Genomic DNA, 272,853 nt, shown 5'->3' with positions numbered 1-272,853 from the left:
CCTAAAACTCAGAATTGCTCTGACCTAAGTCAGATCCACTCAATATGCCAGGACAGAAAGAATACTAGGATTTCTCTATATAGGTAAGTCCGAAGCAGTAGTTGTGTCTAACTAGCCAGCTAAACTGGCACCAAAGTGGGCATCTGCCATATTGATCTAAGTCAAATCCACTCAATATGCCAGCGCAGGAAGAATACTAGGATTTTTCTATATAAGTAAGTCTGAAGCAGTAGTTGTGTCTAACTAGCCAGCTAAACTGGCACCGAGGTGGGCATCTGCCATATTGATCTAAGTCAAATGTATCCATTATGCCAGCGCAGGAAGAATACTAGGATTTTTCTATATAAGTAAGTCTGAAGCAGTAGTTGTGTCTAACTAGCCAGCTAAACTGGCACCGAGGTGGGCATCTGCCATATTTTAGTTTTGAAAGGAAAACCATTCCTTCAGAGAAGAGAGTAGCTAGAAAGTCACTCTCAAAAAGGGAGAATTAACCTGCCCACCAAAAGTGTGAGTCTTAGGGTGGGGGAGTGACTGACAATCCTGTCTGTCTGCTCAGCTCTGTGTTCTAAACCACCAAATGTTAACTATATCATCACACCGGCAGAGTGTGTGTGTGTGTGTGTGTGTGTGTGAAAAGCAATGTGAAAATAATAGAAATTAAATACTGCCAAATTATAACAACCAAGCTAGCCTGCAAAGAAAAGGTATGAGAAAGGGAAGCCTTCTGCCCTTCTCTGCAGAGGTAGGGAAGGCTGTAGGGATAGAACGCTGAATATAATATCAGATCTTTTGATCCTATTGATTAGTTTTCCTGGATTTTTTTTTTTTTTTTTTTTTTTTTAATGTCTTTGTTGTAAGAGATGGCTCTCTGGGAAGGAAATGAGGAAGGCTAGATTGGGAAATGTAGGTCATGTAAAAACCAAAATGATCAATAAAATTTTATTTTTAAAAATAAAAGGGGCCAAAAGCTTAGCTCGGGAGGCTGGTGCACAGAACCCCAGGTGTGAGGAAAGTATAAGCTAGAACTGGGCTGAAAGAGTTTGAGAGTGGGGATTAAGCACAATGTTCTCTGAGGCAGGAGCACCTGGAGCTTTGCCCCAGGCACATCAGTAAAATGCAGGGTGTTGACAGCCTATCTACTTCAGCAGAATTAATTTTTCATTCTTTCATTCTTCCTTTCTTCTTTTCCTCTTCTCCCTTTTTTTTTCCTCCTTCTTTTCCTCTCCCTCCGTCCACACAGGGAATCAATATCCTTAGCTGTGGGTGTCTTCTACTCAAAGAAATATAAATTTTGATTGCTGAAATCTAGCAAGATACCTTCCGGTTTACAGGCTAGCTTTTTTTTTAATGGACCATGCCTTAAATTCAGATCACTCTGGCTTTCATTGATTGGCCAAGAACAGAGTCCAACTGAAGCTTCAGATGGTTGTTGTTTGGATTCTGATGGCAGAATGAGTGTAAATAGAAATGGTTTCTATTTTACCCAGAAACCTTTTCTTCCCGGATTGATTTTTTTTTTTTTTAAGTAGGCAAAAAAGTCCATTTTGCGTCTCATTTCTTACCTAGCCTTAATCACTGAATGGTTCAGTCAAACTGAGCACTGGAAAAGACAGCTTTAAAAAGGCCAGGGTTCCCCCCTGCCTCTGGGGCCATCTCCAGATGTCCTGATCAATCTCTGTGCATTGGACCAGATGGCTCTGGAGGAGAAAATGAGGTGGGTGACTTTGCACAGCCCCTTTCCCTTAAATCCAGCTTACTTGCAGGGCCTGGCATTGCCTCCATGACTCTTTGAGAGTCCTCCATGGCCCCCTTTGAGAAAGAAGGGCAGACCACAGCTCCAGCAGAAGGTAGAAAGAGTTTAGCCCTTCCTGGGCTCCATCTTTCTCTCTTCCCTCACCTTGTGGCAGCCTTTCCAGGAGCAGCCTGTGTCTGGTTTTTGCCTCTGGGAGGTGGTGTCCCAGAGCCTCCCCACCCTCAGTTGAATCTAGTCTAAAAAGTAGATTTGGGGGCAGCTAGGTGGCACACTGGATAGAGCACCAGCCCTGAATTCAGGAGGACCCGAGTTCAAATCTGGTCTCAGACACTTAACACTTCCCAGCTGTGTGACCCTGGGCAAGTCACTTAACCCCAGCCTCAAAAAAAAAAAAAAAAAAAGTAGATTTGAGGGCATTTTTCCCCCTGTTTGAAGGAGAGAATGGTCACTTATGGCTCTGTTTTGCCCATTAGAGGAGGAGGAAGAATTTTTTTTTTTAAGCTGTGTCTCCTGATTTTATCTAGGCTGCAAGTGCTGGGACTTCCCCAAAGTCAGATCATATTCAGATCAGCAGGACAATTTATTTATTCATTAAAGCTTTTTATTTTCAAACTACATGCATAGATAATTTTCAACATTCACCCATGCTAAACTTGTGTTCCAAATTTTCCCCTTCCCTTCCCCCCAGATGGCAAATAATCTAATATAAAGCTAAACGTGTGCAATTCTCTCTATATATTTCTACAAATATGCTGCACAAGACAAATCAGATCGAAAAGGGAAAAAAATGACAAAACAAAATGCAAGCAAACAATAACAAAAAAAAAGGTGAAAATGCTATATTGTGATCCACACTCCAATCCCTCTGATCCTCCCTCTGGGTGCAGATGGCTCTCTCCATCACAAATCTACTGGAACTGGCCTGAATCATCTTGCTGTTGAAAAGAGCTATGTCCATCATATAATCTGGTTGCCATGAATGATCCCCTGCTTCTGCTCATTTCACTCAACATCAGTTCATGTAAGCTTCTCCAGATCTCTCTGAAATCATCCAGCAGGAAAATTTAGAACTCCTCCCATGGATCTGGGTCAGGGATCACTGTGTTGGTTCCCAATTCACTGCAGCTCACAACTCAGGTTGATCCACTAACCTTAACCTTCCCTGGCTATAATAAACCTTTTTTTTTTTTTTTTTTTTTTTTTTAAATAAGGCAATTGGGGTTAAGTGACTTGCCTAAAGTCACACAGCTAGGAAGTGTTAAGTGTCTGAGGTCAGATTTGAACTCAGGTCCTTCTGACTTCAAGGCTGGTGCTTTATCCACTTCGTCACCTAGCTGCCCCCATAATAAACATTTTATTCCCAAATCTTGTCCTTCTGACTTCCCAGCACCTCCTATATGAAAGCAGACTGAGAGCTAACTCATCCCCTTTGACAGGGAATTGATCCAAATGCTACAACATTTTTTTAAGTGGCCATGGTCCTCTTAGCATCCATTCTTTGGGAAGGAAGGCAACAGTAGAAAGAGCCAGAAGATATGAGATCAAATCTCAGTGTTGTTTCTTTCTACCTGTGTGTATTAGTTCACTCTTCTGGGCCTCAGTTTCCCTGGTTGCAAAAGAACTTGATGGCCTCAGTTCCCTTCCAGCCCAAGAACAAGAGTTCTAAGATGCTGAGATATCCCTAGGGAGGTGACCATCTCTAAACTAGGAGACTCTCTCTTCCTGCCCAACTTAGACTAGGAAGAGCTGGCAAGGGCGACCATGAAGCCCAATTGAAAACTAAAATCACAGGACGATAGGGCCAGAGCTGGGGGTGGAGGGTGGGGTGAGAGTCAACTTCCTCCTCGGACAGATGAGGGAACTGAGGCTCTCAAAAATTAAGTGACTTGGGACTCCAAATTCTATCCATTTTCCATCCCGCCATGAGGCAGCTTAACAACTCCATCCCTCTGCCTCTAGGGAAAGACAAGATGCTATAATTTTCCTTGCCCCACCTTTAACAAGACTCTTCAGAGCAGAGACAAGTCTCCAGAAAATTCTCACTGAGGAGGGGGAAGGAATCAACTTTGAATCCTGCCTCAGGGGACAATGAGAGAGGCCAAAGGCTCAGGAGCACCCAGGAACAGTACAAAGAACAAAACTGACTGGGCTTTGACAGACAAGAAAAGCCTTAATCACAGATGTGGGAGTTAACCCTGAGTCAGCTCTTTGTGAATGATCAGATCATCAACTTGTCAGAGGTAAGAGAAGAATTTGTAATAAACAAGAAGAATAAAAAAAGAATGAGAAAAGGATATTGCATACAATTACAAATTATTTAAACCTACATTAAAAAAAAAATGAATTAGACAATAGAAACAACATCCAGTACTGATCAAAATAATTTCATGCAGAAGTTAAATGATACAACAGGGAGACCAAAAGAGTCCAGGAAGAATTTTTGTCAGCAAACATTTTGACTTGCTGAATGGAGATAGATAAAGGCTAATAGCAACACTGGGTTAGAACGTCGGTACAGCTTTACAAAGAACCATGAAGGGTCAGTATTATCTCACAAAACAGAAAGAAGTAGAGAGTAAAGTCAGCCTAAAGAAGCTTGGCAAATAATCCAATTTTAAGGGTATTTAAGGATGAAACTGGAAAGAGGACTACAATCAGAAGAAAAATGGAAAAGATCTGCAAAAATCAGGGGCAGCTGAGTAGTGCAGTGGATAGGGCACTATCCCTGAAGTGAGGAGGACCTGAGCTCAAATCTGACCTCAGACACTTAACACTTCCTAGCTGTGTGAGCTGAGCAAGTCACTTAACCCCAGTTGCCTCAGCAAAAATAAAAAATAAAAATCTGCAAAAAGCATTACGACAAACTATTTCTCCAAGAAAAATAATGCGTCCACTAAACTTGGATTCTAAATCATGGTCCCTGAGGTACTTACTCAGGAAGGAGAAATTGCATTAAAGAGAACATAGACAGGAAAAACAGCCTAACGAGTCAAACATAGAGAAAGGACATTCAGATATAAAGCCATAGAGGAACTTATTTACAAGGTATCTAAGATACAAGGTATCTTAGAAAATATCTAAGAAAGAAAGGTCCTCAAAGGAAGGAATGGAAGAAAAATCCCTGACTTAATTAAATAATCTATAAATTAATTTTGTAAAAGTTCACCAAGAAAGCAATACCAAATATCAGTCTCTATACCTACTTTCCATCTCTACAAAATCTTTGGGAAGGTCATTTGGACATAAAATGAGGGCATCCTTGATGAGAATTTCATGGAGAGCAAGCAGATTTTGCAAAAATTATTGACCAATGGACCATATCTTACATATCTCAAAATTGACTGAAAGTTATGAATATGAGGGCCTCTTGTGACTATGGAAATGACCGATCTCTCCAGTATTTTTGTCAAGAAAATCTCAAACGGGGTCACAAAGAATCGAACATGACCGAATAACATTATCTATCATTCCTGCTGTTTGTAAATGACCAAAAAGCATTCACCTCAACAGAATTAAATATGATCTTACAGACTCTTGTGACAAGGTTCCTGTCATCCATGAACTAAGCTTTCTAGCATCCAGAAGACGAAGCAACATAAACAAGCCTGTGCAATGACCATCTGGTCATCAACATCCATCAGAGCACAAAACCAAAAGACCTGATGGTTGGTCACCAAGCACTTAGGAAGTGCGTCCTTTATTTATTTGTTTATTCATTCGTTCGTGTGTCTCTTGCTGCTTGCCAAAATATTTACCACTATTGTAGATGAGACGCTGGCAGCTAGTAGGCTTAGTAGACAGAGCGCTGGACCCGGAATCAGAAAGACTCATCTTAATCTAACCTCAGAGTCCCTTCCTAGCTGTGTGACTCTGGGTAAATCACTTAACTTTGTCTCAAATCGGATGAAGCAGATTGATTGCCCAGTTTTCACCATGTGTCAGGATGGCCATCCTATGGAGCTAGTCTCAGATGATGTGTATTTGGGACAGATGGGACAGATGGACTATGAGGTGGGCCGAGATTTAGAAGGGACGATGGACTGGATGGACTTTGGGAAATTGCAGAGATCTTTTACTGACCTTGAACGTCCCATAGTAGCAGAGGTCCTTCTTTTTGATACAGATTTATACTACTGGCATTGCTATATAGTAGTGAAGCCTGAGTCATCATTGCTTCTGAAACATGCTACAGGAGCAGCTAGGTGGCACAGTGGATAGAGCACCAGCCCTGAAGTCAGGGGGACCTTGGTTCAAATCTCATCTCAGACACTTAACATTTCCTAGCTGTGTGACCCTGGGCAAGTCACTTAACTCCAATTACCTCAGCAAAAACAAACAAACAAACAAACGAATGAATGAATAAATGACTATGCATATTGATTATAGTGGGGAGTTTTCCTTTCCAGTGGGGGGTAGGACAGATGAGAGAAAATGAATGCTTAATTGAAAATAAATATATAGAATAAATATAGAATAGATTCTATAGGAATCTATAGAATATAGAATAATATAGAATGAATAAACAGCCTAAGTTGAGCATCATGAAGAAGGTAATGAAAAAACATTAGATGGGTGTGAACAGGCTGCAATAAATATATAACTAACTGGGATCCTCCATGAAGAACAAAGGGATGGTGTTGGAAGAAAGATGGCTGGTCTTGTGGCAGGAGTGAAGGATGTATATGTGGATGGTGAGCGGGCTTCGTGGGAATATGGGGAGAAATAGAGGAAAGCCTCCAGCATGTTGTGGACTCCTTGAGGCAAAATTGTGGATGGACATGAACAAGATTCTCACAGGATGGACAGACAAGAAGGTCGTTTGGTAGAACCTCTAACTGATGAAATCATGAATCCCTTTGAATGATTGGGATCAGTTGCCTTTGAGAAACATACAAATACAAAACTTTCCTCTTAAACTTTCTGTGTAATTGGTTCCTCTTGGATTCCTGTTCGCGGGAGAGATGTGGCTTGAAAATCTTCATGGCCTCTCTGCGTCTTGGAAGTTGGAATATAAACTGAGGGTTTGGGGTTTCCTTCTAAGATTGTAGCTTTTGAGCTGGGAAGGACTTCAGGGGCCACTTTATCCAACTCTTTCATCTCACAATTGGAGAAACTGAGGTTCAAGGATCATAGATGGAAGCGCAGAGGCCATTTTATCCAATTCTTTCATTTCACAGTTGAGGAAATTGGTACCCAGAGATGTTCAATGACTTGCCTGAGATCATATGGCTAACAAGTGGCAAGTCAGGATTTAAATCTTACTCCTAACCCAACATTTTTCCCACCATACTGGCCAAAGACATAGAAGTGGTTCTCTCAATTCCTCTGTGTTCTGACCACTTTCTCCCCCATTTTTGGCCAGCTCATGATATTTCCCCTGTGAAATCAAATCCTGATGAATTCTGAGTTTTAACCTGAGTTGAGAGTGGCTATCAATGGATAGAGCTTTGGGCCTACAGTTAAGAAGACAAATTCAGCGCTTAATTATTACCTGTGTGATCCTGGGCAAGTCACTTCACCCTGTGTGCCTCAGTTTCCTCATCTGTCAAACAAGCTGGAGAAGGAATGGCAAACCACTCCAATATCTTTGCCAAGAAAACCCCAAATAGGGTCACAGGAGATTGGACCCTACTGGAGGCCATTTTTCTTCTCTGTTCCACTAAGCTCTGGGACAGCAAAACCAGTCCCAAGAAGGCTGGGGAAAGAGGCAGAGATTTATAAGAATTAAATGCTAGAGAGGCAGGCTCTGGGAGATCCAGGGTGTATTCTGTTTTTCCCCTATGTTCCTCAAAAGGGGCAAGTCTTTGTGTTGCAAATGTATTCTTTGTATTATAGGGAAGATAATAACTGCTCCCTTCCCTTCCCATAAAAGTGCTGTTAGGATGAATGAAACAATATATATTTTCTGTGGAGACAACAGACAGTCAGCTGGGCCCTGAATTAAAGAGGAGGAGAAGACTGGACTGGCTGGCGTGGGTAGGAGCGATCTCAAGCTGCTCCCTGCACAGAAGCCCTTTGTGTAAGCATCCCTTTTCTGGAGGGTGATGCTGTCTCATGGAAATCAGGGAACGCCACCATTTCCAAAGAAACACAACTGAAAGCGGCCCAGGGTTGTGGGAAGGCAGATGGTCAGCATCAGCAGGCTGCCGGTCAGTATCTACCAAGACTCATGTGCATGAGATGGCTGTAAAAGACCTCGTGGAATTGATAAAAAGGAAGCCTCTTGAGGGCAGGTTCCATTTTGGTTTTGTATCTTCATTGCCTGTGGCCTCCAATAAATGGATCATTGAGTACAGATCTAGAGCTGGATAGGACCTCAAGCTTTTCATTTTGCTGAAAAGGAAACCGAGTCCTACAGATTTGCTCAAAGTCCCAAAGGTACTAAGTGTCAGGGGTAGACCCACAGATGATGGGTCTCTTGGGGCATGCACACATGTTCAAGCTTACTTCCAAAAGACAAGGACATATTTCCTATGTCTTCCACCAATACAGAAAGCGGCTCCTCCACATCTTAGATCAAAGCCCTTTGCCAACCTTAAAGCTCTACATAAACACTCACCTTGATAGTTTTGGGGATGGGAAAAATCCACCACTTAGGAGCCAACCTTCTAGTCAGAAGATCATGGAGTACAGGACCCATAATTAGAAAGATCCAAATTTAAATTCCCTTAGTAAATACTTCTAGCTTTGTGATCTTGGTCAAGTCATCTAATCTCTTTGCTTTCCTCAGTTTACTCATCTGTAATATGGGGATAATAATAGCACCTACCTCCCAAGATTGTTCTAAGGATCAAAGAAGATACGATTTTTAAAGCCCTAGCTGTATTATTGAGATCAGAAATGGTTTTACATTTGTCTTTGTATCTCTGCCATCTGGAAGATTGCCCAGCATATAGTTGGTGCTTAATAAAGACTGGTTAATATATAGGATTGCTTGCTGTTTGGGGGAGGAGGGAAGGGAGAGGAGAGGGAGAAAAATTTGGAACACAAAATTTTGCAGAGGTGAATGTTGGAAACTCTCTTTGTTATTAACTTATATTAAACTTTAAAAAAGACTGGTTAATGGATTGATGAGGAGGATCCAGGCCTGCCTCCACATCCAGAAGAGACATTTGAGGAAGAAGAAGGGAACAGAGGCCTACCAATGCCTTCGTAATCCCTTGGATAGCCCCAGAGACTGATATGATATCATTATACATTTTTGTTAGAAAACAGTAGCTCTCACTCTGCAGATGGCCCAGCTTTGAATTCTGGGCTTGTCTGGTGCTAATTAGGGCCCCATCTCTTCCAGCTACCTCAGATGTACCTCCTAAACCACTCCACCAAAAATGGCGCTCCCCAATTTGCATAGACTTTTTTTTTAATGCATCACGAAAAATCCCACTGCAGGCCAGGGAGGGGCAGAGTTCCTTCAGAGGGGGCTGCTGCCCATGTCTGGTGCCTCCTCCCGGCTTCCCCTACTTTCATCTTGAGTCAATGAAATTAGGACAGAGCCTGACCACATTTCATTTGGTGCTCGAGATTGCAGATTCTGGGTAACTGAGATCTTTATCAGTTCCTAGAAAGGACTCCAATCCTGTTCTAGCACAGCCGGGCAGCCATTCGGGGCTCCCAGAGCCGGGCTGGGGCAGAAGGGCCTAGGAGGGGCCTTGATGGAGTTCAGATAGCCCAAGAGGGAGGAGGTGAGATTGCATTTTCCATGAAGTAAGGAAGGAATTAATCAACCATGCAAATGAGCTTGAAAGAAATCAGCCCAGCCTTAAGAGAAACTGGACTATGATGAGTGCTAGAGGCTTGGTTGGTTTTTTAAGTTCAAGTTTAAAACACACCCTAGGACTTCTAGGCTAGATGCCCGGTCTGATTCGGACCTGGCCCGAGTCTGGAAACGGGACTGATGTGTGCAATTGCCATTCCCTCGGGCTTTGGAGTTCAGGAGCGCAGTGCTCTGCCCAAATCTGGATTCTCCCAGCATCTGAGGGGTCAGAGGCTAGGAGGAGGGATGGAGGGCAGGCTGGTGAGTGGGATGGCCCTGTCAGAGCCTCAGCTCCCTCATCCGTTCTCTGGGTCTGTGATCCAGGAGAAGAAGGGCGAATAAATAAATCTCTCTCTCTGTCTCTCTGCCTCTGTTTGTCTCTGTCTCCCCCCCCCCCCAACTCTGTTCTCTTCTCTTTGTCTCTCTGTCTTTGTCTCTGGCTCTCTCTCACACACACACACAGCCCAGCTTCTCACCTGACTTTGCCCTAATGGCTTCTGAGAATCAGTCAGAGAGGCAGCTCACCCCCACAGAATTGTGATCCTGCTGTGGCACTGCTAAGTGCTGGCATCTGGGCATTTTTCAAATTGTAGTTTGGATTTTGTCCTCAGAAAAAATTGTAGGGGAGCTCACTCAGGCTTAGCGTCCAATCCTCAAGGTAGCAGCAAATTATTATTCTCACCTTTCCCTTCCCCTTCCTTTTCTTTGAAATCTATAATAAGGAAAGCTTCACTGACTACTCAAACTGCCTACTTAACCGCTGTCTGCCTCAGTTTCCCTAATTGTAAAATGAGAATAATACCGATAGACTTGTTGTGAGTATTAATAAACACATAAGAGCTTTGGAAACCTCAAAGTGTTTTATATATATATATATATATATATATATATATATATATATATATATATATATAAATGTTAGCTATAGTTGTTATTACGGGGCTGCAAGCTATTCCTTGTTGTTCAGTCATTTTGAGTCTTGTCCTACTCTCCATGACCCCATCTGGGGTTTTCTTGGCAGAGATACTGGACGGGTTTCCCATTTCCTTCTCCAGCTCATTTTACAGATAAGAAAACTGAGGCAAAGAGGTCACACAGCTAGGAAGTGTCTGAGGTCAGATTTTAACCCAGGTCCTCCTGAGTCCGGGACTGGCGTTCTATTATTGTACCCCAAATCTATGCTGCCAGCTGCCCCCAAATCCTATTCAATGCTGTCTTCTTCTTACTCTCTACATAATAGGTGCTGAAGTAATATCTGTTGAATGAATGAACTCTAGGAACAACAGAAAAACAATATGGTAGACTGTCTATTTAATAATGTGTCCTAGATATTTTAGGAGAATACCAGATACAATTTCTGGTCTCCACATTAGGACGTCAAAGTATAGTGTGTTTTCAGAAAGACAATTACAGAATAGTGGCTTTGAGCCAGGAGGAGTGTGGGCTTAAGTCTCAGGTGTGTGACTGTTGGCTAGTCCTTGAACTTCAGCGGGTCTCAGTTTCTTCATTTGTAAAGTAGGAATAATAATTCTTGTTTTTCCTCCTTCATGGGTCTATCCTGAAGAAAGTACTTTGCAAACCCCAAAATAATATATTAATATGCTGTTATTATTGTATTTGAAAAAACCATTCTATTTAGAAAAAAATTCTTTAAATTAAAAAAATATCCAATATGCTTCATTCTTTCAATGGATTTATTCACTCAGCTATGTGGATAGATCCTCCACTGAAGCAGATGACAATCCTTCCATGCCTTCTCATCCTGTCCTAGGTTTATAGCTTTATTTTGTTTTCTTAACTTTCCATTAAACTCTATCCTGGACCTGCCCATGGAGCTAGAGGACTTCCTGGAGTCCTTGCTCTCTCAAAATCCATTGGTTTGGGGGCTCTCTCCGTTTGGTGGAGACAAATGCCCTGCCCTTCAGGATGGAGCTATTGAGAGACCACAGAGGAGACTCTGGGTTATTTCAACTAGGATGAGATCCAGGACTCTGGATCTAGTCCCAAGACTAGCAGGGCTAAGTTGTGTCCTCCTGATGGGAGAACTCCTTCACTGGTATGGTACTATCTGGTAGACCCTCCTGTGTATACCTGACATCAGATTCCTTCTTCTTCTTCTTCTTCTTCTTCTTCTTCTTCTTCTTCTTCTTCTTCTTCTTCTTCTTCTTCTTCTTCTTCTTCTTCTTCTCTTCTTCTCTTCTTCTTCTTCTTCTTCTTCTTCTTCTTCTTTCTTCTTCTTCTTCTTCTTCTTCTCTTCTTCTTCTTCTTCTTCTTCTTCTCTTCTTCTTCTTCTTCTCTTCTTCTTCTTCTTCTTCTTTCTTCTTCTCTCTTCTTCTTCTCTCTTCTCTTCTTCTTCTTCTTCTTCTTCTTCTTCTTCTCTTCTTCTTCTTCTTCTTCTTCTTCTTTCTTCTTCTTCTTCTGCTTCTTCTTCTCTTGCTTCTGCTTCTTCTCTCTCCTCTTCTTCTTCTTTTCTTCTTCTTCTTTTTCTTTTCTTCTTCTTTTCTTCTCTTCTATTTCTTCTACTTCTTCCTCTTCCTCCTCTCCTTTTCTCTCTTCTCTTTCTCTCTCTTCCCTCCTCCTTCCTTCCTTCCTTCCTTCCTTCCTTTCTTTCTTTCTTTCTTTCTTTCTTTCTTTCTTTCTTTCTTTCTTCTTCTTTCTTTCTTTCTTTCTTTCTTTCTTTCTTTTCTTTCTTTCTTTCTTTCTTTCTTTCTTTCTTTCTTTCTTTCTTTCTCTCTTCTTTTCTTTCTCTCTTTCTTTCTCTCTTCCTTCCTTCCTTCCTTCCTTCCTTCCTTCCTTCCTTCCTTCCTTCCTTCCTTTCTTTCTTTCTTTCTTTCTTTCTTTCTTTCTTCTTTTCTTTCTTTCTTTCTTTCTTTCTTTCTTTCTTTCCTTTCTTCTTTCTTTCTTTCTTTCTTTCTTTCTTTCTTTCTTTCTTTCTTTCTCTTTCTTTTCTTTCTTTCTCTTTTCTTCTCCCTTCCTTCCTTCCTTCCTTCTTTCCTTCCTTCTTCTTCTTCCTTCCTTCCTTCCTTCTTCCTTCCTTTCTTCCTTCCTTCCTTCCTTCCTCCCTCCCTCCCTCCCTCCCTCCCTCTCTCTTCTCTCTCCCTTCCTTCCTTCCTTCCTTCCTTCCTTCCTTCTCCTTCTTTCCTTTCTTTCTTTCTTTCTTCTCCTTTCTTTCTTTCTTTCTTTCTTTCTTTCTTTCTTTCTTTCTTTCTTTCTTTCTTTCTTTCTTTCTTTCTTCTTTCTTTCTTTCTTTCTTTCTTTCTCTTTCTTTCTTTCTTTCTCTCTTCTTTTCTTTCTTCTTTCTTTCTCTCTTCCTTCCTTCCTTCTTTCCTTCCTTCCTTCTTCCTTCTTTCCTTCCTTCCTTCCTTCCTTCTTCCTTCCTTCCTTCCTTCCTTCCTTCCTTCCTTCCTTCCTTCCTTCCTTCCTTCCTTCCTTCCTTCTTCCTTCCTTCTTTCTTTCTTTCTTTCTTTCTTTCTTTCTTTCTTTCTTTCTTTCTTTCTTCTTTCTTTCTTTCTTTCTTTCTTTCTTTCTTTCTTTCTTTCTTTCTTTCTTTCTTTCTTTCTTTCTTTCTTTCTTTCTTTCTTTCTTTCTTTCTTTCTTCTTTCTTTCTTCTTCTCTCTGTCTCTGTCTCTTCCTAAAAGTGGAGATAATGATTATTCCCACCACCCTAATTTGTCAGGCCATTTTTAGAATTCTAAGAATATGCCTGTAAAGCATTTTGGAACTGCTCAAATGAAAGAGGCAGCTTTGATCTGGTATACATTCAATGTTTTTGGATTCTTTGCAAAACACTTTGAGGATTGGGGTGAGTGGTGAGGAGAAAGCAGCTTTTAAACTCATGTCTGAATTTAGGAAATGCAAACTATGTCAAGTTAATTCAATTCCGTTCAACTTGACAAACATTAATTAAATACTTCATGGCATAATAGACTGTGGTAGGAGATACAGAATTTGAAGAGTGGAAATGAAGATTTTAGCTCTGGGGAACATCTATGCAAAAGTGCAGAGGCTGGAGATGAGATGGCACCCCGGAAGAAGAATTAATAGGGCAAGTTTGACTGTATAAAGTTTGGGTGTGTAGATAAGTTTGGGTGTGTAGATAACCATCCCACGAGTCATGAGATGGCCCTCCACACCTGAGTGACCAGATGAAGAAACTGGACGTGCTTGAAGAGTTCCTGCAAGGTCCATATCTGTGAGCTCTCTCCCAACTGAACATGCACAGAGCAGACCCATCTTGTGATGATGGCTACGAATAATTTCCTTCAGAAGTTTACTATCACACAGTTTTAACCCCCATTCTCATTGATGCTCATTTTCCCCCTAGGTCAGTGGAACGTTAAAGGGCCTGCTCACTCATATAGAAATGAAGTGGGCTTCACAAAAATGAAATAGAAAACGAATTCTCCTAAGATACAGCCCCTTGTGGGAGTCTGAACTTTTCAATGCCCACTCCAATCCCCAAGTCTGCAGTGCCCTGCCTCCATGAGATACCAGCATCCCCTATTAGCAAGCGTGTCACCCTCTTTTCCTTCTCAACCCCAAGTCAAGGGTGCAGGATATCCTCTTCTCCCCGGGGCAGTCCCTATTCCAGAGCAGATCTGCTGCTGGCTGCCTTTGTGGCAGCGTTACCGGGGGCCCGGGGTCAGGGGCCAAGGGGTCACCTTGGTGTGGACCTCCAGGAGTCCCAAGACTAGCTTTGAATTTGGGAGAGGGCCTCGCAAAGCCAGGAGGACTCTCTTTAAGTGAATGACTTTTAGCAATGCTATTTACAATAGGTATCTGGAGTCCACTAAGTTCTGCATTTCCTTTTCTTTCTGGGACCTAAAAGAGCCAGGAAAATGGGGTGAAGATACCCCAGCTACTCCTGCCAAGAGAACACTGTGAGCAGAGAACATCTGGACAAGAGAGGGCAAGATAGGGAGTAATGGAATCCAAATACAGAATTTATATGAAATCAAATCTGTGCATCTATCTATCTATCTATCTATCTATCTATCTTTTATCTGTCCGTCCATCCATCCATCCATTCATACATGTATCTTTCTTTCTTTTTTTTTTATTTTTTTAATTTTTTATTTTATTTTATAATTATAACATTTTCTGACAGTACATATGCATGGGTAATTTTTTACAACATTATCCCTTGCACTTACTTCTATTCAGATTTTTTCCCTTCCTCCCCCAACCCCCTCCCCCAGATGGCAAGCAGTCTTATATATGTTAAATATATTACAGTATAATTTAGATACAATATATGTGTGTAGAACCGAATTTTTTGTTGCACAGGAAGAATTGGATTCAGAAGGTAAAAATAACAGTTTACATTCATTTCCCAGTGTTCCTTTTCTGGATGTAGCTGGTTCTGTCCATCATTAATCAATTGGAATTGGATTAGCTCTTCTCTATGTTGAAGAAATCCATTTCCATCAGCATACATCCTCGTACAGTATCATTGTTGAAGTGTATAATGATCTTCTGGTTCTGCTCGTTTCACTCAGCATCAGTTGATGTAAGTCTCTCCAAGCCTCTCTGTATTTCTCCTGCTGGTCATTTCTTATAGAACAATAATATTCCATAACATTCATATACCATAGTTTACCCAACCATTCTCCAACTGATGGACATCCATTCATCTTCCAGCTTCTAGCCACTATGAAAAGGGCTGCCACAAACATTTTGGCACATACAGGACCCTTTCCCTTCTCTAGTAGTTCCTTGGGCATACATGTATCTTTCTATCTGTCTTTCTGTCTGTCCATCTATCCATCCAACTATCTATCTATCATCTATCTACCCATCTATAATCTGTCTGTCTATTTATCTGTCCATCCATTCATCTATTTTTGTATCTTTGTCTGTCCATTCATCCATCTGTCTATCTATCATCTGTCCCTCCATCCATCCATCCACCCATGCATGTGTCCCTCTATCTGTCTCTCTGTCCATCCATCTAGCATCCATCTATGTGTAATCATATCTGCCTTGCTTTCTGTTTATCTGTCTGTGTATCCATCTTCCTGTCAGGCTCCAAGAGAACATGCTGTTTTGCCTTTGGGGATGAAATGCACAAGTCTTTTCAGGACCTCGGACTTCTCCCTGAAACAAAAGCCTCTTATTTTAATAGTACTACTGTTCTACCTCCCCTTCACTCCCCAGCTCATGGAGAAGTCATGGAATCCTGCTGCCTCTGAAGAGTAGAAAATGAGCTTCACCCGGAGGGCAGTGGAGGCGAGGGAGGAGTAGGTAGGAGGAAGGCTGGCACTTGTTTCAGGGAGGAAATGACTAAGGAGGAAGGGACTAAAGGAGAATCCCTGGCTTCTTCCACATCCCAGAAACCTTCTGCTGGGGTCTTTGCTGGAATTCTTCCCCTGAAGCTTCCCTCTGTCCCTGGAGCCCCTTCTCTTCTTCCAGCCCTCCATCTCCTGCAGCTCCCACTCAGCTCTCCTTCTAGCTCTGGCCTTGGCCACCCTGCCCAGTTGGGCACTGATCCTTCTCTCTGGCCTTAGTCACTATGTCCAATTGGGCTCTACCCTCCTCTCTCTGGCCTTGATCGCCGTGCCAAACTGGACACTCACCTCACTAGCCTCTCTCAGGTGGAGTCTGTCCGTGCACATGGTAGAAATTGAGGGCGGCATTCCTGGGTTTCCTAGACATTGGTCTAGGTGGTTTGGGACGGGCAGCAAGTCAAGCTCTAACAGAGATTCAGGCTCCATACTCCCCATGAAGACTCCTGGCGGATGCACATTGACTTAGAGAACCACATACAGACATTATCTATGTTGCATTGTATTTTTATTTCTTTTGTTACCTATTTCTCAATTATATTTTCTCCTGGTTCAGGCTGCTCTGGGGAGTGTTTGGCTCACAGTCTGCAAATGATTTTTGCTTTAAATGATCTGTCTGTCCATTCATCCATCCGTCCATCTGTCCATCCATCTATCAATCATCTGTCCATCTGTCTGCCCATCCATCCATCATCCATCTATCTATGTATCCCTCTGTCTGTTTCTCTATCTATTGTCTATCATCTATCTGTCCATCTGTCTGTCTGTCTATCCATCCATCCATCCATCCATCCATCCATCCATCCATGTGTCCCTCTGTCTGTCTGGCCATTTATCTATGTGTACATTTATCTGTCTTAAATGATCTTTAAGATCTCTTCCAGGTCTAAATATGGGATTCCCAGAATGCTGACGATTCAAAATTCTGTTGCATTTATCCTGGTGTTATGGAATGATCATCAAACAGGGGCAAGGGATGTGAGCCTTAGCCTTCCTCCATCATTAACCTGTTGTGTGGCTTTGTACTTTCTGGGTCTTGGTTACTTCTGCCGATATATTAGTTTAATGGACTGGATTATCTCTAAAGCTCGTCCCAGTTCTAATAATTGAATAATTGATAATAATAATACCACATTTATGTATGTGCCAAGCACTGTACCAGCATTTTACAATTATTATCTCACTTGAGCCTTACAACAAGCTGGGAGGAAGATGCCCATTTTATTTTATTTTATTTTATTTTATTTTATTTATTTTTTCTTTTTTGAGGCTGGGGTTAAGTGACTTGCCCAGGGTCACACAGCTAGGAAGTGCTAAGTGTCTGAGATCAGATTTGAACTCAGGTCCTCCTGAATTCAAGGCTGGTGCTCCATGAACTGCGCCACCTAGCTGCCCCAGATGCCCATTTTATAGATAAGGAAACTGAGGCAGGCAGGGCTTAAGGGACTTGCCCAGGATAGATTTCAAACAGGACCAGGGTGGTGGCTCTCAGCGCCACCTGGTGACTAAACGAACAACTCCCATTTATATAACACTTCAAATTTGAGTAGTATTTGTAATAATCATAGACATTTATATGGATTTTTAATGTTCCAAGTGTTTTGCAAATGTTACCTCATTCTAGTCTTTAATTTACAAAGCATTTCCCTCATGCTAACTCTGTGATAAATAATCCAAGGGTTATTATCCCCATTTTACAGAGGAGGAGACTGAGGTAACCTAACTTGGCCAAGGTCCCCTAGCTTTGTAGAAAGCCATAAAGCTGACATTCGAACTCACGTCTTCTGACCTGAAATTGGGTGCTGTTCCATTATGCCTCAGCATGAAATTGTTGTCCTGGGAGCAGCCACGTTTATTGTGGAGATGTTGCAGGAAGATATTTTCTTTCTTCTCATTCTGTAGCTTCTGTTGACCTTTGATTTTCTGACCCCCCCCCCCAGGGGGGTCTTCCTTGCCTGGCTGGAATGTTCCCATACTAATAATGTACATTTCCTGTAGGAGGAAGAGACAGCCCAGGGAATCAAGTTCAAAATGAATTTCAAAAGAAAAGGGGGAAAAAAACCCAGCTCCCAATTAACATTCAACTAAGAGAGAAAATGATGTCTCCTCCCAGGAATGACAGCTCTATCTGAAGATGAGCTGAGGGGCTGGAGGGCTCAGAAGAGATGGGATCAGGAGGGAAGGAGGAGCCAGCAGGCAGCAGTAGATAGGAGGGAGTCGGCAGATGGCCAAAGAGGATGGTTGGGGAGAGAGGGAATCGGGGAATAACTCTCATCCTCTGTCTGTAGAGAGGGAACCCCATCCTTCTGGGCTCCGGGGCCCTCCGGGTGAGCAGTGATGTCAGCTTTCATTCCTTTTGACCTCAGCCTGAAAGGAAACCCCGCTCTCTGTTTGTGGCTGTGTAGGGGTCTGGGAAGAGAAAGAAGGTAGCAGGTACATGCACAATACATCCATGCACACACACATGCACACAATGCAAAATGCTTGCACATGCTCACACATGCACACACGCTCACACACGTGCACATACATGTGCACACCACACAACTCCAGCTTTTCAGAAGAAAGACCTGATTTCTTAGCATCTGAATGAAACCCAACACGTGATTTCTCTTTTTTTTAATTCTAGTTTTTATATGCAAAACAGATGCATGGGTAATTTTTCAACATTGACCCTTGCAAACACTTCTGTTCCAACTTTTCCCCTCCTTCCCCCCCCACCCCCTCCCCTAGATGGCAGGCAGTCCCATACATCCAACACGTGATTTTTTTTAGTATATATATTTTTATAATATTATCCCTTGTATTCATTTTTCCAAATTATCCCCTCCCTCCCTCTACTCCCTCCCCCCGATGACAGGCAATCCCATACATTTTACATGTGTTACAATATAGTCTAGATACAATATATGTGTGTAAATCCCATTTTCTGAACACGTGATTTCTTAAAGGTGACCCAAGTCACCACCCATTATGACCAGGCTTGGGCCACTCCACAAATGGCCAAGTGGAGTAAGGGAGCAGCCCTCCCACACTTGGAAGACACCTGCTTGATGAATGAATCCCCTTGACAGAATCTCCCAAGACGAATGATCATCTAAACTTCACTTGGATAATTCTAAAAACCAGTGAACTCACTACCTCATAAAGCAAACAGGATACTGTGGGATACTAGCCACGGGCTTGGAATCAAGGGATTCATGTCACTTACTAACTGTATGACCTTAGGAAGCCATTTGACCCCTAGGGGGGGGGGTCTTAATTTTCTCATTTGTAAAATGAGGAGATTGGATTAGCAGCCTCTAAGAATAGTCAAGACTTATGTCTGAAGTTGGACTGTATGACTCTGAGCAGGTAAATCACTTCACCTTGATCTGCCTCAGTTTCTCCATCTGCAAAATTATATAACAATATATTGCCCCTGCCTCCCAAGATAAAATAATACATGTGAAGGGCTTTCCAAACCTTCAAGTGCTTTAATTAATACTGGTTATTTAAGGAGCCTTCTACTCCTGATTCTAGATAGGCACCAAGTGGGGTGTTTGTTTTAAACAGTTGCCTGCGGAGGAGAGAAAGAGTGAGTGATCTGAGGGGGGGGGGCTGCTCCAAAAGGGAAGAAGACAAAGGCTTCAAAGAAGGTTCGGCTTCCCATCCACAGCTTTTTCTCCCAACCAGGAGAGGCTGATTTATCCGCAGCTCAGCCTAAATCTGGATGTCAGCCTGAGGGAAAGAAAGCACGCCGGAAATGGAAGAAATGGTGGGGAGAGAGAATCAGGGAATAATCTTATAATTATAAATAAAACTATAGAAGCTCAAAAAGATTTGTCACGATCACGTGGCTGGTGTCTCACCCCCCCCCTCCTGCTGATCTGGGGCTCCCGGCTACTGCAGGCTCCTGCCCTTAAAGTAAATGCTAGTTATTATTCGCATTATTATTATTATTACCTTAGCCTCTCCCCAGTAAGTTCCACTTCTTAAAACACCTGATGTTTTAGAAAAGAGAGATGGATGGGAGAGAAGTAGGCAGTGGATGGATGGGTATCTACAAAGGGAGAAATGGGTAAATGAATAGATAAATACATAGAGATAGAGAGGGATGGATGGATAGATCAATAGCTCAGTGGAGAGATGGTAAAGATGTAGGTAAATAGATGGATAGGTATGGATAGGTAGCTAGAAACATAAAAATAGAGATCCAAATGGATGGATGAATAAATAGATAGATGTAAGTAGATAGGGATAGGTAAATACATAGATTAAAATAGAGAGCTAGGTGAATTTATGGATAGAGATTGAGAGAAAGATAAATACATAGATTAATATGGAGATCTAGATAAATTTGTGGATAGAGATTGAGCGATAGAGAAATATATAGATTAACATAGTGATCTAGGTAGATGGATTGATAGATAGATGTCAGGTAGACAGATAGAGAGAGATAAATACATAGATTAATATAGTGACCTAGATAGACTTATGGATAGAGATTGAGAGATAGATAAATACATAGATTAATATGGAGATCTAGATAAATTTGTGGATAGAGATTGAGCGATAGAGAAATATATAGATTAACATAGTGATCTAGGTAGATGGATTGATAGATAGATGTCAGGTAGACAGATAGAGAGAGATAAATACATAGATTAATATGGAGATCTAGATAAATTTATGGATAGAGATTGAGAGATAGATAAATGCATAGATTAACATAGAGATCTAGGTAGGTGGATTGATAGATGTTAGGTAGACAGATAGAGATAAATATATAGATTAATATATAGATCTAGATAGACTTATGGATAGAGATTAAGAGATAGATAAATATATAGATTAATATGGAGATTAGATAGATTTATTAATAGAGATTGAGAGATAGATAAATACATAGATTAATATAGAGATCTAGATAAATTTGTGGATAGAGATTGAGCGATAGAGAAATACACAGATTAACATAGTGATCTAGGTAGATGGATTGATAGATAGATGTTAGGTAGACAGATAGAGAGAGATAAATACATAGATTAATATATAGATCCAGATAGACTTATGGATAGAGATTAAGAGATAGATAAATACATAGATTAATATAGAGATCTAGATAAATTTGTGGATAGAGATTGAGAGATAAATACATAGATTAACATAGTGATCTAGGTAGATGGATTGATAGATGTTAGGTAGACAGATATAGATAAATGCATAGATTAATATAGAGATCTAGATAGATTTATAGATAGAGATCGAGAGATAGATACTCAGAAATAGGTAGATGGAAGAAGAGCACCATATAAAGATAAATACATAGAAATTGGTGATGGTAGATAGAAGTGATGGTAGATAAAAGTGTAGAACTATGTATTGCTTATCTCCAGTTTGTCCTGTATGTATTGTGTTTGTACATAGTTGTTTGCAAGACTTTGGACAAGTAACTGATTTAGAGAGCATGAGAAGAAAGGAGAAAAGGAAGAGGGAGAGAAAGGAAGGAGGAGGAGGAAGGGAAGGGGGAGGAAGGAGAGGAAAGGGAGGAAGAAAGGGGGAGGAAAAGAAAGGATAGGAGGGAAGGGGAAAGGAGGAGGGAGAGAAGGGGAGGAGGAGGAGGAGGGGAAGGGAAAGAAAGGGGAGAAAAGGGAGGGAGAAGGGGGGAGATAATGTAAGAGGAGAGGAAAAAGGAAGAGCAGAGGAGGAAAAAGGAAGGGGGAGGAGAAGAAGAAAAAAGACAAGGAGAGAGACAAGAGAGAGAAGATGGGAAGGTGCTGCTTTTCCTTGAGAGACAGCTAGTGAAAGCACCTTTGGACATGGAATCAGCAGAGCTCTGGGTTCAAAATACATATTTTGAATGCATCATTGACTGCCTGTGTGATTTTGAGCAAGTCCTTTAACCTATCTGAGCCTCAGTTTCTCCTTGTGTTAAATGAAGAGAAAGAAGGCTAACTGGCAAAGCTGTGAACTTTCAAGCCAGAGAATGCCAACTACTGCTCATATCCCCAGATCCAAGCCTAGGGTCTCGATGAGAATAGACCCTCTGTAAAGATTTATTAAATTGAATTGGACAAAGAAGAAAGAGGAGAACAAAAAAAGCTGTTTTCCTGTTGCCAGGTCTTGATTGTCAAGTCTGGATGCTTGGCATAAATCTCTGGGCAAAGCTGGCTGGGGCATAGGCTTGCCAAGCCAAGCCATCTAGGAGGAGAGGTTGGCTCTGGGAGCCTTGTTGGCAGCTGAAGGTCCACGAGGAGGGCCTGGCCCCAGACTTTAATGGCACTTGTTTAGGCCAATGGGTGAACTCCCCTGAAGCGCCATTGGCTATGCCCAAACCCTTGGCACTGAGGAGGAGCGGCATTTGGGGTTCTGGGACAAGAGCTGCCTTCTCAGGCCAATCTGCTGCCAAGACATGAAGAGGGAAGTCTGGCTGTTAAATTAATTTCTTGGTTCCTGTTCCCTGAACTCCCGCAGGTCTGGGGAAGCCAGGTAACAGGCCCCCAGAGTCTGCTGCCATACTGCCTTCTTCTCCGCTGTGGGCCAAGCCGCCATCCCCTTGGTATCCGGACGTTCACAGCGAAGAACTTCTCATTGATCAGCTGGTCATTCTCTGATCAAGAGATCTCTGGGGCCAGGAGCCCACAGGGCAAGCCCAGGATTCTTGCTCTTTTCTGGGCTCCCCCTGACTTCTTGGCTCACTGACTGCTTGAGTTTGAGCAAGTCTCTTAACCTCTTTGAGCCTCACTTTCTCCCTGTGTAAAATGAAAAGAAAGAAGGCTAACTGGCAAAGCTGTGCACTTCCAAGCTCAGAGAACACCAACTATTCTGAAGAGTGTCTTGGACTAGCCATGAAAAGCAAAGGAAGCACTTGGTGGTCTCCCTCGGGGCTGTCCTCCCAGAACCCCACAAAAGCCGCAGGGTTGGAGAGGACCATTTAAAGATGCAATATGGACATCAGAGGCGCTTCCCTTGGAAGGAGGCCATCCCAGAATGCACAAGGGCCTGTCCCCATCCTCCTGGCTTTTAGAAACTTCCACTACCCCCATTCATCTGGAAAGGAAATAGATTCTAGAGCTTGCCAGGAATGTAGAATAAGAACTTTAAAAAAACAGCTCATTCGTTCCAATAGGATTTTCTTGCTGTCGTTCGGTCGCTTCAGTCACGTCCAACTCTCTGTGACCCTATTTGTATTTTCTTGGCAAAGATAACTGGAGTGGTTTGCCGTTTCTTTCTCCAGCCCATTTTACAGTTGAGGAAACTGAGGTAAACAGAGTGAAGTGACTTGCCCTGGATCACACGGCCGGATTTGAACTCAGGAAGATGAGGCTTTCCGACTCCGGACCTTTTTGTCCTATTGACAATATGGTAATTTATCAAATAGTACCCACATCCTGTTGGTGGCTTCTCTCATTGGGACGTATGGAAGGACACCAAGTTTGGAACTCCCCCATAAGGAAGTGAGCCACCAGGAGAAGGAGTGAGTTCCCCATCTCTGTAGGTCTTAAAGAAAAGCCTAGGACTATGTCAGACACATAGTAGATGGGACTTGGACTAGCTGAGATCCCTTCTTTGTGAGCCTCAGTTGTCTCCTCTTAAGATGGGCATAATAACAGAGAGGGAATTTCAGCAGTGGGGAGGCCCTTTTTGGCCTTCCCTCCGAGGTTTTCTTCCATTTTCTGGGGTGCAGCTGTCTCCCCCACCAGACCAGGAGCTCCCCAAGGGCAGGGACTGGCTTTTGCTTTTCCCTGCTTAGCTCGAGGCCTGGCAACTCTTAAGCATTTGCGATATTTGTTGACTGACTGGCTTCCCAGATTCCCTCCATCTCATCCATCTCCATGCTATTGGTGAGCTAGAGGCTAAGGTTGCTCCCAGCTCCTGCAATGGCACTTATTAGGCACCTTCTGTGTTCTTTCCCTGAGGGGCCTGTAGAGGGTCTGGCTGCCTTTCACTGCAGGGATTCAAGGCCAAGGAAAGAAGGGCTGCTAATTTCCCGACTTGAAGGCCGGCCACGAGGGGAACCTCTCCAAGCAGATCTGCGCTCTGGCAGCTATGGCAGGCTCGGGAGTCCTAGATGACTTAGCAAGGCTCCTGTCCATCCCCTGGTGACTCTGCACTGCCCAGGTGGAGGATGGGAGCTGGGGGCCGTCCCCAGAGGCCCGGAGCAGCCTGCTGGGAGGGGACTGTGATGGGAGAGGTCCCGCTGATAAGCCCGGCCTCAGCAGCACCTGGCATCCTGGGCCACCCTTCCATCAAGCATCCTCCTCACGCCTGGCTGGCAAGCCTGCCAAACAGCAGGGGGCTGGGCTGAAGAGCCAGCTGGCACCCAGCATGGCAGTGTTGAGAAGTAGGAGCAGGAGAGCCCGCTCTGCCTGGCAGCTCTGGCTCTGCCCACGGCACTGTGGCACCAGTGCCCAGCTCATGAGCAAGGACAGAGCTGGAGGGGCCCAGAGACGGGGCTCCCAGCTAACTCTTGGGAGTCAGAGAGAGTACAACATCAGGTCCTAATTTATAGAAATAACCTGGAATCAGCTCAGCGTGAGCCTCGGGCCAGATTTGGGGAAAGGAAGGAAACACGTTTTTCTTAAGTACCTACTATGTGCCAGGCAGATGGCAGGTGCTTTACAAACATTGCCCTGGGAGGTGGCGAATGATAAGACCCTTCACCTCTCTCTGCGGTCTTGCCAAGGTCATTCAGCTAGGAATTATCTGAGCTAAAGCATGGACCTCCTGACTCCTGACTTCGGACCCTCGCTCTGTATTCTGGGCCACCAGCTGCCTCTCTCCATGGACCCGAATTCAAATCCTGCCTTTCACTTTCTGCTTGTGTAACTGGACTAAGCCTGCCAATCTCTGAGCCTCAGTTCCATTATCTGTAAAATGGGAATGAAAATACTTGGGGCATTTACTTAGCGGGGTGATAGCAAGGGTCGGAGAAGAGCAAGTGTATAGAGCTCTTCACACCTTAGCTAGGCCAGGCAGCCTGACTTAGTGGAGAGTTCCCTGGCCTCAGAGTCAGGAAAATACGTGTTCAGATCTCACCTCAGATCTGTAGCAGTCATGTGACTGTGGAGGGTCCTTACTTTCCATTTCACTAGCTCTACAATGGGGAAGTAATAGCACCTAGACTGCACAAACCATCCCATCAGAGCCAGCGCTGGATCTTGGGAGGCTGGAGGTGCTTATTATGTCCAGATTGGGGAGCTGAGGCTGGGCAGGTGAGGGTAATTTTCCAGGGTCGCACAGCGAGTGAGTGCCTGAAGCAGGATGGGGGTCTTCCCCGACTGCTGGCCCCCAGCCGGGACACTGCCTCTGCCCTTTGCCTTTGGTGGGGACTCTCCAGGTGACCCTGGGCAAGTCCTGGGCTGGCTCCTAAGCATCGAAGGCAGGGTTGGAAACCCCATCTCCCTGACTCCCGACTGTAGGAGAGAGGGCCCAAGGAAAGTCCTCTGCCAGCATCCCAGTGAGCCAATAGTGCCCAGCCCATGCTTGTCAGTGATGAGTTGGATTATGGGATGGGCCCCTAACAACAATGACAAAACACCTGGGGATTGAGTGGCTGCGTGTTCACTGTAAGGAGGGGGCCCAGCCCAACCATGATACTCCTGCGCTCCTCCCTGGGAGCCCCCAGACACTTGCCTTTCCCAGTCAGCTTTTCTGCTCTCCTTTCTATCCTCTCACCCCCATTAGAATGCAAGCTCCTGCGGACAAGGACTCTCTGCTCTTTGCCTGTTTGTGTTCCTAAATTTCCTTCTAGCCCTGACACCTCCTGTTCTAAGCTCCCTCCCAGCTCTGACCTTCCCTGTTCTAAGCTCCCTCCCAGCCCTGACACCTCCATTCTCTCTCAGGCCTCTCCCAGCTCTGACATTGTTCATCTGAGTGTCCCTCTGGCCTTCTTTCCCATCACTCTCAGGCCCCTCTTGGCTCAGACCTCTCAGGCCAGGCCACATCAGGTCCGCAGGCAGGAAGCTTTCCAAGGCAGAGGCAGAGTCTAGCTTGGGCTTTCCTGGTCCAGGAAGGGTTCCTGGGTTTGGCCCCTCCTGGGGCACCCACCCTGGCTCCTCGGGCTCCTTTCTGCCCAGCGCTCTCTCCTTTCCCTGGATGCCGGCTCCCAAGCTGGCACACGCTGGGAGCACCGCTGCCTACGCTCCGCCGGCCAAGCTGCCTGACTCAGAAGCTGGGGGGCCGCTTCCCGCTCCGTCACCCCGGGGACAGCTCTCGTGGAGACCACGCCAGGCGGAGCCCTCGCCGTGACGCCAGCTGGGCTGCCGGGGCTTCCCCTGGCAGAAGTGAGGGGGTGGAAGTTCCAAAAGAACAAGACTCTCAACAACACCCCCCAGATGGCTCTGTTTGCCCGCTGACAAACGCAGAAGGCGGCACATGAGGGAGTGAATAAAAACCCAAGGACGCCGCTTCCCATGGGAGGTGGGTCTGATCCACGCTCCCTCTCCAGGCCTCCCAGTTGGAGGAGCCTGGTCCCCGGCACCCCTCTTCTCAAAGGCTGGAAAGAGCTCTGAATTTGAGATCCATGGATATGGGTTCAAATCCTCCTTCCACGACTTTGCTTCTTGGCGCACTGGATAAGGGATGGGCTTGGAGGCACCAAGACCTGAATTTGAATCCTGTCTGTGTGACTTTGAATAAGCCAAGGAGTCCACAGGCTTTTATTCCTGGGTGCCAGGCCCTGTGCTAAGAGCCTGGCACCCAAGAAAGGCAGATGCTCCGGGAGCTCTCAGGGTAGAGGGGAAGAGGGCATGCAAAGTAAGGAGGTAGGTACCTGAGGACGGAGACTTGGACCATGGGACGGGCCAGCCCATCCTGTGTCTGTGACCCTGAGGTTCTGGCTGGAACACCCCCTGCAGTGGCCAGCTCCACGGCTGGTTCAGGAGGATGCTGAGCCCACGGGGGTTTGTCCAGAGGGCAGCCTCCTAACCCTAAGTCCCAGGCTGCTTCCCGAGAGCCATCCGGGGTGACTTCTCAGACTCTCCTTTTTCTTACAAAGGTGTCCAACAAGGCCTGGGAAGCAGCCAGGAGGAGGCCTGGGCGAGTCACCTAACTGCCTCAGTTTCCTCATCTGTAAAATTAGCTGGAGAAGGAAGTGGTCAGCCACTCCACTGTGTTTGCCAAGAAAATGCTAAACAGGGTCAGAAAGGATCAGACATAACTGAAACTGAACAACAAATTGTATGACTGATGCTTTTGATTCCGGTCATATTGAAGTTCACTGAGCTGTGAAGTGTCAGAGGTGGGAGGAGGCTTAGAACAGGGGATGTCAGAGTGGGGGGGGAGCTTAGAACAGGGGATGTCAGAGTGGGGGGGAGCTTAGAACAGGGGATGTCAGGGCTGGGAGAAACATGAGAGATTACTTAGTTGTTTCATTCACACTCCCCATCCTCATTTTAAAGAAGGTGAGACCAGAGTGTAGAGAGGAGAATCGCTGTACCCATACAGACACAGCCCCACTCCCCCTCCAGTGCAGGGTTCTTTCTACAGAGCCATGCCAGGTGTTTTGGCTAATAAAGGAAAGAAAATATCAGGGGAAGAATTATATAAGAATTAGAAAAGGGAAGGAGGAAATGGGTTACAGGATATGTGTGTGTGTGTGTGTGTGTGAGAGAGAGAGAGAGAGAGAGAGAGAGAGACAGAGAGAGAGAGACAGAGAGACAGAGAGAGAGAGAGAGAGAGACAGAGAGAGACAGAGAGAGACAGAGACAGAGAGACAGAGAGAAGAGAGACAGAGAGACAGAGAGAGACAGAGAGAAGAGAGACAGAGAGAGACAGAGACAGAGAGACAGAGACAGAGAGAGAGACAGAGAGAGAGAGAGAGACAGTGAGAGAGAGAGACAGAGACAGAGAGACAGAGAGAGAGACAGAGACACAGAGAGACAGAGAGAGACAGAGACAGAGAGACAGAGACAGAGAGACAGAGACAGAGTGAATAAGTATGTGTGGTGGGGGTGGGCTCCAGCCCAGGCAGGCAGAGTTCCTTACTGACCCCTGGGCATCTAGAGCAGTGCTTGCTGGTCATTCCTTGGAAGCCCTTCAGCCACAGGTAGAAAGATCTGAGCTCTGAGGAAGAGACAAGGGACACTTCCTCCATGAGGACTCTCCTCCACATGGGAAGAAAGGGAGAGGTAGGGAAGAGATCATCCACTTCCCCCGTGGAACAATTGCAGCTCATTGAACTCATTGGGGCATGTGGACAGTCCTGACCAGAGCTTCTAGTTCACAAAAGTAGCATGAGTGGGGGAAGCAAAGTGTCTATCAATCCCAGAATTCTGTAATCCCTGCCCTCAGGAAGCTTACATTCTTCTCTAAAATTTCTAGATTCACCGTCAAATAAAACCAGACATTTCCATGTACAGAAGATAATTGTACATGAAATTGCAAATTCTTATTACTTATAGCCTTTAAGTACGTAGCATTTATCAGTATTTGTACTTTCAAAAAATATAAATTATAAATTCAGTCCCAAGCTCTCCGAGCCAATCTGTGTGGCCATCTTTCCTTCTGTCTCACCTGTGCATTTATGGCTTGATGGCTTTTTATTTTCCTTTTCTGGGGGGTGGGCAGTCCTGGGCAGTCCTGTTGCTTCTCCTTCTCTCTCCCAACTTCCTCCCCCTTCTCAACTGGAACAAGCTTGCCAAGTAGAAGTGTTAATGATTCAAAAACAGGAGATTGATTTGGTTAATGGAGGGGTATGGATAGGTTCAGAGCTGCACTTGGGTGCTTTGGCAGGATGAATGGGTAGATCTGGGGATAGATTGGAGAGGGGAAGTCTGGAGATGGGAAAAGAAATGGTAATGGTAATCCGTGGGACATCCCCTCCATCCAGTGCCAGAGTTTCCCCATCATCATCCCAAACCTAACTGGCCAGTCCTCCATCCTTCTGAAAGCATCCAGGGAGGATTTCCCAACCCCTTCAACAAGCAGCGGCCATTCCACATGAGGCAAGTCTCATTGTTAGGATGCATTTGCTCCTTTGGAGTTTCAGCCAAGCTGATCGAGGTTAATACTCCTTCTCAGGGGGTCCTTCAAAGGCTGAGAAAAGCTTCTTCTTGCCCAGCTGAAACCCCTCTGACTCTTTCAGACACTCTTTCTAGAGTTTCCAGATTCCTCTCCATCCTAGCTTCTTTCTCTCCACAGCCACCTTACCCACTCCCAAGGGCCCTTCAAATCCATGATATCCTGGGGGTAGGGCCAGCCTCTTTCCTCCACAGATCCAGGACTTCTATTAGTACTAAGATTTTTTGTGTCTAGAGTCTAGAACAATTTTTTGAGTCTAGAACAATTGCCCTGTCTAGGATTTCTCAAGAGTTCTTAGATGATCCATCTTCAAATTCCTGGGTTCTTTGTGCCTAGAATCTCAAATTTACTTCAAGCGGTCAATGTCTTGCCTACTCTTGCCTCATTTATTTGAAGATTTCCACATAAAGAAATTGAAAGTTTCTTTATGATCTGACCCCATTCACTCCCTCATTCACACAAATCCAGTGGCTCCCCCTTGTCATGGGATCATGGGTCAATCATTTGTTTGATGTCAAGGAACTTCCTTGCCCTCTCTGGTTCCAGTGTCTCCTTCTGCAAGATTAGAGGGTGGAATTGGATTAGATATTCTCTATATTTCTTCCAGTTCTGGCATTCCATATCAGATCCTTACCACAAAGGGAATACCTCCCTCTGAAGGTCTGAAAGTTTCTATCAGAAACGAGGGAAGAGATAGGGTCAGCTGTATGGCAGGGGGATGGCAAACAAGCAAAATACTTTATAAAACTCAAAATCTCACATCTGAAAGGAAGTATTGCCTATAGATTAGGGAAAGAGTTCCGTGGCACTCTTGGCTCCTTCCAAACTCATCCAGCCTGACAAATCCACCATGTATGAAAGACTTCCTTCTTCTCATAGACACCTCCTCCATGAAATCTGTCAAAATCTGTTCCTTTCTCCCCACAACTGCAAATGTGCTTTCCACTTCAAGCTGTTCCCCAGACCTTTACTTAACCTACCTGGCCTCAACTCTGTAAATGCCCCATCTCCCTTCCTAGATTTACTTGGAGAACAGGGATCCAGAGAGACTTTCCCTTTCATGAGCTTCTAATTTAAGATTCTTTAATTCCATTGCCATTAAATTGTAAATCTTAAATAGCTACATATATGTGAGTTGTCCTTATATAGCTGAGTCTTTCTTCAAAGTAGGCCTTGGAAAACTTCTAGAATGTAGTGTTAGCATAGCTCTTGAACCCTCATCAAGGGGCTTTCCTTCTTTCTTTCTTTCTTTCTTTTTTTTTTTTTTAACCAAAGAGAAGCATGCATTATAACTCAAAACAAAAGTATTTAATAAGTCAACAAGGCGGCAAGTGTTTAAATCTTGTCTGTCATATTTACCTAGCTGTGACACTAGGCGAATCATTCCCTACTTCTCTATCATAAAATTAGGAAGTTGAATTCAATTATGTGCCCTTTACATCTATGAATTGAGTAGCCTGAATTACAATGATCACATCAAAAGCTGAGCTGACTCTAGAGAGCCCTTCTGGTTCTAAATCAGGGACTGACTGGATTCAAGGACTGGGTCTGGTTGTTCTGTGGAGCTCTCTCACGGTCTAGCATGGGGCATTGTCCATAACCAGGGCTCAGAAAATAGAAATCTGAGAAGCTGGGGGTAGATGAGAAGTTGAAGGCCTAGAGAGGGTATTTCCCTTGCCCGAAGTCTCTTTGTCACTTTCCTTTAGCTATTTACTTACAAGATAAGACTTAAGGACTTCAGATTTGTGGTGTCTATCATACTTTAAAAGAAATAAATTCCACTCAGGAGGGTCCTTCTGTGCTCTTGGAGGTTTCTTCCTCCCCTGGGGCTCACAGGGCTTCTCACAGCCTCATTCACCAGTCTCCAGAGAGAGAACCAGTGAAGAATGATAAGGTCCAAACCACTCAGCCACTTTCTGGGGGCTTTTGGGTAAAGGATGGAGGTTGTTCATAAATGGATTAAACCTTTTGATGATAGTGAAAGTTGGGGGATGAGCTGGAGACCCTTGACAATCCAGACGATCTTACCGTTTCATACGGTGTCAGGGTACTTTAGAGCAGGAATAGTGAGAGGTGGGAGGGCATCTTAAAACAGGGACTGGCAGAGTTGGGAGGAGGCCCAAGAACAGGAACAGTGATTGGGGGGAGAACAGGCACATTAACACATAGGAGGGAGTCTTAGAACAGGAACATTGAGAAGTGAGAAGGGGCTCTTAGAACAGGGACTGGCAAAGTTGGAAGGCCTAAGAACAGGAGCAGTGAGTGGGATAAAGGGGTCTTAGTACAGGGACTGGCAGAGCTGGAAGGGGCCCTTTGTCATCCCACTTCTAAAGGAATCTTCATTTCAAGGCTAATCTCTGATTTTGGCTCAAAAGATTCCATCCACAATTAGGAGAGTCTCAGGATCCAGGAACCAGCCAGCAGGTAGACATGGCAGGGTTGGGCAAGCAGGCAGGGGCAATATTCCAAAGCTGCTGAGAGCATCCTCCTTCAGCGGAGGCTGGCTCTGGGGCCTGAGGGCCTCAATAAGCAACAGCTCAATGGGATATAATCAGGCACAGAAAGATTAGTGAGTGAAAATCCTGCTTGTCCCTGTTACCTTGTCAAGACTCAGCTAAAAGCCAGGTGCCAAGGATGCCCGAAACACTGCAGAGCTGAGGCAACTTCAGCTCCCAGAATCCCTCAGGATGTCAGAATTGATTTTGGGCCTCGGGGGTGGGGGGAGCTAGCTGGCCCTGCCCAAGTGCCCTGGAGTATCCTTGTCTCTCAAATGAAGGGACAGGACTAGGACAAGGCTCTTCCTGCTCTTGGGGGTCAGGCCCTCTTTACATTTCTGAATTACGAAGGACCCCAGAGAGCTTTTGTTTGAGTTTATTTTTTTCAAATTTACTGTATTAGAAATTAAAACTGAAAAAAATTGTACAATACATGTTTATTTCATAAAATAACAACACCAAACCTTTTGCATGTTAACACAAATACCATTTTTATTTTAAAAAATGACTTTTCCAAAACAAAAAAATCAGTGAGAAATGTGGCATTGTCTTCCGTGTTTTTGCAAATCTCTTTAATGTGTGGCTTAATAGGGGACAGCTGGATTCTTCTCTCTGTTTCTGCACTCAATCTGTTGCGTTATGTTGTTTTGGTTGAAATATCTGAAGAAAATCTGGCCTCACACAGATATGTGGTTGGAAAAGGGCAGAGTAGATTTCAGTAGGTAAATAATGTCTTAGGATGATTATGAAAATGGGTTTGACCTTGAAGATCTTCTGAGATGGTCTGTGGGGGCCCCCCAGATCAGACTTTGAGAACTGTTGTACCAGAGGATTCTTTCTTTTTGATTGTATTTTATCCCCAGGGCTTAGCATGGAGCCTAGCATATATTAAGCGCTTAATAAATGTTGACTCTCTTCTAAGAGTCCTCCCAGCTCTGACATTTTGTTTTATGATTTCTTCCCACTTCTAACCTTCAAGGTTCTCACGTTCTTTCCAAGCTGTGGCTTTCCATGTTCTAAGATTCTTCCCAGCGCTCATAAAAATCTACCAAAATGTTTTTCTTGGGCTAGATGGAGCCTCCATCACTGGGAGTTTGAAGGGGGCCGAGCTAAGCTAGGGTTATAGTTCTTTTCATTCTCCCTCCCCACCTGCCACTATTCTTGGTTGTACCTTCTGGTGTCAGGCAGACCAAGGCTAATCCCTCTCCCTGAAAGGCAGCAGCCTTTCAAATAGTCAGTGTTCTCCTGTGTTTCCCCCCCTCCCACAAGTCTCCTCTCCAGAGTAGACAGTAGACAACCCCCAGAGTCTGCCCTCCATTCTCCCACACTGCGGTCCCCCGATCTCTCACCTTCCTGGTCAGTCCCCTCTGCACCTTTCCGAGCCCATTCATGTCCTATCTGTGTCTGCTCATCCACTCTGACAGTAGGGACCCTCAAAAGCCTCCCAGACAGGCAAGGCTAGGCTGGGCGATCCCCCCTCCCTGCTTCTCCAGGCATTTATTCCTCCGTTGTCTATCACCATGGCATCGAGGCAGTGAGACAGATGGCTCCCCGGAGGATTGCAGGAACAGCATGAAACAGATTATCCATATCTCCCCGAGACATGTGCCGTCATCTATCATTGTGAGGGACCAACAATAAATATCCCTGTGGCTCCCGCCACCCCCAGCCCCAACGGGAGCCTGAAAAAAAGGATCCTTTTTCTTCATCGATCATCCCTTACTTATTGTGTCCCGTACCCCACCCAGCCAGGCTTTCCTTCCACTTAGAGTTGGAGAGCTGTGGGACTGGAAGGTGGCCAGACCTGTTGTGGAGGGTGAGGATGAGTGAGAAATTGACCCACTCTTCAATAATGATGACAGACAATCATGGATGGGGGATATGTGGATACAGCTGGCAAAGCACTAACTATACCAGGCGAGCCTCCCAACAGCGCAGGGAGAGAGGGGCTATAGCCCCACCCCTTACAGATATAGAAATAGAAGCTCAGAGAACAAGTGCAGATCATTTCCCAAAGGTTGCACAGCTAGTGCGTGCCCAAGGTGATTTTTGTTTGGTTGATTTTTTTTAATTTTTATGAATAATTTTTTGCTTTTATGTCACCTTTATTTTCAAGTAGATCTCTTCCCTTATTCCCACTGGAAGAAAAAAAAAAAGTCCAGCAAAGCTATCAATTATGTTTGACAAACATGTGCAGTGTTCCACACCCATAGATCCCCACCTTTGCCAAGAAGGCAAGGAGGTGTATTTCCTCATCTTTTTCTTTAGGACTAAGCTTGATTATCATAATTAAACAGAAAGTAAAACAAATAACATTAATAACAAGATTAGCATCTCTAGAGTGTTTTATATATACATACATATATGTATATATGTATAAAACATAATAAATAATAAAATATAAATCCTTTGTGAGGGAAGTCTTATTATAACCCCCATTTTACAATTTGAAAATTAAGGCTAAGATTTAAAGCTCAAAGGGATAGCATATCTAAACTCATTTTACAGATGAGGAAACTGAGGTCTAGGAATTTCAAGTGACTTCCCAGTAGATTATGCCTCTAGAGCTGGAAGGGAACCTCAGAGACCATTTAATGCATTCCCTTGATTTACAGATGAGGAAACTGAGGCACAAAGAGCTTAAATGACTTATGCAGATCTTACAGCTACTTTAATGCTGAATAGAGGGGTGATTAAAATGGCAAAACCATCCAAGTATTGAGCAGGCATGAGATAAGGGGCAAGTAGGAGCAGTTGAACCAGCCCGATCATACACCAAACTCTCAATACTGCTGTACTTGTCTTTGTTCTCCTTGGGGGTTATCTGTAGAGCAATGAGAGCAAAAGTGGGATCTGAAGACAGTTGTTTTTAGTGTTTTAAGTCCACAAAGCCACACTGGCTTCTCCTTTCAAAATCTGAAGAGGAAGTAAGGAGTTGACTTGTAGCAAGTATCCATGAGCTCTAGATGGGCAACGATTTGAGTCTGGGGCTTTAGGACCAACTCTTCTCTGCCAGGTTGTGCCTCATCCCTTTCTACTTTCCTGTCCATCCTACACTGTCTGAAATGTTTTCCCAACCAAGGGTTTCATAATTCCACATTGGCCAAGTATGCCGGTCTTGAGTCCCCAAACAGCAAACAAATTCACTGGATGTTTCACAGTAGTGGAACTGGACCCTTGTCTCCGTAGGCAGCAGCATGACTGTTAATCTAAGAGCCAACATCCAAAATCTGCCAGGCTCGTGATTCCGACCAGCTCCTTTCCCAGCTTTGTGGCACGTCCCCACACATGGAGAGGCTGTTTGTAACCAGTGAGAAAATAGCCAGGGAGCCCTTCACAACTGGGCCCTGGAGCCCAGCTGTCAGCCCAGCCTAGCTGTGGTAGGCAAGCAGGGCATTTCCCCGCCGGGTCACCTCCTCGGATCTTCATCCAAGGTATCCAGAGCCCTTCAAGAAATCAGTTGTCTCATACAGAAAGCATCAATTAAGCCTCTGAGGAGCTGTCCACGGCTGCAGGTCAGTCAGAATCACGGAATCACAGAGTTGAAAGACACCTTAGAAGTCAGCCAGTCTATGTTCCTCACTTTATATATGAAAACATTGAAATGCAGAAAAATGAATTGACTGGCCGAGGGCCACACAACTGGAACTTGAACTTAGCCCTCTGATTTTATGATCTTCTCACCATCCTCTATACAACCCTTTGGCTGTTTCTAGCCCCTTACCCCCGATTCCTCACTTGGAGTCTTCATGAAGACTCAGACATAGACTCAGGAAACCCCTTCCTCTCCCTATTTACCTGTTGAATTCCTAGTCCTCCTTATTCTCCAACTCATGTGCTAGCTCTCCAGGAAAATTTTCCCATTCATTTCTTCACTGGCAATAATGCCTTCTCTCTTGGTCTTCCCAGTTTTTCCCCCTACCTCTAATTCACTTATCATGTCTATCCAAAAAGTGTTTAGTAAGCAACTACTATTTTCTGGCCATAGGAGATACAAAGACAAGAATGAAATAGCTCCTGCCCTCAAGAAATTTTATTTTACTATAAACCAGACAGGATGCTAGATATAGGGTATACAATTACAAAAATAAAACAGTCCTTGCCCCCAAAGACCTTATATTTTATTTGAATATAGCAATACTTACATAATAGCTTCATTTTATATATATACATTTGTATATAAATGTTTTTCAAAATAACAATCGCTAATAATATGATGTTGTTGTTATACAAAATCGTTTTCTCTATTACTTTCTTATTTTCCTACTAAATTTTAAGCTCAGTGCTTTTAAGTGCTTTTAAGCACAGTGCTCCCCACGTAGTCGATGCTAAATGAGTTTATTTGTTTGAATGAGTAAATGACTAATGGTTCTGAAACAAGGAAGATCATTTCAGGGTTCATTGGTTACCACATGAGATTCCAGTTCTTCATACTCAGGCCTGTGAAGGTATCTCATGATTCCGTTATTCCCACCCACTCATTGGCCCACCCATCCTTCCCGGAAAATCCATATGATATCCTGAGTGTGGACTTTCTACGCCAACATGGAGAGGAGATTTTGGGTGGAGAGGAAAAGATTTTTAGTGAAAAGGGGAAATCATCAGGTAGTTAGGCAGAGCTCAGAAGGAACTTGGCCCTGGCCTATTGTGATGAGACAAACAACTCCACATAACGATTTTCAAGAATCTGGATTGATTCAAGAAGAATCTTAGGCAAGTGACTTCCTCTTATGTAGCTCCAGCTTCCTCATCCATCAAAGGAGGGGGCTGGGTAAAATACCAGTTCCTCCCAGCTCGGACAATTGTGTAAGAGCAGACTCTTCAGTGGCCTGAGATCAGATCCCTACTGCTCTTCTTCCCTCCCTATCTGTTGCTGGGAACTACAAGATTAAGAATAGTCACCCTCTCCCTCTCTGTGGACCTCTGCCTCCTTCTCTCTCAAGAAATTGGATTGAATGATCTTTAAGATTCCTTCCAGCCTAATGGCCCGTGTTTTAAAAGGGAGTCTTCTATTATCACCGGTAATAAAGGGGTTCTGTATCATTCTAATGTTATCCTTGAAGCTTTCTTCATAGTACATAAATCACAGAATCTTGGACCAGGAAGAAACTTCTGAGGCCAGCTGGTATCATTGGAAGGTGACCTGAGCCCAAGAAGAGCCATGAGATGTCTCCTCAAGCAGAAAATGGTGGAGGGGGTTTAGATACTATTAGTTGAGTGGAAGACACCCAACGGATGACCCAAGGGTTGTATGGGTCTTTACAAAATAGTAAAAATCCAAGAAGCTTTTATTATGGACTCACCCTTTGTTGGGCACATTTCGAGGTCGGGAGTGTACAAGACAAAGGATGAAATAGTCCCTGCTCTCCAGGAATTTACATTGTATTGTATGCCAGGCGGAGTGCGAGGTATGGGGTGTACAGTTACAGAAATGACACAGTTGTTATTATGAAAGGTGAAAGATTTCCAGGAGAACAGGAGGGAAGAAAGGACACCAGACTCACGGGCTAAAGAGAAGTGAAGGAGATTACAATCTGTTCTGGTGAAATGAGCCCCCAGTGGTGAGATCTCAAATCTGTTGACTGACAATGGATTATTAGTCATCTGGAGCAGGCTCTTTGTAAATAAGAACAGCAAGCAGGAAGAAGACTTGTTGGGGGCTAAGGGGAACTCTGGCTCTTTGAAATAAGCAATCTGTGGGGCCTCTCTATTCTGTGGTACCTAAAGAGGAAGGAAAGAAAGTTAACTAAAATACAGAGTTTACTGAGTGCCTCAGAACAGCTTACCTTGGGAAAGAGAAGTTCTCCTTCTCTTCCCCCTCCTCTTCCTCTTCCTCCTCCTCCTCTAGACCAGCATGGCCTTCAGATTTCTTGGTCTCATCCTACTCCCATGGACCCTTCAGGTAGGAGGTGAGTGTCTTGCTTTGTCTTTCTGTCTTCTCCTGTTCTATCACATCAAAGTCATTTTCATTTAGCTCCCTTATCCCCTTCTTCCCTTTCTGGGATCACTTTAGGATATGGGATTAATTCAGAAGGCTTCTCCTCTAACCCCTTTGCTGAAAAGCCTGGGAACTGGGAAAGTTCAATCTTGTCCAAGATCACATAGGCAGTGACATTGAAAGTGGGGAGCCCGATCTCTCTGATTACCAAACACAGGAGATTGTATGATCTAGCACAAGGGGCCCCTGAATGTCCTTGAATAACCCAGTCAGAACCAAGTTTCAGGAAACACCAACCCAGCGTCAGGGAGCCAGAATTTCTCTGGGACACATTGGTGAGACAATTGGGGTTAAGTGACCAGGGTCACACAGCTTAGAAGTGTTAAGTGTCTGAGAATGGATTTGAACTCGTCAGAGCTGGTGCCATCTGGTGCCATCACTGTGCCATCTAGCTACTCCTGCTTTTGCTAGGAATGTGATTTTTTAACTCACATTACTCAGAACGGACATGTTTCCCATCAACACTTTCTTGAGGCTGTCCTGGGACAGAGCTTGGAACTTCTGGTTCTACTCTCCTCCACTGGCTCCCAGCCCATTCTTTCCTGTAAATAAAAGCACCCTGGCATTTCCCCCATTGCATCAAATTAATGCAATGGGAGAAATGCTTCTTGTTCCAAAACATGGTCAGATAGAAGCCCTTAAGGGTCCTGGATTCTCAGAAGTGATTCCAGGGTCAGAGACCGAAGCTTAAGGACTAGGTTTTGTCTTGCCTGTGTCCTTGTGGTCTGTGTCCAGATATCTGCCAGAACAAGAACAGGATACAACCTGATCACTGATATCTCCCCATCCAACCTAGCCTGCAAACTCATTTTGACTTCTGGTATCAGCTTTCCCCTGCCCATCCCTACCTCCTGACCTTACATGTCACCTTGTTCTTTTTTTAAAAGTTGGTGTTCTTTTTCAAAATGAAAACTTTCTAATTGATGAAAATTTACCTTTCTCCTCCTTTCAACTCCCTCCAACCCCCATGGAGAAAGAAAGAAAAGCAAAACCCTTGTTACAAAAGTATAGTCAAGCAAATTCCCTGGTTGGTTGTGATAACAATGACCCCCTCCCCCCAAAAATGCCTCAATGTACCCCAAGTCCTTTAGCTCTTTATCAGCTCTGTTGAGAGATAGATTGTGTGTATTATCATGAGTCCTCAGGAATCCTAGCTGGTCATTAGCCTGATCAGAACTCCCAAATCTGTCAGAGTCTTTAGTCTTTATTATTATTTTTTGTACAGATTGTTCTCCTGGTTCTGTTCGCCTCACACTGCATCCACCCCACCGAGAATTCCAAGGTTTTCTGAAACCTCTCCCTTCATCATTTCTTTTTTTACATTTTTATGTTATTTTTTTTCCCAATGATATCTAAAGATAATTTTAACACTGCTTTAAAATTTTTTAGTTACGGATTCTCTCTCTCCCTCCTTCCCTTTGACTCTTTCCTTCTTAAGAAGTCAAATAATGTGATACTGGTTATACGTGTGCAGTCATGCAAAACATATTTCCCTATTAGTCATGTTGTGGAAAAAACACAGACAAAAAAAAAGATGAGAAAAATAAGCAAGTTTTAGTGTTTTTGTGCTTTGATTTGCATTCAGATTCCATTACTTCCTCTCGAGGTGGGTAGCATTTTTTATCCTGAGTCCTTTAGAGTGGTCTTGGATCATTATATTGCTGAGAAGAGCTAAGTTATTCACAGTCCTTCATTGTACAGTATTGCTGTTACCATGTCATACCGTGTCAATGTTCTTCTGGTTCTGTTCACTTCACTTTGCATCAGTTCACGTCTTTCCAGGTATTTCTGAGCGCATCCTGCTGGCCATTTCTATAGTGCAATAGCAATAATATTCCAGCGTAATCATATACTATGACTAGTTCAGCCACTCCTCAGTTAAAGCCATTCCCTCCATTTCCAATTCTCTGCTACTACAAAAGAGCTGTTTGTACATTTTTAGAGTACCTGTATTCTCCATTCCCCTTCTCTCCTTTGCCTCCTGTTTCCATGTTTAGTGAAATGTATTTTTGTCCCCAATTCTTGTGTCCCTTTATTGGGACAAACAATTCTGAGTAACTATTTTATTTTTGTGAGAAAATTAAGGTTAAGTGACTTGCTCAGGGTCATATAGTTATTAATTGTCAAGTATCTGAGGCTAAATTTGAACTCAGATCCTCCTGCCTCCAGAGCCAGTGCTCTATCCATTGCACCACCCAGCTGTTGCAAGTAATCATTTTCAAGAATTTGGGTTGATTCAAGTTCTGCATTCAATCTTCATTCAGACTCCATCAGTTCCTTGGAAGTGTGTGTGTGTGTGTGTGTGTGTGTGTGTGTGTGTGTGTGTGTGTGAGTGTGTGTGTGTGTGTGTAGATACACAAAGGTATGTATTCTTCCTTTCTTTGACAAGTTCAGATGAAAGCAAGTTTCAAGTTAGCCATTACTCCACCCCACTTCTTGTTGGTATGGATTTCTGTGTCATCACCTGGATTATGTGAAGTAATTTCCTCCATTCTTTCTCTTCCTTCCTGTTCCTTCACATCCCTCTTTTAAGACCATTAGAAAATAACAGAAGATAGGATGATGAAAACAATTTGTCCTTACTTTGTCCCTTATGATTGCTTTCTCGTATCTATCTATCTATCTATTTATTTATTTATTTATTTATTCATTCATTTATTTATTTATTTATTTATTTATTTATTTGTTTGTTTGTTTATTTATTTATCTGTTTATCTGTTTGTTTATTTGTTTGTTTGCTTGTTTGTTTATCTATCTATCTATCTATCTATCTATCTATCTATCTATCTATCTATCTATCTATCTATTTATTTTTGATGCTTCTCTTGATCCCTATATTGATATTTCAAAGTTTCTATACAACTCTGTTCTTTTTATCAGAGATGCTTGGAAGTCCTCTATTTCATCAAAGATCCACTTATTCCCTTGTAGGATTTTAAACAGTAGAGTAAGTTATTCTTGATCATAAGCCTGTAATATTATCTTCTGGAACATCATGTTCCAAGCTCTCTCTACTCCTTTATACTAGTGGCTATTAAATCACATTACATAGCACTTTGTATCAAAATCAGGATGTTCAAATCACATTAAAAAACCTTTTCTTGTTATTAATCAATTAATAACAACAGCTAATATTTATATAGTATTTACTATGTGCTAAGCACTGACAAATTATTATCTCATTCAAACTCCATAATAATCCTGAAAAATAGGTGTCCTTATCATTCCCATTTTGGAGTTGAAGAAAACAGATTAAGTAAGTGACTTGCTCAGGGTCACACAGCTATTATATATCTAAGGCTGGATTTGAAGTCAAGTCTTCCTCACTCTAGCCTGACAATTATCAATGGGCAAATATTTCAATTCACATAAAAACAAGAAAGAAACTTGCATAAGAAATTGTGAACTTATTAATTTCCATTCAACAAGCATCTATTAAGTATTAACTGTGCTAGGACTCTGGGAATTCAAGTTCAACAAAAAGGAAACCATCTCTGCCCTCAAGGAGGTTACACTCTATGGGAGGGAGATAGGAAGTGGTCTCTATGTGTTTTTACTGGCCCTGAGTCTGGAATTCTCTCCTGCTTGTTATCTCTTGGAATGGCATTAAAGAAATCATGAATATTAGTCATATCCATGTGCTATGCTGACTGTCACTCAGATGGGAGGAGAAGGAAACTGATTCTGCAAAAAGGGTCAAGAAGAAGTGGGCTGACAGGAAGGAGGACAACCAGTAGAGAGAAGTATCTTAAACAAACAAACAAACAAAAATCCAACAATGCAAGCCTCTAGTTGTACAGAAGAGGAAACTGAGGCATGAGGGAAAAAGTCATTGTCTCCAGCTCTAGGGCTAGAAAGGCATGGAGCCAGGATTTGGAAATGGGGTTTGAACACAGGTCAGATCACAGATTTAGAACAGAAAAGCAACGCAGAAGTAATTGAGTCAAAATCAATGTTGTTTGGACAAGAAACCAAGATCTAAAAAATCAACTGGTTGGATCTCAGTCCATTTGACCAGGAAGTGACGAAGCTGGGCCTATAACCCAGTTCCTCAGAATTCTGCTCCTCTAGTATTCCAATCCCTCAGTACTTCAGATCCTTAGTATTCTACTGCCCTAGTGCCTTCATACTCAAGAACCTCAATACTCTAATATCCCAATACCTCAGTACTCCAGTATTATAGTTCTAGAATCTTAGTACTCTAGTCCCAGTACCCTAATGCTTTACTGCCTCCTGTAGCTCCATATTCTTATATCCTACTACCACAGTATTTCAATACTCTAGTACCCCACTACCTTAGTATTTTATCCCCCAGTAGCCCCATAATCCAGTACCCTGCAACCTTAGTACCCCAGTATCCCAGTACTCTAGTAGCCCTCCTCCAGGTAAGTCTTTGGGAAACCAAACTGTGGCCAGCTCCAGCCACCCAGCCTCCTCACAGGCACAGCCCCCACATGCCAGCATCTTAAGTGGAGAACTTCTTTTAAAAAATGATTTAGGGCCTGACTTCCCGAGATTGGCTGTCAGTATTGATGGAATCCATCAGATAACATCCCATCCCTTGACATTTCGGAGCTCTTTCCGATGCATCAAAGCGCCAAGGTCATTTCTGCCCCAGCATTCCAAGCAGCAGGAGCCCTGAGCCCAGATCATGAATTTACATGCTTCTGACCTGGTGGCCTTAAAATAATGATTTCAGGAAGGACCTGGGGACAGCAGAAGCCAATTTTTTTTTTATAGATTTCCCCAAAATCTTAAAGAGCAGATTAATTACAGTGGCTGATCTCATCCACTTCCACAGGACATCTCAGGGTCTCGGGAGTTGGGGGGGGGTAGATGGGGGGGTCACGTCCCAGGAAAGTAAGTTGCAGTTTCTTTGCCAAGGCAGGATGAGCAGGGGGCTGGGTCAAGTCCCAAAGAGACCTGCTATTCCATCTGCTGGTGAGCAAACCTCACATTTCCCCTCATACTCTAGGAGGGACTTCATGAAAAGAAATCTGGAGCATCCTATAAGTTAGAATTCATATCACAGGCTCAAATTATTTTATTGCAAGAGATGGAAAGGACTTCAAAGGTCATACAGTCGAATCCCCTTATTTACAAGTGGGGAAACTGAGGCCCCTAGAGATTGCCCAAAGTGGTGCTGCTAGCTCCATAGGACCAAGGGATTTAAAACTAAAAGGGACTTTGAAGTCAATTAGTAAAAGACCTTAATTTTATAGAAAAGGGAACTTTTTAATACATTTTTATTTAAATTATACAATTCATTATTTATTATTTAAACATTTTTATTTTAAAAGTTTATTTAAACATTTAAAATTTGTTTATTTTTATAGAGAAGGTCCCATTTCATCACTAATTACTTTTACCTATTTTAAAAACATTTTTATTGATGTGTTTTGTTTTCACATCACTGTGTCTCACTGTATCCTCTTCTCAGAGACTATCCTTATAACAAAGAATAAAAAAGGGTGAAGATAAAGGGTAGAGGGGAAATTATTCAACTGAATTAACCAACATATTGAAAGTCTAACATATTATGCAGTGTTCTCCACTCCTGCCAAGAAATAGGAAGAGATGCCTTCTCATAAGACCAACCTTGAATTTTTCAGTGCTAGTCCTTTTGGTTTAAATTGTAGACCTCATATACTTCCTAGCTATGTGATGCTGGGCAAGCTCCTTCACACTATTTGCCTCAGTTTCCACATCTGTAAAATGAGCTGGAGAAGGAAATAACAAGCCCCTCCAGTATCTCTGCCAAGAAAACTTCATGGACAATATTGACTTTGTTTTGTCCACGGGGTCACGAAGAATTGGACCAACAGCAAAATCTGCCGTATTCATTGTTTTCTTGTCTCTGCTGACTGGATTGTGTATCCATTCATGGAGATCTTTCTGCATTTCTCTGTGTTCTTCTTGCTCATCAATTCTTACATTACAATACTATTCGTTACAATTATGTAGCACAAGTTTATTCCTCAATCATTGGCCACCCACTTCATTCCCAATTCTTTCTTCCCACAAAAACAGAACTGTGACAAATCTTGTGATATGCACAGAGCCTTTCTCTTCATCATCGACCTCCATAGGATATATGTCTGAGAGTGAAATTTTGGAGTCCAAGGGCATGGACATTTTGGTCACTTTCTTAGCATAATTTTCCATTGCTTTCCAGAACGGTTGGGCCAATCCACAGCTTCACTAACAATGCATTGGTCTGTCCATCTTTCCACAGCCTTTCCAACAACTACTATTCCTATTTTAAATCATCTCTGTCTTTTTTGGGGTCTAAGATTAGCCTTAAAGTTATCTTGATTTGTATTTTTCTTTACTAGTGATTTGGAGCAATTTTATCATATGGTCATTAATATCTAGTAGGTCTAGTTCATATTCTTTGACCATTTATATATTGGGAAATGGCTTTTTGTTTCATATACGGCAAGTCCAAGTCATTGTTAGTAGTAATAGTATTGATTAGGAAGGCAGGTGCTAAGAGGATGGAGCATCCAGGTCTGATTGCTAATGCACATCAGCTGGGTAACACTGAGCAAAACTTTTAGCTCCTTTGTGTCCTGGGTGGTAAAGACAGAAGGTGCGGAATCATTGCACTGGGGAAGGGAGTTTTCACACTAAGAGAGCCTCATCCCGGTGAAATCTGGGCCAAACCTGGGAAAGACAAGAAAATGTATTCAGTTATGAGAAGACAGTCAGAACATCAAAACCTGCCTTGAAGCAGCTTCTATGGAAGTCGGGGACACAACATGCTCCCAAAAAAGGCTATGTAAAGTAAGGTCAAGATTGAGAGAGAACTAACTACTGGGGGGAATCAAATAGTCAATCAGCAAACATTTATCAAGTACTTATTATGGGCTAGCTGGACTTCCTATGTACTATTGCTAAATGCTAGGTATATAAAAATAAACTGCCATCAGGGAGCTTATATTCTATCCTGTACACCAGGGGTTCTCAAACTACGGCCCACAGGTCAAATGGGGCCCACTGAGGACGTTTATGTGGCCCCCCGGGTTATGGCAAATGGGCTGAGGGGCGGAGACAGAGTGTGAGCTTTTGTTTTTACTATAGTCCGGCCCTCCAACAGTCTGAGGGACAGTGAACTGGCCCCTATTTTAAAAGTTTGAGGACCACTGTGTGTACACACATACAATGTATCCACATACATATGCAACAATGTCTACACATATAAATGTAAGTATAAATATACATAAATGTAACAATGTATAATATACAAATGTAACGATGTATGTGCTCACAAGTGTAACAATGTTTATACACATAAATGTAACACATATATGGATATATAAAGATACAAAAGGGATAAATAGTACCTAACTACACACTTATATAGAAACAACTATAAATACACATACCGAAATATATACACATATTTAAATAGGAAAACTGTGTATGTGTGTGTTTGCGCACAGATATAGATGTAGGCAGTTAGATGGCACAGGGGATAGAAGGCTGGCCCTAGAGTCAGGGTAACCTGAATAAAATTTAACCTTAGACACTTATTAGCTGTATGACCCTGGGCTAGTGATTTAACCCTATTTCCCTCAGTTTCCTCATCTGTAAAAATGATAGCTCATTTCTAAATGAAATTTAGAAATTTCTTTTTTTTTTTTTAATTTAGAAATTTCTAAAAAGGAAATGGTAAATCAGTCCAATATCTTTACCAAGAAAACGCCAAATAGGGCCATGAAAAATCAGTTATCACTGAACACAACTGAACAATAGCGCCATGTCCCACACACGTGTATACAATTGGCAAAGAGGAGTTGCCATCTGCCTTGATGAAGGGTCCGAGCACGCCAGGAGCTCTCCACGCCATTGGGGCCATCATTGTTGATCTTTCTTGTGTTGTTCACCATGGTGTGGGGAACTTCCAGTGTGCAGTCTCACTTCAGTAGGACAGATCAGCAATCCCTCTGCAGCTGTAATCTTGGGTCCAAAGCAGATAGTTAGGAGAAGGGACCTTTCTGCCCCCCACAATTAGCACAGGGACAGAGTTCCAGAAGCCCCCTGGTCCTTTTAGACTTGAGTTTCCCCATCATGGTTCTTTCCTTCTCTTCCCCTCAACAGGAAACAAGATCTTGAGACAGCTTGGTGACCCGATCCAGGTGGTCTTAGCCCCCTTTGAGCCATTTGGCCTTAAATTGACTTGTGAGTTCACCTACAGCTACACTCAGGCCTTAAAGAACTACACTTTCAGCTACCATTACATTGACCTCAAGGGCAAGCAGAGTCCTTCTTTCTTGGTCAGATGCGATAGGGCCCCTGGGATCGAGAACGTTACCCAGACCGACAAGTGCCCATTCACCCTGAAAAATCTGCACAATGCTTCGGCTACAGGCACCTATTACTGCCAGGTGAAGTGGCAAAATTCCTACCGAATAAAGGCGAACGGGGTCTTTATCCTGGTCCGGGGTAAGTCATCTTGGCTGGGCTAAAGCTTCCCCTGGGGTGGAAAGAGGAGGTGAGAGTACCAGCAGATTCAGGACAGAGGGAGGGACAGATCTCATTCAGTCCATCCCTCCTCCCTTTACAGAAGGGGTAAACTGAGGTCCAAGGTGGTCTGTATCTAACCCCAGGGCCTGTGGCTGCAAATCTAGACCTTCAGATCAGGGCAAAGTAGGGTGCCCGATGAACTTGAAGCTGACAAAGAAATCGTGGCTTTTCTCCCTTAACCTTTATCTCCCCAAAAGCTCCAAAGAATCGTGTTCAAAAATGCTACTTCTCAGCTGGGGGACAGGTCATTAAATGGCTCTGAATGTCTTTCTCCTCCATGGAATGGGATTCATAGCCAGCAGCTCCATCCTTGGAGGACTGCTGAGGGTCTACAGGGAGACACGGGGTAAAGGTCTCCATGGATTCCCATGTCAGCTGCCCCTTTGTAAAGTGTACCTGAGACTTCACCTGGCAAATCTTGTGAGAAGGTCACAGAGCACTTGCTGACCTACCTGGCTCACCAGCTAGAGTCAGGAAGGGAGACTTGAACTAGGGTCTTCCAGTCACTAAGAGGCTGACACCTTTACCAGCAAAAATAAGCTTCACCAGGAAATCTTGACCTTGGAGCATGGAGAAGGCAGGAGGCAGCTCTCTAGAAATGTCAAGTTAGCCCAGGAGAGTCTGGACAGCATCCAGCCCACTTTGTGTTGATGGATGAAGCCTCAGGGAGGCTTCCATTGGCCCAGGGTCAATTCCATGTCCCCCAATTCCAATTCTCTTTCTGCCGCCCACCTGGGCTGGGGCAGCCGCGAATTTAGGGTTAGACAACTTTGGACAAATTATTTATTTAGCCTCTCCCAGGTCTCCTTCAGGCTCCAGACCAGGGATCTAGATTTTTCCCTATAATATGGAGCCAATAGCCAGCCCCCTTGAGTCCCCTGCACCCCCATGGATCACTTGTGAAGGAAGCTTGGGGCTCACGGGCTTGCACTGCTCAGCCCTGCCTCCTGCTTGTCATGTCCTTACAGATATTGGATATGTAGAACCCCCAAAGGGGCACAAGAAGCTTCTCCTCCTCCTCTTCACCAGCCTCCTGGCAGTGCTGAGCATCCTGGGAACGGGCCTGTTGCTCTGGAAGGTAAAGGTAAGTCCTGGCCCTACAGAGCTGAAGGCCAGGGGTAACTTGTGTCATCCTTGCTCCCTCTCTATGCCCAAGGGCACAACTGGAGATTCAAATCCCAGATGAGAATGGGCTTAGCCAGAAAGCTCAGGGCCACTTTTCCCCCGCTCCTAGACCCTCGGCCTGCTCTCCATGGCCCAAAAGGAGGAGGGTTGGGAGAGAGCCTGTCTGCTCCTCCTCTGTTCTCCAAGTTTGTAACTATTAGAGCCAAGTGATGGTCCTTTCCTCATGATCTTAGAACAGGGGATGTCAGAGTTGGGAGGGAGTTTAGAACAGGGGATATCAGAGATGGGAGGGAGCTTAGAACAGAGAATGTCTTATAGTCTTCCAAGAGATGAACAAATACTATAGAAATAATCTCCTCACACTTGAGACTCCCAAAGGGGAGGTTCCAGGCCTTATGTCTAGAATGTATCTGCCCCAGCTCCAAGCACAGAACTCTGACTGTACATGGGATGTTCATAACAAGTTTACCCACTTGTCATGTTCTCTAAATTCCATATCCAGCCCCAGGAATTCCTTCCTGGAATTCCATCCTTTCTCACTCCCCCTCTCCCAGAATCCGGAGCTCCTTTCAGGTTCCAGCTCTGGAGCCAGCTGATGTTCTGTGGTCTCCCAAGGCCCGTTCTGCCTCTTCCAGGAATGGTGTAGTTCCAATCCTGGGATTACTTTGGGCTTAGTTTGCATTTATTTTTCCATTTGCTGCTGTTCCCATTGGGATGTTCCATTTTTGTCCTTGTAACCCCAGCACATGGCTCAGTGTCTGGCTTCCAGTGGATACTTAATTAATACTCAAAGGACCAAATGCAGGAATGAATGACTGGGTCTCAGTGGGTCTTGCTGACTGCATAAACCCCGCCACACACACCCTGCCAGGCTCTGTTGGAATTAGTGACCTTTGAGAAATGGGAAGGTTGCCTGGGACTCACCAGTGTCTCCTTCTGTCCCACAGAGCCAGAGGAGGTCTGCTAAGAAGATCCCAAATCGGGAAGACTCAAACTCAGAGAAGAGCTCAGCAGACCCCAAGCTTGAACAGTCAGGATCGTTATACATTGTGAGTCCATCATTGCTCTTCTGGGCCTGACAGCCTCTTTTCAGGTGGGCCCAGTGAGAAACTGATTCAAAAACTTTGGAACAGGAGCCAGACGTCACGGGGATCCGGCATATGGGAGGGCTAAAGATGGTCCCAGGAATCTGTTCTGTTTCCTCACTTACCAGTTGTAGAAGCCATTACATAGTCTCTGCCAAATAGAAAGAGGCAAGGGGAAGGACGCTGATTGGGAGGCAGAGGAGCTTGGAACAGGGGATGTCAGAGCTGGGAGGGAGATTAGAACAGAGGGTATCAGAGCTGGGAGGGAGCTTAGAACAGGGGATGTCAGGGTTGGGAAGAAGCTTAGAACAGAGCATGTCAGAGCTGGGAGGGAGCTTAGAACAGGAATGTCAGAAATAGGCGAGGCCTTGGGGATCATGGGGCTCTGCATATATTCCTCACATGGCCTCTGTCTCCTCAGTAAGCTGGTTGATCTCATTCCCAATATAGTCCATAATTTGTGGTTCCCAGGCTAATGATAACAGATGTCATTTATCCAGTACTTACAGATTTATGAAGCCTTTGAGGTCATATGCCAAAGTGGTTAGAACTCTGGGCTCTGAGGCAAGAAGTCCTGAGTTCAAATTCTGCCTCAGGCACATCCAGCGTGGGCTCCTTCAAACCCAGACAAATTCTCCCTGGTCTGGGAGGGGGTCCATGACCATGTGAGGACTGCCAAAACTCAGCCCAGTACTTGGCACATAGTAGGTGCTTAATAAGTGTTTATCAACTGTTAATTAACTAACAATCTGAACTAAGTCTCCTAGTTCCCCTAGTGCAGAGTCCAGACATCTTAACTAAATTAATAAATTTTCATATTGGATTCCATTTCTAAGGAAGTGTGATGACCATGGATTGGTGCAGTGACCCTGGCCAGGGTGACACAGCCATCACACAGCAGAGCCAAGTCCAGCAGGCTCTCGGATGTGTTCCTAGTGGGTAAACCAGGGCAATGAACATGGGTTATTTCCCACTCACCTTGTGCATTTATTTGAACTTTAGAACTTCTTTGATCCAGAGTTTTAGTTCCAGAGCTCACTCTGTTCAAGGTCCTCATTTTAAAGAAAAGAACACCAAGGGTCAGAGAGGTTAAGTCATTTAATATTTTAGAGACAAGTGTAAGATGGAGCTCAGCCAATTACCCCAAGAGGACCAATCCAAACTTCAACCTAAGTCCACCTCAGCCACTCACTACTCTGGGCAAGTCACTCTTAACCTCCTGTGACAGTCTGAAACTCACCCTCCAGAGGGAGCATTGTCCCAGAGTCCCCTGCAACTTCCCTGATCACCTTTGCCCATAAGAAAATGGTGGGGTAGCTTGAGTGGAGGAGAGAGGAGAGGACCCTCATACTGCTCTTAGTCCCAGATATTCTCTTGGTCAACTGGAGCCAGAGCTAGTCCTTGTCCATGGTCCTGGAGTCTCTCAAGATCCAGGAGATACTACTGCCCATCAGTGCCCCGGGGCATTGTGGATCTCAGAGATATTGAGAGCTCTGTTCAGGCATTTCCTGGGAGAGAAAAGACCCATAGCCTGCCCACCGTCAACACAATCCAGGCAGCTTGACATTTTCTTCATAAAAATTCAGGTCAAAACCTGAATAAAAATGCAGGTCCCAGAGGTTGCCCCCGGTCTGACGCCTTCTCTCCAAGCTGTTAATTGGCCCCCTGCACATCAGATCATTAGCAGCTTCTTCAGTCCACCAGGGCCCGGAGGATGAGCACGGGCCCTGCCTCCTGAGAAACTCAGAACACGGAGCGAGCTTTAGGGATGACCCAGGCCAGGGTGGAGGAAGGTGGACAAACTGGGGAGCGGCAAGAGCTTCAGGTGGCACAGACTCGGGACGTCCAAGATCTACAGTCTCTCCTCTTGGCTTTACAAATGAGGAAACTGAGACCCAAGAAAAGGGTCTTGACATGAAGCAGGATTCAGGCATCTTCAGACACCCAATGTCTCGATGACCATCAACTCTGTTTCCAAGGGGCTCATGCAACTCATGGTGTGCAAGTGCCCATGTTGACCCATGTTAAGGAGGGACAGACTGAGGCTCAATGAGGGCCCCTGGCTAGGGGAGAAGGCCAGTGGGATTTGAGCCCAGGACCGTAGCATGATACTGCCCTTGATTCAACCTGAAGTTTGTGGTAGGAAGGGCTGTCCCTTCATCCCTTTGACCTTCAATCCCCTACTCATCTGGGGATTCTGGCTCTCACGGCCTCTGCTCCCAGGGGTGCTGGGGGAAAACTGGAGAGTTTGTGAGAATTGTCTTTCCTTGTAGCTCCCTTCCCTGTGACTTATACCTTGGGTACCTCCCTCTTTGTATCACTTAGTGTTGATGCTGTCTTCCCTTAAACTCACTCCCAGAATGTCCTGGAGAGAAGGCGGCATCATGGTCTTTATCATCCCCTTTCTGGTTCAGACCCCACACCCCATTCTGCCTCTTCCTGGTTCCTGTTTGTCTGGACTAGCTACCCGGTCCTACAGGGGCCTTTCCCCTCTCCCCCTCTTCCTTTCCCTCCTCCTCCTTCTCCTTTTCCCTTTTCCCTTCTCTTCCTCCCCCTCCCCTTCCTATTCTCCTCTTCCTCCTCCTCCTCCTCTTCCTCCTCCCTCTTCTTCCCCTTCTTTTCCTCCCTTTTCTTCTTCTTGTTCTCACCTTTCTCCTCCTCTTCTTCTCCCTCTTATTCCCCTCCTTCTCCTCCCCCTCCCCTTCCTGCCCCCCCACCAAGATTCTGCTTGCCTGTTACCAAAGAAACCATGTCCTTGGCAACCCGCTCTCTTCTCTGTGATTGAAGTACAGGGAAAAGTTCCCATCTCTCCCTCCAACCCAAACCATTCACTGGGCCCAGGATGGCGTTGGTGACTGTGGCCAGAGACTTCTGGCCCAGGAGCTGTCCCGAGCTCCCCAGTTCGAAGGGCTATGGTTCTGGGAAGCCAATGGTGGAGGCCGCCTTGGCTGGTGGAGAAGTCACTGGGGTTTCGGTCAAGGACCTGACCTCACGTTCCTGCCCCGCCACTGAGTTACTGTGTGGCTGTGGGCCAGTGGAGCACCTGATCTGGTTTTCTACTTCCTCTTCTGTAACATAAAGGATAAATGAGCTCCAAGCTTGTCTGGCTCCGAGGTACGTCTGGGACCCCCACACCATCTAGCAGAACAGGGGTACCTTCCCCCAAGGATGCCAATGTGCTAAGGGGCAGGGGAGAAAGGCACTAGTGGCGATCCCTGGCTGGCCTGCTCGGGGTGCTCAACCCCTAGAAATGAACGTATGTCTTCAGCTGATGGTCTCGACAATCTGTGTCCCGCCACCTGCCGCAGAATGACCGCCAGAGCGGGAGGCCACGAGCCGCTGATCAGCAGGGCAGTTATTACCGTGATTATCATCGCCTTCTCAGACGAGCAAGGCCCGCAGGGGTCCCAGGGGGCAGTGGGGAGACATGAGGAGGGTGTTAATAGACTACCCACTCTAAGCCTAGCAGACATACGTCAGAAGCAACATCAAAGAGTTCTTCAAGGCTATGGGACTGGAACGGAAGCCATGCTGGTCACAGCCAGAGGGATGATCCAGAGATGGGGGAGGCTTAGGGATGCACCCTGGTCCTCCCCAACGGCCACTGATGAAGCCGTCGTGGATGACCTGTGCATCTTACAAGATGAGATGGGTGGTGACTTTCATGAGTGGAGGGATTATCCCAAGGAGGAGTCTGTGAACTCACTATTATCACTGTGGTTACCGTTGATTCATGGGATACCTTGGCCAACAAATTCACAGACTAAGGGTCGGCCTTTGGGGATGAAGCTATCTGTGGTGAACTGGGGCTGTCCTTGGAAGGTCCACAGGCTTTTTAGGGCTTTTTAACCTATTCCCAAATTTCCACTGCCCTGGAATAGGCTCCAGGAATCAGGGGTGCTCCCGAGCCACGAGGAAGGGCAGAGCCAGGAACAGTGTCCCTCACACCCAGGAGAGCAGTGCGAGATGTGTCAACGATCCCTCAAGTCCACTTTTAAGGGCGAATTCAGTCAAGGGGAGTGGGTAGGGAGACCAGGATGCTGCTCCTTCTGGGCAGAGTCGTGGGACACAGCAAGCTCTTTCTGAAATCGGTCTGCCATGAGGTGAAGGAGAGTCTGGAGTTTGCCCAGGATGGGGCAGGTGGAAGGGAGGAGGGAAGACTTATTACTTCCTATTTTAAATAATTATCTGGGATTATCAGTAATTACTAATTATCACTAAGTAATTGTCAGCAATTTCTATGACGCTGAAATAGGAGGGAGACAGGGAGGGAGCACCAGAGTACACAGAGCACTGGACTTGGAGTTGGAAAGATTCATCTTCCCAAGTTCAAATCCAGCCTGACACTTCCTGTGTGACCTAGGGCCAATCACTTACTGTATTTATCTCAATTTCCTCATCTGTAGAATGAGCTGGAGAAGGGAATGGCAAGCCATTCCAGTGGTTTCTTTGCCAAAAAAATCCTAAATGGGGGGAGGGGGTTGTCACAGAAAGTCTGATTGAAAAACAGCAAAATAGCATTAATCAGAACCCACTTAAATGAACACCCTGGAGCAACACCCTTATTGCCCCACCCTAGTTATAGTCTTGGGAATCAGCATCCTCTGGCTTGCACATATTCCCTAGTGGAAAAAGGTGCTCTAAGCTCAAGGTACTGTGGGTCTGCTATAGTCTTCCAAACCTTACTTCTCAAGCTCCAATAACTGCAGGTTTTGTTAGCATCCAAGGAGGAGACACACTTTGTTTAAAATAGTCATGTAGTGAATTAGTACACTAGGAAAATGAGCAGACATTTCTCCCAGCATTAGTGGGAAGAATGGACACAGGAAGAGGACTTGCTCAGAGGGACACATTCCTAGGGGGAGTTCTGGCCATGTGTTATCTCTGGGTCCTCAATCAAAATCCGGGGAGGTAAATGCTGTGATTATCCCCATTTTTCTGTTGGGAAAACTGAGATTCAGCTTAAATGACTTGCCGAGAAAGCATTATAAAATTATAAAGCATCCAAGGCAGGACTTGAACCCAGCTTCCTGACAGCATATTCTCTCTGGATCTCAGCTCCCTTCCCTGTCAAAACAGAGAGTAGGGGGGACAATGTCTAAAGTCTCTCCCAGGTCGACACCCTACGGTCCCAAGAGCTGTTTGGCCATCAGTGAAGAATGGCTTGAAGCAAGAGGAGGTGGGGGCTGGAGATGGGGAGTCTTGGGTGGGATTTTCCGGTCTGGACACGAGGCCCTGGCCACAGGCCACGCCCTGGGCACGCTGAGCATCGTTCCCTGTTTTATCGATCCCTGCCAGGGCAGGGACGAGATCTGAGCCGAGGAGCCTGCCCCCTATGGCCAGATGTGGGAGGAAGGGCTGCAGAGGGAGCTTTGGGTCTCACTCCCCCTCTCCCTCTGCCCTTGTTTGTCCCCTGCAGGCTCTTCAGCCCCACCTGTTGGAGGTCTATGACAGCCTTCAGGTCGACGTCAGCATCCCTCCTGCTGAGAGGAGCCCGCCCATTCAGGTACCACCTTTGCACTGGAGTGGGGAGTGGGTGAGGGCTTGAGGGGAAGGGAGCAGCAACTGCTGCCAATAATCCTGAGGAGGTGCTAGTCTTTACTGAGCCTCCACCCCAGGGGGCCTAAAGAGCTGGTCTAGATGCTGGACCGGTGGTTCTAAAGTGTGCCTTTCACTTAAATTTGATATTTTGTGTGACCTTGGGCAAACCACTTACCTTCTCTCTGCCTCAGTTTTCTCACCTGCAAAAAGGAGATAATAATAGCACTGACTCCCAGGAGTGTTGTATCAAATGAGATAATTAGAACAATGCCTGATATATTGTAAGTAATTAATAAATGCTTTTCCCCCTCCCCCATCATTTATATTTAATAACTACTCTTTTTTTTTTTTTGGCTGAGCTAATTGGGGTTAAGTGACTTGTCCAAGGTCACACAGCTAGGAAGTGTTAAGTGTCTGATACAGATTTGAACTCAGGTCCTCCTGACGTCAGGGCCACCCAGCTGCCCCCATAACTACTCTTTAGCTGAACTTTCTTGCCCAATCATAGCGCGAGATGAACAGGGCTGAAATCCTGTGGTCCCAAGAGCCATTTGGACCGGTTTGGAGGCAGGAAAGTTCTCGCCCTCGATGGTTCTGAAACGCTTCCTAGAGCACACTGAAGGTTGTCAGTCCCACTTTCACGAGGCTGCTCCCTCGGCCCCTCTGCGCCCATCCCTAAAATGAGGAGGCGGGGTGGGGGGGGTGAGGCCGCCCCCGCCTCTGCGGTCCAGGGGGCCCGGGGCGCCCGGGGAGAAGCAAACGCCCGGCCCACAGCTCTCCCAGAGGCCGCTCCGTCACGTGGCCGCCGCCGCGGCTCCCAGGCTCCGGGAAGGAAGGGAGGGAGGGGGGAGGGAAGGAGGGGGAGGGAGGGAGGGAGGCTCAAAGAGAATTGGAGCAGATTTGATGCTTCGGCGAGAGCCGCACTACAAAGCCCAGCCTCCGGCGCTTTATCCGCCTCTTCGGCTGCGCTGCCTAATTAGTTCTCAGAAGAGTCCCCTCTCCCACAGTAGCTTCCCCTTTTCTAGGACGGGGAATGTCAGAGCTGGGAGGGAGCTTAGAACAGGGAAGGTCAGGGCTGGCAGGGGGCTTAGAACAGGGGATGTCAGAGCCGGGAGGGAGCCTAGAACAGGGGATGTCAGAGCTGGGAGGGAGCTTAGAACAGGGGATGTCAGAGCTGGGAGGGAGCTTAGAACAGGGGGTGTCAGAGCTAGGAGGGAGCTTAGAACAGGGGATGTCAGGGCTGGCAGGGGGCTTAGAACAGGGGATGTCAGGGCTGGGAGGGAGCTTAGAACAGGGAAGGTCAGGGCTGGGAGGGGGCTTAGAACAGGGGATGTCAGGGCTGGCAGGGGGCTTAGAACAGGGGATGTCAGGGCTGGGAGGGAGATTAGAACAGGGGGTGTCAGGGCTGGGAGGGGGCTTAGAACAGGGGATGTCAGGGCTGGGAGAAGGCTTAGAACAGGGGATGTCAGGGCTGGGAGAGGGCTTAGAACAGGGGATGTCAGGGCTGGCAGGGGGCTTAGAACAGGGGATGTCAGAGCTGGGAGGGAGCTTAGAACGGGGGATGTTGGAGCTGGGAGGGAGCTTAGAACAGGGGATGTCAGGGCTGGGAGGGAGCTTAGAACAGGGGGTGTCAGAGCTGGGAGGACCTATGCAGCTCACTTACTCTGTTCTCCACACAGGGAGAGGCCCCCCTCAAAGCAAGCACCCAGCCTACTGAGCACAGGGCTAGGCTCCAAATCCAGACCTCTGGGCTCATTTCACTTGGCTATGGGTTCTCAAATCATGACTGGGCCATTTCCATGGTGCTGTCACAGCCAGACCCATCCTAGACCAGAAGATGCATGAGGGCAGGGCCCAGGTCTTATCCCAAAGTTGTACATCCCTCAGTGTCTTCCATCCTAGGCTTCAAAGACAATAGAGACAGGTCTTGCCCTCTGGAGCTTCATTATGATGGATATCATCCCATGTTTGAAGGAAACAAAGGTAGAATGGCATACAAAAATCCACACAAATGGGATCAGAGCCTGCAGCTGGGACTGTGCAGTATCCTCTGTAAGATGGGAGTCCCTTGGGAGGAGGGTCAAGTTCAGAAATAAAGGTGGTATCAGTTTGGGATATGCTGGGCTTACCCAGGTGGAGGTGTCCATCACAGGTATACACTGCTTAGAATCAGAACCCTAATTCCGCTGACCTTGGAGTCAGTCGAAAATGGCTTCAGACAATTACTTGTGTGATCCTAGACAAGTCCCTTAACCTACTTACCTCAATTTCCTCCTCTGTAAAATGGGGATAATAACAGGGTGGTTCAACGGAGATCATATTTGTTCAGCACTTAGCACAGGACCCAGTATGTAATAGGGATGTTAGCTATGATTATTGGTTTTTTTTTTTTTTTTTTTTTTTTTTTTGCTGAGGCAATTGTGATTAAGTGACTTGCCCAGTGTCACACAGTTAGGAAATATTAAGTATCTTAGGTGGGATTTGAACTCAGGTCCTCCCGACTTCAGGGCCGGTGCTCTATCCACTGTATCATCTAGCTGCTCCTAGCTGTTATTGTTAACATTGAAGTTGTATCCATTTTACAGATGAAGAAGCTGAAACCCCAGTGAGACTCAGTGACCCTTGACTCCAAGGCTGGCAGTATCTTCCCTAATTCCTTTCAGTAAATTGTAGCCTTACCCACTACCCTTTGCTTCAGCTTCAAAACTTCCTAAAATCATTTCTTAGTGCTTAGTGCTTTTTCAGCAGATTTTTGACAGTCTCGGCTTCCTAAAGTCATTCCATTTAATAGTTCTCTTATTTTTTTTGTCATTGTTGTCACTGCTTATTTTGAAGAGACAGCACCAAGAGGGAGCAGAAGAGCTTAACATCATCTATGAAAATTTCTAAAGAAGTTTCCTCGTGGGTTCCTTCTCCGTTTCCCCACACTCAAGGAAATGACACCACATGAGTGCTCTGGGACCGCTGATGCTGTCATATTGGGGATGGAATATGAGCTGACCTGCCCCCAGCCCCACTCCTGGACAGCTCCATGCCTCCTGTCATCATGCTGAGCATTGAGTTCTCTCTCAGGTGGATCCCCCTCTTCCTGCTGCTTTCCCCTTCTCAGCCTCCCCACCCCCCCGGGGAATTCCCCACCTTCTCCCACTTGGAGCTCCCCTTCATCTCCATCTCATTATCCAGTGCTACTGTTTCCTACACACAGAACTCTACCTCCCACTTCCTCCAGAGGAGTCAGGAGCTCTGATTTCTGAGTTCTCGCTTACTTATCATGTGATCATGAGCAAATCACCTAAGCTCTCCGAGGCTCACCATCCTGATCCACAAAATCTGCAGGGATGATGACCCCACAAATGACCTCTTTGTTTTGAGAGGCAGCTGGTGGAACGGTTCAAGAAGAACGGGAGTCCCATGCTTCAGAGGCTGACCATGGGCAGTTCATTTAAATTAATCACTCTAAGCTCGTCTGTAACAAGAGAACTTTGGACTAGCCAGCATCCGGGTTTCCTTTTGACCCTAAATCTATTTTCCTATAACCAATGAGATAATGAATACAAAAGTAGCATGTCAACATTAATAATGAGATGAATCAAGAATCCCAGAGATGAATAATATTGTTGGTATAAGGGTCATAAATCTGATTTTTTTCACTGGGAACCATGATGTCCAGAAGGTCGTACATAAGGGTATCATGGGAGTAGCAGATTTTGAAAAACGTTGGAGAAAATCTCCTAAAAGACATGCTAGCGGTTTGAAGAAGACACATGAGTGGGAGTACTGAGATTAATTAACTGAGAAGAAATGGTAAGAAAATTTCTGCTGTGTCCTAGTGCCAGGGGGCAGCTAGGTGATGTAGTAGCTAGAACATTAGGCCTCCAAGATCTGAGTTCAAATCCAGCCTCAGAAGCTCACTAACTCTGTGACCCCGCACTAGTTATTTAAGCCTCCTTGCCTCAGTTTCTTCATCTGTAAAATAAGCTGGAGAAGGAAATGGCAAGTCATCACAGTATCTTTGTCAAGAAAACTCGAAATTGGGGGCAGCTAGGTGGTGCAGTGGATAGAGCACCAGCCTTGAATTCAGGAGGACCTGAGTTCAAATCTGGTCTCAGACACTTAACACTTCCTAGCTGTGTGACCCTGGGCAAGTCACTTAACCCCAGCCTCAGGAAAGAAAGAAAGAAAGAAAGAAAGAAAGAAAGAAAGAAAGAAAGAAAGAAAGAAAGAAAGAAAGAAAGAAAGAAAGAAAGAAAGAAAGAAAGAAAGAAAGAAAGAAAGAAAGAAAGAAAGAAAGAAAGAAAGAAAGAAAGAAAGAAAGAAAGAAAGAAAGAAAGAAAGAAAGAAAGAAAGAAAGAAAGAAAGAAAGAAAGAAAGAGAAAACTCGAAATGGAGTCATGGAGAGTCAGACTGAGAATGACTGAGGGATAATAACCTGAGTGCCAGCTTTCCACTTGAACCTGGATGTGAGCAACAGCCTGTGTGGTTCATTGATCCCCCAGTTCCTGGGCTGAGAGGCATTGATGAACCTACAAGTTCGATACTGGGTTTAGTTCTCTAGAGTGACTGTGAGTTTCCATGGCACTCCTTGGTGAGTGACTGGTGTATCTCCTACCTGCTGAGTTGGTGATATAATATGATTAATCAGACACTGAGATTAGTGCTCTCTGGGAGACAAATGTGGGGGCAACAGAAATTTGGAAATGGGCACCAAGAGCATGTACTATCTGATTTAATTCCCCCATTTTTGTTAAGTTATTCTGTTCTATTAAATGCTTTTGCTTTTAATTCATTGTTATCTGGTCTGGTCTTCTGCAAGAAGCACCAGTGGGGGCTCGGGAAGTCTGAATTTGAATCGATGGTTACCCACTTGTAGCATGATGTCGAGTGGAGTTGGAAGAGGTTCTCCTCCGGGGACCCTGTGGCTACATTATCGCCAGCACCTTTTTGCATGATCTCAGCTGCACTATTGTAATCTCCAGTCTCCCACTGATAACAGCACTTCTCTCTAATGATGCTTCAGGAAGATTTTGTGGAGGGAAGGTTCATGCTTTAGATAAATACAGGATTAGGAGACCTCTGAGGTCGCTTCCAACTCTGTGTTTTACCATCTCCCTTCTTATGGCTCTGTTGGGGGCTGGCTAAGGGTAGATTCCCATTAATCAAACCAAAAATCCTTTCTCTCTACTTCAAGAAGTTCTGAAGCTTCTCATTTTTCTCCTTCCACCTTCATAGTCCTGTCTGCTCCCTCTCCTTAGTCATAGCCGCTCGTCCCACGGTCCCACACATATCACCGAGAGCTAGCTCCTTCCTATTAAAAATCTCTTCCACTTTGTTTTTGGGTATGGATGGGAGGGAGAAGTCCCAACATACAGAAATATCCACAGCGGCATTTTTATGGTAGAAGCAAAGGGGGTGCCCATCCATTTGGAAAAGCCAGAATATTTCACAAGGAGAAAAATATGATTATGGAATATTGAACGATGGGTACCAAAAAAAAAAAAAAACCCAAAACAAAACAAAAACAAAAACAAAACAAAACAAAAAAAACCCCAATCCTTGGGAAGACTTGTTTGAACAGATATAGAGCAAAGCAACAACAACAAAAAACAGGAAAAGAACACAACAATGACTGCCATAATGCAAAGAAAATAAAAAAGTATAACAAAAAAATATGAAGGAAAACAAAAAAAGTAATAAAATTCAAAACTAGGCCGTGATCAATCTGGTTTCCAGAGGACTGATTACAAAGCACCTCTCCTTCTTAGTAGTGAGGTGCCATGATACAGGAAGAAGGCTGCTGGGCTTTTGAGTCAGAGGAAGGAGTTGATTTCAAATCTTGTCTTTGCTGCTTACTTCCTCTGTGACTCGGTTTCCTCATGAAGGGGAAGGACAACTAGATGATGTTTGAGAACGCTTCTAAATCCATGATCCTCCGGGACTTAGCCTGGCTGGGCTTCTGTAAAGCCCAAGTTTGTATTAGGTGCTCCCTGAGGTCCTTCCCTTCAGCTACAAATCAACAATGACCTTGAGCCAGATTGCCTTTGGCTCAGCTCTAAATCTAGGATCTCGTGAACCCAATCTCCTGGCCCTGCAACTGCTCAGCAGCTGTGGTCCCTGGGAGCTGCACTAGAGCTGGAGTTGGAGGGGAAGGCCGGGAGATCAGGGCTGCCCAGGGCTTTGGCTCGGCCAAGAGTGACCAGAATGCTCCCTTGGGTCAGCAGGTGGCGCCATGGGGCCTCGGTCCCGGCCTCCAGGGCTGGCCCAACAGTTGGGTTTCTTGCCCCTGATATCCCACAGCAAGGAAAAGCTTCCTCCCACTTCCCATGGGACCATGTCTAAGAGCAATCCAAAGTTTAAGGGATCTCTCTGGCTGTGTCACTCAAGCTGGAAGGAGCCCAAGCCCCCATTGGATCTAATGCCTGGTTCTCCGGTGGGAGGAAAGAGGTACCAAGAGAGTAAACATGGGGAGAACCAGGCCTGTGAGTGGTGAGTGAGGATTTAACTCAATTCCTCTGATTGCAAATATCACCCCTGTCTTGTGAATGAGGGAAGAGAAGGCACTTGTTTGAGCTCACGTGGCTAGCTGGAGAGGAGCCTTTCTTGGTTCCTAGGGCCCAGATACTGGACCGGGCTTCCAGCTCTGCCCAGAGCCCTAGCTTCAGGGGGCTGGCCCTACACCAGTCCTGGGGAGCTGCTTCCCACACGCTGCGAACCCCAGCTAATTCATGAGTTGTCTCTCAGACAAAAGCCAACATGGCACCAGGGGCTCTCCCTCACACCCAGTCACCGTGGGAGGGGAAAGGTCAAGGCTAAGGGCCTGGAAGGGTCGGGTTAATTGGCGGCAATTAATTGGTGAGACAGCCTGCCCCTGAAGAGGAAGGCATGGGAACGAGGTCAGGAGCAGCAGGCAGGTGCTGTTGGGCTGGGAAAAGGCAGGCCGCCAGCTGGGAGGGGAGGGCACGGTGGCGACCAGGATGGGACATCAGTGGCCAGGACAAGTTGTGCAATTTAGCGTGGATCTTCCCAGGATCTATAGAGCTGCGATTGGCTTGGAAGGGATGACAAGGCAAGGGAGGAAGAAGTCAAGGAGCGTTCACAGTGCCCCCACTAGATACCACACCCGCATTACTAGCCAATAATGGGGTATCCGTGGTTTGGGGAGACAGAGACCAGGACTCAGTGGGTGGTCTCTCTGAGTATCCAGGCCTGAAAAGTTCTTCCTTCACCTCTCCGATGATAGGCCTCTCCACAGTTGGCTGATTCTTGACTTCAGCCCTGACCCCAAAACTTCCCAGCTTGCAGAGCTTGTGGACCCCTGGGAAAGCCTTCAAAGAGCCTCCCTCCATTGGCCGGCTCAACATGCTACCCAGGAAGGTGCCCACCAGCACTGGTGGAAAAGTGTTCCTTCTATAATACATCATGCTTCCTTTCTACTTGGCCAGACGGGGAGGTCAGGAGCCATGGGCCCATTTAACAGATAGGGAAACTATGTTTCCCAAGAAGCCAAGAGATTCCCTGGATCCCAGAGTGACTCAAGGGCCCAGCTGGCCCTCTCAAAGGCCCCATAGGGTATTCTCCCCATGGCACCGAGGCACCCTGAGGGAAAGGTGCTGGACCAAGGCCGAGGAGTCCCGAGAGCACTCAGTCATAAGCAGGAGCACTTAGTAGGCAACAGCTGTATACAGTAGTGAGGGTTGGAGGCAGGAGTGAGGAAGTCGTTTCTTAACCCAGCTTGTCCAGTTAACTGAAGAGAGGCAAGTTTACTGCCCTGGACTAAAGCTGTTTCCTCTCAGGTAAAATTAGGGGGTTGGTCTAGAAAGTCACCAGCATGCATTTAAACCCTGCCATTCCCTGTTCTAAGCTCCTCCCATCTCTGATCTTCCCTGTTCTAAGGCCCCTCCTAGGTCTGGTATTTAATGTTCTAAGCTCTCCCAGCTCTGCCATCTCCTGTTCTGAGACCTCCCCCAGCTCTGAACTTCCCTGTTCTAAGCTTCCTTCTCAGCTCTTATTGTTAGGAAGGTCTTTTTCATTCTCTATCAATTTAGTGACCTTTGTTACATTTTAGTATCTCTTTTGTAACAATTTAGTCTCTTTGTAACATACACAAGAAATTACTTCATTTAAAACTTTAAACTTCCAGCCTCACCCTAGAGCATCAAAGGGGACTCTCAGACACTGACTAGCTCAGAAGGGAAAGTGACCTGGTGGGCGTGACTTCAGCCCCTTGGATGGCTTCTCCCGTAGGCTTCAGTGCTCAGCATGCCCCTGGGCTGGCCTTGAGAGACTGGTCATCAAATATTTATTATGCTCAGCAATGGCCAAGTGCTATGGTCAGTGCAAGGCAGAATTACTAAATGGCAGAAGTGGGAGAGGCCTATGAACAGGAAATGCCAGAGCTGGAGGAGGAACCCTAGAACAGGGAAGGTCAGGGCTGGGAAGGACTTTAGAACAGGGGATATCAAGACTGGGAGGGAGCTTAGAACAGGGGATGTCAGGGCTGGGAGGGAGCTTAGAACAGGGGATATCAAGACTGGGAGGGAGCTTAGAACAGGGGATGTCAGGGCTGGGAGGGAGCTTAGAACAGGGGATATCAAGACTGGGAGGGAGCTTAGAACAGGGGATGTCAGGGCTGGGAGGGAGCTTAGAACAGGGGATATCAAGACTGGGAGGGAGCTTAGAACAGGGGATGTCAGGGCTGGGAGGGGGCTTAGAACAGGGGATGTCAGAGCTGGGAGGGATGGTAGAAAAGGGAATATCAGAGGTGGGAGGGGCTTTAAAACAGGGGATATTAGAACTAGGAGAGGCCTTCAAACAGTGACGATCAGGGATGGAAGGGGCCTTAGAACAGGTGATATCAAATCTGGGAGAGAGCTTAGCTCACAGGAGAGGAAAGGGACCCTAGACCATGGAATATTAGAGCTCAAAAGGGCCCCTTTGAACACATTAGGACCACCAAGGCTTCAATCCTGCCTCTGATCATACCTTGGTGACTTTGGGTAAACCTCCTGATTCTCAATTTTCTCCTTCCTAAATGAGGAGCTTATACCAGATGGCCTCTGCTGCCCCTCCCCACTCGAGCATGTTTTCAAATCGCTTTCTTTCTCTGTGCCTCAGTTTCCCAGTCTGACTGAACTAGCAGACTCCATCATGCCTCTGTGCTTAAGTGGGGGCTCAAAGCGGACCACCCAGGAGAAGCCCTTTGGATGAAGGCGTGAAGAATGCTTCCTTAGTTGGTGGGTGTTTCCCGTGCTTGCAAAACCAAGGTAGGAGCCTCCGAGGGTGCCCATGATGCCCGGCAGGCTCCTGTCAGCAGCTGTTCCCCAGCGCTGGGTAGGTTTCTAGGTCATTACCTACTTGACAGAGAGAGCTTGCCAAGAAGAGCTGAAAGGCTGGGGTGGCTGCCAGGGGACATCAGTCAGCTGGGCAGGAGACAGGCTTGACATTGGGATGGAAAGCTCAGAGGAGCCGGGTCTGGCATGAAGAGACATCTTGGAGGTGCTCCAGACTGCAAGTCCCTCAGAGCCAGAAGAGCAAACTGAGGCTCACCTTGGGAACGAGCTTTCCCAAGGTCACATAGGGAGGAAGTGGAGGAGCTGGGCCCTCAGCCCCAAAGTCACTCTTCCTCACACCAGCCAGTCCTCCATGTGTAAAAGGGAACAGCTACCCCAAAGCCAAAATCTCGAACCTGGAAGCTCCGTGAGTGCGATAGCTGACAAAGTAGGGGCTATGAAGTAACCCTATTACCCCAAGGGGTAGCCACTAGGAGGGGAGAAAGATGGGTTCCATGACAGCCCTTTCTTCCCTTTACCCATCATCCTCCAACATATTGCCACTCCAACTACTTCCCACAAGTAGGTTTTCCCTCTTGATTGTGCGAGCTCCTAACTTCTCCCCTTTTGCCCTGGCTTCTAATCATAACCGGGGACACAGCAGCAGCCAGTGATGCCCCAGATATCATTAGGGCTAAAGCAGAACTCTTCGGGTGGCTCTGTTCCCTCAGATAAATGCTCTGCTCTCTCGGGCAGGGTCCAGTCATCTGGAGCCCTCTTCCCCTCTCTTTTTCAGTTCCATTTGGAAAGCACGGACCATGACAGAAGTCAATGTAGGTGGGCTTTGATCGTCATCACAGATTTCTCTTCCAAACGTTCCCATTTCTGTCGAGAGTATCACCATCTTCCCAGTCAATCATGGTCTGTTCCCCTGGGGCCATCTTGGATTCCTCCTTCTCTCTCACCCTATATAATCAGATGCTAAATTGTAGGCTGTGAAGAAAGAGAAATTGTCATGGGAAAGTGCTGTCCCTTAACATACACTGGCCAGTCAGAGGACCTCAGTTTAAATCTCAGCCTCTTACTTTTGCATGACCTTGACCAAGTAATTTCCCTGCTATGGTATTCAGGTTTCACAATTGTAAAGTGAGGAGTTGAGCTCATTTGGTCCCTAGTTTCAAATCAATGATCCCATGATCCTATACTTGACCGATATCACTTCCACATCTGCTCTCAAACTTCCCTTTCTTCCTATTTACATGGTTACACCTTAGATCGTCTTTCATCACTTGGCCCTTGGACCACCATTGTTTCCTTGGTTTATTTCGTGCTCCATGACCTCCTAAGGGATTTTCCTAAAGCTATATGATTCCCCTGCCCATTAAATGTTAGAGCTTTCCCACTGATTTTAGGTAGAAGTCTTATTTTAAATCCAGTTCATCCTTTTAAAAGTTTCTATTTCAGGGGCAACTAGTGGCACACTGGATAGAGCACCGGTCCTAAAATTGGGAGGACCTGAGTTCAAATTCTGGCTCAGACACTTAATACTGCCTAGCTGTGTGACCCTGGGAAAGTCATTTAACCCCAATTGCCCCAGCCCCCTCCAAAAATCTATTTATAAAATTTAGAATGCACATATTTATTACTATAGTAATACTACTATGGTAATTATTCTATGGCATTATCATATCACATAAATGAAATTGTTATAAAGTTGATAATATGATATTATTATAGAGTATAATATAATATCATTTTATTATTCAGTTGTGTCTGAGTCTTTGTGACTTTACTGAATGTACTGAAGTGGTTCACCATTTTCTTCTTCAGCTCATTTTTACAGATGAGGAAACCTTGCCAAACAGAGTAATATGACTTGGCCAGGGTCACATAGCTAGTAAATATGAGGTCACATTGAACTCAGGTCTGACTCCAGGTCTGGTGTTCTATCCACAGTGTTCTATCTAGCTGCCCATAATAGAGTGTTCTCTGTACCTATATTGTGGCGCTGTGCTTAAATATTTTTTAATAACAAGATTTTGTGCCCCAAAAAGTAGATTGGAGGCTAGGAAAGATTGAACTCAAGTCTGACCTCTACCATTGGCTGTGTGATCCTGCTAAAGTCACTTAACTTTTTCCTCTTTTTTCCCCCTCCTCTTCCTCCTTTCTTCTCTTTTCCATCATTAAAATATTCCTGTTATCCCCCTTCTTCCTCTCCTGAGCCTGGATGGGCAGCCTCCCCTCAATCTCGGAGCCTCTTCTCTGCTTGTTTGGTCCAGGTGTAGAGTCCCTTCCTGGCCCCTTCCAAAGGCTGTTTCTTGTCCCTGCACTTCTAGCATCTTAAAGTAGTAGATAATCACCAGCTTTCACAGCCATCTTTATGTCTCTCACAAAGCCCCTGAAGGCCAGCAAGGGGGGGGCTGCCTTCTCTGGACCCCCCCACATCTAACCCAGGAGATACTCCATAAAAATGTGGTTTTCCTCCTTTTCTTTCTCCTTGTTCCTTTCCTCCTTCCTTTTCTCCTCCCTCTGCCTTTTCCCCGCTCTCCTTAACTCACAGAATCAGAGCCACAGAATTTGGGGTGAATCAGTGGCCCTCTTTACCAGCTGAGGACAGAAGGATTGCCCACTGTAACACCCAAACAAGCGGTTGGCAGCCCCTGCCTGGGTGGAGACATCAGGGCCATGGGTTGAGAAAGGGAGTCAGGATGATAGTCCTTGAACAGTGTCAGTTTTCTGACCTGAGGTTCTCAGCTGAGGGAGTGGGGAGAGTTGGAGGAAGGCTTCAGAAATCTTCCGATTTTCTAGGCCTCTTTTCAGCCAGCACACCTCCAACATGTACTAATTGCTTCGAGGGCCCTCAGGTTAATATTAGCCCTCAAGTACAAGGAGGGACACACACTTTCCTCAGCTGAACAGCTGTCCCCAACTCAGGATGGCCGACCAAAGGACCAAGTCCCACCCTATGCAGAGTCATGAACAGAGATCTGCCTCTGATCCTTCCTGCCTGTGAGACATTAGTTGTGACTTGGAACCTCTATGGCCTTCAGTTTCCTCCTCTGTCAAAGGTTGGGATTGGTCCAACACGCTTCTGAAGTTTTACTCAAAGATGGATGAAATCAGAAGTGAGATCATTGGCCTAACTCCTTGTTTTACAGATGGGGTAATAGAGGTACAGCGTGTTTATCAAACACAGGAAATTTGCAATTTAGCTGCAGAAGATAATATATATAAGTAGAAAAGGTAGATGGGAAGAAGGAAGGTGTCCCATTGGCCTAGACAGAATACACAAGGTGATTTGGGGGAAAAGCATGGGCTAACTCAGGGAAACAGGAGAATGTGGAGCTTGAGTTGAACCATGAAGGAGAGCAGTCATTCTTTTTTTTTTTTTTTTTTTTTTTTTTTCCTTTTTCTGAGGCTGGGGTTAAGTGACTTGCCCAGGGTCACACAGCTAGGAAGTGTCAAGTGTCTGAGATCAGATTTGAACTCAGGTCCTCCTGAATTCAAGGCTGGTGCTCTTTCCACTGCACCACCTAGCTGCCCCGAGAGCAGTCATTCTAAGAGATGGAGATGAGGAAGGAGTAGACATGGGGCTCAGACAGGGAGGCTGGAGATGGGGGTGCTGTCTGGTTGACAGCAAAGTCAAGTGGATGAACTTTTTAAAAATTAAAGCTTTTTATTTTCAAAACACATGCACAGATAATTTTCAATATTCACCCTTGAAAAACCTTATGTTCCAATTTTTTCCACCCTGCCTTCCTCCCCTCGACAGCAAGTAATCCAATATATGTTAAATGTGTGCAATTCTTCTATATATATTTTGTGCTATAGAAGAAACTTCAGATTAAAAAGGGGAAAAAAAGAGAACTAAAATGCAAGCAAACAACAACAATAAAAATTGAAAACACTATGTTGTGAGAGTTCCCACAGGATTCTCTGGGTGCAGATGGTTCTTTCCATCACAAGACCATTGGAATTGGCCTGAATCACCTCACTGTTGAAAAGAGCCACGTCTGTCAGAACCGATCTTGTTGTTGCCGTGTACAATGATCTCCTGGTTCTGCTCATTTCTTTATTTTTCCCTTTTCCTGAGGCTGGGGTTAAGTGACTTGCCCAGGGTCCCATAGCTAGGAAGTGTTAAGTGTCTGAGACCAAATTTGAACTCGGGTCCTCCTGAATTCAGGGCTGGTGCTCTATCCACTGTGCCACCTAGCTGCCCTCTTGGTTCTGCTCATTTCACTCTGCATCAGTTCCTGTAAGTCTCCCCAGGCTTTTCTGAAATCAGCCTGCCAATCATTTCTTATAGAACAATAATACTCCATAACATTCATATACCATAACTTATTCAAGCATTCCCAAACTGATGGGCATCCGCTCCGCTTCCAGTTGCTTGCCGCTACAAAAAGAGCTGCCACAGACATTCTTGCACACTGGGCCCATTTCCCTTTCTTATGCTCTCTCTGGGATGCGGGCCCAGCAGAGCCACTCTGCTGTTTGATAGCCCTTTGGGCATCGTGAATGGACTTCTGTTAAGCAAGGCCTCTGCACTCATTGACAGGCAATGTCATTTCTGCCTGCCCTCCAAGAGCTTACTGGGAAGCGATGCACAGTATACAGACAAGGGGCCTGGGAGGAGGGAGGAAGGAACAAGCAGGCGGCTTCCCGGTAACAGAACTCACTGAACCCCAGCTGAGGGCCACAGAAGCATCTCTTCTTGAAAGTATATCGCCCTCTTCCCTCCAGCCTCCTTACAGCTGAGCATCTCAGGCAGCCACAGGCCTCCTCAAATCGTTTGGCATTCTGGGACCCCTCCCACACTTGATGGGTTCCCCGGGCAAAGATTGCCCTCCTGCAGTCCCGGAAGGCGGGACTCCGGAGCCCGCAGGACTTCCCTTTGGAGGACAGCTCAAGAACCCAACGGACACCATCTTTCCAGTTGAGCTGGAATCGGGGTCTGGAGAGCAACCTCCCCTCCCAGTTCAGTTGCCGGTCTCTCTCTGCAGGGATCCCTCAGCTAGAACCTGCTTTTCCTGGTACCGCTGCATGGGCTCAGCCCTTGTCCCTTTCTGGGGTGATTTTACATCATTCTCCCACTAGAACCTCAGAACATTTGGGAGGGGAGGGCAGGCTTGACTGCCCCCATTAAGTCAGCCAATCAATCAACTGACAAGCATTTATTAAGCGCCCACTCCTGCGCCAGGCACCGCGCTAGATGCTGGGGATATGCACAAAACCCCCAAAGAAACAATAGTCCCCGCCCTCATTCCCGACCAATCTTTAGCCCTCGGTTTCTCCCCCTGTAAAATCAGGGGGTCGGCCCGGACTCCTCCCAGCAGCCTCCCGGCTCATCCTCACCCCTTCCCCGCCGCCCACACCAGGGACGGGGCTTCGTCCTCCGGAAGTCCTAGTGTGGCCGGGGCTGGGGAGCTCCGAGTCTGGGGGCTCGGGGTCACGCACCGGGCGGGACAAAGGCAAGACTGCAGTCTGCTGTTTCCCGGACCTATCGGTTCGGTGCTGGGTCCCGGCAATCCCTCAGCGGGTTGGCTCAATCACGGCCCCGCTCTGCCTCATCACCCACGTTTGTGAAGTGGGGCCTCCCAACGCGGCCAATCTGCAAGCCCAAATTAGTGCCGGTCATTCTGAGGGGAATTAGCGCTGCAGCGGGAGGTTCACTGGGGCAGAGCAGTCCTCTGCATACAGCAGGTGCTTACTTAGTGTCTACCGCCCGACAAAAGCAGAGCCGGAGGGGGAAGGGAAGCCGCCCGGTGGCCCCCCCCCCCCCTCCCGAGGTCCCGTCCCTCTCCGACCCGGGATCGCCCGGGACTTGGGAATCCCTCAGGCCTCCCCACCTCTTCCCCTCGCTTACTTCCTCCTTCTCCCATCAGGACCCAGGCAGGCCAAGGTGGAGGAGAAAGGCGGCGCCCCCTCCCCCAGGAGCCAAGACAAACCCCCGCCCCCACCCCCTCCTCCCCCAGCCGCATCCTCCATTCCCTCCTCCCAAGACCCAGGAACACAAACACCTAGGTACATTTGCACACGCGCGCACACGCACATATGCGTGCACACACACACACACACACACACACACACACACAAGCGCGCACACACACCCTTGTCCTCCTCCTCCAATCAGGAGCCTTTCTCGGCCTGCCAGGCTCCAATCAGCGGCGCGGACGCCGGGCGCGGAGCAGCTACCGCCGCCGCCGCCGGTCCCGGAGGCCCCGCCCTCCCTGCCCTGGGCCCGTGTGTGGCCCGAGCCGAGCCCGCCGCCCCGGCAGCCCCCGCAGCTCCGGCAGCCCCGCGCGGCCGCTCCTGGGCCGGCCCGGGCCCGAGCCCGAGGGGGAGGCGCGCGAGGGAGCGCCGAGACACGTGACAACAAAGGCTTGGCAACATTTTTGCTACCTAGAATTCGGAAGCATGTGCGCGCGAGGCCCCCGAGCTTGCGCCGGCCCGGGCTAGGACCTCGCGCCGGCCGGAGCGAGCGAGAGGGAGCGCGAGGGCGAGCCCCGAGCGGAGCGCCGGCGCCGGAGAGCCCGAGCCAGCCCAGCTGCCCCGAGGTAAGGAGAGCCGAGCCGAGCCCTGCCCGCCGTACCCCCGCGCGCACACGCGTGCACACACACGCACGCGCACACAAACTTGTGCACGCTCCCGGCGGCCTCACTGACGCGCGCGCGCGCACACACACACTCACACACACACACACACACACTCACACACACTCACACACACAACTTGTGCACAGCGGATGCACAGCAGCCCAGCCCGCACACAACTTGGGCACACGCAGACACTCGTGCACTTCTCACTACGGCCGCACACGCGGCACGTTCCCACACTCAGCGGGACACGCCGCAGACACGACCGTGCAGTTACAGCCACCCAGACACGCGCAACGGGCTCCCTCCCACGGTCCCGCCGCCGCCCCCCAACTGTCCCCGGGATGGAGCCCCCGCGCGCGCCTCGCTCGGGGCCCGGGGCCGCCGGGGATTCCGGCCCGGGCCGGGCTCCGGCTTTTGTGGAATCGCCCCCCCCCCATGCCCCGCTTTCTGGAGAATCGGATTCCAACCCGGGAGGAACCCAATCTGGTGTCTTCTCCAAGCCTTTCCTTTCCCAGTCTCTGCCCCTCCCCTCTCCCTCCCTCCCTCCCGCTCTCCCTCTCTCTGTCTCTTGTCTGCCTCTCCTCCCCTCTTTCTTTCTCTGTAGCTCCCTCGTCCCTCTGCAGTCCCTTCCGGAGGTGGGGGTGGGTGGGATGCCGGCAAGGAGAAGGATGATCCAGTGTAACCTCCCCCACCAGCAATATCTGGCCTGGAAGGTTTTTTTTGGGGGGGGTGTTGAGGATGGACGGCCACCCCAGGGCAGGATGGATGTGGGGGAAGAATGTTCCCCCTTTTGGACTTCTGGGGCCCTTTCTTTCCTTATCACCCCCCCTCCTCCGCTGGTAAGAAAGGTGTGCAGGAGGAGAGCGCTAGGTTTGTGGGAGGGGGCTGAGTGGCCCCCCCACACCTGTTTCACATTCTTTCCTGCGTGTAGCCCTGTGTCTCCTTGCTCACTCCCAGGTGAGTGTGTGGTTGTGTGCGTCTCTTGCTCCACCAGCCCCATGAACTCATTTTCTCCTTCTGTGCAACTCCAGATTCCACCTCCCCTCCCCCACCCCCCTTCGTGAAGCCAGTTCAGCCAGGGAGAGGATAAGTGGGGGGGAAGCCCCCAAAGATGGTGCCTGAGCTGCCGCAGCCTCAGCTATCTGAAAATCTGGGAAGCGTTTTTCTTCTCCGTGATTTTTTCCATATGTCCACATCTCCCCTGATCTGGCCTTTCCCTCCCCCTCCCCTCCTTTCCCTCCCCCTCCCCTCCTTTCCCTCCCCCTCCCCTCCTGTCCCTTCCCCTCCTTTTTCTTTTCTCCTCCCCTCCCCTCCCGTTTGGTGGAACTAAGGCTCTCCTCTCCCTCCTACCCTCCCCCCCTCCCAGTGTTTTAATGAAAATTAGACTTGCCAGGAGATTAGAAAAAGAAGCTCCCAGCCCTGACCTTTCCTGTTCTAAGCCCCCTCTCAGCTCTGACATTTCATGTTCTAAGGTCCCTTTCAGTTCTGAGCTTCCCTGTTCTAAGGCCCTTCCCAGCCCTAACACTCCTTGTGGCTTAAGATCTCCTCTGACATTCCCTGTTCTAAGATCCCAGCTCTGGCATCCCCTGTTCTCAGGCCCCTCCCAGTCCTGACATTCCCTGGTATACTGGCTAGGCTGGATGGCCACAGAAGTCCGAGCCAAACCTCAGCTTCTGTTCTGCTCTGGGTTCTAAGGGCTCTCCTAGCTCTGACTCTCTGGGCTTTTACGGCTGACCTCGCTTGGTGACAGGAGAAAACTGTTTCTTCAGTGCAGGGATGGGTGAGAGGGAGCTTTGCCCCGGCCCTGCGGAGGAGACAGTGTGGTATTCATTGGTTAAGGTGATAGCCACGTGGGGGAGGTGACAGAGACAGTAGTAAAGTTGTGGAGCTGCTGAAATGCCAGGTGGGGTCAGGGGAAGACAAGCTGGGGGGGACCCTGGGGATCCTCCAGACCAGGGGCTCAGAACCTGACTTACTTTTTGAAAAACGTTTCGATCAAGAGCAGCGTTTCATTGTGAGTGGTCTCCTTGGTAATCCTCAGGATTTTATTTGGGGCTCTGGAAAGCCAGAATCTGTGCAGGGGCCCGGGATCCACGCAGGGTGACCAGCCCTCCTCTGGCCTGACCGCTCCGTAGGACAGGTGGAGGGACTTCCCCAGGGAGTGGTCCATCCAGGCTTCCAGGTCAGCCTTCCTCACTCCAAATCTTGTGGCTCCTGCTGGGGGGGTCAGGGATCAGAATGATGGGTGTGGGGAAGGAGAATGTCTGCAAAGGGCCTTGAATGCCAACAGAAGGAATTTACTCCCATAGTCCTTGCGGAGCTATGGAAAGAGGTGTGTGTGTGTGTGTGTGTGTGTGTGTGTGTGTGTGTGTGTGTGTGTGTGTGTGTGTGTGAAAGAAAGAGACAGAAAGAGAGACAGAGACAGAGACTGGCAGAGAGGGAGAAAAAAAACCAACGATGGGAGATAAGAGCTGTTATTTCCAGGGCATTGTGGGGAAGCAGATCTGATCTCATTCCCTGGTGCTTTTCAACAAGTCTCCTGCCTTTCCAGGCCGCCAGCGTTCCTTCCCCAGAAAAATGAAGGAGCCGCTGTGGTCACTCACGTTTCCTCATCTGTAGAATGAAGGGGCTGGTCCAATGACTTCCCGTCTCTGCACCTCAGTGTCCTTCCCTGCTAAATGAGGGGCTGGGCTGGGTGACCTCTGAGCTAGGTCCCTTGTGATCCCACCAGAGAGCGGGCAGCAGGCCAGCTTCTCAATCACTCACTGCCCTTAAATGACTTGTCTCTGGAAGCTCATTGAAAGCTTGCAGTTACCTTCTTTCTGGAATGGCATCTGAGGGCGTGTTCACCCAGAATGCCAGGCCTGTGGGGCTCCTGGCCCTGTTGCTCCCAGCCCTAGCCTATGGGAGCTGTCCTATATGAAGCTACTCTCCCTCCCTCCCTCCCTCCTTCCCTCCCTCCGTCCGTTCCTCCCTCCCTCCCTCCCTCCCTCCCTCCCTTCCTTCCTTCCTTCCTTCCTTCCTTCCTTCCTTCCTTCCTTCCTTCCTTCCTTCCTTCCTTCCTTCCTTCCTGCATTCCTTCCTGCATTCCTTCCTGTCTTCCTTCCTGCCTTCCCTCCCTCCCTCTCTTCCTCCCTCCCTCCTTCCTGCTTTCCCTCCTGCCTTCTTTCCTTCCTTCCTTCTTCATTTTCTCTTTCCTTCCCTCTCTCTCTCCCCTCCCTCCCTCCTTCCTTCCTTCCTTCTTCTCCCTCTTCCTCCCTCCCTCCTTCTCTGCCTCCTTTCCTTCATAGAGGGGACATCATCTGGCCCCATTTCTCCCTTTGATGGTTTGCTCCAAGCCACTTTGGCAGTCCCCATTGGAAGTGTCCTCGGGCCCAAGACCCCTTGCCCTCTCCACCACACCTCCCTGCCCATTAAAGACCTCACCTAAAATGAGCCAGCTGAGTGATCCCTGGGGTCTTTTCTCCATCTGAATAACTTCTAGCAATAAAATATTTTTCACATGACAAAGAGTTGATTCCCAATGACGGTGTAACTCAGAAAAAAGGAATTTCTTTTTATTTAAGTAACAGTAGTCTGGGACCACCCTTTCTCCCACTTCAACAGGGTATCCTTCCCTTAACTTGAAGATGAAGGGCTTGGATGGAAGTGGGGGGACAGGTTGTGATGATTTGGGGAGGATGAGCACGTGCATATCCCCCATTTACAGAGGAGGAAATTTCCATTTGCCCGCCCAAGTGGTAGATCTGTTTTGAACCCAAGTCTGTTCCCATTTTCCTTGTGTCTTTGGAGTGCCCCAGTCTGTCAGCAAACGTTTATTAAGCTCATGCTTACGTGTCAGGCTCTGTGCCAAGAGCTAAAGATGAAAATGAGGAGCAAAAGTCGTTGCTGCCCTCAAGGAGCTTCTCTGGTGATTGAGAAATGACTGTTGATCAGCAATAAGCGGTGGAATGGAAATCTGAGAACTTGGATTCGAATCCAGGTCTTCGTTTGACTTGCAATATTCATACGAGTCATTATAGCAACATCAGATTCCCTGGTGACTTTGTACTAGTCCCCTTTCTCTGTGGGCCCTCAGTTTCTTCATCAGTAGAGGAAGGCGTTGGCCCGGATGGGCCCCCAGGTGCCTCCCAGCGGTACAAAGACGTTTTCAGAGCATCCCAAGCTTGTTGCTCCCTGGGAAATCTGTCCCCTGCTCTCTTCCCCAAGTCAGGCCTTCCGTTGTCCAACTCCATTCCGCAGAGCTGTCCCCCGGACTCTCCAGGCAGCCTCAATATTTGTTCAGAAGCAGGTTTGGCCAGTGTAGCCACAAGGTGAGAGCTCCCCCTCCCCCTCCCTCTTTTCCCCATAGTTTCATCCCTGTTCCTGGAAGGCTTTTCTGGAGGAAGCTGATGGCCTGGCAGGCAGCCAGGGAATGGGCTCGGATGGCTCCGAGGCCTGTTCTTGTGCCTTCATGGGGGTGGGGACCCACTGGCGGTTAGGATACGGGCCCCACAGCAGCTTTCTGCAAGTCCTGAGCTGGTCATCTGCCTGGTGGTTGGATTGAGTAGAGCTGGAAAGAACCTTGGAGCTTCCCCGTTGAACCTCTGCTGTGGACGGGAGGAAGCAGACCTAAGGGAGGGCAGGGACGAGAATGAGAGTACAGAGAGCTGTTTAGTCACAGATTTAGAGCTCTTCTCGCCTGACCTGCCACCCACACCCTGCCCTATCACCCAGCAGGCGTGTGCAGGCCTTTCTAATTAACACTGGAAGGGGCCAGGATCTCCAGCCAGATCTTTCTGGCTCTACAGAGATGGGGTGCTGGGGAGCCACGGTGGGGCTGTGGGAAGGGCCACTCTTGGTGGCTGGATCCAGAGCTGGAATGTTTTCTAAGTGCCCACCCAGCCCTGGACTTTCTCCCTGCCTTGCCTCCCAGAGGCCCCACCCCGAGTCAGAGAAGAGTTCTGCTCTTTTGTTAAGTGAAGAGTAATCGAACCGGGATTTCCCCTGTGCCCAGAATGGAATTTTGAAATGGATCTGCTGTAATTGGCTCTTTCCTTGGTGGAGAGATTGGCAGCGCTTTAAGGAGCCTGCCCTTCCGGAGGCTGCAGTTTCCTTATCTGAGCATGAGGAGGGATGGGGCCAATCCCCTATTCTAAGCCCCTCCCATCCCCGTTCTAAGCTCCCTCCCAGCCCTGACAATCCCTGTTCTAAGCTCCCTCTCAGCCCTGACATCCTCTCTTCTAAGCTCCCTCCTGGCCCTGACATCCCCTGTTCTAAGCTCCCTCCCAGCCCTGACATCTCCTGTTCTAGGCTCCCTCCCAGCTCTGACACCCCCGTTCTAAGCTCCCTCTCAGCCCTGACATCCCCTGTTCTAAGCCCCCTCCCAGCTCTGACATCCCCTGTTCTAAGCTCCCTTCCAGCTGCGATATCCCCTGTTCTACCTTAAAATGATTTTCCAGTTTTAAGGCCTAAAACTCCAGCTCCTCCTAATCCCAGTGTCTTGCCTCTGTCAGTTCCTTTGAAACTATTACCCTTCTCTCCCCCCATTAGATTGGAAGCTTCCTGGGGCTGTCTTTTGCCTTTCTTTGCATCCTTGGTACTTCGCCTAGGACCTGGCCCTTACAAGGTGTTTAATAAATGTGGATTGAAAGCTGCTTGTCACATATTTGAATGAGGGACGGCTTGTTTGGAACAGCGAGCTCCTTCCTGCAGTCTCTTCTGTTCTGGGGCACCCCCTCCCCAGGCCTCCAAGGCCTCCTTTCTGCCTCCCTGATGTGGGGGTGCTGGTAGAGACGCTCTCCAAGGTCGCTTCCAGCCCCGAGGTTCTTTCTTCCTCCCTCCCCCAGGCCTCCCACTTTAATAAATTCTCTTTGCCACCATTTTGCTAATTATTTGGGAACTCTGTTTTAATTAGGGCTGTTCTTCCCAGCCCATCTGCCTCTCCTGCTTGATCTCCCGGTGAGAGCCACAAGGTTGAGTCTCGGAGGCCTTGGCGGCTGGGGAGGGGGGAGCTGGCTCTGGTTCGTATCCTGTGATGTCACGGTCCCGGCCCCCTCTCATGACCTCTGTTACCTGCTGAGGGGGAGGATGGGATCAAGGCGGGGGAACCCGCTGAGGCCCAGGAGAGCTGATTTATGGATCTTATAAATTATCTGGAAAGGGCTCCAGAGGCCCATCTTGTCCAGCCTCATCCTTGTACGGAGGCAGTAAACTGAGGCCCCCACCGGGGAAGTGACTCACTTCTGGTCTCATGGATTACAATAAATGGGGGGGGGAATCATTGTTCAGTCTCATAGATTACAATAAGGGGGGATCATCGTTCAAGTCTTCTGAATTACTGTAAGTGGGGAGATCATCGTTCAGTCTCATAGATTACAATAAGGGGGGATCATCGTTCAAGTCTTCTGAATTACTGTAAGTGGGGAGATCATCGTTCAGTCTCATAGATTACAATAAGGGGGGATCATCGTTCAAGTCTTCTGGATTACCGTAAGTGGGGAGATCATCGTTCAGTCTCATAGATTACAATAAGGGGGGATCATCGTTCAAGTCTTCTGGATTACTGTAAGTGGGGGGATCATCGTTCAGTCTCATAGATTACAATAAGGGGGGATCATCGTTCAAGTCTTCTGGATTACCGTAAGTGGGGAGATCATCGTTCAGTCTCATAGATTACAATAAGGGGGGATCATCGTTCAAGTCTTCTGGATTACTGTAAGTGGGGGGATCATCGTTCAGTCTCATAGATTACAATAAGGGGGGATCATCGTTCAAGTCTTCTGGATTACTTTAAGTGGGGGGATCATCGTTCAGTCTCATAGATTACAATAAGGGGGGATCATCATTCAAGTCTTCTGGATTACCGTAAGTGGGGAGATCATCGTTCAGTCTCATAGATTACAATAAGGGGGGATCATCATTCAAGTCTTCTGGATTACTGTAAGTGGGGGGATCATCGTTCAGTCTCATAGATTACAATAAGGGATCATCGTTCAAGTCTTCTGGATTACTTTAAGTGGGGGGATCATCGTTCAGTCTCATAGATTACCATAAGGGGGGATTATCGTTCAGTCTCATAGATTACAATAAGGGGGGATCATCGTTCAGTCTCATAGATTACCATAAGGGGGGAGATCATCGTTCAGTCTCATAGATTACAATAAGGGGGGATCATCGTTCAAGTCTTCTGGATTACTGTAAGTGGGGGGATCATCGTTCAGTCTCATAGATTACAATAAGGGGGGATCATCGTTCAGTCTCATAGATTACCATAAGGGGGGAGATCATCGTTCAGTCTCATAGATTACAATAAGGGGGGATCATCGTTCAAGTCTTCTGGATTACTGTAAGTGGGGGGATCATCGTTCAGTCTCATAGATTACAATAAGGGGGGATCATCGTTCAAGTCTTCTGGATTACTTTAAGTGGGGGGATCATCGTTCAGTCTCATAGATTACAATAAGGGGGGATCATCATTCAAGTCTTCTGGATTACCGTAAGTGGGGAGATCATCGTTCAGTCTCATAGATTACAATAAGGGGGGATCATCATTCAAGTCTTCTGGATTACTGTAAGTGGGGGGATCATCGTTCAGTCTCATAGATTACAATAAGGGATCATCGTTCAAGTCTTCTGGATTACTTTAAGTGGGGGGATCATCGTTCAGTCTCATAGATTACAATAAGGGGGGATCATCGTTCAGTCTCATAGATTACCATAAGGGGGGATTATCGTTCAGTCTCATAGATTACAATAAGGGGGGATCATCGTTCAAGTCTTCTGGATTACTGTAAGTGGGGGGATCATCGTTCAGTCTCATAGATTACAATAAGGGGGGATCATCGTTCAGTCTCATAGATTACCATAAGGGGGGATTATCGTTCAAATCTTACGGATTATTGTAAGTGGGGGGATCATTGTTTAGATCTCATAGATTACAATAAGGGGGAATCATTGTTCAGGTCTCACAGATTCCAGTAAATGGGGGGATCATCATTCAAGTCTTCTGGATTACTGTAAGTGGGGGGATCATCGTTCAGCCTCATAGATTACAATAAGGGGGGATCATCGTTCAAGTCTTCTGAATTACTGTAAGTGGGGGGATCATCGTTCAGTCTCATAGATTACAATAAGGGGAGAATCATTGTTCAGGTCTCACAGATTCCAGTAAATGGGGGGATCTTTGTTCAAGTCTCACAAGATTACAATAAGGGGGATCATGGTTCAAGTCTCATGGATTACAGTAAGGGGAAATTATTGTTTAAAGGGAACTCAGGTCATGTAGTTTATCCTTCTGCCACCATAGGAACCCCTAACTAGAGGTCCCCCGGCTCTGCTGGGATACTTTTAGTGACGGGGAAATACCAGCTGAGTAGCTCATTCCAGGTAGAATTCTTCACTCCTTGTACTCCGCCCATAGTGTCCTGGAAAAGACGGCCCCGTGTAGGGCTTTGGGAGTTTTCTGAAGGCAGAGGGACTCCCAATACTTGAGAATGAAGCACGCTGCCTCGGTTTTCTCATCTGTAAAATGAGGGATCTGACCATGATCTCCCCACCTGAGGTGGGGCCTTGAAAGAGGAGTCGAGCCGGGCCTGACTCTGGGCCCCCAGCCTGTGGTCAGTCATCCCTTGGCAGGCTTCTACGGACAGCTGGGGGATTCCATGGAAGGCAAGGGAGTCTGCAGGCAGGGGTCTGTGACTGATAGGAGTCTCCCCTTTACTCCCTTTGTTCCTTCCCCTGACCCCCTTCTTTCTCCCCCTTTTCCTTCTCCTGCACCCCCTGCTCCCCTGCCTCTCTCCCCCCTCCTCTTCCTCTCGCCCTCTCCCCTCCCTCCCAGACTTTTCCACTTTTTTCCGACCAGCTCTGTTGTGACTTTTAGAGAGTCCTCGAGGATGGGGGTAGAGCTTGGGACTTGGAGACGAAGAGACTTGGATTTGAATCCCGCTCCCGCCACTTGTGCTGGGGCTCAGGACAGGTCATCTCCCCAGGCCACTCCAGTGATCAGCTCTGTAGGTGCTTATAGACCCACTGTTTCTTCTTCTATGAAGTGCTACTATAATGGTGGCAAGCTAAGCCTCAAAGGGCATCAGAAAAGTGGGATTTGATAGCTCCCTTTGGGACAAATATCCCTCCTCCAGGGCAGGTCGCCACTCTCCCTCAGCTTCTTTCTTGCCTTAGAGAACTGCCCCAGCCCAGAAGTGTGAGGTGGGATTCGAACGCAGGCCTCCCTGCCTCCCAGCCCAGTGTTCCTTGGATGCAGCCACAGAGACATCCCATGTTGGTTATGGGGAAAAGTGAGTTTGGGTCCTGGTTCTGATTAATAAGTTACCAGCTAGGTGGCTTACAGAAAGACCTCACTCAGCAAGCTTCTATAACTCCCTATTACCTCTAGGATCACATAGAACTTCTATTTGACAACCTTCCTGCCCTCTGTGAGCCAGTGACGCTAACCTCCATCTCCCTTCTCCAGGCCTTTGCTCCTGGCATCCCGAAGGCCTGCCTCCTGGCTTCCCTGACCTCTGGAGCTGCACCTTGTGCAGGAAATCTTTCTGAGTCACACCCTGTGGGTGCCATCCTCCTTAGAGGAGTTTGTATTTGCGCTGTGTCTATCTTACACATTCAGGAATTTGTGTATTGTCTCCCTCATTAGGCTGGAAGCTTCTTGAGTACAGGGACTGGTTTTTGCCTTTCTTTGCATCCCTAATACTTCCTCAGTACAGTTCCTGACACACAGTAGGCATTTAATAAATGCTGGATGCCTAGGTGCTTAATAAATGCTTGTTGACTGCTGGCCTTATTCCCGCTCTTAGAATCTCTGGCACCGGCACAGTGCCTGGCGCCCATAACAGCTCAGGAAACGTTTACTGATTCTTTCCTGTACCTGTTGAGAGAAGGCTTCTCCTCCAGGTAAGGAATCCCACTGTCACATGTGGCATATGGCCCCTTCCTCCCTGACCCCTCTGCCTTCTTGCCCATTCTGGGACACTGTGGCCGATAGCTGGGGAGGTGGTCTCTAAACCAGGATGGTCTGTGGCTCAGACTGGGGGCTGTTCTTATAGCTAGAGCCAGGGGCCAGGTGGGAGGGGGACCCAGAGCCGCGTAGAGTCGCCTTGTAGAACGAGGGGCCCAGAGCCGCGTAGAGTCGCCTTGTAGAACGAGGGGCCAGAGCCGCGTAGGGTCGCCTTGTAGAACGAGGGGCCCAGAGCCGCGCGTAGGGTCGCCTTGTAGAACGAGGGGCCAGAGCCGCGTAGGGTCGCCTTGTAGAATGAGGGGCCCAGAGCCGCGCGTAGGGTCGCCTTGTAGAACGAGGGGCCCAGAGCCGCGTAGGGTCGCCTTGTAGAACGAGGGGCCAGAGCCGCGTAGGGTCGCCTTGTAGAACGAGGGGCCCAGAGCCGCGTAGGGTCGCCTTGTAGAACGAGGGGCCCAGAGCCGCGTAGGGTCGCCTTGTAGAACGAGGGCCCCAGAGCCGCGTAGGGTCGCCTTGTAGAACGAGGGCCCCAGAGCCGCGTAGGGTCGCCTTGTAGAACGAGGGGCCCAGAGCCGCGTAGAGTCGCCTTGTAGAAAGAGGGCCCCAGAGCCGCGTAGAGTCGCCTTGTAGAATGAGAGGCCCAGAGCTGCATAGAGTCGTCTTGTAGAACGAGGGGCCCAGAGCCGCGTAGAGTCGCCTTGTAGAACGAGGGGCCCAGAGCCGCGTAGAGTTGCCTTTTGACGTGGTCAGAGGGATCCACGTAGGTTTGCCTTGGGCACGGTCAAGGCCCAGGGAGAAGGAGCAGGCCCCTTTGGTGAGATGAAAGCTTCAAGGAAATGCAACTTGAGTGCCGCTTATGGACCCTGCATTTTTCATTGAGTTTTTGTGTGTCCAGATTCTCTAATAAAGAGCCTGAGGAGGACCAGAGATTGGCCTGATCTCCCAGCTGTCGTCATCGTCAGAAAGAATAGATTCTCCACCACCACCAATAAAACTCAGGGTGAATGGCTAGCTTCTATTTTCCAGAACATCCATGTTGACGGCCTGCCCTTGGCTGTGTTTTTCTTTGGGTTTCCAGAGCCTGCTTCAGGGGCGATGTGTGAAACCCTTTCTGGCTGGGCTCCCCTCTACAGAGATAGAGGATGAGCCAAGGGTACCAGACTCAGGGGCACCAGGGTACTGAACTTGGGGCTTGGAGGGAGCTTTTGGAAGGAGAAAGCTTAGGCTGCAGAGGGATATTGAGATCCAAAGTCAGGAGGGCAGTTGGCTGACCCCTGCTTATGGGGGGCCATCCAAAGGGGCTTGGTGTATGAGGTTCCTGGCATCTAGTGCCAGCTGATTAATAAATACTGGCTTTCTTAATTCGGACTCAATAATGCCAGTGCAGATGCAGTTAGCCCAGCCTCAGGGAGCTTACATAAAATAAGCTCTTAACTTTGAGGAGGGAAGATGGTGTGGAGATTTCAGATGATCTGGGAAGCTTGGTTGGGGAAAAGCAGTTGTATCTTTCTTTCTTTTTCTTTTTGCTTTTTTAACTGAGGCAATTAGAGTTAAGTGACTTGTCCAGGGTCACACAGCTAAGAAGTGTTAAGTGTCTGAGACCAGATTTGAACTCAGGTCGTCCAGACTTCAGGGCTGGTGCTCTATCCACTGCAACACCTAGTTGCCCTAATTATATCTTTATTTCAATAGAATGGATTTCTTTTGTAATTCTTTAGTTTTTCTTTTATGAATTTAGAAGCCTGATTCTGAGGAAGGTTCCATAGGCTTTCCCAGCCTGCTGGCTAAAGGAGTCCAAGCCAAGTAGAAAAACCGTTACCAGGGGCTGGGGGATCCAAAGCAGATTGTGTTAGAGGCCCTGGAAAGAACAGGGAGAAGGAGGAGGGGACTTTTTTTTTTTTTTTTTTAATTCATTTTTCCAAATTATCCCCTCCCTCCCTCCACTCCCTTCCCCCGATGGCAGGTAATCCCATACATTTTACATGTGTTACAATATAACCTAGATACAATATATGTGTGTAAATCCAATTTTCTTGTTGCACATTAAGTATTAGCTTCCGAAGGTATAAGTAACCTGGATAGATAGACAGCAGTGCTAACAATTTACATTCGCTTCCCAGTGTTCCTTCTCTGGGTGTAGTTGTTTCTGTCCATCATTGATCAACTGGAAGTGAGTTGGCTCTTCTTTATGTTGAAGATTTCCACTTCCATCAGAATACATCCTCATACAGTATTGTTGTTGAAGTGTATAATGATCTTCTGGTTCTGCTCGTTTCACTCAGCATCAGTTGATGTAAGTCTCTCCAAGCCTCTCTCTATTCCTCCTGCTGGTCATTTCTTACAGAACAATAATATTCCATAACATTCATATACCACAATTTACCCAACCATTCTCCAATTGGTGGACATCCATTCATCTTCCAGTTTCTAGCTACAACAAAAAGAGCTGCCACAAACATTTTGGCACATATATGTCTCTTTCCGCTCTTTAGTATTTCTTTGGGATATAAGCCCAACAGCAGCAATGCTGGGTCAAAGGGTATGCACAGTTTGACAACTTTTTGGGCATAATTCCAGATTGCTCTCCAGAATGGCTGGATTCTTTCACAACTCCACCAACAATGTATCAGTGTCCCAGTTTTCCCACATCCCCTCCAACATTCATCATTATTTGTTCCTGTCATCTTAGCCAATCTGGCAGGTGTGTAGTGGTATCTCGGAGTTGTCTTAATTTGCATTTCTCTGATCAGTAGTGATTTGGAACACTCTTTCATATGAGTGGAAATAGTTTCAATTTCATCATCTGAGAATTGTCTGTTCATATCCCTTGACCATTTATCAATTGGAGAATGGTTCGGTTTCCTATAAATCAGGGTCAGTTCTCTATATATTTTGGAAATGAGACCTTTGTCAGAACCTTTACTTTTAAAAATATTTTCCCAATTTGTTACTTCCCTTCTAATCTTGTTTGCATTAGTATTGTTTGTACAGAAACTTTTTATTTTGATGTAATCAAAATCTTCTATTTTGTGATCAATAATGATCTCTAATTCTCCTCTGGTCATAAATTCCTTCCAGGAGGAGGGGACTTTTGTACAAAAGAAATGTTTTTAAATTAATTTTGATTGATTTTTAATGTCATTCTCACTTCTTTCTCCATTACTCTCCCTGCCCCTGGGCCCTTTCTCCACCACAGAGATTCATAGCTAAGCATGTCAGGTGATAAGGTATGGCCCATTCTGTACCCCTGGCTCCCCACCTTTCGCTCTCTGAAGTTGTATTTAGGCCTTGCTGGGTTCAGCAAGCCATGTCCCCTTGGGAGTCACACTCCAGAGCATTTTTCAATGACAGATGCCACACACTGTCCCTTGTGGTTGTTTCCGGCCTGGACCCGGGATGTCATTAGCCTGGGGAGCTTCTGCAGGGCATCGCACTGACGTGCAAAGGCTTAGAGGTGGGAGATGTCATGTCATGTGAGGAGCCTCAGAAGGCCAGACCGGGCTGAACTTGGAAGAAGTGAAGGTTTCCAAGAGGCAGCTGTGAGGAGGGCAAAGGCCTGGAAGTGGGAGATGTGGGAAACCGAGGCCCAGGGGCACTTTCCCCTGAGGAGCTGGGATCTGGCACGAGCCTCTCATTTCAGACCTGCAGAAGGGACTGACTTGCCCACTGAAGTGACAGAACTCAGGTCCAGAGCTCTTCCCAAGTATCTCAGAGAGGAGGAAGGGGGACTCTAGGACCAATGGGGGATGCCGCGGGGAGGGGCTGCTCAGCCCTGCCCCTGCCTTCCACATTCGCCTCCATGCTCTTTTTCAGTCTGCTGGGCCAGCTCTCTTCCCCTCTGGGCTTCCTCCCTCCACGGAAGACGAGGTCCTGCCAGGGCTGGGAGTTCAGTGTTGTAGCATCCCCTGTTCTCAGCCCCCTCCCAGCCCTGACACCCCCCTTCTCAGCTCCTTCCCAGCCCTGACACCCCCATTCTCAGCCCCCTCCCAGCCCTGACACCCCCCATTCTCAGCTCCTTCCCAGCCCTGACACCCCCCATTCTCAGCCCCCTCCCAGCCCTGACCTCCTCTGTTCTCAGCCCCCTCCTCACTCTGCTGTTCCAGCACCTGACCAAGGCCAGGCAGGGCGGGCAGAGGTTTCTCTTCACTCGATGGGTTTTGTTGGACCGCTGGCAGTTGCCGCCTCCCGGGTGCCAGGCCCTAGGCTGCCAGGGGGCTCGGGCTGCACAGACAGAACAGTCAGCTCCTGCTCCCATACAGCCTTTAATTGAGTCAAGTTTCCCCGGAGGGAGGATGCGGCCCTCTGCGCTCCATCAGCAGATGGGGCTGGGCGCCAGGCCCCGAGGGGGCGGGTCTCGGGGCCCCTGACCCCCGTGCCCGCCTCTGCCCAGCCCGGGCCCCTCCCGGGCTGGCGGCTTGTCAGTGTCACCCGATCAGTTACTGTAATGTTACAAAATGGCTGTTTGCAAAGAATGACTTTGATAGGCTGACAGACTCCCGGCTGGGGGGTGGGGGGGAGGGGAGGCGCTGCTGGAGGAGCTTCTCCCTGCAGAGCCTGATGGCTCATTACCAGCCCCTTCCAGCCTCCTCCTGCCGGCCTGGGGCCCCCTTCCCCGGAGCGGCCGCTGTGGGGGCCGCAGGGGGCCGAGGGGGGCAGGGCAGCTCGGCCAGGAAGGCCCCGGAATCCTGCAGGGGCTTAGCCACCACTCGTGCCCCCAGGTGGCCGGGAGCTGCGGAGGCTGGCCTCTCTCTGTTGCTTGATTTCCCATCAGTATTTATCCCAGGCCAAGTTAGGACCCAGATGAGGCTTTGGGAACTGTCAGATATTGCGGGGAGAGTGCTGGAAAGGGGCCTAGAGCAGGGGTCGGCCGGCCTAGTGGTCACCTTACAGGGGTGGGGGGGACTGAGGCCCAAGAAGGAGACTGAGGCCTGAGAAGGGGACTGAGGCCCAAGAAGGAGACTGAGGCCTGAGAAGGGGACTGAGGCCCAAAAGGGGACTGAGGCCCAAGAGGGGGACTGAGGCCCGAGAGGGGGACTGAGGCCCGAGAGGGGGACTGAGGCTCGAGAGGGGGACCGAGGCCCGAGAGGGGGACTGAGGCCTGAAAAGGGGACTGAGGTCTGAGAGGGAGACTGAGGCCCAAAAGGGGACTGAGGCCCGAGAGGGGGACTGAGGCCCAAGAGGGGACTGAGGTCTGAGAGGGGGACTGAGGTCTGAGAGGGGGACTGAGGCCCGAGAGGGGACTGAGGCCCGAGAGGGGGACTGAGGCCCAAGAGGGGACTGAGGTCTGAGAGGGGGACTGAGGTCTGAGAGGGGGACTGAGGCCCGAGAGGGGACTGAGGCCCGAGAGGGGGACTGAGGCCCAAGAGAGGACTGAGGCCCAAGGGGGGACTGAGGTCTGAGAGGGGGACTGAGGCCCGAGAGGGGGACTGAGGCCCGAGAGGGGGACTGAGGCCTGAAAAGGGGACTGAGGTCTGAGAGGGAGACTGAGGCCCAAAAGGGGACTGAGGCCCGAGAGGGGGACTGAGGCCTGAAAAGGGGACTGAGGTCTGAGAGGGAGACTGAGGCCCAAAAGGGGACTGAGGCCCGAGAGGGGGACTGAGGCCCAAGAGGGGACTGAGGTCTGAGAGGGGGACTGAGGTCTGAGAGGGGGACTGAGGCCCGAGAGGGGACTGAGGCCCGAGAGGGGGACTGAGGCCCAAGAGGGGACTGAGGCCCAAGGGGGGACTGAGGCCCGAGAGGGGGACTGAGGCCTGAGAGGGGGACTGAGGCCCGAGAGGGGGACTGAGGTCCGAGAGGGGACTGAGGTCCGAGAGGGGGACTGAGGTCTGAGAGGGGACTGAGGTCTGAGAGGGGGACTGAGGCCTGAGAGGGGGACTGAGGCCCGAGAGGGGGACTGAGGTCTGAGAGGGGGACTGAGGCCTGAGAGGCCCGAGAAGGGGACTGAGGCCTGAGAGGGGGACTGAGGTCTGAGAGGGGCACTGAGGCCCGAGAGGGGACTGAGGTCTGAGAGGGGCACTGAGGTCTGAGAGGGGGAGTGAGGCCCGAGAGGGGGACTGAGGCCTGAAAAGGGGACTGAGGTCTGAGAGGGAGACTGAGGCCCAAAAGGGGACTGAGGCCCGAGAGGGGGACTGAGGCCTGAAAAGGGGACTGAGGTCTGAGAGGGAGACTGAGGCCCAAAAGGGGACTGAGGCCCGAGAGGGGGACTGAGGCCCAAGAGGGGACTGAGGTCTGAGAGGGGGACTGAGGTCTGAGAGGGGGACTGAGGCCCGAGAGGGGACTGAGGCCCGAGAGGGGGACTGAGGCCCAAGAGGGGACTGAGGCCCAAGGGGGGACTGAGGCCCGAGAGGGGGACTGAGGCCTGAGAGGGGGACTGAGGCCCGAGAGGGGGACTGAGGTCCGAGAGGGGACTGAGGTCCGAGAGGGGGACTGAGGTCTGAGAGGGGACTGAGGTCTGAGAGGGGGACTGAGGCCTGAGAGGGGGACTGAGGCCCGAGAGGGGGACTGAGGTCTGAGAGGGGGACTGAGGCCTGAGAGGCCCGAGAAGGGGACTGAGGCCTGAGAGGGGGACTGAGGTCTGAGAGGGGCACTGAGGCCCGAGAGGGGACTGAGGTCTGAGAGGGGCACTGAGGTCTGAGAGGGGGAGTGAGGCCCGAGAGGGGGACTGAGGCCCGAGAGGGGTCTGAGGCCCGAGAGGAGGATTGAGGCCCGAGAGGGGGACTGAGGCCCGAGAGGGGGACTGAGGTTTGAGAGGGGGACTGAGGCCTGAGAGGGGGACTGAGGTCTGAGAGGGGGACTGAGGCCCGAGAGGGGACTGAGGTCTGAGAGGGGCACTGAGGTCTGAGAGGGGGAGTGAGGCCCGAGAGGGGGACTGAGGCCCGAGAGGGGTCTGAGGCCCGAGAGGAGGATTGAGGCCCGAGAGGGGGACTGAGGCCCGAGAGGGGGACTGAGGCCCGAGAGGGGGACTGAGGCCTGAGAGGGGGACTGAGGCCCGAGAGGGGGACTGAGGTCTGAGAGGGGACTGAGGTCTGAGAGGGAGACTGAGGCCTGAGAGGGGGACTGAGGCCTGAGAGGGGGACTGAGGCCTGAGAGGGGGACTGAGGTCTGAGAGGGAGACTGAGGTCTGAGAGGGAGACTGAGGCCTGAGAGGGGGACTGAGGTCTGAGAGGGAGACTGAGGCCTGAGAGGGGACTGAGGTCTGAGAGGGAGACTGAGGCCTGAGAGGGAGACTGAGGTCTGAGAGGGGGACTGAGGCCTGAGAGGGGGACTGAGGCCTGAGAGGGGGACTGAGGCCTGAGAGGAGGACTGAGGTCTGAGAGGGAGACTGAGGCCTGAGAGGGGGACTGAGGCCTGAGAGGGGGAATGAGGCCTGAGAGGGGGACTGAGGCCCGAGAGGGGACTGAGGCCCGAGAGGGGGACTGAGGCCCGAGAGGGGACTGAAGTCCGAGAGGGGGACTGAAGTCCGAGAGGGGGACTGAGGCCTGAGAGGGGGACTGAGGCCCGAGAGGGGACTGAAGTCCGAGAGGGGGACTGAGGCCCGAAAGGGGGACTGAGGCCTAAGAGAGAGTCTGAGGCCCGAGAGGAGGATTGAGGCTCCAGAGGGGGACTGAGGCCTGAAAGGGGAGGTGAGCCATGGGCAGCAAGAAACTCCAACCCTGGCCTTTTCCACTTCCCTGTGGGCCTTCTCTCTCCACCGAGCCATAAGGGGGCATCACAGGGGTGTGACCCCATTTGGGATTTACTCAGCAGAGATTTTGGCGTGGTTTGCCCTTAGCTCTGCCAGCTCGTTTGACAGATGAGGAAACTGAGGCAGAGTGACTAATGACTGGCTAGTAAATGTCCATTCAGAGATTTGAACTCAGGAAAGAGTCTCCTCACTCCAGGACCTATGTTCTACCCACTGTGTCACCTGGCTGCCCCACTCCTTAGCGCCTTAGCTATGTGCCTCTGGACACGTGGTTTTTACCTGGCATTCTTTTTTTTTTTTTTTTTTTTTTATTCATTTTTCCAAATTATCCCCTCCCTCCCTCCACTCCCTCCCCCCAATGGCAAGCAATCCCATACATTTTACATGTGTTACAATATAACCTAGATACAATATATGTGTGAAAATCCCATTTTCTTGTTGCACATTAAGTATTGGATTCCGAAGGTATAGGTAACCTGGGTAGATAGACAGTAGTGCTAACAGTTTACATTCGCTTCCCAGTGTTCCTTCTCTGGGTATAGTTATTTCTGTCCATCATTGATCAACTGGAAGTGAGTTTTTACCTGGCATTCTTGATCAAATCAAGTCAGCAAGCACTTATTGATCACCTGATTAAGCACTTATTAAGTGCCTACTGTGTGCCAGGCACTGAGGACACAATAAGAGGCATGAGACTGTTCCTGGGATGCGATATGCAAACAGCTATGTACACATTAGAGATTTAAGTGAAGCATAAATGGATAAATAAAGGCAAGCCTGGCTCCCTCACCTGGGCCCCCCCTCCCCAAGTTGTGTGACTCTTGTTGTATCAATGCTTGCTTTTGTCCTTGACTTCTGGGTCCCCATCTATGGGAGTGGGGGTGTCCCGTGGCCTGCCTGCTTCCTGGGGTCCGTGAGATGGGCCGTTGGCACGTCCACCCTGGGCTCGGGCTCCCTGGACGTGGCGCTTTTCATCCCAGGATGAGAGGAGATGTCGAGCTCCCTCCCTCCACTTTGTCATGAATCCTTCATGGGCTGGAGGGGGACAGAAAAGCCCGCCAAGTCTAGTGCAAGGGATCTACCTGCAGAAAAAAGAGAAAAGAAGGGTGATTGATGGTTGGGGGGGGTGTCAGGCAGTCTGCAGAGTAATTAGGGAAAGACTCCCTGGAGTCTGGGGGGCCTGGAGCTCTGCTCTTGGCCCCATCCCCCTTCACTATAGGACTAGGGCCAAGATGCTTCTCCGCCTTGGGCCTCAGCTTCCTCATTCACAGAATGGGCCCATTGGGTGAACTTGGCTGCCCACTAAGGCCCACAGGGCCCAGGAGCCTCCAGTGGTCTACTGTTCCAGTCCTGGCCGCTTACATCTTTAAAAAAAATTTTTTTTAAACCCAACGTTCCATTGATTTTTTTTTTTTTTTTTTTTTTTTTTTTGGCGCACTACAGCCATTTTGCAGTATTCCCGTTGCTGTCGGGCCTCTGAGTGTCCTGCTGTCCCTGCATTCTGAGCAGTCTCATGACTGTTCCTGCAAAAGAGCCGCTCTGCTGACCTCCCAGAGATCTCCTAGCGCTCGGCAGGATGTGTACCTTTTTCCTTTTTAAGACTGCATCTTCCGTCCCCGGCCTCCCCCTGTTCTGCAGCCGGGCCCCTGATAACCCGCTTTGTGTCCTCCTGACAGCACTCGGGCTTTCTGCCAGCAGCTTCTCCACATCTGGACTTGATTTGCCTCCCTGGGAGTCAGCTCTGGCTTCTGCCCTGAGACCGGGCGGAACACGTCAGAGGCTCTCAGGTCTGCAGCCGGGACAGACTTCAGAAGCCCGGTCATTTTATACTGACTCCAAGGGGAACTGGTGCAGGATTTGAATGTGGGCATCCGACCCCAGAGAGGGGCTCCTTTTGCCGTTCTGCAGCCCAGACTCATTCCTCTGGTAGAGAACAGACCCAGCAGCCTCTCCCCCTTTGTCCCCCGCAGAAGGGCACCGCTCGGCAGCCCTGGAGAGCAAGAGCGCATTAGTGTCAGCGCCTCAGCCCCTGAGCCGCTGCTGCAGGAAGAGGACTCTCAGGACTGAGCTGGAGACTCACCAGGGCCTCCCCCAGAGATGGGGGTGCAGGGCTAATGAGCCAGAAATGCTCCCTTGTTTACTGAGTGAGGGGAGTGGGAGCTGTGGCTTCTCGGGTCCCTGGCAGTTTCTCTGGCTGCTGACAGAGCTTGGAGTCAGGACTACTTGGGTCCAAATCCAGCTGGGTGACCCTGGGCAAATCCCACAACTCTTTTTTTTAGCCTCAGTTTCCTTATCTGTAAAATGGAATCATAAGAGCCCCTCCCTCACAGGATCATGTTTGTAAAGAGGTTAGTACAGAGCCTGGCGCATTGGGAGTGCTTGTTCCCTTCCTGGTGAGTTGGAAGCTGCTTTTAGCATCAGGAAGACCTGGACTCTCATCCTGCTTCCGGTTCCTAGCTGTGGGACATTGGACCAGTTGTGGAACCCACCTGCCTCTGTTCGCTCCTTTTTAAAGTAAGGAGGTTGGATTCTCAGCTTCTTCTCTCACTCTAAACTCCATTATTCTCTTAGCCTCATTTTCCTGATCACTCCTCGGTAAGTAGGGGCCAGAGTGGGTTGGTGACTTGCTGCTGATTGTGGAATGTCAGAACCAGGACTTTCCTTCTCCCTTCTGCATCTGAATTTCATCTTTATAAGGAACTCCCAGGCAGGAAACTTCCTCTCCCAGTGCCCCTTGGCACCTGGTTCTGCAGCTTGGAGTCAGAGAGAGCTGCCTAGGGCAGTCCCTAATCCCCCCGCTTTGGGATGTGTGTCAAAGTAGAACTCGAACCCAGGACTGCCTGCCTCTCTCTGTTAAGCCAGGAGCACCTCTGGTGTTTCTTGTAGCAGATAATGGATTGAATCCTCTTCTCAGCTCTTAAAAACACCATCTTCTTTAATTGAGGGAAGGGGACTATTCTTTGACTCACACCATTGGTTGGGAAAACTCCAGTGGGAGGAAACTTCCTCTCCCTTGCAGATCGCCACTTTTTCTCCATCCTACAGTCATAGAGGGATAGCTAGGATGCTGAGATGGCTAATGACTTGCCCAGAGCCACTAAGCGTCAGAGGGTGGACTCGAGCCCGGCTATCATTTCTGTGGGTTCACCTTGGCACCTGCTACCTCCAAAGCTCAATTTAAGAATTAGTTCATTTTTATTAACTTCCTGATTTGTTCCTATCACTGTCTCTGACCTACCGGAGGAGTTAGAAAAGCATAGAATAAAATTGGGGGCTTGGATAAGGGGAGACCCCCTTCCCCAGACTCAGAAGACTGCCCTCTCCCTTTAGTTGTATAACCCTGAGCCCCTGATATGAAGAGAGAGTACGGCCCAGATATCTGTGTCTGTGTCTATGTCTGTGCCTGTGTCTGTGACTGTTGTTTGGGCTATCTCGATAGGTTGATATCTATATGGCCAGAGCTATGTTTGCCCATTTTCAGGATAATAACCTGTCTTGACTTACAGTGTGATCAGGGTGGGGGGCACCTCTCACCTTTAGCAGCACTAAAACAAAACAGAACAAAAACTAGAACAAAACATGTTCTATTCGTTCAAAGCCAAAGCTTTTTTACTCCTGTTTATTTTTCGACAAAGCCTTTTTAGAAATGGATTTTTATTTTAGAAAAGTGCCCCCCCCCAATCATGGACAAACAGAAACCTTCCCTGAAACATCCCCTTTCAAGGTGACCTCCCTCGGTGTCTTCAGGCTTGGCCATTTGTGTGTGTGTGACCTCCCATCTGTAACGGTTGTTTCTTAGCGCTGGATGCTGAGACTTTAGAACCAAGAGGCGCTCCTACCTAATCTCTAGTGCTTCCTGAGGCCGTAAGCTGACATCAGGTTCCCCTGTGCCCCCTGGCTGACTGTTAAAAGTAAACACACCGATGGGGGCTTGTGAGCTGAGATTTTTGAACCAAACATCCCGGCGGCTGACTTGTGACCTCCTCTGGCTCATGGGGAACATTCCAGCTGTCTTCTGCTTTTAATCTCTGAAAGCTAAACAGTATCTGGGCGGCCGCCGTGTAAGGTCCACTCGCCCCACGGCAAACCTTCTGAGGTTCCTGGGTTTCTCAACTTCAAGTCCCTTCCAGTCTCTAATACAAATGGATGAAAAGCCAGTTGTTAAGTACTTCCTGTGGGTAAATCCCGGGCCAGACTCTAAGGTTGCAACGGAACTTGGGGAGTCAGCACCATGGGAGAGTCATAGTAACAGGGACAAAGGACAAGCCTTGGAGCGGGTGCTGAGCCCGCATCCCATCTAGGAGGTTCAGGAACTTTGGGTCATCAGTCTGCTGGCTTTCGTTTATTAAGCACCTACTGTGTGCCGACTCTGAGGATACAAATACAAAGGGGAACTTTCTCTGGGGAGAGATTCTGAGAGGGCGAGACCTTTCTGATGAGAGAGATGGGGGAAGGAGAGAAGGAGGGAGAAGGGAAGCAAAAAAGGAAAGAAGGAAGAGAAAGAAGGGAGTGAAGGGAGGAAAGAAGGAAAAAGGGAAGGAGGAAGGAAGAAAAAAGGAAGGGAGGGAGAGGAGAGGAAAGGAGGAAAAAGGGAAGGGAGGGAGGAAGTAGAGAAGAGAAGGAAGCAGTGAGAGAGAGAAAGACAGGGAGGGAGGAAGAGAGGGAGGGAGAAAGAAGAAAAGGAAGAAAGGAAGGAAAGAGAGAAGGAAGTAAAGAAGGAAGGAAGCAATGAGAAGATAGAGGAAGGGAGGGAGGGAGGGAGGAGGGAAGGGGGCTATTTTCTGGGGAGGGGACAGTCTTGCTAAGATGGGGCACCATCACCGAGAGGGCAGGGGCTCCCCTTTCTGTAGCACGTTGGCGTTCACATCGTCGGAGGTTTGGGATCCCATTTTATAGGTGGGGAAATGAAGGCCTGGAGAGTCACTCTGCTTTGCCCATTGCCACAGGGAGCGGGTCATGTGGTTGCTGGGCAGTTGGAGCCACAAGATCTGGATTAGAATCTCCATCCTGGCATTTCAGACCACGCAGCGTCCTCCTCTGTAAAAGGAATGTCTCGAGTGGCTGAGGCGACCCCCTGGGCAGAGGGTGCCCCGTGGCGGGCTTGGTGCCACGAGGGTGGTTGGAGCCAGTCCGGGGAGAGGAGGGCTGGAGGTCCTGGTGGATTCCCTTTCTTTATGGGGCAAGGAAGCCCAGGCCCAGTATGGGGAGAGGTTCCCCAGAGGGCGGGTGGCAGCCCGGGGATTCACACTCGGGCCTGGGGGTGCCCACAGCCATGCCCCTGGGCTCTCTGGATGCCCGTTGGCAGAGAGCTGCCGGTTTCATCCGGGCTCTTCCCGCGGCCGCCGCCTCCTCCTCCCCCACTCCTACATTATCTCTTCTGCCTCTCTCTGTCTCTCTTAAGTGCTATCGAGGGGCGCGGGGAATTGCAGTCTGTAAATCGCAGCCAGCCACTCACGGGCCGCCTTTCTGGCGGTGGCGCGGCGGCTGCTAATTCCTCCAGCTGAGCCCTGGCCCCCTCCCAGCTCCCCGGCCCAGCCTGCTCATTTTTTAAAGGGCCGCCGCCGGGAGCACGGCGGTGGGCCCCCTCCCCCGAGCTCCGCTTCCTAGAAGCCCCCCGCTCCGCCGCGGCCCCGGCCCTGGCTCTGGCTCCAGCTCCTCGAGCCTTGGCCTTTCACGGTAATTGAAGTAAATGACTCTCCTGGCAGAGCCCGCGGCTCAGGGACCCCGCAACTCTCTGAAGTCTGGAACTCTGCTTGGGGGCGAGCCGGCTCAGTCGGAGGGACGGATGCAGCCCTGTGGGGGGCCCAGGTAAGGGGGCTCCGGCCTGGCAGTTAGCAGGGGCTCCCCGGGCAAGCCCACCCTCAGAGGTGCCTGTGGGAGGGCGAGCCCCGGTCGCCAATGTAGCCGCTGATGTGGCACGTGGACCCCAGTGGCACAGGGCAGGAAATCCCCTAGGGGCTCCTCCCCGGCCCCTCTCCCTCAATCCTAACGGGACTCAACATGGCTTGGATGAGGGAATCCTCACTCTATTATTGGAACGGGGCAGCGAGGGGCACGTGGGGCAGCGAGGGGCAGTTGTTGGACCCTGAGAAGAGGGGAGCCCCACTGATGGGAGGTCCCCAGCCCCTGGCAGGGTGGGAACTTCATGACCAGCCTGGGGACGATGTGCAGTCGGTTGAGGTTTGTGGGGGGCCCTTTCCTCTGGCTCGGGGTGATCTCTGAAGGGTTCTTGGGTGAATAGCGGGGGAGAGGCCAGGTGACTTGGTCCTGCTCCGCTCTTGTCCTATGGGCGGGAACCCGGCATCACGGAGCCCATTTGAGGCTCAATAGAGAAGAGACTCCACGGCCCCCCAGCCCTTCCCCCTGCAGAGGACAGGGGCAGGGGCAGTGACCCAGGGCTGCTTTCTGAGGGCAAAGAGTTCTGATGTGCTTCGGGGTGGCAGAGGAAGGAGGTCCCCCCGGCTCGAAAGCAGAGCAGCTGGTGCTGAACAACTCTCCTCCCGGTGTGAAGGCCCCCAGTACTGGGCTCAGCCCCCCCGGACAGGAGCCCCCAGTACAAAGGACCCTCCCCATTCCTGAATTCCACTCTCATATCAGTAGGGCCCATAGTACTAAAGGACTTCTACCCTCATTATGAAAGACCATCTCCTGTACCAAAGGACCCCTCCCCAATATAGAAGGCCCACTCCCTGCAGTCTGCCACAGTCTTCTCAGAGCTCCATCATGCCCAGAATTGGGGTGCAGGCAGCCCTTGCTGGCTGGGCCCCCCTGTAGAACCCCCTTCCATTCCCAGAATCAGGATGCAGGCAGCCCTTCCTGGCTAGGCCCCCCTGTGGAGCCCCCTTTCATTCCCAGAATTGGGGTGCAGGCAGCCCTTGCTGGCGGGGTCCCCCGCTTGCCCCTGGGGAGCCCCCCCAGCTGTGCTTGCCGCGGCTGCCCGGGCAGCCTTTGGAGCTGATTGGCAGGAGGATGGATGTGCTGGTGTCAGGCAGGCCCTGGGGTCCCGCGGGCGCTGCCTCCTGCCCACCCTCGGGGGCCGGCAGCTTCTGCCGCCTCTGCTTGGCTGAGCCCTCAGCCTCCTCCCCGGGAACAGGGAGAGTTATGTCAAACCCTCTGGCCGGGAGCCAGGCTCCCCACGGAACTATAAATTGACCTGTCGGGAGAGGGAAGAGATTAATGGTGGCCATCTTCATTAGCGAGTCCCCCGGGAAAGCGAGGCTGCCGTGAGCTGTGAATGAGCCGGGCTGATTGGAGAAGGACATGCGGGCGGGGGGCTGGAGCCTGGGGATGGGGGCAGGCAGGGGGGCCGAGCCCCACGGGGGAAGCCTGGATCCTCAGGGACCTGGGTGGGGGCTGCCGCAGGGACATACGCATTGGAGGGGCTTGTCCCCAAGGCCGGATCCCCCAGTTCTGGAGGATTTTCAGCCCAGCTTGCCCCCGCTACCATGCCTGGATTTGGGGGCTCGGGCAGGGGAGGCCCAGAACTCTTCTCTGTCTTTCAGGTGGAAGGTGGGCTGAGGCAGCCCGTGGCTGGGGGAGCGGGCGAGGGTCGTCCCAAGTCCGTGGCTAGGCCCCGAGCAGCTGGGTTCAAACCCTGCCTGCTTCGCTACTGCTTGGGGCCTTTGGCCCAGAGCCATCCCTTCTTGAGAAGCCCCGTCCTGCATTCGGGTTCCAGAAGGCTGCGGGTGGGGCATGGGCTCAGATGGGGCAGCCCCCCACGCTGCCTCTGAGCGGGTCAGGGGCCCGGCTTCTTTGGGGGCCCATCTCGGAGGAGGCCTGGCCCGGGCCTGGAGGCCGGAGGAGAGGGGCGGCTTTGGCAGGCCTGGGCAAGGACCGGTGCCATCGCGAAGGCTTGTCCAAATGGAGCCGGGCTCTGGCAGAGGGCGGCAGTTTGGCCCAGGGCCGGGGCAGCTAGCCCGCTGTGAGAGGGAGGGGAGCCCCCCGCCAGCCTGGGGAAGGGGCCACACCGGATCTGCACTCCTCCACAAGGTCCAGCCTGGGTCTGCAAACATTTATTTAGTGCCGACTGTGTGTCAGACCTCGGGAGGGGTGTATGGGGGGGAGACACAGACCAGATTGTGCTCCTGCCCTCAGGGAGCTCCTACTTGTGAAACCAGTGCAGCTGGGAGCGAGCCCCGGGAGTGAGTCATGGGAGTGAGCCCCGGGAGCGAGCGCAGCCGCAGGAGGACAGGGCCTGCAGAAGGGACTCCTAAAGCCTTGGGTTGTCCTGAGGGAGGTCCTTCTGAGAGCCCCCTGAGAAGGCTGGGGGCCTGGCAGAGGCCCGAGGCAGTTGTGATTCCCAGAGGGGCCGGCCTGAGCGTGGTGGGCGAGGGAGACTCCCGCAGCCTCCGCCTTCTCCCCGGAGGCTCTTGGGCTCTGTTCCAGAGGGCTGTTGGTGGGCGGGCGAGCCCAGGGATAGGATAGCCACCGGCCTCTGGGAGCCTCTCCCCAGGACAGCCCTCGGAGGGTTGGGAAGCCTCCAGCCCCTTTACATTAATGTCTGTGCTCAGAGGTGGCGCCCGCTCAGAGCAGGGCTCCGGCCTCCCCAGGCCTGCTTGTGTCTCTTGGCGTTGGGCGGCCGGCTCTGCCTAAAGTGGACCGCCAGAGGACCCTCCAGAGCCTCCCCGGGGCCTGCCCTGCTCCCTCCACTCCTGTCCCCTTGGGGAGACCTCCAGCCACTTAGTGTCTAGTGCCCCCGCTTGTGTACGTGTGCTACCCCCTCCCCAGTGGGGGTGAGCTTCCTCCAGGCCGGGGGCTTTGTCTCCCCAGTGCCGCGGAGTGGGGACCGGCTTGTTTGCGCTCCGTTCTCAGGAGGCGATGTCATGACACGCAAGGGACTCAGATGTCCCCGGAGGCCGTGCAGAGTTCCCGGCCCCACTTCCCCTCCAGAGCCTCAGGTCCGGGGCCCAGACAGAGGTCGGGACGGCTGGAGATGGCCCTGGATACCAGGGGAGCCCTGGGCCCTTTTAAGCTCAGGCCTTCAACGGGCCTCCGCCTGACTGAGGCAAAGGTTCTCCCCTTCCACCCAGTCAGAAATTAGTGAATGAAGACAATCTGGAAGGGCAGGTCTCCCAGGGCTCTGGCCAAAGCAGAAGTGAGTGCTGTTTACAGTCAATGAGCTGCCACATAGCAGGCACCTGGCATCATGTACTGGGTACTGGGCACTATGTGAGCACCCAGTGCCAAGGAGCAAATACCTGGTGCCACAGTGGGTACCAGGTGCCCCATTGTGGCTACCAGGTGCCATATAGTGTACCAGGCACCATGTAGGGGGTACCTGATCATGTAGTGGGTATCAGGTGCCATGTAGGGGGTACCAGATGCCACATAGTGGGTACCAGGCAGAGGGGAGTGCCCGACAAAGCCTCTCCTCTGTAAATTAGGTGTTTGTGGATGTGAAATGAAGTCCTGGGCGGGAAGGGTTGTACAGACTGAGCTAGAGGAGGGCATCCTCAGGGAGCTACGGGGGACCCCCCCGCCCACCTAGACTAGGAAGAGAGAAGGGGGGACCGACAGCCAACTCCCCCTCCGTGGTGCGCTGATCGGCCTCAGCTCCATCCTCCTTCCCTCGGACCAGCTGAGCCCCCTCCTGATTCCCCACGTCCCCTTGGCAGCGGGCAGCGGGCACAGAGTGAACACGGTGCTAGACTCGATTCACTCCCGGCGTCTAATGGGGGTGGCGGCCATCTGTTCCCCATCTCTCGGCTTGCTGATGACTCCTGGACTCCGGCCAGCGGCCAGGCGGCTCTGTGTCCTTGGAGGCCCTGACCTGAGTCTCGGCTGCCAAGTCTTCTGAGCCTGAGAGACGCCCAGCCAAGTCATCCTCCGCCTTTGTACTCGGCCGGGCAAGGCGCAGGGCCGGGCAGAGCGCCCCATGGCCCCGACTAGGCCCGAGGGGTTTCTCCGTCATGACTTACGGGGCCCGGTCGTCTGTCTGTCTGTCTGTCTTTCTGTGTGTTTCAGGCACATCATGAGATGCAGACTTCATTCAAAGTGCCATCTCTCCCTTTTTAAAAACCTGATTTTCAAAGGCTTATTTCCATAAACATATTGCCTTTCTGTATAACATTATAAGTTATGACGGTGCGTTGGGGGGTGTTCTCGAGAGCCCGTCAGAGCTGGAAGAGACCTTTGTTGAAGCTTCTCACTTAACGGGAGGGAAACTGAGACCTGGGCAGTTGGGTGGTTCAGTGGGTAGAGCCTAGGGCCTGGAGTCAAGAGGAACTGATTCTAATCTAACCTCAAATACTTATGCCAGCTGGGAGGTTTTAAAAAGTCACTTCCGCCTGCTTGCCTCGGTTTCCTCATCTGTGAAATGAGCTGGAGAAGGAAAATGACCAGCCACTCCCTCTGCCAACAAAACCCCAAACGGGGTCCCAGGGAGTCAGCTCCTATCGAAGAGACAAGAAAAACAGGCCGAGACGGGGTCATGGCAAGGTGGAGGCCCGAGCAAGCCGCCTCTCCCCTAATTCTGTGGAGACTTCTTAAAATCCATTTTCTGATATTTCATGGAGAGGGGACCGGAGGCCTCTGGAGGGTGGGATGGTTTGTACCCCCCATGGAGGGGCAGGGGGCTGCAGGGGGAACAGAGATTTTTACCCCAGGAGCCGCTCTGCTGCTTATTACCCCGGTGACCTTCTCTGAAATGAGGGGGCTGAACTCGGCGGCATCTCGGGTCCCCTAGCTCGAGTTTATGATAATTGTTGGAAATGCCTTCTCCCAACCATATAAGGCAGTGAAGGGAAAGGTCATTGTGTGTGTTGTGAGACATGGCGCATTAAGGAGCATTTATTAAGCTCCTGCTGTGTGCTCGGCCCAGGAATCCCCAAAATAAGCCTGGAGAGGAGGCTTTCGTCTCAGAGGAAGGGCCTCTCGGAGAGCCAGCTGCCGAGCGCAGCGGCTTGGAACCTGGAGGGAAGGAGCCCAAGGTCACAGGCCGGCCTGCCGGGGCCACTTAGCTGCGCTCCGCTGAAGGGTGCCAGCATCTGTCTGGCAAACGGCCTTCCCCTCCCGTGGCTGGGGGCACCGGCAGAGCGGGCGGCCCAGCCAGAGAAGGCAGGGCGGTGGTGGGGAGACGGGCCTGGATCGGAGGCCCCTCATTCAGGGGAAACTGAGGCTCAGGGAAAGGACCCAGGACCCCACAGGTCCCCCCCGCACTGCCCTTGGGTGACTCTGGAGGAGAGTGTGCAAGACTAGGAGCAGGGACTCCTTGGTGCCAGACACAAGCAGCTGCTTAATAATGGGTTGGCCAGTATATGGGGGTAACGGCAGAGGGCTGCGTGGACTCTAGACTCAGCTAAATTCAACAGGCATTCATTGAGCACCGCCTGTGTGCCAGTATGGTCATTGAGCACCGACTGTGTGCCAGCGACTGTGCTAAGCTCATATGGTGGTTTTTCTGTCCTATGGGAAGTAACTGGGACTCAATTTCCTGATCCGTACAATGGAAGGAGGAGGACAGTGTGATCTTTCAGCCCTACATCTCTGCTCCTACTAAAATCCCTTTCCCTTTTAGTCTCGGTTTCCTCTTTTGTGCCGCAGAGGGATTGGAATAAGTGACCTCCCCCAAGTCCTCTTTTGCTCCCAGTCTCATGGTCCTCAGGCAGGGAGTTGCTGCTGATCTCTGGGACTTTATTTAAAATCAGGGGTTGGTCCCAGGGGCTCCCGAGGTCCCTTTCAGCTCCACAGGCAAGATCTGCACCTGTAGCTCTGCCACGTGTCAGGCCGAGGAGGGGGACGGGGAGCCTGGGCAGGCTCTGGGGCCCCGGGCCGGGCCCTCCCGGGGACCCCGGGCAGCGCCTCCCCGCCTTTCCCGCGCCCCGGCGGCGGGCCGAGCTCCAGGGCCAGCCGGGATCCAGCTCTCGAGCTCCGCGGCAGCTGTTTGGATGACAAATCGCATTCAAGCTTCATTAGAGTAATCACAGCTTCCCCTCCCCGGCATCCTGGCCAAATGTGACTGTCAGCTCGAACTAATCAAATCCCTTCCCCAGCCCTCCGTCCCTCCGGCCGCCTCCACCGCGGCCCAGGCAGCGCCTCTGGCTCCTCCGCAGCTGTGCTCGGCCCCGGGGCCCAGAACAGGTGAGCGCCAGCAGATGAGGTTGAGGGGCTGGGGGGCCTGTCACCCGGGAGGGAGGGGGGAAATTGTCAGGCCTTCCTGGCCCGGCACCAAGCAAAGCTTCGGAGCTGGTGGGGAGCACGGGGGCCATCTGCTGCAGCCTTCCTGTGACAGATGAGGAAACCGAGGCATGCTTACAGGGGAGGAGAGATGTATCCAGGCAGCAGCAGAATCCTGTGGGAAGCTCGCTCCTTGGACCGGGCCAGATCCACAGCTGTTTCCTGGACACTAATTCTGGCTACTTATCCCTGTTGAAAAACAAATGGCTTGGACCAGATGGTTGTTGAACTCCAGCATTCCCTGTTCTAAGCTCTCTCCTAGCTCTGACATCCCCCATTCTAAGGCCTTTCCCATCCCTGATATTCCCAGTTCTAAGCTCTTTCCCAGCTCCGACATTCTAAGATCCTCGCCAGCGCTCACATCCCCTGTTCTAAGCTCTCTCCCAGCCCTGACACCCCCATTTTAGGCCTTTCCCAAACCCGACCTTTCCAGTTCTAAGCTCCCTCTCGACTCTGACCTGTCTGGGTTCCATAAGCGCTCCCCGGATCCCCACCATGAGCTGTCTCTTGGGAGCAGAATTACTAGGAAGAAACAGAAATAAATCCGACGTCCTTATTTCCCAGCAGGTCTCGATAGCAGGATTGCCCCCATGCTCTCCCTGCTTCGTTCCGGGCTCGGCACTCATGCCCCCTTGGCTGGAGGCCTCCTAACTTCCGTAGCGGGTCCTCCAAGGCCGCCTGCTCTCCATTCTCGGAGGCGCCAACACAATCTCCCCAGTTTTATGTGGCCGTGCCTCCCCGGTGCTTGTAAGGCACACAAGAAGCCCCAGAAATGCTTTTTCCTCCATTGCCTCATTTTATCATCATCATCATCACCATGGCTCAGTGGCTGGAGAGTGGCTGCAGCTGGCCGCCTGCAGGTACCCCAGACCTTAGAGTGTCTGCTCCTCGAAGGCCCTCTGCCCCCTTGCAGGAAGACAAGCCGAGGGCCGCTTTAGAAAGGAGTTATAGGGTAACGAAGTCCCAACTGACTTCCAACTGGGTCTAGGCCGGGTCTTGCAGCTGGAGGGCTCCGAAGGTCCGGGCCGGGTCCTGCAGCTGGGAGGGCTCCAAATGCAGATTTGTCACCACACATCCTCGGTCCTGCTCCTTTCCTTTGCTTGTTTCCTTGTATCTGTGCTAAGTGTCTTGGATGTGTATTCTCCTCATGGGCAGGAGCCGCTTTGGGATTTCCTCCAGCTCCTCAGTGCCCTGCTGGAGGTGGCGCCAGGGGGACAGGTGCCCGCTGCCCTTCAGAAGCTGCCTTTGCCTTGGTGCGCCAAGAGGCAGCTGGAGAGTCTTGGCCCCTCGCGGGCCGGGTGACCGGTGGTGGGCAGCTCCCTTCCCTCCGTGCCTCATCTGTAAAATGAGATGATAGCATAGTACCCAAGAAGCATGGTGAGTGAGGGTCACGTTAAACTGTGGATGTGAGAGCTCTTACGTGCTCCTTTTTCCCTTCCTTCCTTCCCATCTGGGTAAGGTCCCTTGGCAGGTGATACTGGTGGGGAAAGATACAGATATGCTGGGTTATAGAGAGAGAGAAAGAGAGCAGGAGGGGGAGGAGAGAGGGATAGAGGCAAAGAAAAAGATAGAGACAGAGAGGAAGAAGGAGGCAGACAGAAAGGTGTGCAGTGGGAAGGGGTGAAACTGGAGCTTTGGGTGCCGTTACCGTCTCCTTACCTGCTCTGGGCCCCAGTTTCCCAGATGGCTCCTGGCCCCCAGTCCCGGAGGTTCCAAGAGCCCATGGCCTCTCCCTCAGCGCGCGCCTGGCCCACAGGAGGCTGGTTGACTGACTGCCTGTGATCCCAGCCCACCGGCTCTTTGAAGCCTTCTCTTGGAGCTCATGGGCTCCTAGGCCGGGGTGCGGGAGGCTTCGCTCTCCGCCGGCCTCCGTTCCCGGCCTCCTCCCACAGCAGGGACGTGTCCTGCCCGGCGGCTCCCAGTTAGGGAGTGGCAGAGGCAGCGGTGAGCTCACGGCTTCTGGCTCCACGTCGGGCGCTCCGCCGTGCCCCGGTGCCGCCTCGGCCTCTTTTTTCTTATCCTCCTTCTTGCCAAACGATCCGTATTGGCTGGAGGCCCTTTGGCTACGACTGTTTGGTCATTTATCACAAACGGTTTGCCAATAAGCAGCCCCTGTTGCGCGCCTCTCCCTTGGCCTGGCGGGCAGCAGAAGCCACCCACCCCTGGCTTCCAGGGCTTGCTGCGAGTGAGGGAACGAGAGACTTGCCCCGAGGACACAGGCATCTTGGCGGAATCTGCCTGTCAGATCTCGCCAGGGGCTCCCAGCAGCCCCTGCTTTTACTGCTGGCATCCTGCTCACGCACGAGCAGTTCCAAAGCCTAGGATCTTTTCTCTGGCATCAGTTTATCAGATCGGGTCATACGCCGGCTGAGACCCTCGGCTCAGAGCAGCGCCTTCAGGGCCCCCAGGGCAGAGTGGCCCGTTCATGGCCCCCCCAGATCAGGTCCCCCGCAGTCAGAACAGGCCATTCAGGGCCCCCCAGCCAGAGCCCCCGGCTCAGAGCAGCGTGTTCAGGACCCCCGGTCACAGAGACACATCCCCCCCCCCCAAGCCGCCAGGCTACTGCTTGCTTCTCCTATGACTCCAGAGACAAGCCTCGGCCTCCTCCCTTGGGGCAAGTGTATTAGAGCTGGAGGAGGCCCCGTGGCAGCTCTCCGTCGGTGAGAGGCACTCCAGAAATACAGGAGCAAGTTTTAATGGCCCTCTCGGGGAAATCCTGCCCATCCTGGGGGCGAGGAGGCAGCCGGGCACTCATTCGGTCGCTCGGCAGACGTTCAGTGCCCCCGGCTGCCGGGCTCTGGATGCCAGGGAGCAGAGATGCCCTTAGAAGAGGGGCCCCCACCAAGACTGCGGTACACAAAGGGGGGGAGTATTGTTTCTGACACAAAACAACAGCGTGGCTAATGGGGCAGTAAATGCCGGCTCATACCGCGTATTCTCTCGATGGAGTCTGATGCATTTACTCACTCATACGGGAACGTTTTGGCTTCATTATTTTAATAGAATTCAAATTTCTGACTTAAAATGATCCGATCCCTTCTCCCCTCCCCCTCCTGCGGCAGGAACGTTTTTCCTTTCTTGTCTGGGTTGGCGGATTAAGGTCCTCCCAAACCCAAGATTCTGTGCTGGGAGGAGTCTGTAATTAATGCTGGATTCTGGGCTTTGTGCGATTTTAAAATTTTGTGATTCAAGATGGTTTTCTGATAAGAACGAGTGGTTCAGCCTTTGGATGGTTATTAGATTCATCCACGAACCAGTCAAAGGACATTTATTAAGTGCTTGCTGTATATGTTGCCCAGTGCTAAGCACTGGAGATATAAAGCAAGAAGGAGGGAAATAAGCATTTATTAAACGCCTGTGATGTGCCAGCACTTCATAGATATGATCTCATTTGATCCTTACGATAACTCTGGGAGGTAGCTGCAGTATTAGCTCAGTTTTGTATTTGGAGAAACTGAGGCAGACAGTGGCTTGCCCAGTGTCCTGCAAATAGCGGGCGGCCGCGGCTGAATTTGAACTCAATTAGAAACTGAACTTCCCGCCCCCGGGCCCAGCGCTCTCCACGTCCTGGTACCCTCTAGGTACAAAACCAGGGCCTTCCCCCGAGGAGCTCATGTTCTAGTGGGTTTGTCCCGGGCCTCTAAGAACGCTGGGATTGTGTGATCCTAAAAGGAGGCGTTCCGAGATACAGAACTGTGGGATTCCAAGATCTATGGGATCTCGGGTTCGGAGGGGGGCGGCCGCAGACTTTTGGGCTTTCCTTCAGGGATGCCGCAGCCGTGGGACCCCACAAGGCGGGTTCCCCTATGGGGCCGAGCGGCCCGAGCAGGAAGGGTTTCCAGGGGCACGGGCCCGTGTGGAGGGCGGCGGCCTGGGCCGGTGCCATGCACGGCGAATGCTGGAAACCACAAATGGCACAAGCCAAATAGCCAGGGTTTCCTGTACTCGGTTTGACCTCATTATGACGGCCCGTCCTGCCGCGAGGGAGGCCTCTGGGTTCCTCCATCTGGGACTGGTTAGCGCCCAGCGGGGGGAGCCCGGCCTCTCCCAGCCCGGGTCAGGAGCCGCATCCCCACGTGGGCCATCGGCTCCTCTCTGTTCTGAGGCCAGCAGACCGCACCCTGAGCTAAGCCAGCCAGCTGTCTCCCAGATGTGTGCGTTGCGACCTGGGGAGCGAGAAGGAAGGCGTCCTCCCCTCCTGGAAACCCCCGCTCCTGGTAGGTGCTGCCCCGGCCGGAGGCCCAGAAGCGGTGACCGATGGCTCGGACAGGTGGCCTCCCCTGTGAGCCTCAGTTTCTCCGCCTGTCAATATCTACTGTGTACACTCTGGGAATATTCCTTTCCACCAAGGGAGCATCCACTCGGGCAGGCAGCCCACTGTCCTTAGTGTAAGAGCACTGACTCCAAAGCCCCTCATTTTACTGATGGGGAAACTGAGGTAGGAGGATTTAAGTGGTCAGTGCGGAAGCAGAATTTGAACCTGGGCCCTCTACTCTGCTCTTTGGGATTTGGTGTGTAAATTTATACACAGGAACCGCCTGGCACAGTGGAAAAAGCCCTGGCTCAAGGGTCAGGGAACCTGGATTCAAATCCTACCTTCGACCCTAAGCTCGGGGAGAGCTCAGTTGGGGACTTTTCTGTTTCTTATCTTTTGGCTGGTGCTGCCCGCTCAGCTCTGGGGGCCCCTGACCCAGGCTGACCAGGGCTTGCCAGGGATCCCCTCCAGCATGGCAGCCTGTTCCTCGTCCCTAAGGGACCCAGCTTTGTGCCCCTCTTCCTTCCTTCCTTCCCCCATCCCTAGAGGAATTAAATTAGCCCTTCTCTGGAGCTCCCTCCTGATTGGGGGGGCACATCCGGCGCAGTCTGGGGTTTCAGCCCATGCTCCCGCAACATGATCTAGGACTTTATCGACCATCCCTGTGACTTGTAAAACTCCCCTTGAACCCTGTTTCCTCAGTTTCCCCATCTGTAAAGTGAGCCAGACATGGCAAACCATTCAGTAGTTCTCCCGAGAAAACCCCTGCTGGACATGAGTGGGCCCCGAGCTTCCCGACCACGTGCTTCGTCCCCCATTAGTGCGTAAGCCCCTCGCGGGCAGGCGCTGTCTTGCTGTTCCTGCAGCGTGGAGCCGAGTGCTCAGGGGCTGACTGGCTGCTTTCTCTTTCCTGTGTTCATTCCCAAGGTGGTAGCAGCTCCCTGCTACTGATGCACACTGGGAAGATGTGGACAAAATGAACCGTCTCCCTTCAAGGAGCTTCCCTTGCGTCTAGTCCGAGCTAAGGGGAAGACCCCTATCGAGTGCCAGGTTTGGGGCTGGCGGACTTGAGTTCGAATGCCGGACTTGTAACTGCTACTCATGTAACAGCCTCCCCGTGCCTCAGTTTCCCTTCTGTTAAATGAGGGGATTGGACTCCGCAGCTCCAACGCAGTGGAAATTTGAAAATGCCGGCCCGCTCTCAGGATGGCCGTCTGGTACAGCGGCCCGGCGCCCCGTCACTGTTCCTCTCAGGCCAGGGAAGCCATGGGCCGGCAAGGCTCCGGGTGGGATCCCACCGGGCTCTGTGCACAGAGGGAAGCAGCAGGGGTGGTAGGAGAATTCCCCCCCCCCCCCCGTGTGAGGGGAGGGCCCTTGCCTTGCCAGTGAGTCTCCTCGGGCTGCCCGGCTTGGAGCAGGGCCAGCTGGATCCCCTCCAGGCCTCTCCCCCTCAGGCTCCGGAAACCCCAGGAGGCACACTTGGACAGCAGGAGCCGCAGCTGGGGGCTCCATCCAGGGCCAGGAGGGCCCCCTCTTCAGGCCCTGAGAAAGGGGGTGGCCCAGGGTCACGCAGGGGGTGGGATTTGGCCCCGGGGCCTCAGACTCCTGTGGGACCTCTCAGCAGGCAGCCGGCAGGCCCGAACTTGGCAGTCACCTCCCGCCCACAATGACACCAGCTCACGGAGATCTGGTTCAGCTGTTCCTCGGCCCAAAGGTCTCCAACGGCTCTGCGCTGCCTTGGGAGTTAGAGCTCTTTGCCTGGCCTTCGAGGCCCCGCTCTGTGCCTCTGGACATTTGGGCCATTTGTCTTCCCAGGACGGGATGATAGATAGTCCCCCTCTGCCTCGGGGGGGCCCGAGAGCTTGGCTGCCCCCAGTCCTCCTGGCTTGTCCCCCCACCTCGTGATTGGTGATGTCTTGAGCCTCGCTACCCCCGGGAGAATGGCCCAATGGGGGGGTGCTCGCTGCCCTGGCTTTCTTATTTTAGCTTGGCTGTTGATTTGGCCCCCGGGTGACGGGTGCCCCAGAAATGGAGGGAACCAGCTTGGTAGGTTTGTAGGACAGTCCTAACTGTGCTTACTTTGGAGAGCCGAGTGTGGAGAGGCTGGGGAGTGATCAGGGCCAGGCGGGCCCGAGAAAGAGCCTAGAACAGAAGAGCTGGCAGGGCCCTCAGAACTGGGGTGTCAGGGCTGGGAGGGGCCTGAGGACAGGGGGTATCAAGGCTGGGAGGGAGCTTGGAACAGGGGATGTCGGAGGGGCTTAGAGGCATCCCTTCTGCCATCCAGGTCCCAGCTGAGGACAGTGTGCCCCAGGGAGGGGTGCAGAGGGGAGCCCCGCTCGCTCTGGGCTTCCTCCTGCACACTTTCTGGCTCGGGGCAGAGAACGCCACGTTTCCCTCCCCCTCCCTCCAGGGGTCCTTCATCCCATTGCTGGGGGACAGATGGAAGGCCGAGAGGGCCGGGCCCTCCCGCCGCCTGCGGATCAGGCCCGAGCAGAAGGCAGCCCCTGCTCCCGCCCCCCAGCTCTCACTCTTGGATCGCTCAAGCGGCTTTTACGGTTGCTTGGGGACCTGTAAGTCTGTGCCAGCGACTCCCGGGTATTTAAATTTCCAGCCGTAATGTTCTATTAGCTCATTCTTGCCGTTTCCTTGGTGGCCCTGCCTGCGTTCCGGGGGGGGCGGGGGGACGGGGGAATGGCACTCTGCCTGGATTTCAGCGTACTCCGGACAAGCTGGGGGGGGCTTCTCCTCTCAGGGGCACCTCACAGGGTTGTGTGGGGTAAGCCGCGGGCAGGGCAAGGTGATGGGGGGTCAGGTCACGGGCAGAACTACGCCCGGCTCATCCTGTGCTCAGGGCCTCGCCCATGGTCTGCCCAGTCCAGCCCCCTCAGCCTCCCCCTGCTCGTTGCCCTCCTTTGGTGCTCCCCCAGAGCAGGGGCTGCAGTGAGGGGGCGCCACACCACGTAGCCCACCGGCTTGGGCTCAGACCTGAGTTCAGATGTTGCTTCAGGTGCGCGCAGCTGGCGGGATCCGCAGTGACTCTGCTTCCTCCAACGAGCCAGTCAGGCTGATGGGTCCGCCCCAGTCTGGGGTGCGGCCGTCCCAGGTGCTCTCCTTTTGTGCCCCCTGTCCCGCCTCGCTGCTCCCTGACTTCTCTCACGTTGGGGACCTTTTACACCGCTTCGCTGCCCACGGCATTGGGCCACCTGCAGTTATGATCGCAGAGGCTGAGGCGTCCATGATTCCTTTCTGTACGGGGCACCACAGTGGTGTGAAAATACACAGAACCCGGCTGAGGCCCGAGGGGTATTGGGGAGCTCAGCTGTTTGCTGCTCTTCCGCCCAATCAGTGCTCAGTCCGGTCTTTCCCAGAGGGCTGCACTGTGGGGATGAGGGCTGCACTGTGGGGATGAGGGCTTCTTTTCATCCACTTGGTTTGTGATGTGTGAATGGCAGGGGGGAATTCCCCAAGGTAATGAAGGTACTTAACGAGATTGGCCCAAGGGCCTCTGAAAGGGGCCACTGGAGGAAGCTCTGCCAGCCCCTACGCTTTGCATGGAAGAGGCAGAAAGGGAGGAGCGGGTGGGCTCATACACAGGGCAGCGCCTGCCCTCGGGCAGCTCACGTCCACAGAACCAGGATTCACTTGTGGCTGTCAGTGGTCATTCTTCGGCCGGGTCAGACTCTGCGACCCCGTGTGGGGTCTTCCGGGCAAAGATGGTGGGGAGACTGGCCATTTCCTTCCCCAGCGCATTTTACAGGTGAGGAAACTGAGGCAGACAGATTGGGATGGCTTGTGCAGAGTCACATGGCCAGTAAGTGTCTGAGACTGGATCTGAACTCAGAACTTCCCGACTCCAGGCCTGGGGCTCCATCTTTCACTTTCTAGCCACACACACACCACAAGGAGCCCAGAGAACTTTGGGGGGCCGGAAAGGTGGGAGCTGCTTGAAGCCGGGAACTCCCAGGGCATGAATCTCTCTTTCATTTGTCCTCGGTGCTGGACCTTCTCCATGGCGCTCCCAGTGCCGTCGGCGGGCATCCCACTCCCCACTTTCTGCCTGGCGCGGTATTGATGATGGCGGGCATTTAGAGATGTGCCCACTTTGGGAATCTTGGGGGGTTTTCTTGGCCTGTGCTGGGGAGAACCTCTTGCTGCAGGGCCCGTCTCCCCCACCACCAACCTCAGCTGGCCCAGAGGCAGGGATGCCCGTAGTGAAAAGGATGAGCACACGTTGGCTAATTGGCAGCTGTGTGTGTATGTGTGTGTGCATGTGCCTCTGTGCATGCATGTGTGAGCGTATGCTGCGTGCATGTGGGTCATGCGTGTGTGCATGTGTGCGATGCATGAGCTGTATGCAGTGCACACGTGGGTACATCGTGCATGTGTGTGCATGCATTGCAGGTGTAGATCATGCCGTGTGCATGCGTGTGCCTGTTGTGTGCCCTCTTGCTGGTCACAGGGGCGGGGAGCTGCAGGGCCCAGGACCCCGGTCCCCTCTCCACCAGTAGCACCTCACTGCCCCTCGGCGGGCGTGGGGGCGGCCGCCCTTCCCGGAGGCTCTCGCGCCAGTCTGCGGCTGCCAGCACTCTGGAGCCTTCTTCGGACTCCCGCCTCTTTCCTTCCCCTTAATGGGCTGGCTCCTCACTCCCCCTCCTTGGGAAATGGATTTACCATTATCCTCCACTGCTTTTCTTCTCTCTGCCTCCCCCTCCCTCCTCCCTTTTTCCACCTCCCTCCTCCTCCTCCTCCTCCTCCTCCTCCCGCCTCCCTCCTCCCTGCCCATCCTAGTGTGGCTCTTCCAAGCCTGGGCCTGGGAGGGCTGAGCGGAGAGGCGCCGACTTAGTCCTCACTTCCCGCGGGCCCGGGCCGCTTTGGGGGAGCAGAGGGATTTGGAGGAGGGGGGAAGGGAAGTAAGTAAATTATATATTGAACTCCTAACTGATGCTGAGGCCTTGTGGTTTCCATGGCAGCAAGCCTGGAAATAGCTCGGTGTGACATCAGCATGGTACAGGTAGAGTCGGATCCAGCCCCACTCCCCCAATGAGGGAGCAGGAGGGGAGGAAGGATGCTCTCGTAATTAACATATGCAAATAGCCACCCTGCTGGGAAACAGGGCGGGGCCCAGGAAAGTGGCCCAGCATCCCAGGTACCATGGGTCCAGCCCTGCCGGGGGCCTCCTGCAGGTAAGGAGAGCAGGGGTGGGAGCGGAGGGCGGACCGGGACTACGGGGGGCAGTGCCCAGGGCTCTCATTAGGTTTGCCAGCTTGTTCTCCAGGCTCTATATATGTGAGGGGTGGTGCTAGGCTGAGGAGAGGTGGCCGGCCATGAGCGGCCGCAGCAGGGACTGCACCACCCGGCTGGCGCTCCCTGGACCCTCGTGCTTCCTGGAGAATTCCCCATGTCTCAGATCAGTCTGGAGGGCCTGGTCCAAGGCCCAGCCCGGCTTAACTGGGAATCTAGCTAAACCCAAGAATGGTCAGCTGGGGCTGGGCCTGGGAAGCAAATCCTGTGCTAGAGGGGCAGGGAGCCCGGCCCCCCAGGAGCCTCGTGGCTCCTGGGCTGACTCAACCTGACCGGCCTCCCCGCCTGGCCCGGCCTCCCCGCCTGACCCGGCCTCCCAGCCTGGCCCGGCCTCCCCCCCTGGCCCGGCCTCCCAACCTGACCCGGCCTCCCCGCCTGGCCCGGCCTCCCCCCTGGCCCGGCCTCCCCCCTGACCCGGCCTCCCAACCTGGCCCTGCCTCCCAGCCTGGCCCGGCCTCCCCCCTGGCCCGGCCTCCCCGCCTGGCCCGGCCTCCCAACCTGACCCGGCCTCCCCGCCTGACCCGGCCTCCCAACCTGGCCCTGCCTCCCAACCTGGCCCTGCCTCCCAGCCTGGCCCGGCCTCCCCCCTGGCCCGGCCTCCCCGCCTGGCCTGGCCTTCCCGTCTGACCTGGCCTCCCTGCCTGGCCCGGCCTCCCAACCTGACCCGGCCTCCCCGCCTGACCCGGCCTGCCCGCCTGGCCCGGCCTCCCAACCTGGCCCTGCCTCCCAGCCTGGCCCGGCCTCCCAACCTGGCCCGGCCTCCCCCCTGACCCGGCCTGCCCGCCTGGCCCGGCCTCCCAACCTGGCCCTGCCTCCCAGCCTGGCCCGGCCTCCCCCCTGGCCCGGCCTCCCCGCCTGGCCCGGCCTCCCAACCTGACCCGGCCTCCCCTCCTGACCCGGCCTGCCCGCCTGGCCCGGCCTCCCAACCTGGCCCTGCCTCCCAGCCTGGCCCGGCCTCCCCCCTGGCCCGGCCTCCCCGCCTACCCCAGTTTTCCTGTCATCTAGCCGGGCTCCCGGGGCCATTGAAAGGGCCACTCACAGCCAGAGCACCCACCTGCCGCCTCCTGTGTTAGGACTTCAGCCTTCCCGCTGTGTCCCTTGCTCCTTCTGCCCACCCCGGCCTGCCGCCCAACTGGTCCAAAGCAACATCTGTTCAGAGCTTAGCCTGTAGCCTTGAGGCCGGGGCTTCTGTGTGACTGGGGTCCTTACGTTCTGTCTCTGCCATACAGACCCTGACGGCGAGCTCACTGTCTGCCTTAGCATGGGCCTGGCACACAGTGCCATATCAGTGTTTGCCGCCACCATCATCATCATTATTGTCACTTGTTATCGTGCGCATGGGTGATCTTCAGCCTCTCCGAGAGCTGATTCCCCTCAAATGCTCTGATGGGATGGCCCTGAAAAGGCAGTGTTCTCCTGTAGCCATTTGTAAGGTGCTTAGTGTGGCCTGCACACAGTAGGTGCTAGCACTAACATACAGCACACAGGAAATAATGGCACCAGCATCTAGCTCACAGTAGGCGCTAGTACTGACGTCCAGCGCTAGCAGTGATGTTCAGTGCACAGTAGGCAATAGCACTGGTGTTCAGTGCACAGTAGGTGATTTATAAATCTTTGTTGGACTGGTCAGTCCCTTTAAAGTTGTTTTTTTTTTTTTTTTCTTTTTTTTTGTTGTTGTTTTTCCTGGTGTTTCCTCCGGGTGGGCTGTTGGCCCTGGAACCTTGAAGGCTTTGCTAGTGGACCCCGATCTCGGTGGGTCCTGCCACGCTGAAAGGGCCTGTGAGTAGGAGTCCAGGTGAAAGGGTGTGTGTGCCTAAGGGAGGGATTTAACCAAGGCATCGCTAGTTCTCAAAAGCGTTGGAACAAGTTAGTAGCAGAGCTCTTGGCTCCATTCCCTGCCCCTGCCCCCTGAGGTTTTCCTGGGTGTTTGCCCCATTTACAGCAGAAAAGCGAGACCCAGGGGATAGACCGCTGGGTCCCCCACAGCGTGGGCCCTCCCTGTCTTCTCCGGCTTCCCCTTGGCACCTCAGAGAAGGCTTGGCACTGGTGGGCACTCAGACATTATCTGGGAACTTGACCAGCTGGACGGAGAGCCCTCCCTGCTTTGCTCTGCAGATACGGTGGGTAGCGCTCTGTAGCGGAGCGGGGACAAGCCTGGGGGGGACCAGGAGTGGGGGGGCTCGTTTCCAGAGGCGGAGGCCCCACAAAGGCATCTTTGGGTGTGTCTGAGCTTCAGTGCACTGAGCTGTGTGGAAGGAGAAGAGGGGGAGGGGAGGCAAAGCCTGTTAATGTCACATGTACGTTCTGGGTAGGGCGTGTGTGCGTGTGCGTGTGTGTGTGTGTGTGTGTGTGTGCGTGTGTGTGTGTGTGTGCGCGCGCGCGCCTGTAGGTGGGTGGGTGGTAGATGAAGAGCCCAAGCCTGTTCCCTGAAAATTAGATTAATGATAATTAATCACAGTAATCATGATAACAATAATCTAAGAATGAGAATAAAAATCTAAGAGGAGCGAAGGTATTTTCCCATCATCCGGCCCTGTTGGCTGCTTATCTCTTGTTCAGCAAGCTCAGGAAATCCTTAAAGTAGGGCAGAGAGAGGGAATGAGAGAGAGAGATGGGGAGGGGGAGAGAGAGGGAGAAAGGGGGGGAGACAGAGATAGAGACGGAGACAGAGAGACAGAGAGAGACACAGACACGGGGGGGGGGGTGGAGAGGGAGGGAGATCGAGCCAGAGACAGGGGGAGATGAGAGAAATGGGGGATAGAGGGGGGGGAGAAAAGGGAAGAGAGACAGAGACAGGGGGAGATGAGAGAAATGGGGGATAGAGAGGGAGAAAGGGGGGGGAGAGAGAGAGAGAGACAGAGAGACACAGACACGGGGGGGGGAGAAAAGGGAAGAGAGACAGAGATAGGGGGAGATGAGAGAAATGGGGGATAGAGAGGGAGAAAGGGGGGGGGGGAGAGAGAGAGAGACAGAGAGACACAGACACGGGGGGGGGAGAAAAGGGAAGAGAGACAGAGATAGGGGAGATGAGAGAAATGGGGGATAGAGGGGGGGAGAAAAGGGGGAGATAGAGTCAGAGAGAAAGACATGGAGAGACTGGGTGGAGGGGGAGACAGACAGAGATGAGGGGGAGAGAGACAGGAGGGATAGAGAGGGAGGAAAAGGGGAGAGACAGAGTTAAGGTGAGGGAGGGAGTGTTCTGGGGGTGAGGATGGTGTTGGAGGACGAGGCTGGGTGGGGGTGGGGAGGCTGGACACCCCGGGGGCTCTCGTTGACTCAGGAGCTGGCAGTGTAGCCAAGATGGGCCAGGCAGTGCCACAGGTCACTGAGGTCAGAAGCTGAGCACCCTGCTGCATCTGCCTCTCCTGGAGCAGGGAGGAGCTCCTGTTTCCTTCCCCCAGGTAGGGGAAGGAGCTCACCCGGGTCCCCCCTCAGTAAAGGGCCCAAAGCAGGATGGTAGCCCCGGAGCCAGGCTTCCTGCCATTCTTGTCCCCCGCACCCCGCTGGTCCTTGGACTTCACCTTTTGGAGCGGGCACGTTGACTGGAGACCCCAGCCATCCTCCCTACTCCCCAGAAAAAACAAAGGGGCCTCAGCTCCCACGGGCCGCGGGGGGTTTGGTTCTAAGCAAAGCCAAGCAGGTTTTGTTGACGGCCCGGGAGATTCTGGAGTCGAACGGCAGTAGTGAAAAGGTCCGAATTCCTGGGATTGTCCTGGGTACGGGGGGCTCAGCTTCTCTCTGAGATTTGGGAAATGGAGCCAAGAGACCTTCCCTCTCCTTTGAGTTCAATGTGTGGTGCCCCTGGGGTCCCCCCGACCTTGGGAGCCTGTGCTTCCATGCCGAACGTTTTGGGTAATAGCAGTTGCACATGGCGGCTTGAGCCCCCATCTGGTGTGTTGTCTACCAGCAGTGACAACGTAAACAGTGAGAGAAGCCCCTGCCTCCCCCAGCCAGGGGTCCGGCCCAGATTCCTGCCTCTGTCTAGGGCTCACGCACTTTGGCTTGCAGTTCCATCCTTCAGCAAAGGGCCATGCCTGTCCTTGGTCCTGCCCGCCCTGCCCTTGGTCCTGCCCTTCCTGCCCTTGGTCTGGCTCGCCCTGCCCTTGGTCCTGCCCTTCCTGCCCTTGGTCCTGCCCGCCCTGCCCTTGGTCCTACCCTTCCTGCCCTTGGTCCGGCTTGCTCTGCCCTTGGTCCTGCCCTTGGTCCGACTCGCCCTGCCCGCCTTGCCCTTGGTCCTGCCCGCCCTGCCCTTGGTCCTGCCCTTCCTGCCCTTGGTCCGGCTTGCTCTGCCCTTGGTCCTGCCCTTGGTCCTGCCCGCCTTGCCCTTGGTCCTGCCCGCCCTGCCTTGGTCCGGCCTGCCCTGCCAGTGCTGCTCTCTGCCTCCAGACTTGGCCAGCTGATCTCTGGGGCCGGTCTCCTCTCCCTGCGAGGGAACATCGTTTTCCTCCTTAGCCTCTCGGGCCCAGTGTCCTTAGCGCTGATCAGCATCGGAGCGTTCCCCATCGTGCCCTTTTTTTGTCAGCCGCTTCACCTGCGCCCAGCCCTCCCGGGTGGACGTCTCCCTGGCTCCCTTGACATTTATCCTGGGGGTGCGAGTCTCTTTCATCTCCTCGAGGTCCCTGGGAATTGAGCTCCCGAGCCGTGTCAATTAACTTGAAGCTTCAATCAATCTCCAGGAGACTCTTAGTCCTAGAAAGGGTTGCGGCCGGTACCCTGTGCCCTGCATTTCCGGTCCCCCGTGCCATGGTCCCTCTGCCCCCGCCCCTTCCAGGGGGATCATGGGCTGCCAGAGCTGGAAGCACCCCAGAGAGCGCCCCCTCAGTTAACGGACGTGAACCTCAGTCCAGGGGCAGAGTCAGTTACTGGAGGTCACACAGCAGACCCCAGGTTTGGCTCTACATGACAAGGACGAAGGCACGCCCCAGGATAAATGGATAAAACCCCGAGTCGGGGACGCTGGGCCCCGCAGAGTGCTGAGCTGTGGCGGGCTCCGCTGAGGGATGTTTGCGCCGGCATCCCCGGGGAAGGAGGCGGGCAGACGGCTCAGATTGGAACTGGCGTTGGCCAGTGGGCATTTCCAGCCCGGTGTCCTTGAGTCCAGAGAGTTCTGTAACGCACGCCGGACCATGAGAATCCCATCGGGGGCTCGGGGGGGGGGGCCTGGCACGCGCCAGGCCGGGGTCGGGAGCTGGGACCTTCAGCTGCTCCTTGTGGTGTGTGAGCCGGGACCCCAGAGGTTCCCGAGCGCTCCGGTGAAATCCGGGAAGGAGAGAACGAAGTTCCTCTCCGCGGTGATTACCTGAGCCCTCCGAGTGATGGATTTTTCAGGGCCCTCCCACAGGCAGGAGCCTTGACCCAGAGCTCAGTTTGATGTAGGGCCCGCTAAAAATAGCGGCTGTGGCAGGAGCAGTCGGGTAAACTCCTCAGTACTAGGGAGGCTGAAACAGCTTTTTTCCTACTTTTAAGGAGACGGGAAGAGTCTACAGAGCCTCCCCCGGTATCAGACTGCTCGTGGGGGACGGTGGCTCCCGGCAGGCAGGCCCTGGCAGGTCGTCCCCTGCCCAGCGGGCCGGAACTCAGCCTCATTCTCCAGAATTTCAGCTCCGCTCCTTAAAGGGGGTTCCCCATCACAACAGGGAAACCAGCTATGAACGTTGGCTTGACATCCATCTTCCCCTAATGATAATTTGCATTTACTTCACGCGTGACGCGTCCGCGAGCCGCCACGGCTCCAGCGCTGCGCGCCCGTTGGACGAGCAGACCCTGGGTGGTCCTGGCCAAGACCTGGCCTTTCCTGCCTGGCGGGACCTTTCCGAGGCTGTGTGTCGCTGGTCTGGCTTTTGAGGGGTTACCTGGACCCACGAGGAGACGGGTGGGCTACGTGTCAGGGTCCCGTGGCCGGGGCCCATCAGGGTCCCTCCTCCCTGACGCGAGCGCCTTCCACTCTTCTGTACAGAGGCCGGCTCAGAAGCCTGGGACCCTTTGCTTTCATAGGCTGGATCCAGGCTGTCTCCTTGGGCCTGGGGCAATAGCTGTTATCTCTTTGATGACCCCCGACCGATTATTATCACCCCATTTTCCAGATGAGTGCCAGGATGAGCGGGGCAGGTGCCAGGATAAAGGAGTAATGCCAGTCCTCGTGGCGCACCGGCAGGGAGGATCTTTGAGCTGTGGTGGGCTGTGCAAGTGGCGGATCTGGGGCGGACCCAGGTGTCCCAACTCCAGGCCTGGCTGTGGGGTGAGCAGAGCTGCCCAAGGGATCCAGGCCACCGGGAAGGGCTAAGAGCCCCCGGCCCAGTGCATCTCACCAACTTTTATCCAGGGGACACAATCCTTTAAAAATGGGATAGGTGATGGATTCATATTCTGCTACCAACCCCGCCTGCCGCCTGGCATTCTGCTGCCCCGCGGGCATCCCCAGCGTGGATCCCCGGGCGATCGTGGTACGGACAGTGACGTATGTATGAGGGGGAGGGGAAGGGGTGATACTAAAGGGGGTGGGTAGCAAGAACTAGTAGGTGGAGAGACAGGCCCGGTGAGAGAGACCCCTCTGGAGCCAGAAAGGTCATGGGTTACCCGGGAGATTAGCTTGGAGTCAGTGGCCAGTGAGTGACCTCAGGTCACAGGATTTGGATTCCAGTCTTCCGGCACACAGTTGGCGCCTGATAAATGCTGCCTGGTTGGTTCTCCCTGAACAGGTCACTAACTGAGTTAGGGTGGGCTTCCTGATGATCTTGTAGCCTGGCTCTGATGGGAGTGAGGCTGCTGTCCTTCCTGCCTCTCGAGGGAGAAGGGCAGACATATTGTCCCTCTGATTTCTCTCCTCTCCTGCCCCTGGTCCTCTTGTTCATCTCCAGAGGTCACCCTTCCCAGCTCCAAAAGGATGGGGAGCGGTGGGCCCTGTCCCAGAGGGCCCTGCCAGGGTCGGGTGGCCAGGGGAACCTGGGGACTGGGGGGCCCACTCTCCCTAGAGGCGGGCAGGAGGGCCCCTTCTAGGCCTGAAGAGGAACCTCTTCTACAATGAGCCGAGGAGTGGACATCCTCCTCACGGGTCAGAGACCTCCAGGGAGGCCCCGGGGAGCTCGGGCCCTCACGGAGTTCTGGGGCCCTCGGGAGCTGCTGGGTCACCGGTGTGGGCCGGGCCTCCGTCCCCCGGCAGCCCCGCTGCCGACTGCGCCCGGGATGGCTTCAGGGGCCACCATGCCGGAGCTCCGGCCATCTGGCCACCGGCTCTGGAAGCTTTTATTGTCCTCGTCTGGCTGTTGGCAGCCCGGTGACGTGAAACGATGCCCATTCAGCGCCTGTTGACACCCTCTCGTCCGTCTGGCGCTCCCAGGCCCGACGCAGCCTGCCCAGCGCCGCCCGCCCCAGCCCGGCCGCTCTGCCCCCAAACCAACCAGCCGCGCGACCCGAGTTTATCTCCTTGTTAGCGTGGCAGCGGAGAGACAGCCGGCTGGTGGGAGATGCTTGGGCGTCGGGTTCCTGAGGGGGACGGCGCGGGGCCAGGAGAGGGGCCGGCGAGCGGCCCTGCTGTGCCCCCGGCAGCTTCTGGGACCTGGTGGACTGAAGGTCCGATGGCAGAGCCCACCCCCTCCCCTTTTGTGGGAAAGAGGATGGAGAACTCCCCGGAGCCGGGGGGGATAAGAGACAACTGCCTGAGAACATCATAAAATCACAGAAAGAGGAGAGTTTCGAGACCCTCAGAACAGGGACTGTCACAGAGAGGAGGGGGCTTGAAGCTTGGCTTCCCTCATCTAACAGAGGGAAAACTGAGGACGGGCCACTTCAAATAGCAGCGGTCTCAGAAGCCAGCTTACCTAACTTTTTCTTGAGCAGAACTTTCTCTCCTCAGCACCTTCAGCAAGGTCACATCCAGCCTCTCCCAAAAGACTGACCCTCCACTTAGCAAGGCAGACCCTTCCCCTGTGGAGGGAATTTTCCCTTACATGGAACCAGATAGAGATGCAGGGCTTGGGGCACCCGCCCCTGAGTCTGGCGCGCCCTGTGCCATGCTGTGGGGCCATCGCCACCTCCCCTCCCTCTCCCTCTGTCTCCTGGTCTTCATGGTCTCTGGAGGCCAGAGATGAATTAGCTCCTTCCAAAGGGGGGGGGGGGAGGGCTGAGACAGAAAAAGGATAACTAGGGATATGCAGGCAGGGTGACTGTCCCAGGTAGGGTGCTGAATGGGGGCAAGGAGGTGGGGGAATTTTATCTTAAATACTACAACAGAAAAATCAAGGCCGGCCTTACCCCCGTACTCTGGGAAACAGCTTGGGGGTACGGGCTCTGAGTCAGGAAGCCCCTGGTTCAAATTGATCAGTATGATCCTGGGTAAGTAACTTAACCCCTCTTGGTCTCAGTTCCTCATCTCTAAAATGAGAAGGATGGACTTACTGCCCCTGAGGTCCTTTCCAGCTCTGGGCCTGTGGTTCCGGTTCCACTTTGGTCGTGTGTTAAAAGGCGATAGATTAATAAGTGCTTATTCACTGCTTACCCAGTGTCCACCCCCCTTTACCCATAGCACGTGGATGGGGGAGCGAAAGCACGACCTCAGATCTGACCGTTAGTCCCCGACCTCTCCAGGTCTCAGTTTCTTCATCTGTGAAATGAAGGAGTCTCCTCTTGGGTGTCTTGGCCCATCTTCAGCTGTCGGCTGATACCTACAGAGCCCTTCTGGGAACTGATGTGAAATGCTGAAAACAGGCTTTATTTATAAAGGGATCCATTATATTGAAATGCAGGGAGCAAAATAGAAAGAAAGAAGGAAGGGAGGGAGGGAGAGGAGGGGAGGGAGAGGAAGGAAGGAGGGAGGGAGGGAAGAAAAGGAGAGGAACAAGGAGTAAAGAAAGTTAGGTGCAGGGGAAGGGGGGGTCCTCTGGACTAGAGTGGCATGGAGCTCTCTGGAGAGGGCAGAGCTTTCTGGACTCGGAGAAGCTGGCTCCGAATGTCGGTTTTGGTCCCCTCTCCTCCCCAAGGCCCGGCTCTAGGGAGGATGCTGAAAGTCACCAGCTGTCACCCCCTACCGGAAACCTGGGTGCTCCTGATTGAATCCGTGTATGTGGGTTTGGCTCTGCCTCATCTGTGACTGAGGGGGCAGCCCTCTGGTACCCCCCCCTGGCCACCGTGTCCCGGGGACCTGTGCTGCTCGAGCGCTCGGCTCAGGGGCAGTCACGGCTGGTCAGGAAAGGAGGCTGGTGCTGTGCCTCAGGGGCCCGTGCCCTCTGTCTGAGGGGCCGCTTCCCGGGGGGGTTCCGGCTCAGAGCCCCCTCCTGGGGAGATCATCACGCAGCTCTGAGCCTCCCGAGGATCTAACAAGCGGCTGCCCACCCCCTACCTGCTGGGGCCCGCTGCCTCTGCCTGCAGTCAGCGTCCCGCTGGGCCTTTATTGGAGGGGAAGGCCCGTGGCGGGCGCAGGCGCCATCAAATGCTTCCTTCATCCATCAAATGCCAGATGCTTCCTTCATCCATCAAACCTAACGCGTTCTTGCCCTTCCGTCGTCACAGAGCGGGCAGCGAGCGTCCCTGGATCTGGAAAGCGAGGGCACGGGGAACGGCCTGGAGCCTTCAGGACAGCTGGGGCGGCGGTGTGGCCGTCCCTAAGGGCGGGCTTACATCTGGTGGCTGGGGAAGGGCCCTGGTGCCCCCAGCCCAGCCCCAGCTGTCAGAGGGGGAGCCCCCCTCTGCTTGCCAGCACCCCCCACTTCCAGCACGGCTCCTTTGCCCTGTCCTCCCCGGGTCTCCTTTCCCTATCCTGCACCTGCTGCTGTGGGGGCTTTCCTGTCTATAACATCAGCCTCTTGAGGTCCAGATTGATTTCCTTCCTTATCTATTCCCAGTGCCTGGTGCATACAAAGTGTTTAATAAATGCATATTCTCCCTCTCCCTCCTCCCCACTGTCTCTGTCATCTCTTTGTGTCTCTGTCTCTCTGTTTCTGACTCTGACTCTCTTTCATCTCTCTGTCTCTTTCTCTCCCTCCATCTCTCCTTCCTCTCCCCTTTCACTTCCTCTTTCCTTCCTTTCTTCCTCCTCTTCCTCGCTTTCTCTCCAGAAAGCTGCTTAAGAAAGCTCCGGGGACGAGGGCAGCCAGGTGGCGCGGTGCCTGGAGCACCGGCCCTGACACTTAGCCCAGGCTGGGCGCGCTCTGGGCCGGGCTAACCCCTAGTGTACGGCAGGAGGAGGAGCTCGTTCGAATCCTGCCTCAGATGCTTCCTAGCCAGGTACTCTTGGAGAAGTCACGAAGTTTCCCAGCCTCAGTTTCCTCATCCGTAAAACGGGGATGACAGTAGTAGCACTTGTCTTCCAGGGTCATTGTAAGGATCCTATAAGGATCTTGCCGGTAAAGAGCTGACTTTAAGGTGTTCCATAAATGTTCGCTCTCCTTGTTGGGGGGGCCGTTACTCCCGGGAAGGGGGAGCCGTGCTTTTGACGGACCTTTCTGTGGTGTCGGCGTGAACAGTACGGGGAGAAGTCTGGGAGGCCGGGACTGAACCCGCCGCTCTTCCAGCTCTGGGGGCAGCGGCTCTGCTTAGGCGGATGCCGAGCTGCTCCAGCGGCTCTGCCAGCCCCGCTCTAATGAATGGATTTGTGTCACGCTCCCGGGAGGTCTTGAAACCGCCTCGGATGCCGGGTTTTGGAGGGAGCCGGGATGTCAGACTCGGGGAATCCTTCGGGCCACCATGATAATTGCCTTCAGTGGCCCGCGGTCTCCTTTGAGTTATCTCAGCTCCTGCTGGCTGGAAGGAAGGCTGTGACGGACTGATTGATGGGAGAGCTGGGCCCGCTGGGGGAAAGTGGCGTGGCGAACCAGACTGGGCCACGGGAGCAGGCGCCTTCGGAGCCGGTCTGGCCCAGCCGCGGGACTGGCCGTGTCCCGGGGAGAGAGGGCCTCGCAAAGCCGGCGCGCTGGCAGAGGCTCCGAGATGTCGAAGAGGGTCCACGGGACGGTCGCGTGGCCTTTGCAGGAACCCCCGGGGTGAGCGTATGGGCGAGGTCCGACAGGCTGGCCCCGAGTTTTCCCCGCTCTCCCACCCCGGGCAGCGCGTGTCCTGTGGTCCGTCCCAGTCGTGTCCTTGAGGCACAAAATGAGCCTTCCCACTCGTGGACGCTGCGTGCGGGCACACACATACACGGTGCAGGGCACGCTCCCCCACAGCACACCCATGCACAATGCATACCTGTGTGCAAATGCACACGCACAGTGCAGTGCACTTACATGCAGGCCCAGTGCGCACACGCACATGTATGTGCACACAGCCGGCCCACAGACACCAGGGGCCGATCGGACGGGCTGAGAGCCCCCCGCCCGCTGGGGCCGGCCCGCCTCGGAGCACGGCCAGCCCCTGATGAGGAGCAGGACTGACATCTGCCGCCCGCTGCTGCTCCATGGGCGAAACTCCCTTCTCACTGCTTCCCCCATGTCTAATTTACGCTCCTCGCCGCCCCCCAGGCCCGCACCCTCCCAGCGCCGCCCTCGGCCAGATGTCGCCCAGCCCGGCCGTCGCTGGAGCGGACCTGACCCTTCCTCGGGCTCTCGGAGCGTCTCCCGAGGCTGACAGTGATCCATCACGAGCGCTCCCCGGGCACAGACCTCCAGCCGGCCGCTCATCCGCCTAATCGTTCGACCCTCTGGGCCATATTTTTCCGTTTATTGATGAGCGTGTGCTGTGGGAGACGGGACGAGAGCCCGGCGGATGTCGAGACGGATTGCAGCCGAGGCTCGTCGGCGTGCGGGCCGCCTCGGGCTTCGGAAGGGCTTGGATCCCCCGGCCTGAAGGAGAGGGGTCTGCCCCAAACTGCGGCTCCTTGGGGGGCCGACAGCCGGCCGGGGAGCGGGAGGGGCCTGGGGACCTGTGGCTGTTCGCTTGCCTAAACAGAGGAGAGGGTCACCCCAAGCTCGGCACATATTTGGCAAAGCTCGTGCTGGTGCCACGCTGCCCCGGCACGGTGGGGGCCAGGAGACCTTCGCCCCTCCTAAAGCCCACACGCTGGCCCTGCTTGGCCCCTGTGGTGGGGCGCCTGACTGCTTACCCGGCCAGCTCCAGGGGATCCATCAGGGCTGTCACACCCATTTGATAGGTGAGAAAACCGAGATCTCCAGTGGGGCGGGGACTTTGCTCATAGGACGCCTCCTATTGAGGGTCAGGCCTGGAGTTTAAACCCATCTCTTTGGTTTCTTGCACAAACTGACATAGGGGAAGGGGACTGGACTAAGTCTCCTGTCCGGCATCTCACCACGCCCGGGGTCCCTCCGCATCAAGCGCTTCCCGGCGAGACCCCGGGCCAGCCCCTCACTTATCCAGGGGAATCCCAGCTAGGGAGGGCCGGGCCACGGCCGGGACCCCAGAGATCGGACAGTCCCACGTTAAGGGGGGCCTTTAAAGCCCCCCCCTTTCTAGACCAACCCCCTAATTTTACCTGAGAGGAAACAGCTTTAGTCCAGGGCAGCAAACTTGCCTCTCCTCAGTTAACTGGACAAGCTGGGTTAAGAACCGACTTCCTCACTCCTGCCCCCAACCCTCACTACTGTATACAGCTGTTGCCTACTAAGTGCTCCTGCTTATGACTGAGTGCCCTCGGGACTCCTCGGCCTTGGTCCAGGCCTCGGTGCCATGGGGGGAACGCCCTACGGGGCCTTTGAGAGGGACAGCTGGGCCCCTGAGTCACTCTGGGAACCGGGGAATCTCTTGCTTCTTGGAACCGTAGTTTCCCTATCTGTTAAATGGGCCCGCGGCTCCTGACCTCCCCGCCTGGCCAAGGAAGCCGAGGACGGTCCAGAAGGACCTTTTCTGGAGGGAGGAACACTTGTCCACCAGAGCCGGTGGGCACCTTCCTGGGCAGCGTGTTGAGTCGGCTAAATGGGAGGGGGCAGGTCACCTTAGCTCCCTGGACCTCAGCTTCCTCCCATGCACAATGGGGGCAGCAGCATCTTCTGTACCTGCTGCAGGGCCCCGGCTTCCCCCCACCCTCAGAGTCCTGGGAGGGAAGGATGGGAGCGGGGGAGGGGCGCCCCTCCCCCCCAGGCTCAGATCTGGAGTCAGAGCCCCCCCTGCTTCTCGGCTCTGCCCCTTCTGCTGCTTTTGCTTTTGAACACACGCTTTTCCTCCCGTGTCTGCCATCAAAACAAGCTCGGAGAGGCTTTGTGGGCCCGGGAATCTGCCTGAAACGTGCCTCCCCTCCCCCTCCCCCGCCCCCCAAGCCCCCTCCCTTCTATCCTCCTCTCCCCATCTCTGCCTTTCCTCCTCCCCTCCCTCCTCCATCCCCCTGCTCCCCTCCTGTATCCCCTTCCCCTCCTTCCTCCCATCTCCTCCCTCTTTCCCTCCTGCACCCCCTCCCCTTCCTCTCCTCCATTCCCCCCCTCCCCTCCTCCAATCCTCCCTAATTGCTTCCCAGCTCTAGCAGTGTTTATCTCGTTCAGCCCAGGGGCCCTGAGCCTGCCAGAGAGCGCAGAGCGAGTCCCCCGCCCCCACTCTTCTAGCTCACCGGGGTCCAGGCGGGCAGGGAGGGGGGGCGCCTGGGGAAGGCTGTCGGGGAGGGCACAGGAGAGCAGGGAGTCCCCCCGGGGGGCACACGGGCTGTTAAGTGACCCCGATCCTGGCAGCCGCCCAGGGGACTGCTGGAGGGAGAGGCAGGCGTCCTGGGTGGGCCCCGAGGCTGAGCGTTTCCAGAGAGCCCCGGGACTCGGCCTGAGCGTCCCTTTGGTGGTAAAGGAGGGAGGGAGGATTTGAATTCAGATCTTCTGACTGAAGCCCGGCCTCGGTGGAGCTCAGCCAGTGCAGGGAAGGTGCCCGTCCTCCTTGGCCGGGGATGGGTTGGGGGGCAGAGGGGGGCTTCTCTGGAAAGACCCCTGATTCATCAGCCTGAGCAGAAAGGACTCTTGGGACAACGCCCAACTGTGCCATTTTACAGAGCAGGAACTGAGGCCCGGAGGCGAGCTCTGTGTCAGAGGAGGGACTCACATCCCGGCCTGTGATCAGCATCTATTAGCTGCTTGCTGTATACCCTGCGGTGTGCCAGGCATTGAGACTCAGCGCCACAGCTCGGTGACCCCGCAGGGCCTCTCCCCCCTGGGCCACGGCAGCCAATCAGGCCCTGAAGCTCCTGGGGGCACGGTGGGGTGACAGAGAGGGGTGAATTCCCCCAGACCTGCCCTTAGGCCCCTGGGCCGGAGGCGGAGGGATCCCTCTCCTCCCTTCCCTCCTCCACCTTCCCCTCCCTTCTTGCCCTTGCCTCTCCCTCCTCCTTCCCTCCCCTCCCTCCCTGTCTGAGGTCTCCTCACCCCCCTCGATGCCCGGGTGGCCCGGGACCTGCCAGCGCGTGGGCACGGTGGCCCGCAGCATCTCTGAAGTGGCTCTGCCTCCCTTCCCCCCCTCCATTCTCCTCCCTCTGCCCCCTCCCTCTCCATTCTTCCCTCCCCTGCTTCCCCTCCCCCTCCCTCTGCTTCCCTCCCATCCCCCACCTAATTACGGCTCCTCAGCCCCAGAAGCTGAGTTCTGCTGGGCCCGGAGCTCCCTGGGGAGGGGGGGGCCGGGGCGCCCCTCCCCCCCTCGGAGCAGCCCCCCCCCTCTGCCCCCAGCCCTTCAAAGAGGAAGCTGGAGGAGAGCAGGTTTGATCCGCCAGTATTTTAAGCATTCTCTCCGATCTCTTATTAATTACGCCCTGGGGAGCCTGCAACAGGCCCCCGCCCCCCTCCCTCCTCCTTCTCCTCGCTCGCTCCCCTCCCCCTCCCGACAGGCAGCGGGGGCTCCCTGCGCCAGCCTCCGCTCCCGGGGGCCGTGGAGACCCGAACCCTGCGCCGGGAGGATCCCCGGGGAGCACGGCCCCCGGGGGAGCGGAGGCTGCCGGGGAGAGGGCCGTCCCGTCCCCCAGTCTGACCCCCGCTCAGCTCCCTTCCCAGAGACGCCCGGGGACCGCGTGCCCCCTCGCGCCTTTGTTTCCTCCTCCGGGAAATGGGGTTGTCTCCAGTCGGCAGGGCGCCTTGGCTTTCTTGGGGGTCTGGGGAAGGGCCGGCCAGCCTCGGGGGCGGGGCCTCCGGGCAGGGGCCCTGGGCCTCCTGGGGGGCGCCGGCTGTGGGGTCCGGGCCGCAGGGAGCAGACCGGCCGCCTCCCTGCTCTGCGGCTGGGGGTCCGGGGCTCCCTCCCAGCCGCTTCCCTCAGGGGGCCCCGTGGTGCTGCGAGTGGGGAGGGGCTGGGGGAGAGCCGGGCCGGCCACGCCCCCCCTTCCCCCCCCCCCCCCCGGCTTTGGGCAAGGGGAGCCCCCGGCGCCTGTCTGAGGGCGGCCGGGGCCTCGTGGCCCCCCCCTCCCGCTGGCGGGCAGGAGCGGGCGGTGCCAGGGCAGTGGCGGACCGCGCTCCGGGAAACTGAGGAGGGAGGGGTCGGGCTGCCCACGTCCCCACCCACGTGTGCACGTGCACAAACTCGGCCTTCTGCGTGCACGCACACAAGAACTCCCGGAGCCTGGCGGCCGAACCCTCCAGGGGATGGGGACCCCAACCTCGGATTCGGGGCTGGGAAACTGAGGCATGAAGCGCTTCCCGGGCGCTAGTGCTTGCGCAGAGGCGCCTACTGTTAGCCTGGCCTGGGGGATGGGGACGTAAATCCTCCAGCCAATCAGCAGGGCTTGGGGGGGAGCCTTGCCCTGGGGCGCAGCCAGGGGGCTCTGGAGGGCCTGGGCTCGGGCCTGGGCTCTGTCCCGCGGCGGTGCTGAGCTGGGACCCCGCGGGCACAGGGAGGAGGGCAGGCCGCCCTGGGGACCGCACTCCGGCGGGATTCTGATGACCGGCGCAGCTGGGGGGCAGTGGAGAGAGCGCCGGCCGGGCAGGCTCAGGGTTCCCGGCTGGGCGTCCCCGGGCCAGTCACTCACCTCTGACCTAACGGAACCAGGAGGCCCGCGGCTGCTGGGCCGGGCCGTCCCTCCCAAGGGGAGCCCGCCTTTGATCAGAGGCGGTCAGGGACCACCCAAAGGCCTGGGGGGGAGGGGGCGGTGCGGGCTGCCCCCCCCCCAGCCATCTCCCAACGTCCCTCAGGACCGCAGCCGCGTCTGGCTCTTGGAAATCGGTGGGCAGCCAGCTCCGGTCCGCTTCTTCTCCCCATCCCCCCCCCTCCCCGCCTGGACCAGCCGCTTAGCTTGGGCCCCAGGGACCCGGGAGGGGAGGGCTACCCGAGCTTGCCACCCCTCGGCTCCCTGAGCCTTCACTTCCCCCTCTGTAAAATGGGCTCGGCCCACTCTCTGCCTCAGTTCCCTCCACTGTGGTACGTGACCCGACCATACCCTCAGGTACCTGTGAACAAACGAGACAAAATTAGTCAGGGGCTCAGCTTAGCGCCTGGCACACAGTAGGTGCTTTACAAATGCCTCCTTCCCGCCCCCCCCAGTAGTAGCTGGGACCTCAGGGGGAGCAGCCTCTCCCCTCATCCCCCTGTCCTCCTGCCTCTGGGATTTGGGGACCTGGCACACAGTAGGTGCTTTACAAATGCCTCCTCCCCGCCCCCCCCAGTAGTAGCTGGGACCTCAGGGGGAGCAGCCTGTCCTCTAGCCCCTTCCCTCCCCCCCTTGCCTCCGGTCTCCCTCCCACCCTCTCGCAGTCTTCAGTCTTCCACAGTCTGGTAATTAAAAACCTTGAAGGGGGGTTTTATTGAGTTAGCATTACTGATTTTGTCAGGCTGGGAGCAGCAGAGAACGATCTGTCCTCGGGGAGCGGGGCTGCCGTGCGTGGGTGGAGGTGGGCCCAGATTGGCAGGTGCCTGCCTGCTGCGGGGGGCGGCCCCCTCCCCTCCGCTCCCCCGGCCCCGGCCCCGCACCCTGGGGACCGGCTTCATGGGGGGGGTCCGAGTCTAACAGCCGGCTTCTGATGGACAATTTTTACCAGGAAGGGGGTTTGTGGGGAGGCTCCTTTCCTATAATTACTCAGGGTGTGTAAATGGAAGAGTTGTGCGATTTTACTTTGATGGGTAGCTTTGGGAGGGTGAGGGGGGCAAAAATCAGCTCTAATGGATGGCCTTGTGAGGCGGTGACTTCCTGATCACTGGAGGTATTCAAGCAGAACATCAGCCGGGAGTGTCAGAGCAGGGAGAGAGCCTAGAACAGGGGATGTCAGAGCTGGGAGGGAGCTTAGAACAGGGGATGTCAGAGCAGGGAGGGAGCCTAGAACAGGGGATGTCAGAGCAGGGAGGGAGCCTAGAACAGGGGATGTCAGAGCTTGGGAGGGAGCCTAGAACAGGGGATGTCAGAGCTGGGAGGGAGCTTAGAACAGGGTGGGTCAGAGCCGGGAGGGAGCCTAGAACAGGGGATGTCAGAGCTGGGAGGGAGCTTAGAACAGGGGGTGTCAGAGCAGGGAGGGAGCCTAGAACAGGGGTTGTCAGAGCTTGGGAGGGAGCCTAGAACAGGGAATGTCAGAGCTGGGAGGGAGCTTAGAACAGGGGATGTCAGAGCTGGGAAGGGGCTCAGAACAGGGGATGTCAGGGCTGGGAGGGAGCCTAGAACAGGGGATGTCAGAGCTGGGAGGGAGCTTAGAACAGGGGGTGTCAGAGCTGGGAGGGAGCCTAGAACAGGGGATGTCAGGGCTGGGAGGGAGCTTAGAACAGGGGATGTCAGAGCTGGGAGGGAGCCTAGAACAGGGGGTGTCAGAGCTGGAAAGGGCCTTAGAACAGGGGATGTTAGAATTGGAAGGGGGAGAATAGGAAGTGTGGAGGAAGCTAGGTCCTGGGTTCTAGTCCTGGCATAGATATTCATCTGTAGAGTGGATGGGGCCAGGCCGGGGGCAACTGGATAAGGTGCTCCCAAGGGCTCCCCTCCCCGGTCAGTTGGGGTTCCAAAAAGAATGCCTTCCTCCGCCCCCTGCCCCAAGGGCCCCTTTCCTTCCCAGATACCTCGGGGTGGAGAGCTGAAAGAGGCCGTGGGCCACAGTCCGGCTCCTACAACATCCGGTCTCCTTACCTCTGCCTGGGCATCCCCTAGTCCAGGAAGCTTTTCCTGATCTGCCTTCCCCCATTTAAAAAAAATTTTAAACACTTCTTTTACAACTAGACCGCAAGCTTCTCGAAGCCAGGGCCAGCTCTCTGTGTCTGTGGAGGGCCTGGTGTAGTTGAGTTGACGCAGCTTGGATCATGGTGCCCTGTGACCCGCAGAGGGGGCGGGGTTGCACGGCTGCAGACCCCATTGCGCTGGGGTTCTCCGAGCCACTCTGTCCCAGGAGCAGAGCCCCGGCCTGGGATTTGCAGCCACTGCTCCATCGGTAGGTAATCTGGGGGGACCCGAGGCTTCTTGGAGATCACAAGCAATGGATTGGGAGTCTCATTCATTCATGGAGTCACCACTTAGGAAGCCCCTGGGCCAGGCTCAGTCTGTGATGAGCAGAGGAGACCCGGGCCCTGCCCTCAGCGAGCTTACGGTCTGCGAGCAAGGGGTACGGCCGGGCGCGTGCGGAACCCCCTTGGCTTGGCGTTGTCTGCGCCACTTTCTAGTGTGGACCCCTTTTCTGCTCCGGGTCGGGCTGTGAGTTCCTGGAGGGCTGGGTGAGGCTGCCTTTGGTTCCTGCCCCGTATCCTGTCTGGCGCAGTGTCCAGTGCGGGCAGGCACTTCAGAGCAAGTTTCCTGAATGGAACGGGACCCACAGCGTCCTCCCCATCTATCTGTCTCGTGGACTTTGTTAGAAAAGACCGTGAACTTCAGCCGCCGTGGTCTGTCCCGGGAGGCCTGGGACTTGTCCCCGTTTCCCTTTCTAAATGCCATCAAACTGTCCCTTTAAGACTCGTGGAATTGCACGTGTTTGACCTATGCTGGCCCGCTCGCTGTCTAGGAGAGAGAGGAAGGGAGAGGGACAAATTTGGAAGGCAACATTTTGCAAGGGTCAATGTTGAAAACCATCTTTGTATGTATTTGGAAAAAGAAAAAGAAACAAGAAAAGTAAAAAAGAAAAGAAAAGCTATTATTTTAAAAAATCATTCGTAGTCTCGCAGCTTCTGCATTGGGGCAGAGACAGCTGGGACCCTCATTTTCCCAGAAAGCTTGTCTCCTGGGTATTAAGGACTCACCCTCCCACAATCCTTCCCCACCGAGCAGCCGCCCCTTCAGGGAGGACTTGGGACTGTTGTTTCTCAAGCTGGGAGATTTAGGCCCACGAGCAAATGTTCTCCTCCAGGACAGATCATAGCCCCTCTGTCTCACCCGCGTGTCTGGGGGAAGAGTGACTCCCTCGAGAGCTACTTTGTGTCAGAGGCAAGACTTGAGCCTGGCTCTTTGCTGCTCCTTTTGCGCCAGCTGCAGTGTGCTTGCTCAGGTTTAAGTGGAGTTTTCTGCCTTTTCATTTAAAGGCCTCCTGATCTTGGGGTAAAGTGTGTGGTCCCCAAGCTCCTGTCTAAATGCAGGAGAGCATTCTCCCTCGGGGCAATGTCGGGAAGATCGGGGAGCTGACAACCCCACTTATCCAGAACAGGCGCAGGGAGCGTATTGATGTGTGTGGGAAACGAGAGGGACCCACTGCTGGTTTCATTCATTCAGTGAGCACAAGCAACCTCCTTGGCGCTGGACAGGCACCGCGGAGCCTTCCCATCAGCCCTGTGGCACTTAAGGGTCGTCTCCCACTTTTAGAGTGTGAGTGTCTCCCAGAGTGCACAGGGGGCACAGAGTCATTTTTTTATGCTTTAAAATGGCTTTTTGAAAATTTTCAAAACATTTTGTTGAGAAATTCTGGCTTTTGTATAACATAATTCTTTATTGGTGAGCCCTTCCTCACGGGCATTCTGGCCAGGACGAGGACCTCTTGACCTCCAGTTCTCAAGCTCTTTGGTGGTCAGCCCCCTGGACAGGAGAAGAAGAAGCCTAATGTGTAGAAGAACTGCACCTGTTTAACCCATATCTGATTACTCGCCATCTTGGGGAGGGAAGGGAGGAGAAAAATTTGGACCACAAGTTTTTTTGCAAGGGTGAAGCTTGAAAACTCTCTTTGCATGTATTTGGAAAAATAAAAAAGCTATTATAAGAAGAAGGAGAGAGCTAGAAAAACTAGGATTATATACGAATGAGGCTTTAGGTGGCAGCTAGTTTGACCATCTCATTTTACAGATTGGGGAACCGAGGCACAGAGATCCTAAGGGACGTGCTCAGGGTCACGTGGATACTCAATAACAAAGCTAGGGCTCAAACTCAGCCTCTGCGGGGTTCTCAGAGATCACTCAGAAATCCTGATCTGTTGCATCAGTTGGTGCGAAGGTTAATTTGTGATGCAGAAGTGTGGGTCTGGGACCCCATCAGAGCAGAGCCCTGGAGAGTATGCTCCAGTCTAAGTCTCCAGGAAGAGGTTCAAAGGGGTTGGGAGTACTCGCGGCGTTTCGCAAACCTGCTTCCTTAAATCTAGCTCCCTTTCAGTCTGCGGACTCCTGTGCTACCGTCAGGGAGCCGCCCCGCCTGCTCTCCTAAACTGAACCCCGGGGGTGGGGTGGGGGTGGGGGGCTTCCTGGCCTTTGCCCTCTCCTGCTGGGAAACTCCAGTGATTCTGTCTGGGAACCCCCCCCAGCCTCCGGTCACCTCTCTCCGTGGGGGCCATCCGCCTAGCGCACTCCCTCCTTACCGCTCTCCCGGACTGTTATCATTGGTTTCCTAATGTTCTGCCCTTGGCGTCCCCAGTTTCCACCTGTCCTGCACAAGCTGCCAGAATCAGCTTTCTTATCCAGAGATATGAGCTCATCATTCCTCCGCTCAGTGATCATCATTGGCCCCCAATTGTTCCCTGACGTAAATGGGTTTTGTCTGATAATTGGGGCCCTTCCCTCCACCAATCTAGGTCCATCTGACTTCTCCAGTTATATGTAGGGAAACGGTGGATTAGAACAAAGGTGAGTCACGAAGCTGTCTCAGAGCCAGAGGTTATAACTCTTTGAAATAAGGGATCTGGGTTAGTTGGTCTCCAGGTTCCTCCCAGCTCTGACATCCCCTGTTCTAAGCTCCTTCCCAGCCCTGACACCCCCTGTTCTAAGCTCCCCCCCTGGCCCTGACATCCCCTGTTCTAAGCTCCCTCCTGCTCTGACATCCCCTGTTCTAAGATCCCTCCTGCTCTGACATTCCCTGTTCTAAGCTCCCTCCCAGCTCTGACATCCCCTGTTCTAAGCCCCCTCCCAGCCCTGACATTCCCTGTTCTAAGCTCCCTCCCAGCTCTGACATCCCCTGTTCTAAGCCCCCTCCCAGCCCTGACATCCCCTGTTCTAAGCTCCCTCCCAGCTCTGACATCTCCTGTTCTAAGCTCCCTCCCAGCCCTGACATCCCCTGTTCTAAGCTCCCTCCCAGCTCTGACATCTCCTGTTCTAAGCTCCCTCCCAGCTCTGACATCCCCTGTTCTAAGCCCCCTCCCAGCCCTGACATCCCCTGTTCTAAGCTCCCTCCCAGCTCTGACATCCCCTGTTCTAAGCTCCCTCCCAGCCCTGACATCCCCTATTCTAAGCCCCCTCCCAGCTCTGACATCCCCTGTTCTAAGCTCCCTCCCAGCTCTGACATCCCCTGTTCTAAGCTCCCTCCCAGCCCTGACACCCCCTGTTCTAAGCTCCCTCCCAGCTCTGACATCCCCTGTTCTAAGCCCCCTCCCAGCCCTGACATCTCCTGTTCTAAGCTCCCTCCCAGCTCTGACATCCCCTGTTCTAAGCTCCTTCCCAGCCCTGACACCCCCTGTTCTAAGCTCCCCCCCTGGCCCTGACATCCCCTGTTCTAAGATCCCTCCTGCTCTGACATTCCCTGTTCTAAGCTCCCTCCCAGCTCTGACACCCCCTGTTCTAAGCTCCCTCCCAGCTCTGACATCCCCTGTTCTAAGCTCCTTCCCAGCCCTGACACCCCCTGTTCTAAGCTCCCTCTCAGCTCTGACACCCTCTGTTCTAAGCTCTCCCTCCCAGCTCTGACATCCCCTGTTCTAAGCTCCATCCCAGCCCTGACACCCCCTGTTCTAAGCTCCCTCCCAGCTCTGACATCCCCTGTTCTAAGCTCCCTCCCAGCCCTGACACCCCCTGTTCTAAGCTCCCTCTCAGCTCTGACACCCTCTGTTCTAAGCTCTCTCTCCCAGCTCTGACATCCCCTGTTCTAAGCTCCTTCCCAGCCCTGACACCCCCTGTTCTAAGCTCCCTCCCAGCCCTGACATCCCCTGTCCTAAGCTCCCTCCCAGCTCTGACATCCCCTGTTCTAAGCTCCCTCCCGGCTCTGACACTCCCTGTTCTAAGCTCCCTCCCAGCTCTGACACCCCCGTTCTAAGCTCCCTCCCAGCTCTGACATCCCCTGTTCTAAGCCCCCACCGAGTCCTGACCTCCCTCATTCTCAAGGCCCTCAGCCCTCACTCCCAGGATTCTCTTTGGTTCCTCTCTAGACTTCCCTTCTAGCTTCCTGTCGTTTTTTGCACCAATCCTACTAAAAGGCTCATAGTGTCAGGGCTGGGAGGGGCCTGAGAGACCATCTCCCCCCATGGTCCCCCATGGTGAAGAAGCTGGCATGGGGGGACAGGGCAGTCCAGATCCCCTGGATTTTCCATCACACCCAAAGTTGCACCAGTCTAGTGGCCCCTTTTCATTGTACAGATGGGAAGACTGAGGCTAGGAGAGGGGGAACATTGGCCCACTCCAGGTTCCTTGGCAGGCTGCTTTGGCAAGAGCCGGCCTTCTTGGTGCCATGTTGGAGCCCGCCCTCCATTGGGCAGTGGACGCTGGGCTGGGCTTGAGCCAAGGGTCATTTGTGGAGCTCCTCCCTGGCCCTAGGCCTTGGGCACTCTTGGGCCTGGAAGGCATGGTGCCCGGCCCAAATAATGCTGCAGGATTCTGGGTCAGAGGCCCAGTGTGGGTGAGGCCGCAGAGACAAGGGAGGCCAGACCTTGACTGGGCAGACTAGGAGTTTTAGAATAGGGCCCCAGGGCCCTCAGGATCCCAGCTCTGTGAGCCTCTCTGCTCTCAAAGGAGGGGCTGCCATGGATGACCCCTGGGGGACCCTGAGGGGGCAGGCTCTTGCAGTCTCAGGGCCCCCTTCCCATGCTCCTCGGGGTGAGTGGTCATTTGCCCAGCTGGGCATCCTGAGTGGCCGGTAAAAATGCCTCCCGAATCTCTGGAGCTTCAGCCTTTGTCAAAGAGGCATTGAGACCCCGGATCTCGGCTTTGTCCTTCCTGGCCTGGTGACCCTGTGCAGGACATATCCTGGGCTTAGTTTTCTCATCTGTACAATGGGGGTTGTAATCACACCTCTGTCTCCAGGCTGTTGGGAAAACAATGAGGTAATGTTTATGGGCCTTGAAGCACTTTAGAAACAGCAGCTGCTGTAAGTACAATTTGGCCTGCAAGAAAAGAAAGGAGAGAAGGCAGGGAGGGAGGGAGAGGGAAGAAAAGAGGAAGAAAGGAAAGAAGGGAGGGAAGGAATAAAGGAGGGAGGGAGGAAGAAAAAGAAGGGAGGAAGAAGAGGCTAAGTGCCAGGGAAGAACATAATGCAGTCTGACTTGGCCTGGCCCTGAGCTCACCCTCTCTCTCAGTGGGGAGAAGGGCCTTCGGTGGCCCTGTGTGGCAGAGGCTCCCTCCCTTCCTTGCACCTGTGTCCCACCAGTGCCGCCCCCCACTGTGAGGAGGGCACTGAGGGCACAGACCCATCTCTTGTCACAGGACATAGTTGGCATTTGTCGGCCATGTGGCCCGAGGACAAGCAGCCTCTCTGGCTGGCAGCCTCAGTTTCCCCTGTGCAGATGCGAGGGTGGGCCCCGTAGCCACGGCCCCCTCCAGCTCCAGGTGTCTGCCCCCTTGGGTGACTCACCCACACAGTCTCACTGAAGGCTCCCGGGAGCCCTGGGAGGCAGGTTTGCCAGCGTCCTTAGCCCCCTCTTACAGAGGAGCCAACTGGGGCTGGGGCAGGTCTGTTTCTGAGCCCAGTAGAGGCCCTGCTTTTGTCCTCCAAACCCCACTGGTCTGCAGGAGCACAGCCCTGTCAGCCTGGCTCAGTATGGGGGCCGTCTCTCCATCCAGAGACCAGGGCAGGGACCAATGGAGCTCTGGCCAGCTTCCCTCTGGCCTTTTATCTTGTGATATTGGCAAAATGCCACCCGAGTTTGTCGGCAGGATTAATGTGATGACCTCCCAGGAATCACTGAGCTGCTCACATTTGGAGCAGATGCCGGGGAGGGCCCGGGCTCTCAGTTCTGACTGCTCGGTGGGCAGAGCCTGGGGGCCAGTCCTCTGGCTCCGGGGAGACTTCGGGCTGGCCCTCGGGATGCTTAGGGTCTACCTGGGGAACCGGATGCCCCACGATTCCCAGAATGTGCCTCTGTGAAGAGCTAGCAAGCTCTGTATCCTGAGAGGTCTCAAGGGAAGGTGGTTCTAGGGTGTTCTTGAGGGCTGAAAGGGGTTATTCAAATATTGTTATGATTGTTGTCAAGGTCTGGGGGGGTTATTATAATATGGTTGTTGTTTTCAAGGGCTGAGGGGGTTATAATATGGTTTTTGTCACGGTCTGAGGGGGGGTTATTGTAAGATTGTTGTCAAGGTCTGAAGGGGGTTATTATAATATGGTTTTTGTCAAGGTCTGAGGAGGGGTTATTATAATATGGTTGTTGTTTTCAAGTGCTGAGAGGTTATTATAATGATTGTTGTTGTCAAGGTCTGAAGGGGGTTATTATAATATGTTTTTTGTCAAGGTCTGGGGGGGTATTGTAAGATTGTTGTCAAGGTCTGAAGGGGGTTATTATAATATGGTTGTTGTTTTCAAGGGCTGAGGGGTTATTATAATGATTGTTGTTATCAAGGTCTGAAGGGGTTATTGTAGATTGTTGTCAAAGTCTGAGGGGAGGTTATAATATGGTTGTTGTTGTCAAGGGCTGAGGGGAGGTTATTATAATATGGTTGTTGTCAAGGGTTGAAGAGGGATTATTATAATATGGTTGTTATTGTCGAGGGCTGAAGGCAGTTATTGTAAGATTGTTGTCAAAGTCTATGGGGAAGTTATAATATCGTTGTTGTCAAGGTCTGAGGGGGGTTATTATAATATGATTGTTATTGTTGAGGTCTGAAGGGGGTTATTATATGGTTGTTGTTGTCAAGTCTGAAGGGGGTTATTGTTGTCAAGGACTAAGGGGAGTTATTATAATATTGTTGTCAAAGTCTGAAGGAGGTTGTTATAATATTGTTGTTGTCAGAGACTGAAGGAGAGTTATTATAATTTGATTGTGATTGTCAAGGTCTGAAGGATGTTATCAAAAATGATTGTTGTTGTCAAAGTCCAAAGGGGATTATTATAATATTGTTGTTGTCAAAGTTTGAAGGGAATAAAGTTATTATAATATGATTGTTGTTGTCGAAATCTGAAGGGGGGTTATTATAATATTGTTGCTATTGTCGAGGTCTGAAGGGGAGATTATGATGTTGCCATTGAGGTCCGGAGGACAGATTGTTATAAATGTTATTGTTGCTAATTTTATTGTTGTTGTGTTGAGATCTGGAGGGAAGATTGTCATAAATTTTGGCCGTTATTGTTGCTGTTGTTTATTCCCAGAGTATGTGAAGGAAGTTTTGGGGCTGAGCAAAAAGAGGGAGAAAAGGTGGTCTAGGCTCCAGCCTGAGCAAAGACATGGTGGTGGGAAAGCACAGTCCATAGGATCCTAGCTTTTAGCTTTTGAGCTGGGAGAAAACCCAGAGGGGAGCCCGACCCACTCATTTTACAGGGGAGGAAATAGGCCCCAAGAGAAGGGAGCAGGTGCCTTAGGAGGATAAAACTAACAAGAGGAACTGGCCTTTTAATAAGAGGAAATTCAGCTTCTCCCTAATATAGGAGAGGAACTGGAAAGCAAAGGAATTAATTGTCTTGTCCAGGAGGCTGAGATTTGGACCTTGTCCTTGGAGGCCAGATCCAGCTCTCTCTCCAGACAGCACTGTACAGTTTGAGGTAGAAACTGCAGGAAGGAGAGAACACGAGATGAGAAGAGTGGGTCCCTGTGCAGCCTTGAATGCCAAGCAAGATGTGTGTATATCTATGACAGCTCTTCTGTGCTGGAGGGAAGACCCCTCGATCCCACCCTGGATAGTTACTGGAGGCGTGGCCTCTCTGTGCCTCGGCTTACTCCTCTGTAGAATGAGCCCACCGGGTCCCTTCTGGCTCTTACGCTCTGGAGCTGTTGTCAGAGACCCCCAGTAAGGATGCGGGTAAGGAGGGGCCCATTTAGGGGGGATCCGTGGGAATCAGGAGGGAGCAAGGGCAGCGAGGGGCGTCCTGGACGTGGCCCAGATGAAGATGCTGCTCTTCCCTGCATCATCTACTTCCCCCTGGACCATTTTCTATTTGGAAGAGATGAAAGACATTTTTTTTTTTTTTTTTTTTGGTGAGGTTTAGTTGGTCCCTAATTGGCCGTTTCTTCAAAGATCACTTGTGTTGAAAGGAATTAATGCCTGTCTTATTTGGATCACTTCAAAGAATAGCCCGGACGTCCTTTCAGCCCGCATGCCCGTCCGTCTGTCCTTGAGGAAGCCCGTTCTGCTCTCGGACCCAGTGGGGAAATGGGGTCAGAAGCAGCGGGCCGGGCCGGGCGAGGGGGTCCAGAGCCCCTCCTGTGGGTTTCTGCAGCCGGCAGGATGCTCCTGTGGGGGGGGGGACCCTTACTGGCCGGCCCGGCCCTGCCCGCTGCCCGCTGCCCGCCAGCCCCCTGGGAAGGCCCCCAGGTGCATCCCTCTCCGGGGGCCCCTCCGACCGGCCTCCCTCTCCCTCAGGTGTCTCCAGATGCTCCCCGGGCCGGGGGCTGGCGCATGCGTGAGCCAGCGGTGGCGAATTAGCATTCCTGGCGCATTGCCCCAGCATCCTGCACACGCTGAGGAGAATATTACAGCCATTAGCCGTGGGAGTTCGGCCGGCGTGCAGTATCTGGATGGAGAATTCACTGTGATTAATCTGCCTCTAAGTAGCGGCCTCCGGGGTCCCAGGATTCTGTGGCACGTTTGGAACGGGAGAAAGGCTCGGGAAGTGGAGGGATGCTGGGCTGGGGCTGGGCCGGCGCCCCTGCCGGGGGACAGGGGCCAGGAGGCCCTAGCCAGCGTTGCTCTGGGGTCGCAGGCCCTAACTCGGAGCCCGCCGGCCCTGCCCCACTCATTCTGCCCATGGGGCAGCTAAGGTCCGGAGAGGCGGCCCAAGACGGGGTGGGGAGCGAGCTCTCTGGCTGACAGGGGCCCCTGGGAGACCCCCTGGCCGGCCCCCTCATTCAGTACCTGAGCCCAGTGGACAGAGCCAGGACCTCTGACCTCAGGCACTGTTTGCCCCAAACCTTGCCGTCTCCTTCCGTCATTGAGGAAGCGCTCGCTGTGTGCAGTGACAGACATTGATTGCTCGTTGTTTGCGGAGGGCACTGAGGAGGAAGTCCTGGTCCCGGCCCAGTTTGAGCGATCTACACGGATGGTGGGTGGACACACATCTGGAGGAGCGGCCCGAGAGCTGGCAGGGGGCCCCTGGGAGGCCCGAGAAGGGCCAAGTATGGGCCACACAGGGGAGGCTTCCTGGAGGAAGAGGTGGCCCTCCCAGAGAATGGGAGCCCCTTGTGGGCAGGGACCGGGTCTCCTCTCTGTTGTTGCTTTGGTTTTGGCCCCTGCACCCAGGCCATGGGTTTGACTTGAAGTGACCCTTTCCTTCCAGGATGGGCAGGAATGTGCCGGGGGAGAGGGGGTTATTGGGAGAATTGGAGCCAGCCTGAGCAAGGCAGGGTGGACAGCCCACTTGGGGAGGGGTAGATGGCCTGAGGGAGACGGGGTGGACGGCCCCTGGGGGGCACTGAGCCTCTAGTCGGGCCAGGGGATTTAGAACTGCCTCGGAGATCCCTGGGAGCCAGGAAGAGCAGGATGGAGGCGGAGGCCCAGCTTCCCTGAGCGGCCTTGAGAGTGGTGGGGAGGCGGCCTCCGAAGGCCCTCTGGCTGTTGCCTCCATCTTAGTCCAGCGCACAGCACCAAGGAAGCGCCCGGGGGATGTCTGGGGACTGCGGGCTAAAAAACTTCGTCTGGATGCGGCGCATAGGCCCGAGAGGCCGGGAGAGCCGGTGTGAGGTTCCTGCGCTCTTGGGCCCTGCAGGCCAGCCATGGGACCCAGAGAGTCTGGGGGGTCCCTAAATGGCCACTGCTTCCAACCTCCTTCTCTGACAGGGGGAGAAACCGAGGCGCGGGCGGTTAAAGCAGCTCCTCCAGGGTCGGGGACCGGCCCAGCTTCTTTGGGCCAGGAGCCACAGGAAAGGGGCGGCCGGCTCTCCTGCACCGAGCTCTGGGCTAATTGAAACCTTTTACCACGGGCAGAGCTTTTTTTTTTTTAAGTCTTTTCCTTTGTGGTTTTAACTCCCCTTGATTTTTTCTTCTTTTAAGCTGGAAAGACTGTTTAAAAATCTTGTGCTCAGGAATCCTCGCAGGCCCCCGATGCCTCTGATTTACTCTGGGCCGCTCGCTGCACTTAGAAATGGAAATGAGTTTGCTCTCTTTCAAGCCTGCCTCCCAAGCTAGCAGAGCCGCGTGCCCTCCACAGGCTGGGGCCGGCCTGCTCCTCCTCCTCCTCCTCTTCCTCCTCCCCACCGCCCTCCTTCTCCTCCTCCCCCCCAATACTTGGAAGGAAAAAAGATGATCAGTCCTTCACAAAGGCCCAGCGCCAGCCAGTCAGTCATTCGGGGAGCTTTTACTGGGGCCTAATCCGTGCCAGGCTGCCCGGTGCCAGGGGCCGGGCACCCGGAGGCCACAGACAGAGCCTTCCCTCAGGGAGCTCCCTCCCACCCATTGAGAGGTGCACAGAGCAGTCACTTCCGGAGCGGGGGAGCTCTTGGGCAGGGGCAGAAAATGTGAGGGGAAATCCTTAGGCAAAGGCCCGGAGGGAGGAGAAGGGAGTCGCAGTGGTGAGCACCCGCATGGGTCCGGACGCACGAGCAGAGGGCAGGGAAGGTGGGAGGGAGGCCAGAGTGGGGGCAGTCAGAGGCTGGGCGTCGTTGTAAATGGAGTTAAAGCCTTGGGTGCACTGCTGCTGGGAGAGGGGGGAGACAGACAGACAGAGAGGGAGAGACATAGAGGGAAAGAGAGAGAGTGAGACAGAGAGAAAAAGAGAGAGAGTGAGACAGAGGAGTCCCAGGACCAAGAGGGAGGGAGAGACACAGACACAGAGAGAGAAAGTACACGCCTGTGCACCAGCTGACACACAAAGGCCTCCTGGGCCTGGCCAGGCTGAGAGCGCGGCTCCGCCCACGTCGTCCGGGTGAGGACTGGAGTCCGCTCCGGGCGCTCGGCACCCCCGGGGTCACCAGGGAGCAGCTGACACTGTCCTTGTCCCTGCGAGTCCCAGGAGAGGATGGAGGTGGACAAGAGGCCGGCCTTGCCTCGGCAGGGTGGTCGGGCCCCAGGCCCAAGGACCTGCCCCGAGGATGTAGAGACAGGCAGAGTGGAGCAGTGGGTGGGGCAGCAGATGGCCCCACAGGGCTGAAAGAGCTGTTTTCAAATCCCACTGGTGACCCCCACCAGCCATGTGACCCTGAGCAAAAGTCACTTCCTCTCTCAGAGCCTTAATTTGGTCATCTGTAAAATGGAAAGAACAGCAGCACCTGCCTCAGATTTCTTATGGAGATCAAATGAGAGAATGGGCAGGAAGCCCTCAGCTTTCGGTGAGGTTCTCCGAGTCTCTGGCCTAGCTCAGGGGCTCCTCCCACCAGAGGCCAGCCCCGAGGTCTCCAGACCAGCTGGGGCCTCCCCGGGCCTTTGGCTGCTTCCTCCAGATGCCCTCTGCCGTCCTGGGCCCGGGGCCCCTTCTCAGCTCTCCACTGTTTCCTTGGGTCCGCTTTCAGTGCCAGCCCTCCCACTCAGCCTTGGCACTCCCACCGGGAAGGGGAGATGCCTTCTTCCTTTGACCGCTGGTGCCCCGGGAGGGAGGGGCCCGAACGTGGGCTCTGGGTCAGCAGCCGCCACTTGGCTCAATTCTGCCAGCGCTCCATCTCACGGCCTCCATTTTCTAATGGGCAAGATGGGGCCAATAATCTTTATACATTTGACCTCATATCATGCTTGGGAGGAAAGTGCTTTGTCAGCCTTAAAGTGCTCACCCAGCGCGAGGTATTATTACTTCTCTCCTGGATGTGGCACCCCAGCTTGTCTTTAAGCCAGCTGTACCTCTGTGTGAGAGGCTGGGGGAGAAATGGGAGGGCCCCGCCCAGCTCCAGTAGTCTGTTCTCAGGCCCCTCCCTGCCTGACATCCCCTGTTCTAGGCTCCCTCCCAGCCCTGACACCCCCTGTTCTAGGCTCCCTCCCAGCCCTGACCTCCCCTGTTCTAAGCTCCCTCCCAGCCCTGACATCCCCTGTTCTAGGCTCCCTCTCAGCTCTGACATCCCCTGTTCTAAGTTTCCTCCCATCCCTGACATCCCTGTTCTAAGCTCCCTCCCAGCCCTGACACCCCCTGTTTTAAGCTCTCTCTCCCGGCTCTGACACCCCCTGTTCTAGGCTCCCTCTCAGCTCTGACATCCCCTGTTCTAAGCTCCCTCCCAGCACTGACATTCTGTGTTCTAGGCTCTCTCCCGGCTCTGACACCCCCTGTTCTAAGCTCCCTCCCATCCCTGACATCCCTGTTCTAAGCTCCCTCCCATCCCTGACATCCTCTGTTCTAAGCTCCCTCCCATCCCTGACATCCCTGTTCTAAGCTCCCTCCCATCCCTGACATCCCTGTTCTAAGCTCCCTCCCATCCCTGACATCCCCCTTTCTAGGCTCCCTCTGACAATGTGTAACTTGATGACTGTCTCATGTCTGGGTTAGATTTGAATCTCCTCGCGGGCAGGGACCGCCTTTCCCTTGGTACCTAGCTGGAGGATGTCTTGCTCCTGCTGGGAAGGAGAGAAGGGGGCTGGCTGTGGGCCTGCGGGCCAGGGGCAGCTTTTCCTGCTGGGCCTGGAGCTGGGAGTCCCCTCGGGCATCCCGTGGCCCAGCCCCGAGCCCACCCAGCTGTCCCGCCTGCGGCACGAGCCCGGCGGCTCGACACGGGCCTTACACGGTCCCCGGTCTGGAGCAGAGGCCCACGAGTGGCCCCTCACGGCTGCCATTTGTGGGACACCTGCAGGCTGGGCAGGCTTCGTTCTCGCTGGCGGGCCATGCCTTCTTCAGGACGGCCCGGGGCAAGGCCGTGTCCTGTGGGTGCTGGGCCAGTAGTCAGGGAGCTCAGGCTGACCTGGGAGGGAGGGCTCTTGTTCCCATTTTACAGGGGAGAAGCTGGGGCAGGCAGCAGTTCAGTGACTTGCTCAGGCTCACACAGCGAGGACGTGTCTGAAATCAGATTTGAACTCAGCTCCTGGCTGTTTTCCACAGCACCACAATCCCTGCTGCCGTGGGCAGAGCTGGGGCAGCAAGGCCCCGGCTCTGTGCCTTCCTCGGCAGGCCGGGATTGGCCCCTCTGCCCCCCGGGTCTGTTTCTTTCCTTGTTAAAAGTGGGTTCGCTTGGAGGGACCCGGGCTGTGGCGGTCCCACGAGTCCCAGTTTGCCCCGCTGGCCCCTCAGGCCTCTTTACAGAGAAGAAAATTCGGGCACAAAGGGATCTGTGGGCCTGGGGTTTACTCAGCTGGAATTTGGTCCCGGCCCGAGTTTCCACACAGCCTGTGGGGCCGGATGCCCCGGCCCGGCCTGTGGAGCTGTCCCCCCTGCCCTTTCTGGTGCGCCTGGCCCGGCCTGCAGAGCTGCCTCCCTTCTGGCCCTTTCAGGTAGAAGCTGGACACCCCAGGCCAGCCTGTGAAGCTGCCTCCCTCATGGCCCTTTATGGTGGGGGACCAGACACCCTTGCCTGGCCCTCTGAGGCAGGCTACTCCCACTCTGGCCCTTTGTGATGGGGGTTGGACCCCCCCCAGCTGTTTTAGGCCTCCCCCTCCCCCCCAGCTGTTTCAGGCCTCTCCCTAGCTCTCCTGGCTGTTTCAGGCCGCCCTCCATCCCCCCTCTTCCCCCCCCCCCCCGCCCCGTTTCAGGCCTCCTCCCCCCCTCCCTGGCTGGGCCAGGCCCCAGGACGGTCACTGGGCCGGCTGGCCGCCCTCAGGCCCGGGGCTCCCCGCAGGCTGCGCAGGCAGAGCCGCCAACCACTTGTTCTCTGCCCCCCCTTAGCATGTTCACTCGGGGCTCACACACGTCCACACGCGCACACACGCACGCGTTCCCCTTCCTCCCCGGCAGCCTCCTAAGCCTGCCATTCCCCATGTTCTTCCCGCCGTGTGCTCGCCGGCAGCCGGGCCCCCGAGCTGCGCTCCCGCCGCCCCCGGGCTTCCCCGTCCGGGCCAGGTGTGATGTCACGGCTGGGGCCCTGTGACTTCTCCCGCAGCCTGGGTCCGGAGGAGCCGAGCGGAGGCTGAGAGCGGAGCCCCCTCCCCCACGGCCGGGCCAAAGGGGCCGGGCGGGATGCTGGCGGCAAGGTAAAGGGGCTTCTTTTATGGCTGCTGCCTCTGCTCAAAGTTTTCTCTCGTGTAAAAAGGCGATCCCGGCGGTGGCAGCGGGCGGCCGGGCACAGATGGCCCCCCGGGCCGTCACCGGGCAGCGCCGGGCGGGGGCAGGGCAGGGGCGCAGCTGGCACCGGCGGCTCCACTCTCCCCTCGCTCCGTCCCCGCTTTCCCGTCCCCTTTGAAAGGCCCAGCTGCTGCCTCGCTCGCTGACATAAAGGGGGGCAGCGCCGGGGAGGCGGGCACAGGCGGGGGCACGGCAGGGCGGGCTCAGGTTCGCGGCGGCGCCCGGGAAGGGACGGAGCCGGCCGGGCCGGGCTCGCGGGGGCCGCCGTCCCGTCCGCACGGGGCCAGGGGCAGGGCCGGGTCAGCTCCCCAGCCTCGCGGCAGGGCCGGCACAATGCAGCGCGGTCTGGGCAGATGCCGACTCGGAGCGTGCGGAGGGAGGAGAAGGGGCGGCCGCCTCTTGCTCCCCGCTGCCCCCTCCCCGCCGCTTCTCCCCGTCTCCCGGGGTTATCGGGGGCCGGGGACAAAGGAGGCCGAGGGCGGGGGCCGCGAGGGTCCCTCCGGGATCCGAGCCGCCAACAATCAGGGCAGCGGGGCTGCGTTCATTCAGCCTGTGGAAGGAGGCTTCATCTTGCATTAGGCGGAGTGCGTCTGGGGTGGGAGGAGGGAGCCAGGCGGAGGATGACGAGGAAGGATGGATGACATTGTGTTGTCTGTTTGCGCTGCTCGGTCGGACCGGGGAGGGGGGCCCGGGCCGGGAACGAGCGGGGACCCCGGGCGAAGCGCCCCCGCCGGCCCGGGGAGGCGGCCGGGGGTCTCGGGGCCCCCTCCCTCGTGTTTGCTTTGGGTTTGAGCATTTATTTTTACAGTGAAATGCGGAGACAGGCGGGGGTGCGGATCCTCCTCCCTCCCCACACTGCAGCTCTGCCAGAAACCTCAGCCCCGACCTGCCGTCTGCCCCACCCCCCTCCCCCGGCCCCCCGCACCCCGGCGCCCACCCCGAACTGACTCGGGAGCCAGGGAGCTCCCGGGGGCGGCAGTTCTCATCCCAGGGTCGCGCCATCGAGCCCCTCGCGGTCCGGCCCTGGGGGTCCCCAGCCGCTTGCTCCCTCCGCCGGGCCCCCTCCCGCAGCCCTGAGTGCCCCCCGGCCCGGACGGCCCCCCTAAGTCTGACTCCGGATGCTGTAATGGTGGATGCTGGGTGCTAACAAAGACGGACGCCCCCTCCCCAGCGCGGCTCAGCTCGGGGCCTGGGACGTGGCCAAAGTTGCCGGGGAAGACAAGCCCTGGCCCCCGTGCTCGCCGGGCCTCCCCGGCGGCCCCCTCCCCCCGGGCAGCGCCTCCCGCTCCGAATGTTTACATCCCCTGGCGCTCCTTCCCTCGCCCCCAGTCCCCGTCTGGCCGACCTCCACGGAGAGGCTGCGAGCCCAGGAAGCCCCGTCTTACTCAGCCGTGGTGCTCCTTTCTGCACTCCCTCTCATGTGTCACCTTCCCGGAGGGCGGCTCGCAGGGGGACTGGGGGGCCCTGCCCCAGAGGCTCCCCGGGGGGCAGCGGCCAGACTGGGACGGCCGCCTCGCACCGCCCTGAGAGCCATGGGGGGACAGGCCTTCTGGGGGGAGAGGGCGGCCCCAGGAAGGACCCCCCCAGTTCATCTTCCGTGCCTTCAAGGGCAAGGGAGGCGGCCTGGGAGCCAGGTGGGGACCCTGCTGGTTCTGGGCCTTCCCTCCTATCCCCACTGCCCCCTCCACAACAGCATTCATAATAACCACATGTGACACGCACACGCCTCCACGCCCCAGCCATGCACACACTTAACACTCCCCTGTAACACACGTGTAACCCACGTGCACACTCGCATCCCCATCCCCCAATACAGACACACACACAGCGTTCATGCATAGCGCACATTCACCTACAACACGCAATGCACACATTAACACGCGGCCATCATACACGCCCATCTATAGGTCCCCATATACAGGCACAGTAAGCACGCGCACACATGTAGCGCACACAGAGGCAGCGGGGAGGCGCGGGGGTGGAGCCCTGGCCCTGAAGTCTCACATCCGGCCTCAGACACTTAGCGCTTCCTGGCTGTGTGACCCTGGGCAAGTCCCTCAGCCCCACCTGCCTCCGGAAACAAATCAGCCACACACATGTATACCAGCACTACACAATCCGTACCCCCACACACCCCAGTCCCGCCCGCCTGGGCCGTTACTTCCGGGCCTCCTGATCCTCCTTCCTGTGACTGACCATTGCTGAAGGCCCCCCCACAGTGGTGGCCGGCAGATGGAGCGGAGGGTCAGAAGGGGAGACCGAGGCACCCGAAGAACTGGTCTCGAGGCCTCCCACAGTGTCAGGACTGCAAGGGGCCTCGGGGACCCCCCTTTTCACAGAGGGAAGTGTGAGTGCGCGGCAGAGATGGCGTAGAATTCCAGGGGGTCTTTCCTCCCCGGGGTCAGTCCCACCACAAGAGCTGCCCCTGGAGACCCAGGTCGGGCCAGAGCTCATTCAGGGACAAGAGAATTAAGCCCCAAAGCCACCTTGAGGGTCATCGAGGCCGCTTCGTTTTACAGACGGGGAAACGGAGGCACAAAGTCTCTTGCCTTGGGTCCCACAGAATATTGGAGCTGGAAAGGGACCCTGGGCGTCATCAAGTCCACCTTCCTCTTGTTACATAAGAAACCACACTGAAAGACTCGAACTCGGGTCCTCTGGGGTTTCCATTAACAGCCCACACTTATGTTGCCTGGGACCGAATCCTCCAAGCCCCGAGGGGTCAGAGGCACGGGAAGCATCTCCATGTGGCCCAGCCCGCGGGGATCCGGGAGATCACAGAGGATCACAGAACCAAACACTCACTGTGTCCCCGTGGGGACACTGAGGGCGCAGAGCCGGCCTCGGCGCTCCATCCCCTGCCCCCTCCGGTCTGGCCGGTAGCTCCTGCGTGAGCACCTCCCACCTGAGCCTCCCTCTGCCTCGGCCAGAGCGTGAGCCCCTTTCCTTTGGCGCACATTGGCAGACAGACTTCCCGGAGTACACAGCTGGTGGGTAATGCTTGCTCATGACTAGTCTTCGCACAGCCATGTAACGCAGCAGCTGAGAAGCGGTGATTTCCGGCTGCCCATCACAGGCTCGGCTTTCAGGACCATGGAGAGGACGGGCTTCCACTGGGGAGAGCTGTGACAAGCCCAGGGCGGTTTAGATGGTTGGGGCAGGGAAGGGGCGAGGGTGCAGGGGTATGGATGTGATCATGGCCTCTAGGCCCAGGAAAGGAAGGCTTTCCCGGGGAGGGACTTCGCCGGGCTCTGCTTGGGGTCAGAGGTCAGCAGCAGGACCAGTGGGCGGTGGCCCAGATGCTCATAGTTCAGGGTGCCCCCCTGCGGGAGCTCGCTTGTGGGGGCTCTGGTTCTTGGAGCCCTGCCTCTCAGGCCTGGGCCAGGGGGAGCTGGTCTGCAGGGCGAGGGTGGCGCTGCCATGCCCAGCTCTCCCACTTACTTGGATCTGCCCTCCTCGAACCCTGATGTCGGATCTCCATCTGGGCCGGGCCGCCCGTCCCTGGTAAATGGAGCGGTTTGTGCACGGGGTGGACTCCGTCTCAGCCTCCTCTTGGATTCTGTGACTGCAGAACAGGGAACCGGTCCCGGGGAAGAAGGAGGAAGGGGCAGTGCAGGCCTCCCTGGGGGCACCCACTCCACAGGTCTGTGCCAAGGTCATGGGCCCCCATCATCTTCAGAGCCTTCCTGCCAGTTTTGTATGTGTGGGACGGCCTCAAAGCGTGGGGACTCGGAGCCTCTGTGCCTCAGTTTCCCCATCTGTAAAGTGCACTGAGATCCTCTCCCACTCTAGACCAACAATGCTGTGCATGGTTCCAAAGTCGGCCGGCTCCTTGTAAAATGGAATTGTGTGATCCGAAGCCCAGAGCCCACTTCCAGCTGTGCATTGGGATAGCCCAGTTGGGATAGCCCAGACTCCTTGGTCTAAGGCCCCCACCCTAACCTGCACCTATTCAGGGAGTCTCCCCTCCTCCCTTGATGGCGGCTGGGAGGTGGGACTCCAGCTTACTGTGTCATTGGTGTCACTGTTATGGCGTCTGGCTCTGGCCATCTCTGTCCTGAGCTCTCCCCAGGCTTGTTCTAAGCCCCTCCCAACTCTAATATTCCATGTTCTAAGCTCCCTCCCAGCCTTCATGTTGCCCAAGTCTCCCTTAAGGCAGACACATCCCCTGTCCCCACGCCTGGGAGCCCCCTTTGGCCTAGGCCTCAGGATGAGGTAGTTGGGGGCCGGCCGGGCAGGCCCAGCCTCCTTCCCCATCAGGCTTCTGACCACCTCTCTGGGGTCCTCTCCCTCCCAGCCAGGGCACCGCAGGGATTCTGGGTTCTCCCAGCTCCATCTTGCAAGGTCATGGCTCTTCTCTCCCCAAGAGTGGTCAGAGCCTCCCAGAGCACAATGAGAGGGGGAGAGGTGGCCATGGGGGACTCAGTCTGCTCGTTCTCCACCACCGCCCCCCTTTCCTGGTGCACATGAGGGCCATAGCAGGAATGAGGAGTCAGGCGTCCCATTTCCTTTGTATACCGAGATGCTCAGATGTCCCCGACTAACAGAGCAGGGAACTGAGGCCCAGAGACTCCTGTGCCTCTGTGTGGGCCTCAGTGGGCTTCTTCCTACTCTGGGCTTCTTCCCACTCTGCTTTGCCGTGCTGTGATTTACCCCTGCCCCCTGGGACCCGAGTCGGTGGGGCTCGGGGCCGCAGCTGGGTGACGAGCTGGCTGGCCAGGCCTTTGGGCCCTGAGGCCGCCAACATTGGAGGGGCTGCACTCTATCACCTCAGAAATCCTTAAGAATGTAAAGTTTGCATTTAAAACCCCCAATTTTGAGAAGAGCTTTTACCCAGTGGCTGGGGTACGGAGGTGTCCTTGACACAAAACATTGAGAACCCCTTGTTCTAGGGGCATTGTTGGTGGGGATGGGAGAGGGGACGCCCCTGGAGTAGAAGGCAGATCGGGCACAATGATAGCTTCCCTTCGGCCTGCATTCTCCCCTGAATGAGAAGGATGAGGATGGAAGGGAGGCTGTGAGAGGGAGAGATCAGACAGAGAGAGAAGTGAGAGGAGAAAGAGGGAGAAAGACAGACAGTGAGAGAGAAGAAAAGGGAGACGGTGAGACAGGGGAGAGAGTGAAACAGAGAAGAGAAGGAGGAGACGCAGAGAGACAGACAGTGAGATACAGGAGAAGAAGAGGAAGAAGACAGATTGAGAGAGACAGTGTAGAGAAGAAAAAGACAGAGAAACAGAGAGAGACAGAGAGAAGAGACAGAAAGGAGAGACAGGAAGGAGGGAAGGAGAAAGAAAAAGAAGGAAAGGAGGGAGGGAAGAAAGAAAGGGAGGGAGGGAGGGAGGGAGAAAGGAAGGATCTGAGAGGAGAACCAGAGAGAGGGAGAGTGACAGAGAGAGACAGAGCGCAGAGGGGAGAGGGAGAGACCGGAGCCCGGCGTGCTGCTGAGACAATGGCACACCTCACCCTCAGCACATCTCCCCGGCAGGGCCAGGGCAGGCCATCCATCAGCGCTGACAGTTGGAAGCACAGGCGGTGACCTGATGGTAACAAAAATCTCCATCCCTAATCCCCAATTTGCCGGCTCCTGGAAGCGGCCGAGGCACTTGAATAAGACTGTGCAGGGAGCATTCCTGGCCCCCAGTTTTACCCCAACGCTGGCGGGGCCCTCTGAGCACAGCTGGGTCCAAGCCGCCCTCCCGGCCCCCGTAGGGCAGCCTGTCCCTCTTGGGGACCGCTCCCGGCCCTCGGCCCTCCTCGGGGCTGCCCTCTGAGTTCCTGCGGCACGAGCCCGATCCCTCCTGCCTGGGGGGTCCCTTCCTAACCTGGAGGACTCCCTGGCTGAGGCAGGCTGGAGCTCACCTTCCTCCCTGGCCCTCCTCTGGCATGATCCTGAGCCTCATTGACTCCCACCGGCCTTGCCGTCCTGGCAAACCCCAGCCCTGGTTTTTGGACAGAGCCTGGCTGGGCGGTCGGTCACTTAGCCTCTCGTCTGTACGTTGGGTTTAAGACTCCTGCCTCCTGCAGTGCCTAAGTCGTGCACTGAGCTTTCACTCTCCGATTTTCCTCCTTTGAAACGCTCTGTGTTCAGAAAGGGAGGCAGCCGTGCTCTAAGGCAAGACCTTCATTGGCACAGAAATGGAGTGGAGAGCAGCCTTGTGTTTGGGGCAGGGTGTAGGGGGCCTGGCTCTGACGCATACTAGCTGGGTGACCCTGGACAAGACACAGCCTTTTGCCTCAGTTTCCCCATCTGTAAATTGAATATAGTAAGAGTGCCTGCCTCCCAAGGTCATGGTGAGGATCACATGAGATGAAATAGAGGGCTTTGGAAACCTTAAAGTATGTAATTCATCCTGGCTGCCCAACGACCTACATTTGAATTGGAATTCTGCTCAGAGCCTTGGGCTTGGGTCTCCATCTTTGCCCCCCGCGCCACCCCAGTGACCACAACCGTCTTCTGAAGTCTGAGTGAGTGTCGGCCATGTTTCACGGGAGGCATTCCCCGTCTCCATTTACTCACCATGAGAGCCTAGCCAAGTCACTCGCCTCATTATGAAAGGCTCTGGCTCATTTTACAGATGGGGAAACTGAGGCAGACAGGATGCCGGGACTGGCTGAGGGTGACACAAAGAGGAAGTGTCTGACATTGCGTTCTTAACTCTAGACCCCTTCTCTGTGCACCCTCGCAGCCCTGCTGCCCTCGGGCATCCTGCGGCTTGAGGAACGCTTCTCATGGGCTCCTTCTGTGCGGGTAGAGGCCGTCACCGTGCTCCTGCTCCTGTCCCTGAGATGACAAGGGGCAGGAAAGGCCGCGTCCCAGTCAGGCCCCGGGAGGCGCCCGGCATGGCTCCCCACGTCTGGATTGTTCTCGGCAGCCCCGCAGCCACCGGGAAGAGATGGAAAGGGACGGAGGGAGCCCTGGGGTGTTTCCCACGTGCCCGGCCCTGTGCGGAGCGGCTTGGGCTAGAGCGGAGGCCGGGGGGCCCAAAGGGGATTCTCCTCGGAGGGGCTGAGGTGGCCCGTTCAGGACCCTGTACGGCACCGGTTGGTTTTGCTTTGTGGGCTTTTTAAGAGACCCCGAGAGCAAACTCTTTCTTCCGTGCATAGAACCACCATGTACTTAATACGCTACAGCCGGCGCCCCACCGCGTTTTCTGCCCTCCACAATGAATCACTGAGTGGGACTGCACAGTGTTGGGCCGGCCCGGAGCTTCCAGGGCTGGGGGCAGGTCTCTTCCTGAGCTTGTTTTGCAGTTTCTCATGGAGGTGAGATGCTCTCCCCTGACGGTGGGAAGGCCCGGGCTCCCTTGGGCAGGCTCTGGAAACCTCACCCGCTCTCAGGGCTGTCCTGGATGCCTGGGAATCCCCAGCTGGTGCCGGGCCCTCAGGGCAGGGCAGAGCAGCGGCCCTTCCCAGAGGCAGGATCCCATCATCCCGGGCCGCCTGTGGGTCCCTTTGGTTCTATTCCCCCAGGCTCAGCCCACCCCAGGGGCCTCCCGCATCCGCTCTGCCTCAGGCCCGGGTGTCTCTCCCGGGAGGCCCCCCACCCGCCCAGGGAGAGAATTCTAATATTTTCCTTCCACAATCATTTCATGGAATTTTCCTTTTTTAAACACCAGAAAAAGGAGGCCGCCCCTCTTCCGCTCCGGGGAGGTTGGAGTGAGAGCTGGCAGGGAGCGCGGCCGCGGTGCTGGTGGGGAAACTGAGGCGGGCCCCAGGTGTCGCTGCCCGGGGGTTGGCTCCCAGAATCCTCCCTGGCTGGGAGCGGTTTTATCCTGGGTGTGTATCGGTCCCGTTTCTCTATTGTCTCTTTTGTGCCGGGAGGAAACTGAGGCCCGGGAGGGAAGGCGCCCGGGGTGGCTGAGGACGGGGGTCTCGGTCCTTTTTATTAAAATCCCCATTGCTGCATTTCGTACCTTTGTTGTTGGAAAGTTTCAGGAAATGCCTCTGCTTTACTTGAGGCTGCTGGAATTGGGGGGTCCTGCCCTCTGGGCCGGCGGGGTCTCTCCAGCCCCGCACCCAGGCGGGTACCCCCTCCCCCTGCTTCCAAGCACCCCGGGGGGAGGGGCAGGGCTCCCCCTCCCTCCTGCTCCGAGGCCCTTAGATGACCGGGGGACCCCTCCCTGCTTCAGCTCCAGGCCTGGCACCCACGGTCCCGGAGGGAGGCTCGGCCTCTTCCCTCCCAGGCTGCTCAGGTGCCACCGGGGGAGCTGCGGGGAGGGGGCCCTCCTCCTCCCCGAGGGGCTTCCCCTGCCTCCTCTTCCTCCCCTCCTTCTCTCCCTGCACCCCTTTTCTCTTCCTCCCTCCTCCTCGTTCCTCCCCCTCCCCTTTCTCCTCCCCATCTCCCCTCCCCCTTTCTCCACTTCTCTTTCCCCCTCCCATCTTCCCCCCTCCCTTCACGCTCCCCCCCGCCTCCCGCGCGCCCGCGCGCCGCTGCCCGGGCGGCCCCTGATTGGCGGGGCGGCGTCACGTGACCCTCTGTTATTTCCTGTGTGTTTGGGAGAATGGAGAGAAGCAGCCCCGAGCGGAGCCGCGCCGGGGCCGAGGAGCGCGGCGGCCTCAGCCCCTGCCCCTGCGGCCGGGGGGCCCCGCGCTGAGCCCCGGCCCGGGAGGGGAGGCCGGCCCGAGCCCGCCAGCCTGCGAGCGAGGAGCGAGCCGCGAGCGAGCCCGTGAGGGAGCGAGTGAGTGAGCGAGAGAACGAGAGCGAGCGAGCGCCCGCCGGGGGAGGGGGGACCGGGGCGGACGGACGGACGGACGCGGGGGGAGGGGGACAGGGAGGGGGGAGGCGCGGCCTCGAGCCCCTAGCGAGCGCCCAGGTAACCGCGGGCCCCGCCCCGCCCCGCCCGGCCCCGCCCCGCCCGGCTCGGCTCGCGGCCCCCCGCCCCCTCTGCCCCCGCCCCCCGCCGCGGGGGGAGGGGCCGGCTCCGGCGGGTCAGGCCGCCCCGAACCATGTGCTGCCGGCGGCGGGCCGGGACGCTCACTTCCTGACCGGGTGGCTCCGAGCCCCTCCCCCGGGGGAGGGGGCCGTGTGTACGGGCGAGCACGTGGCCGCCCCGGGGGTCCCTCTCAGGGCAGTGGGGGCATCCCCCTCCCACGAGGCAGCGTGGCCCCGCGCTCCCTGAGCGCTTCAAGGTCACGTTTGCCAGCACTTCGTGCTCGAAGCACCTACTGTGTGCGGGGCCCTGGGGGAGAGAAGGGGGGGGACGCGCTGGAGGGACGGCACCGCGGAGGCCCTAACGGGGTGACCCAGTGCCCGCGGTTACCGGCCCCGGGACCCTCCTCCCTGCTGCGCGGGGCCCTCTCACACCCGGCCAGGCGGGGGCCGGGGGCCCTGCTCCGCACCGTCCTTGCCTCCTTTTTCCCGCCGGGGAGGGCACGGAGAGGCGGCAGGAGCTCCTGGGGGGGGCGTCAGAGAGCTGCAATGGAGGGGGGAAGGGAGACCTGTCCGAGGCTGCGGGTCAGAGGTTACCCTCAGCAGGGCCAGCTCCCCTTTGGGAGGGCGGCCGGGGAGCCGCGCGAGGCAGGACTGCGCCCTCCTCTGCGCCCTTGGAGGCTCCGGGCCCATGCTTTGCCTCCCTGACACGGGGCTGCGGAGGGCGGCGTGGCCGTGGCGGACACTGACGTGCCTGCGCACCCACTGTGTGCCCGGCCTTCTCGCCACCACCTCGCGTTCTCCCCACACAGACGGAGGCGCCGCCGTTACTGCCCCATTTTACAGCCCGGGAGCCCGAGGCGGAGGCAGCCAAGCCAGCGGGAGCCCCGGCGCGGCCAGCCCGGCCCTCCTCTCCCCCAGAGGCCAGTGGGTGCCCCGGGGCCCTTTCCCGTCCCTTGTGGTCAGTTGGCGTGTCCGCGGCTGCCGGGGCCTGTGGCTGCTGGGCCGGCGGCGGGGCCTGTTTTCCGCCCTGACTTTTGGAAGGGGAATGGTAGGAGGTCTGGAGGATGCAGCGGCCGGGAGTGGAGCCAAGGGGTCTGCCTCAGAGTCTGGGGGGAGACACTGGGGTTTTATGTTTGGAAATTAAGATTTATCTCCCATCAAAGCCCCTCCGGCGTTCCCTCTCAGCTGCCCTTCCTTACATCGAAGGCGCGGAGGGCTTGGGGAGCCACCCGGCGGGGTGTCCCTGGGGTGTGCTGTGCTCCCCCCAGAGGATTGGGGAGAGCCCGGGGCCGGGGTCTGGAGGAAGCCAGTTAGCTTCACTGTCTCCTTTGCAAGTCTGGAAGCCCCTGAGGCTCCGCTTTGGGGGGGGCGGTACTCTTCAGAGCAGCTTCAGAATTAAGGGGTGCGAGTCCTGGGTGCGAGGCTGATGTCACTGCCAGGATCAGAGCAGAACAGGTCGGGCAGCTCCGGATGGATTTCCTTCACTGAAACACGGAGTCCGAGGCATCCGACGTCCGGAATCGGACCCGCGGGTGTGTGACCGCCGGCTCGCAGTTACCCTCCGGAGCATCCTGGCTGGTGCTCCCCACGTGTACACGCAAGGGCCTCCAGGCCTCCCCCAGCCCCCGCTGTCCCTCCTCCGAGACGGGCACCTTTGGGAGCTTCTATCCCCGTGCTCCCCAAGGACAGGGGAGGGCTGCAGTGACAGTTGGTGGGGTCAGAAAGGGCTCTCGCAGGAGCCACGAGATCCAAGAGACGGGAGTGTGGAGGGAGAGCGCTCCGGGGTGGTGGGAGCTTCCAGCCGCCCGGCACTGAGCGTGGATTGTGAAGGAGCGGCCCGAGTCCGCGTCCGTCCTAAAGTGGTGGGGGTCACTGCTGCTTTTCGAACAGGAGGGGGACGAGTCAGACCAGGAAGACCGCTGGCCGTCGTGTGGAGCTTTGCTTGGAGAGGGTGCAGCGGGCAGAGCTTGGCAAGGGGGATGAGGCAGAGCCCCCCCCCCCCGGACTCAGATGAGCCGGCACGCGGCCCCGGGGGGAAAGCCAGCTTGCTTCAGGGGTGCTGGGTTTGAGGTGCCCCGTAGGCACTTGGGACTGTAGGACTGGAACTCGGCATCCGTGAAGAGAGGGCAGCGGAAGGACAAAACCCAGGCCGGCATGCGGGTGAAGGTCCTGCCCTCAGAGGGAGGGGGAGCCCGGCAAGCTGGGGAGTGGCACCTTGGCTCTTGTCCTCCCCCTGCGCCCGCCACGGCCCGGGCCCGGTCACCTCTTGCTCCTTGTCCCGCTCCTCTGGGAGCGTTCTGGCCTTCGCCTCTTCAGCCCATCCGACCAAACTGATCTCCAACCCCAGGCTGACCGCGTCCCTGCACTGGCGAGAAGCTTCCCTGACTCCCGCTCGGGCATGGAATACGATGGGGACTCTGTTCAGCCGGAGCCGGCTTGATGCCGATTCCCCTGGCCTTCCTCCTCAAGGAGACCTCCCCGACTCCTTCCTCCACCCCCCTTCATGGGGTACTTCTCCCCCCAGGGGCTTTGGGTTTGCAACATGGAACAGGGTCTGGCACACAGTAGGCCTTTAATAAAGACTCCTCGTGCTGGGTGATGGGAGTGAATGGAAATTAGCTGGAGCACCTGCTTCCCGTCCCTGTGGGGAAGCCCGGGCTGGCTGGTCCTCCGGACACTCGGCTGAGAGCGGAGGCTTTCCTGGGAAGACCCCATCAGTGTGCCGCTGATTCTCCTTTGCAGTCGCTTTCCCTGGCTCCGCATCAGAGTTATGAAGGGGCGTCCGTGATGTGATGGCTTTTCTGGGTTATTTCTGGTGGTTTAAGCTGCCTGTGCTTGGCTCTGCCGGCAGTCCTGGGGAGATATTTACAATTGGGCCAACACTTTTATGGCTGGGTGTAAAAGATTGCAGAGTTTCCAGAAACTGTGTGTGTGTGTGTGTGTGTGTGTGTGTGTGTGTGAAACTCTTCTAAGGTAATTAGTTTAAGTTCATTTGGATTTGTGGGAAGGGTGCCGGGTTGATGATTGGGGTCCCTAGCTCTGTTGCTGACTTGTGCTGTCATTCGGGGGCAAGTCACTTCACCATTCTCTGTTCTCTCCATCTCTCAAACCTCTCCCAGTTCTGCTGTTCCAGGAGGCTGGAGGGTTTTCTTTCAGAATAGCGGCTGCCCTAGAAGCCAAGAAATCTCCGGTGAAACGATTGCTGCCTCGGTCCCTTTCTTCTGACCTGAAGGCCTCTGGGAGTGGGGCGGTTTATTTGGAGCCTGGCTAGTCTTTGGTGACCCAGTTAAGGCTGCTACCGGGGTTGGGCTAGGTTGGGGATCCCACATCCACCTGCCAGCCAGGACTTTTTTTCTTACAAATACTAGGTTATTTTTAAGCTTCTCTAAGTGCTTTCTGTACTTCTTAGGGACTGAAGTTTTGAATTTAAATTTGCAAGTTAATGTTTATCATGTGAACTTATTAAATGGGGAGATTTGGAAGTGAATGTGGTCCCTCGGAAAGCAGGACCCGCTGGACAGAGGTCAGGCAGGCTCTGTACAGGAAGGTGACCCTCTTTGACTGATGTAGGCTTGGGAAAAAGCATTGTTAACTCATGCTCCAATTAGATCTGTTTTAGATAATTTTAACATCCAATTTGAATCATTTTTTCTACTTTTCATAATCCTTTGCCTGCTCTTTTGAGGAAGAATGTTCTGCTGCCTTCTGGAGTCTGTTGGGGGGAGGGGAGCATGGCCTTGGGCTTTTAGCCAACATGAGAACACAGACGGACTTGGGTTCCAGCCTCGGCTCTAGCATGGACCCAGTAAGCTCCAGGCACGTCACTTGAGCAGGTTGGATTCTGAAGCGAGGGAATTGGACAAGGTCAGACGTTCTTAACCTGGACCCTGAGTAAATTTGAGGGTGTTGTGTGTGTGAGCTTGGGTGAATGAAAATTTCACCATTATTTCAGTGGGACCGGTCTCTCTTTTTGCCCTGTGGAGAACCTTCTTAAGAGGGGTCCGGGGACTTGTCAGATCGATGCCCAAAGGGACCCACTCACCATTGCCGTTCAGAAGTATAGGGCTGCACTGTCTTTGCCAGCTTCCCACGGCAACACTGTCCATGCTTTGGTCCCACTCTGGCTTAGGAACCTCAGAGTGGATCTTGTCCAAACACTGGCTGGTTCGACTGCTCCTCCCAAGGTCAAGGAAGCCTGCTGCAGCCCCTGGCCACAGGCTTGGACCCCTCAGACTGGGCAACCCAAGGGATAACAGGCCATCTCACTTCCCTGGTTTGGTTCTCCTTGTTGGGCTGATGCTACCCAGGGTAGGGACCGTCTGGTCATGGAGATCCACTTAAAAAGGCACTGAACACAGAGCCTTCTTTGGCTTTGCCCTCGGAGCCCTGTGTGGGCTTCTAAGGTGTTTGGATGCAGGCCGAGACAGGGAGATCAGGACCTGCTGTCAGCCTGGCTAGCAGTGGGGCCCAGGGCAAGTCTCCTTTGTGACTCTGCAGGGGAGAGGGGCTGTTAGCTGAGGAAACTGAGGCAGGCACGGAGGATAAAGTGTCTGAGCAACACCTGAACTCAGTTCTTCCTGAGTCCAGCCTCTGAAAGAACCTTGCCTTTGAGTGTCTGATTTTCCTACTTTTTACTTCTGTGTGGCTCCGTCACCTCTCTCGATCCCAGGCTCCTCATGCTCTAGACCTCAGCAAGCATTGCTTGCGTGTGCTGTGTGCCGAGCCCTAGTCCCTTGGGGGACCATAGGATCACAGAGGTCTGCACTTGGCTGGGCCCCTGCTTTCTGTACTGCAGTGATGAGAACTCCCGGGCCGCCCATCAGCCAGTGGTTCTTATCCCTGGTTTGAACAGCCAGGCGCTCAGCACATGTGTCACTAGTGAATTGCATGCTTTGCATGTGCTTGGCGTTTTTGGGAACAGGGTGGTATTAGTAGATCTCATTTTCCTCTTCTCCTCCCAAAATGTTGTGGGTTTTTTTTTTTTTTAAACATTTGGGAAAAGAATATATGCAAGTTGTACATTTAAAATGGGAGCTGTAGAAGAGAAGGTTCTCATGGCAACGTTTGACTTGCCCATTTTGCCCATAGAGTAGGTAGTATTTTTGATTACGAGTGAGGCTGTTTAAAGCCCTTCAGGATATACAGTATGTGCAGTGTGGGCGAGAGAAAGTTCTCATAGCAACGCTCACTTTCTAGAGTTCCTAAATTTAAAAATTAAAATTAGCTTTAAGCACCAAAACAAAGGGACGATTTGAAACACTTGATTGAATTGGTAGGATTTTTGCTGTACCCTTTATGGAAGAATCCTAATTCTTGCAAGAAGTAATGAGCAGGAACTGAGCCGAGTACCTTTTGGAGTTCGACCTCTGCTTTAGAGATGGTGCCACTGGGTTTGCTTGAAGCCAGACTGTGGCATGTGACACGTAGAGGGTACATGTGCTTTCAGTGGTCTTCACTTTGGGAGATGGAGGGGAGAAAATGTCCTCATTTCAGTCATCTGCCCTTGGAGCCAGCTAGGCTGGGTGCCAGACCTGCTTCTGACCCAGGCCCACTCAGCTTGAGTGCTCCCATCCCAGGAAAATGGCAGAAACACTCCCCACCCCTTGGGCTTCCCTCCCTCTTTACTTTGTTGGACCTGGATGAGATAACTCTCCTAACCCAGGAGCAAGTAATCTCTCTTTGTTTGTTTGTTTGTTTGTCATCCTCTTTCCCTTGGTGGAATGGAATGCCTTGCCCATAGTAGGAACTACTGAGTCTTTGTTTGGATTGTTTCCTTTTTTCTCAAATTTCTTTTGGCTTTTTCCATCAAAAACACTTTTAAAAAATGTTATACTATTCTAAATTCTGCCTTTTGTTCTAATATAGCATTCATTTCCAGATAGAGCGCTCCTCCTTCAAGCGGGGGCTTGTAACAGGCTATAAAAACATGGAAAAGGATGGAGAGCACTTCAGTTCATTGCTTGTGCGCTGCTGGCATTCCCCCCCATCTGTGACCTGTGACCCCCTGAGGGTCTGCTCACTTCACTGTACATTGACTTATAAAAGTCTTCTAAGTTTCTTAGAAATCCTCCTCTTCCTGACTCTGGCTCCACAGCAACGTTCCATTACATTCCTGTGCCATTCTTATGCCACTGATGTCGTCATCTTGGTTTCCCTCAGTTTCCATTACATTTCTTTTGCTCTTTTTTCCCTTGCTTTATCTGAGGGCCTAATAGTGAGGTCATTGGGTCAAATGGTGTGCAAAGCTGGATTTCCAGACTGGTTGAACCAACTCAGCTCTACCAACAATGTTTTAATATGCCAACATTTGCCCTTTTCCTTCCTTATGTCTGCCCATCCAGCCATTCATCTTGGCCAATCTAGGTGTGGTGTAGAAAAGCAAGTTTCTTTCATTTGTATTTCTCATGACTATTAGAATTTGGGGCCATTCTTTCACAGTTAGTGGATAGTTTGGAGTTCTTCCTTGGAAAATCACATCATCTTACCCTTTGATCACTTAGTAATTGTGGGATTGTTCTTATAAGTTTAAATTGATTTCTTTTAGATCTTAGAGTGTGAGACTTTTATTAAAGAAAATATATGCACTTAACTGTTAATTTTAGCTACATTGGTTTTGTTTGTAGAAATATTTATCCATTTTATGTCATTTAAATCATTCATTTTATCTTCTAATCCTCTCTAGTCTTATTTGGCCATGTTTAGTCATGCCCATCCAAAACATCCAAAAGAAATGTCTTCGCTGTTCCGCCAATTGATTTGATGTGGCCTTTTATATCTAAGGCTTGTGACCATTTGCACATAGCTTGGTATGTAGTGTGAGGTGCCAGTCTAATCCTAATTTCTGGGAGTTTTTGTTGAGACCCCGTAGCTGAGGTCTTTGGGTTTATTGAAAACCTATCTCTCACCCCAACTGATACATCAGTCAGATCCAACAGTCACCATTGTTTCACAGCTGTGGGCCTCCCCTCCACCCTGCAGAGAAGGGAATGCCAGTACTTGAGTTGTCTTTTTTTGCAGTACTATTTCCTTCTTTTCAGGAACCACTGTTAATTGACCCATTCCTCAGAGAGTGTATATCTTGTCTTTATGTTTCCTTGCTGCTGCAGAAAGTGCTACTGTGACTTATGTGGAGTTAGGTGGGCCTTTATTTCTCTCTTGGATTTTAGGAAGGTTTTTCACAGTCCCAAATGCTCTCCTACTTTCACTAGTGGTGTCCTACAATCCTACTTTCCTATTGGGGAATGGCTTTTGGGCATTGGGATTGGGAGTTCCTTTGCTTCCTTCTGTAGTGTAACACAGTGCTTAACTTATAGTAGGTGCTTAATAAGTGTTTCCTGACTGAAATATTTGTATTAATTCCCTCTGCTCTTGGCATAAGACCCTTAAGAGACATTTGATGCAAAGCTTTTTTTCTCCAGTCAAGTTTCCCTTATCCTACCTCCTTAGATTGCTTTTGTTTATGAAAAAGCTTTTCAATTTCATGAGTTGAAATGCTATATTTTATCTTTTGTGATCTCTGTCCCTTGTGTGCTTAGGATTTATCCCCTTAGCCATAGGTAAGAAAGATGCCTAATATGATTCTTTTATAATTTTCTTTATGATTTGACCTTGACTTGAATTCTTTGAGATTGACGAGGTACATAATTTGCTTGATTCCACTGAAAACATTCCCGTGCTGTTTGGTAGCAGTGTGCACACATCCTGTCATCTAGGTGGGTGTATCAGTGACTCACACTTAGGAGCCAGCAGCTTGTGCAGGTGTGAGGAGTCTCATTTCACAGATGAAGAAACTGAGGCTCAGGGGGCGTGTCTCAGACCATGCCACAGTTGACTCTCACAAGTGGAGCATTTTCTCACTCCAAGGCGATTATCCTCTTTCCACTTCACCAGTGTTGCTTTTGTTGGATCTATGAAGGAGATATACAGTCAGACAGAAAAATCTGTTTCTCCCTTTTTCTCTCTCCTTTCCTCTGCCTCCCTCCACCTGAATAATTTAATCAAACGTAGATTATGTTTCCCCAAGAAACCTAGACCTTGTCTTCCCTCCTGTGCTTAATGGAGACCTGACTGAAGGGCTAAGTGCAGGGAATGGTTTCAAGTCTCTGGCACTCTGGTATCTTGCCTAGGGCCTGAGCCAGAGGCCTTAGGGTCTGAGGAATGACTCTACTCTTTGGATAGAATCAGGGGGAAATCATTAGCTGGTGATGCCAGTGGTTGGTTCCCTTCTGTTTGTGGGAGTGCGTGAGAGGTGGAGCAGACATTCATTCAAATCTGATGCTGCCTTTCGTCCAGGAGTTCGATAGAACTCTTCCCAGGTTCTGCAAGCCACGGTGCTGTCACAGGTGAACCGGAAAGTGTAACTTTCTTGTTTTTCTCCCCCCCAAAAAACAAAAGCAACCACCCTGCCACCTGCTTTTTATTTGAAGTTTTTACAGATTTTTCTGTTGCCAATTGCGACCATTAGATTGGGATTTAGCCCTCAATGAAACTGGTCTGCTTCAGGCATGCAAAATCCCACCCAAGTCAAAGTAGGAATCGGTAGCTTTCCAACACTTCTGTGAGCTTTATTAATTAAGGATGTGTATTTTTGTAGGGCAGTTGGGGTTAAGTGACTCGGCCACGGTCCAGTATCTGAGGCTGGATTTGAACACACCCATCACGATGACGACAACCTTGATCTTCCCGGAGGAACAAAACAGAACTGGATGTGATGGCACTGTGGCTTGGGGGAGGGGGACCTGTCCTCCAGAGAGCACTGGCCGTTGGGGGAGTGGATTGATTGGCATTCCCCCCCCCCCCAACTGATGGGGAAGAGTTGTACTGGGAAATGAAAGTGATTACAAATAAAAGGTGGGAAGAAAATGTTTAAAGGAAAGAAGGGGGCTATTCTGACTGGAATGGGCAAAATCCCTTCCCATGTAGATCTTTTCCTTTTTCTGCTCCAATCCTGTTGCCTTCCCCCTCTTCCACAAATCCTCCAGGGCAGCTAGGTGACACAATGGATAGAAGGCAAAACCGTGGTTTTTTCCCATGATAGGTTCCCATGATGGGTTTGTAACAGTTGTTACAAACAACTCTGGGAACTGTTTCTGTCCTGTGACAGCCTGTCATCTTGGGTGGGGGAAGGAAGGCCATTTTTTGAAGATTTCCCCCCCTTCTGACTGGCATTTTCTCCAATAAATTGACAGTTGGAAACAAAGATGAGATGTTTGAGTGGAGCGAACCCTAAATCATTTCCCTAAGTGGGTCCCTTCTTCCTTTCTGCACATGAGGAAATGATCGTCATGGCCCCCAAAATAATTTGTCCCTTGCTGCCCTGGAACGGGTGAGGATGCTGGTCAGAAAGCCATCTTGACCTCTAATCATCAGGAGGATCTGGATCATGTAGACAGTCATAAATCCACATCAGTTATCAAAAAGGACAGGGACCTGAGGAGGCAGGGTCTGTGTGCCAGTGAATTGGAAAGAGAAAGGCCCAAGATCCCCAGGTTGTGAGATTCGGGTGTGGCTCCGCAGAAGGGTGGCTGCCCTGGGGTCCAGCCTCCCTGAGTCTCCTCCTGTGGTCCATCTTGTTGTCCCTGCATTCCAGCTTCCTCATCTCCACAAAGATGGGCCTGACCTGGGAGGCCCTTCCAGTCATGGGGTCCTAGCAGAAGAGGATTTGACTTGAAAGACGTAGCCAAGCCCCCATCTGACTAGGGCTTGGGGAAAGGAAGGATTTGGCCTGGTTGCTAGGCTTGGGATTGGAGCCTGAGGCCCTTGGATTCCAAATTGAGCATTTCTCCATGGTCCCCTGTGGTGTGTTCACTTGGTCCAAGCCTTTGAGTGTTGCAGAAGTCTCCTAATTGATCTCCTCATCTCTCCCGCCAATTCATCTGCTACCCAACGGCCCACGGTAGGACTGACACTCCTTCTGGGCCTCTGCTCATTAACACTGTTGGCTCCCTGTTGCCTTCGAGTTTGATGGGAAACCCTTTCTGACATTGAGAGCTTTTTGGAGCCTATCTCCCGCTTATTTTCCCAGCAGTGCTTCCCTGGGTACTCTGCTGCATGATGAATGTACCCTTGCCCATCCGTGCTCCTCGATTTCCCATCTGTGTGCCTTTTCCCTTGTGCTTTGACGATCCCCCATTCTTGGCCTTGTAGAAGCTCTGCTCAGATACTGCCTTTCCTAGATGGTTTCTGATCCTCCCTTGAATTTCCTGTGGGTGTGTATACTGTAGTCAAGGGCTTGGAGTCAGTCCAGCTTTCTCTTTTCCTTCCCTTGGGTTCTGAGCTGTACATCTTCTGTGAATGACCCATCAGACCTTTTGGGGTGGATCTCAGGTCTCTCCCGGGAGATTCTGCAAGGTCTGTGGCTTGATGGAACTACCCAATGCCACATGTAAGCAGAAGCCTCTGGAGGACCTGCCCACTTGGACTTAGCCCTATGATTTGCCATCCCTATGGGGAGCCCCTGCTCCGGGCTTTCTGACCATATATTTCTAATGGTATTCTTTCTGCTGAAAGGAAGCCTAAGGGATTTTGGCGTGTGGTTAGGGAGACACATTGTTAGGGCTGTGAGGCTGCCATGGCAGGGCAGCATTTTGCTCTATGTGTCAAATGGTTTTCCAGTATGGACAAATGTGGTGGGATCTCCTAAGCACCCCGCCTTTGAGTCCATGATGGTCCAGATGCTATCGGTTGTGTGGTCTGGCTTTGGTTAAACAGCTTGCCTCTTCATCAAGGATGCCCTAGGAATAGGCCGGAGCGCACCGGGCTTTCCCTTCCTCCATGACCCCCGGCCTTCTCTGAGAAGCAAAGACCCATCTTTTTAATACCATTGTTGCTCTTGGAGCTGTCTGATGAGACACAGGACCAATGTGTGTCTAGAGAGAGTAATGGAGAGTTGCACGCAGCAGCATCTCATAACCCATGAAGAACTTTGAAGACAGTCCAGTATAAAAGGCGTCAAGGAAATGTGTGGTAGGACAAAACGGTCTGGTCACCTGTTAGGATTCTTACAAGGTACTTATGTACTTAGTTCAAACCTTTAAAGGAATTTACACCTTTAAAGGAATTTGCTCATTGGGCCACACATTAGACTTCACACCTTTAGAGAGCACATAAAAGGACAAGCTCACTTGGAGGCGATTCAGAGCCAGGATTCAGTCAAGGAGAGAACTTCAGGAGAGGATCTTGGGAGATTCACAACTAGGATTGACTTCTGGGAAACCCACAATCCCACACTCTTGGAGGCGGAGTCTGATTCGTTCCTGTGTGCTGGCTGGAGACATTGGGAGGACGAGAGGCTGGAGGCTGAAGGACTAACCTTTGGATTCGGAAACATTCAGACAAGAGCTCTCAGGAGTCAAGAAGAGAGATAGGCCTCTACTACAGCTAACCAGGGCCCAGGAAAAGAATCAGAATTTTGAAGGACACAATATAGGATCTGGACTTTAAAACCCTGGCTGCATTTTGGGATTAATGAACTGAACTGAAACTAAGGCTGCCTCCAGAAGCTCCCCAAGAACCTTCCTCCCAGAGAACGATTATGATCTAGAGAAACAGAACATCGCAGTCTCCCAGCAAGGGTGAAGAACCCAAGGCTCCTCCGGTTTCCTGGGAGAAGTGGAGGAGGCCTCCTCCGGCCTGTTGGGCAGATGCTCTGGGGCCTAAATTATGAGACCCAAGGTCTTGTGGCACAGGAGCACTGAAAATGGAAGGATTTGTGAACCATTGGTACGTTGTGTGTCTGAATGGGAGAAGCCATGTGGGCGGAGCGATGAATGGAAGTCATATGGGGCCTGGCCCCTATCGGCTGAGTGACCCTGCTCATCTCACTCCTCGCCGAATCTCGCAGCACCCGAGGCGGCTGATGGGGAGGTAGGAGAAGCTGCCAGCCTACACTGGCAGAGGGGCTTCTCCCCCCAGAACTTTTCCAGGGGAATCCCAGGGCAGTCTCTCTTTCCTTATCTGAATGTTTTGCATACAACCTATGTTAAATAGGCCATCTCCCCCAAAAAGACTGTGTCTCCAGGAGCATGTGGCAGGTGCTTCTTGTTCGTTCCTTTCAGTCGTGCCCAACTTTTCACAACCCCATTTGGAGTTTTCTTGGCAAAGATGCTGGAGTGGTTTGCCGTTTCCTTTTCCAGCTCATTGTACAGATGAAAACTGAGGCAAGGAGGGCATAAGTGACTTTTCCAGGGTACGCTGCTAGTAACTTTCTGGGCTGGATCTGAACGCGGGTCTGGCGCTCCATTCTCTGAGCCACCTGGCTGCCCCTCAGAGTAGGGGCGGCTTACCAGATGCCCACAGCAGGCTCAGTGCCTGGGCTGCGCTGCCGAGGGTAGACAGCCTCCTACCGAAGGGCAGAGACGGATTTCTCACCAGGCAGGTGGCGCGTCTGGCTCCGAGGCAGAAGCAGCTCCCTGCTCTCACACAGATTGCCTCTTGGACTGGAGTTGGTGACATACGGCTGGTGCTGAGTAAAGTCCCCCTCGAGGCTGCAGTGGTGGCCGCCGCTTGGCTCAATGTCAGCCCCTCAGCTTGGCTCAGAGAGCCTGGGAGGGAAGAGCCGTTCAGGGCCTCGGGCCGGGTGGGCGTCTCTTCCCTTCAGATTCCCTTTTAAATCCCTCCCGAGGCTTCCTATGGAATTGGAACAGGGAGTCTCTGGAGAAGTCTGCGGGGAAGGTTGAACGAAGAAGCTGGGCTCAGAGTTTCCTTGTGTCTCCAGGCCTTTTGGGCTCAGAATCTAATTTTAGCTTGGCGCGCGGGCACCTGGCGCAGGGTAGAGGCTTGGGCAAGGTTTGTGTTGTGAGAATGTTTGCTGAGGATGGAATCAGTAGGGGAGGGCAGGTGGCTGCCTTCCATTCCATGGCCATTACTTGAGCTCTGATTATTTTCTAGGCTTCTTGGGTACAGGGAGAGAGGAAACCATTCCTGCCCTATTTGTGCAGTCTTACTAGCCGAGTGACTAGAGGAGTCTGTCGTAATTACTCTCAGCCTTGGTTTCCCCATTTGTGAAGTTCCTACAATTGCAGTACCTACCTTGTGGGGCTGTCGGGAGACTCTGGGAGATCACATCAGGAGCTGTGCAAACCTTAATAGGCCCTGCAGATGTTAGTTGCCATCATCATGGTTATTTATGTGTTTCGATGCTAATAACTGTCTGTGGAAAGTTCCCATCCAATGGTGGAGAAGAGGATCCTGGAGTGAGGTCAGGGAGGGGATGGATGACCCCCTGCGGTCCAGCCTGCTTTGTGGCCCTGCGGCGCTTCCTGGTTAGGGGCTGCCTGTAGCTCTCCCCTGGGGGATACGAGCTCTCGGGAGGCGGCTGTGAGTTTATCTCTCTTGGGATCCCCAGCACACAGGAAGCTGATTGCCTCAAGTTGCCCAGTGTGTGGGGACCTTCCCGGAGACATCACCCTGTTGGAGAGCACAGAGCCCTCCCTGCTTGTACATCGTCGTCCCACCTAGAATATTGCCATGTTTGTTTTAGAAAATGGATGGCCACCCTTTTTTCCCAACTTGAAGCAAAAGAAGAAAGGAGCTTCCTTATGTATTGTGGGAAGTGTTTTTGTCCAGTCCCTCTCTTCCCAGGAGGTGCTCACCTTCCTGAGGAATGGGTTAAATGTGTTCTGGGGCGGGGGTGGGGCACTTGCTACAGGATTCCCAGATGCTCCTGCCTAGCTAATCAGAAACAGCAGCATCAGCGTGAGCCCACATGGATGGAAGGTTGGGTACCGCGTAGACATTTAGGGTGCTGCTCTAGGAGAAACAGAGTCACCTGCTGGGTGCCAGGCTCTGTGCCGCCCACTGGGGTACTGGCACCAAGAGTGAGGCAATCCCCACTCTCAGGGAGTTTACGTTCTAAGGGGGAGATGAGAAATGGATTCACTGCGTGTAGACAGCAGCACAACTGACATTAGTAAATCCACGGGAGTTTACCAACTGGTCCACGAGCCTTGGCCCCAGCAGCTCAGGGCATCAGGAAGGAAGCTTCCCCAGGAAGGAGGTCTGAAGCGGGCCATGCGGGATTTGGGGCTCCATTGTATGGAGGAAAAGGAGCCTGAGCTTGGTATAGTGGCTTGCTCGTCCCTGAGGTCACACGTGGCGGGATCTAGATTAAACGTCGGGCCTTGTTCTTACTGGTGCATCATTTGGTTGTCCTCATTTCATCCTAGGAAAGCCCTGACAGAGAAAGGAGAAGCCTGGTGGATGACTCCGGCGTTTGGGAAAGGACAGTCAGTAGCACCTTGAGGGACAAGGCCTTTCACTCTTCAGTCTTAGGGACTCACCTCTTAGGGGGCAGGGACAAGGGGCTGGAGGGGGAGGTCAGGAGCAGTGGCCAGAAAGAAGCTGGGGCCTCGGGGGTGCCTGCCTCGGGGGAAGAAGGCCCCAGGGAGGGAGTCTGAGAGCTGAACACAGAAGGGAATAGAAGGCGCTGCTGTGGAGTAACTGAAACACTTTCCGAGACAGTGGGGTATTACGGATACCTGTCAGCCATGGGAGAAGGGGTCCGTGGAGCAGGTGGCTCACGTCCCGAGGTGACATCTCAGGCTTTTTTCTGTGATCGGGGAAGTCCTTAGCATCGGCTCCCCAAAGCTGCCATCAGGGGACGGGCTCCTGGCTGGCCTGGCCTCCACTCCCTGGATTTCCCACAGATTCCCCGAGGCGCCGTGGCTCTGTGTCCCAAGCCACGTAGTTTCTTTACTTGCTTGTGATGGTGGAGTTGAAATTCAAGTTGCTGAGCCATGAGGAGCTAGCCCAGAGATTTGGGGCAGGGGAGAGATGGGAGGAGAAGTGAGATGGAAATAGGGATTGGCGGGAAGAAGGGGGATGGGGGAACAAGACCACCCATGCTGGTTCAGGGAATGAGTCCAGGCCAGGACAGTGATCACAAGGCCCCGGCTTCATCCGAGACCCCAGAAGAGAGCCACCTTCCAACTGGGGAACGAGGGGGCCGTGTTTCCTTCTGAATTCACTTAGGCTTAAGTTTGGGTTCTACAAAAGATTTTTAGTCATTGGCTGTCGGCATATTGCATGGAGACAGTGCTGCTTCTAGGGCAAGAACCAGAAGCCTGCCCCCAGCCCACAAAGCACGGCCATGGCGGGCCAGAGCAAGGGAGTTCTTTCATGGCATGTCACATTTTAAAGGGGAGGCCGGTGGGGTCCTAGGGACCTGGGGAGCAGAGGGCCTCCTGGATCAGAGAAGGTTTCCATTGCTGGTGCGGCAGCCCCGCATTGAATAGCCTTGCCAGAAGAGGTTAGTCTGGAGCCAGCTCCAGGAGCACTCACCTCTGCCTGACCTTTCTCCAGGCCCCGTGTGCGGTCCATTGCTCTGTCCGCTGTGTGCGAGCCCCAGTTGCTGCGTAGCAAGGTCGAGGGCAGTGTTAGAATTATCTCTGCTTCCCCCGGATGCTAGTGCTGAGGGGGACCCCAGAGGGAACCTTGGTCCTTCAGCCTTCTTGTTTTGTAGCTGGGACCCAGAGAGCGTCCCATGCGCAGAAATGCTGGATCTTACAATCCAGGTTGTCCTTCTTAGAGGGGTCTGGAAGCCCTGGAGGCGGGGGGGAGGGAAGAGAGAACGGGGACCTTGGCATTTGTCTTTTTTGCTTTGTTAAACCTGGCAGTGTTGCATGTGCCCATCTTTAATTGGTATCATAGACTTCCAGCTAAGCTTTCCCTTCCCATAAGGCAGAGCTTCTTCACCTTTCTCTTTTCTCAGGCACCATGCTTTTAAGTGCACAGGATTGCAAAAGAAACAACAGATAACAGAAAACTCTCCAGGGGACCCCGGCCTAGGAATCCGAGCTGCAGTGTTTGTGCTTTTGGGGGCTTTGAGAAAAGTCTGTTCACGGCTCCCTCCTCGTATTGGGTTTTCCTGGACTCTGGGCTCGCTGGAGCAGTGTGGACGTAATAGGAGACAAGGATATCCACACCGTTCACAAGATTGATTTCCATAGAAGCAGGAGGTCTCCCTCAATGTGTTCTGAGCGGGCACTTCCTGAGATGCCAGACTGGAGTTTCCTGTGTCCCCCGTGGCTCTCACTGCGTCCCTCAGTCCTGCTGTTAGTCCTGTCCTTGGACCCTAATCCAGAGGCTCAGAGAGTATTTCAAGAAAGTTGTGGCTAGATCACCACTGAGCTGATCAGAACGGTTCCTCGTCCTTTCTGTTTACGAGGAGGAAGAGGAAGGCAGTGTGTACTGAACATCTTTGCTTCCGGATGACAGAACGGAATCTGCCTAATGGTTCTCAGGACGCTGGCTCTAACAAGCCTAGAGCAATGTGGTTCCCTCTTGTAGTGGAACCGGCCCGCTGGGCACAGTCGGAGAGCCGGGCTCTTGGGCTCAATGGCTGTTTGGGCGCTTTGTCGTAGTCATCGATTCAGCAGATGCCAGAGCGTCTCTTAAATGCTGGGGAGACAGACGTTACCTCAGTCACTGTTCCTCCAGCAAGTTACAGTTTAACTGCCTTTCGTTCCATGGGTAGACTGAAGCCTTAGAACCTCCTTCCCGTGTTCTGGGTAAGATTCTCCCTTCCTGTTTGGAATTGGGCACCTTTATCCTGAGCAGCAGCCGCCCCTTTGTTTTTCTTGGGGGAATCCGTGTCTTTTCTCATTTCTCCAGCCAGAAGATGTCTGTAGGCATGAGTGAGATAAGGGAGGTCGCAGGTTTGTGCTGTCGAATGGGCCGATATGTGGGAAGCAGGACACGAAAGGGCTGGGCAGTCCGGACATCGGAATGGTAGACTGGAGATAGACCTGGGTTGGGGAGGAGTTCTTTCCCTGGCCTCTGAGATTTAGGTCATCTCGGTCATTCTTCCAAATCGTTTCTGGATATCTCCTGCTTGCTGTCTGGGCTAGAAGGGCTTCTGTTCTGTCTCTCCCCGACTCCATCCACCCTTTAGAAACTTTCCTGTCCCTTCCTGCGGTGCTTGGGGCAAGCAGTGGGTGAGGCAATGGGGAGCAGAATCCTCCCGAGGCCAGGCTTCCAAAGCCCGTGGGACACCTCCGCTCGCTCGTCTGTGCTCTCTGAGACTTAGATCCTAATGGGGGTGGGCAAAGGCTTGTGCTTTGCTTCGTCTCTGCCCACGTGCAGGTATTTCCGGGAATTTAATATGCACACCGAGAGCCCAGAAATAAACATTCTTCAACCGACGTGCACTTTGGAGACCTGTTCTCTGAAAATGTGTCTCTGATGCCATTAGGCAGCTCCAGTGGAAATGAGGAGGGAGGAGTGGGGGCTGGGTACTTCCAAGGGGCTACGGGGATCTTCAGGCTTGGACATCCGCCTCTCCAGCCGCTTGCTTGGTCCATCCCTCCGCTATTTTTTGGTGTTAGTCACGTATGCCCCGTCTCCCCCCTCAGAGAGAGGACCCCAGGTCCCAACTAGGCCAGTTCCCTTTTGTAAAGGTGAGAACTGAAGCCCAGGAAAACATGGTTTCTGACCCTGGCCGAAATCAGCCTGGGGGGCAGCTCTCAGAACTGAAGGGTGAGTGGGGGAAGGCGCACCTCTTGGCCAAAGTGAAGGCACTTGCTTTCCAGTAGAAGTTGAGGCATTTTTAGATGCCCATTTCTTTTGGCAACCTAGATTTGACACATGGAAGAGGCCCTCATTCTTCCAGGAGCGTTCTCCACGTCTTTTCTCTGCTATTCTGCCTAACACAATAAGTTGGATGGGCTCTGGGAGGGGAGGGAGAAGGGTTTTGTGGTTCTTGCTTCTCCTAAGTCTCTCAGGAAAGAGCCGATGACTGGTGGGTAATGTTAGGTCCCCTCTTTCGTCGCCATGCCGTTTGTCTTTTCGTTCCTTGGGGAGTTTGGAAAGGAGCTGCACTCTGACCTATGGAGATGAACCAGGCAAGCCCATAGAGCCCATAGAGGTGTAGTGCCAGGTGAGCTGCGGACGACTCCCATCCCAAACGGTTGCTCTTGGAAGTCGGTCCGGTTTGCCCCAAGAAGTCCGTTCCCATGGCTTCTCCCTCCGCGCCAGCTTCTCCTTTCTCAGAAATTAATCATCCCAACAATGCTCTTCCCGTGCCTGCATAGCCAGCCATACGAAGAGAACCCCATAAACTGTAAAAAGGTCCATTGGCTTTTATCTGGAGTGGACGAGACCCGCGGAATTGGAGCTCAGCTTTTTGCTTCTTTGACAGCTTGACCTATGGTGTTGGTAGCACCAATAAAATCGAGTCCGAGGGGCTCCGCTGGCTGCGTTTCTCATTGCCTTCTCCTAGCGGGCCAAGGACAGGTTAGAGATGTGTTTGTTGGGGGCGGGGTGGCCTCCCAGCTTCCCCTTCTGGAGGTTGATGGGGCAACCGTGGATGCTTTGGTCAAGCGTTCTTGGTCTGGACTTCACCTCCCCCTGAGACTCTGGGGCATGGAGGCTTCAGAGGGGACGGACATTTATCTCGAGCTCGCTGGGTGCTGGCTGTGAACCCTCGCTCAGACTCTCACTGACTCCTCAGCCACAACCCTGGGAGCAGAGACCTCTTGTAGCTTTACAGCTGAGGCAGCGGGGGCAGGTTAAAGTCTTGTGCCCGGGCCCCCCGGCCAGTGAATGAGGTCACATTGGACTAGAGTCTTGGGAATGCCAGGTCCTCATTGCTCCTGTGTGCCTCAGTGGTAGCTTAATTTCTGTGGTGAATACTTGGGAGAGGAGAAATCTTATTTCCCTCTCAGATTTCTCACTTAGCTTGTGCTTTGAAGAATAAGGCCTTATAGAAAGTAAGAAAGCCACAGGAGCAGAGTCTGGTCAGGAAGGAGCTCCTGGGGTAACAGCAGCTAACATCTGGGCTCAGACCTGCTCTTGACCCTTTCTCCACTCCCCAGGTCATTTGAGTGATGGAAGGAACTGAGGCGCAAAAGGCCAAGTCACACGGATGGACAGGATTCGGCCTCAGGGCCCCTTGATTGTAAATATAGGGCTCTTCATTATCCCAGCCTCCCAGAATTGCTTGTATTTATTCTGTCTGTGTTTTGTATTATTTGTGTGCCCACAGTCGCCCCTGATAGTAGGTGAGCTGTCGGAGGCCAGGGGCTCTTGGGTTCAGTCCTTGGAGCCTGGCACCCGTAAGTGCTTGAATAAGATTTGTTGACTTGAACCAAATAGCTAATTCTTCCCAAAAGTTAGAATCAAACAGAAGAGGTTTTAAAATGTTAAAATGGGCTTGTTTAGCTCATTTTTTTTCTTCAGTCAGACATCCACCAGGGTGATCTTCCTCAGGAGTGAAGATCAATTATTTATAACATTCCTTATCTGGAAAGAGCCCAAAATGGACTCAGGTGTTGATTCTACTCCGATGAGACAGGAGCTCCAGGCGGAAGCCCCCCCTGCACTGGTGGAGAGTGGGCGAGCTACACATTCTCAGTCTGATCTGGTGGGCTGCATCCGCTTCTGTCTCTTGTCCAGAGGGAGCTTGTGGCTTAGGAAGAGCTGACAGAGCTGAGGAGGCCGGCCTGCCTCTGACCGTCAGTCGGCCCATCTCTTCCATTTATTATCTGAGAAGGAAGCTTTTCTGGGTGAAGCTGTGGCTCCCTGGGGTCCCTTTCAGCTTGGAATCCATGGTCCTAGACAGTCTCTGCTTGCCTAGCTGCCTCCTTCATCCCTCTGAGGCTTCCGGTTCATCTCTCCTCACTTAGCCACAGGGATATAGAACAGGGTCTGGAGTGTGGACCTGTCAGTGTGCTGGATGGTCTCGGGCTTCGCGTCTCTGAGCAAGCTTCCTGATTGGTAAAGTGGGCTTATGGTTGGTGCTCCTCCAAGCATGGATAATGGGGCTCCTCAGGTAATGCACTGGCTTTGTCCTGGCGCTGCACCTCGCCAGGGTTCCCCCCGCCTTCCTTAGGCCCAGGCTCTGTTCTTCAGCTTGGGATGCACTTCCTCTCTCCTCCATCTCTTGGAATCTCCTGGTATTCTTGGAAGCCACCAAGGCTTCCACCACCACGAGGCCCTCCTGGGCTTCTCCCTCAGCACCGTCTGTGCTCTGGAATCGCTTTGCATTGACTTGTCTGCAGCCCCCAACTCCCCGAGGCAGCAGCACCAGCTCCTTTTGTGAATGCACCTGCCCTCCTTGTGGAGGCCGGTCAGAGAGCTCCACTCTGGCCCCTTTGTTTTGTGGATGGGAACACTGAGGCCACACAGAGGCCAAGCAGGTGGAGGATCTCAAGGGGGACATCCAACTGGGAGCTCTGCTGTAAGCCCCTTAGTGGAAGCTTGTTGGGATCCAGTGTGTGAGTGCTGCCCGCCCTGGCCAGGCTTTCTCTGGGGAGTGGTTGGGCACTTGGAGGCCTCCCTGCAGGAAAAGGAAAGGTTGAGAACATGTCAGAAGGCTCCTGTGGATCTGGCTCCACGGCCATGGAGACGCTTCCGGAGAGGCCGGAGTCTTCCTCTGGGTCTTACTGGAGAGGGGCGCCCCTCGCCCTTTACCTGGGAGTCATTTCTGCTAAGGGCCTCTCTCTTCAAGAAGCTTGTGCTGTTCCATTGCAGCCAAAGGAAAGATGAGGGTAATGAGTCTGATCATCTGTCCAGACCCAAGGGGGTGATGGGAACATCAGGCCTGCAGCCTCCCTCCTCCTCTACCCCTTCCTGCTCTCCCAGGCGCCTCCATCTGGGAGTCCGTGGAGCTCTTGGAGCTCGCATCCAGTCGAGGCGGCTATTGTTCCTGTGGAACTTGCAGGAAAGGGAAGGGGAGGAAGCTGGGGGCGGAGAGGAAAGCGGTTTTGTTTGGAAGCCCTCTTGTCTTGTGTGAGCGTACGGGAGGCTCTGAGCAGACCCAGACCCCGGTGTTCCCCTTGCCTGCTAGGTCCAGCAGTGGAGGCCCGGTGACTCTCCACATCCAGGTTTTGTGATTGGTTCAGGAAACAGCACCGTTCTCCTCAAAGTGCAACTGAAGCGGGATGGTTTTGCTAAGCCTCCTGTCCTCGGGGAGCCTCGGGATTTGTAGACCTCGCCTCCTTCAGCAGACCGGTATTATTTTTGTCTTAATGATAGGAGCTGGCATTTATCGAGCCCTTTATGGGTTCTGCTGACATGTTCTCTTATTTGATGCTCACAGTAACCGTGGGAGATCAGTGCTGCTCTTCACCCCACTTTACAGACGAGGAAACTGAGACTGAAAGGAATGTGAAACAACTTGCTGAGGATTCCATAGCTGAAAGCCCTTATAAAAGGAAGGCCACGTTTGGCCTCTTCTTCATGGGCCTTTTTAGACTTTTGTTGCTTTATTCTTCTAGGCCCGGGGAAGTCAAACTCCGAGTGAGCCTCTTGCCACAAGGAGCCATTTAGGGCCTCCCCCCCTCTCCCCCCCGTTCCTCCTCCCGCCCTCCCTGCGTCCTCTCCCAGCTGGCCATGAGGCATGTGGCCGAGAGACCATCCGTGGCCGAGGATCGCCTGGGTCTACTTTGGGACTCGATGGCCATCATCTGTGTGCCACGGGGCACGCTCTGTTTCTTTCTATCCAAAAAGGGAGAATTATTTCCAGCGTAAATGTAACAAGGAGATTTTATTTATGGGACACCTATTTTTTCTTAGGGCTGTTTCTTAATTTTGAAATTGATCAGTTTTACAGTGAGAGCATATAGACATTCACAGCAACTTTGCCGGTCATCACCAGTGCCGGGCCCAGGGCTCACGACTGAGTGGCCGGCGTCCGGGGTGTTCCCGAAGAGCCGGGCGATGGGAAGGAATTGCCTCATGACGGATGTTGCGTACGCGGCCGGGCCTCCCGGCGACACCCTCGTTTGCTGGGCATTGTCCCCTGCCCCAGGCCTGGGACACTTAGGTGATTTCCACTTTTCTGTCTTGTATAAATGGTAGCAGTAAGGACCTTGGAACAGAACGTGGTTTCTAATTACACAGACATGAAGGGAAGCCGACTGCGTGTCTCCTGCAGCTGCTAATGCCTTTCTGAATAGAACCATATGGTTGGGGGTCGCTCAGCTCCCCTCCTCCCATTTTTAGTGAGAACGGGATCTCAGGGGTCACCTGGTCCAAACCATTCCCAGGCAGGAACCTCTGCCAGGCACAGTGTGACAAGTAGCCGCTCATCCAGCCTTGGCTTGGGCCAGGGGGCCAAGCCTGTTCCCCCTTGGCTGCGGACACAGGCTCCCATTGGTTGGGAAGCTTTTCAAAGCCTAAATCTGCTTCTCTGCCACTCCCTGCCATTGTTCCTGAATGTCCTCTGGGCTGATCATCAATCACCAGTGATTAAGGGCATACTATGTGGCAGACATAGCTAGGCCTAGACAACCCTAAATGGGCCTTCTGAAAAAGGCAAAGGGCGATCCCGGGGAGGAGAACAGCAGACAAGCTTATCAATAGGAGATAATTAACAGAGAGGAGGCGCGGGCTTCCTGTAGAAGATGGGGCTTTGGTTGGGATTTAATGGAAGCCAGGGAGGTCAGTGGAGGGAGAGGCATGGGGGACAAGCAGAGGAGATGGACGGATCCCAGAGGTGGAGTGTCATAGAACAGCAGGGGCTGGTGTGTCCCCGGATTGAGCCGAACATGGCGGGGGGATGAGGGAGACTAAAAAGGGAGGAAGGGGCTGGGTAGGAAGGCTTCGGGAGGCCCAAGGGTTTCCATTTGATCTTGGAAGTGAGGGGATAGCAGAGGAATTGGTTGAGTATTGGTTGATATGGCCAGACTTGGGAAGGCCTGAAGGGAGAAGGTGCTTTGAAACACCAGCCGGGCATTGCAGTAATCCAGGCAGGAGGTGAGGGTCAGTGCCAGGAGGGCGGCAGAGCATGTGGCCTTGGCACCCTGTTGGAAAGCGTGGGGAAGCACGTGGGAGTCTCAGCTGACTTAGGGCAGGAGGGCCCTGAATCCCTGAGAACCCTCCCCCTGTGCCTGTCTGACTCTCTCTAGGTTGAGCCTGTTGGGTTCTTTGATGCCCCTTAGGATGGGATTCCTAGGGGAGGCTCAGAAACTCAAGGGAAGGGCGAAGGCCTGTCAGAAGTCCGGGTGAAGCAATGGGCGCCCACCAACAAACTTTAACAAACACGTCATACAAATCCCTGCCTCAGCTTTGGGGGCGTTGCCTCAAAAAGAAAAGCAGAACTGGACTACAGAGAAGTGTCAGCTGGGGGGCCATGGGGAAAGGCGGGGCCCTAGAGGAAGTCCTGAGTTTGAAGCGGCCTTGCACACACAGCAACCCTGTGGCCCTCTGTGGCAGTTTCCTCTTCTGTAAAATGGGTATGAGCATGGTAGCCCCGCTTCCCAAAGTTGTTGTGAGGAGAGGATCTGTAACATGATCCCTCTGCAAATCTGAAGTGCTCCAGAAACACCAGCTTTCCCCTATCGGAGTGCTCCATCAGGAGGCCGGTGACGGCCGAGGCCTTGGCAGCCATCTCCGGCTCTGCTCTTGGCCAGTGACTTGGCTGCAACTGTAGCTGATAGGGGCTTGGTGTTTGTGGAAGATCGATATCGGAAGGGGTGGCCAGGCAGGGGAACAAGAACTCCAGCCAGTCCAGTGAGGGGCAGCTGTCTCTATTCAGCGAAGTTTGGCATTTGGCTCACAAGCTCGTTTTGAAGTTTTCTTTAAAAACAACTCTGAACTTGCCAAAGGGCAAAGAGGAGCATTTCCCTGTGCAAGGGGAAGTAGAAGATGGGGACCATGCACAAAATGGGCAGCCTGGCACCTTCCTTCTCACTCCAGGGGTGGCGAACGGAAGGGCGATTGTCTCAACCTGTGCTGACCGTCCTCCCCTGGGCGCTTTTAGAATGCTTCAGTGATCTCCCTTCCCCTCATAGCCCACCTTATTCCCCCACACACACACACACTTTGCCTCCGAAAGGATTTTAAAGAAACAGAACTGAATCCGTGCACCACGCAGGTGGGCTCAGCCAGGCCAGAGACCTCTCCTCGTCCAGGCAGGAGTCGGAAGTCCTTATTCTTCAGATTCTTTCTCTTCATTTTGACATAAAGTCTTGGCAGAATTTTCAGAAATTGTCCCTTTTGCCATTGATCCCAGCGCAATCCCAGTACCTTCGTGCATCATGATTTGTTTGGTCGTCCCCCGTGAGCTGGGCACCCCCTTAGTTTCCACTTTTTTAACACCACAAAAGTGATTCTTGCAATGATTTTGTACACCTAGGTTCTCTCTTTGATCCCTTGGGGTATAGAGGTAGCGGTGACATCTGAGTGGCTCTCTGGCTAGAGAATGATCGGACCAGTTCTGAGCTCGTCCAGCAATGTGGTATCGTGCCTGTTTTGCCTCAGTCCCTCCTGCAGTAGTAATTTTGCCTTTTTGCTCAAAAGGTAATTTCACAATGATCACAAAGGGGAACTTTGGCTAGATAACAATGACTGGACAGAGGCCTGGGGGCTCAAACACAGTGAGTCAGTGGTGTGACATGGGAGACAGAAGATGGTGCTATCCAAGACTACAGTGCCTCCCAGACAAGGAGGATCGATACTAGTATTGCTCTGCTCTGCCCGAGGTAAAACATTTTAGTACAGTTACAACAAACCGGGATGTGCCGGACATCTTTGATGAGATGGGGAAACGGCTCAGCATCCGGGAGGCCAGGAGACGTTTAGAGGGTGTGAGCTCGTATGGGTCGGCACGAGGCTCTGAGGAGTGTCAGGCTGGGGAGTTACCAAGGTGATGGGGCACCACGGAAAGCTTTGGAGCAGGGCGGTGGCTCGTGCCCGCGATTCACCCTAGCAGCTTTGTGGAGGATAAATTAGAGAGGAGAGTCAAGATGATTACCCCACTCTGGGTCAGGTTTGGGCCTGAACTTGACACAGTGGGAAGGGAGAGGTGTCATGGAGAAAGAATTGATGGCACCCCTACTGGCTCCTAATTGGTCTCTCCCTCTGTGCTCCAGGCTGCCCCACACGCTGCTGCCAAATTAATTTTCTGAGCATGTGACTTCCCTTCAGTCAACTCCAGAGGCTCCCTGATACCTCCAGGATCGGAGATGAACTCCCATGCATTGTTGAAGCCCTCTCTCCCCCTCCCCCAGCCCCACTGGCCCTTACCCCCCTGAGCCAACTGGAGCTCTCTCTGCTCCTCCCCCACAGCTCTCTGCCTCTCAGCAGCTCCTTTCTGAACTGGCATCCCCACACAGCTGGCGCGCTCCTCCTCGCCCCCTTGCCTCTGTCTCCTCGAGCCTCTCTCTTTAAACTTCATTTAAACATTGTCTAATGCCTGCAGGAAGCCTCTGCTGATCTCCTGGTCCTGCCCGCCCTGGTGCCCTCTCCCCGGTGGCTTTGTATTTGATATCTTTCACTTAACGCTCTGTAATTTTACAGGTCGTCACCCCCTGCTCCCCTCCTCTCTTTAGAACGTAAGCCCCCAGGGGTACAGTTTGATTACATACGGATAATATGTTGTTGAAACGAAAGTTAGTCTCTATTTACTTTGCAACCCTATTGATGACAAGAGATTTCAGTTCCAGATTTATTTTTAATGACAATTACATAACGTAGGAGAATTCTGTTGGGCTCTGCATTCGCTTTCAGGTGAGCCTTGTCTAAAAGCTCGGGGTCAAATGTCCTGCGTCCATTGGGACTCGCTGCAGCCCCCAGATCATTACACAGCAAGAAATTATAGAATTTGACACAATGACTAAAGTTATCCCATTTCTAAAAGCTTCTCTAAGGAATAGGGCTTCACAAAGTTGGGAGATTAGGAGGGCAGACTGGGGGATATTTCTTGATTATCGCCAAACCTCCTGGCTTTCTCATGCCCTGGGACTGTGAGGGATATTTGAGCTAAAAGTAGGAATTGCTCTTTTTTTTTAAATGACCCTAAAGATAAAAATAAAGCAAACTCCTTTTGTGATATTCCCCCTGAAAATCAAGTATTTGGTGCATGTTTTTGAAAAACAGAGATGAACAAAGCCTGTTCTATGCCAGATTGTGCCAAGCTTCCATTTAACGGGGGACTGATTGAGGTGAGGACTGAGTGAGTGCGCAGTGATGGAGAGATCTGCTTGCCAAGAATGAAAGCGTGGATGAAAGGGCCACCGTTTATGGAGCGCCTTAAAGTTGGCAAAACCTTTTGCTGGTATTAGCGCACTTGAACCTCACCACAGTCTTGTAAAGTTGGTGCTGTGATGATTCCCATTTCTCAGATGTGAAAACTGAGGGTGAAAAAAGGTAAAGTGACTTTCCCGGGATGAGATAGCTAGCGTCTCAGTCAGGCCTTGAACCGAAGTTCTCAGATTTAGTGATGATTCCTAGAGACAAAAGTATAGAGGGTTAGAAGGGCTGAGGGGAGGAGGATGACAGAGAATGAAGAAATGGGGCGGGGAGGGTATGGCAGGTCACATAGGGTGACTGCTCACTAACCCAAAGGTCAGGACTCCTCAGTGAGTGGGGGAGAGATGCTTGAAATAGAGCAGAGCAAAGCCCTGTGCTCCTGCAGCGATGCCACCCAGCGGGCCTGGCTGCGTACAGATAATTTGCCAAGTAATGTTTTTGACATCTCCACATTTTACAAAATGAAACTTGGATTTTCTTCCATATGAGTGGGTAAGAAAACTGTGTGCCATCAGCAAGGGTGGTGGACCGTTTTGTCTTGTTCCTTCTGACCGAGACCCGCGACTGGGGCCGGTTAGGGCAAGGCCTAGACAGGCTCCTTGCTTTGGCTTGGCATGTGGGGAGACGGCAGCTTCCCCGGGCGACGGCTCTAGCGCAGATCAGGCCCCGCTGGTGGAGGGCTGTGTTTCCTGCGGAGCTGTTGGAGACAAAATGTGCACTTTTCAGCCGAATATTGGCTTCTGAGGGCAGGGATCCTCCAGGAACGCTTCATTTGGTGCAGCGTAGGGGTCTCACTAGTGGGCTGCCAAGGTCTTTCCAACTTGGAGATTCTGGGAAACTGTCATCTGACCAGTGGCTCACAGGTGACAGTGGAAATGAGAACATGATTGCCCCACAAACCAGCCCCCCCCCCCAATTTAAAAAATATCATTAGTATCTGTCAGGTTCTCTTGAGAAAAATGACAAGATTTTGCCCACAAATGCCTGTTTAAGACTTATCTTTATGTTAAAGGTAGTGATATAGTTTCAGTTTCGTTTAAATAAAATAGAAGCCATGCAAATTGTTGGTGTATGTTGTTTTATGTGGAGAAGCATTCCTTTTATTTTAAGGGAAAGAAAACCCCGGCCTTGCCAAAGTTCCCTCTGTCCCCAGATCTCTGATCCTAGTGGAAGCCACAGCCACTGACCAAAGTGCTCGTCCTCCATTGGCTGGATGCTGTTTTTATAGAGAACTGGCAGTGGGAAGTCGTTGGAGAGAGGGAGATACGAGCCCAGAGGGGACGGCATGCGGAGAGTGGATCTGTGAGGCAAACGGATAAATGGCTGTCATCCAGCCGGGCTCTGGGCGGTGGGAGAGGCGAGTTTAGAAGAGGGGGGTGTAGCTGGAGCCCAGTTCTTTCCGCAGTAAAATGAGAGTTGGACTGATGGGTTAATTGAGGGCCTGGCCTTTCCAGTGCTAGTTCCTATGAAGAAGAGGAGTCATCTGACCCAGACCCCTCCCAAGTCTGCCCTGGCTCTTGATTCAGGCCCCGGTTCTCGGGTAGAAGCCCCCAGCAGTCCGAAAGCTTTGGCTTTCACAGCCTGCTTTATTGCCCAGAGCGGGTACCCGGTCCCTCCTTCCCTGCCCGTCCCCCGGGCTTCACTTGACCCGATGCCAGAGACCCTTTCAGAGGGTTCAAGATGAGAGTTCAGTTGCATCATAATGAAAGAATAGAGCTGACTTGAATGAGCTGCTATAAAGAATGGGGAGTTCAGCCCGTTTCCACCAAGCCTCATTTTCGTGGGCTTCAATCATTATTCTTGGGTCATTTGGGTGGAGCATCAGCCAAGCTAGATGGAGTTTCTGGGAAACCGGGGCCGCTTCTTACTTAGCGTGGGATCTGGTTCAAGGAAAAGAGCAGTTAACTTTTCACTAGCCTCCTCCATCTCGAACTGCCCCTGTGCTCTCCTGCTTAGGCCAGACAAAGGCCAGACTCCTCCGTCCCCACCGTCCCTGCTCAGCCCTGAACTCCAGCAAGTGAGACTCCCCTCATTTGTAAAGGGCAGGTGACGTCCCTGCCCCACACTCACCTCCCAGGGCTCCGTGGGAATGCCGGCTATGATTTTATTACTCCCGCTGGGACGTTCTGGAAAGGTTTCGGGGGGAGAGAAGGCTGTGTCTGAGCCGGGCTTGACAGGAAGAGGAGAGTCGAGTTTGCTGTGAATTTTCAGCCATATCACACAGGATGAGTGGGAGCTTGTCTCTCCCTGCAGTGCTCTGGCCTTTGCTCTCTGGGCCTCCCAACAGACTCCAGAGAAACTTGAGGCAAACTGATAACTTTGTTTTTTAGGTGGTGGCTTATCTGACAGGGTCTTACAACTCATCCACGGCCTTTTCACTGGATTATGAACTCCCAGAGCATGGAGACATTCTCCAGCTCTGTCTGGGTCCGATCAAGCACTCACTAAGTATTTAGCCAGACCGAAGCAACATATGGGTCACCAAGCCAGCCAACAGCTGTTTATTTTTTACCCAGATGCAGAATCTCCAGCAGATCTGAAATCCCAGCAGGCTCTTCCTGCTACCAGAACCAACCTGAGTCATGTGGTCTTCCCCCTAGTACAGAACTACCAGAGCCAGAAGGGACCCAACCCCCTCCTTTTGCAGAAGGGGAAACTGAGGCCCCAGAGAGGGACAGTGACTTAAGGGCAGCCCAGGAGGTTTTTAAAGTTCCAGACCCAGGTATTTGCTCTTAGACCACACTGCTTCTGTTTCATTTGTTGACAAGTGGTAGATTTTTTTTTTTTAGCAGGCCTACTTTATACCAAGTGAGCCCATGTTAAGGAAGAATAGCTGAAATAAGGATTAGAACACCATATAATTGTAGAGTCATCTGTGACCCCACAAATTGTCTAAACCAGTTCTCAAATGAAGTCCTGGACTCGCTTGGAGTGTCGGGCCCTGGACCCGAGGAACTCAGTCTGATGGGAAAAATGTAAATATGGAAAAATGAGGAACGTCTGCGGCGCCCCCGGAGTTGACGGGAGGGAGATCTATTGGAGAGCAGCTGACGTATACAGATCTGTCTCACCCTGCAAGTCAGGATAATGCACAGTGCTTGGGAAGTGCGCCAAATTTCCGAGGCTGCTGGGGATGGGAGGGAAGGCTTTCTGGAGGAGTTGAGCTTTAATAGGTCCATGAACTGGTCCTCCTCTCTGCCTTGTGGCCCTCTCTGGACATCCCCAAGCCAGGCTGAGAATCTTGGGTGTTTGGGGAATGAGGGGCAGGGTGGGCGGCGTCTGGTTTGGGATGTGGGACGTCAAGGACCCCAGGGGAGGTGGTTCGGCACTTGGCGGGAAAGGCCTTGAGTGGTGGGCAGAGGAGTTTGGCCCTGGTTGGGAGGGCAGGGCACTGTGGGGCTTTTGAAGGTTTGGAGGCCAAGAGAGATCTCCTGGGCTCAGGGAAAGCGGCCTGGCCTCGGGGCTCAGATCCTGGCTTAGGGACCTGGGCTTCTCCGAATCCCAGTTCTATAACATGGGAATAACAGCGGCTTCTGTCATTGGTCCAGGGTTGAGATGGAATGTGTTATAAATGTGTGTGGCGAGCGGAAGAACAAGCCTTTGTGCAGCTTTTACCGTGTCTTTGAGGCACCGGGAGAGCACAGTGGGGCAGAGACTGCTAAGAGAAGGTCAGTCAGCGGTCACTTGGTAAGCCTCTGATAGGGGCCGGCCACTGTGCTTTGTGCCTCAGAGCAAGGCCATAATCCTGTGGCCATTTGTCCTCTCAGACCCAGGGGCACCTGCCCCGAGTCATGCCCGCCGTGTGAAAGGGGCCCTGGAGAGATGAGGAAGTCGCGCTCCCTGCCCTCTGAGAAGGAGGAACATGGGCCACAAGCAGAGAGGAGGCCCAAGGGAAGGCACGTGGTGGGCAGGAAGCTCTGAGGGATGGGGGTGGACAGCCCCTGGACAGTGGTCTCCTGGCCGAGACAAGAAACTCCTGGGGCTTCTGCCTTTGACGTATGCAAACCAGCTCTGCTGCGTTCATGTCGGGGGCTCTAGCTCAGAAGGATTTCTTTATCTGCTTCTATATTTTGGTTAACTGTGTTTCATTAAATTCCTCTGTAATTCTCTGCACTTGAGGTATTTAAAGTCAGTAAACATTTGTTAAGCCCCTGCCCTGCCACGGGGTTCGAGGAACTCGCCGGCTAACGGGGTACATGAAGGCTTTGGGCCAGACGTGGAGATTCTCACTGGGGGGAAGGCGCCGGCCTTTGGGGGCTCAACAAAGGCTTCCTGGAGACGGTGGGAGCAGACCCGGAGCCTGACTGAGGCCAGAAGTGGAGATGGGGAGGGAGAGCGTTCCAGGCATCGAAGTCACTGCAAATTTCTGGCCTTGAGCCGGTGAGGTCCTTGTTGGAGGAGTTGCAGGGGGCCCGAATTAGCTGGGGAGAAGGGGGTGAAAGGTAGAAGAAAGCCCAGAAAGTGGGGGAAAACGCCGGCTGGGAGGTTTTCTGTTTGATCCTGGAGATGCCAGGGATCTGCTGGAGCTGGAGGAGGCTGTGGACAGCCCCACGCTGAGAATGGCGGAGAAGGGATCCCAGTCAGGCCGACTTCCTTCGCCCTTCTCCCACGCCCTGCCCCAGGCCCTCTGCCAGGGATGGTCTGAAGGCGAACTTGCCAGACGTTGGGGAGGAGGGCAAGAGGTGCTGAGGAGTCCAGGACGTCACTGAGATGGAGGGTTGGACGTGCTGACTTCGAGCTGTCCGGTTCTGTGAGACGTCCGGGAGGCAGTTGGTACTGGAGTCGGAGGTCAGCAGAGAGTTGGGAGCAGTTTGGGTGGATTTGAGAACTGGCACCATAAAGGTAATGGTGGAATCCGTAGAAGCTGAGATCACTGCCTGAAATCCCACACACTCCTCCAAGCTGCCAGAGTGGGGTCCAAGCCAGATCCTGGACGTGGGTCACTCACGTCCCTTCCAGTATGGGTGTGCTTATAGAAGAAATGCTCTCCTTGGCTCACCGAGAAGGACCCAGGACTATCCTGGACGGGCGCGCAGGGCTCACTTGCGGCCTGGGCTCCCTCCTTGCCAGGGGGTGTTTTTTCAGGATTGATTAAGTGGGAGATAGATAGAGGCTCCTGAGTGAACACTTGGGGAGGCAGTGGGAGCTGTACTGGAGTGTGAGGGGCTTGTCTAAAAGCGCTACTTTCTCAGTTTTTCTACACCAGACTCTGGTCAGAGATAAATGTTTGGGGGAATAGGGAGCGGGAGGGGTAAACAAGCGGAGGGGAGTGATGGGTCCGCAGGCGTGGTGGGGGGGTTACGGCCATCTCTGGGGTGGCTGGCTGCGGTGGGTCTGCCGTGGCTCCAGAGCTGGGGAGGTGACGAGGGCTTGGAGAAGGCTCGTGATGAAAGAGCCACGTAGAAGGCTTATGTGTGCGGTTACGCTCGTGCGGCGGGGAAGCCCGGGGCCCCCTGGAGCTGCTCTCCCATAGCTCGGAGAGCAGGCCTCAGGGGCCGTGCAGGTGCACGGCTGGCAGCAGGTGGCAGGGTCAGAGCTTCGTGGAAAGGTCACTGGGGACATGGGAAGCCTCACTCCGAGCTGGATCATGTGATGAGCCCTGTCTGAGCCGGCTCTCCCACAGCTCCTCAGAAGAGAGCTCTCACGTACTTTAGAGAGAATTGTTTTTGTGGGATGAATTGGAAGAGACTCCACTAGAATCCCCAGATCTGATGTCATAGAATGTTGGGACTCGAGCTGCCCCTGGAGGCTCTCCCAGAATGAATGGCTTTGATGTTGGCACTCTTGGGAGCTGTGGCTGCCACGGGGATTATCGCACTTTTTACACATGAGGAAACTGGGGCCCCACCTCTCCTTCCCATCTCCTCCCCAGTCTGGAGAGAGTTGAAAAGTCATTCGAGGTCACCTGCCGGTAGAAAATGAGATGGATGAGAAGGTTGACCCCAAAAAGGGGGCGGTAGATGAGCAACGGAAATGCATTGTGGGGAGCCGTGGGCCGCTGAGCTCACTTGGTCGGACTCTGGCACATAGTGATCGCTTCATAATTGCTTGTTGATTGACTGACTGCCCAGTAGACGGTGAGGGCCCATTAGAGGTCTTTGAGCAAAGGAGTCAGATTGAGAAAAATTAATGTGGCCTGTAGGATGGGTGAAGGGGGGTTGGAGGTAGAGAGGTCACGCTGATAGTGTGGAGGCCCAAGACACTGATTGAGGGCTGGCCCCAGCTGGCCTGAGACTAGAAGGGAGGATGAATGAGAGAGATGGGAGATAAAAGGCCGGCTCCAGCAGGTGATTGGGGGTGAACCAAGTAAGCCACAAGTGGAAGTGTGGCACTTTGGATCAGGAAAGAGCAGAGCGGGAGGGGCGGGCCCGGGGGCAGAGTGTCACTGGGCCATCTGCCTGGTCTGGAAAGGGAGCGGGCCACCAGCCCTGCCAGCCTCCAAGTCGGTGTAATGGAGAAGGGGCCTTGGCTTTCTGCTCTTAAGGCTCTCCTGGACAGCTGGCTGGAGGTGGCTCATACCAAAGGAGCCTTGCATTTCTAAATCCCAGCTTGTGCTTTTGGGGAAACAGGATTGAAAAACAGAGAGAGAGAGAACTTGCAAAGAGCCTTTCCTGGAGCAAGGGAGGGGAGGGAAGGAGGAAAGGAAAAGGGACTGACTGCCCTTTGGAGTTGCTTAGTTATGGTGGCAGAAGCTGTGACCTTCTCTGCCAGCGACCTTCGATCCCCCTGCTGTGCCTCCAAGAGACTGAGTGAATCCTTTGGGTTTCCTGCTCTTGGCCAAGGGTACGTGTGTCTCCAAGCCCTCTGAATCTGAAAGCAGAAGCCCGGTTCACAGGCTAGACCTCCCCGAGGTCCCGTAAGGAGATAAGCCTGGCCCTGTATGGCCGAGACTCGCTAGCACAGCGGCACAGGGCTGAGGCGGCAGGGGACAGAGCACTGCCAAGGCCCCTCCGTCACAAGGGCCGGGGCTTCCCAGGGGATTTTGATGGGACAGAGGGGTTTGGACTTAGGAGGAAGAAAGCAAGTGTTGGGAAGATTAATCCCATGTTCTTATACAGGATTATTGAAAGGGAGGTGAGGGCAGAGTTGGTGGGACGGAGGCAGGTTGGAGGGTTTCGTAATAATCCAAGCACAGGCTGAGTGAGCCATTGGGTTACATGGACCGTGGGCTCCCTTCCAACTTGGCCAGTCAGCTCATATTGAATTCTTGCTTCCTATCTCATAGAGCGTGAGGGGGGAAAGTTCAACCCTTCCTGGGGACAGATGTTAGGGTGAGTGGATGGATGGATTAGCCGAGATGCAGTGGTAGTAGGAGGGCAAAACGGAGGCCTGTGTCAGAGGAAGAGGCCCAGCCTTCTTCACGGGGAGGAGGAGGGTCTGTGCGGCCGGCCCAGGGCTCAATCCAGAGGAGTGGCAGCTCATCCGACAGCGAGAAGGCTCTTGGGGGAGGCCAGATTTGTTTCTTTAAAGTAATTCTTTCAGCTTTGGCCCACTCAGATTACTTTTCATGTTTGTTTGGAGAGGAAACCTGATCACTTGTAATTATTAACCCCTTTTCCTGTCATTCCGAAGGGCTTTTAAAAATGTTGGTGACACCCTTTATCTTTATATCTCAGTTGTTTCCTTCCTACCTCCCATGGGTTGAACCCCTCCTGAGGTAAAGATTAGTTAGCTCTAACCCTAAAGAAAAGCAATTCGGTTTAAAAAAATAATAATCTGAAGATATATATAGGCTTCCAACCCAATAGATGTCCACCTCTCTGTCTCGAGAGAGGACGTATAATATCGGTTCTTCAGAATTTTCATTTTTTTAAAAATTACATTTCCCTTTTCTTTATTTAACAAACACCAACAAATACTTAACATGGAGATTCTACATGAAACTGCCCTCATAGTACAGTGTATGTTTATATGTTAAATTTAATGTTAAATTAAATGTTAATTTAACGTTAAATTTAATGCAGTAATGGCCGGGCTGCATCGCTGTCTCTGACCTTTCCTGAACTTCCTTCTCTTTCTTCCCTTTGGGAAGCTTGGGATGCTTTGTTCTCGTTTGGGTCCCTCTCCCTTTTGTTCTTCATCGCCGCTACTATCTATCACTCCCTCAGTACTTTGGCTAGAAATCCCCCCTCCTTTCCTTGTAACAAACAAGTGTGATCAAGCAAAATCAAGTCAAGTCCTCCATTGGCCTCTCCCTTCACCCCCCAACCCATCCACTCGCGCCGCATTAGCCTGCTGCAGCTGCCAGGGGGCGATTGCTTTGACCAAAATTTACGTTCTTACTGGATTCCTACTACGTTGTTACTGATCCAGTATCTTAAGCTGGAACCCTAGCATTAAATTGACTGTATAAACCTAAAAGCACATATACCGGTTGGGATTTAGTAAAAGAAATGCTCTTTCCTCTTGAGATTGCCCCGGGTGAAGGCAAGATCTTTCTATCATGGTCACTGGACACGTGTGTCTCCTCTCTAGGATCCTGTGGTTTTTCACCTTTGTCCTTGTGAGCAGGGCCCCGGGGTCTCCACTTCCTCAGCACCCTCATTATACCGGGTCTTCAGCAGATGGACAAGTGATGCCATGCCAAAGAGACCAGGGTGCGGAGAGCCTCGATGTGGAGGAGAGCAGTTAGGCAAGGGGGCCCGAGCTAAGACGTTGGCTTTGTTTATAGAGAGATTACATCTTAAAGTTGTTGTTCACTATCCAGGTACCTATTTCTATTGGCTTGTTTTTTCTCTAAGTTTCCTGAAAGCTGCTAAAACTTTGCGCCTGCTTGTCCTATACCTGGAATCAGTTTTTAAAAGTTGAATAAGGCATCCTTGAGGTGGGCAGCAAGAGACCAGGACGTGCAGAGACAAAAGGCCGTGTTACCCGCTTGCTCATGTTTAAGCTTATTCTAATCCCAAAGTAAGGGTGTGTGGTAGTGGTGACTGGCCAACTTGGACGTTTCTTAAGTCTCCTCTGTGCTGATTGTCAGGAAAACCAAAAGAATTCTGGACTCAAATGAGGACAGTGGAAATGAATGAACGCAGACTTCTGTGCCCTCCTCGACCCTTCCACCTCAAACAGTGAGAATCCTGAAGATCCTTTTAAATAGAAGAAAAGGTGAATTGTTTCAGAAGAGGCAATCTTGGTTCCAGTTCTTAGAAGATTTGGGTTTGAGAATTGCTAAGGGTGACTTTGGGAGGTAGAAAATCACACTTATTTTCAGCATAGCAGAAAATTGCCCAACTTCAGTGATGGGGTGGCTCCTTGGGGCCAAAGAAACAGCTCAGAGATGCCCTCCTTTGGAGTAAGAGAGCCCTGGGAGCCTCGTTCTCACACACACACACACACACACACACACACACGCCCCCCGCTCTTGAGAGGGCCTAGCTCTGTGACCGTTTGAGGAGGCCCATGGCAGGACTCCAAGGCTCAATGGGGAGAGCACCCCGGCTCACGAAAGCCCAGGCCGTGGGGATTCTTTCACTTGACATAAGGGCTTTCCAGGAATATGAAGCCTTTGGGGAGATTGATTCACTTCAGAGACGTCGGCAACTTTCAGCCTTTTCCAGCAAGAGGCTTGGGGTTGAAGGGAAAGGAGGCCGTGGAGCTCCTCAGTATGGTCTTGATTAAATGAGCATGGACGGGGCACGATGGTGTCAATTACAGAGCTAAGTCTAGGAGGTGACATGGCACCGGGGGGCTGGGCACGCTTTGGGGCCTGCGCCCTCAGAACACGCTCTGGGATTTGTTCTTTTCCCACCAGTGATGGGTGAGCCAGGAATTATCAGGCAAAGCTGCACGCAAACTTGCTCGGCTTTGGATGCTCGGTGTGCGGGGAGGGAAGGTGGAGATGTTAGGGGCCTTTGGGAACCCCCCGCTCACTCAGCGCCTTTCCTACCCCACCACTCTCGCAAACCTTTTCGTTGACCCTGCCTCCCCACATGTATATCACAGCCTCGAGCACCTGCGCGCGCACACGCACACACGCACACGCACACACACACACACACACACACACACACACACACACACACACGTTTCATTGCTCGTTAGCTTTTCCAGAAGGTGGTGGACGGGGAAACTCGCCTCGATCCGTGGCTCAGCTGACTAGACATGTTGTTAACGGGGGTTTGGGGTTTATCTGTGAATTTCAGTTGCAATTTGGCCGCTGTTGGGAAAAACATTCTCTCTGACTTTTTTTCTTTTTCTGTTTGTTCCCTTCTAGGAGGGCTCTTGGCCTGCTGCTCTGCTGCTGAGCAGTATGCAGTCCTTTCGGGAGCAAAGCAGTTACCACGGAAACCAGCAGAGCTACCCCCAGGAGGTGCACGCTTCATCCCGGCTGGAAGAGTTCAGCCCCCGGCAGCAGGCCCAGATGTTCCAGAACTTTGCAGGGGGAGGAGGAGGGGGCGGGGGTGGCGGCGGCGGCGGAGGCGGCGGGCGTCGCGGGGCGGCGGCGGCGATGGCCGGCGAGGGCTCTGGACATCAGAGCTACCAGGGCTTCAGGAAAGAAGCCGGGGAATTTTACTATATGGCTGCCAACAAAGACCCCGTGACCCCAGGCAACCAGCAGCCCCCCCAGCGCAGGCCCTCGGGGCCAGTACAGAGCTACGGACCGCCTCAAGGGAGCAGCTTCGGAAGCCAGTACGGGGGCGAGGGGCACGTGGGCCAGTTCCAGACTCAGCACTCGGCCCTCGGAGGGGTGTCTCATTATCAGCAGGACTACAGCGGGCCCTTCTCTCCCGGGAGCACTCAGTACCAGCAGCAGGCCTCCAGTCAGCAGCAGCAGCAGCAGCAGCAAGTGCAGCAGCTGAGGCAGCAGCTCTATCAGTCCCATCAGCCTCTGCCCCAGGCGTCGGGCCAGCCGGCCTCCAGCTCTTCCCACCTGCAGCCCATGCAGCGGCCGGCCGCCCTGCCCTCCTCCAGTGCCGGCTACCAGCTGCGGGTGGGACAGTTTGGCCAACACTACCAGACCTCGGCGGCCGCTTCCTCCTCCTCCTTCCCCTCCCCTCAGCGCTTTAGCCAGTCGGGACAGAATTACGACAGCAGCTACAGCGTGAACGCCGGCTCCCAATACGAAGGGCACGCGGTGGGCTCCGGGGCCCAGGCTTATGGGACACAATCGAACTATAATTACCAGGCTCCCTCCATGAAAAACTTTGAGCAATCAAAGCTCCCCCAAGGAGGGCAGCAACAGCAGCAGCAGCAGCAGCAGCAGCCGCCGCACCCTGCGCCCCAACACACGATGCCCTATGGAAACACTGCCCCCAAACTCTCCATGCAGAGCCAAGTGGGGCAGTACAACCAGCCCGAAGTTCCGGTGAGGTCGCCCATGCAGTTCCACCAGAACTTCAGCCCCATCTCCAACCCGTCTCCCGCAGCCTCTGTGGTCCAGTCTCCGAGCTGCAGCTCCACCCCTTCTCCCCTCATGCAGAGTGGGGAGAACCTGCAGTGTGGCCAGGCCAACATGAGCATGGGCTCCAGGAACCGAATTCTGCAGATGATGCCTCAGCTCAGCCCCACGCCCTCCATGATGCCCAGCCCCAACTCTCACACCGCGGGCTTCAAGGGCTTTGGAGTGGAAGGGATGCCGGAAAAACGGCTCACAGACCCGGGCCTGAGCAGCCTGAGTGCCCTCAGCAGCCAAGTGGCCAACCTGCCCAACACGGTCCAGCACATGCTCCTGTCAGACGCCCTGGCCCCCCAGAAGAAGAACTCCAAGAGGTCGTCGTCGTCCTCCAAGAAGGCCGACAGCTGCACCAACTCGGAAGGCTCCTCGCAGCCCGAGGAGCAGCTCAAGTCCCCGCTGGCCGAGTCGCTGGACGGAGGCTGCTCCAGTAGTTCGGAGGATCCCGGGGAGAGGGTGAGGCAGCTGAGTGGCCAGAGCACCAGCTCGGACACAACCTACAAGGGCGGTCCCTCGGAAAAAGCCAACCCTTCCCCGCCCCAAGGCTCCCAGAGCGACCCCCCCAAACTCAGTGCCAGCCCCACGGGGAGGGAGGACGCCGCCTCGCCAGATGATAAAGACACTTTGTTGTCCACGGACGCCAACCCGAAAGTAAACGAGAAGCCGATAGGGGTGATCGTCTCCCGGGAAGCTATGTCAGGTCGAGGGACAAGGCAGGCGGCCAGGAGAAGGGCTCGCAGGAGGAAGATCCCGCCGTCCCCCAGCCCCCGCCGAGTACCGGTGGGGCAAAGGACGCTGGCCACGGACCCCCCGCCCCAGCCGGAGCCCCAAGCGGGGAACAAAGGCCCCAAGGGCGGAGACGGCAGCACCAACCACAACGGAGAAGGAAACGGCCAGACGGGACACGCTCTTGGCTCCGGTTTCCCCAACAGGACGGAACCCAGCAAGTCCCCGGGAAGCCTGCGGTATAGTTACAAAGACAGCTTGGGGTCTGCCATGCAGAGAAACGCCGGCGGCTTTCCTCAGTATCCCTCGGGACAGGACAAAGGGGATTTCGGTGGCCACGGCGAACGAAAGGGTCGCAATGAGAAATTTCCCAGCCTCCTGCAGGAAGTCCTCCAGGGTTACCACCACCACCCTGACAGGAGGTATTCCAGGAATGCTCAGGACCATCAAGGAATGGCCGGAGGCCTGGAAGGAGCCATGAGGCCCAACGTCCTGATCAGCCAGACAAACGAATTAGCGAGCAGGGGCCTCCTCAATAAAAGCATAGGCTCCCTCCTGGAGAACCCCCACTGGGGCCCCTGGGAGAGGAAAGCAGGCAGCTCCGCTCCCGATATGAAGCAGATCAACCTGGCCGACTATCCGATCCCCAGAAAGTTTGAGATGGAGTCTCCGTCGTCGGCCCACGAGCCCGGGGGAGGCCTTTCGGAGCGGAGGTCGGTGATCTGTGACATCTCACCGTTACGGCAGCTGGTCCGGGACCCGGGCGCCCACGCCTTGGGACACATGGGTGCCGATGCCAGGATGGGCAGGAACGAGCGCCTCAATCCAAGTTTGAGCCAGTCGGTCATTCTTCCAGGTGGTCTGGTGTCCATGGAAACAAAAATGAAATCCCAGAGCGGGCAGATAAAAGAGGAAGATTTCGAACAGTCCAAATCCCAAGCCAGCCTCAACAGCAAGAAAGCTGGGGACCACTGCCATCCCGCCGGCATCAAGCACGAGTCCTACCGCAGCAACGCCAGTCCGGGCGCCGCCACCCACGACTCTCTCTCCGACTACGGCTCCCAGCAGGACAGCAGGCCCAGCCAGATGAGGCGAGTGCCCGGAAGAATGGGAGGCAGGGAGGGCATGAGGGGCCGCTCGCCTTCCCAGTATCACGACCTGGCGGAGAAACTGAAGATGTCTCCCGGGCGCAGTCGCGGCCCCGGGGGCGATCCTCATCACATGAACCCCCATATGGCGTTTGAGAGGGCCAACAGGAGCTCTTTGCATGCTCCCTTCTCCCCAAACTCTGAAAGTCTACCTTCCGCCTATCACCCCAACACGAGACCGCACGCTTACGGGGACCCTACCCCGGGCTTGAACTCTCAGCTCCATTACAAAAGGCAGCTGTATCAGCAGCCGGAGGACTACAAAGAGTGGGGCGGCGGCTCCGCTCAGGGCGTCATCGCCGCAGCTCAGCACAGAGCCGAGGGCCCACGCAAGAGCCCGCGGCAGCAACAGTTTCTCGACAGGGTCAGAAGCCCTTTGAAAAACGACAAGGATGGCATGATGTACGGTCCGCCCCCTTACCACGATCCCGGGAGTCAGGAGTCCGGCCGATGCCTCATGGCAAACGACGGCATCCCTTCCAACAAGGGCCTCGACCTGAAGCACGGCCCCCAGAAGCTGCAGCAGGAGTCCTGTTGGGACCTCTCCAGGCAGACCTCGCCAGCCAAGAGCGGCGGCCCCCCGGGAATGGCCAGTCAAAAGAGGTACGGCCCTCCCCACGAGGCGGACGGCCACGGGCTGGCCGAGGCCACGCCGTCATCCAAACCCGGCAACGTGATGCTGAGGCTCCCGGGGCAAGAGGACCAGTCCCCCCAAAACCCTTTAATTATGCGGCGGCGGGTTCGCTCCTTCATCTCTCCCATCCCCAGCAAGAGGCAGTCCCAGGACGGGAAGAGCGGCAGCGCCGATGACAAGGGCCGACTGCTTTCTGTCTCGAAGGAAGGAGCCGATAAAGCGTTCAACTCCTACGCGCACATGTCTCACGGCCAGGATGTGAAATCTCTCCCCAAACGAGAGGCTTCCAAGGATCTCCCGAGCCCCGACAACAGGAGCTGCCCCGCCGTCAGCCTCACGAGCCCAACCAAGACCAAGATACTTCCGCCCCGCAAGGGCCGGGGGCTGAAACTGGAAGCTATCGTTCAGAAGATCACCTCCCCCAACATCAGGAGGAGCGCCCCCTCCAGCAGCGCCGAGGCCGGAGGAGATGCGGTCACCCTGGACGACATCCTGGCTCTGAAGAGCGGCCCGCCGGAAGGTGGGACCTCCGCAGGCCACGAAGCTGACACGGAGAAAAGGAAGGGAGAGGGGGCGGCATCCGACCTGGGTGGCCCGACGAGCCAGGATCTGAACAGCGAAACCCCTCTCCCTCGCGCCTCTGAAGACTGGCGGAGTAGCGGGGAAGACAAAGTCAAGAAAGAGACACTTCCGGACCCCGGGACTGCTGGGAAAGATGCCCCCGGGACTCTGATCCCCCCGGCCTCCCAGAAGCCCATTGGGAGCCAAGGAAGACCAGATGGGTCTCTGGCGGGAAGTGGACCTTTAGGCTTCCCTGACCCCCAAAGTGGGGTCTCACCCACGGGCATCTCGACCCTTGAGCCAAATACCAAGTCTGAAGAAAAAGAGGGAGAAACAGTCACTGTTTCGCCAAAGCAAGAGTGTTTCCCCCCAAAAGGCTATTTCCCATCAGGAAAGAAAAAGGGGAGACCCATCGGAAGTGTGAACAAACAAAAGAAACAGCAGCCCCCACCCCCGCCCCCGCCCCCAACACAGGCCACGGAAGGTTCTGGGGACGGCGAGCCCAAACCCAAAAAACAGAGGCAGCGGAGGGAGAGGAGGAAGCCCGGGGCTCAGCCCAGGAAACGGAAAACCAAGCAGGCGGTTCCCATCGTCGAGCCCCAGGAGCCGGAGATTAAGTTAAAGTACGCCACCCAGCCGCTGGACAAAACCGACGCCAAGAACAAGTCCTTTTTCCCTTACATTCACGTGGTGAACAAGTGTGAGATCGGGGCCGTTTGCACAATCATCAACGCCGAGGAAGAGGAGCAGAGCAAGCTGGTGAAAGGGCGCAAGGGCCAGCGCTCGTTGACCCCGCCGCCCAGCAGCGCCGAGAGCAAGGTGCTGCCCTCGTCCTCCTTCGTCCTTCAGGGCCCCGTCGTGACCGAGTCCTCGGTCTTGGGGCACCTGGTCTGCTGCCTCTGTGGCAAGTGGGCCAGCTACCGGAACATGGGCGATCTCTTCGGGCCCTTCTACCCACAAGATTACGCAGCCACTCTCCCCAAGAATCCGCCTCCCAAGAGAGCCACGGAAATGCAGAACAAAGTGAAGGTACGGCACAAAAGCGCTTCCAACGGCTGCCCCAAGACCGACACGGAGGAGGAGGAAGAGGAGGAGGAGGAGGAGCCGCAGCCGCAGCCGCAGCAGCCGCCGGCTCCCCCGCAGCCAAAGGAGCAGAAGGAGCAGCGGAGCCTGGCCACCCACCCCAGGTTTAAGAGACGACACCGCTCGGAGGACTGCAGCGGCGCCCCTCGCTCCCTTTCCCGGGGGATCCCTTGTAAAAAGGCCACCACGGAGGGCGGCGGCGGCGGCAGTAGCAGCAGCAGCAGCAGCAGCAGCAGCAGCAGCAGCAGCAGCAGCGAAAAGCCTCCTTCGGACTCAAAGCCCGCGGGGCCCGCGTTGGAAGGCGCAGGCCCCGAGCTGGAGCTACACATTCCCGAGCTACCTCTAGACAGTAATGAACTTTGGGTCCACGAGGGCTGTGTTCTCTGGGCCAACGGCATCTACCTGGTCTGTGGCAGGCTCTACGGGCTGCAGGAAGCCTTGGAAATAGCCAGAGAAATGGTGAGTAGGAGAAAGAACCCCGGGGGCTCTGCCCCCACCGACGCCTTTGCTTTTGGGGGGCCTACCTAACCGCGACCGGGCGCCGTCTTCGCTGTCTGTCGGGGTGTTACTGTCTGACTGCTGTTCTGGAGGGCCACGGCCACGGGAGACGGCAGCTACCGAACAAATCTGTTATCGTACCTTAGGGAGTCTAGGGTTCGGGATGGGGCCGGTGGGCTTGGGCGAGACGACACCCCTTCCCCATCAGCATCTCGGCCAAATCGATGAGCTGATCGATTGCTGGAGATTTTCTGAAAATGTCTCGAGCACAACAAGAACCTTAGATTTACTCCCACCCACCCCCTAACTTATTTCCCGGGGCCTCATTGGCTCCTGTAAGCTCTGGTAGCCCGATGCAGGCTCCCCCCCCCATCTCTGCCCGTCCTGCTGTCTGCCCGGCCTCACTAATGACCGGATGGCCGAGGGACGCCTCCGACTCCAAGCCCCTGCTCGCCCTAGGCTCCCTGCCTCGGAGTCACGGCATCCTTTTCCCCACAGTTGTCACGGGGATGTTGGGCCCTCTCACCTTGCCCGGGTCACCTTCAGCCAGAAGCTGGTCTTAATCTCTTCAGCCCTCCATGCCCTGCTGCCACCCCCCACCCAAATTATCCCCACGTTGGAACCATGTTGTTTCTCTAGCTCAGTAGTGAGCGCCTTGAGCAGTTAGTTATTCTGTTTTTGTCTTTGGGTTCCTGGTACAGTGCTAGGTACATAGTCGGTGCCTCATAAATGTTTGATCGGTTGGGCCCCAAGGGTCTGAGCAGGTTCGGCTCTTCATGGGCCAGAGCTGTTCCCTCTGCTGTGGTTCCCTGTTCCTGGACTGAAGAATTCAGAGGTCAGGTTTGTGTAGATGTGGCTGGGTGTTCATACGCCCACGGGCCCGTGGTGAGCAGGCTCCTCTGACCCAAATGCTCATTGTCAGTGGGTGACGGGCTCTGCCCTTAGCTAGACCACAGCTTGGGGGCTCTGGGGCCTGTGGCCCAGCCTGTCTGCTGGAGCACCCTAGGACTTGACTTCCCCAGCTTAGAAGCCCCCCTGCCTGCCATGCAGTGGGCCTGGGGTTGATGCTCCCAGAGACTTGTGGACTCAAGTGCTTGCTGTGGGGGCGGCACGGATTCTCTCCTCCGGTTCCTTTGCAGAGGAACCACTAGGGGACATGTGCGGGTCAGGCTGAGGGCCTCTGTGGGGAGCCTCCTCCTGGCTCTTTGCTCCGGGCTCGGGCTTCTCCTGAACTTTTTTGGCCCAGTCCTGTCTCCCTCGCTCATTCGGTGCGCCTCCGTGGCTGCCGTGCAGCCTCGTGGTACTCCGCCGTGGCTCTTGTGTCTGGTTAAGTATCACCGTGGGGCAGGAAAGAAAGTTCACCGTGATAGAAACTGAGGCACAAGGCATTTAAGCCGTAATTAGGGTGGGCAGAGAGGGGTGACACTTATTTCTTGGATTTTCCATGTCCTTTCATCATTGAGGAAATCAAATTTGGCCCAGGGGATGACTGCCTATTTTGTTCATTTGTGGGAGAAGTGGGATATGGGGTGCAAAGAAGGGTGAGCTGGGGGCCGAAAAGAGGGCTGACTGTCCGCCCTGGGCTGAGGGTGGCGTCCCCCAGCTTCCTGATGGGCTCAGGGGAGAGCTCGGCAGTCTGGCAAACTGAGGCCCAAACGCTCTCCGCTGCTCCTCTCGTCCTGGGCTCGCTCAGAAGGTTGAGGACAGGTGGGGACACAATTGTGCTTTTCAAAACAGGCTTCTCTGTGTATTTCCCGCACGGCTCCCCAGATTGGCAGATGAGGTTGCAGCATGTGCACGTGCGGGGGAATGCCTGCCCACCCCCAGAGGGCCAGGCCCCCCGCAGTGATTGGTGGCCTTGCGGCACTCACAGGTCCGCTGTGACCGGGCTGACACTCCACACTGGGGATGGGGGCACTTGGTTTTTACTACTCAGCTCAAACACCAAGTAAAGAGCCCTTGCAAAAACTCTTCCCAGCCTGCTAGAAAAAAGAATTCCTGCATGAATGTGGGGGGGAGGGAGTTGTGTGTATATATGTGTGCGTGTGCATATGCACATGTGTGTGCGTGTGCAGCACCTTCTTTATTCTCCAAAGGGAGAAGCTGTCTGGGTCTTTTCCTCCTGCCTGTGGGGAGGAGGTGTCCCCCTTGCCTCTGCAGCTCAGTTTCCCCCTAAGCATTCTGCACAGCATGAGAATCTGTTGGTTCTTGTGTCACGGGAGGTTGGGCCGGCCGCCATCGGAGGTTTTTGGTCTCTTGAATGAAGAAAGCACTTTCTTGTCCTCTTCCCGGAGAACCTCACCTTGTTGGGGAGACACCATTTGTCAAGGTCACTTTGAATTGTGTTTTATCTCTCAAGGTGTTAGCAGGCGCATACAATTTATTTTCATCTACTTAATGAACTTGTTCTCAATTCTATCATCCAGGATAGGGCCACATAAATTTCATTAGAGATCCATTTCTGCCTGTGTATTTATCAGGTGTTTTGACAAGCATGATGTTCGAGCATAAAGCAATATGACGTCTGTGAGGGAGTGAGCCAGCAGGCCCAGAGCCAGGCGAAAAGGGGCTTTTACTGAAAGCCTGGGGCAGCAAGTCTCGTCCTCTAAGACTCCAAAGAGAAGAGGGCCTCCAGACCTTATCCTCCCTGTGAGAAGAGGGCCTCCAGCCAGACCTTAGCCTCTGTCTGCCCGAGCGAAGGCATTCAGTGGACCTGATGTCTTGCTGCTGGCTGAAGAAGTCTTCTTGAGCCTCTTAACCCTCGAGACCTTTAATGTTGCAGTCAGAATCGGGCCTGGGCCAGCCTGCCAGGGAGGGGAGCAGCCTTTCTCTGAAGGGGCTGCCTTGGGGACCAGTGGCACACTCTGCTGTGGAAGCTGCAGATAAAAGGAGTTGGAGGAAAGCGAGCTTTGTCCCACCCTTAGCCCAGAGCCCCCGTTGTAGCCACGAAGGCACCTTAGGGTTTTCGTGATGAGGGACAGAGCACTTTCTCCCCATGGGCTCAGGAAGATCTGAGTGTGGATTCACTCGATGCTGCTCGGCTTCCTGGCTCTGGGCACTGGCATTCCCTTCACTTGTCCCGGCCTGTTCCCTTCTCTGTAAAATGAAGGCTGGAACTCCGCCACCCTAAAGGCCCTCCCACTGCCCAGTCCTGTGAACCCTCAATTCATGGAGAAGAGAACTGCAGCTCGGTCATTCGGCAAGCATTTAATACGTGACCACTGTGTGCCCGGCACCCTGCTGAGCACTGGAGATACCCCCCTTCCCCCCGCCTTCAGAAAACCCAACGTTCTGATGAGTGAGACACAGATTGCAGGGTGCACATATGGCATAGGTAGTGTCAGTGAAAGATTAACCGGGGAATGAAGAGACTAGGAAAGGCCTGCAGGCGAAGGGGGCCAGGACACCAGGTGTTGCAGATGTGGGGGACAGACCTGAAAGGCCCCAAACACAGAGATGACAAGGAGTCCAGTGCTGCCAGTTCCGGTGGAGCGGGTACGGTACGGAGGGGAACTGAGGTAGGAAGGGGCCGCCGTGGGAAGGCTCTCGGAGCCCATCCAGGTTTTCTGTTCAACCCTAGAGGGCCTAAGGAGGCAGCTTTGTGACAAAGGTATGGAAGATTTGGGAAGATCCCGTGGCAGCAGCTAAGTAGGAAATGGAGGGGAGCCAGAGACCCCCAGCAGGCCACAGGTGAGGGAGGTGGAGAAGCCCAGAGACCGGCAGTGTCTCTAAGAGAGGAGATGTGTCAGAGCAATGTCTGGAACGGCAGTGCCTTTGACTTAGTGCGAGGGATAATTTGAGGATGTTGGTCCGGAAGGATGGTGGTGTCCTGGACAGTCATGGGCAAAAGTGGAAGAGGCAAGTTTAGCAAGGAAATGAAATGACTTCTTTTGGACACGGTTCAAGGTGTCCATTTGAGAGCTGGTTCTTTTGGGCCTGTGATTTCACCTCTGCCCCATTTCCTGGTACAGGAGCCTGTGGGCGGTGGGCCTGCTTGCCCAACTCTCTTGGCACCCTCACCAAGTGATCTTCCCAAAGCCCAGCTCTGACCACTCCCGAGGCTTCCAAGTGCTGTGTGTGGTGTTCAGAGCCCCACACCACCCAGCCCCGCTCCTCCCTGGTCAGTAAAGTCTCCGGCTCTTGGTTCTGGGCATTTTTCTTGAACTTTCCCCATGCCTGGAACATGTACCTTCCTCTTTCTCCCTGCCAGCCCCTTGGGTTCCTTTAACTTAACCCTAGTCTCATCCTTTCCAGGAAGCCTTTCCCAGCACTCTCTCCTTACCCTGCCTCTAGCTTGTTGCTACATGTTTGTCTGTGGTTTCCCTCATTAGACTGAGCTCCTTGAGGGAGGCCATCTTGTGCTTTTCTTTGTATCCCCAGCACTTTGCACAGTGCCTGACACATAGTAGGTGCTTGATAGATGTGAATGGACTGATGGACTAACTCAGGAGAACTGTTAGGGCACAATAACTAGAGCTCAGAGCTCTCTTCACAGAGTGGACCATTGAACCCATGGGAAGTGACTGGATGATTCAAAGAGCATGGGGGCCTAGGATGGAGCCTTGGTCAGACAGATCAGCCAAGCAGATCGAGAATCTGAGGAAAAAACAACTGGAATTGGCCACTGAGCGGCCATTGAGGGTTCTGGAGAGAGCAGTTTTCAGGAGGTGAAGAGCTGCTGAGGGTTGAGAATCTGGAAAGAAGGGAGTGAGTGGAGCCGGGGATTGTGGGCCCAGACAGCAGTCCCAGCCTCAAAGACTAGTCCTTCATCTTCCTGCCTTCCTTAAGGAGCACACTCCCCAAGGTGATTCTGGGGGAGCTGGCAGCTGAAGCCCAGCCTCGGAGGCGCCCCTCCCCAAGTCTTAGAGTCCATACGAGAGACAGCATGGGACCAGCTCTTCTTTCCTTTTCCTCTGTCAGCCTGCTTCGCCTTGAGCTGCTCACTTCCCAACCAGTGGATAATGGAGAGCTCATCTTCTTGGGCGCCCCGGGCATCTGTGGTTTCCTCTGATCCCTCTCTGCATGAGTCACCAGCTCTCCCAGTCTCTGTCACTGTGTTCATCCATTTGGGTTACACTTAGGGGACGGTGGCAGCCAGGCTGGCGTCTGAGCTCGGGGGGGCCTTTCCATGCTCCCAGTTTTCATTTGGGTGATTTCAAGTTTCCCAAGTCACAGGGTAGTAGTATTGGGTAAACCATTTGTAAATGTGTAGTGGGGTGCCACTTTTAGAGACCGAGACTTCTAGTGGGAGGTAGAAAAGAAAGGAGGACCAGGTCAGGGACCTGGAAACTGAGTGGAGAGTGGCTGAACAAGTGACGGTACATGAATGTTATGGAGTATTATCGTTCTGTAAGAAATGACCAGCAGGATGGATACAGAGAGGCCTAGACAGACTGACATCAACTGATGCTGAGTGAAACGAGCAGGACCAGGAGAACATTGTGCACGGCAACAGCAAGATTATGCAATTCTGATGGACGGGGCTCTTTCCAACAATGAGATGATTCAGGCTAGTTCCAATCTCTTTTTGTTGTCCGCTTGCATTTTCTTTTTTTCTTTTTGATCTGATTTTTCTTGTGCAGCAAGATAATTATGGAAACATGTATAGAAGAATTACACATGCTTAACATATATTACTTGCTGTGTAGGAAAGGAGTGGGGATAGAAGGGAGAAAAATTTGGAACCCAAGGTTTTTCAAGGGTTGAAAACTATGTGTATGTTTTGCAAATAAAAAGCTTTATTTAAAATTAAAAAAAAAAAAAAAGAAGAAGAAGTAGCTGCAGGAGAGAAGTGTTTCTCGAACACCTGCTATGTGCCAGGCACTGTGCTAAATGCTTCACACACAGGATCAGATGGGAGCAAGATTCAGTTGGATTTAATAGTCTTTGCAAAGTTCTTTCTGGCTACGATGTCATTTTATTTAGGAACATGAAGTACCTTCTGGATATGTTCACTTCGGAGTATTGTGTTATTTTTTTTTTAATGGGGAGGGGGAGGCAGACAAATTTTAAAGGCATTTTATTGGAGCCCATTTCTTAATTACGTGTTACTTCCCAGTGACTCCCACCCTCCTAACCAAGGGAAGGGAATGCACCTACCTTGTGCCAGGCACTGAGATAAGCATTTTTCACCGATGTTGTCTCGGTTGATCCTCATTAACAACCGTGGGAGGGAGGTTTTACAGTCAGACTGAGGCAGGCAGAGAAGTGCCTTGTTCAGGGTCACACGGCCAGGGCGTTGCTGAGGCCGCATTTGAACTTGGGCCACGCCGACTCCACACTGCCCTGTGTGGTGTGGCACCCCCTTGCTGGCCCAGACACAGCCTCCTTTGTAAATGAGGGCAGTCAGCCACAGGCTGCTGAGAGTGGCGGTGAGCTGCCATCCATCCTGTCATGACCCTGGGGCTTCCTTTTCTTGATACGCCTGGGATGGCCTTGTCCCCATCGTTTTTTTTCTGCCCACCCCTTCCTTTCCCTGGTTCCCCCTTCCAGGAATGGTCACATTGAAGCCCTCAGTGGCTGCCTCCCCATGCCCTTCTTACTCCTGCTCTCTCTTTTGGGGCTTGGCTTTTGTGGGCAAACTTGGCTCCGAAATCCCTGGCGAGAGCCTTGTGGGAAAGGGCCTCCATCCCTTTCTGAGCCCAAAGCCGATAGTCAGGAATGGGCTCACTAAAGTCGGCCTTTTGAGTGTGGTTCTGGAACGTTTCCATTATTCTTTGTATTTGGTCCTCGCTCCCTGGCCCCTAACGGCTGTTGGTGCTGTATTGTGAGGGGTGTGATGGCAGGGGAGGGGGAGAGGGGCTTCTGCCAACATCCCAGGCCTGCAACCTGGCCAGGTCCTGGCATCTCTTCACGGGGGTGACATCTGGGTGGGGACAGGAAGGGGGCGGTCCTTTGGAGGTCTCTCTTTTCAGAATCATCTTTCTAAAGAAGATTATAAATACATAGAAGCATAAGAGAAAGCAGTTATATTGAAATGGTTATTGAGGAGTAGGGAGGGGTTTTTTTGGTTTGTTTTTTTTTAAACCCAAGTTGAAAGAGCCCAGGTTAAGACCATCTCCAAGCCCCTCCTCAGCAGTAAATCGTCTGGGGATTTCCCGGGCAGGCCTGGCCATTTCCCTGTCGAGTTATAACATTACAGGGCTGAGGGATGGAGGAGGGAGAAGAAAGAATGCAAATTCATCTGGATCAAATCTGATTTTCCCGACTTAGCCAGACATCACGCTAAGCAGCTCATGTGTTTTGTGATCTGCCCGGGCCACAAGAATCGGAGAAGGACCTGATGCAAGAACACTCCATAACTGCTCTCAGTTTACAGAGCCGTGGCCTGGAGAACCAAGGGAAGCAGTTGCTTAAGGGGTTAGGACTCAGCTATAGACTCTGTTACCCAAAAAAAAAAAAAAAAAACCCCAAACTCCAAACCTGGCTTTGAACAAAGGGTCTTTGGAGTGGGATCGTTTCAGAATAGAAGTTCATTTTGTTTCATCCATGAACATTTCTGTCTCCATCATGCCGTAAAAGGCATTGTGGCAAAGCGGGCCCCCTGCCCCATAGAGCTCCCGTAATAGTAGAGAAGAGGGGCCCTCATTTGACTTCTGACATTGTCATTTTGGTAGTCTTGTTTCATCTGGCAAATGTTCAGTGCCCCTTGTTTGTGAGACAGCGTCTTTGAGGTGAGCTAGAAAGACACAGCACAGATCCAGCTCTCCCACTTACAGCTTGAAACAGGGAAGTTATTTAATCCTTTCCTTTGTACTTTACTTTCTGTTACAGCTTAATTAAGTGCTTCAAGAACCTTGAGATGGGAAAGCTCATTTTCACCTGTAGAACAGTCATAGGGGAATGTTTCAGGGAAAGATTGGCCCTGAGTTGGGCATTAAAGAGTGAGCGAGAGAGAGAATTGAGATTGGGGTCAGAAAATAAAGTCCTTTTAAAGTACAAACGTGCTACAGACAGGAAAAGGGATAGAGGATGCTTACAGGCAGAAAGAGTCATGGAGACAGGCCTCTGAGAGCCACAAAGGCCGGTGATAGCATCACAGGGTTATGGTCAGAAGGCCACAGCCAGAAAGTGCGTGCTTTAACCTGATGGGCACTGATGCTGCTCAGGCCTGTGCATTCTGGGGCATTTGTGGGAAGGACTTGATTGGAAAGGGACTAGTTAGTCCACTCAGGAGGCTGCCGTGATCTGGCCAAGAAGAGACCGTGGCCTGCACTCACTAAGTTGGCTTTAGCTCTGGGAAGAACCTTCGAGATTATCTGTGAGATGGACTAATGCTCTGCAAGGCCCCCAGAGACATATAGATGTACCTAAAGTCACACGGGGAGCAGCGGGAGGTTCCTGACCTTGGACTTCAAAGCTGGTGTTCTCTCCACTCTAATGAGCAGCTTCCTAATTAGGTTGATTGCTTTGGGATTGGAAAAGAAAGGGGATCACAGGGACTGGTACGGAAGGTTTGAGCTCAGCCTTGAAGAGGAATTAGGCAGATGGAATTGTATGGCCACTTGTTAAGGCTGGTGCCTAATTTGGAATATGTGACTCTGGAGAATATAGGACAGCGAGTTATCTTGTGCCCTGATGTCTGTGTTCCTTCTGCAGAAGGGAAGTCAGAAGTCCCCAGAAAGTGGGGACTGCTCATCCCCCAAGCCTCGGGTATCATGGGCACAGGAGTGAACTCCTGCTCTGCAGGGCCAGGCTCTGAGTCTATCATTGGATCCTAATCAGGTAAACTGGAGAATCGGGGAAGAGGACCAAAGTCAGCAGAACACATTTTAAGGCAAGAGACCAGGAAGCTTTCTCTGGTGGGTTTTGCGTGTGAGAATAGTGTCCTGAAAAGGACCCAGGAGCAGCAGCACCCAGAATGGCGGCATGGCTCAGTTGTGGTCAGGATCACGATTGTAGTGATTCAGTGACAGCTCTGGTTTAAGCATCGTTAGTCCTGAGAACCCCGGACTCGGGGTCAGGAGACCTAGAGAATGAGACTTGATAACCCTGGAGACCCTGGCACACTGCCTTGTGCCACCTTGGTTTTATCCAGCCTACGGTTGGTATGAGTTAGAGAGGCTCCCCTGGGCCAGGCTCCCACGCGGGAGGGCACTCTGTGAGGCAGGGCTGCTGTGGGGACAACATAGCATCAGCCCGGGCACAGAAGCCTGGCAGTTGTCTGCGCTAGAATTTGGGACGCTCCTCGCTTTGAAACAAGATGCTTCCTGAGCCCCTGGAGGTGACTGACAGAAAGGAGCCTTGAACTTCAGAAGCAGGTCCTGTCCCCTTTTTGATTGGACCTTGTGGCAATAAGCGGGAATATTTCTTTGGTTCTGCTCCTTACTCTGTCACTTCACTTAAATTTCCACAGTGATGGAGGTGCTTATTCAAACTGTCCCCTTTAGTGAAGGAATATTAAATTTCTGTGCCATAAATTGTCTCACCTCCTCCCAGCAATTGGACAGGTGCGTAACCTGATATTATCACCAAGAATGTGGCTGTGAATTCTCGGGTACCTCAGGGTCTTTTCTTGCAGTCAGCCTCGGGGATAGAGACCCCCAAGAGAAGAGTTCTCTGGTCAAAGAATATGGAGAACCTACTCATTTTTCCATTTGATTCCAGATTGAATTACCGAATGGTTAAATAAATTCACATTGGAATAGATGAGGAATTAGTGTTCTGTCTCCTCTGCAGCACTTTTAGTGATGTGTTTTCTTCTCTTTTAGCATCTTTGCTAGTTTGGTGAGAGTTTCCTCAAGGTTCTTTTAATTTGCATTTATCTGATTAATGATCCTGAATATTGTTCAGGTAGCTTTTCTATTGCAGTTTGCTTTTTTCTTTTTGAAAATCGTTTGACCATTTGCCTATTGGAGAATGACTCGATTCATCAAATCGATCGACACCATACAATATTTGATATCTTTGAATCTTATGTAATAAATTTGTTTTGTCTTTTATAAGGTTAGGAATATCTCTCTGGTCCACTATTATAAAAGATAGAACTTCTACTAGTTGATTTTTGGCGTTATACTTTTCTACTTAATACATTTAATTCATTTGGAAAGCATAGCATAAGGTGCAAGATGTTGGTCCAGATTGATTTTTTTTCCAAAATACTTTCTGGTTTTCCCAGTAGTTTTTATTGAATGAATATTCCCTTTTTCTGGTGATTTTATGTTTTGGGGTTTATTTAATACTAACCTGTTGGCATTTATTTCTAGATCTTTTTTGTTGGGTCTAGTTGCCAATTAAAAAAAAAATCTAGTACCACATAGTTGTGATAATTATTGATTTACAGTATATTTTCAACTCTGGTAGCATCACCCTACCAGTTTTCCCATTTTTTCCCATCACATCCCTTGACGTTCTTGTTCTTTCATTCTTCTAAATCAAACTAGTCCATAGACTTTTTTTTTTGGGGAAGTATCTTCATGTTTACTCTGCTGGCCTGGCCTAGGCATGAACATTGACTAGCTCTTCATTTGTTTAAGTAGTTTATGTCTATAAATATTTTTTATGGTTTTATTTATGTAAGTATGGCATGTGTTGGTAGAACTCTCAGAGAGTTAAGGTATTTTGTTGAGATCCTGCGTGTAATTTTTCTTCTCAGCTCTTCCTCCTGGGTTTTGTTAGTATTATACAGAAAAGCTACTGGGTTTTGTAGATGTATTTACTAACCTGCTACTTTACAGAAGCTGTTAATTATCTTGATAAATATTATCACTGATTCTCTGGAGGTTCTCTTAAGTAAACCACCTTATCATCTGCAAATAGAGAGAATTTTGCCTCTTTGCTCGTGCTTAGTCATTCTGTTTTTTCTTACCGTGTTAGCGCCGGCTCTTGTAACACTCTGTGAACTAATAGCAGAGATGACAGCCATCCTTGCTTTACCCAGGTTATTACTGGGAAGGCTTCCGCTGTCTCTTACAAATAATGCTGGCTCTTGGTGTTCGATGAGTGTTTAGATCTAAGAGAACTAAAACCCTTTTACTATAACCTGAACATTTAAAAGAATCCTGTGCTGTGCCTTGTCAGAGGACCTGTCTACATCCATTGCATGGTTTTTGTTTTTTGTTATTGGCGTGATTTAATTTTTCTATTAAATTGTTCTAGTATTTCTCATATAAATTCAATGTGGTCATAGTGAATTACCTCTTAAACATTTCTATATATTCTTCACTAATATTTAATATTTAAGTGTGTATTATGTGCTGGGACACTGAATGGTGTCCAACTTAATGCTTAGAGGCATTTTAAAGTTTGCATTAATTATCTCATGTTAATCCTGTGAGGTAGTTAGTATGGGTATTATCTCCATTTTATAGATGAAAAACAGGCAAAGAGAGATTAAGGAACTCACCTGAAGTCAAACCTACTTGATGGTAGCTGTCAGGGATGAGATTTGAAACCAGACGTTTCTCATTCTCATAAAATCCTTATCGATACAATATCACTTACAAACTCCCTCTAATGGCATGAGCTACAGTCCTCCCGTGTTAATGGCTTCAAACCGAATAAAAGCCACCTGTTTGATTCTCAGTGTCTTCCATCCCCTTTTCTACCACTTTGCTGCTGTCCCTGAAGCAACATGTGGAGACCCCTAGGAGAGAAAACTATTTTGGGTCAGATTGCCCAGTGTAGCCAGCGTCCAGCCCCATCTAGTGCACTGACTGATGCTGCTTGGGAACTACGAGTGGAAAGCTACCTACCTACACCAGAGGTGGGCAGGCTGCCTGTTTGCGAGGGCCTGATTAAAATATCATTGGGAGATGTTTAACAAAATAAAAAATATAATCGAGGGAATGTGAATTTGTGGTTTTCTAAGTCAGTCTGTATCCACAGGGATCTCTTTTTTATTTAAATTATTGTTAGCTGGAGCACTCGACTGATGCTTTTTTTATATCGGTATTTTTCCACCTTAATTTTTTTATTTGAATAGAGAAAATTCAAAATGAATGCTGTTTTATGTCTTTGAAAAGAACACCATGTCAATTAGAAGCAACTCAGTATACTGAAATTAGATATGAGGTGTTATTATTACTGAGTTATCAACCTAAGCTAAAATCTGCAAATGTTCATGAAGGGGATGTGGCTGACTCTAAGAGAAGAGTTCACTAAAGCTAAGTAATGACCATTGGTAACATCGTATCCGGATGGGGTTTGAGTTTGTATACTAAATTTTCCATTTTTATCAAGCAAGGAACTCTCTAAAGCACTTAACAGCAACTGTGTGCCATAAATGTCAGCTGTCATTATTAACAACTCACTGAAGTACTTTCAGGATTCAGGATTCATCAATGCACATGCACCTTTCACTGCTCCACAGATCACCCCTCCGGCCCCCTTCAAGGGTCAGCCTAGTGATGAGTCTTTCTGAACATTGGTAAAATGGACCTTGGATAGCAACCCCACAGCCTGCTCTAGCTCAGTGTTCTAGTATTAGCCCTTAAAAGAACACTTTTTGTTTTAACACAAGGAATGTTAAGCAATAAATATGTTATTCCTTGTTTTTTTTAACACTTAGTTTTGCAGCCTGCTATAGGGTATAGTTGAGAAGGCCTGCCTATTTAATTTTGTTTTAATTTTATTGATAATCTTGATACCCTCTTTCAAAAACAAACCCAGAACCCTTATGATAAGGGTAGTTTTTTGTTTTGGGGGTTTTTTTTGTTTGTTTTTTGTTTTTTTCCTGAGGCTGGGGTTAAGTGACTTGCCCAGGGTCACACAGCTAGGACGTGTTAAGTGTCTGAGACCAGATTTGAACTCAGGTCCTCCTGAATTCTATCCACTGCGCCACCTAGCTGCCCCAGGGTAGTTTTTTTTAAAAGAGAAATGGGAGGGAAAGTTACACAAAATATCACCTATTCCGCTACTCATAGGTGCTTTTCTAAATTAATCATAGCCACTCCAAAACCTAGTGGCTTTTGAATGAGAAGAGACCTTAAAAATCATGACATTTGACTTCTTTATATGAGCATGGTAGGAGTAGAAAATGGGAGAAAACACAGCTTAAAAGAAAAGTCTTTGACTTAAGGACTGGGAGATGAACAGCACCGGAACATTTTGGCTACCTCTGTCTACCTCTCTAACCATGACTTATTTGTGCTGATTTGGCTGCACTCAGCCCTCAAGTCATGGTCTTGTGGAAAAGGATGTTACTAGGCCCTCATAAACCAGTGTAGACTGCGGGGTCAACAGAAACAAGCGTCTGACTCAGCTGGAGAGTGTAGAAACCCACCTTGAAATCTATGCCCTGATTTGATGTCCCAGGATCCCAGAGCTGCTACTGACATTAGTCCCAGTTTGGAGATGTTTCCTTGCCTGCCTGCATGCCACAATAACTTGCCCAGTGGAGCCTTTCTAGAAGCATTTGTGTGGGTCTCCCGAGGGCCGTCCTAGGCCTCCGGGCTTCTAGAGCAGCTTCTATTTGGCAAAATGGAAGTACAAGCAGAGAAGGAGATTCTTGAGCAGTTTGGTGATCCCCAGCCTCCTTGGCCAAGGTTCAATGTATCACTTCCCAAATGTAGCATTCCCAAATGATTTGGGAAGGTTTAGTCTAGTCAGGTTTTGGACCAGTATCCCTCTCTTATGATTTTGTTTGTTTTTCCCTTTAAAAAAAAAAAAAAAATTACAATTTTTTAATTCAAGGACTCATTTTTAGAGTCCTTTCAGTTGCCAACTTTAGAGAGACTGCTCCATTCATCTTCCCAGTCCTAAAGTGAGCTTACAGTCACTGTGATGCAAGGTCATCTGTGCCCCTTGATGAGGAATTGGCATAGAGGAGTGCTCTTCTATAGAATGTGTCTTAGTTTTAAAGGTTAGACTTGAAACTTCATCAGAAACTGGAGTGATCTGGTCATTTTAGCCAGGGAATACAATGCATTAAAAGAGAACTCTAGGATTTGGAGCATCTGGGTTAAAAACCTATCAATACTACTTCCTGACTGTCTGTGTGACTTTGGTCAGTCCCCAGCCTCAATTTCCTATCTGTCAAATGAGGGACTTGGACCATGACCTCTAAGGTCTCTTATTGTTCTTATATCTATAAAGATCTCATACTTATAGTTCATATCTCTATCTTATATCTGTTTATTCCTCTAGATATCTATGAACTAGCAAAGTTATTAATTTCCTTCAGATAACTTTTATTCAACCTGGATAACTGGAATATTTTCTTGGCTCCCCTTGAAGAAGGATGTATATTACCAGGATATATATATATTTTTTTTTTCTTTTCTTTTCTTTTTTCTTTTTTTTCCATTTCAGAGCAGAGTCATATTATTTGTTCATTTAACTTTTACAAATGAAATTTATAAGTATTTGGCAGAGAGAAAAACCCAGCATTGGCCCTTAGGGTCAACAATGGAAGATTTGTTTTGCCCACTTCCATTATCACGTGTAGACACAATATCATAAAATGAGTTGGAAATAATATGAGTCTCATAACCACTTTGTGGGGTTTTTTTTAATTTTCCAATTTTTCTCTCCCTTTATTCATTGAGAAGGCAAGAAATATGATGTCCATTTTACATATGAAGTCAGGCAAAGCATATTTCCATATTAGACATGTTGCAAGAAGGAGAAATAATCATAATAAAAGAAAAGTAAGTTCCAACCTGCATTGAATCCATCAGTTGTCTTCTCTGGAAGTAGATAGCGTGTTTCATGGCGAGTTGTTGGAATTGTGATAGATCATTATGTTGATCCTAGTAACTAAGTCATTCACAGTTGACCATTGTTACGATGTTGCTGTTACTATTTATAAAGTTCTAGTTCTGCTCACTTTGCATCAGCTTCTAGAAGTCTTCCCAGGTTTTTCTGATGCCATCCTCTTCATCGTTTGTGAAACTGTTCACAAGAGATGATGTGAACCAAGCATTAAATAATGAAAGTTATAATCCCACTTCACTAGTGAGAGCTTTTATGTATCTCAGATTAACTCTTAATATGAAAGCCCTTTGACTACAAAAGCTTCCATTTAATTTTTTTTGAATCTGATCTTTAAGCTATTGATTTTTATCCACTCTGATGGAAAATGAACATTAATACCTGCAGTGCCTGATGACAGTAGACAGCTCGCTCTTTGAATTGTCTGCACTTCGTGGTCTCTGATTTCCCTGTGTCTTTAGAATGTTCACTTCCCATGTGCTGAAATCCTTTTTCGAGCGCACTCACATGTTTCCTCCATATGAGCAGCCTTTGTCTTATTCCTCTTTGGGTAAAGAGACTTGGGAGGGGAGAGCAATTTAAAAAGCTTAACTGATTGTTAGAGCGAATAAATTTGTTCCCATTTCTCCCCTGTTATAAATTCTCGAAAACAAGAACCTCAGAATCACTTATTTATCTTTGGATTCTTCTTCACACAATTTAGCCCAGATTCACACGTATAATACTATAAGGCTCTATGAGGATGGATGGAAGACTACTACAAAGTATGATCCCTATTTTACTCTGAGAAATGATGATTTGCCCATGATCCTACTGCTGGTCAGTGTCTGAGGTAGAATTTGAACCCAGTTCTCTTGACTCCCCAAGTCCAGCACTCTTCATTGCATTAGGCTGCCTCTCAGGCTGATGAGTATCTTGTTTCTCTAAAAGTGTGTGTTGAGTGGAGTACAGAAGATGAGTCACAAGTTGGAAGCTCCCCCCAGCATCATACTTGGTGGGAAAGAATCTTGAAGATCATGTGAGATGTGGGCATGTGCCGGCACATACCATTGCTCGTGGGAGAAGGTGGAAGCTGGCCTCTGGGCTCACCTCCACATAATTGGGGTCTGGCCCACCCCCGTGTAGTCCTGTTCTCTGGCACCCGGGCCCAAAGGCTCTGTGCGGTAACTCCATGCGATGCGGTCGCCACGCCACAGCTGCAGTCAGGCCTGTTGTCAAGATGCAACCCATCCATGGTGTCCATGTGCAAAGAGAGCCCTAAAGAAAGCCTCCAGAAAGAAGAGTTATTTACGTGAGACCTTGTGGCATAATACCAAGGTCACTGGGTTTGGAGGCAGAGCACTTGGGAGCCCCCCCGGCTAATTACTGCAGGTGTGACCCTGAGATAAGTCATTTAAGTACTTTCTTTAGGTTCCTTATTAAGTAAAGAATGAGTGTGGACTAAGTGGAAAGATGTCCGGTCTTTTCCAGTTCTCAGTCCTCTGACTGAGAGGGATGGATGGAATAAGCATTTATTAAGCACCTCCTGTGCACTAAGTGCTTTACAATTATCTGATTTTATCCTCCAATGACCTCAGGAGATAGATAGTGTTATGGTTATCCTCATTTTACAGATAGAGGCAGAGATGAAGGAAGTTACTTGCCCAAAGGTCACACTGTTAATCAGTATCTGAGGGCAGCTTTGTGTCTGTCCCCTGCACCACCCAGCTGCTGCCCTCAACTATTAGTATGTTGGGAGGCTGGGGGGGTTGTTTTGTTTTTTAACTTTTCTTTAATCTCAGAAATGGAAAAGGCTTCAGGGAGCATCCAGTCCGGGAGAGAGCTGAACAGGAATCCCGATTAGTCATCGTTCGGCCTGGCAGGGAGGTAGGAGAGCCTGTCTCCATCCCAGGACTTGGGAACAGCTCTCCTCCTTAGGAAGCCTTCCTCGTGCGCGTGACTGGCGTCTCTGGGGGGAAGGATCCTAGCATCAGAGACAGAAAGCCTCAATCCCAGCGTGCGCTCCGTGTCTCCTGGCCCAGGATCTTGGGGCATGTCATTGAAAGCAGAAATGATGAGTGTTGGACTGGCACAGAGCCAGCCAGGAGGGCTGCAGGTGTGGTCTGGGTGTCCCCATTGCACTGTCTTGAGAGTCCTTCTTATCCTCAGGCTAACTGTCACTGTTGTAAAGGTGTCCGTTGTCATTCTCGTACCTTGATGGGGACCTCAGAGATTGTTTTCAGAGGATTCAGACCTGCTCGCTAAATGTGCCTTACATCTGAAACCCAGGGCACAAAGGGGAGCAACGGCACCGTCACTGCGCCCCGGCCACATGCTTGGGTTCGGCTTCTTCGGAGTTAAACCAGTATCTAGAGTGGAGAGTGCCCGTGGGCAGGAGTTAGCAGCTTAGTTCGCCTGTTCAGGCTCTCAGCTTTGGCACCATTTGAGTCACAGGGGCAGGTCTGATCCCTGCTGCCCAGAGCTTAAAGGAAGAAACCTCCAAACTGTGGCCTCGTTTTCTGGCCCATGTCCCAAAAGCAGCGGCCCTGAGGTAGCGTCACTGTGCCCAGCAGCCCGCAAGTCAGAGACCGACTTCCACCCGGCGGAGACGCAGCTGGCCGGGGTCGGGACCGAGGACTTGTGTGGTGTGAGGTTCCCCTTCCCCAGGGACGTTTACATCCGTGTCGCTTGTCCCACAGACTTCCGCTAAGTATGAGCCGTGTTACTGAGTGTCAGGAAGTGGGCTCCTGGGGACGGTTGTTCCAGGAAATTCAACAGGGAAACTTTACAGGAAGACCAGCACACCAGGAATTGGGAAGGAGCTGCATCGGTGTGGCCAGTGAGAGGCAGCCCCAGTTGGACAAGCGCCAGCCCTGAGCGATCCTTCCCCTATGGTCCCCTTATTCTAGCTCCTGGGACCAGGCGAGCCTGGCTTGTCGAGGTGACATTCAGGAAACCTCGTGATACCCTGTGGGCCTAGGAACCCCTGACCACCGGGAGAGCTCCCCCCCTCAACCCAAAAGTAGGAAAAAGCAAACCTTTCCATCATAAATGGAAAGGAGAAAACAGAGGGGAGGGAGATCGGAAACCTAAAACCAAAAGCTTTGTCAGCTTGGCAACATCCGAGAAGTGCTTAGAAATACCTGAGGCTAACTCCGGGGTTATCGTGATAGGTGGAGGAGCTCGTTTTGGTGAGGTACTTAGCCCAGTCCCTGACACATAGTAGGTGCTTCTTCCCTCTCTTGCTTTCTTCCCTGGCCCTCCATTTTCTCATCATCGGCATGTCCTTCCAACACTATATCCTGTCTTTTTCTTAAATGAACAAGGGATAAAGTGCAGACTGTTCTCCTACTGTGTGGTACTTGTTGCTCTGATTCTGAGGCTTAACTTCTTTGCCCTTTTGTATATTGTGGCTTCTTTGCACTGGCTGGATCCCCTCAAGAATGTGTTTCTTAAGGGGCAGCGAGGTGGTGCAGTGGATAGGACACCAGCTCTGAAGTCAGGAGGACCTGAGTTCAAATCTGGCCTCAGACACTGCCTTGCCCCCGTCACTGACAAGCCAAGAAATCGGAAGGAATGCGCTTCCGGTAATGGGGTGGCGGACAAGCCAGAGGCCTCCTGGGCTCTCGCCAAACATGAGGGTGGGGTCGTCACAGAATCTCAGAGTGGGAGGCGCCCCGATGGAAACCCCAGTTCTGAACGAGTTGTTTAGTCGCTTCAGTAACAGCCAACTTTAAGTCCGTTTGGGATGTTCTTGACAAAGATGCACATGAGCAAACTGAGGTGACCGGCTTACGTGATTCGCCCGGGTTCTCGCAGCCAGTAAGTGTCTGTGGCCAGATTTGAATTTAGGAAGAGGAGGCTTCTGGACCTGGCACTCTGGCCATGACCATGTGTGTGTGTGTGTGTGTGTGTGTGTGTGTGTGTGTGTGTGTGTGTGTGTGTCCCTCTCGGTATGCATACACACATGCACGTTTATCTGCACGTGAGTGGGATCGCTCACTTCATTCGGAGACCTGTAGCGGTCGTCCTTGAGTACTCACCCCGTACTTGTGGTGGTGCTGGGGACAGCGATCCCAGAGCGCGTGTCTGCGTTTGGGGGGAGGGACATGTGCCTGGATAAATAGGGCTCTGCACAAAGCACCGTTCAGAGCCAAGCTCACCTGTGCCCAGACTCTTCTGCCTCTGCAGGGAAAGTAAGGAAGAAGGTGCCCTTAGCTTCATTTGGGGAACTCTGCTTTTGCCCTATTGTAGTTCTGTATTGTTTGGGAAGAGGCAGGAAGGAACAGTCTAGAGCACCTACTACGTGCAGCGCCCCAGACTGGGTGCTTGATCAAGCTTGGAGCCGCCTGGCTGCTCTGCTTCTTTGCCCACAGTCAGTTCATAGTGTTCCCAGGATCCTCTGATTTCTCCACATTCATCCTTCTAAGCCGTTTGCTGTTGGGTTATTCTGATTAGCAGCAGAACCTGAGGGAGGATGGAGATAAGAAGAGTTGGAGGATTTACTGCACTCTCTCTGCCATTTCCTCTGCGCTTTGTAAGTAAATCTGAAGAAGACAATTCCCATTTCTCATAACCCCCTCGGCCTTCTTTCCATCACTGAACATAAGCAGAAAATCCGCTAGTGTGAGGGGCACCGGGACATCACGCAACTAAAATGAGATAAGACCACGGCACCCTTGGAATAAGGCTCTGTGCAAAAAAAAAGCCGTGAGCTTTGAGCTTCAGTTGGAGCAGCCTGTAGAAAAGCAGCCCGGATTGGAGTCAGGAAGACTCGTCTTCCCAAATCCAGATGGGATCTCAAGACACTCACTAGCTGGGCCACCTGTCTGCCTCAGTTTTCTCCTCTGTAAGACGAGCCAAAGGAGGAAATGGCCCCTTCTCCATTATCTCTGCAAGAGTGCCCCAAACGGGCTCGCAGGGAGTCAGACAGCTAAAAGTAGGCCCAGGACATTTGCTTGGTGATTTAAAAGTAAAAAAGGTCAGGGCCCGGGCTCCGAGATCGGCCTTCTCGTGGAAGAGACGGAGAGCAGAGCCACGTTAGGCCACGTGCCTGGGAGGGTTGGAGCGCTGAGTGAGAGAAGAGCCCCAGCTAAGGAAGTGCAGGTGGCTGAGGTCACAGAAGACAGCGACTCCCGCCCCGCAGCCGTGGGCCCAGTCTCAGGTCGGTGAGGGCAAGGCCCGAGGCTTAGCTCCTCGTCCCGCGGGGCGATCGGAGCCAGAGCGCTCGCTGCTGGCCTGTAGCCCGCCTTCTCTGACCAGAGAGTGCAGGTCATGTCTTCGGACCCAGCGTCTCAGTGCCGGGCGCAGGGCCCTCCCTCGGGGAAGAGCTGGATAAAGAGGGTGCGGCCTGTCACAGAATGCGGGAAATGGTAGGCGAGTGGGTGCTGAATGAGCAGGTCAGGAGACGCCCGGGGGCCACAGTGCGGCCTAAGGGCCGGGCGCAGGGCCCTCCCTCGGGGAAGAGCTGGATAAAGAGGGTGCGGCCTGTCACAGAATGCGGGAAATGGTAGGCGAGAGGGTGCTGAGTGAGCAGGTCAGGAGACGCCCGGCGGCCACAGTGCGGCCTAAGGGCCAGAGCCGGGGGCCACAGTGCCAGAGTTGGAGTGGCAGCGCGTGTCCTGGGAGAAGGGGGCCCGCGGGCGCAGAGTCCTGCCTGTCCAGGGCCACGCCGTTGGTGTGTTGTTGGTGTGACCTCGTTGTTTGCTTCTGTCTTTTGTTACAAGGGACACCGGGAGGGAAGAGGAGCATACTCAGAAATGGAAGTCACATCCACGCTTCCCCTAAGTGCCGCCTGATGTTTGGGAGTCTCCCAGGTATTGGAAGCTCCGGGCCGGCCACCACCATCGGCTGGCAGAAAGCTGTGCCAGAAGGGCAGTCAGCGGCAGGAGATTCCCTATGGGTCATTGCCGGGCCGCAGCAGCTCCACTCCCTCAGGCTTTTCTGTGGTGGAGACGATGGAGGGTTGGAAGGAAGGAGAGTGTGTGAAAGGCAATGGTGACCCACAGCCCTCGGTGGAGCTTGTCCCAGCCCAGTCCAGCCTTAGGCAAGGGGACTCTGCCTTCAAGAAACCCAGGCTGGGAGTCTGGCCACCCCCCCCCAGGCAGCGGGACGTGGGCTTGTCCCCCAATCTTGGGGGGCCCGCTGACCCTGGGAGCCCGCTTAGTGTACATGCACGTCCCTTTCCTTCCCAGGAGGCGGGGAAGATGTTAGATCCCAGTGACTGAGAAAAGGCAGCGGACGATCCTGGTGAAACGCCGCTAACGAGGCGCTTGTGTGCCTTGGTGGGCAGAGAGACGCTGAGCGGGTGCGGGAGGCTGCCGGGAGGGCTCTGAGCTCCTGTGTGGGGCTGCGGCCTCCCGTGCCGTTTGTTCAGCTGCTTCCCAAGCCTTCCAGGGACCTCTCGGTTTCACCGCGGGGTAACCCAATCCTGAGCTGTTCTCTAGGGCCGGATCCGGCCACTCAGGTGTCTTGCAGACAGAGGAGGCTCTTGGGACTGCCCTGTCGGGGATAGCACCCTTTTCTGTCTGGCTTGGGGGACCAGGGAAGATTTCCTTCAGACATTACTCTCTACAGCTTAGGATTTTGTCCAGATTCTAGGCAGCCATTAGCATTTCCCTTTATTGGAAAGTAAAGCATCATCAGAAAGGAAATCGATTCCATAGGTATTTATTGAGCTTCTGCTACAACTCTGACATCCTTGGGCTGTAGGGGGAGCAGGGAGATGCTGGGGGAGGGGGAGACTAGTATTTCATCTGGATCCTACCCTCCAGAGGAAGGCCAGGAGTTACCCGTGGGAATCGGCTCGAGACAAAGCCCTCTGGGGCGAATAAGTGCCGAGGGGCTCAGGGACCTTGGAGGGGCTGGGGGAGGCTGTGATTCTGCTTGCGCCTTCTCCCCTAGGGAAGGTGTAGTGGGAACGTGCAGAGCCAGACAGAAGCCGGGAAATCGGAGCACGATCCCAGCTCTGTGTGACCCCGGCCAGGTCGTCTCATCTCAGCGATGACAGGAATACGGATCCTCCGACGATCACGGGCATGCAGGGAGCAGCAGTGTGTTTCAAGTACTTCCTGTGTGCCTGGCACTGTGCTAAGTACTGGGATCACAGAGGACAGAAAATCAGTCCTCGCTCCCAAGGAGCGCACACGGGCAGATGGGGAGGCAGCTCCGACTTCCTCAAGGCCAGGGTTTGAGTCCCACCCCCATTCATTCCCTTTATTGTCCCGTATCAATAGCTGATTAACAGCCTAGAGAGAACTCATGGAACCTGGATGAGGGGCGGGGGCTCCTGGTTGTCCCCCTCCTGTGGGGACCACGTGGTAATGCACTCAGGAGACAGCTCCGCAGGGGGTGAGGAGCCGCCGAGCTTCAGAAAGGCAGCACACCTTCATTAACCCCCTGCGAGGAGCCAGCCCTGGCCGTCGGGAAGCAGCAGCCAGGCTCGGCGCCAGATGTGTCCATCCGCGTCAGAGGAGTGCATTGGACAAGGCGACCCCTTGGAGGTCGGGTGCTGCTCGAATAAACGAACGGGACGGAAATAGCCAGGGAAGGAGCTTGCCGGGCCCTGCCCGGGTTTTTTCAAGGAACATTAGCACAGAAAATTGAAGGCAGCAGAAGGATGTCAGAGGAGTTGGTTGTCATGGGATCTGTGGTTAATCTTGAACGTCGAGCCCAGCGCCTGACAGACAATGGCAGCGGGATCTTGTGAGTCCCCTTGTCCGGATGATGTTACCTCGGGTCTCCGCGCAGATATTTCCGTGAGCCACGTACATGGGGGTGCCCGGCTCAGTGAACGCGCGTGTATCCGTGCACGTGCAAACACATACAACTGACCATTAGTCAGCGAATCGCACTGACGTCATGGCCAGCCAAGCTGGACCCTAGCACGGACGTCCCATTGAGAGCTGGAAGAACCCACAGCGACTGTAAGTTCAAGCCCCCCTCCCACCTCCTGCCAGGAGACACATGGTACCAGCAGGTATTACTGTGTTTACTTATTAATGGAGCCGAATCGTGTCTTTTTGCCAAAACATCTCAAGAGCATAATTTCCTTTTTTTTCAAACACCACCAAACAAAGAAGCCACAGAATTTCCAGCCGCATTAATTAAGTCAGTGAAACAATGATTGGCTGTTCTCTTGTCTCATCTCCTAGCACACATACCTCATCTTGGCTGGACTGACCCACTTCAGAAATGTAGCTGGGCTTTTCGGGGCTCTCCAGGGCCGTGTCGCTCAGGGAATTCCAGAGCACACTGCCGAACGCGCCTCCCCGGTGTATAATAGATAAGCCATAAGCAGAAAAAACACCAGCTGATCTCTGTTGTCGTGAGGGAACATAAGGAGAGCGTCTGTGTCTCGGAGCGAGGGCATGTAGCTAAGCCTTTGGAGCTGGCTTAGATTTTCCCCAAGGCAGAGCACGGGCCGGGCCACGAAGCGCCGTCCCCTTCTCTAGCATCTTTCAAGGTGGCTCCGTGTTATAATAGTGCGAGTACCACGTGGCGATACATCACCGGGCTGGGATTTCTATCGGAAAGGGGTCCTTGCCATTTCCCTCCTCAGCCAGATGAGAGGGGCCACGAGGTAACCAGGGAGGGCCCCCTCGTCAGAGGAACGGTGAGAGTTGGAGGGTGTGATCTGTGGCATCCAAAGGCAGTTCCCCAGAGAGTTGGATTTTGCTCCTCTCGTTCCTCCTCCAGAAAAGTGAAGGTAGCGGGCCTCCCTGGGACTCTTCAGCCAGAAATCCTTTCTTCAAATCATTCTTCTGATCAAGAATCAGCAGTCAACGCCCTCGGTGGGGTCCCAAGCTGACTCTTCAGCTTTCTTTCCCTGGTCGCTTAAGAGCCAGTAGTGCTGGCCTCAGAATCAGCTTTCTTAAGTAGCTGGAAGTTTAATCCCATAGCTGGCCCCCCATCTGCCTGCCTGGCCTCGAGGTGGACGCACTAGAACTTGGTACTAGAAATCCTTAGAGCTGTCCTCCCATCCCTGGGATGGGCGCCTTTGTTGAGGTAGTGAGTTCTCCATTCTAGAAGTCTTCAAGTTGAAGCCGGATGAGCATTCATCAAGGATGGGGCTCAGGGACCGAACGCCCTCCGAGGCCCCCCCACCTCGGAGTCTGTGAAACGTTTGCTGAGGGTGAGAAGTTCTGGGAATGCTGAGACCTAGAGAGCTTTGCTTTTATGTCACTCGGCTGAAGTCGAATTGGGCAAGTAAATGGCTCCCTTTGGGGGTTCATGGAAGGAATAAAGGGGACTGGAAAGTCCTCGTTATCCGCCCCAAGAGGAAACAGCAATTTCTGCAGCCCAATCGCAAGCCATTGAACGACACTGCTGACATAACCACTGGCCGCTCCTTGTGGGAGACTTTGCTTCTCTTCCAGGTCCTTGCAGTTAGTAAATGTTTGAAGCTTTTGGCATGGGCACTAGGCCACTTTGTCTTGCTTAAACACCATGAGAATCATCCCTGAGAAGGTGGCAATGCCATAAGGGCCCAGATCTGACATTTCTCCCACTGGGTCATAATCCTTCTCCCTTTGACTTCTGGCCCCTCGCATCAGGCAGAGCGTAGATGGGGCAGTCCTGGAAGGAAATGGCGATGGGAAACAGTGACTTGGTCACTCAGCTTTTGTTGAGAAATCTGCTTTAATTATAATCCATTTTACCCAGAACTCAGATGTGGTTGATGCTGCCCTCCTCCTCCCTCTCTCTGCCCCAAGAGCTTTCCATCTGAGAGAAGCACCGGCAGTCCTGCAGGGGCACTGACTTCCTCAGGGCCGGGAAGAACCTCCTTAGATGGCTGACACCCCACCTTCTGGCCATGGCCTCACCGGACATAGGGAGCCCTCTGCTGCCAAAGCCTTGGTTCCTCTGTGCTGAGGGGAGGGAAGGGAGGATGGCACCGTGTGTGCCTTTTGTGACAGTGAGTAAGGAAGAAAATGGGAGCGGTCTTTGTAGATTCATATAATGTGGGCCACCGAGGAAACTGAGGTAAGCCGCCGTGTGACCCTGGTGAGACCACAGGAGGTGCCTGAGTCCGGATTTGGACAGGGCCTCCCTGACTGCAGCACGGGGTTGTGTCCCTGAGCCGTCCAGCTGCCTCCCACTCCGCTCCCCACCTTGCACTTCCTGTCCGTACTTGTACAAGCACGTGGCTCACCCCAGAGAGCACGGAGCGCTGCCTTCCCTGTGGCCTCGAGGCCCCCGGCATTTAGCACAGTGGCTGGCACCGAGGGGCGGGCACACCTTTGTTGGTTGAGTAAGTGCTTTGTCCAGAACTTGAACCGTGATCTCTGAGTCCAGGCTTCATGAGGAGGGCCAGGAGATCCTGCTTCCGCGTGCTCCCGGGAGCTGTGATTGTAGGGATAGCGGGCTGATGCTTCGTGAGGGAGGTAACAGGAGAGGAGGCGTTAGGCCATTACGTGTTACAGACCGCCTGAACAGAAGGAAGCACTCGGTGAAGTGGGGAAAGAGACGGCGATCTGGCACCGAGTCACAACTGTGAGGAGCCGGAGAACTTCCGAGAAGTGCCTGACCTTTTCTGACCCTGGGTCCTCCCATGTGGAAAGTACCGAGCACTGATCAGGGCTCCACTGTACCTGCTACACTTCTAGTCCGGACCATGGCAACCTAGTGGCTCCGTGCTCCCATTACAGGGCTCCCCGACTGGTGCCGGATTTAATGCACACCCCATTAAGGCTTTGGCTTCCCTGCATCTCCCTCTAAGAAGGGGCTTAATCATGGAGGGATTTAATCTGGGAGTTTTGAGCTCCTGCCAATAGTTTGTTACAAAGGAAAGGAAAAATAGGTACATCTGATTGTGCCCTCCATTTGGGAAAAACAGAAAGACGCCCCCTAGAGCAAAAGTACTTCCAGGGGCATGGATTCCCAAGTTATAATGGGGGAAAGAGGAGGCTCCAAGCAGGGGGTAGAACCTGCAGACAGCCAGCAGTGGAAGCCAAGGCTGCCGAGGAGAACGACTTTGGACTCACTGGGAAATCATAATAGAATGCTTGGCTGTGCTGAATGAATTTGGGGCACCCAGCCCAGGTAAATGACTACATCCCGGGTCTGTCCTGAAAGAGCTGGCAGGCGGGATTGCTGAGCTGGGACCAGTGATATTTGGGTGCTCCTGGGAGGTGCAGGAAGCACCGAGGAAGGCACATGTCCCTGTTTTAGTCTGCCTGCTAGGCCGGTGAGCTTGACTTCAATTCCTGGGGAAATTCCCAAATGGATGATTAGAGAGCTGGTTGGCAAACATCTGGTGAGCTTTGCCCGCCTTCGTCAAGAGCAGATCCTGCCAGACAGCTGAGCCAGGAGACGAGGGAATGCTCTGAGGATGACTGACTGGGATTTCGGCAACCTCTTGATGAAGTGTCTTGTGGGGAAGGTGGAGGGAGAGACGTGGGTTCCGCGGTGATACCATCAGTTGTATTTAAAACCCGGGGTTGGCCAGACCCAAAGGGCTTGCAGGCAGTTCAGGTCTCTGGTGGGGAAGCACCACCCCAGGGACCTCTGCCTGGCCCTGGGATACGGTTCTCAGTGCCTTGGAGGAGGACAAAGACGGTAGGCTCATCCATCACATTGGCAGGCGGCATCAAGCTGCGAGGAAGAGCGATTGCCCCGAATCCAATTAGATGATGTTCAGGAGGGACACACGTAAAATCTTGTACTTGAGCACAAATAAATCAGCTCCACGAGGCGGGACACATGGATAGACAGCAGTGGTCCTGGCCCCAGCGTGCGTCGGCCGTCCGTGATGTTTCGGCTGAGAAGTCTGCGCCCGTGGGCTTCATTGAGGAGGGATGGGGAGGCAGAGAGGATGCTCCGCTGAACTCTGCCCCATCAGACTCTTCAGCAGTAGTGTTCCGTTCTGGGCGCTAGCTGAAAGCTTGTCAGAGTGGGTGGGCAGCCAGGATGGGCGAGGGGCTCAGCCGGGGAGGAGAAGACTGGATGGGAAGGGCCGTCCTCCAGGGGAGGGATTCCCCCGAGGGGTAAAGAGGGCACATTGTCCCCAGGTGCTGGAGGACCAGCTCTCCGTGTGTGGACAGACTCAATGGCTGCTGAGGCCCCTTCCCACCTCAGGTTCTGGAATGCTGGGCCTGGGTGTAAGCAGTGAATCCCCAGGGAGGCTGTGATTTCCTGCTTGTGTCCTGTGGTCAGTGTCGCCGAGGCTGCTCCATCTCCGGGCTCCAGGCATTTTCCCTGGTCTCCACCTCTTGGCTTCCTTCCTGTCTTCTGCCAGACGCCCTTGTCGTTAGCGGGTTCCTCTCAGACCCTGGCCCCTCAGTGTATCCTGTCTAGATCTCGTTTGCACATGGTTGTTTACATGTTGTTTCCTCCATTGTGCCGTGGGCTCCCGGAGTACAAGAACCTACCCCCGGTGCTTGGTGCGGGGCTTGGCACACAGTAGGTGCCGAATGAAGCTCGTTGGCTTGCTGAAATGGCAGGATTTTCTCGAAGACAGAAACTTCTCCCTTTAGAAGACTAAGAACCGGAGTGTCTTGCAGTATGTTTCACAGCCATCTCTCCAGGTTGGGGAAGGGGGGGAATGTACACACAGCACAGTGATAAGTTTTATCTGCATCATCTAATCTGGGAGTGGGGAAGGAAATCTTTTACTAAGCCCACCACGGGGAGCTGAAAACTAGGGTCAGGGATCTCTGACTGCTTGAGTTCTCCGAGTTGATCATTTGGTACAGTCGCAAATGATGCTGTAAAGATCCAGATGGGCCTTGGTGGAAGGATCTAGAGAATCAACCAAACAACAGATCGAGCCCCAACTCTTGCCTCTTCCCAAGATCACAAAGCTCACTCTGAAAACTGGCCCGGAGGAGGAGAAGGAGGAGGCGGCGGCGGCTCATACTTTTGCTGAAGTAATGGCCATGATGACATCAACGATAGTCGTTTTAGCAAAGCCTTTGGAACTGCCCCCGCTCTGGGGGCTGGGGTTCTGGGGACCTCCAGGAACTTGATCACAGAATTACAGGATCTGGAGCATCTGGAATAGGAAACTGACCCCAGAAAATCTTATTTGCTCAGAGCCATACAGGCAGGAAATAGCAGTTATGGGAGTAACTCTTCTGACCCCTGAGCTCTTGTGCTCTGTTAGGCCTACCTTCGGTAATGAGCCTGTCAAGTCTTTGGGGAACCACCGTACCCATGAGAGGGGCCCATGCGGCTCCAGCAGGAGGTGGGCCCGACTTGAGTGAGCGTGGGCGTCTCCTGGAGCAGGAAGGAGCCTTCACAAGGAGTGAACGTGAATTCTGGTCTCTCTGGTGAACCCATAAATTCAGAATCACATCTAATGGTTTTGAAGGCATATGTTAAATCTCGATGAACTTATCTGTGAGCAAATAACAGAGGAGGGCTTTAAAGTTTAGTGAAAGGAAAGGTTATAATTGGGAAACTGCCTTGCTCTGGGAGGAGCCTTTCTGCTGGGTTCCTTTCTGAGAAGGACCTGAGAGAGTTGCCAGGTCAGCTGTCCAGTGGCCCTCCAGAAGAACAAGCTGTTTGCGAACCCCAAGGCTTGCCCATGATTTCTGCCGAGAGCCATCACTTCTCCTAGGTCAGCCAAGGAGATTCACAGAACTGCTACCCTTTTACCAAAAGGACTTTTTCTTCCTGAGGTTCTAGGTTTTTTTTTTTTTTTTCTTGATTACATATTGTATCACCATTCTTATGATTGGGTCAAAGGCACATGCTTGGCTTACCTTATCTGTGGAGACCCCAAAACGTTAGAACCCGACTTTCCTCATACGTTCGTGTCATCTGCTAAACGACACGAACAGCATTCCGTTTTTGTGAAGGAACAGTCGGTATTCCTGGCCTTCCCATCTCTGAAGGGAACTAGACTGGGAATCAGCATGTACAGAACCCACTGGGGGAGGGCGAGGCCACTCAGGGGGAGATGTCTCTCAATCCTTTGCTCCCTAGTGCACTTATATACATGGAGATCTAGTTGGGTGCAGAAAAGCCAGTCCATTAGGAAAACACTGGTGTGTGTTGGGTGGTCTCCCGCTTAAGAATCTCATTTGGATCCTCACAATAGCCCTGTAAGAGTGAGTGAAGGCCCCTCTTTTCCATTTTACAGATGAGGAAACTGAGGCACCAGGAGTGTCTTAGGACTTAGAGCTGAAGGAACTTTAGAGATTTGGGGTATGTAACTCAAGAATTGGCTTCCAGTTTTGGCCAATTAAGATAAAATTCTATTTTTAACTTTGAAGAAGTAAAAGTACAACTGTACCAATACCTCCCCTCTCACCTCCAGGATCAAAAACAACCCAGCCCCTCCTCCCATCTTTCAGTTCAAGTTAATCCCCTCTCGCTTACCACACCCTGCTGGATTCTGGGATCCAGATTCCTTCCCAGCTGCTGCTCTTACTAGAAGCTTTATCTGCAGGCTTGGGCGTGTTCCCTGCCAGTCTTCCAGGCCCGGAACAGTCTGGCTGTCTTTCCCAGACCTCAGTCTCAGTGCCATCTTTTCATCGATTATTTCCAATTTATCCTGACTGGATGTTTGTATGTTGTCTCCCTCATTTGTCCATGAGCTCCTAGAGGGCACGGTCTGTGTTTTGCCTCCTTTTGTATCCCTGGCACACGGTGGGCATTACTTAATGCTTATTGACTGACTTCCCCTTGGTCCCTGTGCATTAAAAATAAATGAAAAAGTTCTGCAGGCAAACTTGCTAATGGGGAAAGTAGTGGAGATTGTTGGGCTCCCCCTCGGAGGTGGAGGTGGGACAGGCGTTTGTCCGGGTTGCGGCCCAGGGCGGAGTTGGTCTGAGATCTGGATTGGCCTAGAAGCCTCTTCTCTGACCCCATGGGCATCCGGGAGAAAGGAGGGCATGGGAGTAAGATTCAATAATGGGTGACCTCTGGAAGGCAGAGGGCTTTCTATCATCCAATCCTCAGGGGGTAGAAGGGGCAGCCTCTGTCAGGCAAGGCCAGCGGGCTCCCTCTTGGCCCGGTGGCAGGGGGCCACAAGGACCCGTTTAGAATGAGGGTGCGCCAACCGTCAGGGCACTGTGGCCACGCGGCTCGGCTCAGGAGGCGACTGCGGGAGGCCCGGCGGTGCCGAGGGTGGGCCGGAGAGAGCGTTCGTGTGGGTGACTGACCCCTGTCCCTTTTTGTTCCTTTCAGAAATGTTCCCACTGCCAGGAGCCAGGCGCCACTTTAGGCTGCTACAACAAAGGCTGCTCCTTCCGGTACCATTACCCGTGTGCCATCGATGCAGGTAAGCGCCCGCGCACCCCTAGCTCTAGAAGGGTCCAAGCTGGAGACCCGCCGCCTTTCCCCGCCATTCTCGCCTCTTTCTCCTCTTCCCTGTTTCTCCTACGACACCCTGGAAAAGAAGCAGCAGAAACAGTGAGGGGGGGAAGATGTGGGCTCCAGAGGGCCGTACTTTGACCTTTTCTTTGGGGTCCTACTGTTCTTATGCAGGGGTCTCCTCTCAATAGAGCCACAGTGGCCGGCCCAGCTGGGCAGCGCTCCATGCTGAGAGGATGCCCCCCTAATCGTGGTGTTTGATGTGAACTATTACTGTTATTGTAGTTATTTCCATGGTCTCTGGTCTGATTTCTCCACAAATCATCAGAGAGCAAGGTCTGTTCTGCCCAACACCCCCATTCTACAGATGAAGAACCAGGCCCCGCCCAATGGCATAGAGAGGCCGCGCTAGCGTGCGATGGGGGTCCAGCCGATTCCAGCTCACCAGTAGCCCCCCCATTCCTCCTGTCCATCGAGCCAGCCACAGGCCGAGCGTGACCTTGTCCTCCTGGGGGCCACAGGGGCATCCTCTTACAGGGCTCAAGGGACAGGCCCTCGTTCATCTTGGTGTGTTCGGGAGGATGGCCTGGGGTAAGGGGCAGCTTCCATGTCCTGCATGGTCTCCACTGCCCCAAGCTCCCCCCCCCAACATTTCGCTTGGGTTCTCCACGGCTAGAAAGCAAAAGAGTGTCCTGGGAGGACAGAGGGGGATGGCGGAGACCTCCACACACTGTCACTGAAGTGAGCGGATGGGAGGAAAAACCGAGTACCCAAAGAAAGCCTCCTGAAATGATGCCAGCAGGAGCAGCGGGCACCACGCCAGGATGGGAAAGAGATGAAGGAAATTGTGAAAAAATGCCACGAGAGGAAGCGCGGCCGTTGGAGGAGGGACGCCCAGCCCCCGGCTTCTCATCTCCTCAGGAAGATAATGGAGGTCTGGCAGCCGCAGGCTCAGAACGGCCGCTGGGGCCGCAGCCCGGCCTCACGGGGCTCACAGGGGAGGCCCGGGGAACACAGAAATGCTGTGAGGGGCAGGGGGTCGGGCGCCTGGCACCCAGACCACCCTTCCTCCCTCCACGATGTGACTCCCCGCTGCTCGGCAGACACAGCCCTGGCTCAGGTCCTCGTGACACCTCCTTGGCCCCGGCCCTTTCTCACCACCCCCTCGCTGGTCACTGCCTTGGAGTCCTCCACAGGCCCCCAAACTCGAGAAAGAATGCCATCTTCACTGGCCAGACTGGCCCTCTGGCTGCACGTGCCTTGTCTGGGCCTGCTGCGAGGGCAGACGTGCCCGGGCCTGGAACGGTCTGGCTTTCTTTCCCAGGCCTCAGGCTGGGTGCCTTCTCTCCATTGATTATTTCCAATTTATCCCGACTAGGTGTTTATCTGTTGCCTCCCTTGTTAGTCGGTGAGCTTGTAGGTTTCCATAGATGGGCCTGCTATTCACGTGGGAGGTCCTCCTGGCACCGGCCCCAAGGGGGAGAGGCCCAATGGCCGGCCCGATGGCCACAGTGTACGAGCAGAAAAGCAGACTGGGTCTGGAGCCTCAGGCCAGTTAGCGTCCAGAGCAAGGGAAGGGAGAGTCCAGCCGGTGGCCCCCGCCCGGGAAGAGTGCCTTCTGCGCTGCCCACCACGAGAGCAGGCCCGGAGCGGGACCAGAGGGATCGCCGACGTGGAACGGGTGGGACTGGGCCTGCTTGTCCCCGGAGGCCACTACCAGAAGTGTCAGGAGAGGCAGATTCAGTCTCCCTGTCATTAGCAACAGTATCCAAAAGTAGCACAGACTATTCCCAGCGCTGGGAAATGCCCTCAGGGCAGGGACGGCAGCCAAGGCTCACTGGGCCAGCCCCCAGACTGCCTTCCCTGGGTTAGCCTCATTCATTCAGTGACCAGCGCAGCCCTTGGAGGCTTCCCCCTTCCTAAGGAGCGTCCGACTAAAATGTGGGACGGGGAAGAGCCGCAGCTGTTTGGGGCGGTTCCTGTGTCTCCCGGGCAGTCTCCTGGCCTCGGCCTCGGCTCAGCCCGGAGGAGCCGCCCCGGGAGCTGACGGGTGCTCTGGGACCCGATGGCACATCCATGGATGCGGCATCTTTTCTGGACTTTCCAAAGACGCTCCCTTCACATCACACCCAGAAGCCGTGGAGCAGGTCTCCTTAGAACAGGAATCCCTTCGGGGGGCTGCTGCCGGTTCTCGATAGCTCCGCCGCAGGGAAGGTCTCGGCTCTGTTGAGGTGCTGCCTGCCCCCGCCTGTGGAGAGCCGTTGGTGTCTCATGGAAAACTTAGATTCCTCCAGTATCTCCATGGAAACGGCTCTCGGTTGGGAAGATGTACTGGCTGGGAGGCTTTTCCCCCCGTCCGGGGCTGGGCTGGCTCTCTGACCTCCCCACCGAGTCACATCGGAGTTGGAGCACGCGTTCTCGGGAACCGGGAGCCCTCCCTGCTTGCAGACAGCGGGCTTGGTGACTCAGTAATAATCCTTCTGCTGGAGGCAGCAACCTTCCCGGAGGCGGTCTGTCTTTGCCCCCGTGAAGGAAGGCATCTGTGCCCTCCTGTGCCCAGCCAGCTTCCTGAGATCTGCCCGCTTCCCTTTGGGCCACGGCCTTTGTGGCGCCTCCTGCTGCGGCCTCGGAAGTTTGGCGGGAGGCCGGGCCCTCCTGGGGCTCAGGGCCATTCCCGGCCTCCCAGTGGACCCGTCTTTGCTGCTCCTCACTGCCCCAGGAGGAGCTCACCAAACCCTGCCTGCCGCTGATCCCCCCACGGGAGGGGTGTGGCAGGGCCCATGCAGGGAGGATTCAACCCAAACCCTTCTTTCTTGGGCTCTCTCCAGTTTTTGGAACCATTTTGGGGGGTTGGAGTGAGCGGATCTTGCCGGGAGGAGGCATGTTGTCCCTGCCCCGAGGGCTTTCTTTCTCAAGGAAAGCAGGGAGGCTGCCTGCCTGGGCGGGAAAGGCCAGAAGGTTCCCTTAGGGTGCTTCCCTGAACCCTCGCAGCCTTGGGGGGGGTCTCCCTGGTGCCCAGAGTTTTAGAAATGGGGCTACAGGGGGTTTGGGCTGGAGCGGCCGAGGTCCCCGCCTCACTTCCTGTTTCTGTGATGGGGTAGGAAGAGGCCTGGGGTGCCTGTCAGGGAAGGATGAGCGCGTTTGTGTGCCAGGATTCCTGCCTGCCAGAGGGAGGCTTGGGGAAAACACTCTGCCCCTCCCTCCTCTCTCCTCCCCTGCTCCTCTCCTCCCTCTGCCCCCCTCACCCCAACGTTTTCCCCTTCCTTTCTCTGTCTCCCTCCCTCTTCATTCATCTCTTTCTCTTTTTCATCCATTAAGACTTGAGGCTGCAGCATTTGGGCCTCGGTGGCAGCTGCCCGTCCTTTGCTGTACATTTTGTCATTGTTCGGGGCAGGGAGGGAATCTCACACTGAGTCAGGTTGTCTTCCTGATTTGGGGTAGTTGATCTTGAAGGATCCGTCACCCCCTCTTGGGGCTGCCCCAAGGGCCTTGTCTCCCGGCAGCCCAGGGCCAAGGCACTGTCTGTCTCTGGAGATGGATGAGGACACGGGCTCAGAGAGACCGAGCCCCAGCTCTCCTCCCGGTCCCGTTGGCGGCTCTGGTCCTGGCCGGGGAGACCCCCCACGGCTTGGGCTCGCTGGGGCCGAGGCCCCGAGCACCTCCCGCGGCCCGGCACCGGAGGAGTGCCTCTGAGGCCCAGGTAGAGTTGGGAGGCTCCCCTGGGCTCAGGCTGTCTGTCCCCCGCTGTTCCCTAAGCTCTTCTGGCAGATTGGAGCAGCAGGGAACCTCGGTCACGCTGTGTACTTGTGGGTTTTAAATTAACACGTGTTATTTACTGCCATGCTATTTGCCAGCAGGGGGAGGGGGCTGCAAGGTAGAAACGACTTGCTAAGTCCTCGAGCCTCGGGGACGGGCTGGCCCGGGGGCTCCCGGAGCCACGACGGAGCCAGCAGAAGTGAGCCGAGCTGCCGCCTGCCCGGCTCTGGGACCTTGAGCCAGGCGTCTCTCGGAATTCTCCCGAGAGCCCCTGCCATTCGGCATGGCTAGCCCCATTTCCTCTGAGAGGATTACTAGGCCCGAGAGCGCCCCCGGCACCTCCAGCTACGTATGGTCATGTTTCTCAATCTCCACAAAACTCCAGACTGGGAACCAGAAGCCCTGAGGACAGGTCGGTGCAAGAGGTTTAGGGTGAGACCCGGATCAGTGACTGCTCCGAAAAATAGTGACTCAGGGATCGCGCTGGCCCAGAAGGTCGCGGGAATCTGCCCCCGGCCCCATCCTGCTCAGTGTGCTGTGAGAACAGAGGTGGATGCTCATTAAATTTGCAAATGACATGAAGCAGGTGCTGTACCAGCTACAGTCAGTGACAGGAACGGGATCCAGAAACCTCTCAACAGGGAGCACAGTGGGCCCAAGGAAGCCTGTGAAAAGCGCTGTCCCAAGTCCACGGCGGAAGCAGCAGAGCGGCAGCCATTAGTGTGCACGGGGCCCTGCGTGATCCAGCCTTCCGAGCTCCCGATCCAGAAAGAGCTGCCCTTTTGGGCTCTCCCAGGAGAATCCAGGTTCTGGGGGGCAGAGCTTGCTCCCCTGTACCCAGAGACCACATTTCTAGAGACTTTTGGGGCCTCCAGAAGAGGTGAGACCAAGGCCCCCAAAGAGCAGCTGAAGGAAGTGGGGATCCATAGTCTGAATGAGAAGAATGCTGGGAGATTTCTCTTCAGATAGCAGCGGTTCCCTGACTCCGGGAAGAGAGTCTGTGAGACCTGTGGCCCTGCAGGCTGTAAGACACAAGTCTGAGGCACGTTTGGGGCCCGTTGGAGCGGTCCCCGTGGAACACCCCCCTCACACACACTTCATCCTTTAAGGCCCAGCTCAGAGGCCCGTCATCCAGGCCCTCCTCCCCGAGCTGATCTCTCTTCGGCCCACGTCTGTGCCCTCCGCTCCCCTTCAGAGAGGGAAAGGCCAGATCCGTGTATGTGGCTGGGTCCTGGGCACTGGGGGCTCCCGCTGTGGGCATCGAGTTCCCCCTCGGCAGAAGGAGCTGGGGGCCACTTGTCCGCACCCCATTGCAGAGGTGCAGCCGTCGCTCTTGGTGGGGTCGGAGCTCTCTGGGCTTTTGTTCCAGGAGCCGGAAGAAATGCTACAGTCAGCAGAGCTGGCATTAGGTGGTGGCTGCGAGGTGCCCGGCGCCATGCCCAGTGTGCCACAAGTTCAACCTCCAACCACCCTGGGAGGGGGTGCTGAAAAAAGAGAACCAAGAGGAGTGACTTGTCCCACATCACCCAGCGAGGAACTAGAGCTCGGGGCCAGCCTGGGAACTCTCAGAGCGCTGCTCCCTGCTCCAGAGGAAAGGAGGAGGCGGGGCATGTGAACGCGCCATGAGGGGGAGGGCAGGCTGGCCCGCCTCGCGGGTCTGCTGTGGGGGAGCCGGGGCTTCATGTATCTGACGTGTCACTTCTGTATTCCAGATTGTTTACTAAATGAAGAGAACTTCTCAGTGAGGTGCCCCAAGCACAAGGTAAGATCTGTCCCCCTCCCCCAATTCCCGCTCAGCTTCTTGACCTTGACCAGCCTGCTCTGGGCCTTGACCTGTGGCCGGAGGCCATGACTGCAGGAGGATTCTGGAGGCCTGCCTGCCCTGGGGAGACGTTCAGGGAGGACTCTGGACTGCTCGTCAGGAACTGCCCTGGGGCAGGGGGCAGGGAGGGGAGTTCCTCATTTTGGGGGGGAGTTGTTTTTTTATTTATTTATTTAACACACAAATGAATAGTTCTGTGCTACTCTGCCGGCTCCGGGCCACCTCGGTGACCCTAGGAGCCCCCGGGGGGGGGGAGGGAAGCTTTGGGGACCACAGGTCCTTCCTCAGAGGTGAATTCTTGTGCCTTTGGCCCAAGGGGGTCGGCTGACGGATGAGTGAGGGGCTCGGGGTGGTGCTAAAGGAGGTGTGAGGTTCTAGTGGTGCTTCTCCTTTCGGGTGACCAGAGAGAGGTTGGCTCTGGGCTGGAGCCTGCCCCTAGGCCTCCGCAGCGGCCTTCTTTCCCACCTCCCTGTGGTGGGGCAGCGTTAGGGGCTCAGTGGCCCGTTCAGTCCTGTCAGGGAGGAGCCCGCCCCAGCTGACACCTGGGGGAGCGAGCAGGGATCCCTGGGCGCCCGGGCGCCCACGCTCCGCTCTTAGAGAAGCTTCTGGGGGTCCCTACTGACTGTCTTTTTCTCTCCTCTTCCATGTGTCCTTCCCTCTTGGCCATCCCGCCTCCTGTCTGCCTCCTGCTGCTCTCTCCGTCTCCTCTCGGCTTGCCGGCGTCAGCCTCCCCTGCCCTGCTCTCTCCCCCCCTTGCAGAACAAGACGGTGAAGGGCAGCCTCAGCACAGAGCAGTCGGAGCGGGGCTGAGGGGGCACTGTGCCCGTGGGAATGGAAATTAAAGAAGCACAGGTGAGTTGGGGGCACCCTCACACCCCCCACCCCAGCCAGCTTCTCTCTCCTGGCCTCCTGACGCCAACTTTCCTTTCTATGTGTCTCTCGTGACCCCCAGGGCCGACAGGTTGACGCAGCTCGGTGGGAAGGCCCGGGCATTGGGCCCGTCCTCTCCCGGGTTAGGGCAGGAAGATTGGTCACTGGGAACCTTGGGATCTCAAAGTGGGCCTTCCCAGGCAGAGATGGACTGAAGAGACTAGGGAGCGGTGAAGGCCGCGCGGGCAGCACGCGCGCTGCTCTCGGCAGTTCGTGCTTTCCTCGCCTTGGCCAGGCCCGGCCACTCGCCTCCCTGGGGACGCCCAGCGAGCCTCGCCTGCCCCTGCTGGCAGCCCCCCCGGAGGCCCGGACTTCCTCTGGCTCACCCGCTCTGCAGCAGCTGACTGCTGCTCCGCAGGGTTAGGGGACCTCCATTTCTGGTCTTTCCTTCCGGCCTTCCTCTTGTCTTTCCTCTGGAGCCCCAGGGTGTGGGGGCACCGAGAAGCCATGGCGGGAGTAAATGCGAACCCGTAAAACGTGCTGCGACAGGCTTGGGGTCGGGCTGAGTCTTCTTGAGGAATCTTACTCAGAGCTTCTGGAGAGCAGACTAGAGGGCCAGCCCGAGAGTTACGGCCCCGCACGCTGCTCCACTGGGAGCTCCGGCCCCCGCAGAGGCCCCGATCCTCCCGCCGAGCTGCCCCTGGAGGGGCGGGCCGTCTGCTGCGGCCGGGCCCCTTAGCGCCCCTGGTGCTGCTAATGCTTGCTGCTTTGGGTCTGGGGGATCGCCTGGTGGCGGCCCCTCTATGCTACAGGGACCTTAACTGTTAGGTGGTTTGCAGCATGATGGTCAGTGAATGGGGCTCTGACCAGGAAGGCTCGTCACAATTGTCCGGTCTAGTGTGAGAAGTGCCTGTGGTGGCCGGGGCGGGGGGAAGTTGTGCGCTAGGATCATCAGGCACAAAGTGTGGGGGACAATAGAGCACTCTGGTGAACAGTGGTGGCAGACTGAGGAGGGCCCTGAATGCCAGAGGAAAGAAATGGGACTCCCTGACTAGTCCCACAAATCCCGCCTCAGACCTTGACCGCACCCCCCGCCCCATTTGTTCCTCTGAGAAAGGAGGGAGTTGGGCTTGGGGTTCCCCAAGGCCCCTTCCAACTCTCCTCTTTGCTTGTCTGACTCCTGTCACTAACAACGCAAAGGGAGCTGCGCATGCCCTTGGTCTGAGGCCATGGCCAGGGCCGTGGGGGGCCCCCGCTCAGGGCTCAGGACCGAGGCCTTCCTTTGACATTGACTGCAGAGATGGGGGGGGGGAGCACTGGCAGTGTCCTGCCCAGACAGGGATGGTTGGGAGGGCGTGTGTCTGGGGCCTATTGTGCCCTGGCCAGCCTCCCCTGCCCGAGCTAAAGTGAGCGTCGGTCCCCTCACTAGACAGAGGGGGAGACTGAGGCGGCCGCCCATGGGTGCCTCTCCTTTTCTGACCGGGCCCTGAGCTCCAACGTGGTGTGAGGGATGTAGAAGACCCTTATCCAAAATGACTACTCAGGGATCACTCAGTAGAAGGCAGGAAAGTTGTTTATTAAAAACCTCCGGAGGATGAGCCGTCCCATCGCCAGATAAGAAAGAAAGCTGGCGGTAGGAGGGCTAAAGAAGTAGTAAAGATACACAGCTTTTATACAAGAGATTACATCACAAGGAAGAGAGCATGGAGACAGAGAGGGGGAGGCATCTCATTGGTTGTTGCTATCCGGAGAGATTGGAATGGAAGGGTTTTGTTACAAAGGATTACGTCATAAGTTGGGGAGCATTAAGAAATAGATATCAAAAGCTAATTGGAACAGAACGTTTTCCATTTCCCTGATTCCGAGAGGAATCATCCGTCAGACCTTCAGACTTCAGATTGCTGAGCTGAGATTACTGAGCATTTAATAATCTAAATGTTGATAACATTGAAGGAGGATAAACGTCATCCTCTCTGGTTGAGTAAATGTATCTAAAGTTTAAGTAAATATTGGCTAGCACACGCCATACTTATGTAGGGCACAGAGACGTAAAAGTAATTTTAAAAATACTGAAAAAGAATTTAAACATTCCTGTAAGTTCTGCACTTTATCCTAACTCCCTTCCATGCAGTGGTCAGCGGCGTGACGCTTTAAGAGCTTCGTCGTGTCCGGTTCAGATGCCGCGGGGACTTCTGTGCCCCCAGCCGGGCTCCCGGGCTCTTTATGTTCTCAGGGCACTGGGAGCCTGGGGTCCTTTCTCGGAGCCCCTTCCTCCACGAGGCAGGTTCCCCACAGCCAGCCGCTGGGGCAGAGGGCGCTCCCTGGGCCTTCTCGGGTCGGGATTTCCTTCCTTCTTTTATTCTTCCAGGCCTCGTCCCTCCCCTTCAGGACCCACAGTTAACTGCCCTGGGCTCTGTATTGCTTCTAACAACATCCAGTGGCGAGTACTTAGTACGTGCCAGGCACACAAATGCCAAAAAAGGATGCGCTCCTGCTCTGGGGGAGTTTCCCATCTCTCCAGGGTATTGGGGTTCGGGAGGCGTGTGGACCTTAGTGTCGGAGTTGTAGAAAAAGGGCAGCATTGGGCTACAGGGCACACTTGGCCAGAGCCCCTCTGCGCCCCCCTCTCCCCGGGCCTGGGATCCCATAGGGACTGCCCGGCCCGGCCCCTTCATCCTGTCTTTTCTCTCTCCTTTCTACTCCGGTGTGCCCCCGAGGCCTCGAGCCTCTCAGTGTTTGAGTTCTCGGGCTTCTCGCGGTCCTGGAATTGCTGCTCAGGGCTCCCTGCTATGGAGCTGGGGCGGGGGGGTACAGCGCCTTCCAGGGCCCTGGCTAGGCTGCATCGTCAGGTAACCGTGGATTTCAGTAACGAGATGAACATCAGGAGAGGAAAGACTTCCTGTCCATGGTGACCCAGGCCGAAACCCTAGCAGCTTCCGGAGGAATCGTGGCGATGAGCCAACATCTCAAGCACTTTTAAGGGGAAAAGACATTTTCTTCTCAGTTCCTGGGGGGTCCCATGTGCTGAGTGGATTCACATCAGCTGGCCCTTTTTCTGGATGAGGACACTGAGCCCATCAGTCTAGGGGCCCTTTCTTTCCAGCCCCCTCCCATCCCAGACTACACAGAGCCCAGACCTGGGTCCCTGGACATCAAGTCTGGAGTAGGAATCCCTTCCGCCATTGCCAGGCTTGTGCCCTTTTCCTGAGCTTATCTGTGAGGTAGGCAGCTGGTGGCCTGCGGGGTGGAGAAGGCCTGTCTGCAGGAAGTCCACAGTGACTCCTGCCTCTGGACACTGGCTGTGTGACCTTGGACAAGTCCTCTAACTTAGCCTCTGTTCCATCTACAAAAAAGAAAAGTCAGTCCACAACGTGGGCAGGTAAGGAGGGATGAGAGCAGCTGGTGTCGTGAGTTCCAGTGCTGCTCTCTACTGTTGGGACAGTTGGAGCTCCAGTAGTACCAAGGACGTGACCCTGGGCGGGGGGGGCTGGAACCTCTCTACTCCATTGAGCTTTTCTCCAAATGACTTGATAGTCTTTGCAGCTTTGCAGAACTCCCCTGCCTCGATGCTTGGCAGGTGGGAGGGAGCAAGGAGCGGTGGTTCTGGTCGGAGCGCCCTGCGTTGGGGGGCCGTTGTTTGGGACATTCTCTCTTGAGTGCGGGCGTTTGGGGGCCTGTTGGCCCGGTGGGTTCGTAGGTGGAAGGCATCGGGCACCAGATTTCTCAGCAGGGAAAGAGAATTGTTATGGGGCTAGCATTTGTTCCCACATAGCCCCGAGGTATCTCAGTCGGAGGTCAAAGCCCTGATGTTTCCGCCTCTCGCAGAAGGGACAACTTTGGTGGAATTGGCTGGGTTTTTCTTCCTGTGACTTAAGCGTGTAACAGTAGCACTCCCGGCAGGTTTCCCCAGGGCCCGGGCACCCCGCAGGTCCCAGAAAGCATTTCCTTGCGCATCTTGATGACAAGGATCGGTTTATCTGTGGGTCGTGGCTGCAGGGAGCGAGGGGCAGGGAGAAAAGCTCATCCCTGTCCCTGATCACAGGCGGGTCAGGGCAGGCGATGAGGCTCGGCCGGCAGCGTCCTCAGGGAGCTGCTCCGCTCCTCTGGATGTCCTGCATCCCTCTGGCTGACTTCAGCTCCCCGGCTTGCTTCGGTCTGTTGGGAACCTGGGCCATGGCAGGGAGAGCGCATTCTGGGATGGGGAGAAGGCCACTGGATGGTACTAAGTAGCTGCGCACCCCAGGATGAGGGCACGGTGGAGGTGGAGGGCGCCCGATGCCATTCCCCGACGACCCGTCTTTCTCCCACCTCTGGCAGGAGGGACACGGGGCAGCCGCGCCTCTCATCTCTCGCCTCTTCTCTTGCAGGTTAGACTGTTGAGATAAGAAGGTGGTGGACGCTCGTGACGGAATGGAATCTGTCCCACTGTGCAGCCACGACCCACCCCCACCCCCACCCCTGATGTGCCTGCCAATGCCAGCACTCCCTTCATCAATTCGTACATCCCACGTGACTGGTGACGCCACAGGAAATGCCCAAGGAGTCCGAATGGCTGTTTCCATGGACGCAGTCTTCATAGTGACAATGTGGGGAGGGTGGGGGGGTGGGCAAGGGAGGGGGGAAGGGAGTAGGGTGGGGGGACTTAAAAGGGAGGGATAAAAAAATATATATATATAAATCTATTTTTAGTCTGGAAAGACTTTGTTTAAATGAAAGGTGCGCTATCCCTTTTTATCCACCTGGTTCTATTTTCAAATTATCCAGAATTCCAAATTTGTCACCAGGACAACAAAATTGAAATATGAAATTGAATCAGAGGCCCCAGACTAAGAGCTCTCTCCTTGGGAAAGAGGCCGAGGAGGGAAGCCCGGGCTTGTCTCACGCCAATCTCGCCAACACTACACCCAAGATTAAAAAGCAAACCGACCACGCCAAATCCATTCTTTTTGTGATGAATTTGTCTCCGAGTGGGAGGGTTTCGGGGTGGGGGGGAACGGGGAGGTCAGGGAAAGTTCATGTTTTCCAGAGTGGGGGATGATGTTTAAACACAGACACACACATGCAAGAAAAAAAAAATAAATTTTTTTTCTCATTTCAAGAAACACTATTTATTTATTTTTTTAAATTTTGATTTTGGGGTCGAAGTTAACGGTAGAAGCCCCAGAGCCCACGGCGGTCCCTCAGGTCACTCGTCAGACTGCTCGGACCAGAGGGAGCCGCTGCTCCCAGGGGGTCCCCGTGTCCACGGGGCGGCCCGGCAGCCAGTGGGCAGGTCGGCCTCTTGGGGGGGGGGAGCCCCTGCCGGTCCTGCAGGGACTTTCCACCCTCACGACATTCCGGGAAGCCGAGCAGCAGGGGAATGGAAGGCATTGATTTCTCTGCCTGCTGGGACAGGGAGGTTCCATGCTTAGGGAATCAATGGGGGTTAAGCTGACCAGGAAAAAACCCAGTTAACCCGTATTTTCTTTCTTTACTTTGCTTTTTATAAAGGAAGGTGGGGGTGTCAGACGGCCCCGTACTCTATGATTCTTTCTGTTGTTTCTGGTTTGGTTTTGTAAATCGTATCATTTTTCAACATGAGTTTTAAAAAAAGAAAAACCTATTAAAAAAATTCTTGTTAAGGCCTTAAGAAGGGGTTAGTGCATCTTTCAGGGGTCACTCTGCCATGGGGATTAAAATAGCTGTTTCACAAACAGTTTTATTTAAAAAAAAAAAAAAAAACCCACCAAAAAAACTAATAAACTTCATTTTAACCTCGCTGACTTTTGGTTTCATGAAAACGGCGCGTCTCCTTCCCCTCCGCCCTTACCGACTCCCCTGGGCCTGGCCCTGGGTCAGCCAGCACTGCTGCCCCTCTTGGGGGACACCCTCCCAAATCGGACCAGAGTCTCGCCTGGGTCCTGTCCTCAGTGGAGCGGGCCGCTGTGTCCATGCAACAAGCCTGGGCTTTCGCTGAGATAAAACGGGGCAATGGAAGGGGCTTCCCAGGCCGGCTCTGGTCCGGAGGCCCCGAGCTTTCATCTCCATCCTCCTGGGTCCTCCGGAGCCTCCTTCCTGGGGGAGCGGCCCCAGTCTGGGAAGGGCGTCCGGTGCCTTTCCTCAGACGGGGTGCCGGCTCTGTGTGAGGGGGGAGGACTGAGGCAGGGCGCCACCGCCGCCACATTGGAATTCCAGGTGGCAAGAGAGCTTATTTCCAATCAACATTAATTTTAAAGGTTATAGGAAAATAACACAATGTTAATGGATTTTTAAAAATTAATGAGAACAAAAAATACTGGGAGGAATATTATGCAATGCTAATAAGCAATTATAAATGGGTGAGCCTTGTCTGGCTATCAATTTAAGGTTGCAAATGGCAGATTAAATTTTTTTAATGGGCACATCAGCCAAAAAGTCAGTTTCTCATTTGGGCCCGGCTGTGGAGGGAAGGTGCTCGTGGGAGGTTTCGGGCCAAGGGTCACAGTCAGACCGCACGTCGCAGGTATACAAATGGAAACCTGAACTGGACCGAGTTCATCGGGCAGCTCTGTGCAAGGGGATGAACCTGCAGAGCCAGCACTGATTTCAGGTAGACTGCCCAAATCTCCTCACGGTTTGGAGTCCCCAGCAAAGGGAAGGCGGGGAGTTTGAGACCCCCAAAACCCGGGTGGCGGGCCCTGAGAGACACTGAGCTGTAGCAGTGGAAGGGCCTGTCCAATCCAGTAAACATAAGGTGCCTACTGTGTGCCAAATGCCGGGGATACAATTAATAGACAGTCCCTGATCTCAAAGAGATCACAACAAAAAGGGGAGGGGAGAGGAGACCATACCCTCAAGCAGGCAGGGGGCCATCTTGCTGTTCATTTCATCTTTTTTTTAGGCCAAAAACTGAGGTCTTTTATTTTCTAAGGTGATTTTTGAGATTCGATTTCATTTTTAAATGGAACGTTGATCTGCTTTATTATGGGTTTGGATTTTTTTTGTTGTTTTTTTTTTTTTGGTCAAATAGTCCCTGACTGAATTTTAATCAGGTTCTAGGAGCGGGCCCTGTGTCTGCCACCTCTGGCCCAGAAGGAGCGGAATATTGAGCCTGGGTGGAGACATGGCCAGACAACCTGGGAAAGGAACGGGGTCTTTCATGGACTCCAGGCTTGATGTCGGCCAACGGTGACATAGACCTGTATTCCCAGGGCCATTAGTGGTTTGGGGCACCCAGCACTGGAGAAAGGGCAGCGCCCAAGGCTGAGTGTCCAGAGCCAAAGACCAGACTGGCCCTGGGCAAAGAGCGCCTCAGCACCCTGGACCTTGGTTTTCTTAGCCACAGATCGCTGCTCTAAACAGTTTGGGCAGACGTGACTGACTTAAGCGTGTCCAGAGGAAGGCGCTCAGGATGATGGAGTGTTCAGCCTGCAGAAGACTTGACATGAGGCTGCCTGAAAATATCTGAACCGAAGGCTCTCATGGTATCGAGAAAGAGACTCATTGACTTGCACATCTTGGGGCCCAACGAGGCCATGGAGTCCCCATTTGTGGGAAATGCCTCTGAGATTGGGGACTCCTCACTCATGGCTACCCAGAGGGATCCCGGGCTGCTTGGGGGACAACAAACGAACATTGAGGAACTAGACCCTCCTCCACAAAGTCGGTGGCCAGCCCTGGTACAGTGAGCTCCAAGGGCTCCCTAACACCTCCAAGCCAAAATAGCCCCTCCCCACTTTGGCACTGAACAACCGGCTCCCTCCTATCCTGGTCACCTTCACACACAATGTGCCTTCTCACCTCCAAGCTTTTGAACCACTCACTCCCTCCTGGAATGCCTTCCCCTTTACCCACCTCCGGGAAGGCCTGAATTCAAGCACTTCCTGACCCACCTACTTTCCCCTACCGACTCCCTGCTTTAAACAAATTTCATCACACACACACACACACACACACACACACACACACACACACACACACACACACACACACACACACACACACACTACTTTGGACCCATTTGAATAAAAGCTCCTCGAAGGCAGAGATTTTCTTACTTTCCATCATAGCCCTGATACTTAGCACAGTGCCTGGCATCTAATAAATGCTTATTGACTGATTTCTGCAATAACTTCAGAAATTTTACCCACCATGCACCTCCTTTGTGTCTCCTTGGTCTAGCCCAGCTGTTCGTTTTAATTTTCTTCAGTACCGTTTCTACTTCTTTATGCAGCATTTTGGGGACTGGAGGAGTCCAGTGTGGGAGCTCTGCTGTTATTGATGAAGGGAAGGAAAATCTTAAAAGATCTTTTCCATTTTTCATCTTCTCTTCTGATTTTCTCTGTCTTATTTGGATCTCTCCCTAAGCTTTCTATCCCCTTTGCTTCCCTGCCTCCCCCCCCACACATCTTAATGTTTTCTGTGACTTTTAATTTTCTATTGCAAGATTTAATCCATGAATTAGGGGGGGGGTTACCCTTTTTGTGTGTCCTGCTTCTCTCTGGCAGACTTGTGGAGCCTTTGGACACCTCAGAACCCAAAATGCTCAAAATAAAGTCCCTAGGATGACAAAGGAAGCCGGTTATATTGAAATATAGTTTTAAATTTTAAACGTTTCATAGGCCCTAGGCTAAGAACGCCTGATTTAAACCAAGGTTGCTTTCAGCTGCGATCCATCTCTGGTTGGGACCACTGGCCCTGGCTGGCCAAGGTTGTTTGCACTGACACTTGATTCATGTAGGATAAAATAGGAAAAAGTGAATTCCTAAGTCAATATCTGTTCCTTTGTCCATTTCCTGGTATGGTCATGTTGTCTAAACAGGAGCTGCCCGAGTTACTCGCCACGGTTTCTCCCTTTTGTTCTGTTTTGATGTCCGTTTTCCCCTTTGTTCTAACAAGTCCATGTTCTTGCTGTACAGACAGCCAGTGATTCAGGTAAAAGGCCGCTTCCTGTCAGAACGCAGTTCTTTTCATGTTCTGTGGCACATTCGGCGCTCCGTACGGCCAGTGCCTCCAGAGAGGCGGGCAGCTTCTTAGTCTGCGAGCCTCTCGTCCCTTCTGGGCTTCCCTCTCCTCCTTGTTGGCGCGTGGACCGCATAGGGAGGGGTGCCATAGCTGAAAGGCCTGTCCAATCCAGTAAACATAAGGTGCCTACTGTGTGCCGAATGCTGGGGCTACAATGAATAGACAGTTTCTGACTTCAAAGAGATCACAACAAAAGGGGGAGGGGAGGAGACCATACCCCCAAGCAGGCAGGGGGCCATCTTGTCCCATAAAGTGAGAATCAGGGGGAACAGCAAAAGTGGGGTGAGTGGGAAAGTGCCAAAAAGGCAGGCGCTGGGAGGAGTGGGGTATTCCACGCTAGTCCTCCACCCGCAGGAGAGAGGAGGCTGGCGAAGGTCAGGGCCCCGCTTAGCAGCTTGGACTTGAGATCCAGAGATGAGTTTATCCTGGGGAGCCGAGATCAGGCAGGACGGCAAATGCGGAAATGCCCGGGTAAATTTTAATTTTAAAATGTCCTGATTTAAAAAAAAAAAAAAAAAAAAAAAAAAGTGGAATGGAATCTAAAAATAAGAGACCAAAGGATCTGACTTTCGTTTCTAACAATACTCTAAAACATTATTAAAGATTCTCTTTCATCTAGAAAAAGAAAGAGGGAGGCAGCTGGGGGGCACAGTGGGTAGAGCGCTGACTCTGGATTCAGGAGGACCCGAGTTCAAATTTGATTCTGGACAAGTGATTTAACCCTGATTACAGGAAGGAGGGAAGGAAGGAAAGAAGGAAGGGAGCGAGGGAGGGAGGAAGGAAGAAAGAAAGGAAGGAAGGAAGGAAGAAAGGAAGGAAGGAAGGGAGCGAGGGAGGGAGGGAGGGAGGGAAGAAGGAAAGGAGGGAGGGAGGAAGGAAGGGAGGGAGGAAGGAAAGGAGGGAGGGAGGGAGGAAGGGAGGGAGGAAGGGCAGGAGGGGGGAGAGAGGGAGGGAGGGAGGGAGGAAGGGAGGAAGGAAAGGAGGGAGGGAGGGAGGGAGGAAGGGAGGGAGGGAGGAAGGGAGGGAGGAAGGGAGGGAGGAAAGGAGGAGGGAGGGAGGAAGGGAGGGAGGAAGAGAGGAAGGGAGGGAGGGAGGGGGGAGGGAGGGAGGGAGGAAGGAAGAGAGGGAGGGAGGAAGGAAGGGAGGGAGGGAGGGAGGGAGGGAGGAAGGGAAGGGGGGGGAAGGGAAGGGGGAGGGAGGAGGGGGGAGGGAGGGAGGGGGGGAGGAGGGAGGGAGGGAGGAAGGAATGAAGGAAGGGAAGGAGGGGGGAGAGAGGGAGGGAGGGAGGAAGAGAGGAAGGGAAGGAGGGAGGAGGGAGGGAGGGAGGAAGGGAGGGAGGGAGGGGGGGAGGGAGGGAGGAATGAGGAAGGGAAGGAGGGGGGGGGGAGGAAGGAAGGGAAGGAGGGGGGGGAGAGGGAGGGAGGGAGGAAGGGAGGGAAGGAGGGGGGAGAGAGGGAGGGAGAGAGGAAGGAGGGAGGGAGGGAGGAGGGGGGGAAGGGAGGGAGGGAGAAAGAGTAGCTGGGATTTTACAAAGACATCACTTCTCCATAAGAGGCTCATTGTCTCTCTCTCTCTCTGTCCCCCCTCCATCCCCCACCGTTTCCCTTTCTCGGGGGGTTATTAGACTAATAGATCAAAGGAATGTGGCAGACACAGTTTACGTAGATTTTAGCAAAGACTGCTTCGGGGTCTCTCCGACAAGCCGGAGAGAGGCTGGTCCACGAGGGCAGGAACCAGTGTGTGCGCCCCGCGCTCCCGGCTTTAGAGCTGACCAATACCCGGGGCCAAGGGGGATCTGAGCGCCGAGAGGGATCGCCTCCGAGCTCCGTTCGAGGCGCACTAGCGCAGCAGCCCCCACGAGGGCCGGCTCCCAGCCCCGGGTTCCGTAGAGGCAGGGGCCGCCCCCATTCTTACTCGGTGTCCCTCGGGCAGGCAGCCTGCTGAACCCTGGGAAGCCCTTCTCAGAGGCAGGCTGCAGTAAACAGGATCCTGGAGGAAACCGGTTATGTTGCAATCGTTCTCCCAAAATTCTAAAACAAAAGACCGCACAAGCCAAGATGAAAGCGTTTGCAGAGTCATGCCCGTGGGGGAGGGGAAGGGGCGGGACCTCGGCGACGAGCCGCCCCAAACCCTGACCTGGAGGTGTAGACGGGCCAAACCCTGACCTGGAGGTGTAGACGGGCCAAAGCCGGACCTCGAGGTGTGTAGACGGGCCAAACCATGACCTGGAGGTGTAGACGGGCCAAAGCCGGACCTCGAGGTGTAGACGGACCAAAGCCGGACCTCGAGGTGTAGACGGGCCAAAGCCGGACCTCGAGGTGTAGACGGGCCAAAGCCGGACCTCGAGGTGTGTAGACGGGCCAAAGCCGGACCTCGAGGTGTAGACGGGCCAAAGCCGGACCTCGAGGTGTAGACGGGCCAAACCCGGACCTGGCGGTGTAGACCCGCAGGAAAGGGGAGAGGGGGGCGGGGAAGCAGCTCGGGACCAGCCCACCCTATTGCAGCCGGGCGAGAGTGAAAGGGACTGGTAACGAGAACACCTGTCTGCGAGTTAATTAGCAAGAATGACTGTTATAATCTCCCGCCCCGGCGGTAATTGGAGGGTTTTATTACTCAAATGAACTTGGGGACGGTCTCCGGAGCTCGGGAGCGGGAAGGAGCGGGGAGCCGGGCTCCGGCCCCGCGGGGGGGGGGGGGGGGGGGCCGCGACGAACGCGACTCCGAGCAGCGAAGGCTGGGGTTTGCGCGTGCTTTTAATCTCATTAGGTTGTTTATTTAACCGTGACCGCGGAGGTTTAATGACTGCGTCCGGAAGGAGGCGGCTCCCGCAGCAGTGACAGCCCCCCCCAAGTTCCGAGGCCCGGGGGGGACGCGCCGGCCTCGAGCCCCGGGAGCTAGGACTGCGGGCAAGAGATCAGTCCGGAAGTCTCTGGTGGAGGGAGTTAGGGTGGCGGCCGCCAGGGGGCGCCGGAGCGCGCCGGGAAAACCGAAGCTCAAACCCACCCTCGGACAGCGGCGGGGCTGAAGCGCTGCCTGCCTCGGTTTCCCCAGAAGTAGAACGAGGCTAATCGTTGCCCCTCCCCCCGCGGAGGTTGTGGGAACAAAGGGGATCATGTGGGTAAAGCGCTTCTCACGGACTGCGCGCGCGCAGTAGCCGCTGTAAAAAGGCGGCGTGGCGCAGTGGTTAGAGCTGAGTTGACTCTGGCCTCAGACACATCACTTCCTGTCCGTGTGACCCCGGGCGAGTCACTTACCCCCAATGACCTCAGCTAAAAAAAAGAGGCTGATTAGGTCCTCGGCGCCTCGGGTATCTGGGCCTCCCCACGCTAGAACTCTCGGCAGCCTGGGACCGCCCCCCCCCCCCCCCCCCCCCCCCCCCGCTGTCTCTGTGGAGCTCTCGGAAACCAGGTCCGCACCGCGGGCTAAGAGAGGAGCAGCTGAGCCACGCCCCGCCCCGCCCCGCCCCCAGCTCCCCGGGACCCTCCCCGGCGCTCCCGGGCTCCCCGCCGCCCGCCCCTTTGTGCGCCCGCCGACTGCCGGACTGCTGCTCCGGGCCCTCCGGGGAGCCGTCCTGTCCGTCAGCCTCTATCGGCTCGCCGGAGCGCCCGCCCCCGCCCACCCGCGGGAAGGAGCCCGAGCCCGAGAGCCGGGGAAGAAAAAGGAGGGGGCTGTGCAGAGGAGCGGCAGCCGAAGGCGCTGGGGGTGTCGGGGCGGAGAGGAGAGCTGGGCCACCCCACTGTGTGCCAGGCTGGGAGCTGGCGCTGCTCCTTCGAGGACGTGGGGTGCTGCTGGACCGAGTTTGCTGGGCTCCAGCGGTCGGGAGGGGGAGCCTCGGGCGGGACACGGGCAGACGGAGGCGTCCCCCATGCATTGCAGGCCCCGCCCCCCATCCTCATCTGCCCCCGGTCACCAGCCCGATCTGGAAGTGGGCAGCCGCTTCCTGAGGAGGCCGCGGCATTTTTTTTGGCTGAGGCACTTGGGGTTAAGTGACTCGACCAGGGTCACACAGCTTGGAGATGTTAAGTGTCTGAGGCCAGATTTGAACTCTGGGGTCCTGAATTCAGGGCTGGTGCTCCATCCACTGCGCCCCCTGGCTGCTCCAGTGAGGAGTCCTTTAGACTCTTTCAAAGTCGGCTGGGCAGAAGGAAAGGCTGCCTAGCAATTGGAGCTGGCCGGGAAGCTGAGGGAGCTACCGTGAGAGGTAGTGAGCTCCCCATCCGCAGAGGTCTTTAAGCAGAGTCCTAGACTGAGTGAGGGATTTAATTTTTTTTTTAAGCTTTTTATTTTCAGAACATAGGCATGGAGAGTTTCAACATTCAGCCTTGCAAAACCCGGTGTTCCAAATGGTTCCCGTCCCTCCCCCCCCAGGGGCAAGTGATCCAATATGTCAAACATGTGCAATTCCTCTACACAGGTTTGCACAACTATCTTGTTGCACAAGAAAAATCAGATCAAAAAGGGAAAAAATGGGAAAGAAAACAATGAAGAGAGTGAAAGCGCTGTGTTATGGTCCACACTCCCTTCCCCCAGGCCTCTCTCTGAGTGTAGCTGGTTCTGTCCATCACTGATGGGGCTGGTCTGGTTCATCTCGTTGTTGGAGAGGGCCTCGTCCATCAGAATGGATCATCATACAGTATGGTTGACGTATGTAATGATCTCCTGGTCCTGCTCACTTCCCTCAGCATCAGTTCCTGTCAATCTCTCCAGGCCTTTCTGAAATCCTCCTGCTGGTCATTTCTTACAGAACAATCATATTCCATAACGTTCATGTACCACGACTTATTCAGCCATCATCCAACTGATGGGCAGTTTCTGGCTGCCAACAAACACTTCCTGCGCATCCGGGTCCCTTTCCCCTTTCTCTTGACCTCTTGGGGGGATGGCAGACCCAGCGGAGGGGGGGGGGGGTTGAGGGACGATTGGACCCGGAGCTGAACCCATTTCCCTGCATCTGGTCAACAGTATGGCCCTGCCTGAACAAAGAGGGCGTGGAGGTTCCCCTCTGAGATCTCTAGGAACCCAGCGCTCCCTAGAGCCCTGCACGTAGCCCTCCTCCTGCCGAAGCTCCGTTTCCTAACTTACCTGGGGGTGGCGGGGGCAGCATGGCATGCTGGGTGGAGCAGCCTAGCTCTCTGACTTGGCAGAGATACTGGAGAGGATGGCCACTTCCTTTTCCGGCTCATTTTACAGATGAGGAAACTGAGGCAGGCAGGGCCCCCCAGCTAGTGAGAGTGTGGCTGAGGTTGGATTTGTACTCAGCTCTTCCTGACTCCAGGCCCGTGCTCTGCCCCCTGCCCTGCCTAGCTGCCCTAAGCAGGAAGTTCAGGGTTTGGATCCTGCCAGATTTGCCACTTACCACCTGGGTCCGGCCAAGGCACTCCTCCCTTCCTCCGAGTTTCCTTCTCTGTAAAATGAATAAGCCGGACTCTAAGGTTCCTCCCACCCCCAAATCTGCGACCTCTTGTGGATTCCACTCAGTCCAGTCCAAACAGGATTAATGAAACTTTACCTGTGGCCCTGGGCTCAGTGCCGGAGTCAGAAGGGAGAAATCAATCCGGATCTGCTACAGGAAAAGGGGTCTCTATGGCATACTAGAGGGGGGAGGCTAAGGAGGCAGGGAAGGCTTCCTGGAGGTGGCAGCCCAGCCCAAGCTTCTGGGAAGAGGAGGGAGGAGGAGGAGGAGGAGGAGAAGGAGGAAGAGGAAGAGAAAGAGGAGGAGGAGGAGGAGAAGGAGGAGGAGGAGGAAGAGGAGGAGGAAGAGAAAGAGGAGAAGGAGGAGGAGAAGGAGGAAGAGGAGGAGGAGGAAGAGAAAGAGGAGGAGGAGAAGAAGGAGGAAGAGAAGGAGGAGGAGGAGGAGGAAGGGGGGAGAACACCTTCTGGGGAAGGGGAACAGCTAGCATGTGTAGATCAGCCCATTAAGCCAAGCGTGCCCAGCCACCTCCTTTGCACTGACAGTAATTAAACGTTTCTCTGCTCACTTAATTGAGGCTGTGATGGCTCTGAATCAGACATCCGCCTGGTGGTTCCCGCTAAGGTAGCAGCCAAGTGGGTCAGACCAACGTGCAGCAGGGCCACCAAGGCTCGTGGAATCCCACTGGCTCGGCCACCAGTTTGCTGCAGGCTTTGGTCCCTTCCCTCCCGGAGACTCAGTTTCCTTCTCTGCAAAGGATTGAGGGAAAAGAGAAAGCTCTCATCTGGCCTGGGAAAGTTTCTTAGAGCAGGCTGGTGGGTCTCTAAAGTTCATTTGAATGACAGGATTTATGTTGATGAGATCATTAGAAAGCAAGCTCCCTGAGGGCAAGGGCTGCAGACTTTGGTCTGAAAATACCCAGGGCTTTCTCTGATTTTTGTAAAATGACTGTCACTTTTCCAAAGGGGTTGTTTTCTTTCCGTGTGGGAGTGAGAGCTAGTTCTTATGGGAGAATAGGTTGTGTTTTGTCTCTTTTCCTTTGGGATTATCAGTATCTGAACTTTGCTCTCTCCAGAGATTTTATTTGAGCTGTTCTTTTGATGAGTAAATTAGGGGTTGGACCTTTGTGAGCAAAAAAAACCAAGATAGAATACTGCTGTGTTCTATGGCATTGTCCAGTTGTCAGGGCTACATTTAAAAAAAAAAAAAATTACCATTTTTTAAAATTAAAAAATAAAATATTTGTATTTAACTTATACTTTAACATATTTAACATGTCAACCTGCCATCTGGGGGAAGGGGTGAGTGGAAGGAAGGGAAAAGTTGGAATAAAAGGTTTTGCAATTGTCAAAGCTGAAAAATTACCCATGCATATATTTGGTAAATAAAAAGCTATAATAAAAAAAAAATTTTAAAAAGATACTGAAAAAAATAAAAATAAAATAAAATATTTTAATTCCCCTACATTAAGGGAAGATAATACACTTACATTGTATAATAGTTTATAAATAAAGTTTGACACTTTATTACCAATTTTTAAAAAAAGACAAATACCCAATGCTTTTCACTATATATATATTTCACTACATATATTGATTTGCTTCTATTTTCAATGTGAAGGAGGTGGGGAGACAGAGAAGAGGAAGGAAGGGAAAGAAACTCCAAGTTTTGTTTTTTTTTTTAATTGTTAAAAAATGTTTTTACACATGATAGGGAGAAAATAAAATGCTAAGTAAAATTTTAAAAAAGATAAATGGATACATGACTTAGATTGAGAGATATAAGAAAAACAGAAGAACATGGAACATAGTATTTGTCAGATTTATGGACAAGTGAATAATTTATGAATAAACAAGAGACAAAGCAAAGTTAGGCATAAAATGGATAATTCCAATTACATGAAATTTTAAAAAGATTTTGTACAAATAAAGCAAATGTCTTTGAGATCTGAAGGAAAATAGGAAATTGTGGGGGAAATTTATAGTTCCTCAAATCTCAAATATATAAAGAACTCTATCAGATCTATAAGAATACAAGTCATTTCCCAATTGATAACTGGTCAGAGGATATAAACAGGCAGTTTTCCAATAAAGAAATCAAAACAATTTACATATATATTATATATGTTATAAATAATATATATATGGATATGTATATATATGTATATATATATAGTCATGTGAAAATGATCTAAATCATTATTCGTTAAAGAAATGCAAATTAAAACAACTTGAGATAACATTTTACACTTATTGGATTGACTAAAATATTTGATGGGAAAAGTGATCAGTGTTGGACAAGATGTGGAAAAATTGAAACACTGATTCATGGTTGGTGGAACTGATTCAATTATTTTGAAAAGCAATCTGGAATTAAACCCAGAGTTATTAAACTACCTCGATCCATTGACTCAGCCACAAAACTAAAAATATATTAACAGTTGTCAGAATTGTCAACAACTAATGACCAACTGTAAGTGTTCCGAATCACTGATAGTAATTAATAAAAATAATTTTTGTTGCTGAAAAAATAAATACCTAGTGCTTAGCACTGACTGAAATACTGAGTAGAATCCTGGAAATGAACTCAGGAAGTCATGATGGTAATGTCGTCTCAGATCTTTACCAGCTGTGGGAGTTTAGACAAGTCACCTTTTTGGGGCCTCAGGGGTTATATTTGATTTATAAGATTCCTTCTAATTCTAACCAACTTATGACAGCCTCCATCTAACACATAGTAGGTGCTTAATAAATGATTACTTGGTTGATTGATTCTGAAATACAGATCTGTGAGGAGGTAACATATTAAGCCAGAAGCTGGGGAAGTCTATATGGAGAATGGAGCCCAGCATGGGAACAGGGGCTGGCCCTTTAAGAACAAAGAGCTTAGACTGGTGAACTGGGACCAAGTAAACAAAGAGATGCTGAAAAAACAGCAGCTTGCTGCTGGGGACACCATTGACCTGTATAGACACAGTGTAGACTTCTGCAAACCTTTTGACTTTGGCCCCTCTGTCCCAAGGCCCAACTTGGCCTCGTGGGTCAAAGCAGCAGGGTGTGGTGTGGTAGATCTGGGAGACTGTTCAGAACCTGATTCCAACACTTCCTCCCTCTGTGACTTTGAATTCACTTAGCCACTGAGCCTTTAAGATGGAACTGTCACGTTCCAGCTGATCAATGATGGACAGAAACAGCTACACCCAGAGAAGGAACACTGGGAATTGAGTGTAACATGTTTGCACTATTGTCTATCTACCCAGGTTACTTTTACCTTTGGAATCCAATTCTTACAGTGCACAAGAAATTTGTTTTTATACACATGTATTGTATCTAGGTTATACTGTAACACATTTAATATGTATGGGATTTCCTGTCATCTAGGGGAGGGAGTGGAGGGAGGGAGGGGAAAATTTGGAAAAGTGAATACAAGGGATAATGTAAAAAAAAAAAAAATTACCCATGCATATGTACTGTCAAAGAAAAATTATAACTATACAATTAATTAAAAAAAAAAAAAGATGGAACTGTCACTACTTCTCAAATTACAATTTCTCAAATGTTACCTACTTCTCAAGGCTTAAAAAAGACCTGAAAGATGGTCATGTTCCAGACTATTAACCTCATGGGACCCAGCCCCAAATCATTAATAACAAAAGAAATACAAGGAGGTTCTCTCACTTTTCCTCACACTCCAGAAAATTGTCAGAAATGACAAAAGATGCAAATTGTGTTGATAGGGATGTTGAAAGTGAGGCACACCTGTGCATGGTTGGTGGAGCTATGCAGCAGCCCAACTATGATGGAAAGTTCTTTGGAATTATGCAAATGCTGGCCAGGACGCATACTCTCTGCCCCAGAGAGCCTACTATTGGATGCAGAAATCCCTGGAGGTCAAAGAGAGAGGAAAGGTCCTGGCAAACTCTTCTGGAGACACCCTGTTTCCCAGAGCTGGGGCCCGCCTTGCCTTAACAACAATCCTTTGTGCTCTGGAGGACCTCACCTGTGGCAAAGTGTATTGACCTGAGTAGCGTTCACTAAGGGAGCTCCAATTCCCAGGGATCTGAAAGTCAGAAGCAGGTGATTCATTACACCTTTTCATGCTCCTAATCCCTGGTTTTTGTTATGGCTAAGTGAATCAAATAGGACTGCCCCCTGACGCTAACTCTGGTTCTACACCCTTCTGAGAGACAATCAACTGCAGATTGTTCCCACAGGCCCCAGGAGTGCCTGCATTGAACCCACATGAGAACTGCTAAAAAAGACTTAAGAATGATCGCGTCGTGTATATAAGACCTGGCCTTGTCCAGCATGTTAGATCCTTCTTAAGAAGGGGAACGTCTGCTTGCAAGCTTGTGTTCCCTGTCTCCCACCCGCTCTCCTTGGCTGATCCCAGTCCAATTAGGAGTCCCCTATGTACCCAAATAGATATAGCAGAAATCAAGAACAATATCTTTACAGCTTGGGAAACTGAGACCAGAGAGAAAGAACTTGACCAATCTCCCAGAAACAGTGAGCAGTAAAGCCCAAATGAAAACTCAGAACCTCAGCCTTCAAAAACCTAATTCTATGTCTTTCCACTAAGACTTCTGCTTCAGCACCTTGTTAGTATAAAAAGAGCTATGGAAATGTGGGGTCTCATTCCCTGAGATTTCAGCCAGAACCCGTCTTGATCACTCTGTGATCCTGGTCAAGTTATTGGACATTTCCAAGCCTCCGTTTCCTCTTCTGTAAAATTGTCACAATAATACCCCTGGTCCCTCCCTCACAGGTTGTGGTGGGGATCAGTAAGAAGATGCATGTGAAGCCCTCTGCCAACTCTAAAGTGCCACAGAAATGCCAGCTGTAGTCGAGATGCTTGTGTGTTGGGGTCTGGACCTCTCCTGGGGGATTGTGGGCATCGAGTGAGCCAAACCGACTCCACTTGTGCCTCAGTGCTGGAGCTAGCTCAGATCTCTTTCTGTTCAATTACGAGGCTGGTCCAATTTCTGTCTTGGGAGAAAACTTTATTCAATTATGGGAATTGGGAGAAAATCTGATTCCATTGTTTGAACCTAGCCCTATGTGACTGAGCAGCCAGACCACCGTTACTTGTTGCTTAGAGACCAGATTTGGTTAATGCTCAGCCCAGAGGACTCAGGTTATGCTGACCAGAAACCCGGTCACATCTAAAGACTGACAGAGGGAATTTTCTCACAGTTATGTATCTCAAGCAGCTCCTGTCTCATCTGAAAACTGGTCCCTGGCTTGGCCAATTAACCAACTATCGTTTCCCTGTTCCTTTGATTGAATGCAGACACTTGGGGGCAGTGGGACACTTCTTTTTCTCATTTCAGGGAACTGTTCTTGTTCACTCTCCTCCTTCCAACTTGAACTCCAGTTGGAAATCAGATTACCTAATTTTTTTGCCTTAGTTTATATCCTGTTTATTGTTTTCTTTTTTCCCTTTTTTTTTTTCTTTTTCTTTTCTTTTTTTTTCTTTTTTTTTTCTTTTTTTTTCTTTTTTTGGCAATTGTGGTTAAATGATTTGTCCAGAGTCACAAAGCTAGGAAGTGTTAAGTGTTTGAGGTCAGATTTGAACTGAAATGCCCCTGACTTCAGAGCTGATGCTCTATCCACTTCACCCCCTAGTTTCCCCCTATTTTTTTTTTAATGCATAAAAATCCTTCTCCTATATTTGGATCCAATGCCTAGATGAAAGGGCCTGGGTGTACTTAACCACTCAGCCTCAGTTTCTTCACCTGTAAAATATGGGGGTTGCACTCAATTGTCTCTAGGTATTTCTGATCTGATCTACCCCCTCCACTTCCCCAAGACTCTTCTCTTCAACTAGTCCTGAATGTATGATCTAGGTTAGATGCTTGTCTGGACCAGGAAGTGGGACCCAGGGCAGGATATTTCAATTAGCAGGGACCTGGGTCTGGAGGGCCAAAGACTTCTAGGAGAAGAAAAGAGCAGTTCCTCAACCAGGGCTGACCAGACCCAGGATTTTGTGAACTTTTTTAACTGACATTTTGTGTTCTATGTGCTAAATCAGTGGTTCCAAAACTCTTGTTCTCTGTATTTATAATATTAAAAATATTAAAGCTCTGTTCAAAAAGTGTTTGGTTTGTGGGCTATATTCATAGATCTTTACCATATTTGATATAAAAATTAATTTTGAAATTGTAGATTCTCTAAAAAGGTTTTAGAGACTCTCTCCCTCTCTCCTCCTTCCCCTTTCCTCCCCCTTACGATTCTCTGGAGCACACTTTGGGAACCATTGCTCTAAGCAAGAGTGAGTTTCCAGGCCCTGTCTGTATTCTAAGCTATAAAAGCCCTGAATCACAGATTGAGAGAATTGGAAGGGACCTGGACCATCTAGTCCAAACCAGACCCAAAAGAAGGCTTCTCTTTTTAACATACCTACCCCAGCAGTTGTCCAGCCTCTGCATGGACCAGGGGGAACCTGGGAGTACCACCCATCTCCCACCTAATCCACTTTAGAGCAGCTCTCTGGGTGTCTCTCTTTGTGTTTATATCCTGTTTATTGTTTTCTTCCCCCCCCCCTTTTTTTTAGGCAATTGTGGTTAAATGATTTACTCAGAGTTACACAGCCAGGAAGTGTTAAGTGTGTGAGGCCAGATTTGAACTCTCTCTGTTGTTGTCTCTATCTCTCTGTGTCTCTGTCTCTTCTCTATCTCTGTGTGTCTCTACCTCTCTGTGTCTCTGTCTCTTTCTGTCTCTCTCTGTTGTTGTCTCTATCTCTGTCTCTTCTCTATCTCTCTGTGTCTCTGTGTCTCTGTCTCTTTCTGTCTCTCTCTGTCTCTGTCTCTCTGTGTCTCTGTCTTGTCTGTCTCTGTGTGTCTCTCTCTCTCTTCTCTCTCTCTCTCCTCCCCCTCTCTTTCTTCTCTCTCTGTCTCTCTTCTCTCTCTCTTGTTCTCTCTTTTCATAAATTGGATCTTGTGAAATCCACTTTCCCCACCCCCTTCTCACTTCTGTCCTCCGGGGACAAAAAGATCCAGGGCGGCCCAGGGCTGCAATATCTAGAGCCTTGGCCTGGAAAGCAGGGCTCCTGGGACTGGCCGTTCTCTCTCTGAGCTGCTCCGAGGCCTAGGCCGAGAAGTTTACGGAAAAGATGCGGAGAAGGAAGACCTTTGCCGGGAGGGAGCGGAAGGTGCGCTGTCCATGGTACCAGGCTGCCCACAAGACGCTTAACGGCTGTTGGGTCAACGCAATCGCTCCGAGCGCTGCCCGCGGGGGCTGGAGACGCTTTGTGACTCCCGCCCCCCCACACCCTGCCGTAGGGGACACGCGGAGAATTGTCCCCATTTTACAGAGAGGTTCAGCGAGGCTCCCCCAGGGAGGAGGCGTCAGAGTCAAGGAACGCAGGGCCCCCTTGCCTCCCAGCACAGAGACCTCTGGGACAAAATTAAGTCCCTCATTCTGTCTGGAAGTTTTTCCAGCAGCTGCAACTTCCAAGACTCCTCCCCCTTTTAAGAGGAGCCGGACTCGGATTGGGGGGAGGAGGGGAGGAGTTATCATTTGGGGAGGAGCCCGGCCAAGAACTCTGTCCGCTGGAGCGGGAGCGAAGAAGAGGGGGAAGAGGAGAAGGGGAGACAGCTCGGGCTGACGGGGAAGCATCATGGCCCTTGGGACTCAGCTCCTCTGCAGGGACTCCCTGACCACCGTCCTCTTGGCTCTCACTGTCTTCTTGCTCCTTTTGGAGATCTCCAGACGGTGGCGGAGGCCCCCCCGCTACCCCCCGGGTCCCACCCCGATCCCCCTGCTGGGCAACATACTCCAGTTAGACTTTGACAATCTCCACGAATGCTTCCGACGGGTAAGGGGGCCTGGCGGGGCGGGGCGGGACTGGCAGGAGAGCCCAAGCCCCGTGCCCACCCGGGCCCGTGGAGATCGGGCCCCGCCCTCCAGGCTCCCGGAGCCTCACGGGCAGCTACTTACGGCCCGAGCCTGGAAGCCTAGAAACTTAGTGTTCCCCGCAGAGTTGAGCCCGGCCTCCAGCTCCTCCCGCACCCTCTGGCTTCCGCTCCGGGGTGCCCGAGACTGCAAGGTCCACTTGTGCCCCGACCCTGAGCTCGGGCTGCCTCTGCCGCGGGCCCGGGACTCGTCACGCCCTCTCCCCACCCCCACTCACTCTCCCCTTCCACCCCCTGGCTCAGCGCCTCCCCCCCCTGAGCCGCTGCCAACTGGCCTCCCTGCTCCCAGCCTCTCCCCGCTCCGGTCCTGCCAAAACGCGCCCATAATCTCCCTCATGCGCGGCTCTCCCGCTCCAGAAGTGCCAGAGCCCCTCCGGGCGGGGCTGAGGCTGAAAGCCTCGGCCTCCCTCTGCAGCCTCCCCCCTCTCTCCTGTCCGCGCCCCAAGCAGCCTCCATGGAGGGGGAGGGCAGGGACAGTGCCCCGGCAGCCACATTAACTCCATGCTGGCTTCTAAGAGCCTCCAGCTCGGAATCCCAGCCTGTGAATGGCTCCAACAGCTGCGGGTGACGTCGGGAGCCCGGCCCTGAGTGTAATTGCTGAGGGGGGGGCGGGGCTGGTCGCCTCTTCCGACTCGCATGGGCAAGTTAGTGGGCATCCCCTGCTCCTTCTCTCCTGGCTCTGGGGCTCCCCCAGTTTCTGGGGGCCAGGACTCAGAACCCTGGCCTGGTGACTCCTGGTCAGCACGGTGCAAGGAGCCCCGCCCCCTCACTCTGCCTGCGACCCCCCTTCCCTCCACAGCTTCGGGGGAAGTTTGGGGACGTCTTTAGCCTCCAGATGGCCTTCACCCCTGTAGTGGTGCTAAATGGCCCGGCTGCTGTTCGAGAGGCTTTGGTGCAGAAGTCTGAGGATACTTCGGACAGGCCGCCCTCCCCCGTCTACAGCCACCTGGGCTTTGGACCCAACGCCAGAGGCAAGTCACTTTCCCTCAGCCCGTGTCCCCGGGCATCCTCCGCCAGCAGTCACCCTCTCTGTCCTCAAAGGCAACTTTTAGTCATGCTCAGAAGTCATCCAGCTCACCCCTCTTACTGTTCAGAGGAGGAAACCGAGGCCCAGAGAAGCTAACTCTCTGGGAGCTTGTGCTTAGCCAACATCCTGGGGAGGGGGCGCCTCACATTCAGTAATAAAGGAGCTCAGTGTGGACTGGAGTGATCCAGGAGGGCTTCCGAGAGGAGGCAGGGCTTCAGCTATCCCTGAAAGAATGAGCAGGTCTGGAAGTGAACCATGAGCTACTGCAGGAAGCAGTCTGAGCAAAGGTAAAATAGAAATTGGTTACAAGGGTCAGTGTTGAAAAATTACCCATGTATATGCTTTGTAAAAAGTTAAAAAGAGAGAGAAGGAGGGAGGGAAAGAGAAAGAAAGAAAGAAAGAAAGAAAGAAAGAAAGAAAGAAAGAAAGAAAGAAAGAAAGAAAGAAAGAAAGAAAGAAAGAAAGAAAGAAAGAAAGAAAGAAAGAAAGAAAGAAAGAAAGAAAGAAAGAAAGAAAGGAAGGAAGGAAGGAAGGAAAAAAGAAAAGAAAGAAGAAAGAAAGGAAGGAGAAAAGAAAGAAAGAAAGAAAGAAAGAAAGAAAGAAAGAAAGAAAGAAAGAAAGAAAGAAAGAAAGAAAGAAAGAAAGAAGAAAGAAAGGAAGGAAGGAGAAAAGAAAGAAAGAAGGAAGGAAGGAAAAAAGAAAAGAAAAGAAAGAAAAAAGAAAGAAAGGAAGGAAGGAAGGAAGGAAGGAAGGAAGGAAGGAAGGAAGGAAGGAAGGAAGGAAGGAAGGAAGGAAGGAAGGAAGGAAGGAAAAGAAAAAGAAAAAAATAGAAATTGGGTAGTAAACACCCCAGCCAGTCCTGGGGGAGAGGCTCTTTTCCCTACCTGGACTTGGTCCAGCTGTTGGTACAAAAGTAAAAATAAGCTATAAACTGATTCCTGCCCAGGACTGGTCTAAAGTCCCTCTTGGATCTATCGATCAGCCCTTTGGCCTCTTGTCCCAGCCTTGAGCAAAGGGGTCTCTTGCTGTCTTCCTGACTAACTCTTCTATTCCAAAACTTCTCCTCTCTCCTCCAGCCTCCCATGCCTCACCCTTCCCCTGCTCAGAGGAGAACCTTGCTTCATATTTAGTGTATGAGAACATTCTCAGAGAGGTCTCCCAGACATCTTCCCCCATTGTCTCTTCCTTCTTTGTCTCAGGAAGACAGGGTCCTTCTCCTTGCCAAGGCAAATCCCTGGGCCCTCTGGATCTCATCCCCTCCCATCTTCTCCAGCTGCTTGGCCCCGTCCCCGCTATTTCCTCTCTACTGGCTCCCTTCCTGCTTCCTACAAACACTCCCCTGCTTCCTCCATCCTTGGAAGAACCTCAGCTGATCCAGTCTTCCCTGCTCTCCGCCTGCCGCTAACATCCTAAGAGCTTACACCTCCCTCCTTCCTTTTCTCTCACTCTTTTTAACTCTTTACCAACTGGTTTCCAACCCCATCAGAGTGGTCTATGATCTCTTTTTTTATTGCAATATTCACTTTATTATGATACTCTTTAGAACTGAGCCCATAATTTCTCCTTTTTAGAAAACTTTTTATTTTCTATTCTTTCTTTCTTTTTTTCTTTCTTTCTTTCTTTCTTTTTCTCCTTCCTTTCTTTCTTCTTTCTTTTCTTTTTTCCTTCCTTCCTTCCTTCGTTCCTTTCTTTCTTTCTTTCTTCCTTCCTTCCTTCCTTCCTTCCTTCCTTCCTTCCTTCCTTCCTTCCTTCCTTTCTTTCTTATATGAACAGGTAATTTTTCAATTTTGACTTTTGCATAGCCTCATGTTCCAGATTTTCCCCTCCTTTTCCCCGTCCCCTCCCCTAAATGGCAAACAATCCAATATAGGTTATACATGTTAAAATATATATTAAACCTTCCTGTCTTGTTGAGGGAACCACCATCCTCCCAAACCCCCAGGGCCACCGGGACTGTCCAAATAACCCTCCTGTCCACTGAGGCTGTCCAAATCATCTCCTATTGGTTGCCCCACCTCCAGTCCCTTTGGAGGTTCCCTCTTGTCTCCGGCATCCAATACAACATCCTCTGTCTGCATCCTCCATAGCAAGGCCTTGCGGGTTTCATGCACGTTCCTCCCCTTCGCTGACAGTGACAGTGCTGGCAGCTAGCTCGCTATGTCCCTTGTGCACCGCTTCCCAGCCCCATGCCTTGGAAGGGGCTCTCCCACATCTGGAGGACCTTCCCTCCTCCCTTCCGCCTCCACTTCTCTAGAGACGGCTCCAATCCCATTTCCCAGGACCCTCTGCGGGAGGCCACCTTGCATCAGAAGGTGTCTCCTACTTTGTATTTGCGCCTCATTTTCCCCAGGAGGATGCAAGCTCTCTGGGACCATGTTTTTACCTTTTATTTGCTTTCCCGTTTCGGGCCCAGCGAGCAAACTAAACTCACCGATCCAGCTGCTTCTTCCCACCAGGTGTGGTACTGGCCAGGTACGGGGAAGCCTGGAAGGAGCAGAGGAGGTTCTCCCTGACCACGCTGAGGAACTTTGGGCTGGGAAAGCAGTCCCTGGAGGAGTGGGTGACCAATGAGGCAAAGTTTCTCTGCTCTGCCTTTGCCTCCAAGGAAGGTGGGTCTGCGCCCCCCTGGGAGAGACAGAACTAGCAACTATTCCTGCTGGGCTGGCGCTGAGGGAAGTGGAAACCCACAGGGATGGGGGAAGGGGGATAGGGACGTCCTTTGAGCTCAACTGGAGGTAACTCAGGAAAAAGAAAAAGGAGGTGTTCCGAACTTGGGGCCGAGTCCACTTGCTTCTAGACTCCTAAAGGACCGGTCCTAATAGCACTTCTAAATTTCAGCACCTTGTGGCAAAGCCCTGTTGACCTACCCCTGTCTGCACCACAGCAGGGACAGACAAGTCACAGAACTGGAAGGGCTGTGGGGAACGGGGCAGCGGGGTGAGGCTCTGGGATCTCGACCTCCCGCTTCCCTTTCCCTCCACCTTGCCTCTCCCCACAGGAAGCCCCTTTGATCCCCGATCTCTCCTGAGCTTCTCGGTCACCAATGTGATCTCCTCTCTGACATATGGCAAGCGGTTCAGCTACGACGACCCGAAGCTGCACAAGCTGCTGGACCTTCTGGAGGCCAGCCTGAAGGAGGACATGGGCCTGATGCGGGAGGTAACCTGCAGCCCCGTCCCCTCCTGCAGCCCCGGGGATGGTAGCCAGCAGGCAGGGCTGGCCATGACCCCCGGCTCCCCGTTCAGGTGCTCAATGAGTTCCCGGCTCTCCTCCACATCCCCGGGATGGCCCAGAGGTATTTCGGAGCCCAGAGGGCCATCTTTGACATGCTGGATGAATTCTTAGAGGAGCACAAGAAAACCCTGGACCCGGCTCAACCCCGGGACCTGACTGACTCCTTCCTGATGGAGATAGAGAAGGTGACGGCTCGGGCCCCAGGAGGGCCGCGAGGGGCCACGCGGCTGGGCAGGAGGGCGGGCAGAAAGGCTCCCCCAGCCCCCCGGCCCCGCAGCCTCCCTGATTCCCTCTTTCCTCTAGGTTAAAAAGATCCCAGGGAGCAGTTTCAACTTCGAAAACCTCCGCATGGTCACCGGTGACCTGTTCTTCGCGGGCATGGCAACCACTGCGACCACCCTCCAGTGGGCTCTGCTGCTCCTGCTCCGCCATCCCGACGTCCAGAGTGAGCCCTGGGAGGCTGGGGAGGGAGGGAGGGGGTCTGCTTCTGAGCCAAGCTAAGGTCTGGGACCCGGCAGAGCTCCCCCAGGGGACTGAGGGCTTTCCAAGGCAGGGGGATTCAGGGAGGGCAGCCCCCAGACCTTAGGGAGCCCACCACTGGCTCCCCAGAGAAATCAGGAGACCCAGAGCTGACCTTGGAGAAACAGGATATGGGACGGAGAATGGGAAGAAACCCTAGAAATCTCAAATCCAGCTGCCTCATTTGTACAGATGAAGAAAGAGGCTCAGAGTCAAAAAATATTTTCATTTTAGTCCGACGGTGTGATTTCAGTCACGGAGCACGCTCCTGGTGAGAGTGACCTTGACCTCTTACAGGTCGGCCATTGGCTGACCAGAGGCAGAACTCGAATGCAGGTCTCACTGGTCTGAAGCCGGTTTTCTCTTAACCGCAGCACACTTCCCGTTACGTGGCAGACAGCAGCCCTGTTTGGTGGCCCCGTGCTCATCCCAGTCCCACTCCCCAGAGGAGGTGGCCCTGAGCAGGGAGGGTCAGCGAGAGATTCTTGGCCGGAGCTCTCAGCCCGAGCCCCCGCTGGCGTGTACCCCCCAGCACATACGCGCAACTTGTGTCGTTAGCGTCCAAGAATCATTTACCTCGGGAGGGGGACGGGAGCAGTGGGGGGAAGCCGCAAAGACCGGACATCGGGAACAACGGTTCCTAACTGCAAGAGCGGCTCCCAAGTGGGATGAGCCTCCTTCCGGGCAGGGCCAGGGGAGTGGAGGGGCCTGGAGGAGAGATGCTGTGCAGGTGCCCGCCGGGGCAAACCCCTGTCAGACATGGGAGAGGCCCCATTGCATTCTCACCCAACAGCCGGGACTTTGAGGACCCCACGGAGAATCCCACGTCCGTATCTAGCCTCGCCCTCCGGCTGGCATTGGGATAGCCCTCCGGGGTGTGCCTGGGGCTTCTTGTCCACTCAGTCTAGTGCTCTCGGTGCCCTTGGCACAGGGGAAGTCACAGAGGAAGACTGACTTTCTTAACGCCAGGGCCTGTGCCCTCTCCCCTGGGCCACTTTTGGTGCCACAAACACTTCCTAACTCGAGCTGTCCCAAAGTGCACTTGGCTCGTCTTGGGGGTAGTGAGATCCCCGCTCCTGGAGATACCAAACACACGCAAGAGAGGGGCTCCCCGGCTAGCACACCAAGACGCCTCTTAGGTCCCTGGCAGCCAGCAACAGCCATTGCTTACCTTTCACAGGGAAAGTGCTAAGGGCTGGGGATATGAATGGCACTTCCTTTCTGAGGAAACGGGGGATAGTCCCAAGAAGGTTCGTGCCCCGTGACCCTCAATGCCTGAGCAGGAAGAGGCCGTAGAGACCGTCCAGTCATCTTGTAGACCATAGAGGTCAAGTTCACGCAGCTCTTTAGAGCTGGGGTCTAAGTGAAGTCCCCCCTCTCTGGGGGCGGCTCCACAACCACCATCTCCTCAGTCTCACCTTCACTGGTCTCTCCAGAAAAGGTCCAGGAGGAAGTAGACCGAGTGATTGGCCGGAACCGGAAACCAACCATGAAGGACCAGGCCCACATGCCATTCACCAATGCCGTGATACACGAAATCCAGCGCTTCTCAGATATTATCCCCCTGGGTATCCCACACATGACAAGTCGGGACACTGAGCTCCAAGGCTTCTTCATCCCAAAGGTACCTTTGGGGTCTTCATCCCAGCCTCTGGGACCTGGAGAGGGAGGCCGAGGGCAAGGCCAGCCAGGTTAGAAGCCCTGCTTTCTTATGTGAACCCCGGTTTCTTAGTCTGAAAAATGAGGGGATAGGAATAGTTGGCATCTGAGTTCCTGCCTAACCCTAATCCCCCTCCCAGCTCTGACATCCCCTGTTCTAGGCTCCCTCCCAGCCCTACCACCCCCTGTTCTAAGCTCCCTCCCAGCTCTGACATCCCCTGTTCTAAGTTCCCTCCCAGCTCTGACACACCCTGTTCTAAGCCTCCTCCCAGCTCTGACATCCCCTGTTCTAGGCTCCCTCCCAGCCCTGACACCCCCTGTTCTAAGCTCCCTCCCAACTCTGACATCCCCTGTTCTAGGCTCCCTCCCAGCCCTACCACCCCCTGTTCTAAGCTCCCTCCCAGCTCTGACATCCCCTGTTCTAGGCTTCCTCCCAGCTCTGACATCCCCTGTTCTAAGCCTCCTCCCAGCTCTGACATCCCCTGTTCTAGGCTCCCTCCCAGCCCTGACACCCCCTGTTCTAAGCTCCCTCCCAGCTCTGACATCCCCTGTTCTAAGCTCCCTCCCAGCTCTGACATCCCCTGTTCTAGACTCCCTCCCAGCTCTGACATCCCCTGTTCTAAGGTCCCTCCCAGCTCTGACATCCCCTGTTCTAAGCTCCCTCCCAGCTCTGACATCCCCTGTTCTAAGGTCCCTCCCAGCTCTGACATCCCCTGTTCTAGGCTCCGTCCCAGCTCTGACACCCCCTGTTCTAGGCTCCGTCCCAGCTCTGACACCCCCTGTTCTAAGGTCCCTCCCAGCTCTGACATTCCCTGTTCTAGGCTCCGTCCCAGCTCTGACACCCCCTGTTCTAGGCTCCCTCCCAGCCCTGACACCCCCTGTTCTAAGCTCCCTCCCAGCTCTGACATCCCCTGTTCTAAGCTCCCTCCCAGCTCTGACATCCCCTGTTCTAGACTCCCTCCCAGCTCTGACATCCCCTGTTCTAAGGTCCCTCCCAGCTCTGACATCCCCTGTTCTAGGCTCCGTCCCAGCTCTGACACCCCCTGTTCTAAGGTCCCTCCCAGCTCTGACATCCCCTGTTCTAAGCTCCCTCCCAGCTCTGACATCCCCTGTTCTAAGGTCCCTCCCAGCTCTGACATCCCCTGTTCTAGGCTCCGTCCCAGCTCTGACACCCCCTGTTCTAAGGTCCCTCCCAGCTCTGACATTCCCTGTTCTAAGGTCCCTCCCAGCTCTGACATCCCCTGTTCTAAGGTCCCTCCCAGCTCTGACATCCCCTGTTCTAGGCTCCCTCCTAGCTCTGACACCCCCTGTTCTAAGCTCCCTCCCAGCTCTGACATCCCCTGTTCTAGGCTCCGTCCCAGCTCTGACACCCCCTGTTCTAAGCTCCCTCCCAGCTCTGACATCCCCTGTTCTAAGCTCCCTCCCAGCTCTGACATCCCCTGTTCTAAGCTCCCTCCCAGCCCTGACATCCCCTGTTCTAGGCTCCCTCCCGGCTCTGACCCACCCTGTTCTAAGACTCTCCAGCTCTGACATCCCCTGTTCTAGGCTCCCTGCCAGCTCTGACACCCCCTGTTCTAAGACTCTCCAGCTCTGACACCCCCTGTTCTAAGCTCCCTCCCAGCTCTGACATGCCCTGTTCTAAGCTCCCTCCCAGCTCTGACATCCCCTGTTCTAGACTCCCTCCCAGCTCTGACATCCCCTGTTCTAAGGTCCCTCCCAGCTCTGACATCCCCTGTTCTAGGCTCCGTCCCAGCTCTGACACCCTCTGTTCTAAGGTCCCTCCCAGCTCTGACATCCCCTGTTCTAAGCTCCCTCCCAGCTCTGACATCCCCTGTTCTAAGGTCCCTCCCAGCTCTGACATCCCCTGTTCTAGGCTCCGTCCCAGCCCTGACACCCCCTGTTCTAAGCTCCCTCCCAGCTCTGACATCCCCTGTTCTAAGCTCCCTCCCAGCTCTAATATCCCCTGTTCTAGGCTCCCTCCCAGTTCTGACATCCCCTGTTCTAGGCTCCCTCCCGGCTCTGACATCCTCTGTTCTAGGCTCCCTCCCAGCCCTGACACCCCCTGTTCTAAGCTTCCTCCCAGCTCTGACATCCCCTGTTCTAGGCTCCCTCCCGGCTCTGACATCCCCTGTTCTAAGCTCCCTCCCAGCTCTGACATCCCCTGTTCTAAGCTCCCTCCCAGCTCTGACATCCCCTGTTCTAAGACTCTCCAGCTCTGACACCCCCTATCCCAAGGCCCCCCTCCTTTCTAATTCAGTGAGCTTCATTAGGGTCAGAGAGGACTCCTCTCAGGATGGGGAGGCCACGAAGGTTCCGTGGGTCTGTGGAGAAGAAAGGGAGGCCAGGAGGCCCAGACTCACAGACCTTTCCTGGGGCTGCGCTTTAGGGGACCACCATGATCCTCAACCTGAGCTCAGTGCTGAAGGACGAATCCACCTGGGATCGGCCTTACCAGTTCCACCCCGAGCACTTCCTGGATGCAGAAGGCCACTTTGTGAAGCGGGAAGCCTTCATCCCCTTCTCTGCAGGTACGGGCAGGAGGTGGGGAACGGCCGCCTTAGGGAAGCGCTCTCACTGCTTGTAGAGGTTTGCATTCAGACCCTGGCGCCCACTCAGCCGGCGGCCTGGCCCGGCCTGGTGGCCCCGGTGGAGCCGCTCCTGCTTGCCCAGCCGGACCACCGGGCTGTGGGGACAGTCCTAGAGAAACAGGACTTGGAGCTGACCCAGCAGAGGGAGCTCTGCACCAAACATTGTACCCACCTCTCCTCCTCCTCCGTGACCATGGGATGCAGCTGTGGCCGTGGATTAGGGGAGACAGGACACCCGGAGGTGAAACCAGAGCCATCCTGGACATCCTGGCCCGGGGGCAAAGGCAGCCGAGGGTCTTGAGTCAGCGAGCCCTGGGAGAGGCGATCCAGCTGCGAGAGCAGCCGGCCCAGAAGGGGCTGATCTGTCCCTTCTCCTCTTCCCAGAATCCTCTAGCCCGTTCCCTTTGGAGCCTAGCTCCAACCCCCCCCCCCCCCCCAGGAGACTAGCCATGCCCAGGCTAGCGATCTCCAGGGTGCGGGGAGGAAAGTGCACGCTTGCTCTCCTTGGAGCCCGGAAGTGAGCCCAGCTGGCCCCCCACGGTTAGGGCTCTGCTGCAAGTATGTGACATCAACAAAATTCTAGGGGGCCGGGGACCTCCACTGAGGCTGGGGAGGAGGAGGATTTCGATAAGCAGGAAATATCTGGATGGAGGCGGGGCAAACCTTGATCTTAGAGGGGCCTGACCGTCCGTGCTCCTCATTTTGCAGATGAGGAAACCGAGGCACTGACTTAGACAACTAGGAAGCAGAAGAGGCAGGATTGGAACCTAGGATCTCTGAGTCCAAAAGCAATGTGCCTTCTACTGCTCCCTATTCCCAAGTGCTCCTCAAAGCAATCTCTAAGCCGTAGGATCAGAGCAAACGACTGAGTTTTTGGCTCCATTCTCAGTCTTCCCAAGCCCAGACTAGGCCGCTGCAGTCATCTTCCACAGGGACGCTCTTGCCCACTGCTAAAATAAGCCCAAGGAGGACTCGAGAGCCAGAACCAGGCGAGGACGAGGGAGCTGGGGTGAGGAGGAGAGGGGCTCCGAACATGTTCTCCGGGGCGATCTTGAATAAGCCTGTCCTTAACAGGACCGGGGAATTTCTCTAACGCCTACAATTTGGGCTTCCAAGGAGGAGGAAGTAGGAAAAGAGGAGGCGGCGGAGACTATAGAGAGTGTGTTCTTTATAGAGTTTAAAAAACAAGATCTTTGATAAGTTTCTTGGACCATTTAAAGCTTGTCAAGGGTCGGGGCAGCCGGGTGGCGCAATGGAAAGAACACTCAGGAGGACCCGAGTTCAAATCCGGTGTCAGACACTTCACACTTCCTAGCCCTGTGACCTTGGGCCAGTCACTTAACCCCAAGTGCCTCAGGAAAGGAAGGAAAAAAAAAGAAGTCAAGGGCACCAACCCTGCCTCTGTAAGCAGCTTCCTTCCCTCCCCATTCCCGCTATTTTAAATGGGATTCAGTCTGCAAAAACAAACTTCTCAACAACTTTTTGGTTTTGTGGCATAAAATGAGGCCCTCGGGTCAGCCTGGGACAGGAAAGAGCGCTGAGACAGTGGGGGTAATGGAAAGGCAGCATCAGAGAGCCTGGGTTTAAATCCTTGGTCAGTCTTTCCTGTCCATGTGATCTTGGGCAAGCCAGATTGGGCCCCCGTTGCCTTATTTCTGAGGGAATTAGAAAGGGGGGCTCAGGGGCCAGCCAGCTCCTTTGACTTGGAGCCCTGGTTTTTTCACTTGAGTTACCTGTGGTTCCGTTTCCTCACCTAAAATCTGAAGGCCGGCCCTGGTTTCTCAAGTCCCTTCCACCCTCAAACATAGCTTTATGACTTTGAATCTCAGCCCTGATGCTAATAGCGTGACCTTGAGCAAATGCAATGTGGCTACCTCAGTTTCCTCATCGGTAAAATGGAGGAGCTTGGACTTTGTGGCTGGATCTCAATAGGTGTTCCTTTCTGAGGGTTAAGCAGGAGCAGCAGGGTGGGGGGTGGGCCTCAGCCCGGGAGACAGGGTTTCTGGGCTACCCCGCTTCTCACGCTCCTCTCTCCTCTGCAGGGCGCCGAGTGTGCCTGGGGGAGCCACTGGCCAGGATGGAACTGTTCCTCTTCTTCACCTGCATGCTGCAGGACTTCACCTTTGTCCTGCCCGAGGGGCACTCCCCACCCAGTGAGAAGGCCCATATCTCATTTATCTTGAGGCCTCAGCCCTTCCAACTCTGCGCTGTACCCAGATAGGAGGGCCGGCGGCCAAGGATCTCACGCGCCCTGCCCTGTGCCCGTGCCCTTTGTTACTCCCCTTTGGCCACCCTGGCTCCTATTCTTTACCTATACCCCTGTCCTGGCGGGCTGAGGGATCATGTCACTGACATCCCGGGGAGTAAACCTTCTCAGCTCTCGAACCTCCTGCCTTTGAATTTTGTGGGCACTGGAGGAGGACCCCGGCCAGTATTACCACGTGGGACCGTCCGTGCATTTAGGGCTGGGATACACGCCGGGGAGATCGCTTAGTCACAGCTCCCTCGTTTTCTAGGGTAGGAAACTAGAAAGTTTGATCAAGACCACGGCGAGTGTCCGAACCAGCCACGACTGCTGCCTCCAAAGCCCGTGCTCTGCCTCCCAAGCCTGTCAGTGAAATGAGGGGGCTGGACTAAACGACTCTCGGGCTGCTTTTCCCACCCACTGGTAGCTAACAGCAGAGGGGCTATTCCCCACAGAACCCCCACTTACGGGCCTCCGACGGCCGTCAGCAAGCCCTGGATATCGCCCAACAACATTTGCCAACACGGGGGGAGTAGCGGGGGGTTACTGGGTAGGAGGCTGACGATGGATGGGTCCGCACCCCACAAAATCACCAGACGGACGGGACTGGGGAAGAAACTGGACTTTAAAGACCTTTGCTACAGTCCGAGAGAGAAGTGACGAGGGCTCTTCACTAGGCCAGCGGCCTTGGTGTGGGGACATAACTAGAGTGTAGGGAGACACAGATTTGACCACGGAGTGGACGTGTGGCGTGACTGCGAGTGAAAAATCAAGGGTGACCCTGAGATTGTGAACTTGGGGAACTGGGACCGTGGCGAGGGCTTTACAGTAATGGGGAAGTTAGAAAGAGGGAAAGATAACGAGACCTACTTTCAACATAGCCAGTTTAAGATATATCCAAGAGTCAGTTGGGTCTAATCCAATTTCCTCAATTTACAAATGAGGACACAGAGGTCAAAGGTGGTTTTACGTGATTTGCCCAAGATCCAATCAGAAGGGGAATTTGAACCCAGGTCATGATTGTGGTACAGGATTGAGGCCTGGAATTCAGACTTGTTTTCCCAAGTTCAAATCTGGCCGTGGATTCTTCCTAGCAAATCACTCCCCCTGGTTTGCCTCGGTTTCTTTATCTGTAAAATGAGCCGGAGCAGGAAGTGGCGAATCACTCCAGGATCTCTATCAAGAAAACCCCAAATGGGGTCTGACTGTAGAGCTGGAATGGGCAAGTCACTTCACTATTTGCCTCAGTTTCCTTATCTGTAAAATGTAAAATCAGCATCTCTGCCAAAAACCCCCAAACCCCAAATGGGGTCTGTCTATAGAGCCAGGACGATGGACCTAATGTAATTCAATAGTGACACGTATATGAGAGTCTCCTCCCATTAATTAAAAACATCAGCTCCCTGTGTGAAGCCTGGGGCAGAGGCAGTCAGGGGACAGACTGGGCCGCGGAGGGGAGCAGGACTAGGAGCCCGGTCTCAGAGGCTGAAGACTCCTACAGACTTTGGGGACCCCCCCAGAGGAAGAGAAGGCAGGGGACTCTTGTCCAGTCTTCGGTGTTGGTAAGAGCACACCTGGAGCAGCACTCCGTCACAGGAAGGACTGGTGGGGCTTGCTACCAAGTATCGGGGAGAAGAGGTTCCGGTCCGGTCCCCCAAGGGTGTCTCAAAAGAATTTGTGGGTTTGGGCCATCTCCAAATGAAGAGGCAAAGATTTTGTTACACTGTTAATAGTGAGCCAAGTCTATGTGGGGATTTGAGCAAAGAAAAGGGGTTTTAGCAATTAACGAGGGGAAAGACAAGGGCTGAGGTCCCTAGTGGACCTCACAATTAACCAGGAACAAGTTGGTACAGTAGAAAAAGGACACTGAAAAAAGAAATGGGGGCGCAGTGGAGAGGGCAGTCAGGAGGAGGGAGCCTGGACACTGCCCCTGCACTTGGCGGGCCGCTGCGCTCCTCTGAAGGCCTCACAGCCCATGGCCGGGGTGGGCCCTGGGCTGCTGTCTGTCCTGGAGCGGTGGGGGGGGCACCGAGGCGATCTGAACAACTCTGGCCCGGGATGTCTCCCCATCCTCCTCACCCTGTGCCTCCTCCCTGCCCCAGGCGGCGCTTCTCCGGGGAGCTACAGCCCAGTGACAGAACTCGGGCGGTACAGATGCACCCAACGACGGCATTTTCAATCAGGCTTTATTAGGACCTTCCTTCCTTTAGTGGTTCTGGGTCTTGGGGAGGTTGGGAGCTGAGAACCAGTCTACCCAGAGGCCTTGGAGAAGCTGGCTGACCCAGCCCTGCCCTCTGTCCGTAGGGGGCTCTGAAAGGGACACACAGAGAAGGGTGGGGGCTTGTCAGCGGGGACCCCGTCCTGGGCCCACCCTGCTTTCTGAGGGCCCGGGGAGGGGGCTCCGGGGTGGGCCTATGGCGCACCTGACTGAAGGTGCAGTGGGGTCCCTGCCGCGGCCAGCTCCCACGGGCCCTTACCCCCTCTGCAGCCAGGAGAACTGGCTCTGCCCGCCCCTCAGTGGACACCGGCCTTTTCCAGAGCCTTGAGACCCAGAGGCCCGGCTTGGCTGGTGCGGGCCCGGGCTCCATGCTGTCCAGGCCTGGCTGCCCGCCCACCCCACGGGAGCAGCTCAGGGCGAGACCCAGGGACCTGTGCCCAGCATGGGGTGGTGGGCTCCGGGGGGGGGCAGCTGCCGCCGGCCTTACCCATGCCATAGACCTTGGCCGCCTTCTGCTCGCGCTGACTTTCCTGTGGGATCAAGAGACGAGGGGTCGGGAAGGCGAAGCCTGGGGCCGGCCCCAGCTCAGCCAGTCACCCCCCAGATCTCCACCATCTTAAAGCAGAGGTTTCCTGGACCTCGGTTTCCTCACCAGGTGTGAGGTGCGCAGAGCTCCGAGGCAGGGAAATGGGGCCTGGGTGGGCAAGGGGCCTCCCCTCATCAGTGTCCAGTCTTTCACTCATTCACAAGCATTTGCTGAGCACTGGCTGTGTGCCAGGCTCCGTGAGAGGTCGGGGGTGGGGCGGGATGGAAATGGAGCCTCAAAGCTGGGGGGGGGGGGGAGCCGCCATCATGGCTGAGCCCCCGGCTCCTTCCCTGCTGTTCCTGGGCCCCGAGGGGGGTGGGGCTGGGAGGAGGGGGGGAGCATCTGCTCCATGAAGGAGGGGTCCAGCCCCCCTCAATCAGAGAGGCCCCAAGAGGCCCCAGGCCCTTCCTGGAGAAGCAGAGTTTAAGGAGAACTTGAAGACCCAGAAATGCATGTTCTCCTGTGGACAAAATCACCCATTTCACAGATGAGGAAACTGAGGCAGGCACCCCCACAGAGAGTCAGTGACAGAACACCGGGGGGAGCCTAGGAGTCACCCGGCGTAACCCAAGCCCTTGTACGGATCTGAACGCAGGTCTTCTTGCTCAGCAGCTGTGTGACCCACAAGTCCTTGTCTGCCTTGGTTTCCCCAGCTGTAAAACCTGCTGGAGAAGGACTGGCAGAGCCCATGCAACTGGAATGCGAGCGCCTTCCTCCGAAATCTCAGGGGGGCGCTTCCGTTAAGGAAACACCTGAAACCCTTCACTGCTGCTCGCTAACGGGAGGGCCCGGCCGAGCCAGCCCAGGGGGGTCTTCCTCACCTTGGAGGCCGCGCCCAGCTTCTCCTTGCCCACGAAGTCCACTGGGTCCTTAGAGGCCTCCAAGGTGGCGACTGCCGGGTTTGGGATCTTGGCAGTCCTCTGGGAAGGCTTCTGGGGAATGGTCAGAAGTCCTTGAGGGCCAGGTCCGAGGGGAAGGAGGAGGGGGAGCAGGGAGGAGGGGGGGGAGGAGGGGGAGCAGGGAGGAGGGGGAGCAGGGAGGAGGGGGAGCAGGGAGGGGGGGGGAGGAGGGGGAAGGTGATGGGGGAGAGGAAAATGAAGGGGGGGAGAAAGAAGAAGGGGAAGAAGATGAAAAGGAGGGAAGAGGGAGGGGAGGAAAAGGAGAAAGAGAAGGGGAAAATTCTCAGAGGAAGTTAATGAAGGGAAGGAGGAAGATGAAGAGGAAGGAAGGGGAAAAGGAGGAGGAGGAGGAAGAGGAAGGGGAGAAAAAGAAACAAAGAGGAAAGGGAGGAGGGCTACCCTGCCTAAGTCTCTCAAGCTCCAGCCTCCCTCCCTTCTCCCTCCCTGAGCAGCCAAAGGCTTGGTTCCGGCCCAAGCTAAGCCCCGTCTTCAGAGAGGGGCCGGCCGATCGGAGCTGCCCCTGTGACTCCAGACCCACCAGCTGCCCGCCGGCCTGCCCGCCTGTCCTCCCTCTCTGAGCTCCCCTCGGGCTCGTGCTCCTCCCTCTAGCTCCAGGGAGCTGTGGGAAGGCCGCCACCAAGTCTCGGAGGGGCTGGGGGCTTGGCGAGCCTCCTGAGCCACAGGGGTGGTCCTCCCAGATGGAAAGAGGAACAGAATACGGGGCCCCAGGGAGGAGGAGGAAGGGGAGGACGGCCATATCTCAGTAACCCTTGGCAGCTGCTAAGGAACCTCAAATACAGAGGGTGTTTAATTCATGGTTGGATTTTAAGCTAGATCTGCAGATCTAAAGACTCGGGTCTGTGATATAAAGAGCTGCGTGACTTTGGGGGGTCGTTTAATGTTTCCCCGAGCCTCAGTTTCCCCATCTGTAAAATGGGGAGAGTCTAGCCAAACAGTCTCTGGATCCTACCAGCGGTGGGCCCCCCGCCCAGCCGGACCAGCTCACCGGCCTTGCTCTCCATTTCCGGTTCTCGGTTCTGTGGTTCTGTGGGGACACCGAGAAAAGGGCAGAAGTTGGGCCGCCTGATTGCCTCCTGCCCAATCCCTCCCCAACCCCTCACAATTAGAGGTGCCCGCACCTGGGACATGATGCTGTCAAGGTGACCTTGATGCTCCCTGCTCAGTCCCCATATCCCTCACCCCTCCCCTCCCCAAGGCTCAGGGCAGGCAAGATAGGGCCCCTGGGGTTTGGGGAGGGCCTTGTGAGGTGGGGGATGCTCTCTTACCTGGGTCACTGGATAGCATTTATCTGCCGGGCCCCACACAGGCCTCAAGGTCTCCCCTACACACTGAAGAGGAAGAGGAGGGAAGCTAAGAAAGAAGCGATGGTGGGAGGACCCCTGCCCCACAGGGAGGCCGGCCCGCCAGTGCACCCCCTCGCTCACCCTCTCACCCATAAAATGAGCCTCAGGGACCCAGAGACCTTACAAGCGGCCCCTCAGTTTTCTCCTCTGTATAATGGGGCGCTTTGGAGAGAGTAGCAGCTAATGCTCTTTCAGCAGTAACGATCCCTGCCCATCAGACTGATGCCAGTCTTGCCCAGCTGCCCCAGCGGCGCTGCCCTTACCTTTGAGATTGCCAGAATCCCAAAGTTATCCTCAGAGATGTTCTCGGGTCTTGCATGGAAGAAGTAATAGACCATGCCTGCAGAGAGAGAAGCAGGTCGTTCCTCCTGTGGGGGTCTCACCAGTCGGTGATCCCCACCCCCCCTTTGTCAAGAGGCCCCCAAACCCAGCATCAGACCCAGAGATGGTTGCTGAGGAAGACAGAATTCTGGGAAAGGGAAACTGACCCACCTGCGGGGTCACAAAGAGGAAAAACCCTTTTCTTTCTTGGTTTGTTTTTTCCCCTCAATATTATTTTATTTTTCCAAATACATGTAAAGATAGCTTTCAATATTCATTTTTTCACATATGTTTGATTATATTGTGTATATATATATATATATATATATATATATATATATATATATAAACTTTTAAAATATCACATATAATTTTCAACATTCATTTTCACATACATGTTCTATTACATTTATATATATTAATTTTTTAAATATCATATAATTTTCAACATTCATTTTACATACACGGTCTATTATATATATACATATATATAAATTTTAAATATCATATAATTTTCAACATTCATTTTCATATACATGGTCTATTACATTTATATATATTAATTTTAAAATATCATATATAATTTTCAACATTCATTTTTACATGTTTTATTATATTTTACACATATATTATGCACATAGTTTTCAACCTTCATTTTTCATATATATGTTTATTATATTTTTACATGCATATTAACTTTTTAAATATGTGTAATATAGTTTTCAACCTCCATTTTTACATGTTTTGTTATATTTTTACATGTGTATTAACTTTTTAATATTATATATAATATACTAATATAATATTTCTTTACGAATCATGTTGGAAGAGAAAAAAAGAACAAAAGGGAAAAGCCATGATAGAGCGGGGGGAAACAGAGGAAAAAAGAAGGTGAACACATTTCATTTTCGTAAAGGGAAACTTTTTTCCAAGGCTGTTCAGCCAGTGGCGCCCAGGAAACTATTGGGCTCCCACAGGCTGCCCAGCTCCAGTGAGATCCAGTGCCTGCTATGTGCCCTATGTGCTACCAGGAAAGACAAGGAAGCTTCCACCTTTAGGTGACAAGGCTACATGATGCTTTTATTATCAGGCAGGCTATGCTCCGGATCCCTTAGGTCTCTCCGCAGGTAAAGAAACTGGGAAGTGCTAGCCAATAGGTGTGTGAATGGCCCCTCCTAAGGGAATTCACAAACAGCTGACTCCCCTGGAAGTCCTGAATCTCTTACCTGGGGAAGATGGGCTTGGCCCTGGTCCCGGCTCCTAACCGAGTTGAAATTCAAGGGCATTTTCTGTGGCCCATTCTCCTGCTATAAATAGCTCAGGCTGGGATTGCTGTCCCTCCCCCGCTTGCCAGCTGCCTGGGGCCTGGTCCCTGCCCACATGTTCTGCCCAGCCCCAGCTAAGGTCACTGTGTCTGGGTAAAACTCTGGTCCCATGGTGAGTTATTTATCCCAGTGTCCTCCAGGGTCTCTTGTACCGAAAAAGCAAGATCACAAATAGTGGCCCTTGGGACCACTTCACCTAGAGTCAGTTATCTGCAGCGATAGAGACCCCCTGGCCCCGATGATTCAGGACCATTTGGCTTATTAGCTGTCTTAGCAGTGTATTCTAGTGCTCCAGACCCTCTAGGGAGCTGATTGTTAAATTTTCTATGTGAGCATCAACACTTTGGAAGTGGGATAATGCTAGAAATCAGGGCCTGATTTATTGTTTTGTCCATCTCTGGATTTAAAGTAATGTAGAAAATGTTACTAAATGTGTCATGGGTATAGAAATTTGGGGGATTTTGTGGAGGGTTTTTTGGGAGAGCTGGTTGTTAAATTAACTAGTAGAAGGAACGCTGAATTTGGAGGCAGAAGACTTCTGTTCTGAGAGAGATTGTGTATACTAAGGTAATCCGACAGCCATTCCCTCGAGCGATCCTTGTAATGTCAGAATGTCACAAACCCCCCCACATTTCTACTTATTCTTGCTCCGGTTGGGCTGACCCACCCCCTCGGCCCCCCCTCACTGAGACCTCGCCTTGTGGAGGGGACCCAGCTGAGTCTCGGCCTTCGTGGTCCTCGCCCCCTCCGCTGGGATCCATGCAGCGGGGCCACACGGGCCAGGAGGAGGTCCTTGCGGGATGGCCAAGGCCGCTGACCAGCCTGGCTCCCCGCTGCGGCCTCCTTCCTCTCCGGCCCTAAAACTCGACCCTTTTCTCTTTGGTTGGAAGTCCCCCGGACATCCCCCCGCTGGCTGCCCTCATCTCCATCCAAGACACTATTTTTCCTCCCCTCACGGCTTTGATTTATTTCAGATCTGACATGCTCTGCCCCCGTGAGCTTGGCTAAGTCTCCCTGAGCCCCAGTTTCCATCCCCTGAGCCCCGTTTCTGTCTCCTGAGCCCTGCTTTCCATCTCTGGGAGATGAGGTCATTTATCAGGAGGTCCTCCCTGTCCCCTTGCTCGGGCGGCTGATTAGGACAGCTGTGAGCCGGGCTGGGGTCCCAGACTTTCCCAGACCACCCCCCCGCCGCCCGTGGGGCTGCCCTGGCCAGGGAGAGGAGCCCCTGGGCTCCTGGGGCAGGGTGGCTAACTCACCTGCCAGAATAAAAAGCCTGCATCACATATAGGGACTTGGAAATTCTGCAAGAGAGAACAAGCTAGCTGAGACCCCGCAGCCCACCTCCCAGCCCCCCCGGAACCCGAATCTGCCCCCGACACCCCATGGGGGGCCGTGGCCTCCTCCTTCCCCAGTGGCCTGCCCAGGGAGGGACCTCAGACCGCAAACGGGCCCTCTCTTTGGCCAGGGACCTTAAACGCCATTCCCTTCTGGGTGGCTTCAGCACTCGGGGAGGGGCCGTGACCCCCCTTCCGCGCCGGGCCCGAGAGCAGCTTGGGAAGGGCCCAGCCCTGGAAAGCCTGTGAGTCCTCGGCTCTGTCCAGGGCCCCGGAGCCACGCGGCTCCCCAAGGCTTCCAGGTCCCCTCTGGGGTCAGCGCCCCCTCACGAGGGGGGCCTTGGGGAGCAGTGGGAAAGGCTGCGCTGCTGGGAGCCAGGGAGCTGGGCCAGAACCCCACTGCCGCCTGGGGCCCGTCCCTTCTTCCCCCCTCTGAGCCTTAAGCTTTCCTCCTCCGGAGAAATGGCGGTTTGCACTTCCAGGGCCAAGCTCACAGTGAGTGGCTAATAATGGCCCTTTCTCCACCAGTAAACCCTCTCCCCCACTGTGAGCCAGGGCTGTGTGGGCTGCTACTGCTACCCTTGCCGGGTCTGGGGGGACAGAGGGCAGCCCCTCCTTCTAGACCCCCAGGATAACAAAACTCATCAAAATCCCCTGAGCCATTTCTGGGAGCACTCTTCTCACCGCACGGGCTGAGGGGGAGGGAGGCAGCTGGGGTCTGTGTTATCGCTCCCATTTTACAGACAGACCCATTGAGGCTCAGGGCAGGGAGGGCCTCCCTGGGGCCCCTGACTAGAGCAGCCAAGCCCACCCCCTGCAGTCTGCGGGCGCCTCCCCAGGCCTGACCGGAACTCTGGGCCGGTCCTCCTGCCTCAGACCCAAAATGTGGAGCAGGTGGGCTCTGGGCGGTCCTCGGGTCCAATGCCCTCGCTTTGCAGATGAGGGAACTGAGGCACAGAGAAGCTGGTTTCCTCCAGGCTCCCCAGCGAGGGCAGAGTCCCCTGGCCCTTTCTGGGCGGCCCCGGGCTGGGACCCTTCTGGCAGCTCCCTCATCCTCCCAGCTCCCGTTTCAGAGCTTTAAGCTCGCCACGTGCCTTGGGCGCTTCCTCACTGAGTCCTCCCCACCATCCCCTAAGCGCCCATTTCACAAATGAGGAAGGGGACCCAGGCCCACTGTGCCCCGCTGGCTCCTCTTCCCCGGCAGCCTCAGGGGGTGGCACCTGGCTCTGCCCCACACCTACCTTTCTCTTGGGCAACACAAAATCAGCACCATCTTCGGTCTGGGGAGGGAAGGAGAAGAAGTCAGCCCGGTGGAGGGCTCCGGCCCTGGGGCAGCAAGGCCCCTTGAGCGCTGGCCCAGTCCAGAGATTCTCAGCCTCCTCAGGCTCAGGGCCTCATGCTTAAAAATTATTGAGGATTGGGGTCACGGCTGGTGCAGTGGTTAGAGTCGGGGGATCTGAGTTCGAATCCAGCCTCGGACACTTCCTAGCTGACCCTAGGCCAGTCACTCAACCCCAGTTGCCTCCCCCTGAAAACACTGAGGAGCCTTTATTCGGCGATGTCCGCGGACACTGGCCGTGTTCGAAATTCTATTATTTCTACTTTCACTTCTATGAAGCTTTTTTGCCTTCATCTATCGAACAATAGCATTGGAATAAGTGGATTTGTACATGAAAAAGAAATTCTACCATTAATGCGATAATAGCGCAGTTGGGCCTGCCAGGCTGCTGATGTGGTCTCAGGACCCCCGGGGTCCCCACCCCCTTCCAACCGCCACTCATGCCCCGCCTCCGCTTATAAAAGCCAGTAATCAGCGAGGGACATCTCCCAAAGGGTCTCCTGGGGCCCCCCACCCAAGCCACGGAGACGCCCGCTCTGGGAGGGGAAACTGAGGCTGATGGAGGTCCACTCCGGGCTCAGGGCTCTCGCCGCTCCTCATCTTATTGATAAGGAAGGGGCGGAAGGCATGGGGGCCAACCCATCTGTCCCCCCTCGCTTCAAGGCAGCTCGGAGGCTTCTCCCCCCCTCCTCCCAATTCACCCAGGCGGCCGGGAAGTAGCAGAGATGGGATTCGAATCCAGGACTCCCCACCACCCGTGGCCATTGTGAGTCTGGGTGCCCAGGACTTGAGAACTTCAAGACTAGGTAGTGCAGGGAGGAGTGAAGGGAGAGCTGGGATGGATGGATGGATGAGTGAATGAATGAGTGAATGAATGAATGAGTGAACGAATGAGTGAATGAATGAATGAGTGAATGAATGAGTGAATGAATGAAAGTGAATGAGTGAGTGAATGAATGAGTGAAGGAGCATTAATCAGAACTCAAAAGACTGGGACAGAAACCCAGAAACAACAGTCCTTGCTCCCAAATGGCTCCCACGTGTCAGGGAGAGTCCTGCTTCAGCCCGGCGGGGGATCATGGGGCGGCATTAGCTGGGCAGGCTGGGAGACTTTGTGGCTTGGGGTTAAGGAAGGTTTCAGGGGACCACAGAAACAATAATAATAATAATAATAACAACAATTATTATCATTATATATAACCATTTTCTGGATGAGCAAACTGAGGCTGGGGGAGGTGACTTGGCCGAGGTCCCCCAGAGCTAACAGCAGGACGGGGGTCTCCCTGTGTCTCCTTGCTCTGAGCCCAAAGGTCTCTTTTTTCAATACCACTTAAGGGCCTCTAAGCCCTGCCCCTCGGGGGAAGGTTTATGAGCCGCGTCGGTCCCAGACTGGGAGCGGGGAGGGGTCCCGG

The 272,853-nt window shown here is 53.0% G+C and overlaps 3 protein-coding genes across 5 annotated transcripts; all 3 read left to right on the top strand.

Moving 5' to 3' along the window:
* Window positions 1-36,133: 36,133 nt before the first annotated feature.
* NFAM1 (NFAT activating protein with ITAM motif 1) lies at window positions 36,134-57,769 on the top strand. Of its 3 annotated transcripts, none has more exons than XM_074271865.1 (6): window positions 36,134-37,192; window positions 45,392-45,736; window positions 46,786-46,901; window positions 47,890-47,991; window positions 53,447-53,533; window positions 56,404-57,769. In XM_074271865.1, exons 1-6 carry the CDS (start codon window positions 37,180-37,182, stop codon window positions 56,455-56,457), a joined length of 717 nt encoding a protein of 238 aa, XP_074127966.1. In that variant the 5' UTR covers window positions 36,134-37,179; the 3' UTR covers window positions 56,458-57,769. The 3 variants fall into 3 exon arrangements, with proteins under 3 accessions (XP_074127966.1, XP_074127965.1, XP_074127964.1); XM_074271864.1 differs by having other exon boundaries at window positions 36,138-37,199; window positions 56,410-57,768; XM_074271863.1 differs by having other exon boundaries at window positions 36,140-37,199; window positions 56,404-57,767.
* An 11,327-nt stretch (window positions 57,770-69,096) lies between these two features.
* Window positions 69,097-233,073, top strand: TCF20 (transcription factor 20). Its single transcript, XM_074271861.1, is given in 8 exon segments — window positions 69,097-69,391; window positions 186,308-188,189; window positions 188,192-188,291; window positions 188,293-192,097; window positions 221,903-221,996; window positions 227,497-227,546; window positions 228,333-228,458; window positions 232,844-233,073. Coding segments are annotated over 6 exon segments (5,979 nt in total). The 5' UTR covers window positions 69,097-69,391; window positions 186,308-186,343; the 3' UTR covers window positions 228,417-228,458; window positions 232,844-233,073.
* A 17,338-nt stretch (window positions 233,074-250,411) lies between these two features.
* CYP2D6 (cytochrome P450 family 2 subfamily D member 6) lies at window positions 250,412-262,195 on the top strand. The gene is made up of 9 exons (XM_074271860.1): window positions 250,412-250,686; window positions 251,583-251,754; window positions 254,267-254,419; window positions 254,809-254,969; window positions 255,056-255,229; window positions 255,348-255,489; window positions 257,000-257,187; window positions 259,609-259,750; window positions 261,853-262,195. The coding sequence occupies exons 1-9, from the start codon at window positions 250,489-250,491 to the stop codon at window positions 262,029-262,031; spliced, it is 1,509 nt and encodes a 502-aa protein (XP_074127961.1). The 5' UTR covers window positions 250,412-250,488; the 3' UTR covers window positions 262,032-262,195.
* The last annotated feature ends 10,658 nt before the right edge of the window (window positions 262,196-272,853 follow it).

The sequence above is a fragment of the Sminthopsis crassicaudata genome, chromosome 5, assembly GCF_048593235.1.
Source record: "Sminthopsis crassicaudata isolate SCR6 chromosome 5, ASM4859323v1, whole genome shotgun sequence".
NCBI classification, from domain to species: Eukaryota; Metazoa; Chordata; class Mammalia; order Dasyuromorphia; family Dasyuridae; genus Sminthopsis; species Sminthopsis crassicaudata.
Note: the sequence above shows the minus strand (reverse complement) of the source record. Positions and strands in the feature narration are given on the sequence as shown.

What these genes read in the sequence shown, in the direction of transcription:
- CYP2D6 (XM_074271860.1), top strand. Translation starts at nt 250,489, where the DNA reads ATGGCCCTTGGGACTCAGCTCCTCTGCAGGGACTCCCTGACCACCGTC. An exon ending in TCCACGAATGCTTCCGACGG is followed by an intron (nt 250,687 to 251,582) that starts GTAAGGGGGCCT and finishes TTCCCTCCACAG; the next exon opens with CTTCGGGGGAAGTTTGGGGA. An exon ending in CTTTGGACCCAACGCCAGAG is followed by an intron (nt 251,755 to 254,266) that starts GCAAGTCACTTT and finishes TCTTCCCACCAG; the next exon opens with GTGTGGTACTGGCCAGGTAC.
- NFAM1 (XM_074271863.1), top strand. Translation starts at nt 37,145, where the DNA reads ATGGCCTTCAGATTTCTTGGTCTCATCCTACTCCCATGGACCCTTCAG. An exon ending in GGTCTTTATCCTGGTCCGGG is followed by an intron (nt 45,737 to 46,785) that starts GTAAGTCATCTT and finishes ATGTCCTTACAG; the next exon opens with ATATTGGATATGTAGAACCC. An exon ending in AGTCAGGATCGTTATACATT is followed by an intron (nt 47,992 to 53,446) that starts GTGAGTCCATCA and finishes TGTCCCCTGCAG; the next exon opens with GCTCTTCAGCCCCACCTGTT.